Source organism: Myotis nattereri, assembly GCF_964212035.1.
Source record: "Myotis nattereri genome assembly, chromosome: 4".
NCBI classification, from domain to species: Eukaryota; Metazoa; Chordata; class Mammalia; order Chiroptera; family Vespertilionidae; genus Myotis; species Myotis nattereri.
In genome coordinates this window covers 64,042,213-64,330,570 of record NC_138079.1, presented here as the reverse complement: position 1 = coordinate 64,330,570, position 288,358 = coordinate 64,042,213, and the positions used below count along the sequence as shown (strand labels likewise).

Here is a 288,358-nt window from a genome sequence, read left to right as displayed (position 1 = left end):
CCTGATCCAGGACACCCTTCAGGGCAAACCAGCCGGCCCCCACGTGTGCACCAGGCCTCTATCCTATATAGTAAAAGGGTAATATGCAAACTGACCCTAACAGCAGAAATATTGAGAATTACTGGTCACTATGACACACACTGACCACCAGGGGGCAGATGCTCAATGCAGGAGCTGCCCTCTGGTGGTCAGTGTGCTTTCACATAGGGGAGCTCTGCTCAGCCACAAGCCAGGCTGATGGCTGCCAGTACAGCAGTGGTGGTGGGAGCCTCTCCTGCCTCCTCAGCAGCGCTAAGGATGTCTGACTGCAGCTTAGGTCTGCTCCCTGCTGGCAAGTGGGCATCCCCTGAGGGCTGCTGGGCTACCAGAGGGATGTCTGATTGCCAGCTTAGGCCCAATCCCCCGGGGAGCGGGCCTAAGCCAGCAAATGGTCATCCCCTGAGGGGTCCCAGACTGTAAGAGGGCACAGGCCAGGCTGAGGGACCCCCTCCCCCCGAGTGCACACATTTTTGTGCACCGGGCCTCTAGTATATTATATTAAAGTTGACACATATTTGTTTTAGAATACATTTTAGCATTCCAGTATCTTTGGAGAATATAACAAAATTCCCCTCCCCAATTCAAGGAAAAATTAATTCTTAGTTAGCTTTTAATTATACTGGCTAATGCCTCTGCTTGCATTTATGACAGAGAAATTGACATCAGACTTGCCTCTCTTCATAAACAATTAAGAAACTGAACAAAATATATTGAAGCAATGATACACAGATATTGAAAAATAGGTAACTTCAGACTGTGATTCTTGAAAGAAAGGAAACAAATGAAGCAAGCCTTGCAATATCTTGGTTTTCTACTTAAAGGCACTTTTCAAACTGTGGTGCAGGAACAGGAAACCCAAGCAAGCATAGTGGTCTCACTGAGGAAACAGAGAAGAGTTGGTGGAGACTGATGCAGCGGTATTTCAGGGATAGAAGAAAAAGTTATGTACAGAATGATCTCCAAGTACCTGTGTAGTTGTTCTCTTGAGTTTTGACTGCATGTCAAGATGTGCATGCACTGGGTGAGACTTCCAATGAGTAACCAAAGTTGGGGTAAAGAACAGCTTCCAGGAATCAGTAAGTTTAATAATTCTCAGATCCCAGATCTGGAAAATGTTTGAATTAGGGCCAGTTAGAATGAAGAGACCTGGTTGATTACCCATGACATTCAGTAGAATCCTAGATGTAGGGATTAAAGTAGGACTAAAGCAGACTTGGAGTAAAAGCTCTTCTAAATAGAAACACTAAACAGAAAGGATATATGCATTCCTGTGTTCACAGCAGCACACTTTACAATAGCTAAGATTTGGAAACAGCCTAAGTCCCCATCAGCAGATGAGTGGATTAGAAAATTGTGGTACATCTACAGAATGGAATACTACACTGCTGTAAAAAAGAAGGAATTTTTACCATTTGCAACAGCATGGATGGAACTGGAAAGCATTATGCTAAGTGAAATAAGCCAGTCAGAGAAAGATAAATATTACATGATGTCACTCATTTGTGGAATATACTGAACAACATAAACTGATGAACAAAAATAGAACCAGAGTCATAGAAACATCAGACTGTCTAACCTATGAGGGAAGGCAGGGGGTGAGGGGGTAAGAGATCAACCAAAGGACTTGTATGCATGCATACAAGCATAACCAATGGACACAGATAGGGTTGGGGGGGGCGGGGAGGGGGAGAGGACAGCAGGTGCTGGAGGGTGGGGGCAGCCAGGGAGAGGTTAAATGGAGGAAAAAAGAAACTTATGTAATACTTTAAACAATAAAGAATTTAAATTAAAAAAATAAAAACTAAAAATATACTCTAAAAACCTAAAATCAATTTTCAAAAGAATCAGGATGGCCTAAAAGTAGCATACTTGCCTGTCAAACTCTTTAAAAGAAGACAAAAATTAACTATATATTATCCAATAGAAAAAATAAGAGACATGTAAGGAAACTGCAAAATCTGCTCACCCATATTCTGGTAAGATAGTAGTCACTAAATGGTTCTTAAAGGGAATCATTTCTGCATCATTAGGAGAACAAGTTTATCAAAGACTAGAGGCCCAGTGCATGAATTTGTGCATGAGTGGGGTCCGGCCAGCCTGGCCCCAATCAGCGGATCGGGGCCAGGTCTGTCAGGAAGAGGATACAATGGGAGGTTGGCTGGCTGGCCCACCCGATTGGGGTGGGGGGGCAGATTGGGGGCCAGCGGCCTGGGGGAGGGGCCATGGGTGGTTGGCCGACTGGCCCTGCCCCTGATGGGGGGGGGGGGTGACCAGGGGCAGAGCTGGCTGGGGGGCGGGGCTGCAGGCCAATCAGGGTGGTGGGGGCCCATCTGGGGTGGAGCCAGGTGGGAGGAGGGGCCGCAGGAGGTTGGCCGGCCGGCCCCACCCCTGATCGGGCCATTTTGCTGGCCGTAGTGGGCATCATAGCGACCAGTTGTTCTAACTGTTACAGCGTTCCGGTCACTGGCTTTTTATATATATAGATGGTATAGCAAAGGAAAATCATCACTAGGTAACTTGTCTCTATGCCTTCAGCCTACAATCAGCTTCATTTGGGGCATTAAAAAAAAGTGGTATCTGAAAATAAAGACAATGCAGATGGATTCTTATGTACAAACAGGGAAGATGTGTTCTAACTAGAGGAAAAAATAGCTATGACAACTCTATGGTGTACATCTGTTTAAGTGGAACATATTATGTTTTTATCTTGACAAACTTATTATTTCTTACTTAATTTATTGGGATGGCTACTCTTGGTTCTCATTCCTGTATTAGGAGGTGATTTGAAAATTGCCCTGCATTCTCCTTCCCACCGCTCCCTTCCCCTGGGGGGGAAAAAAAGAGAGAGAGAGGGAGAGAACAGAAAGGGAGGAAAATGAAACATAGATTAAAATTTAGAGCAATAAAAGAAGAATTAGAATAGGAAAATCAATAAATAATAAGTCACCACCATCTCACAAAAGGGAAACTGGATTATCTCAGGAAAGTAATGCAACTAGTTGTCTGTTCTGTTCCACGGTAGCATGAAAATATCCTGATGGATCTGTCTGGGCCTGACTTTTGGGCAAAACGGTAACATTGGTTGCATGGTTACTAAATTATTAATATTACTAAAGTTACATGGTCTTCCCTTCCAATGTAAATTTATAGAAATGCTTTATAAAATATATGAAAAACTATAACCATATTACTTATCTATAAAGAAATAAATCTGAGGGGATAAGGTCACATATGTAATACATTAATCAATAAAGAAAAAATAAAATAAAATAAAAAATGAAGAAGGGAGGGAGGGAGAGAAGGAAGAAAGGAAGGAGGGGAGAGAGGGAGAGCTAGAGGGAGGGAGGGAGGAAAAAAGATACAGGGAGAAAGAGAAGAAGAGATGAAAGGATAAAAGGAAGGAGGGAGAGAATACTAAGAACATTTTTGGCAATCAATTTGAAAACACAGATGAAATAAATATTTTTATAGAAAAACATTCATTACTAAAACTGTTTTCCTAAAGATCTCGATAGATTTTTAGGTGAAAGCTATTTGATAAACTGATCTTAAAAATTTATAGAAGAGTAAAAAGCAAAGAAGATTTATGACAATTTGGAAGACCAACAACAAAGTATGGGGAATTTTTCTCCCATATATAGAGAAATTATAAAACTGTTACAATTAAAATAGTGACTACTGGCAGAAATGATAGACTAAATATTCATTGAGTAAGTACTACAAGGGCATTAATGAGACATGGGCTTGAGTACTGATCCCAAAAGCTCCTAAGTATGTCAGATATTAATCCTTTAATTTCTACATCATCAGTAGGTTTGAAGAGGCAAGGTCGGGTTGGTTGGGAAAAGTTAAATTAGACCCCCACCTCACTCCACACATAAAATTAAAGTCGAAATATTTTGGGAATCTAAATGTAAAAAAAAAGCAAAGTTTTAAACTTTTAAATATATACAGAATGTATTTTTTTACCTCAAAGTGGAAAAGGATTCTTAAATAAGAAAAAAAGAAAAACCTGTAAAGCAAAAGATGAGCAAAATTTAAACTTCTGCATAAATTAATACCATACATAAAAATTTTAAAGGCCTAAAGGTAGGGAGAAGATATCTATCATATACATATATACATGTTTAAAGATAAGAAATCCTCTAGAGAACTGGAGAAAAAACATGGACTAATGTGAACAGAAAAGGAAAGCCAAATTGTTAATAAGCATATAAAAAGATTCTCGGACTTTCTTGTAATCCAGTAAATGCAAGTTAAAACAATAAAATACCACTTCGTAAATGTCCGATAAGCAAAATTTCTTCAAAGTTAAAGATGTATAGATTGCACTATATAAAATTGCCATTTTTGTAGCTCAAAAGTGATTAGACATTGGCAATTTCACATGATTCAACCAATATACACCCTATATCTAATATTTCCCCTCTTGAGTATACCCTACACAATCAGGGTTCTATGAGAAAACTAAGTCTTAGAGAAAATAATTTCAATTCTCCCAGAGTCAGTTCATAACTAGCTTTATTTTAGATTCATAGGAGAGAATTCATTATATGGTGGAAGCTCTAAAGCAATAAGGCTTAATTCTCTCCCAAAACCCTAGCTGAGAAGGGATAAAGAGAAACTCATATGTACACAATAAGACATATATTAGAATATCCAACAAGCTTTGTCTTTTTTTAAATGCTTTTATTTTGAATGCCTGTAAGCCTCTTAACTTATTTTTTAATCATTTTTTACTTTTCTGTTATAGTTAACATATATTAATTTCAAGTACACATCCCAGTGATTAAATATTGTAAAACTTATTCATGATCATCCTGAAAAATCTCATATCCACCTGACACAATAGTTATTAGAATATTATTGACTATACTAGGGCCCAGTGCATGAATTCATGCATCTTGAAAGGAACTGTGGGCCGCAAGGCTGTAGTGGGCACAGAGGTGGGTCTCGGCCCATTCTCCGAGCCCCTGCCTGGCCCCACCTGCCACGGCCCCTGGTCCCCTGCCTGCCAGCAGCCCTGCTCCCGCCACCGCCGCCACTCCTATGCACAGACGGCGCTGGCCCTGCTCGTACCAGCTGACGGCGTGGAGCGATTGGGGCCAGTGCCATCAGCAGGTGCGAGTGGCAGCTGCTGTCCCTGTTGCCCCTCAGGAGCAGGGGGAGGTGGAGAAGCTTTCAGAGGTGATCAGGGCCGGCAGCCGCCACTCATACCCGCTGATGGCACCAAGCGATCGGGACTGGCACGAGGCACCTGCAGCAGGTGCGAGTGGCAGCTCCGGTGCCTGCTGCAGGTGCGAGCGGAACCATCGCAGGCAGTGGGTGCGAGAGGCAGCTTCCAGCCCTGATTGCCCCTCAGGAGCAGGGGGAGGTGGAGAAGCCCTGATGGGCAACCGGGGCCGGCAGCCGCCGCTCACACCCGCTGATGGGGCCGAGAGATTGGGGCTGGCACTGAACACCGGCATTGGGTGCGAGTGTGGCCAGTGCCAGCAGTAGGTGCAAGCGCTGGGTGGGACCGCGGCGTGTGGGAGCAAAGAATTTTCAGTAACCACCAGAGCCTCGCCTGATGACAGCGACCAGCGACCCGCCTTAGTCTGGTGCCCCCACTCACCTGCTCCACCAACCTGCCGCAGCCAATGCTTGCCATGTTCCATGCTCTACCACCTGCTGCTGACACCTGCCATGTTCTGTGTGCATCCCCTGGTGGTCAGCGCATGTCATAGCGACCAGTTGTTTGGTTGTTCAGTTGTTCCGCCACTAGGTCTATTTGCATATTAGTCTTTTATTATATAGGATTACCTATGCTATACTTTACACCAGTGGTTCTCAACCTTCCTAATGCCGCGACCCTTTAATACAGTTCCTCATGTTGTGGTGACCCCAAACCATAAAATTATCTTCGTTGCTACTTCAAACTGTAATTTTGCTACTGTTATGAATCATAATGTAAATATCTGATATGCAGGATGTATTTAGGTGACCCCTGTGAAAAGGGTCGTTCGACCCCCAAAGGGGTCACGACCCACAGGTTGAGAACCGCTGCTTTACACCCTCATGACTACACTATATCTACCTAATTTTTTATTCCTAAGTACCTTTACCTTTTTCACCCATACCACCAAATCCCCTCCCATCTGACAGTCATTAGAATGTTCCCTGTATCTATGAGTCAGTTTCTGTTCTGCCTGTTTATTTATTTTGATTTTTAGATTCAATTGTAGATAAATATGTACTTATTGTAATTTTATTGTTCATATTTTTATCTTTTCTTCTTCTTAAGAAGACCCTTCAACATTTCATGTAACACTTGCTTGTTTGCTTACTGAAGTTTTTATTTTTTTTATTTTTAGAGAGAGCAAGGAAGAAGGAGAGAGAAACATCAATATGAGAGTGAAACATTGACCTACTGCCTCCTGCACACCCCCTACCAGGGACCAAGCCCCAAACCCAGGCATATGCCCTGACTAGGAATTGAACTGGTAACCCTTTAGTGCACAGGACAACACCCAACCAACTGAGCCACACTGGCCAGGGCAACACGCTTTGTTTTTAATAGCCAAAAACATTTTTAAAATAGATATATTTTTATGAGTATACTAGAGGCCAGGTGCATGGATTCATGAATTGGTAGGGTCCCTCAGTCTGGCCTGCACCCTCTTGCAATCTGGGACCCCTCAGGGGATGTTGGGCTGCCGCAGTCCAACATTCCCCCCAAGGGATGTAGTAGTGTGCAAATCCACAGGTGCCCAGGGAGGAGCCCGAGCCTGGGATGGCACCATACCGATCCCACTCATCCTGGCTCCACTGCGCCTGCTGCCGCCACTCACAGTGCTGCCATGGAGGCTGAGGTGAGTGGCACTCCTGCTGTGGGAACACACTGACCACCAGGGAGCAGCTTCTGCATTGAGCGTCTTCTCCCTGCTAATCAGTATGTGTCATAGTGATTAGTCAAAAGGTCGACCGGTCAACTGGTCACTTGGGTTTTTTTATATAAAGATACTATATGATAAATAAATTAGTATATCCACACAATGGAATGAATGAACCAATTACATATGTATCCAAATAGGTAAATTTCAGTAATATAATGTTAAATGAAAAAGCAAGCTGCAAAAAATTATATAGGACATAATAATTTATGCAAATTTTAATATCATATAAAGCAATTGTATACATTGTTTTTAAATAAATTACAAATGGAATAAAAGTATAAAAAGTATTGAGGAGGAAGAGTAAGCTCAAATGACAATATAGTCCTTACCTCCAGGAAGGGAGTCATTGGAAGAGACCTTAACTGTAACTGTAAAATGTTATGATGTTATGACTTTAAGTGTAAAAGGAATTTCAACTTTGTTAATTTACATTAAATATAGGTGTTAAGTACATGAAGGTTTGTGTTATTTTCTGTACTCTTCTGTCTATCTAAAATTTTCAATAATATTTTGAAAATTAAGAAAAAGGAAAAAAAGAATTCCTAGTGTGATTAAAGATAAGAGCAGTTGCTATCATTTATTTAGCACTTACTATGTGCCTGACACTATGTTAAGCACTTTATAGGAGTTATCTCATTCAATCCTTACCACAAACCTCTGAGAGGTGTGCCACAATCCTCTCATATGAATTAAGACCAAAGGCCTTACTCATATTTCTAGTCAGTTAGAGTCCAACAGTCACAACTACAAATCATTCTCTCCATGGTGACAAAGTAAGGACAACTGAATTTCATATAGTTATTTTAAATTTTGTGAATCCACCCATTCAATCATTCATTCTCTCAACCATGTCTTATAACTTGGGTAAACTTATTAGCCAAAATTTTTAACTTGATTACCCCACCTGTAAATGAAAAAAATAATAGTGCCTTCCTTTCAGATTGCTGACATGATTAAAAACATGTAAAACATTTAGAACAGTCACTAAACAAGCACTGAATATATCTAAATAAATCTATATTTACTCATTCACATATTCATTTGCAATTAACTATTTTACCATGTGCCAGCAATGAGAGTTGGCCCTGAAGATTCAGAGATGAGGAATGAAACAGGGTCTGTGACCTCCAGGCATTTCTAATCTAGTGAATAAGATAGATGCTCATAATAATGTGTAAGGGTAATGAAGTGAGCAAGGTTAAGACTCAAATCTATAAGGTACAGAGTGACATGATGGTAGGTCATGTCACATGTGGAGAAACAAGAAAGTACAAGAAGGGCCAGAATATTTTTTATAAACAGAGTTGATATCTGATTGAGTCTGGGAATATTAACCAGTTTTAGCCTAGCAGAGAGGATGAGGTTCCCAAAGAGAAGTGGAAGGAAAAGAATATTCAAGCAGCAAGCAGAAGAAAGAGTATAAGCAAAAGCAGGCAGCTGTGGTATGATCTGACATGGGGAATTGTTATGGGGTTGAGGGAGAGAGGAGAGATTGTAGGAAAGGATTGTAGGAAAGAACTGGAGTGGGCTTTTTAGGGAACAGAGAGCTGAGGACCTGGCATGCTACACTAGGTTTAGGATTTTTAATTGAAAGGAAACAGAAGTTACTGAAGGGTTTTAAGCACTGTGGGGGGGGGGGGGACTGCATTTGGGAAAATTACTGTGGCAGCTGAGATTCTGTGCTTACATATTTTTGTGGTCTTTTGATTCACATTTCTCTCCCCTTTTAAACTGCATTAGGGTACTGATCATATCAATCTTGCTCAACATGATGAACACCCAACACAGTTTAAGGCAGGATCTCAAAACATTTATTGAATTAATGAAGGAGGTGAGATCAGAAGCAGGAGGTAAATGAAATAGTCCGGACATAAGATTATTAGGGTCTGTACCCTGGGACAGTGGCAGCAGGGGTGAGCTGGATATGAATGATGTTGAGGAGTGTATAAAGTGAACTACTTAGAAATACACAGGACTAGGGAAAGGGGTCAGTCTCAGGTGATTCCATCTAGGTGACTTGGTGAATGGTGTTAGATATTGACCGAGCCTGGGAGAAACCAAGGAGGAAGCAGGCTTGTCCATATGAAAAAGGGTCTCTGCATTGTGATGGGGGAAGAAAGAAAATAGTAGATTTTATTATTTTCTTACTTTGTTTACAGTCTTATAAAGAAATTTAAAAAAATATGAGAAGACATTTGAATATAGATCATTATTCCCCATGGATACATGGTTCTGATATACATATTTTAAAATAGTGAGCAATATTCAAAGTAAAAGAAGTATCATGATAATATGGAATAAATGGAAGAATGCTTTTCAAAAACCAAGACAAACATTGGAAAAATCTTGACATAATGGGAAGAAATTAAGGAGGACTGAATCGTAAATGCGAGATGAAGTTGGTGTGAAAGAAACATCATCATAAGGAAGAGTGAAGAATCTAGTTAATAATACTTTTACCTAAAAATGGCGATTAAGCATTGTTTTAAGTTAATGAGTGCTGTCAAACGCTTACAGGAGCACTTTTCCAGGTCTTTCCCCTTAATAGAGGTCTGAATCCCAATTAGGGTCCCCCCTGCTCAGAGGACCAAGAAGGTGTCATATTGGGAGCCCAAGGCATTGCATTGTCATATTAAGAGAGTCGTGATCCCACAAGATTTTAAGCAACTTTCAAAATTGAAGCCTGGGTGCTATTTCTGAAATTCTGCTTACCACCAAGTATTAACAGACTCATAACTTCTCCCAACTAATAGAGCCAATAAGATGTACCACGTGGTGACCACATCAGCATTTTCTTTTCACTTTTTTTTCTAATTTTAAAAAATCTTAGTCAAGCATTATTGTTTCTTATTTTATTTTGAAGAACTTGTACACATGTACTTTCTCTATAAAGGCTGCTCTAGTTTTATGAAAAAGTAATTAAATTGTCTCCTCAATTTTAACTTAATCTCTGCCCAGTTCCCAAACAATAGACATTCAGTTCTCCATATATTGCAGAATAAATATTGATTGCTGCAGTCCTCTTTATTGTGAGAGAAATGCTCTGTTGTACTATTTATACCTGTTGTAAGTTATATGTTGTGAAATGGCACCCAGCCATGACTTCTATGTATGGACATCAGACAAATATGATGTATTTTGTGATGAGCATAAGACTGCGGTCTTTTTCTCAACTAATGTCACAGCAGCTTATAAATGGGGTAATTTCCAGATAAATATATGCTTGTGCCCACTTTACTTTGACTACAATCAGAATAAGCCAGATTCCATGAGCACCACGGTCATTTCCTGAGATTGTTTGCTCAATGCATTAGATGAATTTTAGGATCTTACTTAAAAAGATCCTAATAATTCTCAAGACCTGCACAGACCATGTGGAGAGGGAATTGACTGCATGGAATACCAGTTCCCCAAAGTGCCCATGAAGCTATGTGCTTGTTCTCAGAGTCTACCCTGTGAGAACCTGCACTCTGAGCACTCAGGATGGAAGTTCAGCAGACAGCTGCTTCACACATCCTGGAGTAAAGGAGGAGGCATGCAGGTCTGAACATTATCTCTAGAGAGTGGAGAAGGTCAGCAAAAGATGTTCAATAGCAGCACAGGGCTGTTAAATACAAAGCATGACAGTGTGACCCCAAAGGCCCCAAAGGCCCCAAATGAAATTGCTGCAGTAATAAAGTTTCTCCTCCCCCAGCTTCACATGGAGATCTCTGTGAGCCAGTGTAATCCAAACCAGCTAAACTCCTTGTAGCCTTTCCCTGCAGCATTAATAACATTTCATGAAATGGAGGATATGAAGTATCAAGAGCAGAGGGTAGCAGGATCTTAGCTTCTTCCCCGGAACTTGGAAGGAGAATTTGAAAGATGATGCATCCAATGGGCAGCAACCCTGTCCTGTGTGCTTCCTGTTGGGTGAGCACACCCTGGGATTTTCAGTGGAGTCATAACAAAGCACTCAACACTGGACAAACCTGGCCCTGACTCTAACACCATAGACTCTGAGGGGTGCACAGCTCATGGCCCAAATTATCCCAAACAAAAGCCCTTGCACACTTGTTGCTACTTTCCACATGAGTTAATCACCTTTTTAACATTTTTTACTGTGGATCAAATGTTGTTGGTTTTATTAGTCAGGTTCCCCAGAGAAACAGAGCCAGCAGAATGTATGTGTGAGTGCATATGTGGTGGGGAGGAGAAGAGAGAGAGATAGAAGTAATCTGCATTACTCTAAGTCTACTGATTTAAATGTTAATTTTATCTAAAAAAAAAAAAACAAAAAACAAATTCACAGAAACATCACAATAATGTTTGACCAAATATAGGCAGTATGGCCAGCCAAGATGACACAAAAGTAACCATCACATCAGTTACGTTGGTTATTTGCTGTTTGATTTTTTTATTCAATTATTTGTTTGTCCTGAATAAAACCAGACAATCACTTATATTTTTCAATAGAAAATCTTCTCAAATAAGTGAGAAGAAGATCCTGGAGAAAAATCTAGGGAAGTAATTTCCTTGAGTTTTAGCTTTGTGCCCAGCCCTCTGCTAGGTGTTTTATATACCTCCTCTCATTGAAAGCCACACCCATCTTATGAGGTAAGTAACTGTTTTCCCATTTTTCAAACTTAGAATTTAGAACTCAGGTAGGTTACGTGATCTTCCCAAGGTCACCTGATGGTGAGCAGGAACATTAGGAATATTACCTCAGGTCTCTGTGACTCTCCACTGCTTCATCATCCCTCCATTGGTTCATTCTTGATGATGGTATACAAAAGAATCCTGACCAGCTGTGGGCATCTAACACATTTTACACTGCTATATTGCCTCTCAAGATACCTGTACTGCTGTACCTTGGACAACAAATATGATTCTTAGACCCAAGCCTCATGATCAAGACTTTACGTGGCACAAATGGTAAGAAATTAGCCATATAAGACTCAGAAATCTGTGCTCTCATCAGAGACCAGGGAAGTTGTTTATTCACCCACTTTATTATCTCTTTGCTTGTCCCAAATGTCACAGGTGACCCGAGGACCAAATTTTATTTGCAGACATGTTTGGTTTGAACCCACCCTCAACCTCAATCCTGCACTACTAGTATTTAAATATTTTTAGTTGTCAACATTTTAAAAAATCAAGATTTTTCACATATAAGGAATCAATTTCCTGCTTTCCTTGAAAATTCAGCAGGTTTGGCAACATTAGGTCTTGATGCCACATGGCAAAGGGAAGCTGTAGGTGCACGCATTTTTAAACAGAGTTTGCTCTATTTCACCACAGTGCCCACCTGGCCCACTTCACTCATTTATATCTCTTTCCTGCATAACAACCATGTCCTTTAGAGTATTTATACTCCACTCTGAAAAAGACTGGATAGGTCAGTGGTTCTCAACCTGTGGGTCGTGACCCCTTTGGGGGTCGAACAACCCTTTCACAGGGGTCGCCTAAGACCATCAGAAAATACATATATAATTACATATTGTTTTTGTGATTAATCACTATGCTTTAATTATGTTCAATTTGTAACAATGAAATTGGGGGTCACCACAACATGAGGAACTGTATTAAAGGGTCGCGGCATTAGGAAGGTTGAGAACCACTGGTATAGGTGGTTCTGAGACTGGGGCAGGATAAACAAGTTTCTTCACAATTCAGAATGTCAGTGTGTCTAATAGGACCAAGAAATTATTTTGGCTCCCTTTTTGTTTTTCAGGACATTCTAAGATCTCCTTAAGAATTGGGGCATGAGGTTAACCCTCTTGCTCCTATTCTATTACCTAAAGAAATATCATATGGTCCTTGTTCAAACACCTCAGGGAAACCTGCTCTTTAGTTGAATAGCTACGATTTTTAGAAAGCTTCCCATTAAATTGAGCCCAAATATGGCCCCCTGTAAAATCTGCCATCTGCTCGTCCTCCTTTGAGTTCAGTCCTTGGGGGCCCTCTTCATCTGACAACTTGTCAAATAACTGGAGACAATTTTCATGTCTCCTCTGAGCCATAAGTGCCCGATGTTTCTTGCAAGAAACTGCTGTGTTTCCCACAGAGGGATGTGCAGGGTTTCAAAGTTGTGAAACATGGCAAGTGATGGAGAACCCTATCAGAGGGGAGGGATGATGCCTGAAGAGCTCCTCCTTTTATATTATCGGATCTGAAGAACCTGAAATTTCTGACGATGAAAGATAATCTTCCAGGCTCATAAGACTGGATTCCCGAATGGGGATACACACTACAAAGCCTAGTGGGCAGAAACTATGTTTTAACCTCTGAACTACATAAATGTTCTGCAAGTTTTCAGTTTCACAGCGTGTTTAAGACATTTCAGCCTTGTTGACAAGTATGTGTTCACATAACTCAAACTCAGTTCAAAAGTAATCTAAGATGACAAAGTCTCAGTTACCTCTAATTTTCCAAAAGTGAATTCCAAGACCATATGTGTTTGTGCTAAATATCTATTTGTGATTGTATCAAAAGGGGTATTACTACACATTATGGTACTCCTCAGACAGACTGTGAGCATCAGACACTTGGATCAGGTTAGGACAGGCAAATATGTCTATGGGCAGGAGGAGAAGATTAAAGATGCTAAAGAAGCAAGGAGATACTAAGCTTTCAGTGTATAATTTCACAGATAACAAATATAAGTAGTTTTTAACACATAGTAACTATTTAAATACCCTTCAGACAGTGATTTTCAACCTTTTTCATCTCATAACACACATAAACTAATTACTAAAATTCTGTGGCACACCAAAAAATATATTTTTGATCTGTCCAATAAAATAGGTATAACCTGTATTTATTTACACCAGATGGCTATAGTTGTGTTGGCTGTTGTCATTTTTTATTTGACAGCCCAAGGGAAAAGAGGTCAGTGCCCTGACTAAATAGTATTGCATATTTCAAAAATTCTTGCACCACACCTGTTGAAAATCACTGCTTTAGAAAGTTAAAAAGTAATGAAAAAAAAAGACAGTGATCCTTAAAAATAAAACTTGTGTACAATAGAAATCAATGTAAGAACAATTCATGAGAGTTCCAATTGTACAATCATTTCAGGATTTGAATGAAAGGGAAAATGTATAGAATGAATTAGTAAAAGCTTCTTTCTACTTGAAAACATCAGAAGGAAGTCTCTTGGGCAAAAACTGGGTTACCATAACCTTTCCCTTTCAATAAGATTATCTTCCAACTACTGCTAAAAATAAATCTCAGACAACCTAAGGGTGAAAAAGTTAATCCATCTGAATTAAGCAGAAGACTTAAGGCACTAAGATTTTTGAGTTAAGTATATTGTACTTCCTGAACCAAAATGTTGTATCTAGAATCTCTAAAAAATATAGTAAATAAATCAGTTATATAACATTCATTTTCTGAAAGCAAATTTCTGGCACTAAATTTTAACAGGAAGGTACTGACCATCTCTGGGGTTCAGAAAAGTCAAGGACACACCTAAGATTACACAGCCAGTAAATGGCAGAGCCAGGATTTAATGTCACCATGGTCTGACTCCAAGGAACTATGATCTTTAAATATTTTCACAATTGCATAGAACTGATAAGACTCAATTCTAAGACTTTTGTCTGTATTCTCATAGAAAGAGACATTTTCATGGGTGCTGGTATCATATGAGCCTCAAATTCCAGGGTGCCCCAAGTAAGCCTAAGAATAGGGAAGTATAAGAAAAAAGAGCAGGAGGCAGACGTACAACTCCAAGAAGCGCCACTTGCCCAGTTTTCCATGTAACAGGAGTTATGCAGCACAATGATCTTGGCTCAGAAATGATCCCAATGACCCCACTTAAGCACTGAGTCAAGTCCCTCCAAAAAACCAGTTCTAATCTTGGACCTAGTCAATTATGGGAGCCAGTAATTTTTTGTTTTTGTTTTGTTTTGTTTTCCTCAAGCTAGGTCATAATACTAAATAATGAATATAAAGTGTCTAGTATGTGTTGAAGATATAATAGGCACGATTTACCATTAGCTCTCTTCATCTCCCAACTGTTTTTAATTTTATGAAATCTCCACTGAAATTGAACACTATATTTTAAATATTTATTATTAATTCCAGTAAATATGATACACTCAGTTAATTGCCATTTCTCCTCTACTGGTGTGGAGGCTCTTTATCCACCTTTGCCCTGTTATGTTCAATTGCAGAAAGAAAGAAAGGAAGAAAGAAAGAAAAGAAAAAAGAAGGGAGGGAGAGAGGGAGGAAGGGAAGGGAGGGAGGGAGGGAGGGAGGGAGGGGAGGGGAGGGAGGGAGGGAGGGAGGGAGGGAGGGAGGGAGGGGAGGGAGGGAGGGGAGGGAGGGAGGGAGGGAGGGAGGAAGAAAGAAAGAGAGAGAAAATCTCTAGCTGTTGCACAATCTCTCTCTCCCACCTGCTCACTTGCCTCTGTTGGAAACATGGACTAAAACTTCTAAAAGAAAGAATGCATTGCCCTATATAAATCTGTTTTTGGCTGAAAATAAGACAAACAAACTTCAAAGAATTGTAGAGGTTTTTTTTAAGGTTATTGACTAAATCACAGAACCAAAGCATGGAAAAGGATGAACAGTGTCACCAGAAACATAGGATTTAAACAAAGTAAAGCATACTCAGCCTCTGGCTTACACTCTCTCCCCATCTAATCCACTCTACTTCTACCTATTTCTCATCTTGGCTTCTGTCTTTGTTGACTTCATGCTCTCAACTATACTCCAAATTTTGAAGGAACCTGCCAGCTTTGCAGTCATATTTTTACAGCTCACAGTCCAAGGGGAACTAGAGAACTCTCCCTCCAAACTTCAGCGAAGAGGCCTGATTATACAAGTTTGGTTCACAGGCCCACCCACTAGGCAAGAGAGTAACAGTCTGTTGTTGCCAATTCTTGAAGAATCAATTTGAGTGGAAGAGGACTGGTTCCTCAGAGTAAGTGGGTGCTGTTAATGGGAAAGAAAGAAGAGATACTGTATGAAAACAAACACAATTATTCACTCCAATGACTTCTCTTTGAGCCTGGCGCCAGTCTCTGGTGGCCAGGACCATGATCTCTCTATCTTCAGTGGGTCTCACCATGGGCTTAGTTTACAAAGTCAAAGTTGTCTCCTACGCATTATACAAAGACAGAGAGAGACTCCCTAAAATCCCAAACCCCAAATCCATGGGACAGAGCCCCAGAAAACTACAAAGATACATTTTTATTCCCAATCTTGCCCAAGTTTTACTCCTAATCCTCTTCCTAAAGGTTCCAGGAAATGAAATTGTTGATCAAAAAGAATGTGTGCCAAACCTTTATTCCAACATGAAAAAAATATTCTACTGCATTCCAATCTCACTAATCTATATAATCCAACTGCTATGTTTGTTTTTGTCTCTCTGAGGATCAGCTCCATACTTTCGTCCACTGTGCATCTAAGGCTCTCCCTAGAGGAAACAGGTGAGTAGGGAACTCAAAGAAACCCAAATGAGTGGCTGAAGGTCATGTTAATCTCTGTTGGGACAAGGTACTACTATTCTTTACTCTCATTGTCAGCTCACTCAAACTGGGTGCATAGTAACATACAAGGAGAAAATGGCGCATAGCAAAAAGACATGGTACACTAGCTTTGCAATGTAGTTCAAAAGAAAGATATTTTTAAAAGTCAAATATTCAAGCACAGTGTATCAATCCAATATAGAACTATGACAATGATTCTTTCCTATATATTTTTAAATAATAAAAACATTGAAAAAAATAAAAAATACCTATAATCTACTACCCCAACACAATTACTTTAATTCTTATAGGTATTCATGCATTCTTAGACATTAATTTTAAATTACTCCAACAATTATTCTTGATACCCCTTAATTTCATTCAAAACTGATCTTAGAAAGACATTGATCTGAAAACCCTTGGGATGTTTATCAAATCACTGATAATTATGCATAGTGCAATATGACTTCTTATCTATGTTAGCATCCTGGCAAAGACATACCTTAATTTGCACAATTCCCAGCTTCAGGCGACAATACTACACAAAAAATACAAAAGGTGAAGGTCAGATATCAGCAGGAGGATTTGATTTCACTTGAGACTTTTCTCAAATAGGTACATAATTACATACCCATCAAAGTGTGGCTTGTAAGTGTGTGCAGGGTCAGAGAGGTCTCTTCAGTTTTATCTCGAATAGTGTCAAGAAAGAGATTGTAATCAGATGAGGTGTGATATTGATTGTGCCTACTTTGAAGGCCAAATAAGCGATTAAAAGTTTGAACCATTTAGAGAGTTAAGTATTTCTATCCCAAGGGAAAGTTCTGATTAGAAATGACACTGTGTTCCTACAGTCTAAGCTACTACGCCTCCTGCTGTGGTTAACTGTCTTCATGCTGTAGTTAACTGTCTTACAGGAGTGAGAACCTTGAAAGCTGGGATAGCCATTCAGTCAACTCTGCCCATCACTTCCTTCCCAACCTCAAGAACTCGGTGTGGTATGGTTCCTAGTTATATGTTCAATGAATGAGGAAGATTTCTATGCATATCACATTCAGCAGTTCAACACCCACCTTCTCATTTTCCCCATCATACCAGCTCCTCCTTCAACTGGCCCCATCCCACCATCTCATATATGACAATTCCACTGTTTACATTCCTCAGGCCAAATGCAATAGTCATCCTTAATCTCTCTTTTGCTTTCCTTTCTAAATAGCAAATCTACCTGATTCTACGCTCAAAATATCAGAATTTGCCTGGCTGGTATGGCTAAACGGTTGAGTGTCGACCCATGAACCAGGAGGTCATGATCAATTCCTGGTCAGGGCACATGCCTGGGTTGTGGGCTCAATCCCCAGTAGGGGACATGCAGGAGGCAGCCAATCAATACTTTTCTCTCATCATTGATGTTTCTATCTCTCTCTCCCTCTCTCTGAAATCAATAAAAGCATTTCTTTAAAAAAATAAGAATTTATCACTTCTAACCACCGGACCCAGGATAATAGGCTCCTAACGAGTTTCTCTGCTTCTGCCTTTACCTCCATGCCCTTCCCATCCCAATGCATCTTCTACTGGGACACAGAATCCAAATCCTAAGTCAAATCATGTTACTCCTCTTCCCCAATCTTATTCAGAATAAAAGCCAGTCCTCCCAGTGGTCTGCAAGACCCCACATTCATTATCTGTCCTCCACTTTCTCTCTGACTTTATTTTCTATTACTCTGTCCTTTCTCAAGACACTGCAGGCACGCTGTTTCTTGGCTTTTCCTTGAGTATGGCAGGCGGACTGCTGCCTCAGGAATTTATACCTACTATTTCTTTGGTAAAACACTTTGCCCCCCAGATATTTCAGGGCCCACTCCCTCATTTCCTTTGGGTCTGCTCAAATACCACCTTCTCTGTGAAGCCTTCCCTGCCTGCTTAATTTAAAATCATAACTCCCCAGGCCCTTTCCTACTTAATTTTTCTCCATAATACTTATGGTCACCTGACATATTATATAGCTTAATTATTTAGAACATTTATTGTTCCCTAGTAGAACTTAAGCTTCATGAGGGCAGACTTGTCTGTTTTAGTTGCTGTTTTATCCCTGGCATGTGTTAGTAATAAGTATCTTTTGAAAGATGGATTGTTGGTTAGATAGAGAAATGGGTGGGTGAATAATAGAATGACTTAATTAATAAACATGTTAACTCATTTTATATTTTAAAAGCAACTTATTAGTTGCTTTAGGAAGATATTATTAGTTTTGCATTATATATTTAAAAAGTAAATTATGCTAAATAAACTACCCAAATTTCAGGGTCAGTAACTATAAGAACAGTGCTAGATGCTAGGATATCTGAAAAATGAGTCAGTGCTCTTTCTATGGTGCTAGTTGCAAGACACCCCCTAGATTAAATTTTGTAAAAGGATTAGGATTAAATTGAGTGGATTAATAATCACCTCTTTATACCCATCAATTATGACAAGCAAGCAGAAAGAAAAAAAAATCAGGACAGAAATGATACTCTGATCCATTTCAAAGCACAGGAAAGATTAAATTTCAACCATCTAATCAAAACAAAAGTGAGGAGACAGAACACACACACACACACACACACACACACACACACACACACACATTGAGGATGACTGTTCTTGGTTGCCTTTCCATACTGACAGAAATTAAACTTTCAATGCTTTATGCTGCACTGTAAGGATGGCGACTATCTGCAACTAAGTGTTATCCTTTGCAATTTCTGATCAATGATATTTCATGGCCTGTAAGGATTAGCAGAATTTCTGATCAATGATATTTCATGGCCTGTAAGGATTAGCAGATACTACAACTGGTTTCTCAGGGACATGACTAATAAGCAAGAGAAGCTAACAGATGGCTTTAATGCAGATGGCTGCCTGAAAAAAGATGTTCTTCAGAGAACATGTCAGATCTTATCATTTGGAGATAGGATGACATTCTTTATTGGGGTGAAAGGAAGAAGGGAATATATTGGTCTGAATGCACTGCTTTCCCCCTTTGAGGATAAAAGCAGAAAGCACATGGCCAGCAAGTCTGTGGTTTGTGCTTTAGACTTGGATGCTGCCACCCTCCCCACCTACTAGTCATTCCTCTTTGCTCTATAAGTGGAGGCTGTCCCTCCTCTCTGGAGAGCTGCTCCTAGACTCACGTTACACTGAAGCTTGGAATAGCAAGTTTGTCTTGACAGGAAGAAAGGATAAAAACTATGGAAGTAATTACTGTTTCAAAGCTAGGAGAAGACATGAACTTGAAAGTATTTTCCCCCCTTTTTATCATCATATAGCTGTGTATTGTGTCTGTGAAGCAATATACTACACAGGGCAATAGGGAGGAACTAAACAGGTATAGGACAGTGATTATTGCTGCAAAGCCAGGGATGGGGAGAATGCAAGAAAGTGAGGGCATGAAGTTAACATTTCTTTTCTTCTTAACATTGCATAATTTTGTATTGGGATCTAATATAATTGGGAAGAATTCAGCAAGTATATGAGTAAACGTTATTTTCAAAAATGTATTCAAATAGCCCAAAGAAAAAGGATACAAAATATGGCATCTCTCAAAACTATACTCTAGGACACTTGATTAATTTAACCTAAATTATCATTAAATGTTTTTAGGCTATTACATTGATTAATCCATATATAAATTATACTGTTTCATAGTCTTTTAAAATAACTGATAAGAATTAGTTTTTCTTTTATCTCCCATCTCCTGCACAAGCCCACACTTTTTGTTGCAGGTGTTTTGGTTTATCTTGTATTTTCTCTGCATTTCTACTTTCCCCCCTCACTTATGTTTCCCCACAGACTGCATTCACAGATCTTATTTAAATAATTTCAGTTTTGTTCTCACTTGTGTAGTAGAATCTATTTTCAGCAGAAAAACGTTCATAGAATTGTGAGGAGGGGGGAGGTTGCCATATCTTAGGGCTAATTATTTAGGCATTAGTGTAAGTCACCATTCTATAAATATTCTTCATCATTTTACTATAGACAAGACTGTTGTACACCGAATACTTTTACCTGTACATTTATGGGTGGATTTTGCTCAACCAACGAATGAAAAGAGGCTTCTTTACCTGAGGGCTCTCCAGGAGTTAGACATTATCTTAACAAATGCTATCAAAGACTTCCTTAATTAGTCCTCCTCTACCTCATTTCCAACTTCCTTAGCTCTTGCTGGTCATTAATAAAGAAATTAGATTACTATTAAAATAATAATATAACCTCTCCTGAGTGAAAATTATATAGACCTCTTACCCAAGTAGGGCCAGAATCTTTTTAAAATCCTGATTTTGGGGCCTCATCCTCCGGAAATTCTGTTTCTTTGTTACTAATGTTGTGGCCTCACCCCATAACAAAGAAACAGAATTTCTGGAGGATGAGGCCCAGAAATCAGGATTTTAAAAATATTCCCAGGTGATTCTAATGTGTAGCCAAGGTTGAGAACCACTGATCTAGCTCTATAACCTTAGCCAAGTCATTAAACCTACAAGCTTCAGTTTTTGCAACAGAAATTTGAAAGGATTGTATCATATCAGTTTTTTAAAGTTATATGTCTGACAGAAAACTAGTTTCATATAATAAAAAAATATTTTAAATCCAATATTTGATTTCATTCAACAGTACCTACTATATTCCAGGAAAATAAGACAGGATAAATAGTCTTGCATGCAATATGAAGAGAGAAAAAAAGCAGAAAACACAAAAGAGAGGAAAAGGCATGGAGAAAACACAGCAAGGTATAAATACTGGAAAACTAAAATTAGCGAAGAGAAAAAGTAGGTCAAGGCAATATTTGAAAAGATGACATTTGAAAAAATTTTGAGGACTAATTAGAGTTAGCAATCCAGAGATTCAAGAAACCTAGTACATCCCAAGTAAAATATTTTTTTATTCCAAATTAAATATTATACTATTATTGCTAAAAATCAGCAAGGAGAAAACTTTTTAAAGAAACCAGAAAAAAACCCAGATCATATGAAAAGGAATATCTTAGACAGCTGACTTCTGAATATATCAATGGAGTCAAGATATCAGTGGAATGAAACCTTCAAAGTATTCAAAGAAAATGACTGCCTGTCTAAAAGTCCATATCATGTGGGCCATCTTTCAAGGGTGGAGTAAAAATAAAGACATTTATAGACCTAAGAGAGTCCATCACTATACAATCCATTAAAAGACAATCTAGTCCTAGCTGTTTAGGCTCAGTGGATAGAGCGTCGGCCTGTGGACTGAAGGGTCCCAGGTTTGATTCCGGTCAAGGGCATGTACCTTGGTTGCAGGCACATCCCCAGTACAGGGTGTGCAGTAGGCAGCTGATCGATGTTTCTCTCTCATCGATGTTTCTAATTCTCTATCCCTCTCCCTTCCTCTCTGTAAAAATCAATAAAATATATTTTTTTAAAAAAAGACAATCTAAAAGAGGCACTTCATGCAGAAGGAAAGTAATTCTAGATGTAAAATTTGAGATAAAAGATAGAATAAAATGAACTAATATTAACCAACATTGATTGTATAAAACGGCAATAATGTTTTTAAGTAGACTTAAAACACAATACAGTAGCCAATGTCAAGAAGGGGATAAATGGAATTAAACTCCGAAAAGAATTTATATTACTAGGAGGAGGATCAAGGTTTAGGTTAATTTTAGATTTCAATAATTTAAGTATATTTGATAAAATGTCTAGGGTAATTACTAAAAGAAAGAAACAGCACATGTAACTTTCTAACTGGCAAATGGGAAAAAAGAAGATACAAACCATTCAATTGAGAATAACAGGCAAGAAGTAAGAGAAAAAACAATCCCAGATAGTCCTGGCTCATAAAAGATAGTTTTAAAATAATCGCAGGATAAATGGCTGCATTCATGAGGGGGGAGGAGGAGAGAAGGGGGAAGGGATGAATATACTTGTTGGCATTCCTATACTGAGGATACCAGATAAGAAGAAATAAGTTCCTAGATACTGCATAGTTTAGAAGTTGTGATTTAGAGACAAATGGATAAATGAAGTTGCTAAAATGGCAAACATCAGTATTTGTCTTACAATTTATCCTGCCCCTTTGAAATCTGGAATGTGAATTCTCAATCCTATATCCATGAGTTGCATTCCCCTTGAACTGAGCCAGCTAAAAAGACAGCATCTGCATTCCACAGCTCTGACACATGTTTGGTAGCACCCCAGGATTTCTGCAATCCCCACATGTCTAGGCAAAAGTCATTTTAATTTTTTACTTCATTTCAGTATCTCTGAATGCTACTTACCATGTAAGATTGCATTTTCAGACTGCCTTGATCAATAAAGGATTTTTGGTTGTGCTGGCCCCTCTCCATACTAGATCCCCAGGCAGAACAGCTGCAAAACTTAATCTAGCTTTTGGTAATGAATTCATTCATCTGATTTGTATGCAACTCAGGCAGACCAACCTTAACTTTAAAGGAAAATGAACGCTGATCTTTTTAAGAGAGTGAATATGGAGCAGCCTGATCCCTGAGAGGCTCCAAGAGATTGAAGTTGTTCAAGTCTTACCCCAAGGCCTTATAAGGGCAAAGCCCACAATCAGGCAGTGATTTGACCATCCTGTCAATCAAGGAAGCTGCAGCAAACCTCCTTCATTCCGATGGATTAGCCAGAGGGACTTAGTTTAGGACGCTAAAAAGAACACTACTAAGAATCTGCAGCTCTGCTAAGTCTCTGTATCTTTCTGAGCCTTAATTTACTCATCTGTGAATTAGGATGACTTTGAGCATAATCATCTACAAACCTGGTTCTTAAATTTTAGGATGCATTGAAGTTGTTACCCAGAGAGCTTGTTAAACACTGACTACTGGGCTCACCTCCAGAGTTTCCGACGTGGCAGTTCTCACGTGGAGCCCAGGATGCCGCGACCCTTTAATACAGTTCCTCATGTTGTGGTGACCCCCAACCATAAAATTATTTTCGTTGCTACTCCATAACTGTAATTTTGCTACTGTTATGAATTGTAATGTAAATATCTGATATGCAGGATGTATTTTCAGGGGTCGCGGCCCACAGATTGAGAACCGCTGAAACTAGTTCCCAGGTGATGCTGATGCTGCTGGTATGGAGGCCACACTTTGGAAACACCGCCCTACACAACCTCTTTGTAGCTTTGTTATTGTGCTCAGCAGTAGTGCAAAATTCAAGTTATGGAAATGTTTATTTTAATGTTACGTTTACATGTAGAATAACTTTTACTAATTTTTATAAGTACATGTATTATCAAACCATATTAATGCTCTGTGGTTAAGAATCACTTGTAATTACTCTCTTTATTTGCCTTTAATAAAGTTAACAAAGAGCCTGGGTACACAGTTTATTTTTCTCAACAAGTGAACATTTAACATGCAAGGTCAACCCTTCTAGTATGCAGTAAAAGTGGCCATTTATGTGTTTCATATGCACCAGAAAGAAATGTTCAATTTCAAAAATGTACTTGCTTGACTAGTTCCTCACTTTAGAATGCATTTATTCCTTTGGATGAAGACTGACTTTCTAGTAAAATACAAATGTCCCAGAATATAGGAGGGGCAGGAAATTAAACTTTATTAGTCAATTACCTATTACTGCAAGTGATTTTATCAAATTATTCCATAAGCCCTAGATTTGATAGGAGGAGAAAGATGGAGGCATAAGTATGAATCACCAGGGAGAGCTGTGGCATCATCCTGGCAGCAAAGGGAGATGCTGGTTGGGAAGGTTGAACACTGAAAAGTTCACCAACATCACCATTTTGCCTAGGCCTGGACTCTTCCATACATTTATCAAGGCCTCTCCCCAGTATGCAAAGCCAGTCTTGATCTTAAGTGCAAAATTGTGGAATCCAATGACCAAAGCTCCATAGGTTCAGATTTCTCTAATAAAGATAGTGTTCTCCAAACTCCTAATTCCTTGGTAGAAATGACTAGGTCAATGGTCTCTGCAAGGCTAAAAATCCAGGATCCAGTCATTCTCTGTGACACAGAAAGGAGTTCAACATTACAGATCTCTATGTCTGTACTATAAATGAGAACAAACAGGATGAAGTTCAGTAGTTGTGTGTTCTCCCAAGTGTTTTTTATGACCTTGCTATTTATTTCTTTCTCTCTAACTGAAAAGCTTTAGAATATTTCAGAATTCTTAGAGCTTGGAATGTCTTAGGCTTCTGTATTCATTTGAAACCAAAATACACTGAGCAAGGCACGTTTGTGAATGAAAAACAAGCAAAATGTAGGGCAGCAAAGTAGTTGGAATATGCATCAATCAGACAACCAAAACCATGAGTTCCCATAAAAATATCATCACAAATGCCAGCCTATGTATAGGTCACCACAAAGGTAGACTGCATGATCTTGCTGTGACATTGTATCCACTTAGCATATCATTAAAGCAAGGTATATTTCCAAGGTAACAAAATGAGCAGACTTTTAATTTGATTTCAGTAAATATGGGTTAGAATCCCTGCTGCTATCTAACTGCTCTAAAATTAGATGCCAGCAACACAATCCTGAGAAGCAGCATGCCTTTAACTCTGGGTTGCTGAGCTTTGGGCTGCTGAGGTAGAGGGACTCTTCCTGCTAGCTGCCATTTTGCTCTGTATACAACTCTGGCACCACAATACGAAGCCCATGGGGACCGTAAATATCAATTATTGCCTCCAGCTGTGCAAGGCCTTTGGCGATAGACTGCCGGGGTGTACACCCCGGCTGGCCACTTACAGACTGTGACTTTGGGCAAAATACCTAACACTGGGTGCCTGCTTTGTCAACCATAAAATGAAATAACAACTGTATCTACCTAATAGTGCTATTATGAGGATTAAGTGATTAAAAGACTAATACATAAGATGCACTTAGAACAGTGCCTTGCACAAAGCAAGTGCTAAATAAATATTAGCTATGAAAGTTTATCATTTCTGCTCTCTTTCTTGTGCAAGCCTATCCATGTTAACAGATGTGTATATGGGCTCCCCTCAGGAATGAAAATCCTTGTTCAAAGAGAAACTCTCTCCTTAAAAAAATATTAACACTCAAGGGGATGGATACCTTCAGGACACACCAAAAAATGGAGAAATGTCCAAAGACAGACTACACCCCAGAGCCAGAGCACGGTCCCGCCAGCTGCCCTGCTAAAGTCTTCTTGAGTTGTATGGGTCAACCACATTACAAAATGTGGGTGGGGGCCCTAGCTGGTTTGGCTCATGGATAGGACCCCAGGTTCAATTCCAGTCAAGAGCACATGCCCAGATTTGTGGGCTCGATCCCCAGTAGGGGGCGTGCAGGAGGCAACCGATCAATGATTTTCTCTCATCATTGATGTTTCTCTCTCCCTCCCTCTCCTTTCCTCTCTGAAATCAATAAAAATACTTGTTTTAAATGTGGGTGGAGGAGACTTTCTGCTCTCCCCTGGAGTCTCACCACCTTGTTCAACAGCAAAGGGGAGGACGTTTCCACTGGGAGCTCTGTGCTGCTAGCCTGTGAGTCATGTATTCAACTACGTCTATTTTGTCCCTCAACATAGACCCTGAATACTTTTATTTCTGTTTAGGTTCAATGGCCAACAAATTTTTATAATTAGTGTTATTAATAAGAATAGTTACCTGCAATTTAGTACCTTCCATGTTCTTCTTGCAGCTTTTCTTCAATATTAACACTAACCCTGCAAGGTAGGCATGACGGTCACCATTTTAGAGTTTCGGAAACTCTCAGTGAGGTTAAGTAAGTTTCCCAAGGCTGCAAACTATTAATTGACAGGTCTGGAATTTGATCACAAGTTCCACCATCTCCAAGGCCCATCCTCTCTCCTTAAAGGCTGTTGCCTTCTCCCTGGTGCAGAGCTGATGCTCTAAAGGTCTCACCATTGACCTCAGGTGTGTGGTTTGGGAGCGTCTTTGCTTGGTTGAAGAGTAGTCTATAACTCTCACAACCACTGGGGTATGTGTCTTTATTGTACATGCCTCTAATTGAAGCCCAAACTGTCCCTCAGTCTTGCACTGGAGAGAAAGCTCCTTCTATCCGCTATTGAGTGTAATTAGAAGCTGGCAATTACTAAAGCAGGCATTGCGAGTAAGTCAGATCTAAGTTCAAATCCCAGCTCTGCCACCTATCAGTTACTGTCTCTGATCAAAGCTCGTTAGCTCTCTAATCAAAGCTACTTAGTCTAAGCTTTCAGTTTTGAAAATGAGGATACTGGTACCTTGTAGGTATCATGGTGAGGATTACATGAGATCTATGCTAAGTGCCCAGCACAGTGCCCAGCACAAAGTGACATCCATAAACCGACAGCAGTAACCACCCCCCTAGCCAGGGGGAGAGGAGTAAACATGCTGGTGACATGTGCTTTCTGAGATGCGGGAGGTTTGCCACTCCCTCCTTCCCCCTCCCCCCACCAACTGCTCGCCTCTCCCAGTTGCTACCATTTGTCCTGAAACTTCAGCCCAGTTCAGGAAGGCTAACAAATCTTCATGATAAATAAAAAATATAAGAGGGAAAATACTACTCTTACTAAGGTTTTTTTCTATTTTTGATACTCACTCATTCACCATACATTTATTGATCAGAGATACTCATTTGATGGGATTTATATACAGATAAGCTATCATTTTATATACAAGGTGTTACCAAAAAATGTATACACATTTGGAATAAATATTAATTCCAATAGGCTAAATCTGAAAAGAAACATCAATTGAGCTATCAGCTACTAAAGTATGTATACATTTTTTGGGACACCCTGTATATATATATACTAGTGTGTGTGTGTGTGTGTGTATATATACATACACACATATGTATATATATATGTATTTATATTATCATATGTGAATATATACCATTTACATGTTTGTGTTTATATATGTTTATGTGAGCATGTATACACACACACATACACATACATACATGCAATGCACTTAATTTAAAAACATTTGTAAATCTCTGTCTCATTACCTATTCTTTGGAACCTAGATCAGCTTGCATTTCAGGGAAACTTCCCTCTCTGTGAGTTAATATTAAAACAACTGGGCCCTCCGTTTTGGATTGTCTCTTTATTATCTCCTCAGGCTGCACTTGGTTGTAAGGTCACACAATCTTGTTGAATCAGCTCAATTTGCTCATTCAAAGTCTTCTCATCTTTTCCACTGATGCGAGTTTAAGTGAGAGCAATTCAGACCTTGTAAGCTGGTGATGTCCTCAGGTCCTCTGGGTCCTACATCACTGCTGAACTCCTCGACCTACCCCATCCTCCCAGCTTTTATGGGAATGTTAATAATCAGCCCCTTGATGTTATCTGTCTATTTGCAATTCTCCTGAGTCAGTATCGATCTCAGAATGGCAGGGGCTCAGGCATTAAAATTCAGGCCCCATACAGTCCAGCTACTGGTATAACTAATGCCCATTAACCTCACCTGAAATCATACAGTTTAGAAAAGTCAGAGAGGAAGCTTCAGTTCCTTCAGAGAGAGTTAGCCGAGGTCTCCAGGGTAGCTCCCATATTATCCTAGGAAGCCTACAGTAAAATCAAAGACGATGCAAAGGCCACAGAATTTATTTTTACTAGAATTGTCTCCTGAGCTACAAGGAACTATAATAGGGAAATAGCAGGGTCTTGTATATTTTACAAGAAAAATATTCTACTCACAATAATTGATCTGTTCAAGCTCTCTACTTTCTTTGTCTCTGTTTCCTCAAAATGTTCCAGCTCTTGAACACACACATAATTTTTTTGTGTGTGTATGTTTATGTATTTGAGAAAAATCTTTAAAGAGAAAAATACTATAACAATCCCACAACATATTAACTGCTACAAAAATAGTATTGACTATTAAAAATATTGTGCCTTCTTTGCTTTGGATTTTTTATTTTGTGAAATTAAAATACATTTTGATGGAATTTTCTCTGACTGTCCTCTCCCAAACCAGAGACATCCATTAGCATGTATATACTTCTAGTCCATTTTTATACTTTGACATGCATATATATGTCCATTAAAAATATAGTATAGTATGTATCTTTTTTAAAACTTGCATAAGTAGTATTGTGTTGTATCATTCTGCAAGTTGCTATTTCTATTCAACATTATGTTTGGTGATGTATGTATGTTGATATATACAGATCTAGCTGATTCTTCTTAATTTCCTAAGGTCACAAAATAAATCAGTACAGGAGAAATAAAACCTGCCCATTTCACCACCCAATTGTACAAGAGGCTAGAGGCTCCAAACCATAATCAGCATACTGCAGTGCCCTTGAAAAATATGATCAAATTAATATTTATCAAATTGTAATAATAACTGAGAGTGTTCATCATGCCTTATACTGAGCTAGACAAATTAAAGTCATGAAGGAGTATCTACTATTACTAAATTCACAAATGAGTTGGGAATGCAAATTTAACCTTCAAAATAATTGGAAGATAGTGGAGTAGATTCTTAAGGGTATTGTCTTGAAGGACAAAATTGATTCACTGCTGGGAGAGATCACCATAAACAGTTGTAGTCAAAGAGGTCTTCCCCAAAGAGGTAGGTTGGGGAAAGTTCAAATACCATAAGAGACTAGGAAGTATTATGGATTAGAAACATTATGAATGAAGGTTTATAGGTTGGAATAAGTGTAGAGTGCATAACCCTGAGTAGTGGGGAGAAAAGCTATTAGAGGAAGGACGGGGTCAACATGTAGAGAAATTTGAGAGCCAGGCAACAGAGCTTATGCATTTAATAGTCACTAGTGTGGAGCAAGTTAAGGATACCCATGTAGGATTGGTTCTAAGTGCATCATCTGCAGCGCCTGAAATGTTTCAGACTCTCTCACAACCCTGCACCTTTGAACACAGTATTCCCTCAGCCAGAAACACTATTTCTGATTCTGCTTTCTTTCTCTTCAGCTTTCATCTCAGCAGCACACACATGAAGCCTTCCTTGAGACATTCCCCCTGTCCAGCATTAGGATCCTCTTCTCCTGTACTCCTACAATATCTTGGGTTTCTTTGTAGCATAGAATTTGTCAAACTGGGTTGTAGTTATGTTTAGTTGTCTTTCCCATTAAATTATAAACTCATCAAAAAAGACTTTGACATATTTATCTTTTTGATACAGAATATAGCACAATGCCCATTTCATAGATGCACTTGTGTTTGAATGAATTAATTAATGCCTTAATTATTAGTCAATAAACTATGAATACTCACATAATTTTATATTTTAAAAATATTTATATGTGAATATTACCAATTTAGGCTAAAAACATCATTAGTTTGATGTCTTTTAAGCTGTTAAAATACTTCCCACGAGAAACAACAAATTACATTGGGTAACCACATAAAAAAACTATCAATAATGCATGAAATTAGTGATATAAATTATGAAAGGTAAGTCAAAGTTCTGTTTGTTCTATAACTGTACAAAATGCAAAGGCTTTTTATCTATAGAAAAGGAAAACTATGAGCATGTCATCAATTATGCAATCTCCAAATGAACGTTTGTTGAAAAAGAAAAATAATGCATTTGAAATTCCCTATAAAAGTGGACAGGAAATACAAACACAAAAATAACAAGCAAATAAACTAGTGAAATCATCAGAGTGTAGCAAGGGCATGAAGAAAGAAGAAACCAACAGAGAAAATCCCAGGGTGGGCGAGCTATTAGGGGTGTGATCAGATATCCATCTGGGAGGAGGATGTGTAGCACTGGCCATAGGCCCTGGGGAAGAAGAATATTCCAGACAGGGGCAGTGCCCTCTGCAAGTGCCCCAAGGTGGGTAAAGCATAGGAATGCTCAAGAAACCACAAGATCATGTGTAACTGGAAGATGTGACTGAGGAAGGGAGTGGCGTGGCAAGAAATCACAGCGGTGAGCAGAGCCAGAGCAGGCAGAGCTGGCAGGCCTTATTGAAGGGTCTATGTGTTTTTCTAGGAAAACTAGATGCCATTAAAGAGTTTAAACATCAATAGCATGATCAATATATTGAGCATTTCCTATGTGCCAGTTATGTGCAAAGGGAGGGAGTCAAGATCTAAGGCAGACTGCCTCGGTTCAAACCCTGGCTCTGGTACTTGTCAGACATGTAACCTTGGGTGAGTCACTTACCTCCCAGACCCATCTTAGGGTTGTGTGAGAACTGAATTAGTGAAGTGCTGAGAGCAGGACCTGACACCCAGTGAGTGGTCCATACATCCTTTAATTAAACTCTTGTATATATTAGAGTTTTCCAACACACTTAAATCCTAAGTCCTTCTCCTTACTTAAAAAGCCCTAGTGATCTGACTATATCGCTAACCTCGTTTCCCATGACTCTTCCCTTTTCCATTGGCCTCCCAGCCATTCCCTCAAAACACCACGCCTGTTCAGGGTTTACTTCGTCACTCTGTGGTTTGTTCCCATTGCTCATTCGTGTCTCCTCCAATGCCCCCTTGTCAGAGAGGCCTTCCCAGTGCCCTTTCTACAGGTGCCTCTTCCGTCACTCATCCACTCACCGTGGTTCATCTGGCTTCTGTCACAGCTCAAGACCTGACGCTATGTTTCTATGTTGAGTTGTTTATTGTCTGTGTCCTCCATTGAGGCAGAGACTTTATTTTTGCACTGATATTCCTCACTACCCAGAAAAAAGAACAGTTGAATGAGTAAATGAATAAACAATGCTTGGTCTCATTTAATACTCACAACTCCACAAGTATACTCTCCTTACACAAGTGAGAAAACAAGGGCCTAGCAAGGAAAAGGAGGAAAGCCATCTGGCCAGGATTGGCTGTGTCCCCTCCCGTGGTTAGTCACAGCAGCAGCCCAGTCTGTGCTTGACTCCATATCTCTGCTCCCAGCAGACAACTGAATGAAGCTACACCTGTGCCCAGCCCAGCACTTGGCACCCCCTGGCAGGGAAAGGAAGAGCCCCTGGTACCTCTGCCACCTCGCACCCACCCCAGAGTGGTGTCCATATCAGAGGGCCACTGCTCTGTCACATCAGTGCCTGCTGAGCCACTACTTCCTCCCCACTCCCAGCACTCTTTCCTCTTGATTTTTTCTGGGTGAACTCACAGATGCAGGCCACATCAGCATGAAGAACTCGTGAATAGACACTCTCCTTTGATGTCTTTCCCCAGCTGCCTACATCCATCAAAAAAAGGCTACCTCATTCTGCCAGAAACCTCTTGGTGGTACCTCACCTTCTGTGGTTTGATCTTTTCTCAGGCTGGCTTTGCAATTCCCTCAAGCCTGGCTTTCCTTTCAGTGCCTGGAATACTGATGTATTTTGAAAAAGCACTACCAACTGTGTCTTTTCTGCTCCATAAGTTAATCAATAACTCAGCCCAACCCAGCAGTGGATCAAACAATATTCCCCTTCTGCTCACCCAGCCCCCCACCTCTGTCTTGCCCCTAGGTTATGAGCACATCAGGTCCCAAAGTCTGGGAGGGACCAGGCATATCAGGAAGCAGAAATGCAAGAGCAGATCAGTCTGGCTGCAGAAAGTAGGGTCAGCCTCTTTCAAAAGGAAATACTGAAAGAAAAAGTCACGCTGCTTCCTCTCCCCCCATTTCCATGGGACCCAGAATATCCTGCAAGGAGATGTGCTAGCTAGACACTTCCCACCCCAGCTGAAGGAACTATTTCAGGCTCCATCTCCCACTTACTTTTCTAAGGCTGTAATCTGTGGGCTCCCCACACGTTTCATTGCATTGGTCTCAAAACCTAGGCTTTCTCTCTCTGCCCACCCGCTTCAGGTTCATGACTGGGCAGCCACTTAATATTTTGAGGTATTAATTTAAGCAGATTTCCTCTCTGTGCTTTCCCTTTTTCTTCCTTCATCAAAGCAGGTGGCCAGCTCTTTGATTCATTGCCTTCGGGCCGCTACCTGGCAGCAGCATGCAAAACAGGAAGGCTGCTAGATTTTCAGGTCTGTGTTTCCTTAACTTTAAACCCACTGAGGAGGAAACGGTTTGACAGAAGAAGCAGAGGGGCTTGGAGAAGTGGCTCATGCGGGAGGGGATTTCCCTGGCCTGGGGAAGGAGACACAGACAGACAGGGCCCCTCAGAGCAGTGGGACAACTCCCTGATTCTGCACAGCAGTGGTGCCTTGAGACACAAAGAGATAGTTCCATGGGCACCCAAGGGTACAGGACCCTCAGCACAGAGGGTCCTGGTTTCCTCAAACCTGCTGATGCCCCAGGTGATGTGGAAACAGAGACCCACCAACTGTCAAGAGACCCTGCGTGTTTGGAGAGTGAAGATGCTGGCAGTGAGCACGGTAGACTTAAAATCAGAGAACCTTCTTCTTGGCAGGCGTTATGCAAGCCCTCCCCCCACCCCAGGCTTCAGTGCAGACCCCTGAGGAAGAAGGAGCTGATGACAGAGATGGAATGTGACCCCAAGTGAACAGCAGTGGGCACTCAGAGTCCTACATCAAGTTGATCTTCAGAAAACAGTGATGTTTCTTCTGCAGTGGGGTTTACTGGGATGAAAGTCATACATAGCTTTAGACCAGTGGTTCTCAACCTTGGCTGCACATTAGAATCACCTGGGAATCTTTTTAAAATCCTGATTTCTGGGCCTCATCCTCCAGAAATTCTGTTTCTTTGTTACTAATGTTGTGGCCCCACCCCATAACAAAGAAACAGAATTTCCGGAGGATGAGGCCCAGAAATCAGGATTTTGAAGATTCCCGGGTGATTCTAATGTGCAGCCAAGGTTGAGAACCACTGCTTTAGACCATCCTCCTAGCTTTCCAATATTCTTTCTCCCAGATGCTGTCTCTTAAGTCCACCTGAGACACATGTCAGATCCCAGCACTGCCGGCAACTGGCCCTGCCATTCCACACGCAGCCCCAGCTGCAGGGCTCACTTCCTGCTCACCTTTGGGGAGAGGGGACGTCCTCAGACAGACAGCTTAATTCACTAAGGGTTACAGTGCTAAATAATTAATTTTTCATTTTCTTCATGTCACAGACACCGCGAAGCAAATCTTCCCAGAACGCAGTTAATCATGTCTCCCAAGGGGAAAGGCTCATAGTTATCCAAATCCTTCTTTCTCCTCCACGTGGAATTACTTTCCTGGGAATTCTATATTATAAATATCCTTCAGATCTTTCCTCTCCTCTGTCTCCACAATCACAGCCCTATTCAGGAGTCTGCTAATCCTTGCTAAAACAATCTTAATTAAGATACTATGTCAGACATTTAGGGAGCATTTAAATGAATATGCAGTAACAATGAGATAAAGAACCGTGTAGCATGCCTTTTATGACCTAAACATAGAATCAGTAAGTCCTAAATATTTATGATTAGAATGTATTCTCTAGAAAAAGCCCTAAATTTGACATGCATCTCCATTTTACTAGTTTCTAACCTGCATTTGTTATCTTTGCATATAATAGGATCTGGACATTGTTTTGTCCAAATGCTAACAGTAGTTGAGGTGAACCAGCACAGTCAGGGAATTTGTCACAATACCCAGCCTGTTCAACCAGTCACTCACCTCCATTAAGCTTGGGACACTAGCCAAGGTCAATAGTTGTTATCTGGTAACGTCAAATGTCTTTCTACTTAATGTCACAACAATCCCAGATTTGCAAAAATGCTCTCTCAAAAACAAAAGTGGATGCTAGAACTGAGATGGTTATTCTTTCTTGGTGGAATTGCATATAATCAGACGACGTGCCAGAAACACGTATTTCTTTCACAGCATTTCAGCAGCCAGGAGAAGGAGTTTGTTTCAGTGGATGTAAATTCATTGCATTAGATTTCAGCAATGTGAAGATGGTAGGCTTTGGTGACTAATGACAGGGAACTTGGACATAAGTTGTGAGAATTTTATAAAATATGACACTGCCAACGAGCAGACATGGGAGTGTAAGGAACGCTGGCAAGCCCCAAAGCCTGCATCCTCCAACAAGGAATAAGAGACCAGCCTTCTCGTGCGAGAAGAGAGCAAGGAAGGAAAGTAGATATTTATTTCACTGAGAGCCCCATGCCTCCGCTCTCCAAGCTTAGATGTCACAAATGACATTTTCAATATCCACAAGGAGAAAGAACTTAACCACTGCATTCCCCCAATGAGACTTTACCTTTAACTCATTTGCTAAGTTTATGCTGTTACAAGAAGGTGGCAAAACAGATTTTCTTGAATTTTACATTCAAGATTCCCACTACAGATAAATCTGAATCAACTTTATGTTGATGCTTGATAACTACAATAGTTTGCACTTGTCAGTATAGTCCCTTTCCCTGATCTGTGCTCACACCCTCGCCGTCCTAACCGATGTTTCATCAATTATTCTGTTTTGTATAACTCTGGAGCTACAAGTTCATGAGCTTCACTTAGGACATGCTGCTGATGGACTAGCGACTCTCCTGCATGGGGCCCACAGCCAGGCATCCAGCAGCCATATCAGCCAGTGCATTCTAACCTACTGTACCCCAGCACCTTCATTTCCATCCATGCAATTAACCCCCAGGACTTGCAGTCAATGTTTGAGAAGAGGCTTCTGTGATTTTATTCTACCCCGAGCTACCTGAAGCAGAACTCATTATCTTAAATTTTCATCATCTACAACTTGCAGATATATGTTGGTTGTCTGTCTGTTTATTTAGACTAAGTGTTTTAGGCAACGGGGCATCTGCTGAGTAAGTGCTTTCACATGGAGAAGGTCTGCAGCTCATGCCTTCCATTCCCTTAACAAAACGGGTCCTTTGAAAATGAAAAACAAAACAGTTTGAGAATAAAAAGATGGAGATACCGAGTATGCTAAGCATCAGAGAGTTTAGTATTACTTAAGAGGGAAATCATGGCTCTCCCCCCTTCCTCTCTCACTATTCCCTCTCCCATGCTTTCTTCATTTATAAATCTTGAAATCAAATACCTTCTAACACTTTTTTTCAGAGTGTCCTACCTAGGCTTCTAAGACCAGGAGAATAATGACCCTGGTCAGAAATTTGACAGAGTTTGAAAAAGTACATATAAATCAAGCCAAACATTTTTTTTTTATAAAATACATAAAGATAAATTGGTTGGTAGACAAATGATGGCTAGATATGGATTTATTATCACAGACAAAATTGCAGGGATATATACCAAAATGTTAGCAGTATGTACCACTGAGAAGTATATTACCAGTGATTTTTATTATCTTATTTCTTTTTTAAAAAACTTTATTTTTACAGCAGTTTTAAGTTCACAGCAAAACTGAAAGGAAAGCACAGAGATATCCCAAACATCCCCTGTCCCCACACATGCATAGCCTCCCTCATTATCAACATCCCCCTTCAGTGATACATTTATTAAAATTGATGAACCTATATTAACACATTATCATTCAAAGTCCATAGTTTACCACAGGGTTTACTCTTAGTGTTGTAATTCTATGGGTTTGGACAAATGTACAGTGACATACTTCCAAAATTATGATATACAGAGTATTTTCACTGCTCTAAAAATCCTGTTTTCCACCTATTCATCCCATCCCCGTTTTTGTTTTTGTTTTTGTATTTTCCAGATTTTCTACAATGAGAAATTGTAATTTTTCAATGAGAAACAAATGTTTATACTAAAATAATGCTGAATTGATCCAAGAAACTTTGAAAACCAAGAGGCTGGATTAGATTATCTGGTCTTCCTACCTGGTATACTCAAGAGAGAACATGGAAACTGCTTAAGATCTGGGCTAGGTCCAGAAATGGCAACAACATTCCTGCTGGGTTATGCTGGACAAAGCAGTCACAAGTCAGCCCAGATTCAAATAGATGGAGGCAGAGATTCTGCCTGTCAGTGGGGCAGGAGGGGAAATGTGTAAACAGGCAGGGAAGAAACTGAAGGCAGCCAGTTTTCAAGACAAGCTACCATATACTCCCAGAGGAATCTGATAAGGAAAGGAAGAAGGCAAGAGTCTCACCATGTTGGCTTCTACCAGATTCTCGAGAGGAGTTCTGGAGACAAAGTCATGCCTCAGGGTTGTACCAACCTAAGGGAATACAGCTATACGTTCATGTTCTCACACCAAAAGGTTATTGGTCAACAAGGTGGGTAAACTCAATTTAAAAATAGGCAAAACACCAAAATAGACATTTTTCCAAGGAGGATATGCAACAAGCACATGAAACTAATTGTTTCACATTATTAATCATCGAGAAACTGTATATTAAAACCCCAGTGAGATATCATGTTGTACCCACTAAGGATGGCTAGAATAAAAAAAGATAAAACAAGTGTTGGTGAGGAAGTGGAAAAATTAGTTCCCTCATACACTTCTTGTGAGAATGTAAATGATTCAGCCACTTTGGAAAATGGTCTGGCAGTTTCTCAAACCATGAAAATAGTTTCCTTATAACCTAGCCAATCCTACCTCTAGGAATATACCCAAGAGAAATGAAGACATATGTCCACCCCAAAACACACACATGGATGTTTATAACAGCAATATTCATAGTAGCCAAAAGGTAGAAACAACCCAAATGCCCATCAACTGATGAATAAACACAATGTAGTATATCTGTACAATGGGATATCATTTAGCAACAAAAAGGAATAGAACAGTGGTACATGCCACATATGAATGAACCTTGAAAACATTATGCCAAGTGAAAGAATCTAGTCACAAGATACCACATATGATCCAATGTATAGGAAATGTCTAGAAGAGGTACATTTACATACAGAGACAGAAAACGGATTAGCAATTACTGAGGGATGGATTAAAGAAAGTAATAGCTAAAGGATACAGGGTTTCTTTTTCAGGTGATAAAAATGTTCTAGACTTGATTGTAATGATAATTGCACATATCTGTGAATATACTAAAAATCATTCAATTGTACATTTAAGTGGGTGAAGTGTATGTTATGTGAACTATAGTTTAATGAAAGTCTTTTTAGGAAAAAAACTGGTCAAAATTATTTTAAAAAAAACATAGGAGGGTAATATAAATGCCTGGGTACCTCCAGTTCTTTGTGGTTGGTGGGGTAGCCCAGCAGTGGTCCGCAGAAGAAGAATTATCATATAGCTGGCCCTTGAAGGAGCATTAAAGGTGCAGGGGTAGAGAGGGAGGAGGCTCGTAGAAATAGTAAAAAGAGCTCTCAGGGTAGTAAACTCGATCAGCTTGAGGCATGCACCCGTTCCTTAGCCAGTCACTGTGACGAAGAAGATACAAATTATGGGGTTTTGTCCAGGACTGGTCCTCCACCCACCCCAAAACCAGGCTAAGGCCAGGGGAGGAGTGAGCCTCAATGGAAAAGTGGAATGGTGTACCAGAAAGGAGAGAGAGGCTGGGCAGAAAAAACATGGCCACTATAAAAACACAGGTTTTATGGTTCAACCTCAAGAAAGTCTAAAAATGGAAAGAGCTGCTTCAAAGGTGCCTAAGCTTCCTGTACAGGAGGTATTCAAATAGAGCAGAGGTGCAGCTGCCTAGAGGGTTGAACTGGATGGCTCTATGGTCATCAGCTTTAGAAGAATCCCTAGTGACTCCCTCTTCCTAGTTCGTGTTCATGTCCTTGTGCATTCCCCTTCCCTTGACCATAGGCTGGATTCAGTGACTCACTTCGAGACAATAGGATGCAGAGAAGTGATGGAAAGTCACTTTTGAGATTAGCTGGCTTCCATCTTAGATGCCCCCTCTCCCTCACTTGACCTAGGGAACCCTTGTAGGAGCTGACATGGCATAAGCCCGTGGGCACCTGGGACCTGCCAACAGCCTTATAAGTAAGAGTAGGAGCAGATCCTTCCCCAGTGGAGCTTTGAGATCATGACGCCTCAGATGACACCTTGATTGAAAACTTGTGAGACATTCTGAGACAGAAGCACCCACGACATGACATGTAAGTTCCCTGACCCTCAGCCTATGAGATAAAGAATGCTTGTTTTTAGTGCTAAGTTTTAGGGTAATTTGCAACACAGCAATAAGTAATTAACACAACCTTTAAAGCCCCTTGTCATCCTGATATAGCATTAGTTTGAGAATTTATTTTATGAGAGTGACTGATATGAGTATGTAACGTGCCTATGTGTGTGAACATGCATGTCTGTTTGCATGTGCCTGCATGTGGTTTTCAGGGGAGGCCAGGAAGGTGATGCACTGATAAGGGGGAAAAACACACACAGTAATTTCAAGGATTCCAGCCCATTTTGTTGTTGATGTGTCTGGGCTCTCCCCAGTAACACGCTGGTTCCTGCCAACAGGACTTGCCTCATTTTTCAGAAAGAAGTGCTGCTGTGACAATGGTCACAAAAGGACTAGAGCTGTTCCTCTTTACCAGGTTTCATGCCCTCTGAGAGACTGCACCAGCCCCTGACTTTAGACAGGCCAAAGTAGGCCCCAAAGAAATTGTTTAAAGTATAACCGTTAACATGTAGACTTTTCGTTCTGATTAGTACGGGACCGGTCAGGAGCTTCTCAAGTTCTACAAGTGTAGATCTACTTTTGTCCACCCATGTATTTACCCTACTAACTCTATCTTTGCTTCACAAGAATATGTTAGTTTTCTTCTCTGCCTATAAATCTATGACAGCCCATTCTAAAGCCATAAATTACATAAGAAGTTCTGTGCAGAAATCAAACCTGGATCACTACATGGCTTTTATTCATGCCCAAAACTTGCAGTCTGTCTTGTCCTGGAGAGAGGAGCCTTCAGGAGCCACAGAAACACTGTTGACATGAGCTAATCCCAGACTTGCCCCCTTTTCCCTCCTACCTCCAAAAAGACAACCTCTCTTGGAACGTCAGCTCGCCCTTACCTAATGGCAAACAACCACAAAACAGAGCTGGCATGTGAGAGTAGAAGTGAGAGCCTGTCTGAGGATTTTCTCCCTCCGTGATTTTTCAAGTCACCCTTCCAAAGGGGCAGAGGCATCACCTTCATCACATGATGCCTCGCAGGTAGAGACACGCAGAAACTGGCCCTGTGATGGTTAGAGATCATGTGGGAATCAGGAAGGCAAGGGTCCAAGGGTCATTCAGACATGCCGTTCAGATGGGCATGTGGAGGGAGACACAGCACTGGTTTCTGTTCTAGCCTAAGTGAGGATTAGCATTGGGCATCAGTAATTATCCAGTTTGAGAACAATTCGGGGCAAAGGGCTGGAGAATAGAGCCACTCAGGGAATACATTCTGGCCTGTGCTCCTCTGGCCCCATCAGGACACAGTAGAGCTGCCACAGGAAAGTGATTCTCCCTGAGCCTGGAGTTGAGCTAACAGGCAGAAGGTCTGGTAGTATGGACAAAACACTGTTTTGGGGACAGGAGGCTTGGAGGCCTGGAGACCTGAATTCCAGTCCTGAAGCTTTCTTTGATCAGTTTGTCTTGTTCAAGGTTTCCTTTTTATGTTTTGTTTTAAAGCATAATTAAGCAAAACCTACTTGAGTTAGCTTAGACCAGGGGTGGGCAAACTTTCTGACTCGAGGTTCCACAATGGGTTCTTAAACTGGACCGGAGGGCCGGAACAAAAGCATGGATGGAGTGTTTGTGTGAACTAATATAAATTCAAAGTAAACATCATTACATAAAAGGGTACGGTCTTTTTTTTTCAATAGTTTTATTCATTTCAAACGGGCCGGATCCGGCCCGCGGGCCGTAGTTTGTCCACGGCTGGCTTAGACCAAATAGGGTCTTTGGTGTAGGTTTTGCATAGAACCAAAGGGAAACAAGCAGAGTTGAACCCCAAAAGAAACTGGATTTAGAAAGCCACCAACAATCAGAACAATCTCTCTCTCTCCCTCTCCATGTTCTCTCATCTTGTTTTGCTGTGTGGCTATGTCATTTCTGCCTCAGCACTTCCATGCCTACAGAAATTGTCCCCCAAGTGTAAATGTCCTCAGTTCCAAAAAGCATCTGAACTGACAAGTGCTGCTGAATTCAATTTCCAGATCCAAGACTATGACTAGTCAGATGGGGTCAGGGGCCTGATCCTGCTCCAAACAGCTATGACTTTGGAAAGGGTTGGGGTAGGAGTCAGGATACAGTACAAAAAGAGCTGTCAGCAGCAACTTCTGAGAACTGGGGAAGGAGGGGGCGAAGAAGGTAGTCAATGGGAGGTGCTTTGGGGCGAGGCACGCTGTCTAAATGCATCTACTTTACCACATAGCCTGCCTGAATTCCAATTCTTTGAGGAGCTTAAACTTCTAGTCCCTAGAGTCCTCCCCTATGAGTTCAATAAGTGCTTGCAGTAGGATAACATATCCGAACTTTTGGCCTCAGGGAGAGCAGATAGTCCCTGCACCAATGCAGTCAGCCCTTGGGTCACATAGGAGATGTGGGACCAAAGGACAAGTCTGAAAAAATAGAAAACAGATCACGTTAACCAGTGTCTTATCCACTGCACCTCCCCCTCTCCCCAGTGTCTAAGCAAGGAGATAGCTAGAGTCTGAAGGAGGTGTTTTAATTAACCTGTTAAGGCCCTGAGGGGGCCATTGACAGCACTGTCACTGCACTAAGTGGATCAGAAGTCCCAAATGTCTAAGGTTATTCGATCCCCAAAGGCCTAGGAAGAGTCAGTGTGCTGCTCTATGCTCCCAGCTTGCTACTCTCCTCAAGAGCAAATGGAGCATGGGGAGGAGGCTCCACGTGCAGCCAGAAGAGGTTGCTTCCAAGGTTGTTCACACAGACAGCAGAGACAGGTCTCTAGCTTGTATGGAGACAAGCGGCCCTGTGGTATAAACAGGCCCTCTTAGGGATTTCTTACTGTAGTATGTTCATGTTGGTCTCCTTCCCATTTTAGCTCATAAATCATCTCTTTTTCACTTTCCTGTCTTCCTATAAATGGTTGAGAAATTATCTGACCCCAAGATAGCATCCTTGGTGTGGGTTTCCTTCCGTGTCAGTCACTTTTGAATCAAGTACATTTAGCTGCCTTCTTGCTATTTTTCTAAATTACTGTCTTCAGCAAATGCTTGAATAAAATAGTCTTTTTATTATTCTGATGGAATTCAGCAAACAGTGTCTATGGGACTTTTGTTTTCGTGAAGTACTCTGTTGCCAGGATACCCAGGGTGAAGATGTCAAAAGAAGACACATTGAAAGGACAAGCTATAGTGAATATCCCAGAATCAGCCCCTTGCATACTAATCATTCCGATTTACCCTATGCTGTTTCTGTTTGCTATAGGAAAGATAGTGGAGCCCACAGTTTCCAAATAATAAACTATGCAGAGAACAGAAAACATGTATTATTAAGGAGGGCAATGCTTGCTTAACTCCCTTCTTTTTCCTTTTTTCCCTTTCTTTTAAAATGTGGTACTAAGACCATTAGAATCAAATTCTAGTATCCCATTACTACAAGTAGGGAGATAAAAGAAATAGATTTCTACACTGACAACTTCAGGAAGAATTTAAAATACAGTGAAAAGGAAAAGGAAAGTATGAGAGAAATTAAAGCTACTTCTAACAACAGCAGAAAAACTTCATGGTCACTTCATTATTTGAAAAAATATATTAAGCATTTTGTTTACAAATATTTATTAAGTGCCTTTTAGGTTCATAGTAAGATACTAAAACCTTAGACTTAAACTAGATGCATTTTAATTAAATAGATGTAAAGTCCTATATCCAAATAAATAAAAAATAAAAGGCAATTTTACAAGTTTAGAATCCAGAAACTTGAGATTTTCTTGGCAGTAATTCTGAAGATCAGAGTAGACAACAGATTTATTATAAGCAAATAGTATGATGTGTAAGGTAGGGGAAGATAAATTAACTTTGGCCTGTCTCAGTGGTATTATCCTGATCACATGTATATATTATACTATTAGAATTTGGGCTAGCCATACTAATACACATAAGGTATTATGTTAATGAACACACAATATTTCAAGAAAAATGTTGCCTAACTACATACATTCCAGATGACATCAACAAGCTTGGTGGAGATGTGGAAGAGGGCTGGACAGAGGGAATGTTCTAGAAACCACTCTATCAGAATAACTATTGAAGAAATTGATGTTTAAGCCAAAAAAAGTAAGTAAGTTTACAATATTGGTGAAATGGTATTAAAATTGCAGAAAACACTAAAATCATAAATATATTCACCTTGACCAAAAATTATCTGAGCTCAAAATTAGCACTGCTCTCATTATTAAACAGAGTAGAAATTTGAATGTTATGTTTTCCAAAGAAAATTAGTTGGCAGTCACCCCATCAGCATTGCACTGCTCAGTCATAGCACAGGGCCTGGGTCTGAGGGCTCCTTGCTCTCAGGGGTGGCATCGTGACCAGAGGTGAAGGCCTAATCTTGGTTCTCAGGGAACCTTCTCTTTTGGCCAGGCGGTCTTTTTTTCTTCTTCTTTCAACCAGAGAAGGACTACGACAATTCAGAGGTTCTGTTCTCCTCTGCACAGAGGAGGCTTCTCTCTGCCAATGACAGGTTCTGAGAGAGCCGCAGAAAGGTGGAAGCTGTCATTTTCGACCTGAAATTTCACCTCAAAGAGACACAAAGCGACCACAGATCCCGAACCTCGACATATGGAAATCCATTCCAAGATTTCTGCCCAATACTCATCCAAAGAAGCTGACAGAAAATAAAAATCACTCTTTTTAAATCGACATTTTTTCCACAAGTTGTGTCGAAATACACTGCAAATACCAAAAGTGTGCCCTTCTGTAACTACTTAAGCTATTTCTAAGGCAGTGGTTCTCAACCTTGGCTGCACATTAGAATCACCTGGGAATCTTCTTAAAATCCTGATTTCTGGGCCTCATCCTCCGGAAATTCTGTTTCTTTGTTATGGGGTCGGGCCACAACATTAGTAACAAAGAAACAGAATCCGGAGGATGAGGCCCAAAAATCAGGATGTTAAAAAGATTCCCAGGTGATTCTAATGTGCAGCCAAGGTTAAGAACCACTGTTCTAAGGGAAGAACATCCTGCCCTTTTTCCCTTCCCACTGCTGGCCTGGCTTTTTAAATAATCTGAGCACAATAATGAACAAGAAAAGGGACCATTAAGACTCCCAGGAAAACACTGGACCATGAGAAACCACGAAAGTAATAGAGACAATTTATGCCATCAGTATTGAGTACAGGAAAAACCAGAATTTTTATACTGAAAATTTCAGATTAATCTGTACGCTAGCTTGATCAGAATATGTTACAGAGCGATGTAAGGATTAATTGCAATGATTATTAGACAGTACCTACTACATCTCATTAAAGTGATATGAAAAGAAATAACGTTAAATTAGTTGTGAACTTATAGCAGTATTTTAAAATAGTTTCTCAGCTTTTAGTATGCGTAAAGAACTTTAAAAGGTTCATACCTATGCCACTGATTCTTTTCCCTTAATTTTCGTACTAAAGAAATACAGTTGACTCCAGAACAACAAAGGTTTGAACTGCACAGGCCCAGGCAGACGCGGATTCCCTTCACAGTCCGCGTTTGTATCCACGGGTTTCGCATCCGCAGATTCAACCAACAATCAAAAACAGTGTTTTCGAATTTGTAACCGCAGATTCCCAGCCACAAGCTGGACATACAGTAAGCCCTCGATTTTTCGGACCTCGATGTAACAGACTTCAGCTTTAATTTCCTGTCCACATGTCATCTGTGAAAATTAATACCCTGTTAATTTGAAAACGCTTTTAACCAAGATTTGCTTATAATTAAATTAAAAGATTATTTTTGTTATTAATTTACTGTTATTCTTAACAAATTTTGGCAAACAGGCCATATGTTGGGAAAAATACTAGTAACTTCTCCGATATAAATAGATATTACATATCTACAACTATAGTCTACATATTTAAATCCAAGAATCACCACTCATAAATAATGCTTAGCAAATGATTAGCACGTGACCACACCGAATTTTGTGTGGTCATTGGTTCTGTGCTGGGTGGCACGTCTTTCTGCGGCAGTTTCACCTGGGGCCAATGTTCCCACCTGGGCTAAGCCAGGCCCCAGCCGTGTGCATTTGTTTACTTGCGGTGATTGGTGAATGCACACATTTTCTAGACCTAGTCAGTATAAATTTAAAATTACAGTAATACAGCCCTAGCTGGTTTGGCTCAGTGGATAGTGCATCGGCCTGTGAACTGAAGGGTCCCGGGTTCAATTCTGGTCAAGGACACATGCCCAGGTTGTGGGCTCAATCCCCAGTGAGGGGCGTGCAGTAGGCAGCTGATCAATGATTCTCTTTCATCATTGATGTTTCTATCTCTCTCTTCCATCCTCTCTGAAATCAATGAGAATATATTTTTTAAAAATTATAGCAATACATATAGAAAACTTTTCTTTAATATTAAACTTTTCATACATATTTAATTTAATTACACAACTGTGTCTACATAAGGAAAAGCAGGTAAACTTTATCAATTTTTTAGCATGCTAATTTGGAAAGCCTACTTTATTAAATAATAGAGTTTTGGCTTTAACAGATATCTCCTCACCCGAATTAGTTTACTATATCGAGGTTTTACTGTACTGTTTTTTATCTGTAGTTGCTTAAAACAACTAATACCAATGACTACCTGCAGAGTCAAAAGTTACACATTTTCACCTGCATAAGGTTCAAAGCCCTTAACCCCCTTATTGTTCAAAGGTTAATTGTAATCCCAAATGCAGACAAGGATTTATACAGAAAGATTGGTATTTCATAAACTTGAAGCAAATGAGATCTAACATTTGGAAAATAAGCAAGTTTTGGAAAATTAATCCAATGGACTTTCAACATGGTAAAATAATAACATGATATGAGGGGGTAAGGGAGAATACCAAATTGTAAAAATATGATCAAATAAAACAAGCCAAAATAGTGGTTGCATTTGAATGGTAGCCACGTGGATAATATTTCCCATAATAAATATACACTACATTGATGATGAGAACTTTACGTAAAACCAGGTTAAAAACTTCTCATGTAATTATTTTTATTCCAGGTGAAGTGGTAAATGGGTCATCGAGTTAAAAAGAGGATCTGGCTATTTCTGGACCTTTACTTTTTGCAGATACATGACACCCATCACTGTATTGTAATTCATGTCTAACCAGCTGAAGCCAGCTGCCTGAAAATGTTTGTATCTAGATTACTTTTTCTCTTGGTCTTTCCAGCCTGGCAATCTGGCTTGCTTGTTTGTTTGTTTGTTTGTTTTCTGTATTCATTTCTTTCAGTTATTGGACTTAAGTCCCAGGGCACCCACAAGCTTTCCCACAGAAATGCCATGCTTTCACAGGAAGCTGAACCTGCTTCAAAAGTACATAAGAGAGGGGCTGGAACATAGAAAATTGTCAAAAGACTCAAGACATGAAATACACGGAGAAACCTTCCTTATGCCCTGGGGGATCTATGTGCAGTTATTACACAGCCCTGAGTGGAAATGATTTCCATGCAACGTTTGAAATCAGTACTCCTGTGTCTCACGCTACAGTTCTAAAGCATTTCCTCCTTTACCCACTCTCTTCTTTCACTCAATTCTCTGCCCCATTTCCATCACAAAAAATTTATTTAAACTGCAGCTAGTTATAATCCATCCCTACTCTCACCTCAGGTGAAGACTTCATCCTTAAGCAATTGTTGTTACTCCCTGTTGGTTTTATGCACACTTCTGGGTGTTTTCATAATATATTGACCCAATTAATTCTATTCTCTTAATGAGAAAACTGCAGCTTCAGGAGATTTTAAATTTACTTGTCCCATCACTCATGGACAATCCAGGACTTAGAAGAAACTTTCTAGTTCTAAACCCCAGTTTTCTGATGCCCACTGGATGGCATCCGTTATGGGTTCCCTGAAAATATTATAACCAGATAATTCACCATCAAAACTGTGACAATTTTTAGAGGGAAAGAAGCATTATTCATAATTATGCTGGGACAAGAAGCATAAGTTTGGACCAGCCAGGGAAAACGCGGAATAGCCATCCTAAGGTGGGAAAGGTACAAGATGTAATCAAGGGCCTCCTATAGTCCATCAAACATATAACCATGTGTGTGAGGAATGTGTCAAAAAAAAAATAAAAAGTTGTCAGCTAAATAGAAGTCACTGAACCATTTTTGTGTCCTGAGAAATCATTCCTAGAGAACATGGGCAGAGACAATTCAACCACTGTGGTCATTCAAAAGAATCATGCTTGAAAGGAAATTATACTCTTGGGATATCATTAAAGACAGAAAATCTTGAAATTGACTTTTAATGATTTCCAAACTGAGGGTCAGGCTCCCACCAAGCATAGAGGTCCCTGTCTTGTAAAGCAATTTCTTAGTTAAGATGTAAATGCTAACAAACTAATCCTTTTGTACAAATGGCATGTAACAATGCAACACTTCTATTTGCTTCTTTCTCTTCTCCATCATTCCCATCTGGAAGCATAGTGGAATCAAGTGAAAAACAGTTCACGAACATTTCTGTTTCTACTGGCAGGAGCTGAGGAGAGGCCCAAGCCAATGGTTCCATTTCAAAGGAAAATTTGCCTCTTTCCTTATAGCTGGACATCCCCATCAGCACATCAAAGGACCTGGAATCAGCTAGACTTTTAATTAAGCTTGGACAGTATCCACAAATATAAAATCAAAATGTCCCTCCATATTGCCCTAATCAAGGCTGAGTATGGTGTAAGTCTGGGCTAACACAGAAACAGCACAGGTCAGCTTTGAAGTAAATGGGTACCTCAAGGAAACCCTCCAATGCTCAGTGCTCAAAGGAATGCAGGGTCCATCAACTGCCCCCAACCATGGCCTCTGAGCCAAGTGGGTTTTGCTCTCTAGCAAAAGAGCCAAATGAGGTTCAGGTAGAAACAGTCCCAGATGGCACTCAGAGACAAATAACCACTGCTTATCAGGTAGAAAAGGGACTGAAGCTGTGACAAGGGACAGCCATAGAAGATAAAGAAAAGGCAAGATATCCAAAATGCCCAAGAGAAGGTGAGAGATTCAGGGAAGCATATTTCTTATCAGAGTTTAAAATTACCAGTCTTTTGCAAAGTCTTTTTACAGAATCAAAACCAATAATCCATGTTAAAGTGGAAATCTCTAGTAGGATCTGCTGGGACTTAGCAAATTGATTGGGTTGTATTTAAATCTATATGTATTCTGGTTCCTGAAGAGTAGCTGTGTGCAGTCACTATCTGATCTCCGGAATAGCTAGTGCCAGTTCACTGAGCACTGATGGGCTTATTCATATGCTTTCACTCATCACACCCATAAGAGTGCATCAGAAGGAGGCAACATCACACCTGAAAGGCCTGGAGTCTGAACTCAGAGTTCATGATTATAAGTCCCAGTTCCACCACTCCTTAAATTGTGAATTTGCAGGGGTTACTTAATTGCTCTAAGCTTCCATTTTCTCTCCTATAAAAGGGAAGAAGGAGGTAATAATGATGCTTAACTCATGGGGGTGTTAGAGAATTAAGTGAGTCAATATATGTGATATGATAGAACAGTGCCTGGCAAATGGTACATACAGTATGAGTGTAGATTATCATTATTAATAATAGAGACACATTGATTGCTTTTGACAATTGGACAAATTGTTCATGCTTCTTGTTGTTTGAGTCCCTTTTGTCCTAGAAAGAATGTGAGGCAGTAATAAGATAAGTAAAATACAGTACTAACAAAAACAAAATACAGTAGGGTGGCATAGTTTTCAAGTGAAAGCAAAAGAAATAAAAGCAACTGTGGAGCTAAAATTAGGCTAGGCTGTTTGTTGTTTGTATATATTTTGTTGTTGTGGATTGACCTTTCCAAAGGAGAAACAATAGCTAGAAGAAGACATGGGGAAGGTGAATCCTCATGTATGATATGCCTTATAGATGTTCCAGCCCCAGCCTGTTCTCAAATAATTTTCAGATTGATGTCTCATTATTCTTTCCTTTGAAGTCAGTATCTTTCCTGATTTTGTTCTCTTTCCTTTGCATCCTGATCCTTAAGGCCCATGCCAGCAATGTGTAGCAGAAATGAGGAGCTAAAGAGAAGAGGGAGAGAAGAGAGTGGAGGTGAAAACTAAGAACAAAGGCAGACAGAGCAAAAGGGAAGGAAGAGGATCAGGACGCCTCAGGGGCTTAATACACTCCCTGCCCCGTTCTAGAAAGATGTGCCCTATGGACGCGAGTCCTCTGGGGCTCCTTGGATCTACAGGGAACTCCCAGGCAGACCTCTGCTTCCAATTAATGCTGCCCATTAACATTTTCATGAGGTGATGCATTTGTCTTCTGAATATGATAATGACCTCAGAGTTAGTTCTTCCTTGTCTTGGGAGAATTTATTCATCCGAAGTCTCTGCTCCAAAAACCAATTAGGAGAGTACTGTCTTGAATTTTACAGTGGTCTCAACAGCAGGATTAACTTCAGTGTAGGTCATGTTTATGTGTCACATAAATAAAGATGTCATTGGTGTTCTGGAACTAAATGATTACAATAACAACTCACATTTAGATTCATGAACCTAGAGAGGACCTGTTAGAAATCACTGAATCCTGTTTCCTCCATCCACCCACCCCATTCTTATTACAGTAAGAGCAGATGCCGAAAAGTATAATATTTGAAAAAATGAGATCAATGGAACACAATGCATGATTTTCTTCTTTTTTCAGTTTTATCAGTGTGTGAGCAAATGGTTGTCTCAGGGCTGGGTGTGTCAGGATAGTGGGCCATTCGGGACCTTCTATTGATTTCTTTCTGGCTTTCCAGCTGCCATCTGTTGGTGTGGCTGTTTTATTTCCCTTGAGAATCAACTATGATTGAAGAGTTGCCACTTAAGAGAAACCATATCACCAAGATTATTATATTGGAAAGCATAATTTAATTCAAAATTTAGTCAGCAAATTCTAACTGGAAGGCCAGAAGGTAATCCCATACTATGTGCTTGAGCTTTATGCCACCTATTTTTCTCACTTCCTAGAAATATGGTGGCAAAGGAGTGTAGTGTCCCCTGGAAACAGACTGCCTTGGTTATCAGCTATATAACCTCAGGCCAACCTCTGTAAGACTCAGTTTCCTCGTATGTGAATTGGAGACCCTAATAATAGTACCTATGACATATGGTTATTGCAAGATGTAACTGAGATAACCTGTAGGCATTAAATAAAGCAAAAGAAGTATCTCAAGGCTAGGAAGTAAAAGGACACTCAGCCGAATAAAGTAATGAGAGGAGATGCCATGCCATCAGACTAGTCTTTGTAACTCAAGACACCTGATGTGTGTTTTAGCTATTCCCCTCTGCGGACAGATCTCTGAGGGGCTTCTTCTCCTTCCCTCCCTCCTCATGACTTGATAGGTTCACAGGTTCCTCTTATCCCACACACTGCATTTGAAGGGAAAAAAAATGAGTAGAGCAGAAAATCACTGATCTCCCATGCTTTAAGGCTGGACAAAGAAAATAGAAGAAATATGAGAGATAGAAAGCAAAATGGTTAAAAGCACTCACACACTCTAGAAGTTGGCATAAAGAAGAAGGAGGGAAGGACATTCATGAATATGAGAGCCCCAAGAATTTAGAATATAACTTATGGGCAAAATAAGTAAATTAAGGAATCTATTTCTACTTGAATGACCAAGTATGGGGACAGAAAGAAATTCAGGTTCTTTTTCCACATTCCCACCTCTAATTTCTAGCAAATGCTTGGAATTTTACATTTGAAAGTAGGGAGGTAGAGAGAAATAGGTACAGCATTTGACAATCATAATAGTAATAACTAATTTAGAAAAGATTATCAAAGGATGACATAAACAGATGAACAAACATAGAACCAGAGTCATAGAAGCATCGAACAGACTGTCCAACCTATGAGGGAAGGTGGGGTGTGAGGAGGTAAGAGATCAACCAAAGGACTTGTATGCATGCATGTGAGCATAACCAATGGACACAGACGGGGTGGTGGTGAGGGCATGTGCTGAGGGGTGAGGCAATTGGGGAGAGGTCAATGGGTGTGGGGGGGGGGGGGAAGGAGACTTATGTAATACTTTAAAAAATAAATAATTTAAATTAAAATAAACCTTGAGCGAAGGTTTGATGGGAAACAGGATACTGTATAAGTGTCCGAATGTTAATTACTAAAAAGTAAATGGTAACTTTACAGTGGATAACCACACAGTCTAAGGTAACATCACCAGTAATGGGACAAACTGATGCCAGGTGTCAACTGGAGTGATGCATGGAGATGGACACAATATTACTTATGTAATATCCCTACCAAAAGTAAATGAGTGATGCTAGATCAAGAGAAAAGTGATATAAATGATATTAATGAAATGATATCTAAATATGAGCTGTATATCAGAGAATATTATTATATCAATGTGAACTTCCCTGGGTATGTAAAAGGATATTTTTGTTTTTAACCCTACCAAACCGCTGTACCAATTTTTCGGTAATTTCCACACAAAGGTGGAATATTGGCGCTAGATGAAAGGTAGACCTATTTTGTACAATGTCTCCAAGTTCCATCGTATTCTAACCACCTGTTTGCATGTAACTAACATTTTTCTATATCATGTTGGCTTTTTCTCTTTAATGCTCAGGAGCCCAGGTATAGGCGACAGTTAGGTTCAGGGCCTCAGGTCTGGTAGGATTAAGAGATGCACACAGAAGTATTTAGGGGCAAAATTCATGATATCTGCAACACTCAAATCATTTAGAAAGTTTAATAATAAGAAGGAAGAGGGGAAGGAAGAGGAGAGACCGGAGAAAGACAAGGAGCAGAAGGAGTAGGGAAGGGGAAGGAGAAGAAAGAGAGGTGTGTGCGTAGTGTAAAAAGAGAAAGAGAAACAAAGCAGCAATTGCAAAATTAACATTGGTGAATCTAGGTAAAGAGTATATGGAAGTTCATTATATTATACTTATAACTTGCTTTAGGTTTAAAATTTTTTCAAGATAAACTTTTTTGTAAAAATATTACCCAGAGAAAAAGAGAGCAAGAGCTACGTGTAAGAAAAACAGCACTAGCCAGTTTGGCTCAGTGGATAAAGCGTTGGCCTGCGGACTGAAAGGCCCCAGGTTCAATTCCGGTCAAGGGCACATGCCCGGGTTGCGGCCCGATCCCCAGTGGGAGGTGTGTAGGAGGCAGCTGATCATTGATTCTCTCTCATCATTGATGTTTCTATCTCTCTCTTCCTCTCCCTTCCTCTCTGAAATCAATAAAAATATATTTAAAAAAATAAATAAAAGGCACTGGCTCTTCAAGGGGGTATCTTTAAAACAAACAAACAGCTGATTGCAAGATAGATGTATTATTGAAGGCACCATCCCCCTTCCATTGGATACACACTGCCTGGGTCACATTTCATTTGGGGGTGCTTGGCTAAACTCTCAGATTGTAGCAGTTTCCAGGGTTGTGACCACCAATCATGTGCTTTCACTGCAAAAATATACTGCTGATTTTGTGTGGCTTAATTCTTTTTGAATGTCTTAAATTTGTTTTTTGTAGAACTCTCCTTATGCTACCTACTAATCAGTAAAAATAGTTGACTGTATAAAGTTTATCAAAGCAGGAAACCATTTTCAAGAATTATAACATATATAGTTTAAATATTTCTTTCCCCTTGAAACTTTAAGTGTACTTTCTTTGAGTGGGCGTTTGCCAATTGGAGCTGCATATTGTCTTTCTTGCATTAAGCACACTCATACAACCCATACATCAGCAATTATTCCCAGATTTAGTTTATTTAAAGTTGAAAGGGCATTGCTTTTAGGTGTTTACTTCTTTTCGATCATTTATGGGTGTCTCACCCACTAATTTAACATACACTTTTAAGCACCTGATTTTATTCAGTTCCATCAAAACAATAATCTAATTTTTCATAGAAAAAAATTTCTTTTCTTCCATGTATTATCAGTTTGTGTGATATTTCATTTAATTCTATAATTACAATCTAAGGACAGGCCTACAGATAACCAAGGGAGCAAAACATAGGCGTCATGTTGAGTGGCCGACTGGCTATATGCATCCAGTGTGCTGTGAGCTTCAGTCACCACATGTTAGAGGAGAAACAGACGAGCACCAGTTAATTCCATGTGGAATTAATTAGGTGACTGTTAAGTAGAGGTCGTTATGAGATCCTCTGTATTTACCTATTTTCAGCCAGCAGAAAAGATTTACTCTCCTCCAAGTGTAAAAACATCCCTTCTGGTGATAAACATCAATTTTCTGTAATTTACCAGCTATCAAAGAAACTAAAACTAGGAGTGGTGATTCGGTCAACATACAGCAGGTGAACACCTACTATGTGTCAGGCACTGTTCTGGGAACTGGGGTACAGATGCGTCTATGGAGCCTGTGTCAGAGTGGGTCTAGTTTTGGGCTTGATCCTGTTTTTCTCCTTCCATAGGGTTCACAAAGACTGTCTGCTTACCTCAGTAAGAAATTAATTCAAGGCTGTCCTTTTTCTCTTCTGAAAGACTCGAAAGATAAAAAAAAAAAAGAGAATTTTTTTGCCCTGTGCCGAGTTAAATGATGTTATCATTTGCCACATGTACAACATGTTGTTTATGGTACAGTCAATTGATCATGACGCCTCAAACCAAGTGATAGATGGGACATAGTTGTAGTAGAAGCAGAAAAACAAGAGGAAAAATCACCGTAATTAACATATGGAGGCACACTGATGTAATTTTGTATCTCCTTTTATTTAAGCAATTTTCTAAATTTGAGATGATTCCTTCAATTAATCATAGAGCCAAGGCTTTTTAGTTTTCGGTATTTATCTCTGCCTTCAAATTACTTTTAAAAGTCTGCTGCTGCTTTTAGTAGAAAGAACCTTGCCTTAAAGTGGGAAAGTGACTAGGAAGATTCCTGAAATATTTGCGTTAAAGAACGTAGCTGTAGGTCCAAGTGTTGTACTCTGCATTGCCTGCCCCCTACCTGATTCTGTCCATCTCTTTGCCTATAATCTGTACGCACTCCCCTCCTTCCTTAGCTCCCATGCCCAGGAGGCGGGCCATCTCCTCTGCATACACCCACCCACCTCTAGGCCCAAGAGTGGCTGCCTCCTTCTGCTCTATGAATTAACTCTTGTACTTTGCTAAGTACTCAAATCAAGGTTCCCCTCCTCTAAGCAATTTTCTGTCCCTAGTTCTGTTCCATAAATACATAAAAGTGTATTTCATGACTACTCTTTAGCAATGACCAAGTTTAAACTCTTTTATCGATGAGAAAACTCAGACTGGGAGAGGATGAATTGTAAAGCCACTGTCATATGGGGGAACTGGAACAAAACCCAAGTCTCCTCTCTCCCAGGTAAGGGCTCTTTCCACTCTGTCACACCCTCCTATTTTTATTTAGTACTTTAGCACTTACTCACACAGCCTCTCCCTAACTGTCCTGAATCTGCTTTCCATCAGAATCCCTCTGATCCAGATATGTTGAGTTGCCCACTCCATTAGCATGCAGGTTCCTTGAAGACAGGGACTGCACCTTTCATGTCCTCAGCATGCAGAGTGAGAAGGCGCTGACTAAAGGATAAAGGACTGGTGACTTTAATTAGCCAAATCTCAGATCAGACAGCATCAGATCCTTCCTCCAGCAGCCTCCCAGTCCTCCAACAATCTCAGCCAGCACGTGTCTTCTGATTGCATTCCCATCCCCCCGCACCCCCACACGCTTTTGATTAACTTCTGTACTTTTCAGCCTTTGCATTGCCGAAGCATCCATTTTGTGTCCCCAGGTGGGATATAGAGCTGTAGGTAACAGGCAGTTAATAAGCTTAACAGGTAGGGACAGAGGCTCATTAATGGTTGCTCTGTGATTTGTGGCCTGCTCCCCCAGCACCTAAATCTTGAAATAAATATATTCAGAGACTCCGTTATCCCGGAAGAGGACATGGATCATTTTTCTTTCATTAACAATGGAGTTGCTACAGCAACGTTTTTTATTTATATGCACATTTCAAGCCTAAAAGCTTGTCCCTTTAAACCTGCTAGCACTAAATTTTGATCAGCCTGTGATGAAACTTATGGATCAGAGGCAACCTGGTAACCATCTGTGCCCAATGCATATTAACGAAAATGTAAATTCACAAACGGCTCCCCAGCATATATCAGCATATCCACCCTGGGAAGCCAGGAGATGATTAGGTAATCTGGGACCAAATCTCAGGATTCATGAGGGCCATGCTAATAAGCAATTTTGCTGAGGTGCACAATAGGAGGGTGCCTTCAAAAATTTTTTTCTAGATAAAGGGTAAGTCCAACTTTCCCCTCTCTGGTTATCTATCTGAAGTTTTAAACGCCTTTGGAGGTTTCTACCCCACCATAAGCCACCCCCCCACCCCCACCCCGTCCCACAGTTCAGGTAGCTAAGTTCATACTCTATGACCTTCTCTCTACTACCCACTCTTCTTCCCTCTCCTGCCACCCGAGGACCATAGCTTTGTTGCTGCTCTACACCCAGGCTCCTAGGCATATCCTATGATCAGAACTCAGGGAATCACCACACTTCTCCCTCCAAACCCTTTCATCTGCTTTCACTTACTCTTAACTAATTCCTTTCTCTGACTTTGGAATTGACCCTGAGAGGACCAGTTGGACTGTTTGCCTGAACTGAGGACTTTGTAAAATTAGGAGCTAAGAGGTGGCCATCTTCTGCCATGTGCTCCAAGAAATAGCCAAGGTTGGTGCAGTGAGAGACAAATAAAGCAGATACACAGCCACACGTGGAGAGTCAGAGCCTGGCAAGCCCCAGAGCAAGACAGAGGGAGAGAAACCATGTTGCTCTCTGAATGGTTTCCAGCCAGCCCTGGGTCCAGTCACACATGCTTCCCTCATGTTTCAGTCAATAGCCCCATTTTCTTAGCATCCGTTCTCCATTCTGCTTGGTTTGTGTGCAATCAAAAAGAGCGCTGAGGAAGACCCCTGGCCCACTGAGGACAGGCCCAGCCCAGGCCGGAGGCCAGCCCGCTGCAAAGCCATGCTGGGCTGGAGTGTGCCCGCTGCCTGGCCTGACCATGCCTGGACCCATCCAGAACAGGTCCTCATGGTGGCTCTGGAAAAAAAAATGCTTTTGAACAGCTCTGTCCTAACCACAGGCATGTGGAGCTAGAAGACAAAGGTGCCAGGATGGGGCGGGGGGGGGGGGGGATCTCTGGCAGAAATGAGAATAAAACCCAAGATAGCTTTTGATAACTATCACCCCCTGGCTATTCTCAAACTGTTGCCTACAGGGGCTCCCCTGAAGTGTCCCTGAATTCTGCCCTGGGGCTGGGGACAAAGGAGCATGCCCACCACAATGGGCAGCTGGCCACACCTGAAAGCCGCAGGCTTGAGTGGCTGTGGCAGGAGTACAGTCCTCCTGCCACAGAGCCTGAAGGAAAGATTAGTGGGCAGCACCCTCCCTCCCACCCCTCTGAAAGCCCGCCCTTTCTTTCAGAGACATTGTGTACATTATGCCAATTTAACTAAAAACTCAATATCCAACTGGCCAAAGTTCTGCCTTTTCTTAACTCTAACATGCATCCTAGGTATCTAATTACTGGACTGAAATCAGTGCCCAAAAATTTCACCTCCCACAGACAAAGCCAACCATGTCCAGCCACAGCTCCTTCCATGCCCCACCTGCCCCATCTTCCCTCCACCAGTCTTCCTTGCTAAGCCTCCCCATTCGTTCTGCAGATTGGCTGAGCCAGAGGAAGTAATTGAGTAACGCCAGGGATACCTTATCCTTGGAGTGCTAAACACGAGTTAAGATTCGTGACTCTTTACAGCTTTAATCATGTACCAATTGCTCTGATAAAGTCACTCCAGATTTCTATTCAGCTCAGACAGACCCTTGGCATCAGGCCTTGGAGCTGTTCCGGGCAGGGCTGTGCAGCACCTCCTGTGATCTGAGCTCAGGCAGTCATCACATCCCTCCCTCCTCCACACCCCCCCCCCCCCCGCCACACACACACACACACACACACACACACACACACACGCTTTGTTGTGATTATTTTAAAGTCCTGCCAAACCCATTAAGGCTAATGCTCAGCTGAAAGCAGCCAGGACCTCCTGTCAGCATTTGGCACTGTGGGGCATCAGTGACAAGAAGGAGGAGGCCAGCACCCTCTGCTTCCAAAGGCTGTGTGTGTCTGTGGATTGGAGGAGGGGCAGGGTGGGTGGGAGGGAAAGCTCCCCTCCCCCTACCTCTCAGGCCACAGCAATCTGAAGAATATGAGCAGATGCAGAAGCAACAGCAACTTCACCATTCAGAAAGTCCCACCAGCCGCTCTCTAAATTTATAATCCAAACAAAAGTGCACCTGTGTTTTGGCAAGCTTCAAAGGGCTTATGACTGGGAGCGAATGCAAACGTGGTTAAGAGAGAAGTGCTTTGAGCCTACATACACCGCAGCATTCTGGACCATGGCTGCTCAGTGACCTTGAGAGGTCGCCTAGCGGATCCTGGACCTGTGAGTGAGTCACAGTGATTTGCCTTGAACAAGTGCCCTCAGGAACCTAGTCCGCAGTTAAAAACCCGGACAGCCTGGCACAGAGGTGCACTGCTTTTCTTTAGCCTCCCACTGCCTCCCCTTTGTGCTTGGCTCCTAGAATGCCCTCCTCCCTCCTTCCCCAGTGCTTTCCCTACTCAAACCTGGCGCATTCTTTAACACCCAGCTTTAGTTCCTTTCTCTCAAAGCCTTTCTTGGCTACCTACCATGGCCCTCAAGGCTCCTCCTACAACCCTTTCAAACGGTTGCACACAATTCTGCAGTCATTTAGACTCCTTTCTATTGTTCCCAATTACTATGTCTGCGCTAATATTGTGTCCCTCGATAATGGAAGTTCCTAGAGCCCAAGTAATTTTAGCACATTCTTGGATTGCATGATTGATTAGAAGGGGTGGAGGGGTGCGGGTGGGAAATAACAAAATAGTCACAATGCACATGCTGGGCATGGCTTCCCAGCCACTCTGCCTTAGCATTCAGGCTAGGAGTCAGGAGAACACAGCACTGTAATTTCCAAAGGTCAGAAAAAGGTGATTGTGGTCAGCCGATAAAGGTCTGGAGAGCCATGTCCATCTGGATGTCCCTGCTGTCTGTTTCTGTGTAATCCACCCCTCTGTGAGAGAGCCAGTCATGCAGATGGTGGTGGCTTCCAGTCCATAATTGCAGCATCTTTCCTTTAGTCCCAAGTGTGGAGCAGTTCTGGGTCCCAGTCTTGGTAGCCAAAGGCCTTATCCAGCCCTCACCAACTGAGAGAGGTGGTGACAGGACCATGAGCCTCCAACAGCAACAGGGACAAACCACAGGTGACCAGTAACCACCCAAACTGGCCAAAGTACTCTACCTGCTTTTTCACCTTGAGTGTTCTTGGAGAACCAGGTCTGGTTGAGAGAGGAGTTGAGGAAATTGGAAATGAAGCTTTGCAATGAGAGGCTAAGTACAGCTAGCTCTGTAGACGCTCATGGGTAAAAAGTCCCCAACAACAGAAACACAGCAATCCCCATTCCCACCACATTTCCAGGACCCACACAGACAGGCCCCTGGCTAGGGCCTACTGACTAGTCCTACCTTCCATATGGCCCAGGAGCCAAGGGGCAGGGCACCCATGTAGGCCTTGGAGACCCTGATCACTCTCAAAAATCCACTCAAGGTCAGGTTCTAGCAGAGTCCAAATAAGAGGATGTACATTTTTTAAAAAGTCCACTTAGGAAGATCTAGGAACTCGCTCATTGGCTCACTCCTGTGCACCCAATCCATCATGGGCAATAAATATTTGGCTCAAGTGAATCTAGATCAGCGTATGAAATGAGGGAAATATTGTACTTTTATTTTGCCCTGAGGTGGAGAAGCCAATTCCTAGGGCCAACATTGTTGAGAAAGAAGAGCATAATCATTTTTTTTAATGAGGTGGGAAAAAATAGAAATGAATGCATCCAAAAGTGCCTCTAAGACTTCAGATTACATCTCTGGGGTTCTCTGACTGAGCTACATTTGCCTCTTTGACGTGGGTATGTCCTGTTCTCTGCTCATCGCTTCCCTCACATACCACACTCCAGTGCTTCTGTAGATGCTCAGCTCCTCACTACTCCCACACCAGCCCGGCAGCTCCGCGGTTGTCAGGAGAATTGCCTGTTATCAGGTTTATGTGAGATTAAATTTAGTCATTATCTTGGAAGAGAGTTATCTCATGTTGACAAAATCCCTCAGAGTTCACTGTAGAGAACTTTAATTTCCACATTCAAATGAGATTTGAATTTGATCAGGCATCAATTAAACACTGTGCACTACGCAGGGATCTAACTTCAGAGAGGAGGCTGCCTCCACTGTGCTTGTGCTGCTCCAGGATTTTGTTTCCTCCTAAAACCATCATCTCGGGTGATGGGTCAGACTTGGAAATAACCGGCAATACATTTACAATAACACACATGGGTTTGATTGCAGCTTTTAAAAGGAGCCGTAACATTCTAAATTACAGGTTCACTTTCCTAGGTCAGCTCAGGCTCGATGAGGACAGCACCATGTGGCAGTGATGGGCAACCGGACAGGCCTGGTGACTCATGTGTTGGAGGCCTTATCCATCTACAAATACCCCAGAGTAATTTGGAGTGCCATATCTTACCAAATACTCCATCACTTTGAGCTATGTCAGATCAGACAAGGTGATAACCTGTCCAAGCTCAGCTTCCTCATCTATAACATGAGAAATCACAGTGAGACAAGAACTATAAAAAGCTTAGTACAGAATAAGCCCTCAGTAAATGACAGCTACCACATACAGTACCTCTGTTTGGAAAATAATACCTTTCTACATTTAATTATTTGTTTCTTTATTCAATCACCAAATATTTGTTGAGCAAACCTTTGGGGAAAGATAATGGGGATAGAGAAATAAAAATATGTGGGTTTTGCTCTCAAAGTGCATGTAGATATTGAGTGAGACCTTAATATCCCCTATTAATTTCTCTGGAGAACCATGCTTGCAAGCAGCAGATGCCTAATGAATGTTACCTGAATGACATTAATGAATGAAGCATCCCAGGATTACTGTCTTACTTTCAGGAATCAGATCAAATTTTCAGGGGAAAGAGACTGGAAAGGGGATAATAGGAGTTCCCTTATAAATCTAGTCTAAAGCCTTTGTATTTTCCATCCAGAAAGCCCCAGGACTCTTTTAATCAACTCACACATGTTAGATTATGGGACATACCTGAACACACTTCTCCAGCTCTGTGACCATCATCTGATCAGTACATATATACTCAGGTGGCATTGGCTCTCTCAGAACACCATCCTTTCTACCCCCAAAGCAAGGAGCACATACTGTCTGGTTTGGGTGTAAGTCAATTTCTCTTGTAGAACAACCCAAACACTTTTCAAAACAAAGGGTTTAGACATATGGTTCAGAAATTCAGAAGAGCCAGAGCCAGTCCCCGCATCTGCAAGCACATCTGATGTGAGAGCAAAAGCAGGGCTGGGCTGGTGGGGTGGGGGATGGAGGAGATCATGAGAAAAGAAAAAGCCTTCTGCCAGGTTCCTCTAGGCCCTAGAGTCTAGGGAAAGGGAAGTAGCACAGACCCAGGTATTTGCCCTCACCTCCTAAGCACTGCACTGCTTTCTTATTTCACTACATCCATCATGCATGTCCCTCTGGGCAGAAATATTACCTAAATGTATGTTCTGTACTTTGATTATTGTTGGCACTCAATACTGAATAATGATGAAAACCTTGCCTATATAAGCACCACAGGGTTGGCTAATAAAGGGAGAGACATAATGCCACACAGAAGGGGCCTTATGAGGTGCCAGTTTTCGGGATTCATCCACATAATCCCTGATTGTGCAAGATCACACAGTAAATCAGAAAGCGTGAACAACATGCTTTCCATATTCATTGCTTTTGGTAAGCACTGAAAAGTAACTTTAGGATCTAGGTGAACGGGTGAGGTAAGGTGGCTGACTCTAAGGGTTCAGGGGGACATAACCTTCTTCATTATGCGGGTGAAGAGCAAGAGTGCTTTGCTCAGTGGGGTGCAGGGTTTGTCAAGATCTCTTTCCCAGAGAAAGGGCAATTTGAATGCTGTTTCCATTGATTTTATTTTGCCTCTCTCAAGATGAAAAGGATTCTGAACAGAAATTAACCTCAAGGGGAAAGTAGCAGCATTGGCAATACCTTTTTCCCTATAATTTCATGTATATTTTGTCCTTTCTCTGACCTTTGGCATGAATTAGAAGGAGAGAGCAGCAGACAGAAGTACATTTTGAAAGCTGGAGAGTCCTTTGTTGCTCACTTGAAAGAGTTAAGTAATTAAGTCTGGATCTCCCAGGCTGAACAGATCACCCTGCCTGGGCTCCATAAAATAGCCAGGCTGCCTCTGTCTGTGAAATGACCATTTTTGCCCCTCAACGACGCTCCTTTTTCCTCTGAAAGGTCTCCCTGGCACTGTTAGCATGCATGTGAACTCTTATTCTCACATGTTGGTCAAGACCACGCTTGTTAATTAGATTTCATGGTGGCTTGGGTGAGTGGTCAAAATCACTTTGCATTTGTCTCATTAACAACTTCACACTTTATGGCAGGCCTCCTGTGAGCCACAGCTGCCGGCAGAGTGTAATCTAGAACAATCAGATAGGATCCACTACTCTTGTCCAAAGATTATCTGCACTACCCGGAACCTACAGAGCAAGAAATTGTGCCATTTTCAATTTGATTTTTGCAGTAGCTTAACCCTTTCAAGTTCTGTGTTTTGTATTCAGCAAACATATATTAAGCATCCTTCATGCACAGGCATTGGCTGGAGACACAGCAGTACCATACCTTATACTGTATAGAGTCTACATGAAAGATAGCTATGTATTGGTAACCATAATCTAGGATAAACACTTTAAATGTCTCCAGAGAGTTTCAGATAAAATGCTGTGGGAATTCAAAAGAGGAAGTTGTTGATCACTTCTAACTCTAGGATCAGTTGGCATTTGAGCCATGCCTTAAAGGGTGGTATGATTTGGACCTACCTGGAAGGCATTTTGAAGGCACTGAAATTTGCAAGCTTCTTCCCTATGTTTTTAACAGTAAATATTCTAAATAAAGAAGTAATTTTGTTTTTCTATGACAAGAGAGGTCTGGGACCAGCAAGTGTTTCAAGTATCACAGAAAGTGCTTCCAAGAAAAGGGCACCACAACAGTGGGGAAGCACAGGCTGGAGCAATGAACATTTGTATTCAGATTTTTACCTACAACAGGCAGAACTTTCATATGTGATAGAAACTGGTGGTTTCCGTAGCTCCTTCGGGGGATACATGCTCAATGGAGATAAGTTCAAACCCTTTCCCCAGCGTAGCAGGAAGTCCAAAACCCTCTTTCGGGGTGGGGTCAAGGCTTGGGGAGGGACTGCCCTCAGGCTAGGAGTATATGTAGGAAAGGTGGACTAGCTATGGGCAACGGTCCAGCTCTCCAGAGTCAGTCCAGAGACAGGTATGATGTGTAAGGGAATCTGGGGTACAAGGTCAAATCTGGCAGTTCCTTAAAATACTGAGATGGGTCACAGAGACCTTTTATTTTTTATTTTTTGAAAAATTTTCTAATTGTGGTTAAACATACAAACATAAAATTCCCCCATCTTAATTATTTTTAAGTGTACCGTTCAATAGTGTGACACACATTCACATTGTTGTACTCCGGAATTCTACTCATCTTGAGAAACAAACTTTATACCCGTTAAACAACCACTTCCCATTTCCTCCTACCCTTAGCCCCTTGCAATCACCATCCTGCTTTCTGTCTTAATAAATTTGACTACTCTAAGTACCTCATGTGAATGGAGTCATACAGTATTTGTCCTTCTTGTGACTGGCTCATTTTACTTAGCACTATGTCCTCAAGTTTCATCCATGCTATAGCATAAGTCAGAATTTCCTTACTTCTTAAGGCTGTGTAATACTGCTTGTACGCATATACCACATTGTGTTTATTCGTTTGTCAACGGACTCTTGGGTTGCTTCCATTCTTTTGGCTATTGTGCATAATGCTGCTGTGAACATGGACGTACATGTAACGCTTCAAGACCCTGATTTCTTTTTTTTCTTTGTTTGTTTTGTAGCCTAAACTGTTTTAACGAATTTGAACATGGTCCTTATAATATTTAAGTTCATGGTGTAATGGGGAAAACGGATGCAAAAGCTAGGCATTTGACACACTGTATAAGATATTATGAAACAATAGAGAGAAAAATAAGAGGATGCCTGATGGAGTTGGAGAATGTTTCACAACCAAAATGATGTTTGAAGTGGGTTCAAGACCCTAATTTCAATTCTTTTGAGTTTATATCCAGAAGTGGAAATACTAGACATACAGTAATTTTATTTTTAACTTTTTGAGGAATGACCATACTGTTTTCCATAGCAATTGTACCATTTGACATTGCCACCAACAGTGCACAAACGTTCTAATTTCTCTCTATCCTGCCAACTCTTATTTTCTGTTTTTGTTGTTGTTTTTAAGTAGCCATTCTAATGGGTATTAGGTGGCATAGGGACCTATATTGTGCCCAATGGACAAGCCTGCCTGGGCAAGGAGGGAGCTATGACATGTAAGAGCTGGTATTGTTGCAGTCACCTAAAAGAGCAATGCTTCCCAGCAAGCTTGAAAAATAAGGCTCCCAAGGAAGGGTCAGGCAAACTGGGTCCACTCTGAAACTCCTAAAATATTCATGTGCCACCTGAAGTCTGAAGCTATTGTCCTGCAACTCGACGAAATAGTTTCAGCAGGTAAGGCCTGCATTTGGCAGCATAGTGGAAGGGGAAAATATTGCGCAAAAAAGCAGTTGTCAGGAGGTGAAGGGGAAATGCCCAACCCCTCCTCGGAGGCCTGCTATCCAAGCAGAGGGCAGTACTGTCGCCATTGCCAAAGAATGCCCAACCAGTGACTAAAGGTGAGCTGGTTCTATTTTGAGCCTAAAATAATCTGTAGGTCATAGAACTGAAACTTTCTTAGTTGTACTGGATAATACAATGAGCCTGTCATATTATACTACAAACGTAAAAGGAGTAAGGTACTACACATTTATTAGAACACTGCTATGAGTATTTCTGAAGGGGACAAAACTAGTGTTACACTGCTTTCCTGGTCCTTTTAAGGAAACCCCCAGGATTCTGAGTAAAAGCTCCAACGAACAGATGCATGACTCCTTTGAATGTAGCCAGGTTGTTGTTTTTTCGTTGGCAACTCTAACCCTAAGACCACACTGAAATTTCTCCCTAAGGTCACTGCTCTGCTAAACAGGCCACTATCTCTCAGCCAACTTGAACGCTGTCTACTGGTGGCCTCAGCGTCCAGATGCTAGGTTCCATCAGTGTAATCAGAAATCACAAGCTCCCAAGCAATTCTTCCCCTGGTTCATAATGATATTTTGGAACACAATCTGCTATTTAAAACAGCTGCTGTTGATTTACTTGGGACACATGCTGATTTTGTGTCAAACAGAATGTCACGCAAACTTCTCCAAGGAGTTGTAGGGGAAAAAAGAACATAGAAGATTAGAGGAGCATTTATAAATGTTTACCTACATTCAAATCTTCTGTATGCAAGTCTTCAGACACTCTTGGAAATAATGTGTCTATTCAATTAACTTCAGATTTCCTATTTCATCATCCATGCTTCCATGCTGATGTAAGTCAAAGAGAAAAAGGAAAAAAAATCCCCCTATTAACAATGAAGCATTAGCTATATCAATTAATGAAGGCTTTGAGGATAAAATAATAATGAAAAAATAAGAATTCTTTATTCTCAAAGAGATAGCCTACATCCTTAAGTTTTTTTTGTTCAACCTACCTTCCATTTGTCCCCTAACTCCGACCACTTTCCATCATCTTTATCTTTCCTGAAATTAAACCAAGTTTATTTTATTTCAAAAACATTTCTTCTGCACATAGGTTTATTGAGCACAGACAATACATCAGGCTTTGAGCACTTGGAGGACATGGGATGGGTCTTTTAGCTTCTTCTCAGAAAGATTGCAGATGTGGACACTTAATAATTTCTAAAAATTAAGTCCAATAAAGAATGTGATTAGTGCTCCACAAAGACTTATCTGTGGGTCTCTCTGAGTGAAAGTTTGTCCCTCCTTTACCACTGTCCCCTCCCTTCTGCTGACAGCTATGCACTTCTGTGGCTCAGCCCTGTGGCCATCTCCCTCATCTTGCCATTGTCCATCAGTAGTCTCCCACCTTTTAGCCAGAGGGCCTCTTTGCTTTGACTTGAGGTATCCTGTCACTCTGTGCACTGGGCTCTCAGTTATGCTTTCTTCAATGTGCTGGGACCACCCCCTGACCTGGCTTACTCTTTTGCCAGCTCACTCTCCTCCAATCTCAAGCCCAATTGCATCAACCCACAGTCCCCAAATTGATACACCTGTGTTTCAGAAAGGTAAACAAAAAAAAAAAACCAAATTTTTTTATGGTTTTACCAAAACCCAATTCCAAAGCCCATCCAAGTAGTTCCCTTAATATCTGTCAATCACTGACATACTTAGGGAGGGAAAAAAAAATCACACAGGAATTATAAAGCATCAGCCTTAAACAAACACTACTACTCCACATCACTATGAAAATGAAAAATAGCACATTGGAGTTCGCCAATACAGTAGACATTCACTCCATAAAGAAGACCTGGTTTCCTTATGCTTCAAAGGTTAAAAATGCTAACTAAATTTAAAAGGTGTGGTGGATTAATACGGTGCAAAATAAATGAATGAATGAATGAATGAATAAATAAATAAATAAAGGCACTATGGAGCATGTCTTAATACTTTCAAGCTGCTGTAACAAAATGCAACAGACTGGGTAGCTTGCAAACAACAGAAATTTTTTCTCACAGATCTGGAAGCTGGAAATCACTGTCATGGTCACGTTCTGGTGAAAGCCCTCTTCCTCATTCATAGCCAGCACCTTCTTGTTATGTCCTCATATGGTGGAAGGGGTGAGGGAGCTCTGTGGGAACTATGAAGAGGACTTTAGAGGGTATTCCCATTATCCTATTCATGATGTCTCCACCCTCCTGACATAATCACCTTTAAAGGCCTCACCCGCTAATCCTAACATTTTTTAGGGTTATGATATCAACATATGAATTTAGGGAGTAGGGTGGAGACACAGTCTGGCATTATAGAGTATCCATTGCATGATAGATCCAACAGCAAACTTAGAAAGTCCTTGTCTTTTAGGACTTTACATTCATTTAGGAAGACAGAGAAAAGCAAGTAAAAACAACAAAAGTACCAAAAGATATAACTTTAGATACTAATAAATGCTCTGAAGAAAATATAATCAGGTTAAAGGATTGTGGTCAGACAGTGTGAAGCAAGGACTATTTTAGATAGGATGGTTGGGGACAGACTCTTCATGCAAAGTCTTTCAAAGACCTGCAAGAGCCCAGCCTGTATGGCTCAGTGGTAGAGCATAGACCTATGAACCAGGAGGTCACAGGTTGGGACACATGCCTGGATTGCCAGCTCGATCCCCAGTGTGGGGTGTGCAGGAGGCAATGATCAGTGATTCTCTCTCATCATTAATGTTTCTCTCTCTCTCTCCCTTTCCCTTCCTCTCTGAAATAAATAAAAAATATATTTTAAAAGAAGATCTGCAAGAAATAGTTCAGACTCAGGAAAGAGTAATTGCAAGAATCCTGAGGAGCAAATAGGTCTGCCTGTTCACAGAACCTAAGAAAGCTCATCTGATCACTGATTATCACAGAGTATGTAAAGAGGACAAAATGGGAAATTAGATTAGAGAAATATGTAGAAGCCAAATCATATGGAACTTGTTGGTTATAATAAAGGAGTTGGACATTACTACAGGCATGATGACAACATATTGGAAATTTTGAGTGAGAAGGAACAGAATGACTTAGGTTTTAAAAAGTGTGAGACTGCTGAGTGGAGATTGGATTTGGAGCAGTTTCAAGTAGAAGCAAGAAGAGCCATGAGGAGGCTTCTGCACTATCCTAATGAGAAATGACGGTGATAAAATAGGCAGTAGTCTTAAAATTGAGGCGTCATCAAATTTGAGGTGTAATTTGAAGAATGAATAAGATTTGCAGATGGATGATTTCTAGGAAATGAATGAAGCAAGAAAATAAAAGGTGACTTCTATAATTCTGACCTAAATAACTGAGTAGATTTATTTAATATACTAAGTTTGAAAAGTTTATTAGACTTTGGAGATGCCAACAAGACACGTGGATGTGAGTTTCGAGTCCAGAGGCGGTATTGAGCCTGGAGACATAGGATACACATAATATTGAAAGACATGAAACTAGATGGTATAACCTGAGGATATAGAGAGGACAGAGATCTGATACATGAAACCCCAGAGCATCCTAACATAGTGGTCATAAAGAAGAGATGAAACAAGCAGAGAAGCTTGAGAAGAAGGTGAGGATAAAGAATGAATATCAGAAAAAAAAAAAAAGAATGAATATCAGAACATTGTGATGGCCTAGAAGCCAACCAAAGAGCATTTCAAAAACAAGAGGTGAAAATTTATGTCGAATGATGCTGAGAGTTCATGAGAGATGAGGACTGTAAGTTGATCACTAGGTTTGGCAATAGGGAAGTAATTGATGGCTTTATCAGGATGGTTTCAAAGGAGTGAACCCAAGGAAATGAGTTAGAAAGGAATTCAAAGATGAGCATGTAGCAGAATGCAGACAACTCTACTGGAGTATTTTGTCATTAAGATGAAGAGTGCAAGTAAACAGTAGGTGGAGGGAGAAATGAGACGAAGGGTCAAAGAAGTTTTTTGTCTTTGTATTTTGTTTTAAGATGGGAAATATTGAGCATACATGCCAGGATCCAGTAGAGAGGAGAAAACTAATAGATGTTATGGGCTGAATGTTCGTGTGTCTCCAAAAGTCACATGCTGAAGCCCTAATCTCCCAATGCGATAGTATTTGGAGGTGGCCCTCTGGGAGGTGATTGAGTCATGAGGGTAGAGCCCTTCTGAATGGGATTAGTGTTTCTCCTATGAGAAGAGACAGGAGAGAAATGATCTCTCTCAGCCATATGAGGACACAGCAGGGAGGCATCCATCTGCAAACAAGAAAAGCTCTTAGCAAGAGTCGAATCTTCCCTGATCTCGGACATCATAGCCTCCAGACTATGAGAAACAGATATGTGTTGTTTAAGCCACCCAGTCTATGGTATTTTTGTTATAGCATCCCAAACTGACTATAACAATACTGGATGGAAAATGAAGAATTGCTAGAGTTTATGTAAAAAAGGATAAACTCCAGTAGCTAAATGTATAGAGGAGTTGGCTTTGAGAGGACTAATTTGTCAAAACTAAGTGCTTTTCTTCCAGAATAAATGTACTAATTGCTTCCTTTTTTTTTCTTTTTAAATAGAGACAACCCTGTGGGCTATATATGAAAGATAGGTATTAATCCTTTTATCCTTTACATACCAGGAAACTGAGACAATATGTTAAGCAACATGTCTGAAGTCAAACAGCTAATATCAGTATCAGAGCCAGGACGTGTGCTATGAGATTCAGAGGCCCCACTGTGGTTCTCTCTGCCTTTCTACACAGTGCATGTGTCAATGACATGCAATGCAAATGCCACTCCCAGGGGGCCAATTGAAAGCCACTGGTTTAGTATCTTGTGGAAATTAAGTAAGGCAAACTTTTGACAAATTCATTTAAAGCAAGTATTCTCAACTTTGATCTGCACCTGTCTTTTCCCCCGATCAGCCTCGCCCAGAGACTCAGAGTAACAGATGGTCGCAAAGGCTTATCAAGGGAGCACTCTTATCCTTTCTTTTCTGCCAGTCCTTCTGGATGCGTTTCTTCTCAAATGACAGTCTTATCAAGGTTATAGTTCATTCTGCTAGAAAATAGCCAAGGGACAGACTACAAACATATTAGACAGCAGAGGAAAGATGGTCTGGAATTACCAATTTGTTGGTCCTAATGCTCACATGCATAATTAACTGTGACAACTGTTCTGGGTTGGGCACAGTCCCCGCATGGTCAGATCAAGGCATACTGGTAGTCTACAATACTTAAATCTGGATATTTGCAAATCTTCTCCCCTTGATATAAATTAGGAAGTTGGAAGCTTTCTCTCTTAAACAGAGTTTTTTCTTTCTTTCTCCCCCCCCCCCCCCCATTTCTGCCACCACCTGACTTGCCCTTTAAAAATATGCTCAGATTCTTCCAAGGATAAAACCAGAGTGAGAGACAAAGAAGATATGAATCTGAAAGGTGGTCTTTGCTATGTTGTCGCATCTGCTTGAAATTCCACAGCTAGCACAGAATCCTAGAGCTTACCAGAATGACTAATGAGTCACACGGCCCCCAGTCTTAAATGTGCTTGTGAAAATGTTCAGGGATTTGACCACAACTTTCCAAAATCAAGAATGAGAGGTGTGAGAGCTCCCAGACATCAGCTTTTGCCAGGTCTGGATTTCCCCTTCTGGATAAGATTCTAGCAGATGCTTTAGCTGGTCTTGTTTTAAATATCTCAAATGATGCACTCCCTCCTCTCTCCACTGAAAGACTATTTCAGTTTTTCAGTGGATCTCAAACTGTGTGTTCCAGAAAGTTGCCTGAAATTCATCTTTTGTTAATTTCTTAACATAACTCACATTTACTCACTTTGGCAACTCACCTGCGACTCAGCCTCTCTCTCTCATTGGCAGCTAAGCAAGTAAATTTACAAATGAAAGACCGTCAGCCAACTGCTCCCTTCTAGTCCCTTTTCCTGCTGGATAGATCAGCATGCTGAGAAGTGTTGGGCACTGAAGACCCAGTGGTTGTGCCTTTTCCTCTGTCTCTTCAATTATCACCTCATTACTCTCAGCCATTGCCTGGACTGTTTCCATCCACCAGGCTTGTCAGGGAACTCAATCGGGGACTCAGTCATCAACACAATATCCTTATTAGCACTGATCCCTCCTTGGCCCAGACCACACCTGGATTCTGAACAAATTCCACTGTCACTGGTTACAGAGTGGGGGCAGTCAGCAGAAGGTAGACACTGCAAAGACAGCCAAGGAAGAAGACTCCACCCACCTCCCTCAAGTGGCTCCCTGTTCCCACTGTGGCAGTGCCTGGTCCATTCTCCTGCCAGCTCCTCTCTTCTCAGACTCACGAAGGCTTTCTCCCAGCCCACCCTCCTCAGTCTCATGGCTACATTCGCCCCATTTGCTCCTTACTTCCAAATTTTCTCTCAACCTTCTTCTCTTCCTCTTTCGATCTCACAACTCTCACTTGGACCCTTGCTGCCTATTTCTCCACCTGAAATGTAGTAATCACTTTCATCTTTTTTTTTTTTTTTTGATAAAGACATCCCATGGGCTGCGTGAGACAGTGTTTCTTTCACCTTTTCACACGCTGGGAAACTAAGACAGCATGGTCAAGTGGCTTGTCTGGAGTCAAGCAGCTAATCTCAGTATCGGAGCAGGACTCATCCCTGAGCCTCTGACACCCCAGATGTGATTCTTTCTGTGTTTCTACCCAGTGTGCATGTCAGTGACACACAATGGGAGCAGGCTTTGCTATTGACTCTTCCATTTCCCTAGGAGGTGCTTCATACCTAAATACACTTATTTTATACACCATAAAGGACCAGCCTTCCAACTTCCTTTTTGTAAGAATTGTGTATCTTGGATGTTATTTTAAATGATTAAAAACAAAGGAACAATTTCTTGCAAGTTAGATTTTTTTTTCTCTTTGCATTTGGGCTAAAAGTGTTTCACTGTCTAGAAATGCTTTAATTTCTAGAAAAGCAATTTAATCAAATTTACATCTTGAATCCAAGAAAATTCCATTAGGCTAAAGATTTATAAAGACAACGTTTAGTTTGCTCAGTTCTTGTTTGAACTAAACACCCACCCAGCCACAATCAAAGAAAAAGGTTCTTTTGTCTTCATGAACTGATGTCAGTTGAGTTATTCTGTTTAGAATCCACAGGACTCAAGCAAGAAAAAAAAATCAGTAACTGGAAAGTGAACAAGATCAGGAAGATGTGACTAACATACCTGCATACTGCTTACTAAAATTGCTTTGAATTTCCATAAAACATAAACTATGGTCTGCTTTAATTTCCACACTGTACTTTAAGAGTTTTTTGCTTCACTACTCTGGTTTAATTTGTTTAAAAAAACACACACACAAAAAAACGCAGGGTTTCACAGTTATGGCCAACTGCTTATGCCAGGCAAATTAAATTAAGCCCCTGGCATGCAACTAAAAGTTTGTCTCGCTTAATTGAGTAGCTAATAGGTATGGATGAATTTGAGGTATAGATAAAAATATTGTTTTCAAAAAGCCTTTCTGATTAGCATGCTCTGAAATGGGCAAAGGAAAACATTTATGCAGCCATTTTCATCAGCATGTTCAAATCCATTTGGTAAGCTATAGGAATGATGTCAGGCTTAGTCTTATTTCTATATGAGGTGATGTGCTCATTGCAAAAGAGAGCTAAACCCCTTCACCAAAGACATTCCAACATTCTGCTGTATCAACACCCCGCCATCTTCAATACTGCCTATGCAAAATGTGCTTTTCCCTGACAGCTTCTGTCTTCACTCAAAGACCGAGTGGGTCTTCATTCTGATGAAACGTCATTGTTTCATCTAATAAATCTCCTCGTCTAATAAATGGCCCTCCATCACTGTGCCATTTAATCAACAGTTAGTGAGATGGAGCAGCAAAAAAACAAATAGCTGAGGAAGAGTCCCTGAAATATTAACATTCCAGAATTTATTGCATTAGTTCCCTATCATTTTGCTGTGTTTGCTTTTGTCTAAATGTCAGGGCTGATAGTCATTTCTCCTTATGAATCTACTTCTTCAATATTGTGTCCTTTAAATATGCTGTCATTAACAGCAACAGAGTAGCAATATTTGTATTATTTTCCACATCCTACAATAATAATAAAGCCAAAAGAAACAATGCTTATCTAATTCACATGCCATTTTAAAGTAAAAAGAAATGAAACTTTAAAGATAGCTATTTTAATAGACAGCTATATTGTGACAGCGCTGCCTCAAATTTAATCTATTATTTCTATGCATATACAAGCTCTGAGGATCTTATGTCTGTTGGTTTACTTTATATTTGGTTTTATTTATTTATTTATTTATTTATTTATTTATTTATTTATTTTATATCTCCTGCCCATATAATGGAATAGTGTGGGTAGAGATGAGGATAACTTGAGGCACACTGTATTCTGTAATGTCACATGAAGTTATATTCCCTAAAAACTGAAATTGGGTTATTGGGAGGATAATTCTCCTGCTGGCCCTCCATGCATTTACTTCATTTGGTACATAGGTGAACTTGTCATATCACATTTACATGTAAAAACAAATCTTAATGTTTCAAGGAATTTCTGAATCTTCGGTGAGCTCCTACTAGAAGTGTTCTGGACCCAAATCATGTTTTTTTTCATATCTGTGTTGAGAAATGATTGTCAGAGACACAAAAATGACTATCTTTGTATAATTTGCCCCACCCGCACTTTTTTTGTTAAGCCAGGAGGATAGCATCTAGGAAAGATTTTAAGTATCAAAACTCTTATGAAATTCAGTTGAATTGTATCTCCCACCCCCACCCAAATTCCTAACCCCCCAGTGTCTCAGAATGTGACCATATATGGAGACAGGGTCTTTACAGAGATAATCAACTCAAATGTGGTCCTGAGTGTGGGCCCTAATCCACTATGGCTGGTGTCCTTAAAGAAAGGGGAAACTTGGAAACAAATACACACAGAGGAAGGCAATGTGAAGACAGAGGGAAAAGACAGGCATCTCCAAGCGAAGGAGAGAGGCCTGGAACAGCTCCTTCCCTTGCTGCCCTCAGAAGGAACTTAGCCTATCAGCATCTTGATTTTAGGATTTCCAGCTTCCAGAACTGTGAGACAATAAATTTATGTTGTTTAAGCCATTTTTTGGTACTTGGTTAGGGCAGCTCTAGAAAACGAATACAGATGTTCATGTAATTATCCATTTCCCATACTCATTCAATCAATAATGAAGACTGACCTGAAAGGCTTCCACATCCACAGTAAAAATCCCTCACTCTGGCTATTGAGCTCTCTTTAAAAAAGAAATTCTAGTTTTTCTAGGCTGCTCATCAGTCTGCCTCAGATTAAATTCATTCTTATTCCTGGCTTGAGCAGAACAATTTCCCTTTTGTTTGCCACTTTAAGACTGTAGAGCTTTCTTTCTACAAGCTAATGTTAGCCCAGCAAGTAATCTCTCTCCACATTGAGTTCAAGATTCCAATTACATTCTCTTCTCAGTACAAAAGTAACAGATGCTATTTGTCCATCATTTTGTTGTTCAGTTACTATGTCAAAACGCATAGCAAATATAAGCTTTCCTTAAATAACACATGTAAAGCCATGAGCCATGTGCACATACATGTACACACATATATGTCAATCTACTTTTCCCCTTTCCACAGATTCTACCTCTGTACTCCGAAGTGGTCCACCCTGGAGGTAACAAGTAGAGTTCTCACCTGGAATGGGGTGGGAATGGGCATTGAAGAGTGGCAGGAACTTAGTACATATGTACCATCTACTGTATGTACATAAAGTTAACACATATATTATCTTAGTATGACCGCCCTGTGAGGGATGTATTATAACTTTTTCAGAAAAAAGGAAATGAACTCAAAGTGGTAACAGTCTCCCACATTTGAGTGTGCTGGCCAGGACAGACACCTTCCTTTTCCCCGTCTTTACTGCAATCCCATCATGCACATATATCCAGGTTTCCTTCTCAATCAGAGGAGACTTCTGAAAGATCCAGAAAAAAACACTGTTCAGTCCTCAGGACCACAGCAGAGCCTCCTCATTGAAAGTTTCCATGGCAGGGCCATTAATTGGGGCCAGGAGCACCTGGAGGCGGGAGAGCTTTTCTCCCTACCTGTCAGGACTCAACCCACACACCATCCATCTCACAGGCCCAGGGAGTGTTTAATGAAGCCGATTTGGATCAATGGAGATTGGTGTTTAGGCCTTTCTCCAAGATCTCTAAAATGGCTGGGAAATGTGCCCATTTTTGGCCAGGAGTCCAGTGCTTATTGTGGTTCTATTTTCAAAGAAATCTAACGTTTTTTAGGTGCCTGATCTATTGAAAACTTTTTCAATTATTCAAATCAATTCAATAAGAATTTATTGAGCACCTATTCTGTGCCAGGAATATAAAAAGCAGGAATATAAAAAGTAAGCTACTGCTCCACGTATTTGAAAAATAAGGAGGATGCAAAAAACCCATAAATAATTTGAAGAGGAGTGGCAAAGAATAGAGCTATGAAGGAGTACAGCCAAAGAGCTCCAGAAATTCAGACAAAGGAGACATCACTTTTGGTTGGGAAAAATTAGAAAAGACACCATAGATAAGGAGCTAGCATTTGATACAGATCTTAAGTAATTCATTCAGTCAGTCATTCTGTCAATCAGTATTTGAAAAACATCTACCAGGTGCCAGGAATGTGCATTAGAGATACAAGAGGGACACAATCTCTGCCCTCAAGGAATCTGCATTCTAGTGACGAATTAGACAACGAGCAAATAAACAAATTAATTAATTATAGCTTTTTATGAACACTGCGAATTGAATGAGTAAACTCTGTCCTGTTTGTGAGAAAGAAGCAATATTTCCTATTCATATTTCATAAAACATTTAACACAATGTTTTATATATAGTAGGTGCACAGAAAAAGAAAGTGACCATTCTCCCTTAAAGTTAGGAAGTTAAAGAAGTCTATCTAAAAACAGAATGAGCAAATTATGGGGAAACTCCAGTACCTTGTAAAACTATAAAGTAGATGATGCCTAGTTCTCCAAGAATAAAATAAGGGAGGGCTTCGAAGGAGAGGGTAAGAAAGAGCACTGGAATAGGAAGGAGAGGATGTGGGTAGATAAAGCACAGGACCTTAAAAGGAATGGAGTGGCTTAGAGAGGAACAGGAGAGTGTAGAAAGTGTCTAGTTTGTTGCCTGCTGTATTAGTCAGGGTTCTTCAAAGAAATAGAACCAATGGAATAATATATGTAAAGATATTTATAATAAGCAATTGGCTTATGTTATTATGGAGACCAGCTAATTCCAAGATCTGCAGAGGGAGTCAGCAATCTAGAGACTGACAAGAGCCAATGAAATAGTGCCAGTCTATGTTTGAAGGCCTGATAGCAGAAAAACCACTTAGATAGGTTCCAATCAGAAGGCCAGCAGGCTCGAGACCTAGGAAGAACTGATGTTTTAGTTTGAGTCCAAAAGCAGGAAAAAAACCAATGTCCCAGTTCAAAGGCATTCAGGTAAAGATAATTCTCTCTTCCTTGGGGCAGTATCAGTCTTTTTTTCTATTCAGGCTTTTAACCAATTGGATGAGGCCCATATATATTAGAAAGAGCAATCTGCTTTGCATAGTCTACCAATTTACATATTAATCTCACGCAAAGTCACCCTCCCAGAAACTTCCAGAATAACGTTTGACCAAATATCTGGGCATCCCATGACTATGTCAGGTGAACACATAAAATTAACTGTTACACCTGTCTAACATCCATTTCTTCCTATTTTAACTCCACGACTCAATTTTCCTGTAGGGAACACCCCTTGCCCACAATCTAGGTAGTTGGGCCAAGGCTGATCCCAATCCTGAATTTCTAGGAATGAGCAATGAGATCATTCCAACTCCTGGAAAGAATGACTATTCCAAGACAGACAAATGAGCTTCAGATCCTAGAACTTTTGTTATAAAACTGTTAGGAAAGAGGAAAATAAAATGAAAAGAGAAACTTTCTGATGGGGTTAATATGCTGGCAGGATATAGGGCAGGAACTTCAGAGGACCGCTGTTGGAAAGGCCCTAACTAAGAGTAATGCCAATGTAGAACAGAGCTGAGAGATGGGGAGAGAGAGAGAGAGAGAGAGAGAGAGAGAGAGAGATGGAATTCTGGTGATGTGGTTTAATTTGAGCCCCTAACTCAACTTTACCTGGACTTTTTAGTTGTATGAATTACATGAGGTAAAGTTTCATTTTGTGCTTAAACTGATTTAAGGTAAGTCCTCTTCTTAAGTTCTCCCTCTCCCTTCCTCCTTGAAATCAATAAAAATATATTTAAAAAACAAAAAACACCGCACCCCTGGTACCATGCCATATGATCAGGAGGGAACCCCCAGCTCCATGTTACTCCCTAAGGGGCAAAGGAGTTGGACCACACATCTAGTGTGCCAACTTTTCTGAGTGCGGTCCAAGGGACTGGCTTGTATCTTGCCTTTCTCAAAGAGTTGACAGGGCCAGCATTTGCTAGTCCCCAGGGTTCGTTATAATAGTGACACAAAAGTGCCTTGGAAGCACAGGGAGAGAGCGACTCATTTGCCATTTGCAGGGATGTAATCAAGGACGTTTTCCACCACTTTAGGTCTCAGTATTAGAGGAGCAGTACGTCTCCTAAAAAAATTTCTATTGCTTAAATTTGGAATCTTGTAATTGGTCATTTTTATTCTTTGCTTTGACCAATAGAATGCTTAGAACCAATATGTGGTCTATTCTAGTTCATTATGACAATCATTTCCTATCTAACTTGAGCCCTGAATTTATCTTATTGTTTTAAAATTTCTCATTTTCATTCCATTATGTTGTGTCACCTTGTCTAAAATATTCCAAAATCTTTGGTAATGAAGTATGCATAAGTAAATTATGTACAAAAAAATAGTAACTTTTCACTTAAATTTTTAAAAAAGGATAATTCAAGCATAGATAGTAATTTTTTATAGTAACCCTATGATTCTTGTTTAAATAATCAAAGTAGTATGTACTACTTCAAGAAATTATAGGTAGATCAATAAGACAAAACAAGTAACCAAGAAACCAATCCTAGTATATATAATAATTTAGTATAAGATAAATATAATATCATGACATAATGGGGAAAAGAATAAATATTCAATAGATTAGTGCTGGGATAATTAGATCACTATTTTGAAAAAAAAAGTTTGCCTTAATCTAATAAAATTTCTGATAGCTTAAAGAGTAAAATGTTAAAAATGAACCTCAAACAAATTAGAAGAAAATATCTATCAGGTCTTGATATTTGTACTGCCTTTTAAAGAATTAACCAATGCAAGAATCAAAACAGAAAAGAGCAGCTCTGGCCGGTGTGAGTCAGTTGATTCTAACATCCATGTCTCTCTTTGTCTCTTTCTCACTCTCTCCCTTCCTTCCTTCCTTCCAAAAAAAAAAAAAAATCAATAATAAAAAAAGACCAGAAAAGGACAGTAGAACAGTAGAACTGGTTATAAAATGAAAAACTTTTCTATATGAAAAAACAATAACCCCATAATCTTAAATGGCAAACAATATACTGGGAGATATTTGAATGAAATATGCTAGTTACATGTTTAACATGTAAAGAAAAAAATAACAAAAGAGCTAAAAGTAGGCCAGGAGCTGTAACAAACAATTCAGAAAAAGAAAAGATACAAAAGGCCATTAAGTACAGTATATTAATACTCTCAACTTTGTAACCTCAGTTTTTAGGATTTTACCTGAGGAAAAAGCCAGTGGTGAGTTAGAGATTCATGTTATCAGGATTTAGATGAGCATCACGTGAATGGTGAAAACTGGAAATACCCTACATGTCTAATAATAAATGAAAAACGGACAATTCAGCATTTTAAATTAGTTTGAAAATTATTGGTTTTTAAAGTTATTTTTTAAACAGTTTTATGAATTTTTCCCATTTTATTACATTATCTCTGAAAAAGTACGATTCCAAGACTCCATATGTAAAGATATATAATAAAATAATAGGTAGTAGGAATGTAAATGATTTGTAAAGTGACTTTTTTTCCTCAGTCATCTACAATGAGTATGTGTTAATTTTACAGGTAACACCAACAATTTTTAAATGGAAAAGGATTTTAAATAAAAACAAAAATATTAATTTTTTTTATACTTCACTGATCTTCAGAGAGAAATAAGAAGAGGAAAAAATACATCTAAGAGGAGTGTATTTAAGCCTCCTATTTTCTGCCTTTTATTTAGGAGCGCAGCCATTGAACTGGCTCTTCGGCAGCCTGCCTGGTCTTCTGCGGCAGCTTGAGGCAGGGGGGAGGGCAGCAACAACCTTTTCATTGCAGAGGCTCACTTCCCAGGTCTTGCATCCTTTGCCAGCCAGGTCAACCTCATAGAATGAGCAAGGACCCGAGGTTATACATAAAGGTAAGACTAGATACCGAGGCGCTGGCTAAATGTGGGCCTGCACAGCATCTACAGAGGACAGAGCCTGTGCTTTGGCATCTTACAAGTCTGGGTGCCCTTCAGGTTCCCTCTCCTCCCTGTATCCTAATGGAGTAGCCATAGCAAAATGACTCCACCTCCTTGAGTCTCAGTTTCCTCAGATGTACAATAGAGATTATAAACTCTACCCCACAGCGCTATGTGTGAGCAGCACTTCCATCCAGGCGGCGCACACTGCAACAGTTGTATGGATGGTTAAAATATGGAAATTCCTTAGTAAGCTGGCAAATAATCATTGCCCAAGACCCTGCAGGGTTCCCTGTGGCCCCCTACTCCTGATTCTCCCTGATTCTCCAATTAAGACACAGCGGGGCCTCGGGGGGCCCCGCCTCAGCACTATTCCAGGTTGCCACTTAAAGCATCCATGAAGGTGCCTTATTCCTTGTTAAATGTTTTGAATATCATCCCTGGTTGTGCGGGAATTAAATTTGAATGAGGTGAATCACATGGGGGAGATTATGGACTGTAAAGATTTGGAGCTTTTTTTTCAAGAAGCATATGCTTGCAGTAACCTACCCAGGTCAATAGGACATTTTTAAGCTTGGCACCAAAGGTAAGAAAGGCTGGAGGAGAGGGTAAAAGAGCAGTGAATAGTATGACCCAAAAGCAACTCTCTTGACCTTTAAGCATGGCCTCTGCCATGTGCAGAGGAATGGGCAAGCTCATTACGCCTCATTATGCAAGTGCCAGAAGTGACCTTCCTTAGCCTCATTACTTGCACATGAAGAACAGAACTAGCCTTTTTTTTTCTTTTCAATAAAAATAGTTTTTCTGACGAGAAAGTACATGGCCTGAGATTTTAATAGGTTATTTGAGAGTTTTTTGACACTAAAAGTTTAAGAATCAAACTTCTGGCCTATATTGCTTTAGGGCTGGACTGCCAACTTTTCAAACAGCAGAGGCTCTAAGACAAAAAAGCTTTAATTTTTGATTCAGGTCTTTTCTTGAGGGCATTTTGTCCATTCCTTAGAAAAAACAGGCCTAGGACAGTCTGCTCAGAGATATTTCCTGGGAATGATCACTAATTCTGGTAGCTGCCCTCATAAAAGACAATCACCACTCTTATTCTTCTCCAAAACTTCTCTTTTGCCTTTTTTAAAAATAATATTAAGAAACCTCTAGATACTGATCATCTGACACAAATTTGTTAAGAAAAAAATCACCTAAATATCCTAGAAATATGCACTTTAATGGTACTAATGTGAATACAACTTACATAAGAATTACTTTTTTCTTGTTCTTGAATAAAGTGCTACAAAAGATAACATGTAATATCAAAATGGGGTAGTTTCCAGGGGCATTGTGGTTGGAGTGAGAATTATATTAATCTGAGTACATTTAAAGTGGGCTAGAATTCAATTACTTTTTTTCACATCCTAGATTTCCTATTTAAAAATATGACCGTCTTAACACTGATGATCTGTTCATGCGCAGTCCTTATACAGTCTTGGGGAAAAGAGAAAAATCAAAATTCTTGTTCCCAAGTGTTTTTTTTTTTTGTTTTTTTGTTGTTGTTTTGGCAGTTAATTTGAACACCTGTTATACAGATTTGGGAACCTAATACTCACAAGGCTTTGGTGCTCCTAAAGACATGAACTATTATTGTTTTTGTTTTCCTCCAGGATCAGAAAACCTTCTGAACCTCACAACCAGACTTTGGATGAGGGCAACTTAGCTCTTTTCACAGGTGTTCTTGTTTGTGACAAAGGACAAATTAAGTCTTCAAAAAGACTCATCTGCTAGCTTTTTCTGATGACTTCTATTTCAAGGTCTTCTCTCTCTCTAATTAGCTTCCCCAAATGGACTGTTTAATGCATAAGTAATCTTGAACTTGCTCTTTTCTCTGACTGAAGAGAAAATTGCACTTCATTTTGTTGAGCTATGGTGCTTATGTTGCACATTTATCAAAGAGTGATATTTTAGAATTCTAGATGGCAGCTGTTCAGAGTTTCCTCATTGGCAATATTAGATTGGGAATTACTAATGGTGAATATATAAACTCTCTTTAATATGCAGTCTAATCAAAATTGTTCTAAATATTTAGCTTCTTAAATTCAAATTATTTTCCAAAGAATATTAGTCTAATGTGAACAAGAAAGATTCTTTTTAGGATCAAGAGGAAAGTTGAAAACATTCATAACATATATCATGTAGCCAAATAAAGCACTGAAACAATGCAGTATTTTGATTTTACTATCTTCCTAGATCTGCACCTACATCACCTAAGTGTACAGATCTGTCTCCACTGAATGAATCAGGAAGGTGACTGGGACTTGGTCTCATTTTAGGCTGAGGCGCTAAGACAACAGGGAGAAACTGCTCCCAGGTTCCAAAATTATTCACAAGGCACCTACCTCTGCAAGACTCCTAATGGACATGGTCCAAATCCAGTTTTTCCTTTCTCAAAAGTAGGATATAAAATGGTTGAAATTAAATATCTGGAACATAGCAATTAGAAAAAACAATTTTTTTTGAGAAAGCTGTGTCACCATGCTAACTCTCTTTTTACCTCTACTTCATACCCCAAGAAGTTCTCCATGTAGTTAAGAATATTGGTGTAGATGGTTCAAAAGTTATACACTCTGACAAAAAAAAAATAATAATCTTTCTTTATTCTCTGTCTATTTGCTATCTAGAGATGCCTGGGTCTGGATATTTCAAAATTTGGCCTCCCTGTAAGTATTGTCCTACCCTCATTTCTTCATCTCATCTTGCTCAAGTTAGCATCTGGACATAAAATACATTTGTGGGTGACACATACAGCCATTTATTATCTTCTGTGTCCTTGCTGGTCTCTGATATGATATAACCTGTTTGGCCTGGTGCCCAGGTGATGGTGATGGCAACCACTGACGTGTGCTTTTCCTCATCTGGTTTCTTGAAACGCCATGCTGGCACCCTCTGCTGAAGTCATGGCTCTACTGTAAGGACTCACTGTGACATCTTCCTTCTAACCTTAGATTTCTTTCTGGCCACTGCTTGTTTCATTCCCGTTCCTGCCAGGGATACAGCATACGGTAGGACCTGAAGAAATAGGGTGGCATCTAAAGCTCAGCTCTCTGGACACCTCCCTCAGCCATTTCTACAGTCCTCTCTGACATCATGTTAGGTGTAAGTCATGCCAATGGACGGATGGCTCTAAAATATATATTAGGATGAGCCCACTGTTTTGGAATGTATTTCTACCACATACTCCAGCAAAGTACAACTGTAAGGATGTCAGACAGCTGGGATATTCCTGTCTGATGACTTGTGTTTCTTCTACAGCCAGAAATATAAAGAAAGGGTTTGTTCCTCTCAGGTGGAAATGTCTCTACACCAGTGTTTCTCAACCTTCCTAATGCCGCGACCCTTTCATACAGTTCCTCATGTGTGGTGACCCCCAACCATAAAATTATTTTCGTTGTTACTTCATAACTGTAATTTTGCTACTGTTATGAATTGAAATGTAAATATCTGATATGCAGGATGTATTTTCATTGTTACAAATTGAACATAATTAAAGCATAGTGATTAATCACAAAAACAATATGTAATTATTTATGTGGTTTTTTTTTTGTTTGTTTGTTTTTTGGGTTTTTTTTTGTTTGTTTTTTTTTTTAAACAGAATATGATTATATTTAATGCACAAGTTTGATACAACCAAAAAGTAAAACAGCAGAGTAAAATAGTAACAAAAAACATGGTATATCATTTGCAATGCATGAGAAATGGTTAACATCTTTAGTTATAAACAAGCTCTTAAAATCCAGTGACACTATAATAATGCAAGGAAGCTGGAAAAATGTATTTATGTGTTTTCTGATGGTCTTAGGTGACCCCTGTGAAAGGGTCATTTGACCCCCAGAGGGGTCACGACCCACAGGTTGAGAACCGCTGATCTATAGCATATATCAGTCCTCTCTGGTTATAATAAAATCTAGTGATCCAGTTTTGCTAGGCTTAGCTTTTGATTTGTAGAAAGAATTTTGGCAAATTTAAACAGCCATTTTGCACTCTCTCAACAAAACCTGGATTCTAATACCATGGTCTCACCGTGAATTTTTTTAAAATATGGTTTTTCACTGATGGCCAACAAATGCTTTCTCTGTTTCAAACTTCTGTGAAGTGAAGAAGTCCATTGATTTAATAAGTGCAGAGCCACACAGCAACATGATTTCTGGGAAGGAAAAACTATCAGTTTAATGTTTGCAAAAATATATTCCTGTAACAATCATCGATAGATCTGCCTTTTGGAAATAATTTATGCAAGTGTAACCATTACATCTAGGGTCATAGATGGTAAATTGCTTAAGACCAAATATTGCTGAGTTTCTCTGCTTTTGGGTCTCTTGCAGATGTTGGAATCACAGAAACATGGGGAGTACAAGACTCCATAGATCATTACAGATAAATCTTGCATAATGTAAAATGACTTCCTAGGAAACCAACATTAATAGTATCCATTCTTTTACAACCTGACCTCTGTGTAGCACTCCACCCTCATTTCCCACTCCTCACCTGTGTCAACCGTCTCTTCCAACATGTGGACCTTCAGATCCACTGATTGTATTCCTGTATCTGTCTTTGCTCTCACAGTCTCCTCAATTGGAAGACCCTGTAGTTAGGCCTTTAAAGAGTAATCAGCAAATCAATTAGGTTTAAGTGAGCCTCAAAATCTTGCCTCCTGCTTATGTTTCCAAAGCAAGGTGATATATTACAAGAATGGAAGTGCCATATTTAGTTAGGTTCCTTTGACAAAAGAGGAAGAGGAGGAGAAGGAGGAGGAGGAGGAGGAGGAGGAGGAGGAGGAGGAGGAGGAGGAGGAGGAGGAGGAGGAGGAGGGAGGGGGAGGACAGGAAGAACCATAGTGCTATCTTTCTTTGAAGAGAAAAAGAGATTATGTCCAATGTCCATCTGCTGTGATTTGTATATTCTTTTCTTTTCAAAGGACTTCAGAGTGGGAGTCATAAAGCGAAGTCTGGCTCTGAGAAGAGAGGGAAAATGGGAGAATAAACACTGAGCAGGAAGCAGGGAGACCACGGTTGTTACCATAGTGATGAACATCCAGTCTGGATGGTGCTGTTGCCAGCGTGTGCTAGTGAGTGGGAGAAAACCACCTTCCTTATGGACTAGTGTAGCTGAGGACAGAAAAATCGGAGATGACCAATTTAACTTTCTACTTGAGAGCTTAAAGGGTATCTCTGTAGACATAACCAGTGTTTATTAAGCATCTAAGTGGTTGGCAATGCACTGGGTAGATTAGAGGATTTAAAGTATGGAAACCCAGAAAGTTGGGGACTGACATCCCCATTTTAAATATGAAACAAGTAAGGTTTCAAGAGGGTAAATACTTTGCTCTTTAATGACCTCGCTAGTAAAAGGACAGGGCCAAGATTTAAATCCAGATCTTTCATTTATTTCAATCTAATTTATTTTCAACATGTACTTAATTTCTGTCAAAGCCCATGGCAGGAAAATCACATCCCTTTGAATAATGCAAACTTAGGGAATCTGTAGTGGTTATCTCAAGCTTTGACATTTTATGGTTTTGCCTGTGTTGCAGTTTTCTAGAAAAATAATTGATGTTAAAGCCTTTTACCTTCATTTATATACTGAATTGGTTTTCTGATAATAGTTTAATTAATTAAGAAATGATCCTAAATGACAGCTTTAAATGTATTTTTCATTAATGTGACAGTACCAACAATTTACTGACTGTAAACATTGTCTGATAGGTAGGCAAAGGTCATGGGATTATCTCATACAGGTTTTTTTCTTCCAAAATAGAAATACCTTTGAATTTTTAACAGCAATCAAATATTACCAGTAAACACAGTAAACAATATCAAAAAATTTAAAGGCTCCTATTCTCATCCCTACTGTAAAATAATAACTGTTGGTTGTGGGGAGCCAATATAGGGTTAAGCCTCGGACTGACCTGTTGGCAAAGTCACAAACAAGTCTTCTTCTGAGTCTTAAACAACCCAATCCTAGAGATGGCCGCTGATTTACACTCACTGTCATTTAAAAAATAAAAATGGGGGAATTTGCCGGCAGCCAATCCACCCTTGCTGCTGCTTGACACAGTCACTGCAGGGAAGAAACATCTGCACAACTTATGTTTCAAGGGACCTGGCATATATGGCATATGTTTGCTCCCCTTCTTAGCGTTATGTGTTTTAACGAAGGTCACCTCTCCGAGAAAGGTTGTTTCCCCAGGTGGGGATTTTTTTCCCTGGAGTTAGGAATTAACAGGACTAAGGAAGGGAATAAATCTGTAAAATCCCTTAACTAAGTGCCATGCAGGTAATCACTTTAACTACGAACAATCACGCTTAAACTACATAATCTTTAGTTAGGATAATCTCCTCAGTTACTTCCTTGTAGCTTGATAGAACAATAGAGTAACCTTGAAATGGAGATAAGAAACGCCCTAACCTTTGGAATAGAATGGAGAGGATTAAAATCAACTGGTATAAATACAGATGTAACAGGACAATAAAAATAGAACCTGGCTGGAGAACCTGGTTAGAGAACCTGGACAGAACCTGGCTGGAGAACCTCGCTATGCTGATCAACTGAACACTGTCTCTGTGTCATTCCTTCTTCGCCTATTCCGTCCACACCTTTGGGAACCCCTGGACTTTCTGGGGCTGGACCCCAACAGTTGGTATTTGTACTTTTTGAACATTCATGCAGAGTGTCATGGTTAAGAGCATGGATTCACATTTCAGCTTTGTGATTTATTAGCTGTATGACAAGGAAAATTAACCTCCTGGCCCTCAATTTCTTATCTGTAAAATGGGAATAATAATACTACCTACCACATGTGAATGTTATATGGCATAAATGAGATGAGATAAATTATATTAAGTAGTTAGTTCTGTACTTAGCACACTGTAGCACTTTATAATTGGTTGCATACATATGAATGTTTTTCTCTTTATATATTGTTTACATAAACGGATCATACTATACATATGGAGCTATAATTTTCACTTAACAAAATATCTTCAGACATATTCCCATGTGTCTATGTAAAATCTACCCTATCAATTGCTGTATAATATTCTGTAATATGCTATGTCCTCACACAGCCTTTCTGCAGTGTGTGCCTGTGGAGAGAGAGCCAGCTCTCTGGTGTCTCTTTTTATAGGGGCACTAACCCCAACCTGGGGTTCATGATCTCATCTAACACTAATTACCTCCCAAAGGCCCTACCTCCAAATACCATCACATTGTGGGTAAAGGCTTCAACATAGGAATTTGGGGGGGAATGCAAGCATTTAGTCCATAAAACACTAAACAGAGGCACACACTTTAAAATTGCAAATGTTACTCTATATTGTCAGATTTTCTTTAATGTATGCTGCTACCAGAGTATATGAGCATGCCCAACTCTTTATATCTCATCATTAGCAGTCTTTGTTGTAACTCATTTTATGGTTTGGTAATCTGATAGTAAAAGATTATATCTAATTTTAATTTGCATATCTTTGATTGTTCCTGGTGATAAACATCTTCATATGTTTATTGGTGAACTATATTTCACCATGTGGGAATTTGTCAATTTTTCTATGTTAATACTTTTCTCATTGATTTCCATGAGGTCTTTATACATTAGACATGTTAATTAACTCTCCTCTATCAATATTCATCTCATACATTCCCATGGCATCCAGACTTGACCTTCATAATACTAATTATACTCAAAAGCACTTGTTCAATGTGGGGTCCTCACTGACTAGATTACAAGTTCCATGAGGTCAGGCCTATACTTGTCTATTTAGTGTTTTGACTACAGTGTTGGGCCCAGAGCTGATACTCCAAAACTGTTGAATACACTAATGAGTAATGCATATTGCAAGTATTTATGACTATATATTGTTTTGATTTTCCTTTCACTCTATTTAAGGCATCTTTGGTCACACCATTTTTAATTTTTATAAGCAAATTTGCCTATTTATTTTTATAATCCTCAAGTTCATGCCATGCATAGGAAGGCCTTCTTCATCCCCAATGATTAAAATATTCTCCTGTATTTCTTCTATTATTTTTAGAATAAAAGAAATGAAATTATCTCATACAGGTTATTTTTTTCCAAAATTGAGTTTTCAATTAAATCTTTAATCTCCAAATTAGTTTTCAAGTAAATCTTTAATCTTCAAATTATTTTTGTGTGTGTTTGAGGAAGATGTACAATTTTATTTTCTTTCAAATAAAGAGCTTGCTATTTACTGCCAACATGAAATGCAATCTTGTTTTGTTTTGTTAATCCTCACTCCAGGATATTTTTCCATTTATTTATTTATTTTTTAGAGAGAGTTGAAGGGAGGGGAAGAAAGAGAGAGAGAGAGAGAGAGAGAGAGAGAGAGAGAGAGAGAGAGAGAAACAGCAATGTCACTGATTAGTTGCCTCGGGGATCAGAGCCTGCAACTGAGGTATATGCCCTTGACCAGAATGGAACCCAAGATTCTTCAGTCTACGGGGCCAACTCCCTAACCACTGAGGCAAATCGGCTCGGGCATGAAATGCAATCTTGATCTAGATGAGTTATATCCTATGATAAATGGTGTCAAATCACTGAAAACATCTTCCTGTTTTTAGAACAAGTTGTACTCTAAACTACAGATGTACAACTAATCCCACAAAATGAATCAAATACTGAAGGGGTTCTTTCCTACTGTGGTGCTTCTCTCATTTTGGCGAGGTGCCCAGTAACAAATCCTCATGATCCCCGACCCTTTCTCTCTGACAGAATCCCAGGAGGGTCTGGAGAATGCCCGGTGTGCCTCTCCAGTGGGGTGGATTGGAAAAAATGTTTTGAGTATTTTTATTAGTATCCTCAGGCTGCTGTAACAAATTACCACAAACTGGGTGGCTTAAATAAACAGTAATTTATTCTCTTACAGTTCTGGAGGCAGACTGTCTGTAGGAGTAACTCCCTCTGGAGCAGTGGTTCTCAACCTTCCTAATGCCACGACCCTTTAATACAGTTCCTCATGTTGTGGTGACCCCCAACCATAAAATTACTTTCATTGCTACTTCATAACTATAATTTTGCTACTGTTATGAATCGTAATGTAAATATCTGATATGCAGGATGTATTTTCATTGTTTGCGACCCACAGGTTGAGAACCGCTGCTCCGGAGGATCCAGAGGAGAATCCTTCCTGATTCTTCCAGTTGCAGCCTCTCCACTTGTCTCTTTGACCTGCAGCCTCTCCACTCTTCTCTGCCTCCTTGGTTGCATTGACTCCTCCTTGCTGTGTTTTCTATTCTGTCTCATAAGGATATTTGTCATCTGGTTTAGAGCCCACACGGATGGGCCACGATGATCTCATCTTAAGGACCTTAATTTAATAACATCTGCAAAGGGTCCTTTTCTAGGTAAAGTAACATTAGCAGGTTCCAGGGATTATGATATGGAACCCACCACTCAACCCTCTACAAACGCCTTGTTTCATAAGAAGGGGTCAGGCTCAGTATGTGCTGTGCTTTATCAACTTGAGATCCAACAGGCTGATATTCATCAAAGGGAAGGTAGTTCATTCCCAAATGATGAGCATGAAGTTCTGAAATTTTGCTGTTCCTAAGATATACATATATCTTCTCTCAGACTCAAACTTGTCTGTGGTTGATTTCCTAGCAGATATACAATTAATTATCTTGTTCCTGCTCCTACTCCAAATTTTCATATTCTAAATAGAAAAGAGTTAAGATGGGATCACAAAACTCACATGTTTCTTGCTTCAAATCACTGTGTTGCACCATGGAACAAGATAGAGGTCCTATCACCAGCCTTCTTATTACGTAAGTCTTTGCGGAAGGCAAACCTTAGTCACTGTATTTTTCCTAGGCAGTGTTTTTCCTTTAATCTTTCAGGGCAAAGCTACACCAAGACTGATTTTTAATCACCCATGGCCAAAGGCTGGGACTTAACATGAGCTGTCTCCATCCTTCCATGGAAGAACCTCCTGTTCCGTAGGCCCCCGTGCGTAGGAACCTTTTCTGTTGATTCACAGGTTTTCACATAATCCTTTCAGGATTATTTTTATCTTACTCTTCAATTTCAGGCTTCAGTCTCCGTAGAGAAACTCCAGGCTTAGTTTGTTTATTGTCGGCAGCGAGAACAGCACCAGAAAGACCCATAGGGTCAGATGGGACCTGGGTTCAGCAACCTCTGTACTTGAGTTCTGGCTAGAAAAGAATTCAGAGCCAAGACTCAAACTATAAGAGAAAGTTTATTTATAAAGTCATAGAGATACAAGTGAGCTGTAGAAGAAATGGACTCAGGAAACAAGTCACAGAGGCAAAAGAAGGGTCCATGAGACTTAGGAGAGAGGAAGGAAAAGATACTAAGCCCTGTGGGGGGGGGGGGGCGTGGAGGGGGACAGGGGGCGGGGGAGATGAGAGGGAGGTGAAAGGCTGGGGTGCTCCCCCCAGGAGGGAGAGGTCTATGGGACTTCTAAGAACTTTTAAGGCAGGGATCTTAGGAAGGGAGGTCCCAGGGGAGAAACTCAATAGAATATTCATCAGCTTTTCAGGTGTATGTTTTCAGGGTTGTGGTCTCCACTGATTGGTCTAGACTTCAGCTGTGGCATCACTTGTCTGATTTTGCTGCTTTTCTGGGCCTGGAGCTGAAACACAGCTGAGGTCTAGATGCACTGGTTGGAGGTCAGAACCTCATTTTCCTGGGAGTTAATGCATAAGGGCTATTCTCTGGTTCCCTCGTTTGTTTCCCCTCTAAGGGAGTCTAACTGCATGACTAGCAACATGCCAGCAGAGGAAAGGTCAGGGGAGGGTCAAAGCTGCATGACCAGTAATACGTAAGGTAGGGGAGAGTCAGAACCACATGAACAGAGATATGCTAGGGAAGGAAAGGTTACCCTGGGGGCAAAGTCCTTGTTTTCCTAGTTTTGCCTGTTGCTAAGCACCCTGGGCTTTCTGCCCTGGCGACCTTCTGTACCTGGCCCGTAGGCCTTGTTCTGCCCATGTTTATCTAATGGCCTATTACAGTTTCAGAAGAAGGAACACTGGCATTCACAAAAACAAGCAAACAAAACAGAAATATATCTTTGCATTAAACATAATTCTATTCCCATTTTCAAACATCTATCTACCCAAAGATTCCATAACCAAAGCATGGAGAAAAAGGACTTCAAAAGGTGTTTGTCAAGAGCCGTGAGGGTTGCCTTGGAGAACCAGGAAAATGCCTTTCATTTGATAAGCTAAAATAGCTTTTTGCAAACCACAAAAGGTCCTTAGGAAACATTTTAATTTGGAATTAAGGTAGGGTTCTTTACTTAGTAGGTCAGGAAAAGGTTTCCTGGTGACTTTTCCAAGGCTACTTTCTGACAGAATTGAGACTTGAATCCTGATTGCCAGGCTCAAAGTCGAGTGCTCTTCCCACTACTGATGCCACCTTTTCCATTCTTTTTTATAATTAAAATAGCCCCCGAAGTGACAATTCTAGGGATCCCATGTCCAGTGGATTGTATAGTCAGATAGACAAGAGGTGTGTTTGTTTTTTCTCTGAAGGATCATTCGTAAATATTCAGGATTATTCGTAAATATTCAGCTGTCGCAACTATCCAGTTCTGTCTTTGTAGCCTATGGCAGCTATAGAAAGTATTTAATTAAACAAATGGTATCATTGTGTTCTGATAAAACTTTATTTTCAAAACAGATGAGAGGCTAGCTTTGGTTGTGGACTATAGTTCTCAGAACCCTAAACAGAACAAGGTTGGAGTTCAATTTCATTAACCTTCACTTTCCTGTTCTATAAAACAGATATAATAACAGTTCAGGTTTTATAGGGTATCTGTGAGGCTTAAATGACAAGTATGCCAGGTGTTTACAGTGCCTGGCACAGTAAATGTTGTCTACTATTATGATCATCACTAGAGGCCCAGTGCACAAAATTTGTGCATGGGTAGGGTCCCTAACAGCTGCCTGCTGCTGGCTGGGGCGTTCCTTCGTTCCACGCCGCCCCCGGTGGTCAGCGTACATCATAGTGATCAAACTCTCGCTCGGTAGAACTCCTGAGGAGACACTTTGCATATTAGGCTTTTCTATATAGAGATTATTTTACTTCTGGCTATACCTCTGAATAAGGAAGAGAAACAAAGGAATCAACATTTAGTGATCCCTTCTTTTTCTATTGCCCCAGACAAGTCAAGATCTGCTCACTGCCATGAACAACCCCTGCCCCTTGCTTTACAAACATTATCAGGTAGCTGAATGTCACAATCACACAGATGGCAACAGCAAATTCCCAGGGCTCTCCATGCCCCAATACAGTGTGCCTTCTATTTGAACCCGGCAAGTTCCTAAATTCTACAGCCTCCTGGCTCTGTGACATCAGGTGCTCCAATAAGTAGTTTTCTTTTTAAATATTGAAATATTAAACAGCTTTCATTTCATTGTTTATTTGTAGAGATTTTAATGAAGCAGGTGCATAGTTTTAAAGACCCATCATTTTTGCTGGTGCCACCCTGTGCCTTGCGTTCCCTTCTCATTTGAAATTTTGTACTCCAGAGACCTTCACTTTCCCTGCATGCGTTGAAGCTACAGGAACTGGGGCTACAACTTCATTGAAACCTCACTCATCTCTCATCATGCAAACAGGGTGAGATTCCGGATAAGATGGGTAAGTCTTTCACCATATGTACTTTTTACTGAATGAAAAAAACCTTGTTATTATTACACTTCAATTACACAGCCCTAAGAGATGCCTTATGACAAAGTTCCACTACACTTTAGAATAATAGACCCATTAAAGGTAAAAGTATTTAAATAATGTATCTCATTGATTCTTTAACCGTGTATCTTGGTGACAAATATTCCTGAGTTTATGGTTGACAAATGGACTCTCAGAGACTGCCCTGAAGTAGATTGACTGGACTAATGGAGGGAGCTAGTTACTTTAATACCCTACAAAATTTTTCTGTCCAAGCTTAGATTAGATGCTACTCTTTCCCTGATAAAATCACTACAGAATTCTGAAGTCAACAGGCTCCTGTATAAGAAACTTATATTTCTTAATTGCCTTAATGAAGCATCACGTGGCTATAATGAAAAATAATCACAAATTCAGAGATACATGTGTCCTTTTCTTCATAATTACTGGCAATTATGTGTAGGTATATTAAAGTTTCCTGAAAACTATACACCTGCTTCTTTCATTTCACATTCTTACAATGTGTTTGCAAGTCAATACTAATGTGCATGCACTCCATTTTATTTTTGCAGAATCCAGAGTCTAGACACCAATTACGGGGAGCATTCACAGTCTAACTTCCAATGATTTCCCTTCACAAACTTCCACCAGACATGAGCTTGCTTGTTTTTGTGATGTTGGTGTCCTGCCACCCTCCTCTCCCACAGCTGGTTGGTGACCTATCCTTCCAGGCTCAGCTGAAATCCTCCCATCTGCTTCCCTTCCGCCTCATCACTCCAGATGGAAGTAAAGTCTCCTTCCTCTGTGCTCCCAGTGACTATAATTTGTGCCGCCTACTAAGATGGCCCTGTTGCTCCCTGATCTGATGGCTCCTTAACTCTGCAGAACTTCTCTCCTTTACTAGACACAGGGTAGGGAATTAAAATCCTCCTCCCAGAGCCTATGCTCAGATGATGGCTTCAGCTAATGTTTATTGAAAGCTCAGTGCAGAATTTAAAACCGATTGCCTTCAGGCTGTATTAAAGGGAGCCCCATAGATTCAATGAGGATGAATTTCTAGATTTTACCTAAGAAAATAGATTTTAACTTCAAAGCAATCTTCTTAACTGCACTTAAAACATCCATTTAGAAAGACGAAATGACCAAATGAGTCAAGTCATTTTTCTTGAACACTCACTTCCCATACAGCAAGCCTGAAGTTATTTCACTCGTGCACGAGGCAAGGGAATCCATCCCAAGGCAGGCAAGGGCTCTGATCTTTTGTTTCAAGAAGAATTTGGGGCCAAAACAAAGGTCTCCCTCCAACTGAAGATTATTCTTTGAAAGCCAACCAACAAGGACTTCATTTGGTTTAGTGAAAAAATTGCGCACATCCAGGCCCTAGAGACATATCTTGCTTGCTAGCATTACCATTCAGATCTGGGACCAGAAAATGAGCCCAAGGCTAAGCTTGTGAATAAAAAAGTTAGGATGATATGTAGTACCTGGGAGCCAAGAACACTAGACTCCATGTAAAAGGCCCTTAAAATATGGCCTTTTAAATAGAGCTGTTACAATGTCCCTCCTTTACCTGTTTGGAGACTCAGAAATTCACTGATAGTCAGTCATATAAATCTATGTGGGAAAATCTTAAAATATTTAAGGAGTGTGGTGAAATACTTCAAAGAAGCTTGCCCCTCCGACTCATCGCTCCCACCCCACCCCTTGGTTCTCTTCCCCTCAGCCTCCAGATTTTGCTTGGCACTGGGAGGTCTCTCCTTGCCACATAGGAGCCAGCTCCAATTCCATGTGTGAATTGGAAGGCTCTCCTAGTGTATATGCTAAAGGAATGCTGCGAATGAAGGCATTTTCAACCGTAAGGCTAGTATACACGTCCATGATTCACTTCGTATTTTTAAAAACCCTTCTCACCTTACCTTTGACTAACTCTTTATAATTAAGTGCAGTGCTAGTAACCATTTTGAGAAAAATATGCAAGGTGGTAGGAGCAGTAGGGACACAGTTAGAGTCTGCATTCTGAGAAACTAATGTCACAGCCAAGCTTTAGTCAGGCTGTACACAGGCTCCCATTCAGCAAAGTATCCAAACAACAGAGCACGGTGCTGAGGCACTGGTGAGGAACATGGTTTAAATGCTTTCAGCACTTTGTAACATAACCCTAAACCCAAAGTGTTTTGAACAGTAAAGTGACAATTATTTCATACTGGAGGCTCGATGCACGAAATTCGTGCAAGGGGCTCGGCCCTCGCAGCCCTGGCATCATCTGGAAGGTCATCTGGACAGTCATTCCGTTGTTTGGCCGTCTGGTCTAATTAGCATATTATGCTTTTATTATTATAGATAACCAAGTTGGAGCTGGTTCATTCAGTAGATCATCTTTGGGACCCAAGCTCTACTTCACTTGGTCATCCACTTGACTTTTGTCCTAGGCTTGTGTCTCTGCAGGGTTGCAAAATGGCTGCAGCTGCACCAGCTTCAGCTCCAGCCTCCACACTACACAGCACTGTCAAGTGAGAGTGACATGCTTTCCCCTTTTGAAGAGGGAGGGGACCTCTCCTAGAACCCCCCCCAACTGGTAGCTCATTGGCTAAGATTGTGACACATGTCACAATCACACTAAATCTATCACCCAGCCTAGAGAAGGGACTTATGACTAATTTAGACCAATCACAATTCATCTCTAGAGGCTCCTCACTGTCTGATACATGAGTAAATTCTGGGTTTTATTAGCAACGAAGGCAGAGGGGCAGTCGCTGCTTGACAAGCAACTACAGTATCTTCTGTAAGGAGGTCACAACTTTTAGGAGCCTAGGAATGCAGCTTGAAACATCTATACTTTAATTTCTGCTAATGAGTCCTTCCTGAGGGCTTTAAGCAGGAAAATAACACGAACAGAAAAATGCAATGAAGATGTAAGAGACTTTCCAGCCTTCAATTCTGAAAATGCAATTTTTCCTCAACATTTACTGGTGATACACATACTTTCATTAATTTATTAAACATATGTTTACTGAAACCCTGCTTTTCCCAGTGTGGGGATATAATGCTGAACAAATAGCTGGAGTTCTGTGGAGCTTAAATTCTAGTGGGGAAGGCAAACCTACATAATTTCAAGTTTTGGCTCTGTTAAGAAGAAAGGAAGAGGGGTCATAAAATACTCGGTGAAGGAGCGGAGGCGGGGCTGGCTAAACTGGCTGGTCAAGGGAGATTCTGGAGATGATACCTGAACTAAACCTGAAGAACAAGGAGCCTGTCATGGAAGATCTGAAAGCAGGATCTTGGAAGCAGAGGAAACAAGTGCAAAGCTCTTAAGAGGAATTCTTGGTGTGTTAGAAATGCATAAAAACCCTAGAAAACAGTAAGAGGGTAAGTGGTGTAACATAACATGGATTTGGGTCAGGAAAGGATTTCTGAAACCACACATACACATCTCCTGAAGTTGAGGTAGGTGGAAGGGATAGGGAGCAGGCCATGTAGGGCTTTTGGACACAGTGAACGTTTGTATGTTATTTCAAGCGTAACGAGAAACAATTTTTAACAGGAAAGAAGCTTTTTCAATTTCACTTTTTTGCTTCTATGTGAAAAAAAAGAAACCAAACGGGGTAGGACTGGAATTACGCAGAGAAACTGTTAGGAGGCAAAGGCAGCAGGCCATGTACAAGGTGGCGGCTTGGAATTGGGGGGTGGTGGGGCAAGTGGACAGATTTATGGGATGCTTTCTGGTAGCAGAGGATTCAGGGTATAGGACTTATCACCAAGAGTTACTTAGGAAAGTTTAATAAGGAGACAGACTCTTGAAACGTGTCCCAGGCCAGTGAGTCCTCAGGATCTTGCTAAAATGTGGGTTATGAACAGCTGTCTGGTGTGGGGCCTGAGGGTCTGCCTTCCTAACAAGTTTCCAGGTAATGCCCATGCTTCTGGCGTGAGGACCACCCCAAGTAGCCAGATTCCAGCAGTGTGATTTTAACTTACATTTTTAGTTGTATTTCCTACTAGTTAGTATCTTATACATACTATGTGCTGCAGCCACATGTTGCTATTTAAATTTAATTAAACTAGAATAAGATAATTCCCTAGTTGCACAAACCACATTTCAAACGTTCAAGAGCCATCTGTGGCTGGTGGCTACCTTCTTGGACAGCACATGTATGAAGAACCCTTGCCATTATGGGGTTGTAAGGTTTCCTGGTCTTTTTACAGGGAACACACATATTGTCTGTATCTGCTAAAATCAAATGCATCTTCTAAGAGCTATTTCAAGTCCTCTCCTATAGAACCTTTCCTGAAACTAAAACTGGGTATGCTTGCTTCCTTAAATCTGCATTTAGTTTTTCTCTGTAATATATTTCTACTGTATTTTGCCTGCCTAGGATCCAAAGTATCTTAGTATTTAATTCCCGTTTCTCTGGTTGTAGAATCCCTTTTCTATTAGGGGAGGTGGTATGAGGGGAGGGCCATTTTTCACTCATTTTGTTCATGTGGTTTAGTTGAACCCAACTCTACCCTTAGCCAGTCAATTAGCATATAAGCCAGATGACAGCCAGAGACATTAATCCCAGGACATTTGCTGAAAAATTAGATAAAGGTGCTTTTCCCACTGGGGTCACTAAGCTGGCTGGATGCAAATATGGGTCGCTGGTGGCCATGCTGCCATCAAATATGCAGTCTTTGAGAATGAGAACAGCTCAGAGGAAAAGCAAAACCAAGAGAGCAAGACAGGCCTGCATGACATCATCTCATACTTGGCTACAGCTGTATCAAGTGCTCTCCAGCTACCCTTGAACATTTGTTGCTGGGGACCATAAATTTCCTGCTTGTGCTTGCATAAACCAGTGTATGCCGACAGCGTCTCATCAGTTACAACCTCTTCAGGCTTCTGTGCTCTGCTGATCATGGCAGCAGCAGGGCTTAGTGATCTCCCTCTACTCCCCTCAGAACCACCCCTTTAACCCGTCTCACAACCCCCGTAGCTGGTTTCTTATCACAGGTCAGGCATGAGAACATATGCCCACCTAAATTAAATTTTTTCTTTACCAGTTTGAATATTCAAATTATTTGGACATGTTGATAATCAAGTATTATGGAGCTGAAAGTGATTTTCATTGTCTGCTGATGCAACTTGTATTAATATTTTCAAGGTTTTTACAATTTGGCATATACAAATTGGTTAATCTCTGTACTATATGTCACTCAAAACAAGTTGAAAGTTCCTAGTTAGCATATCATGTATCATTTGCCTGGCTAGTCCATACATACCACCTCCTGGATACTTATCCTGCACCCTCCCCCATCTGCTGGCTCTGAAGGAACTCACCCAAAGCCACTAGGTGTGTGCTGTGTGCTGTGTGCTGGTCCAGGCCAGCAGGCTGGCAGAGCGCCTCCAGATCCCAGTCTTCCAACCCACCTCACCTTGTGGACCAGCTCACATGGACCCGCTCAGCTTCCTGTCTTGGGTTACTCTCCTCTTCACCTTTGTCCTGGAGTATATGGAATCTTATCACAATCTGCTCCTCCTCATTGACTTAGTACCCACGGGCTTCTAATCTCAAACGTGATCCCACACCCAGATGTGAAACCCACCTCCATCCCATCTGCCACTTGCCTTTGGAAACTATCTTTTCTAACTATAACTGGGCTAAAGAAGGAGCAATTCATTCACAAAGGCCCTCACTACTCTACCCTACCACTCAAAATGTCTTAATATATTTTGGGTACAAAATAAGTTTTAAGAACACTCTAGAGGGTCATGTACATGATAAGATTTATCTTTTATTAGATATCTTATATTACATGTTCCCAAAAAGATATAAAATCTTCCAAGAGAAAATATCAAAACCTATTGATTCCAAGGTAAGCAACATAAAATGAAAGCAAAGATTTCCTTCCAGACAAAAGGATGTGAAAACATTTCGGCACAAGTACAACAAAGACATGGGAAGGTAATTACAATGTTTTACAACACACTTTACAGCATTTTATTTTAGCCAGTATTTGTAGAAAATAAGGATGCTGAGTTCTCAAACACTGCAGTTAAAGTCCCAAATTAAATTTCCAAAAAAAAAAAAAAAAGATAGGAGAAAGTAATGAACTACTTGGTCAACTGAACACATGTTATAACTATAATAAAACCTAGGCACACAAATATGCCACTGAGATCACAATTGAAATGTACGGTTTTTAGTATACGCTGGAGACACTGATGATTTAATCAGTTCTTGATCACAGCCCAAAGCAAAAGCATCCCCTCTTCATTTCCCTGATAACTTGCTTGTTAAAGAAAATTTCTGCTTTACCTGTGAGCAGTTAGTGGCAATACACACTGAATAAGACCTGACTGACATGGGACAGACCAACCTTAAACAACCGTAAGTGGCAAAATCACTGTTATTGCATCAAGATACGTTATTTCAACTGATCAGAATTCCCAGACCACAGTGAACTCCCATAGGAAGATTTTACATTTAAGATGCAATGAAAATATTGATCTTATTCCTGGAACTTGCTCTGACAATTCTAAGGTCTGTAACGAGCAAGTCCACAAAAAGGAAGTTTTTGTTTCTTTTTTAGTTGTCTATCCCCCCCCAAACCAGGAAGGAAACTTAAAGTACATGTTTATTGCATGAAACTACTCCCTTTTAATATCTTTATCACCACTAGTAGTGCTTCCTTAATTATTAAAGGTGAAAGAAGTGTATGAATTTAACATAACAATAATCTTAGGAGCTGTATCTTGATGAAAAATCCAGATGACAATTAGACTACCTGGTGAAACAGAAATTAGGTTTTAATTTCTCTAAAAAGATGCTGGAATAACAGGAGGTAAATGGAAGTTTAAAGTCAGACAATAATCTAATAGTTTAACACAAAGAGAACTTTCAGAAATGAAGATACTCAATCCTTTTTATATTAAAACTGAATAGTCTAAATGTTGCTTATATTTTAATATTAAGTTAACAATGACCCCAAATAAATTTTATAAAAAGTATTGTAGTGGCCCATGGGCTCAGAACTTCACTTGGAGGTTAGCGCACACATACAAAAGTGTGGAATTCAGTGAACAGACATATTCTTGAATATGATAAGTCAGGAAGAGCTACATATAATTGGGTTTCCAAACGAGGTCTATTTTAAAGCATTCTCTCTTCAATGTGGTTAACTCCTCTGAAGTGGAAACTGGGTGTGGACTTTGCACATTACAGAATCCTTGCCTCAAGTTGCAGTCTCCTTGGCAGCAGCATATTTTAATTAAGTATATTTTCCCCTTGTTTTGTTTTCTGAGATTTCAGTACATTCAAATAGTCAAAATGTTTAGAGTAATATCACCACAAATTTAATGCAACAGATCAGAATGTGGCCAGCATTGTCAGGCAAAAATTTTACAATTTATGTGTCATAGAAAGTACCCACGCTCTCTTCTGCCCCAACCTCCCCCCTTCCCTAAACGGTAATATGGACACTAAAAGATTTAACAAGACTTATACAAAAATAAGGCACATTCATTTTGATATGGTATTTTTAAAATAGAAAACCCCTTCTCAGAACATCTGTATTCAAATGAGCTGTGTAAAAAGACACCTTGTGGTACCTAAAATAGGTTATGGTACCTATGGAATTGCTTCTTCTATTTTAGTGACAATGTAATAAATTGCACCTATCCCACATTGTCAAGTAATGAAAATATGCCTCTTTTTCTACTACTGAATGATTCAAAATCGGATATTTCTGGAAATACTTTACAAAGGATAGGCAGGGAAGGGTTAAGTGGTACATTAGAAAAAAGTGTGAAGATCAACTACATATACCATAAGGGTTGATGAATTGCACTTTTCCACATATTTCAACACAAGAACATTTTCTAATGTATATGAATGTTTTACAACCATTTTGGCCATTAGCTATTACCCACCAGCTTTTTATTCCATTTTGATAAAAGTGGGCATTTTTGTAAAATTATCAAAGGACCAGCAACATGAATACTCGTAACAATCTCTTCACAACCCTCAACACAGATATAATTAGTTAGTATTTAACCTGAGATACAATCTGTTGAGAGGTTCTCTTCAGACATTTCTTTGTTTGTTGCATCAATTCATACAGATGGTAGTAGTTGATGAAAGAAACTTAAAAAAAAAACCCACAAAAAAACACAAACTGGTTGTAGCATGGCTTTTTTTTTCTTATGTAATGGTTAAAAACAAAACACAAAATTCATGTCCTCACAGTAGCCAGAAGCTTAAATAATGTGCTTCTTATTGCACGTTAAATTAAGAAGTGTAGATAAGCCAATGCTTCACAGTCCGAATTTGAAAGCCAGATTCACCTCAACTGGATTCGAAATGTGCTGATTTCCATGGGCCTCAAGTTGATCTCACTTATATTTCGGACGTCTGGAGGTGAATGCATCAAGGATAACGATGAAGGTATGAGATTTGCAACAGTAAACTTGTTAAAAAGTTTCTGTATCAATATCTAAAAAGTAAATGATAAAATGTGCATATTTAGGTCATTTTTGAAGAAAGATTAGCAACACAGCTCTATAATCAGTGAAAAATAGTATGAGACAGAGTAAAACAGTTTATTTCTTTATTTCAGAGTGAGAAGAAGAGGGAGAGGGATAGAGAGATTGAAACAACAATGATGAGAGAGAATAATATATTGGCTGCCTCCTGCACACCCCTCACTAGGGACCGAGATTGCAACCCAGGCATGTGCCCTGACCAGGAATCGAATCAGTGACCTCTTGATTCATGGGTCAATGCTCAACCACTGAGCCCCACCAGGCCAGGCTAAAACAGTATGTTTGAAGTTCCTTTTAAGTAAAAGAATGAGGAAGGGAGGGAGATTAAATATACCTCTGCAGGCTTGAACATACAGACCACCCCTGGGAGAAACACAGGAAAGTGGGAACCAGGAGAGATCAACCTGGGCTATACTCCTTTATTGTACAGTCTGAGAACTTACCATGTGAGGGGCCCCTTTTCAATAAAAATTAGGTACATCTATGAGCCAGGGAGCTTTAAAACACTTAACACAAGTGGTTCTAACCATTTTTCCTGTTCCAACAGAGCTGAGCAGGAGACGAACCTGCCACAAGGAGGGCTCATCATGTCAATGAGTCCCATTTATAGGGTGGGGAGGCTGCATGAATATGTCTGGATCCTACAGCTCCCATAAACTCACAGCCTTAATGTTCAAATACAAATGCTCACAACCAAGTATACTTATATCAACAATAAGGTAGGTAGAGGTACAAATATAATAAAGAGAAATAAAGATATCAGTGCTTTCTTAGTTCCAACTCCACGAAGGGTGAGGTAAATGAAATGGAGAAAGAAGCTTATCTGCATAGATTTAGGTCCCCTACCACATCTCTCTTCTTCTCACTATAAACATGCTAATTTGTAAGGTTTGGAACCAAATCTGTTGAGTCAGGTCTACAGGGTTTATGTGTGAGGTTTTGGAGAAGAGCTGGTTTGGCTGAGCTGCTGGGTGGGGCAGACCTGTCTGTGTACTAGAACCATCCTTACTGTGTGCCCAGAGTTACATACAACCTGCTCAGAGACACAAGCAGGAGACTGAAGTTTTTCTTTCTTCCAGGGAGAGGTTTGATGGAACTGTGAGCAAGAACAACTTAAAGAGAAATAAAAAATCCAGCAGTGGTCAGCCTGAGGATGTTTGGCCTTCACAGTGAGGACTCCATGCCAATCTGGCTTCATCAGAAGATCTAGACCAGCATGTTTCCATGGGGAAACAACTGATGCGAGCTGAGGATAGTTGCCTTGGGGGCGGTGGCTGAATTCTCCCACTGGCCACACTCTCATTGCTCCTTGTTGCTTTTCCTACTGCTCCCCCAATTCACTTAAGTTATTACAAAACTGTGTCGGCCACCACAGAACTTGGGTTTGCCATCACTGAACTAGATCAGCGGTCGCCAATCTTTCAGACCTCACAGAAACCAGTGGTCCATGGACCACTGGTTGGCGACCGCTGAACTAGATCATGCATGAGTATACCCAAGAAAGCAGAAAATATGGTGGTGAGATAATCTGAAGAAGTTTTGCAGGTAAGAAATGGAGAGCCTAAGAATCAATGAGAACATTCAAATATACACACATTCCCGCTGTGCATTTTGATGTTGACAAGAAGAGGAGACTGAAGGTTGAGAAAGTGCTTTCTTAACATGTGGAGACTTGAGCTAATTTGTAGCTGAGAGTAAAAAATCAATGAAGAAGCAATGAAACATTATCTTATTGTCAGGATTATTGCAGAAAGTAAGGATTTGAAAGCACAACTAACTTGGCAAACAAAAACCTTTCCGCTCACCTTCCCCTGGGTAGTGGAACAAAGCAGCCCCGTGTCTCTGCTGGAGAAGCGACAATCAAAGCCCTTCCTGTGGAGGATCAAGGCCGCCTCATCGGATTGCTTGCCATCCACCTGCAAAGGAGCAGAGTGCCAACATGCCACAAGTGACATCAAAACAAACACTGTCACTACTGCACACTCACCGCCTTTTTGTTAGCATCCCCAACACAAAGGCTCATTTTATTTAGTAGCGAAGCCAGGCAACTGCATTTCCCCCTAGGTTCCACGTGCACTGAGCCTGTCTGCCTCCTCCAAGGAGTCAGGTGGTATTATGTTCTTCGTTCCTTATTAAGTCATCTCATGTCTTGGTTTCCTCATAGTCCTTGAGGACTTTGGTTTCCTTTTGTGCACTTATTACATAGTTTTATCAGTTTTTATCAAAGCATTTCACTTTTATTTATTTTTAACATATATATCAGCTGAATAAAGTTCTTGATAAAATTTTTAATGTGTACCTGAATTTAGTCCTTATCTGGTTACTGAATGATGATGTAAACTCCATCTTAAAACTGAAACATGCTTCATTATTGAATACTAATTTTTGCTAATTGCATTAAAACATTTTAAATCTTTAATGTATTGGTTCATTATTTTTATATAAGAGACACTTGAATTAGTTATGTTTATCACTTACTAGGCCAACCACATTTATTAGGTTGCTGTATCATTTAAATTCACCTTACAGAAGCTATTTTCCTATGCAGACGAAAAGAGAAATATTAAACATGACAAGTCAGCTACAGAGCTCAGTACAGGCACACCTCATTTTATTGGGCTTTTCTGCTGGAAGCCGGTCCATCCTTGCTGCTTGACACAGTCGCTGCAGGATAGAAACATCTGCACAGCATATGTTTCAAGGGACCTGGCGTATATAGCATACTGTTTTTAATATGTTTGCTCCTCTTAGCGCTGTGTGTTTTAACCAAGGTCACCTCTCCGAGAAAGGTTGTTTCCCCAGGTAAGGATTTTTCCCTGAAGTTAGGGAGGGGATGAAACTCCTTAACTAAGTGCCAGGCGGGTAGTTAATCACTTTAACTACAAACAATCATGCTTAAGCTACATAATCTTTACTCCCTGGAATGGAGATAAGAAACGCCCTAACCTTTGTAATAGAAACTGACAGGATTAAAATCAACTGGCATAAATACGGATGTAACAAGACAATAAACAGCAGAACCTCTCTGGAGATCCAGACCAGAACTTGGCTGGAGATCCTGGCTGGAGATCCTGGCTAGGCTGCTGATCAACTGAACATTGTCTCCGTGTCCTTCCTTCTTCGCCGACTCCGTCTACACCTTTGGGAAACCCTGGACCTGCTGGGGCAGGACCCCGGCACTTTTCTTTTACTGTGCTTCACAGATACTGTGTTTTACAAATTGAAGGTTTGTGGCTACCCTGCATTGAGCAAGTCTATTGATGTCATTTCCCCGACAGCCTTTGCTCACTTTGTGTCTCTGTTACATTTTGGTAATCTTCACAATATTTCAAACTTTTTTGTTATTATATTTGTTGTGGTGATCTGTGATCTTTGATGTCACTAGGACAAGATCTTCCACCAACAGAAAGATTATGACTCACTGAAGGTTCAGATATTGGTTAGCAGTTTTTAGTGAAAAAGTATTTTTATAATTAAGCTTTGTACATTTTTTAGACACAAGCTATTGCACATTTAATAGACTACAGTATAGTGTAAGCATATTTTTGTATGCACTAGGAAACAAAAAATTTCATGTGATTTGCTTTATTGTGATATTCACTTTATTGTGGTGGCCTGCAACCAAACCCGCAATATCCCTGAAGTAAAATGTCTTGCATCCATTTAAATAATAATGCCATGAGTGGTTCAGGTCTTCGAATTTTAAATTACACTTATCTTAATAAATTTTATGTTTTCTTAAGTGGAAATATGTTTATGATAATAAACAAAATGAATTAAAACTCCTTTGAAATATGAAGAAATGCGCAGTGATTCAAATGGAGTTGTGGCTGCCTACCTCTGACACTGTGATGAAAATGATCTCTTTTTTCTTCTGTGGCCACAGATACACATATGCCAAGTTCTTGATCATCCTCACTAGGGGATAAGATTTTTAATGTGCTATAGGACATCTTTTCTGACTAGCTGCCAGCATTCCCACCACTGATTTGATTTTAATGTGCCTGAACAATTTAAAGCTGTCCTCACCTCAGATTCTTGGCTGGAATAACCTGTTTTATGACATTTCACACTGGTATTTTGCAGTGGTACTGCTAAGATTTTGTTTGAAGGGAGAGAAAAAAGTCATTTAAGGAATTCTGAGTCATTTCAGGCCCACATAATACATATAGCAAGTTTAAATCATAGGATAAAGATTTCTAATAAAATTTCTATAAATTTCACACAGTCTAAAAATAGCATGAAAACAGTACAGATGAAAACACATCATTTACAATAAACATAAGAGCTGCGGGAGAATAACAAAGAGAACTCTGTCATCTGCCAGTGTGAAACCTTGGAATAGTCACATCAGCTCCTCATCCCCAATAAAACAGAGACCACGCATGTCTCCCTCCTTCACAGAGTCACAGTGTAGGTTAACCCGTTAAAAATACCATGTAGTCACACTGTGTGTGCCAGGAGAGAAAACAGATTTTAAAAGACCTGTTTTTACATTCATTAACATATAAGTAATATCTGGACCTAGGAAAAGAAAAGAAGAGTGAGGGGAAGAAAATTCACAAATTTTGAAACAGTGCCATGCACTATGTCGGGTGAGCTACAAACTAAATGTCTTTATAAAATAGTTCTGATTACAACTGCAGCTGAATCCATCCTGGAAGGCTTGGATGATCGAGTTAAACAGGGGAAAATCCATTCCAGAACTTATTCAGGGGATAAAGCAACATGAGGCTCCTAGACTAAGTAGGGGCTGTGAGCTTCTCCAGCAATGGGGTGGAGTGTGGAGGTAGGAGGTCTGCTCACAGAATGAAGCCATCAGGCTTAGAGAAAGCTGGACTAGAGGCAAGCATTGGTTCCACCATGAATCTGTTAAGTGACTGCGTATATCATTTAACCTCTGAAATTCCAAGAACTAGTTAGACTTGTGAAGAGTCACTTTGAGGATCAAGGGCCAACTACAGTGACAATAACAGGAACTGTTGCAGTGTCAGACTCTGTAGGAAGCTTTTCATGGATTATTTCATCTTATAACCTTTGAAGTAGTTGAGGTGGTATACAAGTTTGCATTAAAATGTAAATGTATAGGAATATCCCTATCACAAAGAATCCTCTCTATACTTAATAGTAATTATCTCTAATGACTCTACATTGGCCTTTCATGGATCTTTTCCCATATATAGTTGGTGGGTGTTCCATTATTACTGAGTAAACAAGAGAAATAAGTCAGCATATTCCCCAACATACTCCACATTATCACTCCCTGTCTGGCCCCATGCAAGAGGCAGGATAAGGTTCTGGGTAGGGAACTGGAGTCAGAGATGCAGAGCTATGCCTCCCAGCACCACCAACTACTGGTGGTGTGACCTCAAAAAATTACCTACAATCTCCAGGTCAGTTTCCTCTCCTATAAGACAAGATACAGTACTGCTACCTTCACAGCGTTGTTAGAGCTAAATAACATTCAAGTAAATACTCAGCATAAAGCTTGGCATAGAGACAATGTTAGCTATGTTCTTTTGAAGAACCTGAGAAATCCTATCTAATAAAGAGGGAATATGCTCATTGACCCTCACGCTGTTGCAAAGATAGCAGCACCCACAGCCAATAAGGAAGGAATATGCTAATTGACTGTCCCACCCTCAAAGATGGCAGTACCCACAGCCAATAAGGAGGGAATATGCTAATTGACTGCCACACCCTCAAAGATGGCGGCGCCCACAGCCACAAGATGGCAGCGCGAGTCCCCTCAGCCCCGCCAGGGCGGCAGGCACAGTCACTGCGTGCCTACCTCCGGAGACTCCCAGTCCCCTCAGCCCCCCAGCTTCCCAGGGCCAGCCTGAGGTGCAGGCAAGTCTCGGATGTCAGCTGCCCAGCTGTCCACGCCCAGCCCAAGGCATAGGAAAGCCTCGAATGGCAGATGCCCAGCCGCCCAGGGCCACCTGAGGCTCAGGTAACCAGGGCCAGCTGAGGCTAGCACTGCTGGCAGTGGCAGAGCATAGGTGTTATGGAGTGTCGCCTTCCCCTGATTGCCAGGTCACCTCCAGCCCCTAAGGGCTCCTGTATTGTGAGAGGGGACAGGCCGGGCTGAGGGATCCCCCCAACTCCAGTGCATGACTTTTCACGCACCAGACCTCTAGTTATTAATAAAATGTACAAGGAATACAAGTAAAATAGCATCAAGATTTACTTTGGCACCCTGACCGGTTTGGCTCAGTGGATAGAGTGTCGGCCTGCAGACTGAAGGGTCCCAGGTTTGATTCTGGTCAAGGGCATGTACCTTGGTTGCGAGCACATCCCCAGTAGGAGGTGTGCAGGAGGCAGCTGATCGATGTTTCTCTCTCATCGATGTTTCTCACTCTCTATCCCTCTCCCTTCCCCTCTGTAAAAAATCAATAAAATATATTTTAAAAAAAAGATTTACTTTGGCAATAAACTTCAGCTTGTAGGGTAAATTTTTAAAAGTCTCTTTTTCTAAAATTTCCCTAGTGTGATCTGGACACAGTGACTCTGAGGACTGGTAGTAGGAAATGAACCACCTTGGTGGGTTAGCACACCTCCAAGCCCCCACCACACCTCTCTGATTCTTGCTGGAGCCCATGACTTCTTTTTCCATGAGGAGTAAGGGAGACAAACTGAGGTGTAGAACTAAAGAACCTTGAGACAGTGGCCGAGGGATTGGGGAAGCAGGTATGTCCTTACCACCTTTCTGATGAAGGAGAGAAGGCAGGAACAGAGACATGCCCTTAATGATCCAAGGTGGTCCTCAGATGGGTTTATCATGGAAATATTATGAGGTGGTGGCAAAGAAAATGCCTACTCAGATACAAGCCATATAGACCTCTGGTCTTGCTTGGAACCCAACCTATAGGCTGATCCTTGAATAATGTGGCTATGAACTGTGTGGGTCCACTTATATACAGATTTTGTTCAACTGAGCCACTCAATCTGACCGACTTGCACATTCACACCCACACTGTTCAAGGATCAACTGACAGTTGGAATCTGCATATTTGAAGGGCTGATGTAGGTTACATGCGTATTTTCCACTGCATGGGTCAAGGTTGGCGCCCCTAATCCCTGTGCTGTTTAAGGGTCAACTGTATTTGTATTTCAGTAGGAAAAATGCACTGCAATCTCCAAATGAACAATTTATTATTATACGTTTGGAGCTGACAGCACACAAAAACAGGAACACAATCCCAAATGTATAGGTCAGGTTTCTGAATTTATTGAATCATTTGTGTTTTTCTTTTAGTATAACCATGGAATTACCCTTGACATATTTTAAGCACCAAGCTTTCTTCAAGTCAATACTATCAGCTTCCTTCAATGATTATCTTCCTATTATCAGAGTTTAGGGGACAGAGAACAAGTCTTTAAAGAAGTGACTTTGAATGGACCAATCAATCCCTGCGGGTTACTAGAGAGCTTAACCAAACATTAGAAATTTGCACTGAGTCAAAGGCTAATATAAAAACTGGCAAGAATCAATATGATAATGCAAAATAGCCCCAAGTATTTAGCCCTGATCATGTATCAGCACAGTAGTTATCACTAGGCATTAATATTTTGGTCTTTATTTTTCTGGTTAAATATCTACATTGTTAAATTGCTTTCTATTCCCTCTGCTAAAACTCTAGTTTGCACCTGAGTTGGCATATCCTGTGGCAACATCAGGATAACATCGTATATATTCACAAAGCCCTTCTGTTCTCGAAGGCTTTCACAGCATTATTTCATTTGTTTTCTCACAACAGACCTGAAGCAGGCATATCTAATAGCAGCCTCATTTCATAAGTGGTAGCTGAGTCAGCACTCACTCAGCCAGCAGATAGTGAAGGTGGCACACTTGTCCAAAGGTAGGAAGAACAATGGGAGCCAGATGGCTAGTGAGTGGAGGCCAGACTGTAGAAGGCCTGAAGGCTTAAGGGTTTGAACCAATTTGGTGGGTAATGAGGTTTTCATCTGGGAAGTGATTAGATTTGTATGACAAGAAGGTAGCAGGAAGAATGAAAGGAGCAGGTGATCACTAAAAAGAGGTGATCTGAAAAACAAGTGCCAGCCTTGGACTGTAGAGCAGTGATGGCGAACCTTTAGAGCTCGGCGTGTCAGCATTTTGAAAAACCCTAACTTAACTCTGGTGCCATGTCACATATAGAAATTTTTTGATATTTGCAACCATAGTAAAACAAAGATTTATATTTTTGATATTTATTTTATATATTTAAATGCCATTTAACAAAGAAAAATCAACCAAAAAAATGAATTCGCGTGTCACCTCTGACGTGCGTGTCATAGGTTCGCCATCACTGCTGTAGAGGGTAATCCACTCACTCTAGTCAGCTGGAGCTGCTTACAAACAACAATCACTTTCAAAAAACTTTGGGAATGGGTCATCTAGTGGTAAGAAAAAGTAGCCACTATGAGCCCAGAAGTCCTTGGATCCTTCAGGCTGCTATGGTCCTTTACCATCTATGCTCAGAGGGGGCAACAAGGGGCCCTCCTCTCTATTCTTTTGTTCCTTTAGCCCATGAAATAATAACAGGCTACCTCAGGGAAGCGATCCGTCTCTGGTGTGTTCTTTCCATGAGTTGAAAAGTAGACCCACAAAAACTATAGCAGAATCCTAGAAAGAATACTCACAAGATTCGCTCATTCAACAAACTGTTACTGAGCCCCTATTATGTGCTGGTACTGTTTCAGGCAAAAGGAGACAATAAGGGATCAAAGAAAAGCACAGCTCTCATGGAGCCTTCATTATGACCACACCTTTGTGTTTCAGGCCTTGATACTTGCTCTTAACTCTGGCTGGACCACTTTCCCCCCAAAATCCTCATTGAGTCTCTTATTCCCTGACCTCCTTCATATTTTTTCTCCTTATCACCATTTCTGTGAGACCCTCTCCAAACCACCCTACTCAAAATTGCATCACCTTCTTACACTTGCCATTCCTTGCTTTTTTTCCTCCATAACATTTATTACAATCTAACATATTATAAGTTTCTCTTATTTTTTCTTCCTTAATTATTTTTTTTTCTCCCATTAGAATTTAAACTCCAATTGGCAGGGGATTTTGTCTTTTTTGTTCATGACAATATCCCTGATTCCTTTAGCAGTAACTGGCACCTGGCAGGCATGAAGGTAAGCTGACAAGTTCACTCAGGGATCAAACAGCTGTGGCATGCAGAGGCATGCACCCACTTGTCTTATTACAAACTATATGTACTTTCCCATACAGTCAGGTGTAAGTTCTTTATCTTAAGCATATAATTTTAAATGCCATAACCATCCAACTTTGTAGGCATTTATCCTTACTATATTTGGTTTTAGTGGTTTGTTCTGAAACTAAACATTTTCCGCCTCTTATGTTGTCTTCAAACATGAACATTCTCTTCTTTTCATATTCAGGCCATTACTATTTTCAGCTAAGTATATGTCAATTCACAATATCAGCACGGCTCCACAAAACATAAAAGTGATGCCAAATGTCTAAGCTTTATTCTTTTCAAATGCAATTTCTGATTTTATGTCTCCATTTCTCCTAAATAGTTAGTTTCTCAATTCAAAGGTTTGGGTTGCAATGATTTTCAGGAAAAAGATAGAAAAGGTAAAAAGCCTCTGATACGGAATTAATTAAACACTATACTCTTTACTTCTCTAACTCCCAAGAAATACTGGCTAACAATGAGAAATGAATGCAAAATGCCAGGACGGCTGATCTTAACACCTGGTTCTCCCACCTACAAATTATGTGACTCAAGACAGCTTTAGCTTCCTATCCATAAAAAGAAGAAAATGATGTTATTCTCTGACCTACTCACCACAAAGAACTTTTCTGAGAATGGAATAAATTAGTATAGCAGTATGCTTCAAACTATAGAGAAGCAATTGTTAAGCCCTTTTCATCTCATGGAACACATAAACTAATTACTAAAATTCTGCAGCACACCAAAAAATATATTTTTGCTGATCTGACCAAAAAAATAGGCATAATTTTGATTTCGATTTTTTCACACTGGACGACTATTGTGTCAATTTTTTGACAATCTAAGGAACAAGAGGTCAGTGTCCCCAACTAAATAGTTAGATATTGAATGTTTTAAAAATTCTTGAGGCACATTGGTTGAAAATTGATGCTATAGAGCAATACCCAAATGAAAGGTATAATGATTTTGCCTAAAGGTGAAGCCCTCTTAATCATTTCTTGAAGCACAGTAAAAGTTAAGAGTATTTTTTCTTCTTCCCATCCCCTTATATCAGGTATATTACAAATATTATACCTAATGTAAGATTTTGATAGATTTTGGGACATACCTTTGATTGTATTGTCCTCAGATTAAGCAAATGAATGTCACAAGGCAGAGATGACAGTAGCGGGGAGAATTCACCCAGCAGCTGAAGGGTGGGCACGGGGCTCTTCTCTGTCATTGTAAAGACAGGGTGATTCAGGAAAGAAGACGTGATGTGGCTAAGAAGGGAAGGATAACTGACTGCCTTCTTTTCTTCCTCCTATCAAAAAAAAAAACCCCACAAAAATTCTTAAGAGTTACATATTTGCAGTTTTCATGTTATTAACTGAATTATCTGGTAGGATTTAAATAGAAAGGAAATATAAAAATATATAAATACTTTGATTTTATTAATAACAGCTATAGAAAATGCAGAGCAGATTACTAAGTTCAGTCCTAAGCAATAAAAGAAAACGAGTGTCCACTTAATTCACATGTTAGAAATATATTTTTTTCTGTTGCTTTAATACTAAAAACCCTGAAAACATTTCCCACAAACATTTTAGGACAGGTATAACATTTTACAGAAATTCTTCCCCAACTTACCACAAAACTCTTAAAGTAAATGGACTGGGATGCTCATATATCTTACATGTCATCAAATGTTATCTCTTTCCCCTCAGGTTTACTCATCGTATTCTCATGATTTCATCTGTACACTTAACTAGATCAAAGTCATGTGTTGATACAAAGCTATGTTTCACAAATGTTACTAGTGATAGGACTTAAAAACTCTCAAAATAAATAAGGGTTTTAAATAACACAGGTGGCATATCTAGATCATCTGTTTTTTTTTAAATTGGGTAAATCATTGTCAATTGCTTCACTCTATTCCCAAAACTGGAACTGTTACATATGTTATGTAACACTTATCATACATTTATATGATACACAATTATTCAGTATAATTAAAAATACTTTGGTCTTTGCTATGGTATATACTTGTTGACAAGCATTTCAGCATGTTCTAACATTACATAAGTCTGCCAGGACGGGGACATACATATGGTAGATGACACACAATTGATTAAATCAATGACTAAGCAGAACCATCACCAATGATGCGTAAGGTGTAAAAGCAGACAGAAATGCACTAAAAAGAGAAAATTTATGTAGAAAGATCTTTTGTTCACCAGTGGCATTGGAGGTAAATTTAAATTTGTATCTTATTTCTAAAATGGCTATCTCACTGATATCTTCTGATGTTACATCCTTTTTCAAATGAAAGGCTTGGCTACTTATCTGTGTGAAAAGGTAGGATTTATAGAAGATACAGAGCTTAAAATTCAGAATGTCAGATTAGCATTGAACAGAGGGTGTTAGTGAAGAGTGACAAGTATCGTGTCTGTAGCAAACTGTAGATGTCATTACAATTTAGATCAGGGAGAGAGAAAAAAAGATTTTTAAAGGCAGCAGAGAGACACACAATATTAAGATACTGACAAAAAATATGAGGTCTGAAAGAGTTGTAAAAAATGTATCCATTCCACATTTTTTAAGGAAAAATTAAATAAAGCATATAAAATATTATTCTCCAACAATATTGAAATTTAATGCAGCTTGTAAAATAATATGAACAGAGAAGGAACATTTTCAATAAGACACTTTAAATGTGGTCCAAGATCAAAGAACTTCACAATGTAGGTCAGGATGGCTGACAAAATCACCTTTGAGTAATAGAGATAAAAGATTGTGACAGGAAGGAAAACACCTGCCTTATCAGATTCAGGAGCCATTAAATTCATTTTAGGTCAAGAAACACTCAGAAAAAGCTCCCTGACCTTGTCCTATGCACTTGGAAAAATCCCTGGACACCATAGTGAGAAGACGCGGGACTTCTTGATGGATTATCTATACACATAGTAATGTGCATATTTACCTTTCCTTTGGTGTGCACATTAACACCAAATCAGTTCACCTAACCCTCAGTGTTTCCCCCCTAATTGATCATAAACAGGAATGGCTTGGGGAGCTTTTAAAAAGCACAGATCCCTAGGCAGGGTTGGGGCCTGGAAAGGTGAAGCTTAATGCCACCCCTTTCCAGGTAAATCTCATGTAGTCGGTCCCACACTGCTCTGTGGACCTGTGCTGAGAACTGCCACCCCAGACAGACACCCTTCCAACTTTCTAGAAGAAACAGAATGCCCTCTGGAACCAAAAGTATAAGCCTCACCTTTTTAACTAGTTTTGGATTAAAAACACACACACAGGATAGAGACTCCAAAACATATTCATGAAAAGTCTCATCAAAGAAACAATGTCATGAATTTAAGTATTCTGAAAATTCAAGAACTGTACCATTTATAGTTCTAAGCAAGATAAGGCAGGATAATTTAGAGAAGAGAGTGAGTTCAGTGCCATAAGAGCACCATGGACAATGATATGGCTGGAAACCGGTTGTGTGAGAAGGCCCCACCATCCACACACTCTCATAACATATTCACAATGACAGGTGGCTCACAAAGATATTTAACTGCTGAACTACCATTATTTGGATTCATTTCCTAGACAGGCAATCTTTTCACAGTAATGCTTATGATAAACCCAAAGTTTATAAACCATGTTTAAGTGTTTATGCTATAAATGAATTCCTCAGCCTTGTATGTAGTAACTAATACACTATTATAAACATTACTAGGGGCCCAGTGCATGAATTTCTGCACCTTGAAAGGACCTGTGGGCTACAAGGCTGTGGTAGGCATCCCTGCCCGGCCACTCCCACCATAGACCCTGGTCCCCTGTCTGCCAGCAGCCCTGCTCTTGCTGCCGCTGCTCCCACACTCAGAGTGATTGGGGCCGGTGCTGTCAGCGGGTGTGAGCGGCAGCTGCTGCCTCAATCGCCCCTCAGGAGCAGGGGGAGGTGAAGAAGCCCTCAGGGGTGATTGGGGACGGCAGCTGCTACTCACACCTGCTGACAGCACTGAGCGATCGGGACCAGCGCTGGGTACTGGCAGTGGGTGTGAGCTCCGGGTGGGACTGCAGCACGCGGGAGCAAAGAATTTTCAGTAACCACCAGAGAATTTTCATTAACCACCCTAATGATAGTGACCGGCACCCCACCTTGGTCTGGCGCCCCCCGCTCACCTGCTCCACCATCCCACCACGGCCGACACCTGCCATGTTCCTCACGTGCCCTGTGGTGGTCAGCGCACATCATAGCAACCAGTTGTTCAGTCATTTGGTCTATTTGCATATATATATATATATATATATATATATATATATATATATATTTGTTTTCTTGTTGGTTGGAAGGCTTCAGACTATACAAGTCTAGTTTTCTCCTTGCAACATGTGTGAAATTAAAATATTTTTTTAGCACATTCTGATCCAAACCACACTAAGTTGAGATCATCTACACTGGGTTCTAGCTCTTATTTCCTAAGCCAAACTTCTTGTCAGGCTCCTTGCTGCCCTTCATTAAGCCCACTCGTGTTACCTAATCCCTAAACACCAAAGGTTTCCATTCCACTTACTTCCAAACTTGCTAAATTATATACGATAATGAGAGATTGTTTTTTAGTCACCTTTGATTATTCAGTATGATCTGACATAGTGAGAACTTAATAATGTTTGTTGAACTTTATTTATTAATTTAATAAGCAAATGCAATACAAATAAATCAGAAAAATATTAGAGGGGAGGAAGTAAAAAGACAGAGGGGAATAGAAGAATGAAAATATATGGAATCTAAAGATTTAGAGATAAAGTATCATATAGCAGAACTGAGGTTTGGTAGTTTGTGGGTCTAATTTGCCTATAGAAATGTTTTGGGAGGTCAGCATGGTATTAAAAAGTTGTTTGTTTTTCAGGCAACTCTCAATAATAGAAAAAAAAATCCAGGAGATTTCACATTAAAATAGTAAAAAATGATAGTAACAAAAACTCCCCCAAAACGATTAACTATTTTTTTAACCCCAAACACAGGAACTTCAAGTCATACTGGGCTTCACGTTCCCACGTGAAAACAATCAGTTGGAGCCGAGTTATGGCTTCCAGGTGGACTATGTGTCATGTTCCCCACAGATCCGCTGCCTGCCTAACTTGAGCCCTTGCCCTTAAACCTGACCAACCTCTCTCATGCCATCACTCTCCTGAGCCCTGTAAGTATTTGAGTTTTTCATCTGATCTCTCCTAACTCCCTTTCCTTATATGTAAAGAATTGATATCCAGAGGCAAAATGATACAACTGTAACCCTTGAATACCTTCAGTACTTATAATTCCAGCTCAATGCCCAGTTTACCATACCAGTTGCCAGCAGGACTATGGTGGGAGTAAGGGTCAAAGAAATAAATCAGACATGGTCAGTGCCAAAAAGATAATTCCCATTCACTTCTGCTGACCATTGAGTATCATTACCATTGGAGTAACCCTGGATGAATAGAAGTGAGTCCTGTTCGCCAGGATTCCACAGAGAGGACTGTTCCAGTCCTTATTCTCACTACCTCTCTGTGGAATTACTCCAATGAGGCTCTGACAGGGTCAGCCTTCACATTAAAATGCCTTCCTGCCCAGACTGTCTCCCCACCTCAGTTGCTACCATCAATTTTTAAGAATTTAAGACCTAAGAAAATAAAAACACCTTTTAGAAAATTTATGCATATGTAACCCTCCTTTATCAAATGTCTTTTTAATCAAACTCACTAGAAATTAAAATGTATTTTCTCTTCTCTAGTTCATTTTTTATTTAAAAGAATCTATTGATTTAAGCCTAAGAACTTATAGCTGAGCAAAAGAAAAATTTAACCAACATAGGATTACAAAAACATTGGATCAAATTTAAATCAATTAGTCTCTAAGTTTTGAATGGGAATAAACAAATTATTTAACTTGTAAGTGAAAGCTTTATAGGTCTGACATGAAAATTCTTATTGCCATAGTTAACAGTTTTGCAAATTAGTGTCTATATAGGAAGAAAAATCATAAAAGCCAGAAACATTTTCAGGAGAAAAAGACAATAGCTGCCAGTACTCCAACATATTTCCTATGCAGTTTTAGTCTTAAAACTAAGCTATTGTCAGTAGTTGATTTAAACCTTGAGTTCCAAGAACTGGTATAAATCTTGACATCTAAAATGGATATTAAAATCTTTTTCCTGAAAAATTCTAGATATTGGAAAAATTCTTTGCTTTAATTAGATGTTGATATTTCATTCAATGGACTAGGATTTTACTGATAGAATGCTTACCAAAGGCAGAGGCCCTGTGGGGCACATGAAAATGAAGTAGACAAGCTCCTGTAATTTAGTAGGGGGAGTAGAACATGCATACAGTGACAGGAAGCAATCAGTAACTGCGATAAACACAGTGGCACAGTGTGTAGTCACAGTTCACTCATTCATACAATATATAGTGGGTGCTTCCTCTGCTAGGAACAGCCTAGAAGCAGAGAGAGACATAGCCTCTACTTTCAGGGAGTGTACTGTCCAAAGGAAAAGAAAGACAACAAAGTGGAAAGTCACAACATGCACACATGAAGGAGACATGCCCAGATCTGAGGGAGCATAGAAGGTGATTGGACCTGCTTCAGCAGAAGCAGTTGACAAAATGAGCTCTGATCTGAAATAGAACTAAGAGTCCCCTGGGCAAAGAGGATGAAAAACATGCATAAGGTGCTGTGGGGGTATGGTGCATGGAAAGTACTTAAGACTGAAAGGAAACCAATGGGCTCAGAGCAGAAATAGCGAGAGTCACGCCAAATGAGGAGAGGGGATAGGCAGGGCCCATATATGAGGGGCTCTGTAGGCTTTGGTAAGGTTTTGGCTTTTATACTGAGAGCAATGAGAAGACATCAGAGGGCTTCAGCAGTGAGGCAATGAAGCTAGCTTTTGTTTTTTTGTTGTTTTGTAAATTAAATTTATTGGGGTGACATTGGTCAACATGATCATATAGGTTTCAGGTGTGGGTTTCTATATCATAAGATCTGTATATTGCACCATGTACCCACAACCCAAAGTCAAGTCTTCTCCCATCACCATATATTAGGACCCTTCTCACCCCAACTCCTTCTCTCTGGCAACCACCACACTGCTGTTTGTGCTCATGAGTTTTAGCTTTAGTTTTGAAAAAAAAAAAATCCAAAAACAAAAACATTATGCTTCCTGGATTAAGAAAAAACAGCAGAAAAGAGAGCAGCAGCGTGGATGCACAGGCTAGATCCAGGAAATGCGTGATGTTAGTTGAGATTAGGGTGGTTGAAGTAAACAAGTTTATAGATTTGAAATATTTAGTCAATGAGATAGCCAAGCACTGGTGATCACTATTGTGAGAAAGGGCTGGTGAGGGATAAATGTCTGAGAGATGACTCCTAGGTGGCTGGCACTGGATGGAAGGTGGTGCTCATCACCAAGATAGGGAACATTGAGAAGGGTCAGGTTTGAGAAGGGAGATCATGAGAGATTTTCAATATGTTGAGTTTCAGGTGCTGTTACAAATGTAGAAAGAAATAACAGGAAACAACTAGACAGATGGAATATGTATTTGTGGGTTCCATATGCCAGGGTGGTCACCAAAGCCAGGGGAGTAGGAGAGGTTGCAGAGGGAAAACATAAAAAGGAAAGGGAGGCCTGGGGCCAAGCCTTGAGAGCTCTGATTAGCTCTTGAGAACTAAAGAACTATAACAATTATAGAGAAAGAACTGCCCAAGAGAAAGGAAACAATCCTACTTAGTGTGGTGCCATGGAAGCCCTGGCTGGACAGTGTTTTAAGAAATGACAATGGTCAGTGTCCAATGCTGCTGAAAGGTTAAGTAAGTGAACTAATCAGATAGTGCATCATCTAGATACACTCTGCTGCATCTAGTGACATTGGCAAGAGTAAATGATAGAGGCTAACGCCAGATTCAAATAAATTAAGTGTGAGAAGAAAGTGATAAAATAAACTTATCTGATAAACTCTGACTCAAGATGGTAGGGGAGATAGGAAATGAGATTTGGAAATGAGAATCTGAGTGAGGGCTGTTTTCTGTTTTAAGTTTTAATGGGGAAAAAAAAGAGTGTTTAAAAGCGAACAGGAAGGATTTCCTGTGAGGGACAGGGGAAGGTAAAGAGGGAGAATAATTAGTAACAGGATCTTGAGGAGGGAGATTAAGCCAAGTTCCAAGGATAAGCAGAGGCACTGGCCTAAGAGGAAAGGAAGGTAAATGTCTCTACTGTAACAGGAGGAAAGAAAGAAAGGGTGGGAGTTGATGCTTGGTATCTAGAATAGCGAGCATTGCTGAATGGCTCACTATAAAGTATACAGTGAAGTCACTGGCTGAAATAGTGGAAGATTTGAAATGGTGAATGCAGAAAGAGAAAAAGAGGAGTAAAAAGACCATCTCAAGGGCCACTCGAGCTGGTAATTAGTAATTTATGAAGGAATCTGAGGCACATTATTGGCACTTGAAGAAGCATATTGTCAGATTGATTTATGTCCAACTGATCTTTGGCCAGACATGGAATGTTGGGCTTTTACTTCAAAGAATGAAAACTGAACAAGAAGACAGACAAGTAAATCCATTTTCAATTGATGAGTTTAAGACTAAAATAAGTACATTAAGGTTTCAAATCCATTTTACTAATCAAACTTAAGCTAAATATGTTACTAAGCTCTATTCCTTAGCACACACTTTCAAAATAATTTCAGGAAATTTCACCAAAACTGATTTCTTAACCTTACTTTATATTTACATAAGAAAAAAATTAAAATGACCTAAATGCAAATCTTACATTATGTGTGTGTGTGTGTGTGTGTATAAAACTGAAGTTCTCTTTCTTGTGAATATAGGCTAAATCCATTTTAAACATATCACTATATTGAAAATTGTAAAAAATAAAAAAGTGGAAAGTTACAATTTCAAATTGTGGATGACACATTATTTTTTCCCCTACCATATTCACGACAGTTCTTTTTTCTAGTAGTATTCGAAATAAATTAGCTGTAATCTTGTTGTCATGGACACCTTGCTCAAGCCCACGATTATCATCTTGCATGAGTCTTCGATCCATGATAACTTCAATCTGACCTACGAAAAAACAAACGAAAAAGTTGGCCAGGGTTATTTAATACAAACATCTAGTGAGGAACATGTAAGTACAGGCATGGTCTTGATTCAAGTTTCTCCTTTAGTCAAGGAGACAAATCTATACAACTTTTTCTCAATAATGGCTTAAGGTAGCCAGTATAAAAACATGATTATATTTCTACTTTTATTCATTAATGTCTAGGAAAATCTGAAAAGAAATTTAAAAACAGATAAAAATTAAAACTTTAAGTATTAATATAAAATTCAAAAATTAATCTAAAGAGTAAATTAAGCCTCCAAAATTTTTGGTGTCACCATCTGGAATTTAAAAATGTTTATGGGGCTCATTACAAAATGCACAGCATACAGGGAGTAATAAAACAAATACAGATGGGTAGGATCTATCTAGGACTTGAAATATTTAGGTTACTTGATATGTGTTGATCTCTGAAGAAGCCCTGGGATTTGGTAACTACTACCATGAACCCCCTTCCCTCCAAGACTATGTTAGCAGCTTTACCACTCTCCTATCTCCTCTAGCTCCAAGAGGAGTCACAGTGGTTCCTTCATTTGCTGTGCAATAATTTCACATCTCCTCTAATTTAAATTGTAAGCTAATGGTTAGGTTATGAGTATAAAAATTAAAAAAAGAAAAGAAAAAAAGAAATCCAGTCATATTATATATTTGAGATTATACTAAAAAAAAGACCTTAAAGTCTATTCATTCATTCATTCATTCATTCATTCATTCACATTTGTTACTTATTAAATGATCATGTAGCATAAAGGAGCTGAATATACATAAAATATTTTAATAACTATTACTCTTACGTAGTCAAACCAACTCTTTCCTTTCTTTCTTAGTTTGGGTATCCAGATAAAATGACCAGACATTTCAATGTCATTCCTCTATATAGAACCTTTCTTCAGGCACTGGGACTAATTGGCTCCATGCCTATGAAGACAATTAGAGTTTGATCACTTCACACCCAAATAATTACATCAATCTCTTGGCAATTACTAACTCTTCTCCCTGTCAGGAAATGTTAGTCCATATAATAAATGACCCTAATCTAAATAGTTTTCATGTCTGTAGCTATCAAGCAGTAGGGTATCTGGGTGTCTATGGCAGGGGCTGAGGAGGGAAGTGAGAGAAGACTCACAATTGCTTGAGTCCTAATGACTCGACCCTGTTTAGAGCCCACCTTTGAGATTTTAAGACAGGTTTAAAAATGGATAAGTCAAGAGTCACATCTGGCACAAAGATGTTTTATGTTCTGATATTGGGAAAAATTAAGTCAACATTTACAGTTGGGCATCTATATATATAAAAGGCTAATGTGCAAAGTGTCCCCTTGGGAGTTCGACTGGGAGATAGGGAGTTCGATCGCTCACTATGATGTGCACTGACCACCAGGGGGTGGTGCGGAACATGGCAGGCGACCAGCAGCGATGGCGGGGTGCTGAGGGAGCAAGGGAAGGAGGAGGCAGGGAGGTGGGGAGGCAGGGGTGGTGGCTATGCACAGGTGGCAAGGAAAGGAGGAGGAAGGGAACCTGATTGGCCCTGATCGCTGGCCAGGCCTAGGGACCCTACCTGTGCACAAATTTCTTGCACCAGGCCTCTAGTCTTCATATAAAATTCCAGATTTCTGGGCTCTTTAAAAACTGCAGCATTTGGCAACACTGGGCCCCTTCTCCCCATGGAGACAATGAACTGGCACTATGCAGTGGCCACCCCACTGCACATAGGGTTGCTCCAGGTTGCTCAAGTTTCACCATCCAAACCAAAATCTGACGTGAGGCCATTATTATTTTTATAACTTCATGATGTCTTTATGGGATGATTGCATGATTTTGTCTAGTACAGACCACAAGAAAAATGAGAACTAGTATTTTTTGTGTATATGTGGAAGTACAGAATGTATGCATATGCCTAATATAAAGTGTCAAAGAATACGTCAGGCATCTCAACTCATTTATTTGCCAAGCTCCTTAAGACACTTAGCAATTTTTTGCATGTAATGAAGGAAGAACTGATGACCTATCCTATATAATAAAAGCCTAATATGCAAATCAATCGAATGGTGGAATGACCAGTCACTGTGATGCGCACTGACCATCAGGGGGCAGATGCAAAATGCAGGAGTTGCCCCCAGCCCACAGACCCCAGGCCAGCAAAGGTGGGTGTCAGTGGGGGGCCCCCTGATCGCCCTACCAGTTGCCCCACAGATCAGCCCTGATTGCCGGCCAGGTCTAGGGACCCTACCCATGCATGAATTTCATTTCGTGCATTGGGCCTCTAGTAAATGATAATTAAAAATCCTATATAATAAGAGAGGAATATGCTAATTAGCCCTTACGTCCTGAGACGTAACGACCAAGCGCGTCACGACCAGATCACGGTTCAGGAGGAGGATGGGCCAGCAAGGTACAAGCGGCTGTGGAGAGCTACAGGAGGAGGCAGCGCGGGGCTGGGGGAGCTATAGGAGGACGGCAGTGGCGGGGAGGGAGGAAGGGGGCAAGGGGAGCTACAGGAGGGCAGGGTAGTGGGCGGAGAGCTATAGGAGGGCAGCAGCGACCTACTGGCTAAAAGTGGGAGGCAGAGAGCTACAGGACAGGGCAGGGCAACAAGCAAGCGGGAGGCGGAGAGCTACAAAAGAGGGCAGGGCAAGAACTATGAGGGGACGGGGGCGGGGGGGGGCGGGGGGAGCTATAGGAGGGCAGCAGCGACCTACTGGCACAGGGATTCGTGCGCAGGGTTACTAGTACGTATCATAAAAGACAAAAGCATCTCAATAGAAACTTTTCAAAAATTAATTAGTATCTACTACTATTTTCTTTCTCCATCTCATTCTCTTCTTTGGAATCATTAAAGTCATGTCTGTTACCTCTATATCCCCCAATCTGTATCATCTCTACTCCCTTCCTTCTTTTGGGTGGTGGTGCAAAAGAATGTGATTCAGGAGAGGACTTAAATTTGAACTGTAACCTCCCAGCTTTGGAACTAAGTTATCTACAGTTGGAGTTTCTGCATCCATTCAATCACAATAGCCCATTCTGCAAACAATGGGCTATCAAGTGAGGTAAATTATCTTGAAAAACAATCAGTTTCACAGAAGTTTAGGTCCTTGTTCTTCACCTAAAATTGAAGAACTCCATCATTTTATGTTATTCTCACAAAACCCAAAATGAACTAATAGTCCGGTTCTCAAAAGAAACCTGGTAAGTGGAGATGATAATTTAAAAAAGTCATACACTTGTGTATATGTGAACTGAAACTTACAAGAGTAAAAAGAATCTAAACAATACATACCACTTTCCAAACTCGATACACCTAAAGACTGAGCAGAGAGCAGGGTCAAGCGGTGCTGGGCATCCTGGATATACGCCATTGTGGTCATTGGATACACATTTGCTTGAAGAGGTAACTTGTTCATTGTCATTCTAGGTTGAATCTGTAAGGTCATACAATTATATTTCTTTTAAAAAATTTAGTGATATTTACATAGGACCTTTTAAAAATTAGTATTAACTACAGATGACTTCTTCCAAAGAGGAAAAGAAAGAGCTTCGTTTCTTAGTCAAGGTTAGAGCTAATTTAAAACCTGAAACATTCTTCAAAACAATATTAAAAAAAAAATCACAAAATTTTCAGAAAACAATTTTTAAGAGACTTAGAACTTGTCCAGATTTTTAAAATATGCATTTCTATTTAAATTCAGAATAAATATCCTTAACAAAAGTCTTCTAGCTCTCCAATATTTGCATAAAAATTATAAGGGTATTAAGTATTCATTTCTTATCTAAATCTAACATACTGCTTTTGTAATGAATGCTAAGCATAATAGCTCTTTATCTCCTTTCAAGAAATATCTTATAATTCTTCTAAAATCAGTTTGAATAAGTATTCCAGACCTTCTCATCAAATCCTCTAATATATTACATTATAACAATCAAATGCATATTTATGGTTATAAACGATTCAATGCATACTCTTCTTGTTCAGTTTCAATGTAGATAGTTCCAAATTCTAATTTTTCTTGGTCTAGTATCTGAATGTGTGAAATACAACCCCAACTTTAGTTTCTGAGAGAGACTGACAGTGCACTAAACCAGTCTGGGGCAAGGAGATTCACTCAAACATCAGGAGGAGACATCAAACAGAGACTGTTATCAGGAAACTTATCCACAGCACATAAAATGCCATCTCTTCATTTAAACTCATAAAAATTTGACACGAAACTAAAGCAAAAAAGTTAACATAATAGTGAACATGTATTGAGAACCCATTAACACCAGGCACAGTGCTGGGAATTTCACAGATAAAACCTTTAATCTCCACAACTCTGCAATGTATCTTTCAGTTTACTGGTTGTATTGAACAGTGCCTTCACAAATTCATGTTCACCCAGAACCTATAAATGTGATTTTATTTTGAAATAGGATTCCTGCTGATATACTCAAGTTGCACTGTATTAGAGTAGGCTCTAATCCATTGATTGGTATTCTTATAAAAAAAGGAAAATCAGGACACAGAAGGACACCTATAGAAACACAAGGAGACAGCATGTGACTGTGGAGGCACAGATTGAAGTGATGTGTTTACAAGGCAAAGTGTACCAAGGGTGGCCTGAACCTACCGGAAGCTAGAAGAAGCAAGGAAGGCTATTTCCCTAGAGCATCTGGAGGGAGGTGGGCCTGCTGACACCTTGATTTAGGACTTCTAGTGTCCCTAAATGTGAGGGAATAATTCCTGTTGTTTTAAGCCATCCAGCTTGGGGTAATTTTTATCGCAGTCTCAAGAAATTCATAAACTAGTAAAGAAACAACTATAAAAAGGTAAAATAAAAAGCTAGCTTGAAAGAATTCTCCATTTCTCCTTTCCAATCCTGATCTTCCCATTCCAAATAACTCATATTATTTTAAATATATATATATATATTTTTAATACCCTTTGTAATACTTTAAGCAATAATATATATATATATATATATATATATATATATATATATATATATATATATATATTTATTGATTTCAGAGAGGAAAAGAGAGGGAGAGAGAGATAGAAACATCAATGACAAGAGAGAATCACTGATCAGCTACCTCCTGCACACCCCTGACTGGGGACCGAGCCCATAACCCGGGCATGTGCCCCAACCGCGAATCAAAACGTGACCTCCTGGTTCATAGAGAGATGCTCAATCACTGAGCCACACCAGCCAGGCTAACTCATATACTTTTAATAAAAAGGACATTTCAATCTCACAACTGGGTGGCTGTTACTCTCATTCCCCAGCTGTAGGTCTAGATTTCTAGTCTTGCCCAAGTATCAGTCTTTCCAAAGGTTAAAAAAGAGCTTATTTTAAAAGCAGAAATATTAGGCTATAGACTTAAAAATGATATTTTCCTATTTATTCACATGCTTGATCTTTAAAAAGAAAATTTTTATTCATTTTTACTAACTTTTTTTCATTCATGTATACACCCACACACATACAAATAATTGCTTCTGAAAATTTTAAGAAAAGACTTTCTTTTGTATACAAAGAAATGAATGACTATAAAGTAGGGGCTTCATTTGAAAACCAAATAGCTGTAGTAAAATTAACATGTTAATTCGAAATGTATGTTGCAATTTTTATGCTTTGGAAAAGGTTTAAATTTAACTTTTGCAGGAAATTGTAAAAGAGAAAATTATCACAATTCTGTCCACTCATTCGAATTGAAAAATCAGACAAAGTAAAAGCATTTGTTGTGAAATTATTTCTATTCATAGCCAGAAATTTCTAAAATGTTACTGTCTCAAAAACATGCTAATGTTTTTAATAGTATTATTTCAAAGATATGTCACACCCATTAAAGCTGAGTACAGAGATTTAGGTAATAATCAAAAGAGTTTTATTAACTTAGAGAACTGACAATCTGAAAAATGTTATGAATCAATTTTCTCATTACTATTTAAAGAAAATTTTGATTAAATACGTATCTACTCACATTTCTAAGTAGACATGTGTTTATATGCATATATACATATATGTATATATGTATGTATAATAAGGTACACACCCTCTTCTCCAATAAAGAGAAGGATAAAGGTTTCCTGAAAGAAAACTTTTTACTAGGTTATACATTTAAAAAAATATATAGAGCCCTAACTGGTTTGGCTCAGTGGATAGAGCGTCAGCCTGCGGACTCAAGGGTCCCAGGTTCGATTCCGGTCCAGGGCATGTACCTTGGTTGCGGGCACATCCCCAGTAGCGGGTGTGCAGGAGGCAGCTGATCAAAGTTTCTCTCTCATTGATGTTTCTAACTCTCTATCCCTCTCCCTTCCTCTCTGTAAAAAATCAATAAAATATATATTAAAAAATAAATTAAAAAAAATATATATTGAATAAGCTAAATATGCATAGGCCAATTTCTTATGAGAAAAAATATGTAATCCATCAATCCCTAATGATGTTTCCTTTATATTAAATTCATATATACTTTGGCACCATGTTATTTAACATGCATAATTGTCACCAAATCTTCCTTTGAAAAAAATACATTCTTACAAATAGATGATTTACAAAATACTCTATCAGTTAGTTAGTTGTCGTAATTTTGGAAATCTAGTTAATAAAGAACCTACACGTATCTGTTGAAAATGTTTTATTTCAAAAATAATTTGTGACCTTAAGCCTATTTTTGAAGGGATGCAAACTTAATTGGCCATTACTATATATAAAATTTACGCACACACATAACCATTACTTAGACATTTAAAAGGAAAATTACCTGGTATCCATTTAGGTCTGTATAAAATCTATTTTGGCTGTTTATGTTAGAAGAAATTCTCATTGCAATCTCACGGTTATATTCTTTTCGGATGTCCACAATATTGGAAACTTCCACAGACTGTCCTTCTATTCCTACATTTAAAAGAATATACACAATAGAAAGAAATTTATTGCCCACTATTTTTAAATATACTCTCCAGAGCTCCTTCCAAAGTTGCATATATTTTCCTGTTTTCTATCTCCTATCTTTACCAACTCTCATATGCTAAACAGTGTCACAATTCACCTTTTCTTTTTTTTTAACTATCATGGTAGATAACATTCATTCAGGGGCACATATAACTTAACAGAAAGATGAAGAGGTTGGTGGAGATAAATGCAGATGAAATATAACATGCAAATTATTCTCTAATGAGTTCTAGAGGGGAAAGAGGACATTAAATGAGAAAAGGTCAGCTCCAATCCAGGCTAGTCCACCTCTTGTCTGCACCACTGTTCCCCAATAGAATCATTTGAGCCTACTTCTTCACCCTTCTCTCCTCACATACTGGAAATTATGAGCGGTGAAATTTATACTCTGTTGGTTCAAGATACCATATCTAGGAAAAGAGACATGATTAACAGCTAAAAGTGATATTTCCATATTACTACTTTAGAGTATAATCTGGAGAGCTCCCCAGAAGTTAAAGCAATTTTAATTGAGTTTGGTATCTCTTAGGACCCCTTGTTTTTTAGTGCTTCATTGTGCCCTTTGTTATACAAAGCAGAGGACAGCTTGAAGAAGTATCAGATATGTCAGACTTTCTTTTTATTAAGCCTAAAGTGTTTACAAATTTCTATCATGCTGCCCTAACTGCTTGTCAGGTCCTCAGTGAAGCCTTGGGTCTATTTCAGAGATGCAGGGAGGAGTTATGAAGAAACACAACACTCTTAATACAGAACTAAGTGTGTGTAAGTTATTACAGGATCTTCAAAGAAGGAAAGTGATCAAAAGAAGAAAGACTGACCCTATCTTATTTCATACAGCTTAAGTTTTTTGAGATCCCAAGACACTTACTTGCCTGTAGTTGTTATTCATTACCTGCTTCTCCCTACTCCTCACACAATCTGCCACTCCGCTGATAGCCAGAACTTGTTAGACAAAGAGGGCTGTGTAAGAAAAAATGAGGAGGAGAAGGGAGCAAGGAAGAGTTTTTCTAGGAGCCAAGAAGAATCCCCAGAGCTTATAGAAGGTGACAGGAAATAGTGAACGAAAAGAAATTTGAATCTGTGAGATTTGTGGAAAAGAATGAAATGCAGCTGGTCCAGGCATTATAAGTTTATGTGAAAATAAACTGGAAATTATAAAGCATAAATAATGTGGTGAAAATACTAAATGGGCTAAGGATTTTCGGAATGCTTACTGAAATTCTTTTTTTGGTAGATGCTGCTCTTCCAACTCAATAATCTCAGTGAGAGCTAACTTCAGTTCCTTACCATGTTCATAAAGCTATTATGAGTATGGTCTACATGAGTGGGGGGAAGGGGTGCCTTTTCCCCCTGCTTTATGGACACAGTCTGAACCACTAACCTCTGCCAGTTAAATATACATATGTATTTCCTTCTGAGAATTACCAGAAGAATCTTCCAAGACAGCTGACCCAAATATATCTCCACTACTATTGGGAAGTTAAATAAAACCACACAGAGTGACGATAGGATAACAGTATCTTCTTTGAACTCGAAAATGTATTACTGTAAATGCAAATTTCATTTCAGTATGCTTAGATTAGCCATAATATTGTTCAAAAACCAAAGGAATTGCATATTGAATTTTAATAGGCAAGCTTCTATAAATGAACCAAAAATGCTTCAAACATAAAATGCAGCACTAGGGATGACAGTACTCATGTAGCACTGGGGAAACAGAAGGTGACAAATAAACTCTAATCTACTGGACACATTAGTAGGGTTTTTAAAACTGTTTTATGTATTCTCCTCTCTAGATTGGATATTCTCTCAGGGGTCAACAGAATACAAAAATGAAATAGTCTTGACAAAGAAGAGTGTCATTAATTTCAAGTCATGTATCTCTGGAAAAAATTTACAGAAAACACACTTCAGAAAAAAATTAATAATTTCACATCACCTCTAGCAATAACAAATTATTTCTGTTGAGAAAATCATCTTTCTCAAGCTCAATATTATGCTCAGATCCTGTTGTGGCAACAAATCCTTAAAGCTCCTTTAAAAGGAGCATCTATATCCATTCAAAATTCAGCAAGACATTAATTTAAATTCTATGCCCGAAAAGACTTTTAAAATAAGATCAAACTTATTATATGTATATAAATAAACCAAATAAAACTTGTCATAGTAATAAAAGCAAGGAGGTACTCCTGAGTTCTCAAAGGTAATTTATTATTATTATTATTTTTAAAATATGTGTGAGGGAGAGAGAGCGTTGTCAACTTTTCCTATTGTGTCAAGAATTCCCTAAAGAGTATGTACCATGCCATTCCCAAAGCAGATCAGAGGATTGAGGGGAGAAATCCCTGGGAAGCAGGGGTACAGACCCAGTGGTTCCAGTGGCCTGCTGGATCCTTGCAGAATGTGGCAGCAAAAGGTATTTTAACCAAAGTAGTTCTACCTGAGCATGAATGACTAGGGCTTCAACCCTGGGAAAGGAAACGGTAACTACTTTATAAGAGTAGTCCATGGGGGTGATAGGAAGATGCCATTTCCAGGTTAAAAAAAAAGTTCCCTCTTGCTGTTAATGCCTCACATTATGCCTTAGAGAAGAGAGAATAAAGATTGTTTATCCTTATTAACATAGGCAATGCCAAGTAAGAACAGAGTCAGTCCACGGGTGAACAGCTATAACAGAGAAGCCAAAAGAGTCTTTCCTCAACTTTTTTTTTTCCTCCCTAGAACCTGTTGGCTTCTCACAAACACAGACAGTCCTACACACCATCTTTGCATTCCAGTTTTTAAGAAGGTTTTGGGCATGTGGTAGGTATTGAATTGCTTGTCATGCAGAAATTAGCTGACATGGGAAATGAAAAGAATGAGGTAGCTCTCTGTCCTGACCAAGAAAGATCTGATGTAAAAGACTAATGCAGTACTTGTAGAGTATGATAAACTTTATGCTGAAAACAGACACAAACACCAGAGAGTAAAACCTCAATATAACAGACTATTTTAGGCAAGGGCGTGTCTATTAAGGCTGAAGTCCATTATATAATAAAGTAGGTTTTCCAAATACCTATGTTAAGAATTTGACAAATTAGTTAGTTTACATGTTTTTACCTATGTAGACATGTTTGTTTAATAAAATTAAGCATGTTTGAAAAGTTTACAGGAAAGTTTTTTACCTGTATTACTGTAACTTTAAATTTATACTGAATAGGTCTAGTAAATGCGTGCATTCACCAGTCACCATGAGTGAACAAATGCACATGGCTGGGGCTAGGCTTAGAGCCTGTGGGAACATCGATAGGCACGCATTAAAAATGCTGCAGAAAGTCATGCCACACGACAACAAAACCAATTACCTCTCGAGATGAAGTGTGATCATGTATTAATCATTCACCAAATACTGTTTACGAGCAGTGACTCTTGGATTGAAATATGTAGGCTATACTTGTAGACATGTAATATTTATTTACGTCAGTGAAATTACCACAATGTTTTTTTCCAACATATAGCCTACTCGCTAAAATTTGCTAAAAATAACAGTGAATTAATAACAAAAAAATAACCTGTTAATTTAATTATAAGCAATCTTGGTTAAAAGCATTTTAAAATTAACATGGTGTTAATTTTCACATATGATATACAGACTAGAAATTCTGTCCATTAAATTCAAAGTCCATTAAATCAAGGTCCGCAAAATCGAGTTTACTATATTTTTTACAGGTGTGTGTGTGTGTGTGTGTGTGTGTGTGTGAGAGAGAGAGAGAGAGACAGAGAGAGATAGAGAAGTGGACAGAGGCCAGGAATAGATTCCAGAGAAATTTTACCTTAGATATGTAGTGTGTGAAATTTTTTTTCAAGAGTATACATATATATTATTTGTATTTATATATATAAAAATAATTCTGAAGCATTTTTAAAAGAATATTTTCTAAGAAGGGGGGAATGAAACTAAGTAGACAAGGGGTTGGGTCAGGGTCAGGCTAGGCCAGCCATGGGCAAACTACGGCCCGCGGGCTGGTTCCGGCCAGTTTGAAATGAATAAAACTAAAAAAAGACCGTACCCTTTTATGTAATGATGTTTACTTTGAATTTATATTAGTTCACACAAACACTCCATCCATGCTTTTGTTCGGGCCCTCTGGTCCAATTTAAGAACCCATTGTGGCCCTCGAGTCAAAAAGTTTGCCCACCCCTGGGCTAGGCCCTATCACAGGGAACATGGTTTAGGGGTGCAACAGCCTCAGGATCTTCGAGTTACTCTCAAAATGATCTTGGTCCCTTTAGAGACATCTACTGGGTGGCTCAGGAAGGGGTAGACAGAAAAGAAAGGCCATCACTTTCTTGACTTGGTTGCTTAGCAGCAGTCTTAAGGAAACCAAGAAGGGTATTCTGATAGTGAAGAGAAAAACTGGAGGACAACTCAGATATACACCCTATATTTGAAAGAAGAGGTGGAGGAAACATCAGTGAGGGTGAAAATGATTCAGGAAAGGAATGCAGATGGAAAGTCTGAGGTTAGGGCTCTATGCTGCAACTGATGGTCTTCGGAGAATCTTAGGTGTCATTTCCTCTGCACAATCTACTGTCTTAACCGTTATCCTATATAATAAAAGGGTAATATGCAAATAGACCGAATGGCAGAACAACTGAAAAACCAATCAAAGAGCAATATGCTAATGATATGCTAAGGCTGCTCAATTGCTCACTATGACATGCACTGACCACCAGAGGGCAGATGCTCCAATCGGTAGGTTAGCTTGCTGCTGGGGTCCGGCCAGTTGGGACTGAGCGAGATGGGCCAGTCACGCCCTGGAGCCCTCCCATAGTCCCTCCCCGGCCCGATCGTGCACCGGTGGGGTCCCTCAGCCTGGCCTGAGCTCTCTCACAATGCAGGGCCCCTTAGGGGATGCCAGAGAGCTGGTTTCAGCCCGATCCCTCAGGCCACTCCCCTTGGGAGGGCACCAGACGCAGGGCTCATGTCTGGTGAGTGCTGCTGCAGCAGCACGAGCCTCTCCCAATCGGGACTGATTGGGCACAGCAGGCATAGTGGGGCCGGGATGAGTGGGAGCAGAAGGTAGGAGCTGTAGGCAGTGTTGGACTGCAGGTTTCAGCTCAATCCCTGCAGGCCACCCAGAGGGACCCCACAAATACGAATTCGTGCACCTGGCCTCTAGTAATATTATAAAATCTACCTGTAGAGCCTAATTCAACTCACACCTGTAGAATCTCAGTTGCTCCAGCCCTCTCAACCTTTCCAGATCACCTTACTCTAGCAATTTTGAAATACAAAGTACACTTACCAACGAATATACCTGATAAATCAGACTCCATCTTCACTATACTCAAAGGGTTATAACAGTGAGAGGCAGCATTTTGGGAAAAACACCAGAGCAAAAGAGAGTCTCATTCAAGCAAGAATCAAATACTATTTTAGTGGCGCTCAAAGTGTAATTGGGACAAGTCATTAGATCAAAATGGAATTATAACAGCAAGTGGCCCACACTCACCTAAGAAAATGAAAATGATGAGAAACAACTGTAAGAGAGGTGTTTAAATCTTTAAACAAAAGTTCAACAGGAATTTGACATTAAGATATAAAATAAGTCCTTAGAAAAAACAACTAAGATTGAAAACAAGGTTTCCAGTAAGTGTCCTTAAAATGTGGGCTCTTGGGTCTGGCTGCAGTGGCTCAGTTGGTTGAGCATCATCCTGTGCACTGAAGAGTTGCTGGTTTGATTCCTGGTCAGCGCATATGCTTGGATTTTGGGTTTGATCCCCAGTTCGGGCATGTGCAAGAGGCAGCCGATTGATGTTTTTCTCTCTCTGATGTCTGTCTCTCTCTCTCTCTCTCTCTCTCTCTCTCTCTCTCTCTCTCTCTCTCTCTCACACACACACACACACACACACACACACACACACACTCTTTCTCTCTTTTTCTCTCTCCTTTCCTCTCTCCCTCCCTTCCTCTCTCTAAGCATGCCCTTGGGTGAGGATAAAAAAGAAATGTGGGCTCTTGGGAAAAATGGAACCTTGTTATCTATCTAATTGTTTTCCTAATCCCTTTTCTTCAAGCCTGTGTCTGAACAGAGGTGACTGAGTCATCACCACTTTATAGTAGAAATAGCACAAGTAGCAAAACTTTGAGAGAAAATTTTTTTTATTTAAATAATCAAAAATATAAAAAAATTTTCCCACTATGTATTTATTTTTGTGACATTTTTGTGAACTTATCTAACTTAACTGGGAGTTGACACTTATGTTATGAATGCTTAGTTCAGCACATATACTTGAATAACAATTCTCACAAAAATGATAAATTAAGTAGGTCAACATAAAAATGTTTCTAAAAATCAAATATTATCATGACTATATTTTTAAAATATTGTACTCATATCTGAAAGTACCAAGAATAAAAATGATAATAATTCCCACAATTAGATGACCTTTCCCTCCATGTTGACTTAGTCAACTTATCATCCATTATACGATCTAATTTATCCTCTGAGGTACCTGCTGATTTCTAAGTCTGTAAATATTCACATTATTTCTCCACAAGTGAAAATTTCAACATCTACTTTCATGAATACAAATTTTAGCAAATTTAATTCCAAGTCTCAAATTTAAGAAAATTATGATGGATCACTTTGTTTTATTTATAAAGCCCCAGATAAATAACCATCACTACTTATTGATCTACTTGAAATAGCTAGACACTAGTCAACATATTTTAAGCTTTTCATTTCAATAATTCCAACAATCACATAAAAGTAAATGCATAACAGGGATGGTATAGAATTTCCATCATATTTTGCAAATTTTAGTGAAAGGTTATAACAATTAGGTATGACATACTTGAAGGACTAATAATTAAGAAATACACTACAAAATTGGGAAGCTACCTTTGTTTTTTCTAGTAAACACTGATTTTAAGAAACAACAGGGTTTTTTGGAAACTCTGATTTAGAGGAAATATCTGCACTGGTTACATTTCTTTAAATTAAAGAAATGGTCTAACTGAAGCCTTTTCTTGGGAGGTGAATAAAACAGCTCACAACCCCAGAGATTTCTATACCTTCCCCACCATCCAGGCATGGACTGGCCTAGGACAAGGGAAGGAAGAATGCTGGAATAATCAGGATAGTATGTCCTCACACACTCTGACAGTCATTCTGAACTCGCCTACTTCCTGTTCTCCCAAACATGGTCCTTTCCAAGGCACTTTGTTAAGAAGTGTGGCTTCCATATATTCTCACAAGATGATCTGCCTGAAATGGGCCTGCCAGAGGCATGGGTTCTTTCTTTTCTTGTTACCACACTTTCACTCAACTTACAGAAAAAAAAAGGCAGCAATAGCATACCTCTCATCCACCTTAATTAACTCCAGTGAAGACTGAACAGAGACATTTTGAAAAATATTTAAATATAAAGAAAAACTAGGTGTCAACTTAAAAAATACGTAATGACAAGAGTTCTTCAAATTCTTACAGGGACAAGGGAATTTTATCTAACCAAACCCACTTCATGCTTCATTCTTCCTCCTTTTTGCCCATTCAAGTGACATTTCTCTAAGACCTAGCATCTTAACAATTCAATTCCTTAAAAATCTTCCTCAACTCTCCCAACCCTCAATGATGACTCTCTTGTAACACTTGCAGTCTAACTCATCTGGTCACACATCCTCTTAAGGAGATACAACACTAGTGAGTGCCAGACTTTATGTTAACTCAGTTATTCCTCCAACACTCCTATGAGGTAGACTTTGTTATTATCAGGATAATGAAATCAAGGCTAGTTAATAATCTGCACAAGATTATACAGCTGGTAAGCATCAGAACTGGGATGGGAACTGGAATTGAATTGTAGGTTGGCTGACTCCAGAGCCTGAGATCTTAACCCTGTACTTTCCCTGGGTTTCCTTTCCCTGGACCCTTTTGTACACATTTGTGGGGGATGCTATTTCCTTGCTAAGAGGATGTGCCTTCAATGCAGCAGCTGCTGTCAAACAGCCCCCAAGATAACCTTTGAGTCCTGAATTTGTGTAACTAGAAAGTGCTTCTAGTTCCTTAAAATAACCTTCTCTTTCATGCCTGTAGGGAATAATCAGATTCAACACATAGCAACTTATTTCAATTTTTAAAAGTTCCAATTAACAGAAAAAAAATCCTTAGCAGTCAGTTGTGTGATATTCCAAAAATGTCTTAATTACCTAAGCCTGCCTACCCATAACTTACTGAATACTTTTTACTCTTAAATCAAACTAAATATGGAATGTAGTCCAGGGGATAAAATGAGAGATTGATTGCAAACCATTTTAATATCCTCATGAATCTTTTTATGGAAATAAAACAACTTCAGTGAAGCTCTGAGACCTTGTTTACAAGTTGGAGGACCCAAGGGATGGGACCCCAGATTCAAGTGACCTCAGAAGATGAATTTAGAAGCAGGGGTCAAGCACCAGAGAGCCTTTATGTGACATTAAGTTTTGTGAAAACTCTTAAATGGTTCTACCTAATTGGCCATCTAGTCTTTCTATAGTTTAAGTAATGAGGTCCATAGTTTGCTTAGTGGTGAAACTAAGGATTCGGATCTCTAATTCCAATGTGATTCTCTTATTTGTTTAACTAGATGCAGTTCATTTTGATTCTCTAAAAGTCAAGGGTCATACTAGAATTCATTTGGGTTATATATTCAAAATAGAAAAAAAACTAAACAAACTCTCTTTGCTAAATATGCCCATGCAAGGAAAATACAAGTCATTTCAGTTAAAGGAAAGTTTTTTCTTCTATACTTTTTGATGGCAGTTCATTCTATTTTACTTTCAGGCTACTTGCTTTCTTTTAGCAAGATCCATTACATATAGTACCCTTATAATATGTTGGAGGAAAATAGGCAAAAGTATTGTATTTAAGATATTTCTCATAAGGGGTGAAACATACAGACTCCCTCACAAACACACACCTACATAGGAGAACACAGTCCTGGGGGGAGAAAATAAACCCTGAAGGTACATATTATAACAAATCTAGAACCTAAACTTCGTGCCAATGAAAAGTATATGACACATTGGTAACCCACAGCAACCTAATTCTTCAAAATGGCTGTTGATGTCAGAAAACTAGGGCACCAAAGTCTAATAATTACAGCTCTGAAGACAAATGAAGCCACAGCTAGCAAATGTCACTTACTGATCACTGTGTCACCACAAGGCATGTATTTTTTGTGATGGTACAATATCAAATATAACACAAGGGGATACAGGGGCATCTGCTTGTATCATATTCTACCTTCCAATCCATGATTAACAACAAAAGCTAAAGTATCCTATTTGGCAACATTTAAAGCTTCAATTTAATGAAAGATGATTACACTACAAGAAAAATTAACCCCCACCTCTCTCATATTTTCCTCTGGAAAAATGTTATTTGTCAGAAACTAAATAATCTTTTAGAAACCATGAAATAGTTCCAAAAGGTCATTCATTAAACTGTGGTCTCTGTGAAACAGATTTAACTTGACATAAGTCAAAGCATTATGTTTCATTAGAAATCTCTAAAACCACTCTGATCTTTTGGAGCTTTAAAAGCTAGTGAATTTCCTCTAATTTAATATTTCTCAAAACCTTTTGAATGTAATGTCTAAAAGATAACGAAAAGGTAAACACAGTGCTTTTTAATAACTTAGGTGATGTTAAGAAAAAACTTTAAACTGTGCCTCTTATTATTTCCATCATCCAGAGAGAACATAAAAAAACTAAAGTTAAATAACAAACTAAAAACAAAATCAGCAGGTGGGTTGAATCCAGGCCCCTCTCACCTTAGTTTGTTTCAAAATCAGTAATAATTCTTTGATGGCTATACCTAACTGACCCCCTACCCTTTCTATAGTTAAAGAAAGTGAGTCTTACATCCTATATAATAAAAGCCTAATATGCAAATCGACTGAACAGAACGACCAGTGGAACAACTGGTCACTGTGATGCCCACTGACCACCAGGGGGCAGATGCTCAACGCAGGAGCTGCCCAATCCTGCAGGCTCCAGGCCAGCCAAGGATGGTGCCAGCAGGCGCACCCCCCCCCCCCCCACCCCCATCACTCCGCCTGTCATCCAACAGATCGGCCCTGATTGCCGGCCAGACCTAGGGACCCTACCCATGAATGAATTTCATGCACCAGGCCTCTAGTAGTTTATATAATTTGGAAAATGTTGTTTGATTTTGTTTTCTCCTGAAGCTTAATTTAGACAAAAGTTACTTTGGGGGAGAGAAGAGTCAGAGAATAACTAAAAGAGAGATTAAGAAATGTAAGGATATTTAGTCAGGTTTTCATTACTTTAGTCTTTTAAAAGAACACTTCAAGTGAGTTAAATTTGACCCTCAATAAAGACAGAAAACCCATAATTTTAATTCATTTTGTTTTTTTTACCCTTATTGATGAAATAATAATGACTTTTGTATAATTAACTGGTTTAGTAAACGAATATAATTATGGTATATAATCATAAAACAGTAATAGACTCTCTCTATCCTAACCCCCATTTCTTTCTGGATCATAAATTTGGTACTAACAACAAACAGGCTATAGTCATTAATACTTATCCAAATAACTGCATCTGTTCAGTTTAAAGGAGGCAAAATTAGCATATATTCAGAAATAGTTAAATAAGTTAAATTTGAGGATACGTATTTTTGTTAACTGAAAAAATATTAAGCAAAAACCAATCTATGAAAGTATGGAAGTTAGCTGAAGTTTTCTTTGTACCTGCTAGAAAGATGAAAAGCCTTATTCTGTCTTTGCATTTTTTTAAAATATATTTTATTGACTTTTTACAGAGAGGAGGGGAGAGGGATAGAGTTAGAAACATCGATGAAAGAGAAACATCGATCAGCTGCCTCTTGCACGCCCCCTACCGGGGATGTGCCCACAACCAAGGTACATGCCTTTGACCTGAATCAAACCTGGGACCCTTGAGTCCGCAGGCCGACCCTCTATCCGCTGAGCCAAACCGGTTAGGGCTGTCTATGCATTTTGATCTATCACCCAGACGCCTGGTTTACATGAAGCCGAAGTTTAAAACATTGAAGAGCTTTCAAGTATTTGTTCATACATTTGCTTTGGAGCAGCATAATCAAACCCCTTTCAGGTAGTTTGAACACCTAGAGAGTCGCCCACCCTGAAGACTTCACATCTCTGTTGTAGGTCTTAATTAGTGATCTCATTAAAACCCCAATGAGTCAGGATCAGACCACCTGAGCCCTTCTGCAAAGGTATATGAAAGGAAAGGACATATGGAAGTGGGTCACAAAAGCTACCGAGAAAAGGTATTATGTTTCCACAATTGGGCTTATTTTTTCCAGGAGGGAGACTTGTAGAGACTGGTTCAAATACAAACATGGGGGGTATACAGCTTGTAAGAAAGTCTTTTAGTGATCTGGTAGCTCCATCTGCCACCAACTAACTTCATGTTGGAAAAGAAATGCTCTGGGTTTGACAGTTATATACGCCAGTTTCAGGTTTCAATCCAGGCAAGTATAGTGAAACTGATCTGGAGAGGTGCTATGTCAATTTCATATTATATTAACTTACTTGTCATTTCCCACAAACTTTGGAGCAGTGGTTCTCAACCTTCTGGCCCTTTAAATACAGTTCCTCATGTTGTGACCCAACCATAAAATTATTTTCGTTGCTACTTCATAACTGTAATGTTGTTACTGTTATGAACTGTAATGTAAATATCTGATATGCAGGATGGTCTTAGGCGACCCCTGTGAAAGGGTCGTTCGACCGCCAAAGGGGTCGCGACCCACAGGTTAAGAACAGCTGCTTTGGAGGCTTTCTGCTTTCAAGCCACAGAAATAAAGTATCAGGGGGGAAATGTTTCAATTCAAATTTATTCTAACCACTGAGACATCCAGAGGCAATCTGAGGTCTGCATATTTATTTATTATTATCATTTTTGTTATGTAATACTTTAAGTGCCTTATTCAGAGAGCCAGCACTGCCATCATGGAGGGCCAGTTAAAATCTCTTCCCTGCTACTCAGCTGCTGGGCATTTCCAGCTGCCCAGTTGGGAGACAGGAAGAGATGGGGGGAGGAGAAAATACAAGCACTCAGTTCTAACGAGTGGTCCTTGGAATAAGTACACAGACAAGTCAGAGCCTATTAACTTCCAAAGTGACCAGTGAAGCAAGATAGCAAGTAACCATAGCAGTAAAAGCAGGCCTTCTAACATACAGAAACCACTCTCTATTTGAGACCCAGATCCCCTGAACAACTCAAAAAACTAAGACGTTGCAGTGAAGGTCACAGAAACAAAATAAAATCAGAACAAGTAAGCAAATACACTTGAGAAGTTGGGATTTTCTGATGTGCAGCTTCAGCATTCACTCTGAGATACAGCCTATCACTAAATAGAACTGATGCAAAACAGTGGTAAACTGAGCTTGATGGCACAAGCCAGCATCAGTGTTACCAGGTTATACTCAAGAAAGGACATTTCCATTAAAAAAAATAACAGTTTTAAGCAAATTTAAAAGCAGGTAAGTATATCTCCTGTATGCTAATGCTATTTTGTACCCAGGAAGTGAAACTTTTGGCTGTAGCTGAAAATATAATTTGAGAGCTCTAGATGTTAAATAATGGCTTATATAAAAGTATAAGGGGATGGTTACAAATATTATTTCTGACTTACTAGCGGTTTTGGGAAAAGATTATTTCAGAACTACAGACTTATAGGTAGCAAAGTAATTGCAGATAACTGTAGAAGTCACATTTAGGACACAAAGTTAGTGTCTAATATAAATTTTCCCACCTTCTAGAAGACCTTTTAGTTCTTGATGTAACCTATGAAGCATAAGTTATTCTGAGAACATATCTCATTATATCACATGGGAAACTTTGTCAATACCTGAAATTCTAATAAAAGGCAAACCCTCTGATGGTGGGGGCTGGGAGTGTTGGGGAGGATTGAGCAAAAAAGAAAAAAAAAGAGAGAGCTCATGGACATGGACATGAACGTGGTGATTGCAGGGGGTAGGCGGGTGGGAGAGGGCATAGAGGTGATAAATGGTGATGGGAAAAATAAAATAAAATACATATTTAAAAAGTTGTTTAAAAAGCAAAATTAAATTTAGACACTGAAATTAGACAATTAAACTTCAGCTAAGAAAGTCCCTGAACATTGCATGCCTTTCTGCTTCCCCATGATACTTAAAAACTAAACAGTGCTTGCCTATACATCTTATCACTATTTTGTATAACGCTTTATTGTCTACCTGTATGAAGACTCAAAGGAAAGTATTCTTCCTTTCTAGTTTTTTTCAGCTTAGTTAACAGCAAAGAAAAATTTAAAGTGGCATTTTCATGAGGTCCTTTTCTAAGAGAGTTGATAAATGGTAAATGGCCTGGCTATTAGGATGAAATCTGTAGTTGGAAAAGTACTCTATCCTAAAAACACTGAATTAAAAATCAATTGACATGATATCAGATAATATTATAATTCTGAGAGTGTTTGGGAACCACAGCTCCATCTAGATCCTAAGGAAGGATTAATGCTAATGCCCACAGTTAAGTTCCTAAAGGGATCAAAGGCTATTTCTATCACTTGGTTAATAAATATGCTTCTTAACACTGTCCTAAAAGTAATAAACAATTGCCTGATCTCATACTCTAACAGCTGAAGAGTAGTGAACAAAGAGAATTAGTTTAGAACATTATTTTAAAGTTAAATTCCAGTGATGCATGCTATTGCAATATATTCTACATTTAAGGCAGTGTGTGCGTATATGTGTATGTGTGTGTGTGTGTGTGTGTGTGTGTGTATCAGCCATAGCTGACATAATTTCCATTCTATAAAATAAAATAAAATAAGCTACACTGTTTTTAGATCTAAGAAATAAAATTGAGCTCATAACTAAGACATATGTGACAGTAGGAATGAGAAGACATACAGAAAAAAGAACATGTATATGTAGGGTAGAGTTAAATGTTTTACCATTTTTTATTATCAAAGGGTAAATATTATATTTAAATCATACAGTAGGTAGGATGTGAAGATGATGTTTAGACCATTTCTAAAACCCAATTTCTAATTTATTAAAAACAACACAAGAAAAGCAAGGAATCAAGAACCATTACACATATATCACAACTGCATTTCTCTGTTTTCTTACCCTGTATGTTGTACAGTCGGACACTATGGGTAACATGTTCAAAAAAGCAAGTTACATCCGAATAAAACCTTCCACGTTGTACTCTGACAAGGGGTTGGGTTGTGTAAACATAAGGCTGAAGAGAAAATGACATTTTTAGAAAAATAGTTTGGCTTTTAACTTTTCCAAAAAATGTTGGTTATAGTTTCCAAAATGGCAAATTCATATCACCTGATATTTGCAATTTTAAGTGAAAATCTTACAAAGTGAAAATCTTACAAAATCTTACAAAGAAAGTGTAATATGCATTTGCTATAAAATTAATTTGCATTATACAATAATTACTGAAAATAAAAATGTTACAACTTGATTGGTCTAAATTTACAAACATTCCTTCCAGCTATAAAATTTCTGATTAAAGTCCTTCTCTCTTGTCCATGTGTTACTTATTAAAGAAAGTGCTTGTTCTGCAGCAGTGACATTTTTCCAGGCAAACATTTATTATAACCATGGCCCCCTAATGGTCCAGGGTCAGGCAGGTGGCAAGGATGACCACAGGGAGTCATCTAAACAAACAGGAAGCAGGATTCAGAAACACAGTTTAGTCACAGTTAGGTTTACTACCCTATAAATACACTGCCTTTTACTTGAAAGAGCTAGATGAATATAAAGCAAACTTATAAACTTGAAAAAGCCCCACTGATTTAGTTTTCATTACTTGGAATCTACATTCAAGAAAATATGGGACGAATACATAGAACTAATGTGAACAAATTTAAAGCATTCATAGAGTTATATTTTCTTAAGTATTACACACCCTAAGTTCAACAACAGTATAAGAAGCTAGGCTTGCAATGTGAACTACTTAAATAGCATAAGATTTTCAGAACTATGTAATTTTCTTCCAAATTTACCTCTTTGGCTAGAGAAAAATGTTCTGAAATTAATATGATGCTTTACCTAATGAACACATAGCTAGAAAGTAATGGAGGGGGCTGAAACCTGGAACAGTGATTTCTGGGCCCCCCGCTTTTTTTTCTGATATATCCAACTGCCTCTTTCCCTGATGTGCTTTAATTTTATCTTCTAACCATATGATAGTTCTCTTTATCTTTCTATCTAACATTAGAGTTATTTAAAAATAAAATAATTTTAAATAAATTAGTTGCTATGATCCATGTACAATATTTCATAGCACAAATATATGAATATACAGTGACTACACTTTGAATAATTATTAATTCAGTGGGTTAAATCTGTAAAGAAAGAAGCATCAACTGAGCTATCAAAAAATGTATGTGTATATATATTTATATATTTATTTTTAAAGTACAAGACAATCAAAGCAAATTGCCTATTCAATGACAAAAGCTGATGAGAAAACATGGGCCCACTGCACATCCTGAAATGCCTACTGTAAGCTGTACTTTACCTTTAATTCCTCACTAATTTAAAAAACTAAAAACAAACAAAAAACTAGAATCCTTAGCATGACCCACACAATCCTTTAAAATCTATATTTGATTTCAGTTAGCAGACTTTTCTAAATTATAGAACAAAAGTAACTTTTTCAGGAGATAGGTTCCTAGGCAACAAAATATGAAGAATATTTAACTTATTTTGAAGTGCAGAAAGCAAGTGTAAGTATAAAAGCAAAGGAAGGAAAACTAAAAAAAAGAATATGGAACTGACTACACAAAAATTAAAAAGTACCTTAATAGAAAAATAAAATAAAAATTAACAATTTAAATAACACATTGAGAAAATTGTGCAATATATATGAAAAAGGATTAATTTTATCATATATGAAGATCTGTAAGTTACACCAATAGAAAAATGACCAAAGAATTTAAGTAAAAACTCACAAAAGAAATATGAAAGGTAAATAAATGTATAAAAAAGTTTAACCTCACTAATAATCATAAAAATGTTAACATTAAAATATTTTTCAGCTATTAATATAGGTAAAGCTTTTAAAATGGCTAATTCTCAGTGCATGAAATGGAATAGAATTCAAAAGCTATTCTCAAAAAATACTGATGGGAGTGAGCATGCACTCTTTCCAGAGAGAAAAGTAGTATGTATCAAAGGCCTTACAAGGTCTCATCCACTAACACAAAATGACTCTTCTGGAAAGTTATTCTCAGAAAATAATCAGCATTGCACAAAAATAATGTTACAGGGAAAGATTATCACAATGTTACAATAATGAAGTATTGGTAGAAAATGTACATATACAGCAATAGGATTTTTTTTTTTTTACATATGCACAGACACTTTTTCTTTTTTTTGGGTGAGAACAATGAAGCTCTACTTTCAGCAAATTTCAATTATACAATATAGCTATCACCATGGTTTAAATCAGACCTTCAGACCTATTCATCTTATACTAAAACTTTAAAACACAACAGTGTACATTAAAATTGTGTTTTCAAAACCTATACCATCAGATTGTGAGCACTGTTACAATGAAAAATATGTAATGCAGTAAGACAAAACCTGAAGATGGTGGAAAAGGGGTATGTATAAAAGACAATTATACATCACAATATTGGCATTGGTTTTCATGGGCTTTTATGAAATAGTTGATAAATTTTATTGTTTTCTGCATTTTAAAAATGTGTCAAAATTTGCATATACTACCTTTTCAGTGAAGGGTGGGGAAAAGGGTATTATTTTTTTTAAAGTACTAAAAGTTATGAAGAAATATGACCCAGTGGCCAAGCTATTTTTCTACAATAACTCAGCTCACCAGCACTTACTTTGGCTTCCCCATCCGGCAAGAAGAGGTAGGCACCACTTTTGTCCTTTTTACTTGTGGTTCCATACCATGAAAATTGTACTTTTACCTTATGAGGTTCACCATCTTCTTTATTTATCATTTCCTAAAGAGAAAAAATTTAAAGGCAACTCAGTATTAAGATACTAATGATGTTGCATCTGGTTCCACATATATGTCAATTTAGTAAGTTACCTCAGGATAGATTTAAAAATGCTAATAGTCTCTAATATTCACAATTCTTGGATGAACACTCAAAATGTTATACTTAACCTTAGAATTAAAAACCTTCACAATCGGAACAAAAAGTCAAAACACCCTTTTGTAAAGAAAGAGATACACAAATTAAAATACTGAGACCAGTACTTCTCCAATCTTCTGTAGTGGAGGAGAAGGCTTATTTTTTATTTCCAATATGCATGAATCAATATTTTTGTAAAGTACAATAAAACTGAATTACTAGACAATTAAATTTAAAGTAATATACCAAACACATACTCAAATCTTTTATAGATTCAGTAGGCATAAATTGACTCTGTCAAATTGTTTTCAGATTTTTCTAGACATTTCTAAAGAGTCACTGCTTCTACACTTTTGTGGACCAGTTACAAATAGTTCACAAAGGAGCACCAGCCACAAACCATACTTGTGAGGAGCGAGTGGTCACGAAGACCACAAGAAGAAGGTTCACAAAGCTCATTCACCTTTTCTCTCAGAGTATTTGCAAAGTTCTTTCCCCTTTGCATAAGTAATCTCTACACATTATAATAAAACTAGAGGTCTGGTGCATGAATTTGTGCATGGGTGGGGTCCCTTGGCCTGGCCAGAGATTGGGGCTGATTAGGGCCCGTCTTGCCCAGTACTGATCAGGCTGATGGGGGCTGGCCACAGGAGGTTGGCTGTGGGAGCGCACTGACCACCAGGGGGCAGCTCCTGTGTTGAGCATCTGCCCCCGGTGGTCAGTGAATGTCATAGCGATCAGTCGACCGGTCATAACGGTCACTTAGTCTTTTATATATACAGATAAGCCTTTCATGTATTTTAGAACTATTCAGAACGTACCTCCATAAGCCCAGATTGACCAAACTGAAGCTTAATAAAAGAGTTCTCCAGAGTTATTTCTTCAGCATTTTTCATATTCTTCACATTGAAAATGCCTTTATTTTCTATGTTACCATTATACAGGACATACTCAGCTACATGTGGATATGAATTCGATGATTCCAAAAGTGTATACACTTGCAGTCCCAATGGTGGCATCTGTGCTAGAAAAGAGATCTTTAAAAGATAGAAGAGGGAATTTATTATAGAAAAATGTGCTCTATTGAAAGAAAACACATTTATACTTGTGGTGAAAAGAACAAGCTAATTCTATAAATATGTTTTGATAACTCAAGGGTAGAGTATCAACATCTCAGTTTATCCAAGTAACCTAATAACTTTAAATTAGTAGGACTATCAGACATTGTTTTCACTGAATAAATGAAATCATGTGACCATTCTCAACTGTCTTACAGTGCTCATCAATGTTCAGAGGGGGAAATTCCCCATAACAATAAGGGTTTACTACAAACAATGATTTTTTCCTAATTACTAGGATCTTTTTACAATACTATATTTCAGTAAATTAAACAGAAAAATGGGCAATGTAATACTATAAATATTAAGCACATTAGTTCAGTCAACACCAGCCACCCAATGCCTGGGATCTAGCAGATACTGAACAAGGTTTAGAGGATACACATACTGTAAGACAAGACCTTCTAGGAACTACTGTTCTATTTTCTAGATGGGGTGTTTCCTGTAATATCTTACCAAAATTTGTATCATACTTTTCATTTCTACTTAAAGGATTCTGAGTTTATTAGAGCAGCTAGCAATGGCTTTTGACAAACGGAAGTAAATCTCTTTTAGAATTCCTCACTTATGGCTGTGTCTTCAGAAGTAACAGTTAAAACTGCACTCCAGATTCTAAAATTTCAACCTTACTAATGATGTTGGGGTTTAGTTTCATGTTGCTTATTTTAAGAAATCCCCTTCCCTGTCTGTTACTTGGTCCAGATTTTCCCTAATTATATCTTGGAGAAGAATCATTTTAGAAAATAACTCTTTCATGATCTATGTCTCTCCTTTGCAATAAAAAAATTAAAAGTACCCAAAGTTATGTAGAAAGGTGGAATTTACCTCAATTTTGATATGCATAATTATCATTAAATTGAGTTAGACAACAAAAAAATCCACATTCTGTAATGATTACTTCAGGAAAAAGTTACAATATACATGCTTACAAAGATATACAATATACATGCTAATATGAACTAACAGAATATACATACTAATAAATGTTTTAATATTTTGGGAAACACAGAATCTATTTTCCTTGTGTCATTTAACTGGCCAGTTAAAACCCCTGGTAAGTACAATTTTAACCACTTCACACACAATGACTGGACAGTTCTAGGAGTCATGTATACAAATATAAACTAGCCATACCTTTTTAATGATGCCTCTAAGTTCTGTGGCAGAAACATACCTCATAGGCTGTTTGTGAAATAGTAGTGGCTGTATTCCAAACCGCACTCATCTGAATTTTCACAGGCTTCCCCGAAGCAGAGGACACTTTTACTGTGGGGGAACTCACACAGACTGAGACCAGTGAGGTTCGTTCTTGCTCTGAAGGATTATAGACCACAAGATACCTGCAAAAACAGCTGCTTCACTATTGTGGACTCAAAATACTTGCAGTTGTTTAATGCTATTTGTAAACTCGCAGCTCCTAGATAGTCATAGAGTCAACATGTGGAGAAATTACATAGAACATTTTGGTGAAACTTTTGGAGAACATGCAATTTCATCACAACAAATACTGCACAATACAAAGGGTAATGAAACAATGGTTCACTTTCTCAGAATAAAATGTTATACAAATAGAAGCCATGAATAGGTTTGTAATAAAGTTATTTTCATGTCCCAGAAAAATTACTGATATACATATGATCTGTCTCAAAGAATTAATTCTATACATCTAATATCTTGATCCCTGCCTAATCTAGCTGAATTAAAGAAATATATAAATTATTTGTAATTTAACCATAATTAATTTCAACTAAAATTCTAACATTCATTTAGACCACTAAAACAGCAAAAAATGTATGACTATACGTGTGGAATCACATAATTCACACATATATTTTAAATACACAGGGCCCTTATATCCAAGAGACTTAGTTCTGAAAAAGATATTTGAAATCAATCTACTTAAAATAGGGGATAAAATTTTATAATAAGTAGTGGCAAAATATTTGATTGGGACTTAGCTAGAGAAAGGAAAATAAAAACTATTAAATAATTTTAGGCAATATTTGCCACTAGTGTTATTTTTAGAATGAAAAAAAAAAATGAACTGAGTGGGGTTTTGGTCAGAATTTTTCCAACAGTTTTTATACTAGTACATTATGACATCCTTTCTATAACATTTGTTTTTACAGGATGGTCCTAAACATAGCTATATTTATTTTTTAAAAAGTCAAGGACTTCATCATTTTTCCTAAGTCCTCTCTCCATTCTTCGATATTCCAGTGATTCTCAGTTGAAGAACCTAACATCCTTAGTTTTCTCAGTAGCATGACTTAGCCAGATATTCAGTTTTATGGCTTTTCCTCTGAGTAGAAATGTTTTAGACCATCATATCACAGACTTCATGAATTCTGAAGCCTTTACAAGATTTATGATTTTAACTTTAACCAAATTTGTATCATATTATCTTTAATTAAATAAGAGGATATTGCAAAGACGATGTTTGACCAATACCACAGCTCACTGATTCATTAGTGATTATTTTCATGATCTGAAATATTGTTTTCCTATATAATCTTTTAACTGAAAGAACACAGAACTAAAATTAGATAGTACTGCTTTTCTCCCTGAGACTTAGCAGCTACAACAAAGGTGGTAGGATCAAGCTAGCATCATTTAGTCAGTGCATCAGAAAGCCTAGCAGTGGTCCTTTATCCTACATATGTGTCCTGTATATTTCAACTGTATTACAGACCATTCATTAAGAAATAAAATTAATACCTATAGTGGTCAAAACTAAAGTGAAGCACAACAGAAAACACAAAGATAAAGGGGATGGAGCATAAAATCTGTAAAGTGTTTGACTTATAAAGTGTTTGTCAAGAGAAGCATTTATGATTGAAATAATATTCTGAAATAATCAAGATTCCTTACACATATGAGAAGAGCAGTAGAAGCCATGCTGTTAAAACATATTTACAAAGACCATCAGGGCCTCCTAATACTAGATGAATCCTGTTTTATCCACAGAAGCAATTCTCAAAGAGAGCATACCTTGAAGGGTATGCTTAACTGACTTACCTAAGGGATCTATCAACCTTTTTGCACCCTCCCATTGCTTTGTACTAGAGCTAACCTTGTACCTGGCTATTCTTCTATCATGAACACACTGGAGAATCACAATGACCAAGATTCACTGTTACTAGCAGGATGCTACTCCGTTCCTAAGGTGCACTGGGGAAGAAAAAATAGCTGAGGATCACTCATCCTCAGCAACAAAGATGTTCAAATCAGCATCCTAGCAAGGAATAATTTACTAATTACTATTGAACTCCATGTTCCCTGACTCCAGTCTCCTAATTGTGCAGAAGCCCTGAGGCACACCCTGGTACTAAGCCTAGAATTCCCTGGCAAGTTCTTTGGATGCTCTACTACACAGAATTGGTCATAAAGATTCTGAAAATAAAATGTAATATGTGCTCAAGCAATAAATTAGGTAACAAGCATCCAGAACACTGATTCCTTCCCATGGAAAAAAAAAGAAATGACTCACATTTAAAGCAAATAATAACTTTAACCATACATTTGGTTTTGTATAATATTAAATCATTTTTTATAATAAGCTGTGAGCTAGGTTCTGTTTTGTTTCATTTTAGTAGCTAATTAGTATTTGACCATAATGATGTTTCTACTGTACTGAATGATTATGTAATTATCATGCCAGAAATCTATTCAAAAGCTAAATGTGTAGAGTATATAATGAGCATAATGCTGCACTAAGAAAATAATTTTTTAACATAATTAGAGATTCACAGCATGTTTTTCAAGTGAATCACAGCACAAATTTATCTTTTACACACAAACTTCTATCTGTGTATATTTTAAGTATAGAAGAAACATGATTATATATGAATTATACTTCCTTTGGAAATAAGTACACCATCATAAAACAATTAAATTTCACTGTCATTATTATGTTTGGTAACCAAACATTTGTTATACCACTAATATTCCCAAACCTGAGCCCTTTTAAGCCCTTTAGTTGTGAATAAAACCAACTGTTTTAATATCTTATAATACCATGCTAATTTACTGAAAATTAATGTTTTACCCACACTAACAAAAGAGTAATATCTATACCCTGAAAATGATAATTTTTTATTGTTGGTATTACAGCTGTCCCCCATATTTTTCCTCCTTTCTCCCCCAAACCCTGCACCACCCCAGGCCTTCCCCACACTATTGTCTGTGTCCATGGCTTATGCATATATGATCTTAGGTTACGTTCTCTTCCCATACACTGAGATCTGTTATCTGTTCCGTGCATTCATGCTTCAAAGTAATGAGAATAATTTCTATTTTACCTTGGAAATAACTGTATAGGAAGCTCAGAACTCTTCCCCCAAATATTCCCATATTTGCATTAGCTTCCTACTTCTCATTTGTCACCAAGTCATGTCCAAACTCCTAGTTCTCATTATGACACTAAGCCCCAACCACTTTGGGTTACCAGCAATTATCTCAATTCTCTATATCAAAGAACAACTCTTACCACATGAAGACAAAGTACTCATACATTACCTGTCCATAGAATTAGAGGGCAGAAAATGATCTACTTTTGATTAGGAAAAAAGGAATGGAGAAACAAAAAGGCCATCTATATGCTCATGTCAAGCTGGGAATCACTTTATGAAAGAAGTAGAAAGAATTCCACTGTGCACATGGTTCTATCCTTGAAGATTCTATCAAGATGTTTATATTCAGAATTCCCTCATTTGTAGAAATAATTCACATCATGTTAAGAAAGACAACTGTGGCCCTGGCTGGTGTGTTTCAGTTGGTTGAGCATCGTCCCACGTACCAAGGGGTCACAGGTTCAATTCCTGGTCAGGGCACATGTCCCAGTGGGGGCATGCAGGAGGCAGCAGATGGATGTTTTTCTCTCTCTCCCCCTCTCTTTTCCTCTCTCTCTAAAAACCAATAAAATATATTTAAAAAGTAAATAAAAAATTAGGAATAGTAACCTTTGTACAGTATTTTGATATGGATATATATTTGGAGTTATATGTTTACAAAAATTGCAATTTCTAAATTTGAAGTCCTTTTAATACAGCCCACCTACTTTTCTAGGTTTAAAACATAATCCTTATCATATTAGCCATTGGGGTGGGGGTGGGGGGAATCAAGATATGAAAACAAAGGGACCTCTTTGAGATGTATTAGATCTTCAACAACCACACTCAGTTCTGTGACTCTTAGACTCTGAAGTCAGACATATTCAAGCTCAAAACCCCAGTATGGCACTTAGAATTTGAGAGGCTTTGGACAAGTTATTTTATTTCTCCAAACCTAATATCTTCACAATCAGGAGACAAGACTGTTGTTATGATTAAATGATAAAATGTTTGGAAAAATCACATAGCTCAGCCTTTGCACTAAGTAGAATCTCAATAGCAATTAATTTCTCTCCTTTCCTTTAAAAAAACCTCCTGGCATCCTCACCAGGGACCATAGTACATGAATCATACTGGATAGTGGAGTGAATGTTTTAATTAACCTACATCATTGAATTGCCTTAAATGTTTTTTTTTGTGTGTGTAAGAGATATATAAATCTAAATAAAAGATATTAACAAAACCACACGTGATAACACAGATACCTTGAAACAACAGGAGTGGTGGTGAGAGGGTAGAAGCACAGATGCATAGAATCTCACACAATGCCTATCAAAATTCCATTAAGCCCTGGCCGAGTGGTTCAGTTAGTTGGAGCATTGTCCCATGCACCAACGGGAGGCAACCAATTGATGTTTCTCTCTCATCTCTCCCTCTCTCTTTCCCTCTCTAAAAATCAATAAACATATCCTTGGGTGAGGATTAGAAAAAATCCTGTTGAAATCCTTTTGTTGGGAGAAAGGTGAGAAAAGGAATGGGTCATTAATGAAGAAAAAAATCGGTATATATAAAAGCCTAAACATCCGGTTGACCAGTGACCAGCCAACTGGCCAGTAGCTATGATGCGCAATGACCACCAGGGGGCAGACGCTCAACGCAGGAGCTGCTGAGCGACAGCAACTTTGCAGAGTGCCCTCTTGCACTCTGGGACCCCTCAGGGGATGTTGGACTCCTGGTTTCGGCCCGATCCCCGCAGGCCAGACTGAGGGGCCCAAATGCAAGAGGGCTCCTCCTCTCCCCCGCTCATTCTGCAGACGCCCTTTGAGCCCCGGCACCATCCCAAGTGCAGCCAGCCAGGGAGGGACCGAGGGAGGTTGGCTCCAGGGCATGTCCGGCCCATCTCACCCAATCCTGCCCCACCGGCCACCTTCTAATTAATTTCCTTTCAATGTGCATGAATCCATACACCGGGCCTCTAGTCCTATAATCTATAATAATAAAAGCATAATATGCTAATTAGACCGGACATCCTTCCGGAAGACCTTCCGAATGAAGCTGTGGCTGCGAGGGAAGACTGGGTCCCAGGTGCCTACCAGCAGGGGGAGGGAAGCCCGGGTCCCAGGTGCCAGAGGGAAGCCAGTGCTGGCAGCTGGGGGAAGTAAGGCCTACTCTTGCATGAATTTCGTGCATCGGGCCTCTAGTATATCTATAACAGATGAGGCAAAATAAATGATTAAATGGATACATTAAAACAATACGCCAAAATTGATTCTAGATGAATTTAAACAAAAAGTATACAAAATTAGTAATTTCTGATACAAAAGGTCTTTCTAATTATAATGGGAAAAAATATAACAAAGTAAAAGGATGGCAGATTTGATAATAAAAGCTTAAAACTTTCCCATCTTAAACAATAAGATTAAAGAGTAAAAAAATAAAAGAAAATAAAATTAAGGAAATTTGTAAAGTACTCGTACAAATCAATAGAAATATAAACACTGGAGTAGAAAAAAGTGAGCATTTTTCTTTTATCAAATTAAAATTGAAAGATATATTATACTTTCATTTCCAGGAGAGATGGAGCAGCTGACGACAAACAAGAGTGCTTACTTCTACTGGCCAACTAGCCAGATAAAATATAAGTAATCATTTGCTTGAAGGCAATACAATACAGCAGCAATTTTCAACGAGTGTGCTGCAAGAATCCTAAAACATGAAATACTTGACTACTTAGTCAGGAGCACTGACCTTGTTTCCCTTAGACTGACAAATAAAAAAATGACAACAGTTAACACAAAGATACCTGTCTGATGGGGCTAAATCAAAATTATACCTATTTTTTCAGATTGGCAAAAATATATTTTTTGGTGTGCTGCTGAATTTTAGTAGTTAGTTTATATGCACAATGAGATGAAAAAGTTGAAAATCGCTATAATAGAGAATTGCTGATAGGAAGAAAGGACTCTAGAGAAGTGAGCTGCCATGGTGGCCATTTCATCCTGGGGCATGCCAGTTCTCAGTACGGGAGAGGCTGAGTTCCATGCAAAGCCAGTGTAAAGACTACATGAAGACCACTGTGAGGACAGAAAGGCCCAAAAGAGCACTTGGTGGGGACTTAGGAGGCTTCAAGTATACATTTGACTTTCTCATCAGAACATGTGCCACATACTGGGCGCTACACAGAAGGGGAGGTTTTAAATCTAAATAGAAAGCTTCTGAGATCCTTTAATGTCAGAGACAGCTTATGTGATTTCAGGGAGTAGGGTCTTCAGGCTATAAGATGAAAACTTGGTGGGCTACGTAAACAGGAAGTTGAGTGAATTAGCCTCAATTTAGTCCAATCCTTTCCAAGAAAAGAGGAAAACATAAATAAAGTAAATAAAAAGAGGAAAACATGAATAAAGTAAATAAAAAGATAAAGAATTTTACCACAAAAATTAAATACTAAAATTAAAAATTAACTGTACTAAATTCCAAAAGGATGAATATTAGAAATTAACAATTCAGCAGATATGTTTAACAACATAGATTCAGCAGAAGAGAATTTAAACTATTAACAGGTATACTTCCTCTAGATCAGTGGTTCTCAACCTTCTGGCCCTTTAAATACAGTTCCTCATGTTGTGACCCAACCATAAAATTATTTTCATTGTTACTTCATAACTGTAATGTTGCTACTATTATGAGTCGTAATGTAAATATCTGATATTCAGGATGGTCTTAGGAGACCCCTGTGAAAGGGTCGTTCTACCGCCAAAGGGGTCGCTACCCACAGGTTGAGAACCACTGCTCTAGATTCTAGGTAAATAATCTGAATATTATGCAACTACTTTTTATATTTCTGGATGTAAAACACTATCTACAAAGTATTTTTTAAATAAGAAAAATATAACAAAAACATGCAACTTTTTAAAAGTAGGATATGTGGTGGAGATAACCAGGAAGAAAAGTAGAAAAATACTTTAGGTAGAGTGCTCACAAGAACAAATGCAGATTTTAGAAAAATGATGTTATTTACAGAGCATACAGACTATCCAAAACCACTGGAATCTACATAGTGAAGTACCTCTAAAATGCCAATATATGGAACCAGAAAGGAAAATAAATCTCATGTTATAAGGTAGTTTAAGTCACTGCAAGGAGCTTAGACCTTATTATATAGGTTACGGGGAGTGAGGTTTAATATGATAATATTTTAATTTTAAATACGTTGTCAGGTGGAGGATGAATTTAAGGAGTCAAGACTCAAAATAGGAAAACCAAGTAGATAGCTACAACCGCCCAGGTAAGTAAAGTTAAGATATAAATTAGAGAGTGGTAGAAATACAAAAAGAACAAATTTGAGAAACAGGTAGAGTATCTTATCAGAATTTTTTCATTCCTTGGATAAAACTAGATGGGGTAAACTAGAAAAAAAAGTCTTCTGTAAGTCCTGGTTTCCAGTTAGAGTAGGCAAGTGATGGTGCTACCCTTACCAAGATTGAAGGGCAGTGAGAGGAGGTTTCAGGATGAAGGTGATAAATACAAGTTGAGGCGCTTGAATTTGAGGTGCTTAAGGAACATCTACATAGATTTATCCTGATGTTTCTCAATCAATTATCCACTTACCCACTGGAAATATAAACTTTAGGTTTCCAGGTATGATAGGCAGAATAATTATCCACCCAAGATGTCCACATACTAATCCCCAGAACCTATAAATATGTAACCTTACATGGCAAAAGGGACCTTTTATAAGAGGTGGTAGAAAGGGAATTGCTATACAATACATCTTCCTCTTGCAATAGTGCTGATATTTTGGAAAATAGTTTCCTATGTCCCAGTTATTGGACAAATTGGTTATTTTTCAGAGTTGAGTTTTCTACCCCCAAAGTTCCTTTCCTGGTGTTTATCCAGATGAATGCATTATAAATGATTTAGGTTTTAACAAATAAGAAAATGTCACTTGGACATGACCCTGGGAACCAGCTATTTTAGCCTCCTCTCTCCTCTGAAATCAAAGTTTCAAAAACATGAGGCTGGTTAGTGATGAGGTGGGACTAGAATGACCCCCTGACTTTCAGTCCAGGGCTCCCTTCACAGTATGTGCCTCTCCAGGCATCTGACAGTAATATCTGCCCAATGCTCAATGATGTGGAAACAAGAGTTAGTATCATCAATGTTATCAGAATTTATAGCTGCAAATGCAACTCAATACTATAAAGTGTTAACCCTCAAAAGTATAACTACATATTTCAGGACTTTCTCCCAATGGGAAAAGCATTTCTAAGGCACAAGTATAACCAAAGTAGAATTAACATGTAATTTCATGACATTTATAAACAAAATAGGATTGAAAACTCATAACTATTCCAGTACATAACAAAAAATAGCAAGTCAATAAAAAGGATAAATATTCTTTTCCAACTACTCAAAATTTTTGATTCTGAAGCAATAAAAGAAATAGACACACAAATTGTACATAATTTGGCTGACCCCAAGAGTCTTGCCACCAATTAAGTTGCTTTCACTCTCAGATAGTTTTGCCTAAAACAAAAATACCATCTGTTTTACCTAAAACATTAAAGTTGTTCTATTTTCTTGTCAATTCAGAAATCACATCTGTAGCCATTTTCTGAAAAGACAGCAAAACACATTATATTTATGGGTGACTGCATAAGGAATGATGTTCAATCAAAATGTAATTTTCATCTACTGAAAGAAAATTTCATTTCTCCAATGATAAAACGCTGTAACTTTGGAGGAATACACAGTACATAAACAGGCTGATTTTCACAAATAAAAAGACCTTCAAAGTTAATGTAGTAAAATAAGGTTGTTTTGGTTGGTAAAGACAGATCCACCAAATATTCACTTTGTCAACGACTGAAATATATCTTGTGTAAGACTGTTAGGTGAAAAGAAGAGAAAACAACTTTTTATTGGTGCTACATCTTTTCATGCTAGTGAGGCATCATATAAGAGGTAAAAACAGAAAAACAACAAAACACAAAGCCACTTTCTACTTTCAAAACACTTTTAAGACATAATATTGGTCCTGGGAAAGACAATCTACTCTACAATCCAATAAAATGATTGAAGAAGATACAAAACACTAGAGAACACAAACATGATGTTACAAGAGATAAAGAACACATTTTGAACAAAAAAGCACACAAGTTGTCCAATTACCTAAAATACTATGAGTATATATTAAATATCTACAAAAAAAATCTGAAACCCAGATATATATCAGTGTAAAAAAATAGCCCAATTGCACATAGAATTTTTGCCTAAAAGAATAAAATTATTAAATAATGCTACTTTCCTGATAAGGATGAAATACATAAGTCCAAAGGCTCTATTTAAAATTTTTCTTTTACCACAAAGTTGTGAAGTGTTCTAAAGTCCAAGATGGGCTTGAGGCCCTCCCTGACTTTCTTAGGATCAGGAAACCTTAACTAAAATTCTTTTCCTTGTTCCTCTTGTAGTGCATGCTTTATTAATCTACATTTAGAAGGGGAAAAATCTGGTTCAGAAGAATGGAAGAATTTAAAATATGCCATATCACTTCAGTCTATGCTCTGAACTGCTCTGAGTTTTTTAGCTTTATGTTAGCAATTTCAGAAGACAGGATGGACACTGAGGAAAAGAAGAGCAAGAGGACTAAGTTTGCAAGAAACTAGAAAAAATAAACAACCAAGGAATCTATCTCATACTAGAGGCCCGGTGCACAAAATTCATGCGGGGGGGGGGGAGGGGGTGGGTGGGTGGGTGGGTGGGGGGGAGTGTCCCTCAGCCCAGCCTACACTCTCTCCAATCTGGGACCCCTCAGGGGATGTCTGACTGCTGGTTTAGGCCCGATGCCACAGTGATCAGGCCTAAACTGGCAGTCAGACATCCCTCTCACAATCCAGGACTGCTGTCTCCTAACCGCTCGCCTGCCTAATTGCCCCTAACTGTTTCTGCCTGCCAGCCTGATCACCCCCTAAATCAGGGGTGGGCAAACTTTTTGACTGGAGGGCCACAGTAGGTTCTTAAATTGGACCGGAGGGCCGGAACAAAAGCATGGATGGAGTGTTTGTGTGAACTAATATAAATTCAAAGTAAACATCATTACATAAAAGGGTACGGTCTTTTTTTTCAATAGTTTTATTCATTTCAAACGGGAGGGCTGTAGTTTGCCCATGGCTGCCCTAAATGCTCCCCTGCCAGCCTAATAAACATCTAACTGCTCCCCTGCTGGCCTGATCTCGTCCCCCAACTGCCCTCCAATGCAGGCCTGATCTCCCCCCAACTGCCCTCCTCTGCCGGCCAGTTTGGTTCTGATTGGTCGGTTTCTATGCCAGTCAGAGTCAAAAGCTCTGCCTCCTAGGCAGTCATTGGCTCTTCACAGTTGACCCAGATTTGGTTCTGATTGGTCAGTTTCTATGCCAGTCAGCATCAAAAGCTCTGCCTCCTAGGAAGTCATTGGCTCCTCACACTTCACCCAGATTTGTTTCTGATTGGTTGGTTTCTACGCCAGTCAGCGTCTCTGGGTCTATCAACTGGGCCTGATCAGAAAGGCGGGGCTGATCAGCAGCCCCAGTGGAGGTCTGGAGAGAAATGGAGGCTCAGCTGCTGGCCAGGCCCTGAGCGAAAGAGAGAGACAAGTGCTGATTAACACTGCCACAGAGGCTACAGATCAGACCCTGCTTCTCTCTTCAGGCCTCTCTTCTGGCCTGATTTGCAGCCCCCTCAGCAGTCAGTGCTGGGTCACCTCGCCTGCTGCCGTAGCAGTCAGCAGGACTGTAGGACTGACTTCCAGTTGGTTGAGCCTCCAGTTGTGAGGGACCCAGGGTGTTTATATATTAAGATAATTGTCAATTACTTCCACCCAATACAAACCACTTAAAAAAAATCACTCACAAGCCAGATATTTAATTTACTTTAACACTGTCATAGTGTATTATGTAACGCCAACTATGGGGGAAGAACCTTTGGCATTACAGCAACAACAGAACAGAACCATTCAAAATTTGGATTATCTGGCAGACACACATAAACTAATTCCAGCTCTTCACTAACACTATCTTATCTTCTTTCCAAAGTTTTTCTTAGATTCTATAAGTGACATATTTCTAGATATCTTACTGGAAATTATTCAATCATTCCTAAACTAAAGGTGGTAGTCCCCATGCTAACTCTGCCTTTATATTACAAGGCATCAAAATATCTCACCATATTTTTCTTCCTCATCTTCAGCACTTTCCTGATTGTAGTCCTTGATGGGATAATTGTAAGATGTCATCAACAAGCAAAATCAGTTTAATTTCATTAGACAAACCACACAACTCAATTCCCATATAATGAGAACAATAAACTAGAACCTCATGGCTAGTTAAGAAAGTTTGATTTAAAGTATAAACAGCAAACTGTCAATTGAAATATAGACTTACCAGTCAACTTTGCAGGTACTCACTGAACATACAACTACTGTGCCATTGCTTTTTAAGAAACCTTAAAACTATCATTTAAAATTCAGTCTGTTCAATCACTTCCATAATAAAATCTAAATTTAGTAAAATCTAAAATAATTTTGTACCTAGGAACAAAGTCACAGCAGACTAATTACAAGGGGCCTAGGAAGAAAGACTTTTATGAAGTTCACATAAAATATATAAAAAGAACAACTTGAAAGTACTGAGACAAACTCCACATTGTAAATCACTTAAAAGTCAATGTGTGAGATTTACAGTAGCCTACTGACATTCTCCTGAAACTTCTAAATGACATTAAAAATGTATATATAACTAATATACAATTATATTACTTAAAGCTGCTGATCATAAACATTAAACTGCCTGATGCAATAATTATAAAAATATTATTTCAGGAGGCAGAAGAATGGAATAAAAAATTTTATGAAAAGGCAAATTCTGATAATGAGGACTCTTGAATTAGAGTCAGAAAGTTAGAACACTCAGTAGAGTCAAGGAAAGGACTCTTACAAAGAAAAAAGTCAACTCTTAAAGATCTCCATGCTTAGGGAATGTGGTTCAGAAGGGTGAAGATTCAGCACTGCACAACTAGCAAAGATTTCTTGAGAGACATTTTCCAACAGGTTGTTAAAAAGGATGGAAATCAGGACATAAAAGAAAAGCTAAAGCATAAATGCTAATAATTTAACACCAGTCAGAAGAATCAAGATGGTATCTGCTATAATGTATCTTCATTAGGGAACTTGATAATCATTTAAAATAATTTCATAATTCTTCCAAATCATTACTCTATAGGTCTATTCTACAATATCCATCTTCAAAATCCAAGAAGTTTGAAAATAAAGATTTTTCAAAAACATTTGGTGGCAAAACTGAACTGACATGAAGCCACATTTAATTATTTATCCCACTGGATCTGACTATTCAGAAATGTAAAAGTATTCGATGAGTGAGTCCTGCCTCAGATTCTGAAGTGTTATGTAATGTGTATATATTGCATTGTCCTAAAAAAAACACACAAACTGAATTCACAAATTTATATAACCCTGAAAAGATTTCAGGTAAGGGTTAAGAACTTGTATTTTGGGGCAGGTTATACAGCAGAGTCTACGTCACAGACCACTTACAGGAGACACCCTGCCTGTATGGGTTCTGAGCAAGAAATAACTAAGAAATAAAAGGAGGACAAAGCTATGAACACATCCATAGTACAGTGATACACAAGTCAGGAACTCAAATAGATCTGCCATTGAATGGCTGGCTGACTGAACCAACGAATAAGTACATTTTAACATGGTCTTAATTAGGACACTAAGAAATAACAAACATTTAAGAATACAGCATTTTCTTAATATGTGAAAATCCCAAATCCCTATAGCATATATATGCTCTTATTTTATGAGCTTTTATTTTATCTCTCTCCCAATTCTTAATTTTGCAATACTCAATTATATTTTGGTTTTGAAATAAATAGAAAAATCTGTTTCTATAATAATTCTGTGTTTGAGATTGTTTTTCTACCTGATAGGAATGCTTGAGAACAAGTTTTTAAAAAATTTGTAACACCCAGTGCTAATTTATTTAACACAGAAAGTGTACAGAACATAACTCCAGTTTGAGCTGAAGCAGGCAGGAAAGAGTAGGCAATGATCAGAAAACATGGTAGATGCCCTAGGATCTAGAGTATTACTCATTACTGAGCCTAAGAGTAGATGCTGGTAGTGGCCTACCCAAGAGCCATTCTCACATTCTCCTTTACTGATAGAAACCCTATTTTACTCAGGATGATAATACTAGCTTAAAAAAAAAATGTAATTCCCCTCCCCTGCAAAAAAAAAAAACACAACAAAAAATGATTCTGCATGCTTGGGGTAGTCATGTGACACAGTTCTGGCCAATGAAATGTAATTATAATTCAATAAGTAGAGTTTCCCAGAAAATTGTATCCCTAATTTAATAAAAGTCAGCAAACTCTACTGGCATAACTTTTATCCATGCTCTTCCTCCTTCCTGGTTTGAACATAGGGGTAATGTGTGGAGAAGCAGGCATAATCTTGTCACAGGCAAAGGATGGCAGAGCTGAAAGGTAAATGGGCCAGGTCCCTTCAATGACACTGTGAAACAAATCATGAGTCCTCAACTACCTACCTTGAAACTTGTTCATAAGAAAAATTATGCTTTCTTATAAAGCCAATGAGATCTGTTATATGTAGTCAAATGTAATTTGCAGGGAAATACTATACACACAAGTGATATTGGGTAACATAGGGAGGCCAACAAGTACCAAAGACTTAATATTGATCTTAAAATAAGGTAACATTGAATGCAAGACAATTCTGCTAAAGCAAAAATTTTCTCATAAAGATTCATCACTATAAACAAACTTTTCCTTAAAGGGCTGCTTATTTTTAAATATGTGTTTTACTTAACTACCTATCAAATATTACATGTAACTTCTTTCTCATAATGTTCATCTAACCATCTTAATTAGCTATCAATTCAGCAAATACCTCATACGTACCAAACACTTCTTCCTTATTTCACTCAACTATCCACAACTTCTTCAATTCAAAGAGGTCCTCTGCATTTTCTCCACAGAAATTGAAAGCCAGATTTCATTAAGACTTAAGCTAAAACCTCAATATTTACCAACCCTACAATGCTTTTATTACAAAAAAGAAATGCTAATTTGACATCATTTAAAAACTTCATATAGAATTTTGTGAACACAGAATATTTGACTAATCCACTGATGGTTATTGTTGACCAAAATGTAAAGTCTTTTAAAATATCTGTTCACATGATAAAGCTGAGAGATGTATCTTCCAGATCATTGCCGTTTGAATGCTCCTGGCACATATTACTAGACCACTTTCCTAAAAGACTGCTCCATGTGTCATGGTAGAATAATTAACAAGACCCAGGTCATGACTTCATCAGGTTAACAGGACATCTCTTCAAAGGAATATTATACATGTAGTAAGTGGGAAAACATAGTTCTGTGGGAGCTTACAAGAGCGACACCTAGCCCTGACTCAAAGATATTAGGGGAAGGTTACACAGAATGTAACATCTAAGTTGAGTCCTAAAAGATAACGAGGAATCAATCAGACAAATTGGGGGGTGGGGGGTGATGGTGGTAGTTTTTTTTGTTTGCTTGTTTTTTTCCCCAAGCAGCAGAGGCTAGAAGTAACAGAGAACTTGGCATGTCATAGAATTGATAGGTGAGTACTGAAGCACACAGTGCAGGCTGGGGTGATATGAAAGATGCTGCTAGAGAAACCAAAATGCAGACACATAAGCCAAGTTAGCATTTAGGAGTTTACCCACAGGCCATGGGAGAATAAATGGGTTTTGAGCTAAGGAGTTACTTATTTTGTTGAGTGCCTACTAACTGCAAGATTCCACAGTATTAAGTTCATATAAATAACCTTATTTAATTTTTTCAACAAATGCATGAGGCAGAGATATCTGTGACAAGGTTATTGCCATCACAGAAGTAGAGTAGTGGTATTGAAGGTCAGAAGTAGACAGAATTGAGATAAAATTCAATGTAAGAAATAGAATGAAAAGACCTGGAGTTTGTTTGGATACAAGCTGAAAGAAAAGTGACAAAGATGGTCAGGGTAAATTCTATAATTTATGGTCTAAATGAATACACTTTTGAGAGTGAGAGGGGACACTAGTGACAAACTGGAACATATGGCCACTATAAAATCAAGGCCCAGGTTTCTGGCCTGGCAAGCTGGCTGACAATGCTAAAGTTTTATTAAAGAGCTTGGGACCAGAGAATAGGTTTGAGTGGAGAGGAGTTCAGTTGGAAACACACTGAGGAGGTGAGTGGGTCATCCAAATGGAGCTATGCATCTGGCCTATGGGTGTGTGGGTCTGGAACTCTGGATACTTTCCTCAGAAATATATATTTGTGGAGTCAATAATACCTTGACAATAAATAAAGGCAATTGAGTAGGAAATAACACTCTTACCATGAGCATTTATCTTTTAAATCTTCCTGAGGCAAAACAATTATTTATTTAAGATCTATAGGCTCCTGCCTCTCTACCTCTTTCAAATGCTAACATTACCTGAAGCCATAGATCTACATTACTGTGAGTAAACTACCTTTACATTATAAAAGTTCTGCCAAAACTAGATGGGCATTTCTCCTTTCAGTTTGGTGTTACAATTATTTGGATTTCACAATATCTATTTCCAATGTCTTCTCAATTTTGATTCATATACCTGTGAGCTGAGGTTAGACTTGATTATCAAGGCAATTTTTAAAAAGAAGGGTGCCTTTCCTATGTTTCATAAGGATTTCCATATTTTAAAATGTCTTTTTGTTGCTTTCACCTATGAAACATAACTGAGTATAAAATGACTTCAATCATCCATATTGTTCTCATCACAGAGAAAAAACCAAAGTCAGTCTAGCTTTTGTTCCATATTATATAATATTTGTCTTATTGTCTGGGTATTTGACAATATGAACTTTTCTTTTTAATTGAATTAAGTTACCAAGATGTACTATGAATGACTCTCTTTTCATTTATACTACCCAGAAATTAGCCATTTACATCTATAAAGAGAGACTTTCTCAGTTAAGAGACTTTTTGTCAATTATATCTTTGATCATTGCCTCTGCTCCATTTTTTTCCCCTAAAGAAAATCTATAATTCTTTTAACAAACTTATGTTCCCCAGAACAATAGGAAGGGGCTTGGGGGATGAATGAAAAAGGTGAAAAAGATTAAAAAGTACGAGTTGACAGTTACAAAAATAGTCACAAGGATGTAAAGTACAGTGTAGGGATTACTGTCAGTAATATTGTAATAACTATGTATAGTGTCAGAAGGGTACTAGACATTGAGGTGATCACTTTGAAAGGAATTTTAGGGATAAAATAGGCAAGGTTAGGGAGTCTTAGGAATAAAGAGGGTCCATGGGGGAGGAATGCATAGGTGAGGGCTTGGAGCCGCCAGAAAGCATACATTCACAGTGAATAGAAAGGTGCCACAGGATAAGGTGAGAGGAAGACATAATTTCATAGAGGATAAAAAAAATAATAGAGTATGGGGAAAAAGGAAACATACTTTCACAGAGGATAGAGAAATGTCAACAGATGCTGGAAAGAGGGAAACATATGTTCCCAGGAGATAAAGGAATGTTACAAGATAAGGGGAAGAAATATAGGGGGGCACCACATGGGTTTTGGACTTTGAAGATGATATTCTGCAAAAGAGTGACCAATTAGAAAAGCACAGGGTCATAAAATAGGGAAGGGGTCCAATTAGAAGAGAGCATGAAGAGAAAAAGAACTATAGCCTTTATAAACCTTAGAAAAAGGGGGCTTAGTGGGTTACCCCCTTGGGAGCCCCTCCCTACGTGGGAGTCTGTATTTGCTTCCATAAATTTCCACCCTTTTACTAACAAGTCCTTTTAGTCTGCAAATTTTATTCTTCAAACTTCATGAGGCAAGAACCCGCAAGGGGGAGATCCGCTCCCCACACCCCACGTTTAAACTTCATAAGGTAACTGTCTAATCACTATGTTGTACACCTCAAACTAATATAATTGTATGTCAATGGCAATTGAAAAATTTAAAAATATCTATAGTTCTTTTGTTGAAATCCTGCCCTCTATACCTATAATTGTCTTTCTCATTACCACTCGTCTTCCTTTTCTCTCCATTCTTAAAAAGTATCTCAAGAGTTTTAATTTTTTAAATTCATGTCAGTGAAATACTCTTTCACAATATCCGTTTTACTCTTCAGAATCACTAATGATGTTCTATTCTAGCCTCCCAATGATCTTTCCTACAGCACTCCTCCCATTTTTCATATCTTGGCCTTTCATTTCAGCCTTTTGCTTTCTATTTCATATTGCTTAGAGATCACGACTCAACCATTTTGAGAATTCCAAAGATTGGGTTTTATTAACATTTTTTTTCTGGTCTCTGTAATAAATAATTTTTAAAGTTCTTCTGAGTCTTCACGCTATTCCCATTGTTTGTTTGTTTTTGGTCATTTTGTAGAGCTTTGTCATAGGTTTCCGTGATAACTTTTCCATTTATTTACTCTCATAGAAGTAACATCCACACTGTGAATGTTAAGGTTACCCTTGATCTTCATGTTGATATTGGCTCGTGACTCTTTCTTGTCTTGAGTTAGTTAGTTTGACAAATATTTGTTATGCCAGATATTTGCCTGGGGATTCAACAGCAAACAAGTTCCCTGACCTCACAGATTTAATTTTTAGTAAGGGCAATGTACACCAAAAAAAAAATATATAAAATAACCAGATTGTTAATAAGGCCTGAAGAATATAAAGAAGATGCAGACATGGAGAAAAATGTGAGTGAATAACACATTCAATGCGTAGTTGTAGCCTGACTGCAAGTTACCAAAAGGCTATAATCCAAGGTGGCTGTGCTGTAATATTCAGTCTTCTATTCAGCCCTGGTACCCTACACATATTGGGAGCATTTTTCTTCAACAAAGAATAGCATGGTATTCTTCTGTCCCATGCTACCGTCAATAATAATTTCCGTGAGTGGACACTTCCTTAAGATCAATTGTAAATTTTCTGTAATACTTTGATTCCATTTATTTTTTAATAACTTTAATGAAGTATACCTAGTTAAAATCATGAATTCCTCTTTACAGTTATTCCTTTATCCCAGGGGTGGGCAAACTTTTTGACTCGAGGGCCACAATGGGTTCTTAAACTGGACAGGAGAGCCGGAACAAAAGCATGGATGGAGTGTTTGTGTGAACTAATATAAATTCAAAGTAAACATCATTACATAAAAGGGTATGGTCTTTTTTTATTTTAGTTTTATTCATTTCAAACGGGCCGGATCCAGCCCGCAGGCCATAGTTTGCCCACGGCTGGTTTATCCTATAACTAGTGACCTGTTGCGCGAAATTGCGTGAGACCCGGGACACACCCCCTCCCCATCCCCTGCGCCACAGGACCACTCCGAGTCCCAGAGTCCTGCCCTGCAAGGCCGGAACACTGCGGACAGCCCTGAGTCTTGGAGTGCCTCCCCGAAGCCCCACCTCTGGGCCATGCGCAGCGGCCGCCGGGCCCTGCCCCTGTGGTGCACACGTGGGGCCGTGGGGCCGTGGAAACCTTGGCGGAAGCAGCCGCCAGCCATGTCCCCACTGCCCCACCCCCGCTGTGCGTGCTGCCAACTTCTGATGCCATTACAGCATAAGGGACAATTTGCATATTACCTCTTTATTATATAAGATTTGTAAGAGGTGATATTAAATTTCTCAATTTAAATAGTAAAAAGTTATATTACAAAAATACATTGTGTATCTCAGTATACTGGGTACTGACTGATGGGATATGTGGTCATTTAAAACAGATGACTTTTTGAATAATTGCCAATAAAAACATAAAGCATTTCTTTGTAAATCAGAGGCAGCCACCAATTAAATGCACCATTATTAGGTCAACTAATTAAGTTTCTTTCTTCATTTAAAATAAATGGGGATTAATTAAAAGAAAGTAAGTAAACAAAAAGTTAATCAGGAAAGAACATACTGTAAAACTAATCAATGTTACAAAGATAAGGTAATTTTTATCACAGCTATATATTTACCATCTCTTGCCAAGTCTGCATTAACTATTAGCAATGAACATGACATAGTCATGAGAGGAAATCCATTCTTCAGAAAATATTTTAAAATTAAAAAATGATTAAATGAAATACTATCTGCCAAATAGAAAACAGAATCATGAAAACCAAAAGAGTCAAGTCAGAAAAGTAGTAAAAGTATATGAGAAATGTATTTTACCTTGGCTCCGCACTCAGCTTTATTATATTTTTTTGTGGCAGGGAACCTTGTGATTTTTGTTTTAAATCCTATAAAAATGTAAAGAAAATTTTATTTTAAAACAAGCTTCGAAATTATCTATGCAATATTACCTTGCAAAAATCTTTAAAAAGGCAAAATAAGAAAAAAATCCTCTTTGCAGCTACATAATGCCCAACAAAGTTCAAAATAAATAAGTCTTGTGTGTATTGTGTATGTGTATATATTTAGACATCTAGTACAGTCTATATTACTTGGGACTAGAGTCCATATGGGTAACTCCAATTAGGAACAAAATAAATCTAGTTCTAGAGATAATTTGGCAAAAAGTTTTACTACTTTACTTTTGTATCATTATGCGTCACATTAAGAAATGTATGTCTACTTACTGTATTTTTTAACTTTAGTATGATAATGCATAATCAGGATCTGATTGTAAGCATCAGCATATGTAAATATCTGATTCCACAAATGTAAATTTAAATTACATATAAAATGTGAAAGTCTATCATTCACAAGATTCTAATGACACATAAATTATAATTTTAAAATATCTGAGTGCCCATGTGGAAATGTAAGGAGGGTTACAATCAAACATTTCTTCCACTGTTCTTCCTTTCAGTGTATGCTCTGTTTTATTAGCTCCTCTGATCTTAATAATAACACTAGACAAGGTAGGTATTATCATCCCACTTTATGTTAAATGAATGAGGGCTCACAGATGTTATAACTTTTTCAAGGCCCATGCAATCAGGTGCAGAGGTTGAGGCAAACAGCTAGTCTCCTAAATCCTTAATCACTGCCCTACTGTTACACATCCCAGCACTGCCCATAGCCCTCATGGACTCATCCTGAAACCAGAAGATAAGTTAAGAGTACCCAAATTAAAGTTTACTAAGAACAGATTAAGGATTTATAGAAGTTCAAATATCAAGGGGATTCTAATTAATGCCCAGCAAAATAGCTATTTGTAATATCTAGTTACCTTACAATATCACCTTAATAGTGTTCTAAAAGAGTGTATGTTTCACATTCCTTGAAATAAGTTTATTATTTTATTTTTCACACTTAAATTTGGTCAGAACAAAGTACACACCATAAATCAAACATAGGCACACTTATAGGAAAGAACACACAAATAATTTATATAAAGTAATACGAATTATTTCAAATAATGTACAAAAAGTAATTATTTTTCAATGTCTTTTCACTAAGCTTCTCACCCCTTTTTTCCAATCAAAGAACAAAAGAATCACATTTTTATAATGGATATAAGAGATATCAACTAACCATGTCTAGGAGAGTATCAAAAGAGTATGATTCATATGAGTGTTTGTCCTTCAAAAGTAGTAGTAGTGTGGAAGATCCAATTATCTTCTTCAAATTCATTAATGAATGAAAGAGTCTGTGAATCAAAAATTTTATTAGTTTGAGAAATAACTTAAAAATCAGTATACAATATTTTCAATTTCTTTCATACTGGTTGAAGCAACATTACCCCATTCCTGTAGTCACAAAGTGAAACCTAGAAAGAACCTTTTTTTTTTTTTTTTTTTTTGGTAATATATTTTTATTGATTTCAGAGAGGAAGGAAGAAGGAGAGAGAGATAGAAACATCAATGATGAGAATCATTGGTTGGCTGCCTCCTGCACGCCCACCAGTGGGGATTGAGCCCACAACCTAGGCATGTGCCCTTGACCAGAATTGAATCTGGGACCCTTTAGTCCACAGGCTGACGCTCTATCCACCGAGCCAAATCGGCTTGGGCTAGAAAGAATCTTTTTATGCCACCGATTACTAGTAAGTACTTAGAAGAAGAAAAAAGGTTAATCTAAAGATAACACTGATAAGAACTCACTTGAAATAGGAAACTTTCTGGACATACCTGCCTCTTTATTTATAATTCTCTTACCTGTGTTTTGAAATTTCCAAATGAAAATGTCTGTGATAATGACTTGATAATTGTTTGTGATGTTTCAGTGAAGTGTGAACTGCTCACAAAGCAAATTCACAAATGTCAATACAATCTGAGAATTATTGTTGTGTGTTTTTCTCTAAGATGCAATTTGTACAGGAATGTTTTTATAAGCTAAAAGTAATAGCAAACACATGGAAAATATAATGACAGGTATCTGGAAAGTTGATGAGACAGAAAATGTCCTGTAGCAAAATCTCAGTAACCTGTACCTAAATCTCTTTCAACATGACAGCCAGAAAGCAAGGAGGCAGTGCAGGAGAAGGACTTCTCTTTATCCTCTTAGAAACTCAGGTCTGATTCTAAGCGGCCTTATGTTTAAACTTTCAATAAACCAAGAAGACAAGTGAAAAGAAAAAATTGAAGATCTAACCTTACTTTCAAAAACTCTTGAAACAAACAAACAAAAAGTTGCTTCTTGAGGGAAAAAAAACCAGCATCATTATCATCCAGTGAGTGTTTTCCACTTTAAATTCATCTAAAACCTCAAGAGATGGATTCCAAATACATATGCCACAAGAAAATTGAGGAGATATTCAAGATACTACCTTGAAATTAAATATCCTATCTAATAAAAGAGAAACATGGTAATTGGCGTATGACCGCTACCCTTCCCATTGGCTAATCAGGGCGATATGCAAATTAACTGCCAGCCAAGATGGCGGCCGGCAGCCAGGCAGCTTGAAACTAACATGAGGCTTGCTTGCTTCAGTGACGGAGGACTCTAACGTTCCCCGCCTGCCGCTGCAGGCCTCTGAGCTGGCAGTTTGAAAAATCGTTATAAAAATAGAAGCTAAACAAAACCCCAGAAACCAGCTTTCAGCTAGCCGGGATCTCAGACCTGGAGTTGATACAGAGTTTCGATTGTAGAACCTAAACAAACCAGATACCTGCTTTCAGGAGCGGAGGCCTAAGAGCTGGAGCCTCAGAGCTAAAGCTGGCCCAGAATAAAAAAAAGAAAAAAGGAAAAAAGGAGCAGTTGGGAGCTTCAGTCCCAGCCTGAAAACAGCCCTCAGCCCCTCACCCAGACTGGCCAGGCACCCCAGTGGGGACCCCCACCCTGAAGGGTGTGTGACCAGCTGCAAACAGCCATCATCCCCTCATCCAGGATGGCCAGGCACCCCAGTGGGGACCCCCACCCTGATCCGGGACACCCTTCAGGGCAAACCAGCTGGCACCCACCCGTGTACCAGGCCTCTATTCAATATAGTAAAAGGGTAATATGCCTCCCAGCACCGGGATCAGCATGACAGGGGGCAGCGCCCAAACCCCGATTGCCCTGTGGCTGTGTGTGTGACAGGGGGTGGGGCCACAACCTCCCTATCGGCCCTGCTCTGTACGTGACAGGGGAAGGCGCCCCAACCCCCTGATCAGCCCTGCTCTGTGCCTGATAGGGGGGAGCTCCCCAACCACCTGATTGCCCTGCGGCTCTGTGTGTGACAGGGTGTAGCGCCCCAACACCCCCACCCCACGGGCCCTGCTCTGTGTGTGACGGGGTAGAGCCATAACCTCCCCATCGGCCCTGCCCTGAGTGTGACAGTGGCGGCACCCCAACCCCCTGATCGGCCCTGCTCTGTGGGTGATAGAGGGCGGCGCCCCTGCTCTGTGTGTGACAGAGGGGAGCTCCCCAAACCCCTGATTGGCCCTGCTCTGTGCGTGACAGGAGGTGGAGCCGCAACCTCCCCATCGACCCTGCCTTGAGTGTGACAGGGGGCGGTGCCCCAACCCCCCAATCGGCCCTACCCTGAGCGTGACTGAGGGTGGCATCACAACCTCCCAATCCGCCCTGCTCTGTGCATGACAGGGGGTGGCACCCCAATTCCCCAATCGGCCCTGCTCTGACCCCGACCAGGGGCTGCACCTAGGGATTGGGCCTGCCCTCTGACACCCGGGAGCAGGCCTAAGCCAGCAGGTCGTTATCTCCTGAGGGGTCCCAGACTGCAAGAGGGCACAGGCCGGGCTGAGGGACCCCCTCTACCCCCTGAGTGCACAAATTTTTGTGCACCGGGCCTCTAGTATATATATATATGTATGTATATGACTCAAATCAACTAATGAAACCTCAAGGGTATTTCCTCCCAAATTTCTAGAAAGGCAGTCAAAATATTAACAAAACATAATTAACATTTATTTCAATTGGTAACATCAGCTGTGGATCAATTGTTTATGTAAAACAGAGATTCACTTTTTAAATCTATATTTTAAGAAAATCAGAGCATATTTTTAATAATTTTGAAGTGCTATCACAGCATACCACTGTTGATAGAAAAAAAAAAATCTGGAAGAAATAATAATCTGAACTATAGTGAGGCAACCACCAATATTCCTTCCTGTAAGAATCTCCTCTGCACTGATCCTAATGAATGGTAGTTCACACTCCAGCATGTTGATGGAAATCTCACTATTACAAAAGATAAGCCTTTCCATTATTGGGAAGCACTGTTTACAAAAACCGGCTTTTCTAAGCTAAAGACTGTACTCATTTTTTCTAATTCTGCAATATGAAAATAACTGAGGTTTTCTCCTCTCATTCATCTAACAGCTTTATGATGTTAAATGCTACAAAATGTTGAGGATGACTTTAATATTAATACCCAGGCCTTCCTTTCTCATCCCAATTCCTTATATAATCCATATTTGACAAGGTTTCTAGGTTCTTGTACTTGCTGGTTATGCTTCTAGGCTTCCTCTTTCTTGTCAATATCTCTCTAGAAATATAAGATATCCAAGAACAACTGGATGAAAATAGGATGAAATTAAATTTCTATACAATGAAGTGAACCTCTGTATCTCTCTGAGTTATAACCATGATTTGGTTATCAAATCCTTAGTTATGAAGGTACTCCAAGTACTTGGGAGAAAACAGGATCCATTTTATAATATTTTACTACTCCATTTGTACAAATGCACTATAATAAAAAGTTGAGAAAGCTAGTACGCTGTGAACAGATTTCTTGAAAAAAATGCTTTGAAAATTGGTGTGTTTTATTTTTACAGAAATATTACAAGGAATATTATTAATGTAGTCTGATATACATTACAAACTTCATCAAGCCCTATTTGGTTTGGCTCAGTGGATAAAGCGTCGGCCTGTGGACTGAAGGGTCCCGGGTTTGATTCTGGCCAAGGGCATATACCTGGATTGTGGGCTCAATCCCCAATAGGGGACATGCAGGAGACAGCCAATCAATGATTATCTCTCATCATTGATGTTTCTATCTCTTTCTCTCCCTTCCTCTCTGAAATCAATAAATATATATATATATTTAAAACAAACAAACACACAGACAAAAAAACATCAAAAGATATAAGCTTATGACCCAAAGTTTTAAAAGATTTTGTTTTACAATCACTTTTCAATAATTATATTACCTGGTACCATAATCTACAACCACCCAATCTTTTGCGGTTCCTGTGATAGCATCATGATGTTGAAATAGTCCCACATTCCTTCTGGCTTCTGTAAGCGCCGTATAAGAGGATGATGAAAGAAATGCACTTATCTTGTATTTCTGAGCTTGTTTCAGGGCGAAATAGTAGAGAATTTCAGCAGCCCTAAATGCATAAAATAATCATTAATTTTTATTTCAAAACAATCATTTTAGTTTGCTATCTAAAATATGTTGCATTGATACATTTTCAAATGTGACTTAAAAATCCACAATTTCAGTACAATTTATAAGAAAGGTATTGATAATAAACATTTCTATTATACCACCAAGGTATCTATCTAATAAATCTATATCCTCAATCATCAAAGAACATAATTTTCCTGTTGATAGAAATGGCTCTCATTCTAGATGGGTCTGGAAAGAAACCAGTGCACACTGACAGCAAGATAGGCTTATTTATGAATAACATCAGGAAAAAATATCTCAGCAAAGCAGTAAGAACGTGATAAATGTTTTCTTCCTTTCTTCTCTCCAAGAGTAGTGAAGACATATGCCATGAACTTCATCACCAGAAAGCTATTTACTCTCACAAATGTACATTAAGAGGAGAGGTGGTGGGAAAACGCACATTACAGGAATGGGAGGCGAACAGTAAAGGAGAAGCAGAAAATGATGGCTTGATTGTTCAGTGACAAGAGCTACTCTAAATGTTGAATAATAACATGCAATATAGAGAATTTAACAATAAAAACTGAAAGATGACAGACACACTCTGGCTTTTCTTGTTTATTTTAAAGAATAAAACATTTTAGCTTTAAGAATAGCTTTTGAGCAAGAACATGGGAGTTTATAATTTTCACCTTTTATCTTTTTTTCATCAGAGGATATGATTCAAGATAGGTTTAAAAGTTCTTTAAAAAGAGCCATGGCTTGATGGAGTAAAAACTATAAGAAGGTTCTCTATGCAAAACATGTTAAAGATGATGGGAAGAAAACGAAGGTGGCTTGCAAATGTATTAAGATTCCAGGAAAAGGGGAGATTTTCAGTGCTTTTTGAAAACAATAAATTCCTTTAAATTGTTGAAATAATGAAAAGATATTAAATAATCTATTTTTACATTCTAACCCTTCTGAAATTTACAGCATAAGAATTACTAAATTTGTCTTATTAAAGAATTTGTGTACATATGTTTATACATATTCTTAGCAACTACTGGTTTTGAAAGAAAATATATATATATATATATATATATATATATATATATATACCAAAATGTAAGAAAGTGGACTTTAAGAATATTTATTCTTTATACTTTACTTTTTTATTAAAATTTTAATTTGTAAACATTGTATGTTTACAAATGAGCATTAGGATAAAATATTACTATTGTGAGATAATAAACTTATTTTCAAATAAATTAAATTATGAAATTCACAATTATATTTATATTTTAATGATTTTTTTTTTACAGAGGAAGGGAGAGGGACAGAGAGTTAGAAACATCAGATGAGAGAGAAACATCAATCAGCTGCTTCCTGCACACCCCCTACTGGGGATGTGCCTGCAACCAAAGTACATGCCCTTGACTGGAATCGAACCTGGGACCCTTCAGTCCGCAGGCCGACGCTCTATCCGCTGAGCCAAACCAGTCAGGGCTCACAATTATATTTTTATTGTTCATTTTAAAGCAGCATAATTTTCAAATTATATTACCCATAGTTACTACTTCACCTTCAATATGTTCAATAAATTAATATTGACCCAACATTCATAACTCTTTGCTACTAAAAAATAGTTGACACTTAAAAATCTATCATAATCGGGCTCTGTTTTTGTCATAGATAGTTCAGAATAACCTAACAGAGAACTAACAGTCTACTCAGTAAAATGCATAAATCTCTATGATATATACTGTTTCATTACAAATACAGAAATAATGTATTCATCTGGCACACTTGTGAATATCCAGTCAAAAAACATTAAGCTTTTGTAATAATAAGAGTAGCACAACAGTAAAATAATAAAAACACATTATTATACCAATGTACAACTCTTTAAGAAATTCATGTTTTTTATATAAAGGCTTCCTAAAATGTATTGTTCCCACTAGTATATAAAAGAGCATAGATATGATATAGCTTTTTATTTTTAATACTGAAATTTGTCATGAAAATTAATCATCATCAATTCATGATTTGAACCGAACTGAAAATGAATTCATCATGAAAATTAATTACTCTCCTGGGTTACACATACATACAAATCCCTGGGATGATTCATTTTTATCAAAAACAAGACTCAGTTAAAACTGTGCTTCTCCACTGTGATAGCCACTGGCTACATGTCGTACATGCATTTGAATTTACTAAAATTAAATAAAATTAAGATTTCAGTTCCTCAGTCACACTGGTCACATTTCAAGCGCTTGACAGTGTGGCTACCACACTAAACAGTACAGAAACAGAGTATTTCTATCACTGCAGAATGTTCTATTGGACAGTAACTAAAAGTTCTACTGGACAAGGCTGGTATAGAACGTTTGTATGTTTTCTACTGACATTTGTCTTCTCCATGTAAGTTTATTTTTTTCACTCTGCCTCGATTATTTCTCATCTCTTAAAAGTTTTGTTCTTCTAAGCAGAAAAGTGCACCTATAGAAATGTGTTTCAAATAAAATAAGAACTGAGATGGAGCCTCTAAAGTTCTCCTACCAACAAAATACATTCATTTTAGAGTATGTACTTTGAGGCTCACATTTTGGCTACTGAGAGGCCCTATTTGCACCTTTTGATTCATGCCCATTTCCAATAATTTAGCCAGATTACTGACCTGTAGACAAACATGACAATGTCACTGAATATTATCATTGTGTGCCAATATAGGCAATTAATTAGAAAAATATAAAATACATAATACAACTCCCAGAAAAAATAATTACATAAACTGCTTTTCCTTCCAGAACAAAAACTCATGCAATAATTTGATTATGCTTTGGAGACATAGCTCTGATTTCATTAAAACTTCATAATTACATAAAATACATCCTGACACTCCACATTTTATATTACACAAAACTACAGAAGGCTATGATAATGTAAGGGAAGTAAATAACTAAATGCATCTATCTAAAGGTAAATGTACCTTAAGTGGGATTCCAATATTCTATCCATTCGTTTGTAAAAAGGTCTGGATGTAAAGTAGCCACTCCAGTAATGATCGTCTCGGTCAGCGTAAGTGAAAAAATCTCCACTTAGAACAGGGAACAGTGACTGGCTATTCATTCTACTAGTTGCATCTTCTTTATCCAGGGCATCAAAGTAATCTGATAAAGTTCCAAACTGAATCTAGTAAAAATAAATTACACTTCAATTATTCATAGTTACATTAAAATTACTGTTGCACTACAATGAAAAGTTTCTAATAAATACTTAAGGTAAGCTTCCAAGTAAAAATATGTAGTCTCAGAGGAAGGTGGGGGTGGGTGGGTGGGAGAGATTAACCTGGGAATTTATATGCATAGTAGAGGCCTGGTGCATGAAATTCATGCATGGGGAGTGGGGGAGTCCTTCAGCCCAGCTTGCACCCTCTCTAATCTGGGACCCCTTGAGGGACATCCCTCTCACAATCCGGAACTGCTGGCTCCTAACCACTTGCCTGCCTGCTGACCTGATCGCCCCTAACTGCCACCCCCCGCTGGCCTGATCACCCCCTAAGTGCTCCCCCCTGCCGGCCTGATCTCCCGACTGCCCTCCCCTGCCAGCCTGATTGCCCTTGACTGACCTCCCCTGCAGGCATGATCGACCCTGACTGTTCTCCCCTGCCAGCCTGATCACCCCTAACTGCCTCTGTCTCAGCTCCTGCCACCGTGGCTTTGTCTGGAAGGGTGATGGGAAGATGTCCAGTCTAATTAGCATATTACCCTTTTATTAGTGTAGATATGCATACCTCATCGACACAGACAATAGTGTGATGAAGGCCTGGAAAGGGAGGGGACAGGGTGGAGGAGGTAAAAGGGAAAAAAAGGAGGATATCTGTAATACTCCCAACAATAAAAATAAATTTTAAAAAATGTAGCTCAGATTTTACAAAACTCAAAAGCAGGGGGGGAAATACTCATGACTCTTTCTTTTACTGGCATCAAGTCCCAAATTACACTAGGAGAAAACGTGTACAACTAACCATTTAGAAGAAGAGCTATTTAGATCTACAAATCTGTGGATCTGAAAACTCCTTACATATCTGTAGAATTTCAAAAAAGTTCAATGATCAGGACATGGAATAATTCAGAAATGAAAGAAACATGGGGAAACATCCTATATATAATAAAGAGTTAATATGCTAATTAGACCAAAGAGCAGAACGACCATCCAGACGATTTTCTGGATGAAGCCGGGCCTACGAGGGCTGGCTGGGGCTGCAAGGGCCGGCCGGGGCTGTGAGGGCTGGCCAAGGCAGCTGAGACTGTGAGGGTCAAGCCCCTTGCACAAATTTCGTGCATCGGGCCTCTAGTCATAAATAAAAGACATATTTTGAGCAAAATATTCCAAAAGTCTAGAATAGTAAGTTTTGTTAGTCATTAAGTACTTCATTTTGTCATATACGCATACCCTCCCCTGGTCTCCCCTTCCTCTCAGTTTGAGTTCCTATAAGGGAGAAGGGAGGACTTCAGGAACAGCAGGTCATATTTTGAAAAAGGACTTTATCAGCAGGTAACACAACACTGAATAGAGAAGTACAACACAGTGTCAGGTTGATTGCTCAGATGAATAGGTCTTTCTGACAAATGATTCAAATTTCCAATACATAAATCCATTTTTACAAGAACAAACTATTCTATAAATCAAAAGAAAAGAGAAACATTATATCAGACCTTGTAAACAAATATTAAACACAGTATTTTTTAGAAATAAACAGAGAATTCAACAGGGAATGTTATCCTTTTAATAGAAAGATGCTAATTTTGTTGTTTCCTATGAGAGAGAGAGAGAGAGAGAGAGAGAGAGCGAGAGAGAGAGAGAGAGAGAGAGGTTAAAAGCTATTTTGATTCAGTGTGGCAGAAAAAGAAAAGTAGTTTAAACAGTGAGTAGCACAAGAGCAGAATGGTTAAGAGCAGCAAGGAACCTGGATCCAGATGGCATGGGTTTGAATTCTACCTCTAATACTTAACATGTGGCTTTGACCATACTATATATTATGCCTGTGTCTCTGTGTTACAGCTAATGGAGTTCTAAGTAAAATGCTTACAAATATTGGCATGTAATGATGTGAGTTTTAGCTATCATTTCTCCATGCAAATGCAAAATTTCAACTGGAAACACAACAGTGATATTAGTAAGTCAAGAATAATTTATTATAATCTTATTGTGATACAGTAAATTTTGTAATAGCAAATCAGATGATTATTTCTAAATTCTTATGTTTACATTAAAGAAAATTAATTTTCAATTGTATTATCCACTTTTATTTTGGCTTCACCAAATACAGTGTCTTAGGCATGTTAGTCTTTTAGGTCTTGGTTTCCTCATCTATAATGGGGATAATTATAGTACCTACCGGAAAATGTTAAGAGAATTAAATAAGTCAATTAACGTGAAGCACTTTAAAAAGTTAATAGCAAATAATAAGTACTCACTATGTTTTAGCTAATATTGTAAGTATTATTTCTTCCTTCAATTACTAGGAAGCAGAATATGTGTGTGTGTGTGTGTGTGTGTGTATGTGTGTGTGTGTGTAAAACCATACAAGAAATGAGGGTCACAAATATAAGGAAATACAGCATTACCTTCAGACCCAATAGGTATAGATGACTTCAGGGAAGTATACAATGGCAAAATATTAAATAATCTAAATATTTCTAAGTCGTACCTTGCTTATCTAAATAATAAGGGATTTCTATTAGATAACAAAAATCCCTTTCAGTTTCAAATTTTAGGAAACCATGGCATACTATAGAGTTACTAGTAACAACTGACTATACCTTTTAAAAAGATTTAATTTTATTAGCCAGGATGAAAATACTTCCTACTTTGTATTTCCCAGAGAAAAGTTTAAGTAAGTGGCCTAGTAGGCTTTCTCACAAACCTATTTCAGCCTTAAAGAGCTGAAATATAATCCTCTATGCTAGAGTAGTTTCAGAAGAAAATATTTAAAGTAAGTTTTTCTATACAGTCTCTTGGCAGCTCAAATAAAGTAAACATTTGGGACTTCTAAAAATATAACCAAAAATATAATTAAATGATTTTTAAATTAAAAAGCAAAATTTTAATCTTAAACATAATCTTAATCTTAACTCCTATATCAGGACATCATATATGGAAAATTACATAAATTGTCAAATAAGTGTTGATGGATAGCAAACTAGCTCTCTTGGCTAGTACAATGTCAATTTTTTAGCTATTCAATTACTCCTGTTTTTCCTTTCATTAAAAGAAAATAATAAACATGTTTTCAGCTTAGACAAAGTAATTTTAAATATCGCACCGAGAACAGACATAGCTTCATAAACTATAGAGAAAAAAAGATTTGTTTAAAGATATAGAAGGACAGTCAAAGCTGTCAGGACTTGAGGGACAAAATTTTTGGAAAGAAAGGAAGTGCATCAAGGTTACTGGATACCAGGTTAAAACTCAAAAGCCAACCGCTTTTTTATACACGAAATATACCATGTTCATGGATTAGCTGTCCTAATATTTGTAAAGAAGTTAACTGCACTCAAATTGATCCATAGATTGAATGTAATCCTAATCAAAGTCCCAACTTTTTTATATAGAAATTTAACAGTTGGTCCTCCTTAGCCTACATAAAACTACAAAGAACTAAGAATAATCAATGCAATCTTAAGGAGAACAAAATTAGAAGACACCCCAGCAGATAATAAGATCTATAAAGCTGTCGTAATTAGTATGAGATTAGTCAAATAGATAAAATCGAATGAATAGAGAGGTTAGATACAGATCCATAGGAATGAAGTCAGGCTCATCATTAATGTCAAAGATGCTGCTGCAGTGCAGTGAGCAAATTAGAGTTTTTTCAATAAACAATGCTGGATATCCATATGGGCAAATGTGTATCTTGATCCCTATCCTCACACAACTCACAATAATCAATTCCAAATGGAACTAAAAGTGGAAGGTAAACCAATAAAGGTTCTAGAGGACATCTTCGTAAGAACTGTATTTTCATGATGATCGAGTCAACAAAAAATTCTTAAACAGAACATAGCACTAACCATAAAAGAAAATGCTGTAATATTAGATTTAATTAAAATTAAGAATTTCTGTTAATCAAAAGACAGCACGAATTAAACACAGACTACATAAGGGGAGATAATATAGGCATAACTTTTATCTGAAATAAGACTCAATCCAAAATACATAAAGGAACTATAAATGGTTAGAAATAGACAAACCAATTTAAGGGGAAAAAAAATCATCAAAAGAGTTAAATAGGCATTTCATAAAAGAAGGTACCCAAGTGGCAATAAATTATGAGAAAAGGTTCAGCTCAACCTCATTAACCATAGGGAAATACAAAATAAAATCATCACATCTGTCATAAAGGATAAAAATGAAAAATAAATCCTGACAATACAAAGTCTGAGTAAGGAAGTGGAGCAACTGAAACAATCATACAATGCAACAGCTCATATATCTATTCTGTAATATTGTTTGGCAATATCTAATTAAAGCTAAACATGTACATAATTAATAACCAAAAAATTCCATCCCATTTTATACCCACAGAAACCCATACACTAAAACATGCACAAAATGTTCAAAACATTTTTATTTGTAATAGAAGAAAACCAGAAACAACCCAAATATTCATTAACAATAGAATGACTATATTGTAGTATAGTTATCAAATGGATAGGGATATTATACAGCATTAATAATGAATGAACTACTGCTAAATGCAACAATATGGATGAATCTTACAAACATAATGTGGAACAAAAAACACTAGATGCAAAATAGCACATGCTTAAGATTTCCTTTTTATAAAATTTAAAAAGAAGCAATACTAATCATGGTGACAGAAGTAAAAATATGGTTACTTTTACAGGAGTTGATAATGATGTGGAGAATTCCTGAGAGAATGCCAGGGTGCTATAAATGTTCTACCTCTTGATCTGGATGATGGTTACATGGAGGTTTTTAAACTTAAAAAAATTCTCCGCATACTTTTGGTTTGTGAAATTCTATGCATGTGATGTTTCAATCTTAAAAATTACTTTAAAAAATTGCTCTAGTGTGCAAACAAAGGAGGAAATAGGTAAAATACCAAAATTAGGATTTAATTCTTCAGAGTCAGCCAGCAGAACCTTTTATGGAGTTCAAAACCATTCCCCAGGAAAATATATTTAGAGATAAGATACCAACATACATATGTGGCCCTCTAATCAAATGTACATGTGTGAGCTTAATCTTTGAGAATATTACAGAGATGATTTAAACAGAATCCTGATGCTCAGAGATCATAATCTGGTAGAAATTCAGTTGTGAGTACCTTGAATAAACTTGGTATTTAAGTTTATTTATCTATGTGATATTATTTAAGTTTACTTAATAAACCTGAATTCTCACTACATAAAATGTGGTCCATTGTCAGCCTTTAAATTTCTTACACAGTAATATCACTTCCCTGGTACAGTATTTTCACAGATTTTCTATTGTCTGAAAAGTTAATATGTGAATATAATAAACATGTTGGATAAATAATTTTCTCATAAAGGGTCTATTATATGACTAGTTTGAATCTTGACTCACACAAAGAATCTGTTAAATGTTTTTATGAAATCAGGAAAACTTGAATCTATTATTGAATTGTTGCTAATTTTTTAGATGTGATAATAGTTTTATGATTCTATTTTAAAAAATATATTTTTATTGATTTCAGAGAGGGAGTGAGAGAGAGAGAGAGAGAGAAACATCAATGATGAGAGAGAATCATTGATTGGTTGCCCCCTGCACACCCCCTTTTGGGATCAAGCCCACAACCAGGGCATGTACCTTTGACCAGAATCAAATCTGTGACCCTTCAGTCCACAGGCCAATGCTCTATCCACTGAACCAAACCAGCTAGGGCAATGATTCTATTTTTAAACAGAGTCCTTATCATTTAGAGATATACACTGAAATGGTTATAGATGAAACTACATGACATCTGAAATTTGCTCCAAAATAATCCCAGGGACAGGGAGATGACAGTGGGTCATAGCTGAAATGAAAGTGACGTCGAGTTGATGAATGTTGTAGCTAATGGATGGATTGCAAAGTGGTGGGGATGTATTTGTATTATTTTCAAAACTTTAGGATACATTTTAAATTTTCCACACCAAAAAAAAGCAAGAACTATAATCAAATGATTAATTTTGGAAGTCTTCTCATCTAAGAAAATGCTAATGTATTCTCTGGACACAAGACATTTGTTTGCAAAATTCATGACATGTTCACCTGCACCTGCCTCTCACACCACTAAATCACAAGGATGCCACTGTCAGAGAGAAACAATAACCTGTCAATGCTGGTAGAAAAACAGAACATCATTGAAAAACGAACATCACAACTTAGTAGGTGCGTGTTTTCAACCACATAGAAGTAATCGCCCTCTAATCTTCATGGAGTGATAGAAAATGGAAAACCCTGGAAATGGCACTAGGGTATCAGGTAATTTTCCTCTTCACGAATTACAATTTACATAAGAACTACATATTGTAAGAAATACTACATCACGGGACAAAGAAACTAAGGCTATCGTGTTTTAGCTTCATTTAATAATGAAGGCTCAACTTCAAAGACAGTATCATGAGTAAATTTTTTCTCATTACCTTAACATTGTACCGAGGTTGAGAATTCATATAATCAAAAAGCATCTGATAATTCTTGAACTGATGATCCCATTCCGTGCGTTCAACATAGCGGAAATCATCTCCTAGTGGGGCCAGGAGCACTGTAGTGCGGAAAAGTTTTGACTTCTTTCGGTACTGATCCAGAAGCATCTCAGCCCTACAGAAGTAAAGAGGGAAAATATTAATAGTATTAAGGAATAAACTATGGGGCAACTCATTAAAAAGTATTATATCAAAAGAAATGGTCTATTTTACCTATCTCCTAGGTTAGTATAATTTAAGGGGCAGATGTGTTTAAACTACCACACTAATTTTCATTATCCACTTAAAATATTCATATGTTCTTATCAGATGTAAAAACTCCTCATAGAAATAAAGTCATATAATTACATTGGCATATAATTACTGGGGCATCAATGCCCTGCAAAGGCCAGCCATAGAGATGGGATCCCAGATAGCTGTGTTTTAAAATAATGTAGTCCAAAGGGGATATATGTAATACTTTCAACAATAAAGATTTAATAAATAAATAAAATCACATAACAAATTATCAGGAAAAAAATAAAATTATGTAGTCTAGGAAGACAATAAGGATTTATCATCTATAAGAACTTTGATAGTAATATCTCTTTCTCTAATTTAACCTAAAATTGCCAGACTAAACATTAAAAAGTATATTTTGAATGAAACCAATTATTGAGCCATATTTCCTTTCTAAAGGAAAAAATCAATTCAGTTAACACCTGCCATCAATAACCTGAGTATTATTTTCCATGCTGTCTTCAATACTGAACAACAGATAAAGCTTAAGACTTGAGTGAACTGTTTTGGTTTCTACCTCCCTGGGCTCTAGCCCATGACTCAAAAAGTCAGTTAACCACAATTCACTATGTTTTATATTTCATATTCTAGTATTCTGCAGAAAACCCTTTGGAAAATGCTGAAGTGGGTACCATTTGAGGAAGTCTGAAAATACAAATTAAGACACGGGCTTATGAAAAGGAAATTGAACAAGCAGATGAACCAGAGTAGTTCTCCACGTTTATAATACCAAAGCTCAAGAAATTAATGCTAAATTACAAATACGCTTTTTTACCCAGTATTTCAATTTTCACTTCAAGAATTATCCAGGCCCTAACTGGTTTGGCTCAGTGGATAGAGCGTCAGCCTGCGGACTGAGGGGTCCCGGGTTCGATTCCGGTCAAGGGCATATGCCTTGGTTGCGAGCACATCCCCAGTGGGGGGCGTGCAGGAGGCAGCTGATCGATCTCTCTCATCGATGTTTCTAACTTCTATCCCTCTCCCTTCTTCTCTGTAAAAAATCAATAAAATATATTTTTTTAAAAAAAGAATTATCCAGAAGTAAATTCCAATTCACAATATAAAAACTTATGAAATAAACTCAAATAACATCAATGATAGAAAGAAGCATTTTATAGAAATTATGAAAAACCATTTAACTAAATTGAGAATCTCAAATGATTTCTTTACCTTGATACTCAGAAATTGCTTTACAAGTATTAAGTTATTAACCAAATTTTAATAACTTGATAAAATATAACCATAATGTTCATAGATAAAACAATGCTTAGTTTTCTGAGATTAGCATTACTTGAGTGCTTATTTTTTACAACTAATTTACTAATATTCCAAGTTTACCAAAAACAATTTTAGATTACTCACAATTAAAAAATACATCCAAAATAATCACATTGAAAGAATTAAGAGACTAAAACAAATATATAACTCACAAATATATGATATACTATGATTGACCATTCAACCAGATCCTTCAGTCACAGCATAAAAAAGGATATGTGATTTTTAATGCATTCCAAGGTTTACGGCCGTAGGTGTACATGTGTAAAACACATAAAAGGAAAGGAATCAGGAACACTAATGATGTGTCTTTTCCATTCAGCAACTATCCTAACTTTCAAGCTTCTGCTCAGAAAGTGTCAACGATAGGAAAGCCCAGGAACCAGCCTATACCACCTGGCAGAGTGGATACTCACTAAATATATGGTAAATTAATGACAAATGAATTGACCAACATCACATTTGAAGATGTGCAGCTGCAATTTGCTCCTCACTTTTTCTACCAGGAATGAATGTCAACTAAACTAGAATCAAGAGAAAAAAAATTCTGCAACATTCCATCTGACATGTAAATCATCATCACATGTAAAATACATGGTACTAAACCAAAAATTGAACTTGATGAAGAATGGCATTTCTTTATTTTCAAAGTAAAGGAACCTGCTCAACTGAATGTATCAAATGTGTCACCTGTAAATTATAATTAAACTTCATTTTATTTAGGGTATTAGAAAGTCAAGTACCACTAAGCTGGGTTGTCTGTGTTTGATTTCCATCACAAAGTCAAAAGGAAGGTAATATTTGAATGTGAAATAACCAACAGGTTTAAGATTTCAAGATTTATAAGAATTTTTAAATCTACATAAATATTATATAGATTCATTCATCTATATGAACCCAGGTACCTGGAAACTACTTTCAGAATCACTGGAACTGAATGAGCACAAGGTGTGTTCCTGAAGGGTTAGAGAACACAATAAAAGGCTTACACAAAATGCCTCTCAGGTATTCTCAGCACCACCCAAAAAAGAAAAAGAAGGGGCTCATAATAGCTATAGGTGCACTTGGACTCTACAACTGCTATACCCTTCAAGTAATTCCCCATCCCTGACCACCTGAGCTGAGAGGACTATTGTAAATACCTGATTCAATGACACAGAGCTGTTTCTCAAGTAGATAGGCAAGCCACCCCTGGCCCCACCTCCTCTCCCCTACATAATATACTGAACTATTTTCTCATGCCTAATCAGCCTAACCCCTGAAAGTAGCCTGTTCAATGGTTCTCACTGCTGTAGGAACCAAGAAAATGAATCAAGGTTAATCTCTAATCTTAGATAGTTTCTCAAAACAACTATGAAAGTCAGATTTTGATGGAAAGGATCCATGGCTTGAAGGAGGCTGTCATGCTAAATATTTTTATATTTGCCAGAGAGAGAGGTTCACACTGCAGTAATTTCTTTATGACCACAAGGACTTCCTCAAGGCAAAGAGACACAATCTCACCTTCCTCTTCACACACATTTAAAATGTAATATTTAAACATACATTTTCCAGAGCACAGTACAAAGATCTTACTTTATTTAAAAGGCTGCATTATTTTTTTTAGCAGAGTTGAGTGGTTTATATTATAACACAACATTTCATTTTAATTTATTATATGCCACTAATTTTTAGTGGAGAAATTAAATTTTAAAAGCATCAAAATAAGTCCTATGGAAAACTTATTTATTAACCCCATAATTAGCAAAATTTTCTTTAAAATATGTTCAATCCTTTTATATTTATTTAAGTATCTTTAAGTATAAATATTTCTAATTAAGTTTTCTATAATTTAAAAATATCACAAAGGTGCAGAGATGTATATGCATCAGGGCTGGGCAGCATTCACTAGTATTGAAATTGTTATTAAGGGAACAAATAATTACACTTTTATTTGTTCCATTTCAATAAATGTGTTTTTGCAGTTGGGTTGCTTTTCTTACCAATTTATACAATAGGGACCAGAAGTTTTATTATCAACAAAAGTACTAGTATATGAAATCAATCAAATACAGTAGAAAGCCTTTATAAGGAGGGCAAAGGAGATGGTAATAACAGTTCATTATAGGTTATCTATTGTATATTGATCTACTATTGTTCACTTTCCATTAAATTGTTACACAGAACAGGCATCGTCAAGGCTCTGGCATTTTTGAGTTGCTTTAATTTGTTTGAATGAATACCATGAATGAGGACAATGTTGGCTACTGAAGCCCATTTATTCAACCCTTCAGCAACAAGCAACTAATGCTTGCTTGTTCAAGATGTTGTTTTATGAAATGCATTATTTTCATACCTGTTTTGGACATTTCCAAGATTTATTGTTTCTGGGGGGACTCCCCAGGGACAACCAAATCTGCCTCCAGGAAGCCGTTTAAAATCAAACTGGCAGCATATTTTAGGATCAGGTCCGCAAGTGTGAGGGATGTCATAGCTGTAGAAGGGCATCATGTGGCAAAAAATATCTGTGATAGATCCCAGATCTAAAATAAAGAGTCAACAGATAAACCTGCATTTATAAACTTTGTTTTCCCAAAACTGTTAAAAATGCCAGTACTTTATACTTATATAATGCAAGCTCTGCCCTAAATCAACTCCTTCAACTACTTGTACATATACCCCAGCAGTACTGAATGACCACCAGCCTAAAGGAAGAGACTCATACCTCAGTCTCTATTTACCTCTTATATCTACACTTAGCAGGTACAGAAGAGCCCCACCATGAACTAGCATTTGCTGGCCTGGATGATACAAACGAAGCAGAAGCAAAATTTTAACTAGCTCATCCAACATTATGGCCATGTCCATCCCTGGCTGCCAGCTCCTGACACATCTCTTCCCACCTCGGGTAACAAGAGAGACCATTAGCTGCAGAGGCTGGATGTGGAGATAGGAAGTAAAAGGGGGAACAGAAAGAAAAAAGAAGGGGAGGGGGGTAGTTATGAGAATACTGGGCAAATTCCTATCCACTTCTCTAGTAAGAAGTGCAACCAGGAGAATTAGTGAAGTCCTTCCAAAGCTCACCAATAAAGAGCCAATGGGACTTTTCACCAGAAGGGAAAGGAGCAGTAATTTTCAAAAACAAAACAAACAAACAAAAAAGATATGGAGAACAAACACTCAAACACTGATTTCTGATGCAGAATTGTTTATAATTAAAATGTTAATGCCAGCAAGGTGTTGATGTAATTGCCCTTGAATTCAGAAGCCCACCTAGTGAGATTGAGGAGTTAAAAGTGGTTATATTTGCATGATCCTGATGGGTAGCTAGTTCTCCCCCTTTAGTTAGGTATGGATTTCTGTTTTCAGAAATGGGTATATGTTGCTTTCATAATATAGACAAAAGAAAGCAACATTTACATTTTAAAAAGGAAAATCACTGCTCATTAAGAACCAGAACACACAAAGAAGCTCAATTTAATTCTAAAATATAATTTTAAAGCAGCACATTCAACTCTACCAGATAAGTCCTAAAATATTTCAGTTTTACCTCACACTCCATTTAGCTTAAATAATTGCTAATTCTTTTCCAAATTTCAAAGCTGTTATAATCTGCATTAATTCTGTGTTGTCAGTCCTTTCACTGAATCACATCTTGTGATACCATGGATGTTGGTCACTAATGCTTGCTATCTGCACAGGGGTTGTCCCAAGTCTCAGAACTGATGGAACTTCCCTTTCTCCTAGGATCAAGGATATATTCACCCCACTCTTTCTTCTCACACCATACTATTTAGCAGCCCATTTACACGTTTTCTTTTATCTGCTGCATTTGGTGTTGTTTGTTTTTATCAAAAGAGACCATAATTTCCTTATAGAAAAGGATGTTTTTTAAACTTCCTCCAAGCAAGTTTAACTACATAATAGTGCTCACTAATTTCCTATTGACTAATATTTACAGGCAACTGGCATGTATGCAATAGTTTAAGTAGGACTCCTTCAATTACTAATTCTTTATTAGAAAAATGAATATGCTCCTTTGCATTTGATCAAACTCCCTACAAGTTCTTGTTTTCTCTACAGATTTAATTTTCCAAAATAAAAAAGTATATAGTTAATTATTTCCTTATTGAAACACAGCAGTACATACAAGAAAGTTACTATCTAGATTTACAAATGATTTTTCTGAAACACTTAAGAGGGGGTCTGGATTACACTGGGAAGCAAGTATGCTGTAATGCAGTAATTTCTGAACATTGCTTTAGCAACTAAATACTTTTTCAGATGAAATCTGACTAAGAACTCTGTAGTGGGAAGGCAGTATATGCTGCAGGTTAGGAGTTTAGGCTTCAGAACTGATTCAAATCTTATCTCTGTACCTACTACCTGTATGACTTTTGGAAAATGGCTTCACATCTCTAAGCCACCATTTCTTCACTATACAAAAGGGATAATAATAGACCCTAATTTAAAGAATTATTTTGAAGATCTAATGAAAAAGTTAATATAATGCACATGACACAATGCATGACCCCTAATAAAGACTCAATAAATATAAAATAAATTTAAAAATAAGATGTTCTAAATTTTAAATAGGTGTGGGAAAGACAAAGGCCTACAAAGAGACCTAAATCTTGTCTCCTTTCACCCAACAAAGAACTGCAAAAGTATGTCCCTAGAACGTGTGCGTGCCAATAAAACACAGTAAGAAAACAAGTAATATAGGTAATACGAGAGCTGATCTAGGAGGATAGTATTAAGGTTTTAAAAGGCAGTTCTTACTAGATGCAGAGACAGGAGAGAGAGAAAGAAATACTAGCTGAATATGAGATAAGTGACTTGGTATTAGTTGTAATGCATGTTCAATTGTGATAAAAATAGGTGCTTTTTAAAATAGAAGTGAAAACATGATTTGCAATTCAAATTCCTTCTATTTATTTATTTTCTTTATGCATAAAAAAGAACCTACAATGTTCTATAGATAAATATCTCCACCATTGCTTAAAAGAATTTCCACACAAGTACTCTGTAGAAATAAGAATGTGTATTTCAGGCAACCTGATTTTCAAGACTGGCACTCTGAATAAAATCCATTATGGCAGGAGTTCATAACCCTTGTGAAATAACATCTAGGTCAAGTGAGCTCTTCAACTTTCATCAAACCCTACATACCCCAATTCTGTCTCCAAAAAAACTCCAGTGTTTTATGCAATGCAAAATGCTTCTTAACTGCATAATGAACTCTCTGGATAAGCATGTGAGAAAATCCAGCACGTTTTAGAAGATAAGCCATTGTTGGTGAATGTCCAAAAGGATCAATAGCCCAACCAGACCGAGGTTTCACTCCTGTTGAAAAAGAAAATAAGCATTATTTTGTTTTAAGTTAAATGAAATAAAAAGAGATCACAACACATTAAGACCCAGAGTTCCATGGTCTCCCAGATGCTAAGACAAAGAAACTGCCCAGCATTACCCATTAGGAACATTTCCAACAGGTCTCTCTGAAGGGAGGATTCTGCCACTGCCATGCCCTTGCAGGCTGGGGAAGCAAACTGGAAGTTAATCAGCTGGAGCAGAAATAAGCACTCTGTTGTCTTATAGGTAGAGAACTATTGCCATTCAATGCAGCTAGAGAAACAAACAGAATTAAGTCCTCTCTCTAGGATCTCACATTCCTGTCTTTGTGAAGCTGGATAACCCAGAAATGTGCTGTTATATAATAAAGATAAGTAAGCTAACTCATTTCAACTTGTACTCCCAAATCCCAACATTAAATATTTAGGCCGTTTTTATACCTTACAACTGCTCCAAATCATCTTATTATACAGTGGCAGGACTGACCAAAATAACTTAAGATTTAATATTTTATTAAATCTTAAGTGCTTTTTGCATTAATTTTTTTTCAATTCGTTTACTAGTACATTCAAGATTTTTCTGTGTATTAATTTTAGATGTACAACATAATGATTACACAATAATGTACTTTACAGAGTGATACTCCGATATTTCAAAAACCCACCTGGCCCCATACATAGTTATGATGATATTATTGACTATATTTCCCATGCTGTAATTTACAACTCAAACTATTCTGTAACTACCAATATGTACTTTTTAATCCTTTCACCTTTTTCATTCAGTCTCCCAACCCCCTTCCCTCTATCAATAGTCAGTCTGTTCTCTCTGTTTTTTATGCTGGTGCTTTAGATGTCACTGGAATTTTTCACATATGACTGCCACTAATATTAAGAGCCATCAACTAAAGATCTCAACTTCAGAGGATAAAAAGTAAAATAAATATTCCAATTAGAATTGATGAAATAAATTATCTGCAGGTATTATACATATCTGATTGGTTATTTATTCAGGATTCTAAAAGGCAGCTTCTACATACAATCTATAAATCAATGTAACTAATATTACTGCGTGTATTTTCTCACATTCCTGTCTAGCACCTGTTTAGCACCTTCCATATATTTAAGACTAAGAGAGGCCCTAGGATTACAAAAATGAATTAATGCTAGTTCTGACTCTAGTTGCAGACACTATCATGCAAATAGGTGTAACACAGAATAACAGAAAAGACAGCAGTGGAAAGACCTCTATAGAACTAGAGGCCTGATGCATGAAATTCATGCCCTGGGGGATGTCCCTCAGCCCAGACTGTGCCCTCTCACTGTCTGAGACACCTAGGGGGATGTCCACCTGCCGGCTTAGGCCAGATCCCCTGCAAGGGATCCTGCAGTCAGACATCCTTCTCACAGTCTGGGGCTCTCACAGTCCAGGACCCCTTGCTCCTTACCTCCCTGCCTGCAGCGGAGGCAGGAGAGGCTTTCACTACCACTGCTGTGCTTGCCAGCCATGAGCCTGGCTTCTGGCTGAGCAGTGCTGCATTGAATGTCTTCCCCAATGGTCAGTGCACATCTTAGCGACCAGTCATTCTGTTGATCAGTCAATTTGCATATTAGGGTTTTATTATATAGGATACTGGAAATGAACACCAAGATGGGAACCCAGCAAATGAGACTGAAAAGGAAAACTCAGAACTCTCAGAGGACTAAGAGTATGTGTCAGAACTTAAAAAACTGAAGCCATAAGATTTGTGTATTTCATGTGTAATTTACTTCCAAAAACTGTAAAGAAATTTTGAACTCTGCTTAGCAATTTATTGGTGTGTGGCGGTATTGGTTCAACAATTCTGAAATTACCTTTCATGTATTCAAAGAGTAAACAAATTAGGATGAGGAGGCCAGAATTTTTACTGTTAAGAAAAAGGAATATAGCCAAAACCGGTTTGGCTCAGTGCATAGAGCGTCAGCCTGTGGACTGAAAGGTCCCAGGTTCGATTCCGGTCAAGGGCATGTACCTGGGTTGCGGGCACATCCCCAGTAGGAGATGTGTAGGAGGCAGCTAATCGATGTTTCTCTCTCATCGATGTTTCTAACTCTCTATCTCTCTCCCTTCCTCTCTGTAAAAAATCAATAAAATATATTTTTTTTTTAAAAAAAGGAAGAGGAATATAAACATGTATATGGGAGACTGGAATGCACCCTATGATATTGAATTAAAACAGGAACTATCAGTACTAACTTAGGGTTTTAAATACAAATGTATGTGCACACACTTCCTTGCTCTGCACACTACATGGGCCTAGAAGAAGTTAACACCTCAGTGCCAATGAGCACACTATAGCTTCCAGGTATGGGTCTCTAAATACCATGCTCTATTAAAACTTAAAGAAATGGCTTATTCCAGGGCTGAGGCTGGGAAGTACAAGGTAAGCCTGGAAAATATTATTTTTTCTTTTTTAAAATCTTTATTGTTCATATTATTACAGATGTGTCTCTTTTTCCCCCCCATAGCTCCCCTCCACCCAGTTCCCACCCAACCCCAGGCCCTCGCCACCCCACTGTCCGTGTCCATAGGTACTGCATACATGCATATAAGATCTTTCTCCAATCTCTTCTTGCACCCCCACATCCCCTTCCCCCTGAGAATTGTCAGTCTGCTCCATTTCCATGCCCCTGATTCTATTCCATTCACCAGTTTATTCTGTTGACCATTTTTTTTTTATTCATTTGATTTTTAGATTCACTTGTTGATATGTATTTGTTGTCACTTTATTGTTCATAATTTTTTATCTTTACCCTTTACTTCTTCTTCCTCTTCTTAAAGAATATCCTTCAGGCATTTCATTTAATACTGGTTTGGTGGTGGTGAACTCATTTAGCTTTTTCTTGTCTGTGAAGCTCTTTATCTGACCTTCAATTCTAAATAATAGCTTTGCTGGGTAGAGTAATCTTGGCTGTAGGTTCTTGCTATTCATCACTTTGAATATTTCTTGCCACTCCCTTCTGGCCTGCATAGTTTCTGTTGAGAAATCAGCTGACAGTCGTATGGGTACTCCCTTGTAGGTAACTTGTTTTTTCTTGCTGCTTTTAAGATTCTCTTTGTCTCTTGCCCTTGGCATTTTAATTATGATGTGTCTTGGTGTGGTCCTCTTTGGACTCCTCATTTGGGGTTCTCTGTGCTTCCTGGACTTGTAAGTCTATTCCTTTCACCAGGTCAGGGAAGTTTGCTGTCATTATTTCTTCAAATAGGTTTTCAGTATCTTGATCTCTCTCTTCTTCTGGAACCCCCATAATTTGAATGTTGGTATGCTTGAAGTTGTCCCAGAGGCTCCTTACACTATCTTCAGATTTTTGGATTCTTTCTTTTTTTTGCTCTTCCAGTTAGGTGTTTTTTGCTTCCTCATATTTCAAATCTTTGACTTGATTCATGATATCCTCTACTCTACTATTGAATCTCTGTATATTATTCTTTATTTCAGTCAGTGTATGCTTAATTTCTCACTGGTCCTTTTTCCATTTTTTTGGCATTCTAAGATCCTTGAAGGTCTCACTAAGTTCCTTGGAAGTTTCTAGAAGATTCTTGAGTAACCTTATAACTGTGGTTTTGAACTCTATATCCAGTAGTTTGCTTTCTTCCATTTCTTTCATTTGTGACATGTTTCCTTATCTCTGCATTTTGGCTGCTTCTCTGTGTTTGTATCTATGTATTGGGTAGCTGCTCAGTCTCCTTGAGTTGATAGAGTGTCCTTGTGTAGTAGGTGTCCTATAGGGCAAGTGGCTCAGCCTCCCTAATCACCTGAAGTGAACAGTCTTGGTGCACCCCTTGTGGGCTGTGTGCAGTCTTGTTGTAGTTGAGCCTTGACTGCTATTGGTATCACTGGGAGGAATTGACCTCCAAGCCAATTGGCTGTGAGGACCAGCTGAATCTACAATGGAAAAGCTGCTGTGCAGGAGACACCCTTATGGGGCAGGACTTGCTTCAGTGGGACTTTGGTGTTCACTGAGTCTGCCCCTTGAGTGTGTCACTTAGGGATGTGAAGAGTTGTAATCTGGTATGGTCTCACACTGACCATTGGGCACACTGGCACTTGGATCTCCAAGGAGGTGCAAAGTTAGCCACTGCCTGGGGCCACCCAGCGGGAGCTACAGAGAGATCTACAGATTCCTCCTTTTTGTATGGGGTTTGGAAGTGCCAGATGGGGCCCAGTTGTGAAGCAAGGCAGGCTGCTGTTGGTGCTGGCCTTAGGCCTTCTTTTGATAGCTTTGGGGCTCCCTGAGCCAGTTGCAGCTTGTTTTAGGCTGAGAAAGGACAGGCCATTCATATGCAAAAGCCTCTGCGCACAGCTTGGGTGGGGTTGTAAACTGGGTGGGGTGGGGTCTCAGGGAATTGCCAGAGTGGAGCAAACAGCAATGGCTGCCAGTCAGCCTTGCACCAGGCAGGTCCCAGCACAGGAACAATGACCATTGCGAGCACCTCCCTCTGGAAGAAAGCTTCTCCGTGTTCCTGCCGTGATGCCAGATTGTCCAGTTTCTCCCTATGTGTGTCTGGGTCCCCGAGAACTTGCCCAGCACTAAAGCTCAGAGCAAGTGGGAGCTTGTATCTCCCTCCCGATTAAAAAAGCGGCACACCTGGGTGCCAGACCAGCCCGTTCTGCACCTTCACACCTCCTACTAGTCTCAGTGTGCTTTCATCATTACTTCTCTAGTTGTAGTACTTCCACTCAGCCAGCTTTCCCGTGGTTCTGGATGATAGCTGTTCTGTATTTTAGTTGTAATTTTGATGTGGTGGTAAGAGGCAGCAAGTACAGGCGTTTACTATGGCACCATTTTGGTTCTCCTCTTGGAACATATTTTTGTGCCACAAACTAAAGAACTGGTCAAAGAATCCTGGGGACATATTAAAATAACTCAGGAGACAGCTTGGTTATGCTGGGAGCAAAATAAGAAAAGTCTAAAGGAGTCTCCAAAGGGACAGGATAGACCCTTGGATGAAATTCACCTGCTTCTATTCCTTGTGATCCAAGTCTAAGCTGGGCATGGCAGATACTTGGCAGACACAAGGTCACAGTAAATCTTCATGACCTTGGGTTAGAAAATATTTTCTTAAATATAACATCAGAAACATAAGTGATTAAAGCAAAAATTCATAGAATGGATTTCATCCTAATTGAAACCTTTGTTCATCAAAGGACCCCTTCAAGAAACTGAAATGACAACCCACAGAATGAAAACAATAACTTGCAAATCATTATCCAACAAGAAACTTGTATAAAGAATATATAAAGAACTCTTCCAAGTCAATAAGACCAAAAAATTTTTTTTCTTATTGTTTAAAGTATTACATATGTCTCCTTTTCCCCCCATTGACCTCTCCCCAGCTGATCTCACCCTCCAGCACATGCCCTCACACCCCTACGGTCTGTGTCCATGAGTTATGCTTATATGCATGCATACGAGTCCTTTGATTGATCTCTTACCCCCTTGCTCACCTGCCTTCCCTCTGAGGGAAGTGCAATGCTTCTCTGCCTCTGGATCTATTTTTATTCATCAATTTATGTTCTTTATTATATTCCACAAATGAGTGAGATCATGTGATATTTATCTTTCTCTGATTGGCTTATTTAGCTTAGAATAATGTTCTACAGGTCCATCCATGCTGTTGCAAATGATGAGAGTTCCTTCTTTTTCACAGCAGTGTAGTATTCCATTGTGTAGATGTATCACATCTTTTTAATCCACTCATCTGGTGATGGGCACTTAGGCTGTTTCCAAATCTTAGCTATTGTAAACTGTGCTGCTATGAACACAGGGGTGAATAAGTCCTTTCTGATTAGTGTTTCTGGTTTCTTGGGATATATTCCTAGAAGTGGGATTACTGGGTCAAATTTTTTTGAGGAAACTCCATACTGTTTTCCATAGTGGGTGCACCAGTCTGCATTCCCACCAGCAGTGCACGAGTGTTCCTTTTTCTCCACATCCTAACCAGCACTTGTCATTTGTCAATTTGTTGATGATAGCCATTCTTACAGGTGTGAGATGATACCTCATTGTCATTTTCATTTGCATCTCTCTGGTTGACTTTAGCATGTTTTCATGTCTCTTGGCCTTCTGTATGTCCTCTTTTGATGTGCCAATTTAGGTCCTTTGCCAATTTTTTGATTGGATTGTTTATCTTCCTTTTGTTAAGTAGTATGAGTTCCCTATAAATGTTGGAGATTAAACCCTTATCGGTGATAACATTGGCAAATATGTTCTCCCATGCAGTGGGCTCTCTTGTTTTGTTGGTTTCTTTTGCCATGTAGAAGCTTTATATTTTGATGTAGTCCCATTTGTTTATTTTCTCCTTAGTTTCTATTGTCCTAGGAGCTGTATCTGTAAGGATATTGCTATGACAAATGTCTGGTAATTTGCTGCCTATGAATTCTTCTAAAATTTTTATGGTTTCCCGTCTTACGTTTAAGTCCTTTATCCATTTTAAGTTTATTTTTTGTGTATGGTGTAAGTTGGTGGTCTAGTTTCAGTTTTTTTGCATGTATCTGTCCAATATTCCCAACACCATTTATTGAAGAGACTGTCTTGATTCCACTGTATGCTCTTGCCTCCTTTGTCAAATTATGAATTGAGCATAATGGCTTGGGTCGATTTCTGGGTTCTCTATTCTGTTTCATTGGTCTATATGTCTGTTCTTGTGCCAGTACTAGGCAGTTTTGAGGACAGTAGCTTTGTAAAATAGCTTGATATCTGGGATTGGGACCCCTCCAACTTTGTTCTTCTTTCTCAGGACTGCTGTGGCTATTCAGGGTCTTTTTTCATTCCATATGAATTTTTGGAGAGTTTGTTCTAGGTCTGTGAAATATGCTATTGGCATTTTAATAGGAATTACCTTGAATCTGTAGATTGCTTTGGGTAGTATGGAGATTTTAATGATGCTGATTCTACCAATCCATGAACATGGTATATTCTTCCATTTGTTTATGTCTTCCTCTATCTCTTTTTTCAACGTCCTGTAGTTTTTCAAGTACAGGGTTTTTACCTCCTTAGTTAAGTTTATTCCTAGGTATCTTAATTTTTTGTTGCAGTAGTAAATGGAATTGTTTTTTTTAGTTTCTCTCTCTGTGAGTTCATTATTGGTGTATAAAAATGCCATATATTCTGGGTGTTAATTTTGTATCCTGATATATTGCTGAATTCATTTATTAAGTCTAGTAGTTTTTTGATGGAATTTTTAGGGTTTTCTATGTATAATATTATGTCATCTGCAAATAATGACAGTTTTACTTCTTCTTTTCCAATTTGGATGCCTTTTATTTACTTCTTGTCCAATTTGGATGTCTTCTTTTCTGATCGCTATTGCTAGTACCTCCAGTACTATGTCGAATAGGAGTGGTGAAAATGGGCATCCCTGTTTTGTTCCTGATCTTAGGGGAAATGGTTTTAGTTTTTGCCCATTGAGTATGATGTTGGTTGTAGGTCTGTCATATAAGGCTTTTATTATGTTGAGGTATGATCCCCCTATTTCCACTTAGCTGAGAGTTTTTATCAAGAAAGGGTGTTGGATGTTGTCAAAAGTGTTTTCTGCATCAATTGATATGATTAAGTGATTTTTGTCTCTCAATTTGTTTATGTGATGTATAACATTTATTGATTTGTGGATATTGTATCAACTTGCATCCCCGGAATAAATCCCACTTTGTCAAGGTGTATGACCTTTCTAATGTAATGCTGGATCTGATTTGTTAGAATTTTATTGAGGATTTTAGCATCTATGTTCATCAGGGATATTGGCCTGTAATTCTCTTTCTTTATAGTGTCTATCTGGTTTTGGGATTAGGGTAATGCTGGCTTCATAGGAAGAACTTGGAAGTGTGCCTTCCTCTTGAAATATGCAAAGTTATGCAAAGCAAGGGTCTGAATCCAAGAATAATATACCCAGCAAGGCTTTCATTCAAAATTGAAGGTGAAATCAGGAGCTTCACTGACAAAGAAAGGCTAAGGGAGTTTATTACCATCAATGCAAGAAATGCTAAAGGGACTGCTGTAAAAAGAAGAAATAGAAAGGGAAGAAGGAGCACGGCATAAAGAATAAAAATGGCAACAAACAAGTACCTATCAATAATAACCTTATATGTAAAAGGATTAAATGCTCCAATCAAAAGACACAGGGAAGCTCAGCAGATAAGAAAACATGACCCATATATTTGCTATCTACAAGAGACCCACCTCAGAACAAAGGACTCACACAGACTGATAGTGAAGGGATGGAAAAAGTTTTCCAGGCAAATGGAAATGAAAAAAACGCTGGGGTAGCCAAACATATCTGACAAAATAGACCTCAAATTGAAGGCCATAACAAAGATAAGGAGGGCCACTTGATAATATTAAAGGGAGCAATTCAACAAGAGGATATAACTCTGGTAAACATATATGCACTCAGGGTAAACTGGTAAACTAGACCACCAAATACATAAGAAAACTTCTGGAAGATATCAAGGGAGAGATTGGCAGTAATACAATCATAGTAGGGGACTTTAATACCCCATTGACATCACTGGATAAATCCTCTAAACAAAAAATCAGCAAAGAAACAGCAATCCTAAATGACTCACTAGATCAGGTGGAACTAACTGACATGTTCAGAACATTTCACCCAAAAGCTACAGAATATACATTCTTCTCAAGTGTACACAGGACATTTTCAAAGACAGACCACATATTGGGACACAGGCAAAGTCTCTTCAAATTCAAGAAGACAGAAATATCAAGCATCTTCTCAGATCACAATGATATAAAATTAGAAATCTACTACAATAAAAACAATAAAAAAAAATCAAACACTTGGAGGCTAAATAGCATGCTATTAAACAATGATTGGGTTACCAAAGAGATCAAAGAAGAAATAAATAGCGTCCTGGAAACAAATGACAATGAAAACACAACAACCCAAAATCTATGGGACATAATGAAAGCAGTCCTGAGAGGGAAGTTCATAGCTCTACAGCCCTCCCTCAAAAAACAAGAAAAAATGGTAATAAATTATCTAAACCTACAACTCAAAGAATTAGAAAGAGAACAACAAGAAAAGCCCAGAGTAAGCAGAAGAAAGGAAATAATAAAGATCAGATTGAAAATAAATGACATACAAAAACATTTAATGAAATCAAGATCAATGAAACCAAGAGCTGGTTCTTTGAAAGGATAAACAAGATTGATGAACCTCTAGCCAGGCTTGCCAAGAAACAAAGAGAGAGGACCCAAGTAAGCAAAATCAGAAATGAAAAGAGGTGAAATAACAACTGATCCCACAGACAAAAAAAAAAATTCTACAAATAACTCTACTTCAAAATACTGGACAACCTAGATGAAATGGTCATATTTCTAGAAAAATACAATCTTCCAAAACTCAAGCAGGGAGAATAAAAAAACATGAAAAGGCCAATATCTACTGATGAAACTGAAGCAGTAATCAAAAAACTTCTAGCAAGCAAAAGCCCTGATCTGGGGGGCTTCACCGGAGAGTTCTACCAAACATTCAAAGAAGAACTAAAACCTATCCTCCTCAGACTATTAAAAAAAATTTTTTTTTTAAAACAGGCAAATCATTTGAATTGGCATTTCTCTGCAGAAGGTATATCAATAGGCAATATACACATGAAAAGATACGTAATATCTTTAGTCTTTAGGAAAATGCAAATCAAAGCCATAATAAAATACCATTTCACACACATTAATATGGCAAAAATAAAAAAGAAGACAATAGCCAATGTTGTTGAAGATGTGGAGAAATTAGAACCCTTATATTACTGGTGGGAATGTAAAATGGTGCAGCCATTTTGAAAAACAATTAGGAAGCTCTTCAAAATGCTAAACGAAGTTATATGACCCAGTAAATACAATCCTAGGTCTATACCCAAAAAAATGAAAACATATGTCCTCACAAAAACTGAACACAATCGTATAACAGCAACATTATTCATAGCAGTCAAAAAGGGGAACAATCAAAATGTTCAACTGAAGAAAACATAAATAAATGTGGTGTATTCAAGCAGCAGAATATTCTGCTATGAAAAGGAATGAATCACAATACTTGCTACAGCATGGATGAACCCTGAAAACATAATGCTAAGTGAAAGAAGCCAGTCATAAAGGCCATAATGTATGATGTCCAGAATAGTCAAATCCATGTATTTAAAAGGAGCTCACTAGTTGACTGGGCCTGAGGCAAGGAAGGGAGGAGAGTAAGAAAGTGTTGTGACTATTAGAGAGTAAGTGGTTTCTCTTTGGGATGTTGAAAAACTCCTAAAAATAGATGGTTGCACAATTCTGTAAATGTACTGAAAACTACTGCACTATGCACTTTAAATGGGTGAATTTTTTAGGTTAAACAATACACGTATAAGAAAAAATGTATGCTGAGCACCAGAAGCCAGATCTAAAAGAGTCCATATATATGAAATTCTTAAATAGGCAAAATTAAAGTACAGTGATAGAAATCAGAGAGCAGCTGGCTGAAGGGGAGAGCTGAGCAGAATGAGGAACTTTCTGGAGTGGGGAAGATGTGGATTAAATGCGTTATGTACATTTGTCAAAACTGAAACTCTACAGTTAAGATTTATATATTATGCTGCATATAAATTATGTCAATAAAAGCTAAACATAAAGAAAAATCCCGTAAAAACTGAGGTTTAAAAAATGAATATTCTTAGCTTACAATACTCTTGTGGCTTAGAAAATCAAGGGGTATTCAGGTCTACTTCCCAGTTAGTGATTTGCTAAGAAAATCTACAGGACTTGGCACACAGCTATACTCACAGCTATGATTTATTACTGTGAAAGAATACAAAGCTAAATCAGCAAACGGAAAAGGCAAGGGCACAGTCCACAGGAAACCGGCACAAGCTTCTAAAAGTCCTCTCCCTGTGCAGTCACACAGGACATATTTAATTCCTTCAGCACCAAACTGTGACAACACCTGAAATACTGTCAACCAAGGAAGCTCTTGAGAGACTCAGTGTCCAACGTTTTCATTGGGGTTGGTCAGGTAGGCACCCTCTGCCTAGTATTTATTGAGATTATAGACTCCCAGAAGAAAAACAAGTATTTAGCATAAACTACATTGGATTTTACAAATAACTTAAACACAGCAAGCCACTCTTAGCATTTAGGAAATCCAAGCCTCCATACACCAACCAAGGGCCAACCTTGCAATCAAAACCTTTCTAAAGATAGCAATTTCCGATCTACTATGTTATCTCTTTTCTGCACAGGTATGATATCTTCAACTTACTCTAACAATAACAACAATCACAACAACAATATGGAAAAAAGAAAAATAATTTAAATATGCTGAAATATTAATAACTGGTGAACATGGTTAAGGAGTTTATGGGAGTTCTTTATACCTAGTATTCTTACAATTTTTCAAGTTTGAAATTATTCCAAACTAAAACATAGAGAAAAAAATTAATAGGGATTTTATCTCTACATAGAAAAAAATATAATATCTAGAAATAACATCAATAAAAAAATGTTTGCTTACATAAAGGAACTACAAAGTTGTACTGAGTTAGTAAATGTTTTTAAAAAATTACATATCGTGTTACAGAATGCAAATATTAGATATCACAAAAATTTCAGTTAGTCCCATGTCCTTTTGAGTTGTAGTGAACATGTGATTTTATTAGTGTAGCATCCTCTTCCCCACTTCTTGTAATAACAGGACCCTTCCTTCCCCATGGAGGGCCCATCCATTCACATGCTTCAGGTGAGGCTGACCCCACAAACCCCTCATCCCCATGACCATTTCCACCAAACTAGGCCTTGGTGATTTCAGCTGCTATACTTCTGGCCACAGTAACTAGTTCAGAAATAAGCACCTGACTCAAATTGGACCAATTAGGTAAAGTATTAGGAAAAACTCCTCCTGGTTGTTAGACTGTGAAGATGAGTCCTAATTGCCTATGGCCATCTTACCATGGGGTGAGAGCCAGGAGAGGACTGAAACCATGTAAAAAAGAGCAGAGCCAGAGACAGTGCTCAGACAACATACTTTGAGTCCCCTGGATCCAACCTTACCTGAAGCTACCATATATCTGGAATTCTCAATGATAAAATACTTTTTTTTTATATATATATCCTTAGATAGTAAATTAGGTTTTTGCCTCTTATGACCAAGTGTGTTAAGTAGCATATAATTAAAATCCCAATGGGATACGTTTGGAAAAAAGTTATTCTAACTATTAAAAATATAGGTAAAAAAATGGATAAAATAGTAGATTAAACAAGGTAGATGACCCTAAAAGACTATATCATATCTACATAACTCATGAACAAAGAAACAACATAAATTAATAAAATATAAATTATTTGAAAATAATCAGAATTGGGAAAATTCATTATCTACACTAATAAAAGACAAAGATGCTAATTGACCATACCTTCACTATGCCCTAAGCCATGCCCACCAGCCAATCAGAGTGGCTACATGCAAATTAACCCAACCAAGATGGTGGCCGGCAGCCACGGAGCTGGAGCTAGCAGGAGGCTTGGTTGCCCAGGCGATGGAGGAAGCCAAGCTTCCCACCTGCCCTGAGCCGGCTGTGGCCTCCGCTCATGGAAACAAAGTTTCAATTATAGAAGACAAATAAATCCCGGATACCTGCTTCCAGCCAGCCTCCACTGGGAGCTTGGGTGGCTGGGAGTTGTGGCCAGCCTGCAAACAGCCATCAGTCCCTCATCCAGGCTGGCCACACCCTCATGGGGTGAGGGTCCCCACTGGGGGACTTAGCCAACCTGAAAACAGCCCTCAGCCCCTCACCCAAACTGGCCAGGTACCCCAGCAGGACCCCCTACCCTGAAGGGGCTGTGGCCAGCCTGCAAACGGCCCTCAGCCCCTCATCCAGGATGGCCAGGCACTCCAGTGGGGACCCCCACCCTGAAGGGGCTGTGGCCAGCCTGCAGCCAGCCATCAGCCACTCACCCAAGCTGGCCACACCCACATGGGGTGAGGGTCCCCGATGGGGGGCTTGGCCAGCCTGAAAACGGCCCTCAGCCCCTCATCCAGGATGGCCAGGCACCCCAATGGGGACCCCCCCTGAAGGGGATGTGGCCAGCCGGCAAACAGCCATCAGCCTCTCACCCAGGCTGGCCAGGCACACCAGGGGGAACCCCCACACTGAAGGGACTGTGGCCAGCCTGCAAACAGCCATGAGCCCCTCACCCAGGCTGGCCAGACACTCCTATATAATAAAAGGGTAATATGCAAATTGACCCTAACAGCAGAATGACTGGGAATGACTGGTCCCTATGACACACACTGACCACCACGGGGCAGATGCTCAATTCAGGAACTGCCCCTGGTGGTCAGTGCACTCCCACAGGGGGAGCTCTGCTCAGCCACAAGCCAGGCTGACGGCTGCCAGTACAGCGGTGGTGGTGGGAGCCTCTCCCGCCTCCTCAGCAGCACTAAGGATGTCCGACTGCAGCTTAGGCCTGCTCCCCACTGGCAAGTAGACATCCCCTGAGGGCTCCTGGGCTGCCAAAGGAAAGTCTGACTACCAGCTTAGGCCCACTCCCCCAGGGAGTGGGCCTAAGCCAGCAGGTGGTCCTCCCCCAAGGGGTCCCAGACTTCGAGAGGGCACAGGCCGGGCTGAGGGACCCCCCCCAAGTGCACAAATTTTTGTGCACCAGGCCTCTAGTTTAAAATAATAAAATGGAACCTTATCTCAAAATCCCCCACATTAACTGCCCAAAGTAGTCCAAATGAAGGGGAAAGATATCGATACGTACCTAAATTCTTTTCCAGCCACTGATGTCCTTCAATTAGTTGGTCAATTATGGCAAAATAATGTGCAGCAGCTTCATCAGGCATAACCCAGCCACCTGTTACAATTTCAAACTGACCATTTTCTAGTAAACTAGAAAGAAAATAATGTAAGAATTTACATTAATATATAAGAAAAGTTCAAATAAATTAAAATTAGCATAAACATTTGGGACAGCCTTTAAATAAATTGGTGTTTATTATACTAATTGTTAAAACTTTTTTTTTAAACTAGTGAATGAATTTCAAAATTAGGACCCTTGAGTGTCTGAGGTGACCACCCCCCATCCTAGGCCTGCAGGGCACTTTGGAAGTTCCTGTTCATCAGGGTATAATCTCCCTCACAACCTCAAAGGTTCCTGATAGCAGGAGCCACATCTGATTTATTTATAAATCTTGGAAGCACCTAGCAAAGTGCTTTACTCAGAGTATATGCTTGATGAGTGTTTATTGGAGGACTGTCACTTTAAGCATGGCATTTGTTTCAATACCCCTATATTGAAAAATCAATATTTATTTTGGTCCCACTGACACTGGTAAGTTAATCATACAAGCTACACAGAAGGAGAAGCTAATAAATAGCACATGCCTCTGGGAATACAGGAAACATTATAAAGCACTTTGCTCAAGATTCAGTTAAAATGCAGGCTACATAAGTTTATTTTTCATTATTGAGTGAAAAGCTCTAACATTATCATTATCTGTCCACTGGATACTCCTTTCTTTGCCACAATATCATAAAAGGTAACTAGATCTCCAGTCCTAGAAATATTCAATTATTATAAGAAGATACTTTCCTTTGATAAGGAAAAAAAGAAATCAAACTATTAAAAATTTGAGGAAGTACCTGAGGAAATATAAAAGTCAAGAATTTAAGCAAACAACTTAAGTGCCACAGACTTGTCGATTTGCAACAAGATGGTTTGGAAAATGGTGTAAAGTTTCAGGAAAGAAAGCAACTTTAATAAGGATACACATCACTGGATACCCACCAATAGCAGCCAAGTACCAAGTCAAATTTAGCTGAAGCAGAGCAAAGGCATAAAAGACAGAGAAGTATTTTCCTACAAACCCTTTAACAGAAGCCACAGCATTAACACAACATCTGATTTATTCAAACATATGCATGATCATATACCAGCGACAGAGTGAATAATGGACACAATTTCTAAAAATGAATGAAAGAATGATTCCTTGCAAGAAATTTAAAAATGTTAATTAAATCTGTATTGCCATAGGAATCACCAACTAATATAATTTCGCATGGAGAACAGGATGGCTCATTATATTGTCTAAAGAAAACAAAATGTCCAGTCAAACCTCAGATTCTCACAGGCCCAAATCAAGAACTTATAATTTAAAACTTGTATTTCTTCAAGAATACAAACTAAATTCAAGACTATTTGTACTGCTCTTACCGTCAGTGGACTTAGCCTCTAGTTAGTTCTTTTTCTCATCTTTCTGGTGATTGCCTGAGTTAGCCATGCTCGAGATGCCATGGAGCAGACCCCCACTTCTTACACTTTATGCCCAGTACCTGGAAGCCTGAGATGTTGGACGGATTTGGGATTTAATCTCTAGCCATCAAATACAGAAACTTGACTTCCTTATCTCAGTATTTCCAAACATATCTTTTGGAAAATTTCAGAAATAAATTATTTACTACTCTTAATTAGAAAAATAAGGACTAAAATGAAAAGTCACTCCAATGGTGGAATTTTTCATCTATATCAATTTTGCTACATAATTCCAGTCCCATAGGCATGAATATGCTCCAAGGAACAGCCAAACAAGCAATGAATAACACATACTACACACAGCAACTAAACTCCTAAGCTCCATTTGTCAATAATCTATTCTTACCCCCAACATGATGCCTGAGGTGCTACTATAATCATGTATTAAATTATTTTCTACTTATAATAATCACTTTAAGGATTATCCTGTCTATTGTTTAGGGGAATGCATAAAAAGCCTCCCACTCATTAAAATGTTTTGCAGAATTTTCTTACCTATAGATTTTTTTTCTGTCTATCTTCCCCATCTTAGTTGGTCCCTCTCATAACCTAGAATTCCTTCACCACTCTCTGTTACCTCCTGTTTTAACTGGTTAGTTCTAATCACCTTTCAGGTTTCAACCTGAATACTACCTGTTTCAGGAAGCCTTCCATAACCTCCTTACTTCCATAGAAGATAACACTTTATTATGGTACTGTGTTTACTTATGTCTTCCATTCTCTGCCCTGAGGGTTGGGACCAGGTCAGTTGCTCATCTCCTGTATCCCTGGAGTCTAGCACAGTAAATATTTGTTGAATGAATGATGGAGTAAATAAGGGAAAGCTTCAGAGATGAGGTTAATATTTCATCTGAGTCTTGAAAAATGAATAGGATTGAGATTGCCTAATGTATAGAAGGGGGGGAAATCTAAGCTGAATTCATGGACAAATTTCTAAGAAGTGGAAAAAGCATATGCCTGAGGACACCCACATAGCTCAGCAATGCAGGAAGTGATAAGAGGTAAGGGTGACAAGTAAGGAGGAATCAGAGAAAAAACGCCAGTATGTGCCAGGCAAAAAAGATTGGGCTGTACCTTCTGACACTGAAGTGTCACAGAAGCAGCATGAGCAGACTCACCTATCAGAAACCTAACTCTGTTGGTGAAATGGAGGATACCTAGAAGTGGCACAGTTGGACACAGGAAGACCAAGGTGAAGGAAATGAGCAACAGGGATTGAGCTGAGGGTTTCGCACAGAGAGATACAAAGATTAAGACCTGAGTGGATGTGGCCCAAATGGCAGAGCACACAGTGGTTAAGAGCAATGTTTCTGGGGTTAGGCTGCCTGGCACTGACCCTCATGCCACACTTACTAGGTGGGGGACCTTCGGCGCATTCCTTAACACCTCTGCTTCAGTTTCTTCAACAGTAGATGAGAATAATAAAGAATCTTAACTCAAGGGAATGCTGCAGCACTGACTGAATAAATACATATAAGTGCTTAGAATATGCCCATGAACAGTAAGCATCCAATAAATGTTAGCTGTTACTAGTACCATTAACTAGGGAAGAAGGAAGAAATTGAGGTTGGAACTGTAGGTCTGGAAGCAGCATGGATTAAAACCAGTGTGGATGAGCACACATTGAAGAGAAGAACCAAAGGGTGCTACCCCACAGGCCAGAATGGACTTTTAGGAAGTAAGCAGAGGAGGAAATCAGAGATGATGAGAAAGGAATGCTCAGCAATGCAGGAAGAGAACTAGGAGACAAAGAGTTCTAGGTCATAAGAGAAAAAAAAAGAATTCCAAGGAGAAATAGTGGTCAGTGTCAATGCTGCAAAGAAATTCTCCTGGAGGACTGAGAAAGTAACCCATGGACAAGGCGGTGGGGAAGGTCCTCATGGCTTTTTCCAGATTCTGTGAAGCAAATAGAAGCCAGCAGTTGATGGGAATGAGAACAAAACTGCCTAGTTGGAGATGACCTAGGATTGGAGAGAATGGGATGGAACACATACATTATAAAATAAATGTATACCACTGCTTCAGTGCTTAGAACTGAAGTTATTTTAGACAGTGGTGCATTGCTTTGATCCCTTTGTGAAAGGGTTTATATATTTAGGCTCTAAACTCATCCAAATCTGCAATTTTCCCTAAACATCACAAGACACACTGACTTCTCATTGCTTAGTAAATTTTACAGCAGCCGTTGGTTAAAAACCATTAACTAGTATCTGTATAAAATGTATAGGTGCTTTAGAGACACATTTTTTTAGTGAAACTCAAAATTCATATCAGTAAATTTGGACTTGTATTATTAAGAAAGTAAACCTCAAACATTTCTTTGATTTCAATACGCAAACACAAATAGCTAAGAGATAGAACAGAAGGCTGACTTAAATATAAATTCAGGAAATATGATGTAAGAGGATGGTATAACGATTAGAGAAAGACTTTGCCTTCTTGGCAAAGTGATAAAACTCAGCAATTATATTAACTGATGGTACCTTTCCTCCCAGTATATATTCAGAACCTATTTCACACCTAAAGGTCCACACAGAGAAGTCTATCAAGACTTGGCAAACACACAACTATTCTAAGTTCTAACAGCTCAGTGGGATTCTCCACTAAACACTGGTCTCAACACCAGGAACAGATGCAATGTAAAAGCTATTTCAATGCCTCAGAGCCCAGAGAGGAAAAATGAATATGTAATACACCGGGTGCTAGTCAAAGGAAACACTAAGGCTAATGTTTCAGCTGCCTGGCTCTGAGTCGGGACACACATGTTGATGCATTTTTTTTTTTATAAACATCATGCAGTATTTAACTGCACTTAGCCAAAAAAATATTAAAATAGAAAACCTAAAAAGTAAAAAGAATACCAGTCATTTTCAAAATAAAGTAAACATAAACAGAAAATGTGTTGATTATTTAACGTGAGGCAGTTTATTTTCTTATTTTTTTTATTTTTACTTTTTTGTTAATCCTCACCCAAGGATATTTTCTCCATTGTTTTCCAGAGAGATTGGAAGGGAGAGACAGAGAGAGATCAATATGAGAGAGAGAGACACATTGATTGGCTGCCTCTTGCTCAGCCCCCCCTCCCTCCCCCAAGACCAGGGTTGAGCCTGCAACCAGAATTGAACCCATGACCCTTCAGTCAGAGGGCTGATGCTCTAACCATTGACATAAACTAGCTAGGGCAGTTTCTTTTAAATCCACTGGATACGTGCTTTAGGCAGGCACCATGACTATAATTGATTAAATCAGTTGGAATCACAAAACAATGAAAAGACTAGCTGTTTGCATGGATCTCCCTTTAGTTAACTAGATTTTCATTTTTCAAAGTCTACAGAGATGACTACTGTTGCCACAGGGGAAAGAATCAAACAAGTCACTCCTAGGATAGATTATGGGATCATTTGAGTTATGTTTCTGTTAAGTTCCCACAATCAATTGGTATTCCTCAGGGATAGTAAAAGCTCACATGAAACTCTGCAGGAATTAACAGGTTCTGCTCGACAACGAGCTTGAAAATTTAGGTACAGACATTTAATCCATAGACTCATCTGAGGAAAAACAAGCCACTGCATGAGCATTACACTAGTCATCAAAAAAATTATATCAGCAATGTCGCTTAGTACAAGCTCAGAATTTTAAATAATGGGGACAAACCTATATAGCTATTAAGCCTTTCCCCAAAACATACATTTAGGCAAGAACCTCTAAAAATATTTAAGTAAAAGATAATGCTATTACCATAGTTCTATATATAAATGTAGTAAATCAATAAAAGTGAATGGTTATAGCTAGAAGGGAGGGAACTTTAGCTAAGCCTGACCAGAAACAAAATCATTAGCCCTAATGTGGCTATAAAACAATTTTTTCTTCAAGCAAAATGGTATCATTGAGGATCAGGCCTATATTTCCCACTATCAAAATAAGAGCTCTCAAAAGGAGTTTGAATAAACTTCTTAAGCACTAGATTCTAATTTGCATTCCCAGCCCTAACATCTTACTGTTTTCTACCTTTAATATTGGGTTGAATCACATAAAACTGCCATTTTTGTACATCAAAAGCAGTCAAACATCAGCAATTCATATGGTCCAACATAAGTAAAATGGCCAACAGTACAGAAAGAGAGAGAAACCTGTGTCCAGGAGAATCAGAAGGGGGCCATCCTCATGTCATAAAATTGGTAGCATTTGAGACAGAAATTATGCAGGTGAAACTAAAAGAATTCAACGAGTAATGACCTACAACCCCCTGGCATGAACAATAAGCATTGAATCCCAAGTAGTAAAGAGAGAAGAATCTAAGATAGTCTGGCAGCAGCCCCTAATCTGGAGGGCCAAGGGCTGAAGCAAAGCTGGATCTTGGAACAGACACTAATCACAGTCGCTATCCTTCATCCTCAAGGTGTTTCATGAGCCCCATCTTGCAGAGGCCTCTCCACTCCCAGGCCCTGACTGCTGCAGAGGGTGGCTCCCTAATGTAGCTACACTGGGACAGAGCCAGGCCTGGCCTCACTTTACCAAAAGCAGCAAACAGCAAGCCCAATTTCCTTCTGAGGTGGCAGACTCTTTCCTATAGTCATTGTTCCAAGCCACTGCTTCTACCTGGCCTACAGGCCACCCAAAAGGAAGCTAGATACACAAAGTCAGCGTGGTGCCTCACCTAACAAACAGCAAACACTTCGTGGATCTCCCAATCTTCCCACTGCCCCAGCTCCTCTCTTCCCTTCCACCAGTCCTATTCATAACCCTACCTTCTTTTTCTGACCACTGGGTCTCTAACACTCATCTTCCATAACCCAGCTCTCCAACAAAGATCTGAGGAATAATCTATCAGGTTAGGTTTCTTGTTTGTCAGCAACACAAACCCATGCTGAAGGAGAAATGTATGGGAGACTTTCCTGGACACAGAGTACTGACGACAAGCTAAAAGCAGAGGCTTAACAAAGGGCTGGAAGAAAACAAGAGGCTATGTGCTATTGTGCTATGGGGAGCACAGGGGATCATTCCACAGGACAGGAAGATTCTTTCAAAGGCACCAGTGCTGTGAGGGATGACCTGCAACCTTCCCTCCATGTGTTTCCCTTCTTTCCATCTGTCTACTCTCTCACTTCACTCCCTAAAGATTTAAAACCCTTAAAAAATAATTTATTGATTAACTGAGCTCAGGTCATAGCTGGCCCATCTGACCTGAGGCAGAAAGGTGGAGGACCTGATTTCTGTGAGAGAGGAAATCTGGCGAAATGGATGTTGGCCAGACAGTATTAACTAAACACATTGAAAAGAAACAAAGTGTTTTGTAGAAAAGGAAGGGATTTCAGCAGAGTTACACTCTCTTTTGGAACAAATTCCAAGTGTGGATACACCAGTTATTGCTCAAGGATGAATAAAAAGGGGAAATACACTTGAACTTACAAATAACAATAAAAATAACACAGAACTAAAGGGTAATAAAAAAACATAGTTAAAACCAAGCATTTAAAGCCAGAACAGAACAGACTCTATATCAGAGAGAAGCAAGCTTGAGGGGGGTAGGGAGAACTCTCGAGAAAAAAAACTCCCAAAAGCAGTGAATATAACACATTAAAACAACAACAACAACAACATGTGCATAAAGGAGAGTAGGGACTCGATACTAGATAACTGAATTCTAAAACAAATGAAATAAAAACATTAATTAATTAGCAAGAGCAGAAAACATAAGCTGGAGAAATGTTTGAACTGGTAGATGGAAAATTTAGTTAAGTTATTTATACCTACATAACTGGTGAAAATTTAGAATTTTATGGATAAAATTTTTAAAATCCTAAAAACATATGACCAGAGGGGCAAAAGGTGATCTTCATAGAAACATTACATAAGAAAGCCTTTTCTTAAAGATAGAAAACATAAAATGAGGCACAGAGCGGTTAACTTCCCCAAAGTCACACAGTAGATGGGAGTTTGCTCTATTTCAACACGTGCAGCCTAGCTCCAGTACCCAGCCATTTGAACAACCTCTCTAGATTGTCCTTAAAGTAAAAAGAGCAGCACAGATCAGGCAAATCCAAACAAAAAGAATAAAAACTGTATAGTCCGCACGTTCTGACCATAAGATATGAAAATTAGTTTTTAAATCTAAAGTATAACTGGGGGGAAAACTTGTACTTGGAAATTAAAAATTATTATCCTAACATATTCAAATCAAGGAAAAACAATAAATACAATTATATAACATTTTATTAAAATACTAGAGGCCTGGTGCACAAAATTCATCCACTCGGTGGTGGAGGTCCCCTCAGCCAGGCCTGCACCTTCTCACAGTCTGGGAGCCCTCGGGGGAGGTCCGACTGCTGGCTTAGACCCGCTCCTGTACGGGTCTAAGCTGGCAGTCAGACATCCTTAGTGCTGTTGGAGAGGTAGGAGAGGCTCCTGCCACCGCCGCTATGCTTGCCAGTCATGAACCCGGCTTCTGGCTGAGTGGCACTTCCCCTGTGGGAGTGCATTGACCACCAAGGGACAGCTCCTGCATTGAGCATTTGCCCCCCTGGTGGTCAATGCACATCATAGAGACTGGTCATTCCACAGTTCAGTCGATTTGCATATTAGCCTTTTATTATCTATACTGATAATAGCCTACAGCCTTCACAACCAGGATGGACGACCAAACAGTGGGCCCTTGGCCACCGAGGCACGCAGGTGGGAAGGGTCTGTGGGCTCTGGGCATCTGAGGCGTAGTGGCAGCGCTGGTAAGAAGGATCTTTAGCCCCAGGCCGCCGAGGCACATAGGCGGGAAGGGTCTGTGGACTCTGGGCCTCTGAAGCGTGGTGGTGACAACAGGTCTGTGAGCCCTGGGCATCCGAGGCGCTGCGGCGGCGAGAAGGGTCTTTTACCCCAGGCTGCCAAGGCACACAGGCGGGAAGGGTCTGTGGGCTTTGGGCCTCTGGGGTGTGGCGACAGGAGAGATCTGTGGGCTCTGGGCTGCTGGGGCGTGGTGGCAGCAAGAACTGTCTGTGAGCCTTGGGCCACCAGGGTCCTGCGGAACTCTGGGTCTTATGCTTTCAGGGTGTGGCCAGCCTTCAAACTGGACTGTGACAAGAGGGAGGAGGGAGCCCCATTCCTCGCAGAATCCACTGTTGGAAGGAGGGAGCCTGCCTGCCTGATCGCCCCTAACCACTCTACCTGCCTGCCTGCCCGAGGGTTCCCGGATTGCAAGAGGGTGCAGGCCAAGTTAGGGAACCCCCCTCCCCATGCACGAATTTCATGCACCGGGCCTCTAGTATAGGATATAATAAAAAATAACAAAAATTTAAAAGCTAGTTAGAGCAGTACTAAAAGGCAAATCCTTATTAAAATAAATGAAAGGGCCCATTTAGCATTAGTAAAAGCAGGTAGAACGAATTAGTAAAAATAAAAGCAGAAAAGTTAAGGGTAAAAAGCAGCAACATATACATAGTTCTTTGGGAGTGAGAGGGGGTGCAAAAACCAACCAAAAAAAGTAAAAGCTTTAGCCAAATCTACTCAAGATGAAGAAAATATTCAGCTTCCTGAAAGTACTTTAAAAAAACTATAGATGTGATAAATAAAATCTTGCAATCTAAACACTTTGAGTAAAATCTCTATAAAATTTTAATTTAAAAAAATATGAAGTATTATATGTATTCATGGAGTAATGTTAGACCTAAACAGACAAAAAAAATATTTTTAATTTTAAAATTCAAAAGAATTACCTATAAAACAAACACCAGTTCCACAGGGTTTTATAGAGCAGTTCTTAATATAAAAGTTTAAAAACTAGCAAGTAGCTCAATTTAAACTAAGAATTCTGTTTTACTCTGTGTGTGTGATTATGTATGTGTGTTTGTGAAAGAGAGAGAGAGAGAGAGAGAGAGAGAGAGAGAGAGAGAGAGAAACATTTCAATTTAAAGTCAGGATATTTTACATAACATTTTGGAATTCTAAGTTGTCTTGAATAATTGGAGGAGTATGCTGATCACTCTGGCTCCCATGAACTGCCAATGTGGTTGGAGTAGAAGAATGGCTAGCCCCTCTGGGTGGGGCAGCTACTCTTGGTTCATCCCATCACCCCCAAAGTCCATAGCCTTCATTTATGCCACCTTTCTGGCCAACCTTATAAGCATTTTAACTGTTCTACTGGGCGGGGGGGTGGGGGGGGGGGCGGGGGGAGCTCCAATGGCTTGTGATGGATAACAGTTCTTCCCAAATTACCTTTAAATGTTTATATCAATTTTCATCAAAATCCTTTTTTTTTAATACGGTAGGAAGACTATGAAACATCATAATACTGCAACAATTACAGTCAAACAGAAAAGTCCAGGAAACAGGTCAGAAATTCCAGAAATCAATGCACATTTAAATACAATAAAGACAGCACTTCAAATGAGGAAAAAGAATGGGCTATTTAAGTCTTTGAGAAGCAGCACTGCATGAAAGGGAACAGCCTATAGGACTGGACAGACTGGACGGAACAGCATACCAGTGCAGCACATCCCAGCCTGTGACCCTGAAAGACCAGTGAGTGCTTTATTTCTAAAATGTGGGTAGCCACTGTACCTATTTCATAGGATTGTGAGGATTATCAGTAACCATTTATAAGCTACTTATAACAGGGACTAGTACAGTAAGTGCTGTAATGTGATAGTAAATAGATAAGAGAACGCAATATATACTAAAATAATCCTTAAACTCCAGGGAACAAAGGGAGGGAAATATGGTGAACAGAACCTTCCATCATACCACATGAAGAAAATAAATTTCAGGATTTTAAAAAGTGAATGGTAAAAAATGAAACTAGAGAAAAGATGATTCTACCTGATTTCTAGACTAGAGAATACCTTTTAAGATGTGACAAAGTAAATATCAAGAAAACAGATTAATCAATTTGACTATATAAAAATGTTAAAAATCTGTATATTACTTGTATGCATAACCCATGGACACAGACAATGGGATGGTGAGGGCCTGGTGGGGTGGTATTGGTGGTGGGGGGGAGAACGGGAATGGGCTGGAAGAGGTTAATGGAAGAAAAAGGAGGTCCTATGTAATACTTTCAATAATAAAAGATTTTTTTTAAATAAAAATTTTAAAAATGGAATTAAGAAACACTTGAGGATAAATGAGAGTTGTTATGTATATGTGCATATATATATGAACGTAATTACAAATTAGTAAGAAAAATTACACGATCAAGCAATTTATAATGCTTTGCCTATATATGAGAAATATGCAATATTATCACTCATGAAAAATATGAATTAAAATTATATTTTTCAACTATCAAATTGGTCAAGGTTTTAGAGAAAAAGTTGTATTGTTGGTGAACAGGCAGAGAAATTGGTACACTATGATATAAGATTGAAGAATAAAGAATACATTGAAACAACCTTTCCGGGGCCCCTATGATTATATGCTTTAAAGAAAACCTTTAAAATATCAAGCCCCTTTAACTTAGTAATTCCATTGCTAGGACAAAGTTAGAACGTAAGAATTTCAATGGAAAAGTTTCAAGTCACTTTTTCAGAAATGAACCAGAATCAAGGAAAAAACATGAAAAAATATTTTAAGTTTCAGATATAAAGTTAAGAATTTTCAACTTCTAAAAATTCAACACAAAAAAAATAAAAATTCAACACTCATTTCACATTCACTATACAATTAATGTTTAATTAATTTAATTAACTTTAAAAAAAGAACAAACCTTTTAACAGCATCCTTCTTTTGAATATCTATAGTATCCCACCACTTTGAAAGATAAGAGATCTCAGACCATATAAATTTCCTCCGTGAGTCTTCCTTCAGCTTGATGACCATGTTATTAAAAATATACTGAGTCTTCTCTCTAAAGTAGTCATCAAAAGTCTTCAACCAACCTAAATCAAGACACAAATATACCACAAATATCTGGTTTATGTCTGATTTCAACTCAGTAATATTCCATTGCACTACCTTTGGATACCCTTGGATGTTTCAATCATATAAAGACATATATAATAATTTAAGAAATGTTCTGAATTAATGAAATTACATTTAAATAAACATGAGACTCAAACAATCATTAAAATTTAAATTATAAAAATACTCTGAAAACTGCACAAATTCAGATACGAATGAGAAAAATGATCTCAGGCCAAAAAGCATTTGTTTAAACTTAACAATTATAGTATCTATTTATAATTTCTCTCTAATTGAAGGGACTTTCTTATTTTAAAAATGTGAACAGTGTTAAGTTGGCATTATTGTTCTCATAGTATGGGATGAAATTTTTATCCTCTCATGGCACAACTAAAATTCTCCATTCAACTAAGAAAAAGAAAAGCAGAAGTACAAACAGTATTTAAAACCAGCAGCAGATCAATGAGATAATCACAACATTTTTATGAATATTGAGAAGTAGAATTCTGCCAAAAATAAGCATTAGTTCCCAAAGGCTGTTCATATTCCATTTATGGTAGAACAAATTGACATTAATAAAACAACAAATGTGTACACATCTATGTAAAGTTTTCTCAAAAGAGAATTATAAATGTTGATAACTTATTTCTCTGCCTTTTCCTACTATTTCCCATATATCCAGAGAATTTTATCTAAAGACATGTGCAATCTATAATAATAAAGCACAATTTGCTAATTAGACTGGATGCCCTTCCGGATGAAGCCGCAGCAGCGGGAGCTGAGGCAGAGGTGGTTAGGGGCGATCAGGAAGGCAGGCAGCAGTTAGGGACAATCAGGCAGGCAGGCAGGCAAGCAGTTAGGGACAATCAGGCAGGCAGGCAGTGTGGTTAGGGGAGATCAGGCAGGCAGGCGAGCAGTTAGAGGCGATCAGGCAGGCAGGCAGTGTGGTTAGGGGAGATTAGGCAGGCAGGTGAGCAGTTAGAGGCAATCAGGCAGGCAGGCAAGTGGTTAGGGGTGATCAAGCAGGCAGGCAGAGTGGTTAGGGGTGATAAGGCAGGCAGGCAGAGTGGTTAGGGGCGATCGGACAGGCAGGCAGGTGAGTGGTTATGAATCAGCAGTCCTGGATTGCAAGAGGGATGTCCAAGATTGCGAGAGGGCACAGGCTGGGCTGAGGGACCTCCCACGCTGAGTGCACGAATTTCGTGCACCGGGCCTCTAGCTTGAGTATAAAGAAACATTTTTAACAAGATCCATAGGTCCCAACATAGCCCCACCTGGCAGAGTACTAAAGCAACATGAGTGACTGAGGCAAAAATGTACAGAGCCACCAATTCCACCTACTGGCAATATAGGCCCTCTGGAAAATAACTTCTTATCTAGGAAGTGTTGCGGGGGGAGGGTGTCTATATATCTACGTTGAACTACTGCTCTATACTTTCAAGTCTCAAACATGTGGGAAACTAAAGTATAAGGACTCCAACTATTTCTTCTGTCTCTATTTAAGTTACTATTCAATGTATTCTATATTTGCTGGCACAAAATAAAAGCCTGCTATGGCAGAGAAGACAATACAACTGTTTTGACAATGCAAATATGAGCTTCTGAAAAGGGCATGGCCACTGTGACTATATTTCTCCCTTTTGTTTTAACTAAAATCTATTCATTCATTATATGGTTATTTACTGAACACCTACAAAGTGATAGGTCTGAAGCTAGGAGCCAAAGAGAATACACTGTAAACTATTCCTTATAAGACTTTCTTGATGTAGGGCCGTGGTTGGCAAACTGCGGCTCGCGAGCCACATGCGGCTCTTAAGCCCCTTGAGTGTGGCTCTTCCTAAGCCTTAGGAGTACCCTAATTAACTTAATAACAATGTACCTACCTATATCGTTTAAGTTTAAAAAACTTGGCTCTCACCAGTCAATGAAGGAAAAATACCACATGATCTCACTCATTCATGGATAATAGAGACCATTATAAACTTTTGAACAATAATAGATACAGAGGCAGAGCTGCCTCAAACAGATTGTCAAACTGCAGCGGGAAGGCTGGGGAGGGTTGGGGGGCAGGAGGTAGGGGGGTAAGAGATCAACTAAAGGACTTATATGCATGCATGTAAGCATAACCAATGGACATAAGACACTGGGGGATAGGGGAGGCTGGGGGACTGTCTAGGGCGGGGGGATAAAATGGACACATATGTAATACCCTTTGTAATACTTTAAGCAATTAAAAAAAATTAAAAAAAAAAAAGAAGAGTCTGGCAAATGATCTCTTGCCCAAAGGAAAAAACAAAACAAAACAAACAAACAAAAAAAACTTGGCTCTCAAAAGAAATTTCAATCGTTGTACTGTTGACATTTGGCTCTGCTGACTAATGAGTTCGCCGACCACTGATCTAGGGAATTTTTAAGCTGGTTTATCAACAAATAATGCTACCTGGATAATTCAACTTCTCCATGTTTAAACTAAAATCCTGTATCTGTTAAAAAAAACAAAAATAGCCGAAACCGGTTTGGCTCAGTGGATGGGGCGTCGGCCTGCGGACTGAGGGGTCCCGGGTTCGATTCCGGTCAAGGGCATGTACCTGGGTTGCGGGCACATCCCCAGTGGGAGATGTGCAGGAGGCGGCTGATCGATGTTTCTCTCCCATCGATGTTTCTAACTCTCTATCTCTCTCCCTTCCTCTCTGTAAAAAATCAATAAAATATATATTAAAAAAAATAAATAAAAAAAAATAAAAAAATAAAAAACCTCAGTATGTTCAAACCTGAGCCTGGTATATAATATAAATACTAGCTGCTATTATTATTAGCTTAATTATCATCATGTCTTTAACTGCCCCTTAATCATCATCATAAGTCTTAAATGGTCTCTATAATCAAAGCAGTTAAAAGAAATACTAAATTATATTTCTAACATCTAATTTTTTAAAATATGCAATTTATTTAAAACATTTAAATAAGCTGCTTCACATCTTAAACATATTGTGAACAAAATGTTCAAACAAAACAAAATCTTAAACAAAATTAGAATTCATTCTATGCCCTTATTAGAGGCTGAATTTTGAATTACGTCCCCTCAAAATTCATATGATGACGTCCTAACACCAGTACTTCAGAATGTGACTGTATTTGGAGATAGAGTCTTTAAAGAGGTAATTAAGGTAAAATGAGGTCAAGTGAGTGAACTGTAATCCAGTATGTCCTTATAAGGAAAGGCGATATAACACAGACACACACAGAGAGAGGGAAAGCCATATGAAGGCACTAGGGGAAGAGGGCCATCTACAAGCCAAGATGAAAGGCCCTCAGAAGAAACCAACACTGCCTTAATTTTGGAATTCTAGTCTCCAGAAATGTTTGGAAATAAGTTTCGGTTGTTTAAGTCTTCTAGTCAGTAGTATTTTATGAATGGCAGCCCTAACAAACTAATACAGCACTAGAAAAAATTAGAGTTGTTACCAACCAAAAAATAAAAATCACAATGTGGGGAAAATTTATTTTAGCAAATACCATCATAATATTTAATATATATCTACTAGAGTCCCAGTGCACAAAAATTTGTGCACTCAGGGGGAGGGGGGGTCCCTCAGCCCGGCCTGTGCCCTCTCGCAGCCTGGGACCCCTCCGGAGATAAGGACCTGCTGGCTTAGGCCTGCTCCCAGGTGGCAGAGGGCAGGCCCAATCCCTAAGTGCAGCCCCAGGTCCGGCTCAGAGCAGGGCCAATTGGGGAGTTGGGGCGCCGCCCCATGTCATACACAGAGCAGGGTGATCGGAAGGTTGTGATTCCACCCTCAGTCACGCTCAGGGTAGGGCCAATTGGGGGGTTGGGGCACCATCCCCTGTCACACTCAAGGCAGGGTCGATGGGGAGGTTGCGGCGCCCTGTCATGCACAGAGCAGGGCCCATCAGGGGGGTTGGGGCTCTGTACCCTGTCACGCACAGAGCAGGGCCCATCAGGGGGTTGGGGCGCCGCCCTCTATCACCCACAGAGCAGGGCCGATCAGGGGTTTGGGGTGCCGCCACTCTCACACTCAGGGCAGGGCCGATGGGGAGGTTATGGCTCTACCCCGTCACACACAGAGCAGGGCCCGTGGGGGGGGGGGTGTTGGGGCGCCGCACCCTGTCACACACAGAGCCGCAGGGCGATCAGGGGGTTTGGGCGCTGACCCCTGTCACGCTGATCCCAGTGCCGGGAGGCCTCGCAGCTCCGCTGACCCCGGTGCTGGGAGGCATTTTACCCTTTTACTATATAGGGTAGAGGCCTGGTGCACGGGTGGGTCCCAGCTGGTTTGCCCTGAAGGGTGTCCTGGATCAGGGTGGGGGTCCCCACTGGGGTGCCTGGCCAGCCTGGGTGAGCGGATGATGCCTGTTTGCAGCTGGTCACACACCCTTCAGGGTGGGGGTCCCCACTGGGGTGCCTGGCCAGTCTAGGTGAGGAGCTGAGGGCTGTTTTCAGGCTGGGGGTGACTGAAGCTCCCAACCGCTCCTTTTTTTCTTTTTATTCTGGGCCAGCTTTAGCTTTGAGGCTTTGCTCCAGCTCTTAGGCCTCCGCTGCTGAAAGTAGGTTTCTGGCCTTTGCTTACAATGTTGCAATCCTGATGGCTGAAGCCCGGCAGGTTTCTGGGGTTTTGTTTAGCTTCTATGTTTGTTACATAGTTGCTTGCAGCTCAGAGGTCTGCAGCGGCAGGCGGGGGAACATTGGAGTCCTCCATCACTGAAGCAAGCAAGCCTCATGTTAGTTTCAAGCTGCCTGGCTACCGGCCACCATCTTGGCTGACAGTTAATTTGCATATTGGCCTGATTAGCCAATGGGAAGGGTAGCGGTCGTACGCCAATTACCATGTTTCTCTTTTATTAGATAGGAGGATTTCCGTATTGCAAGACTGAGTCAAAAGCAAATGTATGTGGGTAACATCTACTTCTGTACCATACTATTATTACATGCTATGATTACATATATGCAGTAAGGACCATGTAAATTATTTAACAGGTTCTTTTAGAATTTTTTTTAAACATCACACATACCTTTCACCTAAATTTTAAGAAAGGTAAAAACTAATCTCTAATTATTTGGTTATTAACTCAATTAAAGAAAAGTACTATGAACAGTGGAATGCCTCCAAAATTAATTTAGTAAGAAAATTCTACTAATCTAGCATAAAAGGCAAATTTAGAATAGTCTTTATAAAGATTAATAAGTAAAAGGTTTTTAAAGTACAAATACTTATTTTCATCAGTTATACTTTGTTATGCACTAAGACCATTTCAAAGAATAGTTTATCATGAGTTTTCACAAAAGAATCACAGTGACTGATTAATCCATTTTGCCTTCAACACTTCATTTGCCCTTCAACAATCATTCTGAAAATATGTCAAAGACATTTCAGTGAGCCAAAATACAAGCTCGGAGATATCAAATTAAAAGCTTCCCATAAAACTCATCTATAACAGAGACTAATATCACAACAATATAGCACAATTAATGAAGACTGAACTGAAAGATAGCCTCTTGCAGCATTCAATATTGAGTAATGTAACAGTAGATTAGTTTTTAGTGCTCTTATACAATAGAGTAATCAAGTATTCCCTTTTACACTGAATTGGCTCTTTCTTTTTCTAAATTACTGTAAAACTACAATTGTATATTATCATGAGCCCAATCAGAAAGATAGTATTTTATAAAAAGTTCTATGGGATAAATTTTTGTGACATAACATTATAGTCTTACCTCTAGATTTAATCATTTTAGGACACTGAAGTTGCAAACTGATTTACTTAAGTGGTCAATTCATAGCCTTTTTCTTTCCCTTGAATGCACTTGGAAATTTAACCATGGCTAGCGCAGCGCAAATACCTTCCCATTTAGTCTTTTGCACTCTAACAACACTATCCTCCATAAAACGGCTTATTGCTATTTTAAATAAATGGGGAAATATTTAAAACAAAGAATACATAATTAGAAGTTCTATAAAGCAGGCATAATTCCAAATTTAATATTATTTTATCACAAAAAATAAAGTTCTAAAATATAGAACTAATAAAGTTGAAAACTCTATTGCTTGTTTTTAATGTGAACAAACAAATACTTACTAATTGCTCACTGAAAAAGCACAATTTTTAAAAAATTTGGACTCTTGATCTAGCTTCAAAGTCTAGAGCAGGGGTGGGCAAACTTTTTGACTCGAGGGCCACAATGGGTTCTTAAACTGGACCGGAGGGCTGGGACAAAAGCATGGATGGAGTGTTTATGTGAACTAATATAAATTCAAAGTAAACATCATTACATAAAAGGGTACGGTCTTTTTTTTTTTTTTAGTTTTATTCATTTCAAACGGGCCAAATCCGGCCCGCGGGCCGTAGTTTGCCCATGGCTGGTCTAGAGACTATGTAGAGATCTATCTGATCCTCTTAAGGAACACTTAGTTTTATTTGGTTGATGGGCATACACAGTATCACACTTAGGATCTAGGCAAGAGTGCCCCACTCTGAGTTCTGGACTTTGGAGGGATCTCCCAATTCATTCTCTGAAAACATCTTTTTCCACAAGATAAATCCACAGGGCAAAGAACGTGCCCATTCACAGCCTGCCCTGCCCTGCCATAATGAGTCCCAGGACCCAGGAATCTGTGTCTAAATAACCCTAAGCAGGCTTCTGGAGTCTCCCTGTGTAGGCAGTCAACCTTGCAGGTAATAACTTCCCCAGACGGAGCAGTGGCCAAGGGGCTGCTGTTTGTAGGGTGTGGAAAGAGTGTTAGTGTCTCTGCAAGAAGGGGCCCACCTAGTTTGCAAGAGGGCCAGTCTAGAGGGAGAGGGTTTGGGCTGCCCCATAGGCTGACTCCCCCACACACCACCACATTCCTGTGGGGAACTGGAACCCCAGCAATCTAAACCCGCACTTGGCCTTCTAGATCACTGAGCTACTTCCCAAGGCAGGTGGAAAGGACCTATTAAATTTGCAATGTATTAGTTTGATTTATAATTATTAAATGTTTAGACATAGAGTCTGAGGGTCTCCATGTACTTTCTGCCTCAGGTCCTGTAAATATTAAACGCAGGCCTTGGAAATATGCCAACCTAAACTTCAAATAAGTTAATTCTCATGAATCTAGCACCTGGTTCAAAGTCTACAACAGCAAGAGTTCAATAAGCACTTGATAGATGAATGATGATGTATGGCCAAAGGGACTGAAAAAAAGGTATGTGGAATATGAATGCAAATTTATTACTGCAACTAGAAAGGAAACCAAAAGTAAAAGATAGCATACATTACTAGCTTTATATGTTCACTGACTTTTCTGATCCTAACCTAATAATTTTTGACCATTATTTTTAGGTTTATATTTAATATCTGAAGAGGCTCTGTCAGCCCTAAAATGATTTAAAACACACATCTTGAAAAAGTCATGTCCTTCAAATCATTGTTACACTGTTATGGTTTTAACTACTACAATAATGATTTTTAATGAGTACATTAATTCCACTCAAAAGTTAAATAGGTACCAACTGTTAAGGAAACAAAGATTTGGAAAATCTTTGTCAAAAATAATTATATGCAAGTAAACGTTTTAAAAATGCAACTTAAGCTTCAAGTTATTTTCATTTTAATGTGATATTCTCAAATCTAAAAATAAATATAATAGGCCACATAAAAAAGAAAGCTTCTTAATTTTAGTAATTAAATTATTCTCTATCAACAGGTTTCTTCCATCACTTGTTAAATCCTTCAATATTTGACTGCAACTTCCAGTCTTACACTTAAGGGGTCACATACAACCTTAATTGGTATTACCATAACTCACATATGTTGCTGATTAATTTAAACTCCAACATTTCTATTATAAATTAAGCTTGTTTTCCCCCAACAAATAAACAGTGAAAGAGTTTTAATTAATGTTCTGATCTAGTTTATTCATTCAAACAAGCATCTAATAAGGGCAAAGCAATAAAGCTAAGCTAATGAAAACAGATTCTATAGTGAAAACATGAACAAATGCTGTAAGCATAAGGAAATGGTAAATTCCTACCAGAAGGAAAGAAGAGAGATTCTTAGATTAGTCATCATCTGGATGGAGGAAAAAGGTGGTATTTCCAAATTGAAGCAAGAGCATATGGAAAAGGCACTAAGCCATGAAGGCACATGTCGATTTCAGGGAGCAGAAGGCAGCTAGGTATGGCTGCATTGCAGCTTACTTGAAGGGAGCATGTTGAAAAATAAAAACAGAAGTGGGGGTCAGATCACTGCAAACCTTCTGAACCATTTTTGTTTCTTACTGAAAACTTAGGAGAAATACAGTTAAGGTTTTCTGATTTGTGCTTTGAAAAATAACTGTAAATGTAAAGGATAGAATAAAAAACATAAAGTAAAAGAGAAATAGGAAATGAGGCCATTACAATAATTCTGCTAAAAAAAGGTTAGTGAATTGCAATGGAAAGAGACAGAGATAAATAAGAGGCCAAAGAGGCAAAAAGAAGAGAGCGTAGTAACTGACTAAAGTTTCCAAGAGAGAGGAGTAAGATTAAGCTCAGATTTTCTAAAGACCCGTGAATGTTTGGAAACCTATAAACCTGCTGATTCCTCTAAGTGCTTTTGGACTTGGGTTTCCAAAATAACCTAACCATTTTTTTCCAGGTAATTCAATGTCATCTAATAGTTTTCAAAGCATATCAGTTTCACTTGCATTAAGTTCCATACAGCACATTCTGAACCTTGGTAAGAGATGCTGTCACTGGAAATTCTATCCCACACCACAAGAACCCATTGCACTGCTGTTAGCACAGCTGGGGTTTTGTTCAACCTGCAGCTGGATATGTGTAATATCCAACTGTGACCCCTTACTATATTGCTTTTCTAAATGCCCTTTAAACAACCTGCATATGCTGATACCTGATACCTACAATTGTGAGATCAACGTCCAAAATAATTTCTAAAATCTGTGCTAAAGTAATTTCCCTCCCTTTTTAAGGACTCACACCAAATGAGGACACTTCAGTCCTAATAAATCTCCTCCAAATACAGCTTGGTTGTTTGAAATCATGCAAAGTGTCTATAATATGAGACATCATTAGAAGTAAAAGAAAAACTGACTTCCTTTGAGGAGTTACTCTTAGAATATATGAGGCGGCTACTTAGCCTTATGATTGTGCAAAAAGTGGGAAAATTATCAAAGTTTCTGAAAGAAACTATTTTAAAAGCTGGAGAATACTGTTTCTAAGTAACTTTTTAATTGTAAAATATGTAGCAATGAGGAAAACCACTCACCATCTCATATATTAATGCAGCACTAAGGAAAGAAACATCCATTTAAATAGGGATAGACCAGGGGAAAAAAAGAATAGGAAACAGTGCAGGAGATGCCTCCTTTTGCAAGACCCTATATAGTAAAGAGCTAATATGCTAATTATACCAAACAGCAGAATGACCATCTGGACGACCTTCTGGACGAAGCTGGGGCTGTGAGGACCGAGGCAGCCAGGACTGCCAGGGCTGAGCCCCCTTGCATGAATTTTGTGCATCGGGCCTCTAGTAGTCAAGAAAATGTTTTATATGATTAATAACATAACATAGATGACATCTGGCTGGAAAAGACTTTCCTCCTAGAAGTTCTGCCTGTTGTTTCAGAAGCATTACCTAAAAAGAGGCAATGTTAAATAAAGGTTACAAGTCATGGTTCAAACCCAGCCCTTCCTTAGACATATTACTTATCCTTTCTTCTGCCTCAGTTTTCTCATCTATGAAATGAGGGTAACAGTATTACTTTTTTTTTTTTTATCATTTCTCAGCTTTTTGGCTAAGATCAAATGTAGTAGCTGTTCTTACCAGTTTAACAGTATTACTTTTGTCATAAAATTGCAGAGAGCAGTAGTGGATTTAACATATGTGAAATACCTAGGAGAGTGCCCGAAAGAGTAAATTCCCACAAGTACTAGCAATTATTTGTATAATCAGGGCACTGGTGAGCTCTGAAGCATCCAGGCTCGAAAGACAGACAAAAGTAAAGTAACTGAAATGGGGGGGGGGGGGGGGGGGCTGGGAGGTGTTTAATGACCACCTACATCTCTTAAGTGCTACTTGACATATGTGCTCCTAAGGGATGCGGCCCCGTCAGAGCCCAAATAGATTTTTCCCCTTCTGAAAAGAGAACCTTATTATATCAATTCTAGAGATATCTTAAAAAGACAATTCTAAAGAGCCATGTAAATATTTATCTTAAATGACACCATTTTCTTAACATTTAAGATCACCAGATAAAATACAGGTTGACAGTTAAATTTTAATTTCAGATAAATAATGAATAAATGTTTAGTACAAATAGATCTCATGATATTTGGTAGATATGTGGTGTGTGTGTGTGTGTGTGTGTGTGTGTGTGTGTGTGTATACTAAAACATTTTCATTGTTTACCTGAAATTCAAATTTAACTGAGCAGACTTTTTTATTTTTAAATTTGGCAACCCTATTAACAACATAAAGTTCAAATAAATGCACTGAATTAGCGAATGCCCATAAAGAAAAAAAAATGAAGTTATTTAAACTAAATAAAGTATCTTAAGATGTGGCATAGTAAACAGAAAGAACATGCATTTCAGAATCAGGCAAATCTGAGCTGCAGTTCACCAGCCTCTGTCAATTTATAACTAACTGACCCTGAAAGAAAAAATGACTATACTTACTTAGCCTCACTGCCCTTGCCTCATAAATGGGGTTTACTTTACCACTTTTCAGGGTTGCAGAATGGTTGACATGAAGTAACGCACCCAACACTTCCCTGATGCAGAACAGGCAATGAATGCCAGTTCTCAGTTCTTCCTCAGAATATCTCAGCTCCAGAAACTAAAAGTCCCCATTCACAATAGCCAAAACCAAAGAGCTCAAATTATCCTACAATAGCTAAACAGAACCAAGTACTCCCTAAACTGTGCTCATATACAAATCTCTCCCTCTCCTGATAACCACATTTCACTTGGCAGTGCCCTTGACAGCCAGAGTTCTAGGTCTCCACTGACTCTCACCTTACCTAGGCTGTGCCCCACTATGGCTGACCAGAACTGTTTTCATCTGACTATGCCTAACAATATTTGAACAGAAAAAAACTTAAAGTAACATTACTCTGTGATATCCTCACATGTTTTTGTTCTTTTTCACAAACTTTAAAGATTAAGGATATATAAACTAATTTCAAATTATCTTATAATATTAAATGCAAAAATCTGCTTTCTTAATTAAAAAAAAAAAGCTGAAAAATCCTAATCATTCAAGTCAATTAAAATTCTGCAAATGGCCTGGCTGATGTGGCTCAGTGGTTGAACATCAATACATGAACCAGGAGGTTATGGTTGGATTCCTGAGTTGCAGGCTTGATCCCCAGTAGAAGCCATGCAGGAGGCAGCCAATCCATGATTCTCTCTCATCAGAGATGTTTCTATCTCTCTCTCCCTTCCTCTTCCTCTCTTTGAAATCAATAAAAATGTATATTTTTTAAAATTCTACAAATGCACGAAAGAAAATTATGTTGAGGTATGACTCCTGAACCTAGACCTTCCTTCTATTTTGGAGTCATTCCACATGAGGAATTATTTTCCAATGTTCATTTTCACAAATTGCTTAACAATATGTTGTCCAACTTTCCATTTAGTATACCTTATCTTCTCTCTACACACTATGATTTCTCTGAAGAAAAATTGCCTAAATATTTCAGCAATTTAACTAGTGGGAAGCAAAGAATTAAGATTATAGATACAAAGGTGCTATAATTGTGTTTTAATCAGCTTATTAAATACAACATGAACATGTATCAATCAACTAACATTTAATTTCATGGTCCATGATTCAAAACTGTCAAAAGTGCAACAGTGAAAAGTTATCAGCATTTACTTAACAATTTGTTTCCAATTTTCTTTGAACTAATGTAAACCACACAAAATATTGTATGACAATTGTTACATGTCCTTATGGACAGAAAGAAGACATAATTAGAAATTGTATTAAAATACAAACATAACTGAAATTTATCTTTCTTGTGAGGTATTACCAAGGTGGACCAAACAGAAAAATATCTACATATATGAAAAACAGAGCAACATAATTATTTAAGTTGGGGAACTAAATACATGAATTTTTAAAATACCTATTTCAAATTTCTATCCTCAACAGATAAAACTTCACTGATGAAACAAATTACTGAGCTAGTTTGTTTTAAACTGTTGCTGCAAAAAATAAAGATAAATCTCTATAAATCTCATTTAGGAAGTAAGCTGCCAAATTGCACTTCCATTTAGGAGTATTCCCAAAGACTTCCCCATTACACGGTCACATTTAGTACACTTATCTTCTGTCCTCCACAGAAAAAAGTGGTTTTTCATGATCTGAATGATTCATAATTTAGTTTATCTAAATTCTACATTTGTTAAGAAGCGGTGAAAATTATTAAGAAAAGTCAGCAGTTCTTTCCTCTAGAATTTTGCTTCGTAGCAAAAATCACTTTACTGTTTTTGTTTTTGTTATAGAGGTATTTTATTCTAAAATTTTTTAAATTAAATTTATTTTTTAAATTTAAATTCTTTATTGTTTAAAATCTTACTTAAGTCTCCTTCCCCTCCCCCCCCCCACCTCTCCCTACCCACCCCCAACCCCCAGCACATGCCCTCACCCTCCCTGTCTTATTCTAAATATTTTTTTGGTGACATTGATTAATAACATTATATAGATTTCAAGGTCTGTTTCTCACCATTATTTTTCCCTCAGGTAGAGAAGGGCCTGAGGGTAAGAGTCATTAACATCATTTACTAAGACAAAAAGATTCAATTGTGATTACGAGGATACCTTTTATTGCAGTCAGGAACAGTTATTAAGGATGTTTTCTCACAAAACAACATACTAACTACAGTGCAAATTAAACAAAGTCTAGAAGGCAGAGGAATCCCTGCCCTTGATGAAGTTGATATAATCTGTTTCTAGTATTTAAAATTACAACATTTATTCTAAATAAGATATTTTTTAAATAGAAATAAGTAGACAATGTGAAGAAGAAAACGGAGTTAAAATCATGAGCCAAGGTTAAATATTTCATCCGAATCTGCAGAGTCAGATTCCTTAATTCATTATCTTCTTTAACTAAATGAGCTGTACTGTGTGCTGGTTACTGTTCTAGACATCAGCCACCCAGTGGTTAATAAGACAAAGTCTGAGTCCTCATTGAACTTACATTCTAGTGAGGAGACCCAGAAAAAAATGCTATAAATATTTACGTGTGCCTATGTGGAAACTGTGTGTGTGTGTGTGTGTGTGTGTGTGTGTGTGTGTACAATGTGAGAGAGCTGTTCAGGGGCATGGAGGTAGATCAGAAAAGGCCTCACATATACATAGCAATTACGATATGCCAAGTGTAGGCTGGCAATGAGGATAGACTATAATAGAAGACACATATTAGTATTCTGCCATTCTAGTATACTCACATGGGAGATCCAGATAAACTATCAGGAAAATGTTCTGTTGCCACTACCTATGTAAGCTTGGCAGGTTGGTAACCCCTCATCATGAATAGTGGCACCAACCTTCCAGGGTTATTGGGGGCATCAGATGTTTATAAAACATTTGGCATAGTGCCTAGTAAACTGCTAATTTTATTATTATAGTTAAATGCCCATGTTGTAGATAACAAGAATGAGATTTATGGAAATTGAAGATAGCAGAAAGGGGGAAAGGATAATAAAGGTATTTAAAAAATAAAAAAAGGGAAGGAAGCTGGGTTCACATGAGGACCTACAAGATACACTGCAAATTATATTTATAAACCTACAGAAGCCGAAACCGGTTTGGCTCAGTGGATAGAGCGTCGGCCTGAGGACTCAAGGGTCCCGGGTTCGATTCTGGTCAAGGGCATGTACCTGGGTTGCGGGCACATCCCCAGTGGGAGATGTGCAGGAGGCAGTTGATTGATGTTTCTCTCTCATCTATGTTTCTAACTCTCTATCTCTCTCCCTTCCTCTCTGTAAAAAATCAATAAAATATATTTCAAACAAACAAACAAAAAAAAAACCCTACAGAAAATAGACAATGGAATCACATCACACACTCAATTAAGTGCCAAGAATTAAACTACACATGATCAACAGAGAATAGATGAGAGAACAATCCATTCACTACAAGTGTCTCTGTTGCTATTTGACTCACCAAGAGAATATTTCAGAGTGAATGAGGTTTATAGAAAAAAATATCTATAGTCTACAGGCAGTTGCAGATCCCATATGTGAAGTTTAAACACCTCACCTCGTTGAGTGTGTCTAATATAGAAAACAAAACAAACAAACAAATAAAAAAAACAGCCAAGGGTCCTTATGACTTTTATTAAATTGTTTTAAAACTTAGCTCCAGAAATTCTCTCCCTCTCCTTCTATCTCTCTCTTGCCACCTCCCAGACATAGCCTTTCCTCCCCAATAATCAGCAACCTCTGAGGCAGCAGAAGCCTGGACCTGACTAATAGTCACATGGTCTGGATCTCTGGCAGACTAAAGACAACATCTTGACCTAAGTTATGTTTCAGTTCCTCAGCCCTGAGTTGGAACAACCTCCTGGCAACCTGCTCATGAGACCAGACAAAAAAAAACACCAGAAAAGACCCCATAGCTCCTGCAGGCCTTAAGAAATGATCACTCATGCATGTGGGGTGCATGCTTTCATGCTGTTTCCGCCAAATTCTCACTCTGCCATCTGCATGATGCAACTGGAAACGTGATTCATCGGACCACATGATTTTTTTCCAATGCTCAACTGTCCAATCCTTGTGTTCCTGTGCGAATTGGAGATGTTTTATCTTGGTAACTGCAGACAGCAAACGTGTTCGAACAGGCCTTCGGCTTCCAGATCCCATACAATGCAGTGTAAGGCTAACTTGCCTACAAACGTCAGGTGGTCATAATAATCTGGCCACTCATGTTCAAATATATCCCACATTCAAAGGCTGTTAAATCGCGTTGTTTACCCATATCTTCAGGAAAAAAAATCACTTCCACTATCATGGTAAACAACCTGCTTCCCTATTTATAATGGTCTGGCCCTCTAGCAACTTCAGCGCAAAATTATAGCTAATTTGCCTACAAACGTCAGGTGGTCATAATAATCTGGCAACTCAGTGCAGAAGTATCAATAAGTCCTTCCAAAAAAGAAGTCTTTGGAAGTACATTCCAAAAAAACACAAAATTCTACAAATACATTCATTGGGCATTTACTCTGTGCCTGTGTATTCACACTAACAAGTATACACACAAAATCATATTTCACATTATAATTTTAGGATTTCCACTTACCTTGGGGAAAAAAATATCTGGCCCCAATAAAAAACAAAAGTCATCATATGGAACAACAATTACAACAATGATAATGATAGCAGTTAATTTTGGGCCGTGTACCATGCCTTTAGACTTCCTATGAAGTACTTCATCCTGATTCTACCTGCAAAAAACCTTACTCTTAGATTAAGTAATTTACCTGAAGATCTAACACTCTGGACATGATGAGGTTGGGACTCACCCATGTCTGTCTCTTAATCATTTTGTACTACTTCTCCATTTTAAAGACTCAAGCTTTCCCATGTGCATTCTGACTTTTTAAATGTAGAATTTATGGGCACAAAATAATTCTCCCATGCAGTATGTTACACTAAGTAACTAAAATGAATGATCAGTGCCTTAAATGTGTGCAACTTTTGTCCTCCAGGGCTAAAACCTTCTTTGTGTTATTACTACTTCATACTGCACGACTTTTATCTTTAAATGGTACATAAATTAACCAAGTAAGAACTCAAAAATATAATGACATATAAAAGGAATATAATACTGTTTAAAGTCAGGGAACATTTCTCAAAAATTTGAGAAGTGGGTGCCACCAGATTCTCATTAAACTAGTCTGTGCCTACAGGGTTTTAATAACCTCCAGTTTTTTTGAAGTGCAAATTTTACCTGGATCATTATGGGAATGAGGCACCACAAAGACTTGAAGGGGCTTAGTGTCCCAGTCATTAAGTTTATAGGTAATGTCAAATCCTTGTTTCCAAACTCCACCATCTGGATTGTCAAAAGGAATTAAACTGTAAACATCCAACATCTAAAAATATAAAAGACAAATAAAAGATTTAATTATGTATAACCATTATTAATTTAAACTTAATGCTGAAAAATATTTGTTCAAAACTACTTATTGTTGTACTTTAAGTATATATTTTACAAGATAAAGCTATTTCTGTAGACATGAAGGGTTCAAGGCAGAAAACATTAATCACCATTCAAAGGCTTAAAATGCTACCTAGATTACATAACTATCCTGATGAGTAACCCCCTTCCCCATCTGCTTCTAATAAAAAAATAATTTCATTCAATTCCTCTTCCCCTGCTTTATTTCCAATACAATTTAATAGGAATAGGTAGTAACTAAACAGCAAACCAAAAAAATTAATTATGACCAGATTAAAAAACAATTTACTGAAAATTACTTTTACTTCAAGTGGTCATTATTTTATACTCAATCTCTTATATTTTAAAATCTGTATCTTAATGAAAATGCATCTATTTATATTCTTTCATTTAGCATATGTTATGTTTACCTTTTTTATTCTAAAAATAAAACTACAACAAGATTGACTAGGTTAAAAAATGGAAGAATATTTTTAAATTGAGATTTAGCTTTTAAGTGTTCAAACGCTTTCTAAGTTTCCAAAGCAGAATTCCTTCTACATAATAATATATTTTGAATACAAGGGAAAAAATATTGCCCTCTCCCTCAAAATAAAAACCCTAAAAATTTTTATTCTCCATACTCTCTATAATATTAAATATGACAACAGAAACACCCTTTGGTAAAATTTCACCCTTGCCTTACCTCTGACCAATATGTCTGATATTTTGGATATATATAAATACATATAAATAAATATATTAGGACATATATAAAGCTCTCACTGCTGCCAATTGCACATGTGTGTTTTGATCTGTCATTATCGATCGCGAATTTGGTTGACACTTCTATTATAGAGAAAGGACGAATAGCAATATTAAAATATTTCTTCTAATTAATTTCCTTTCAATGTGCATGAATTCGTGCACCGGGCCACTAGTTAATACATAAATGAGTTAGAAAACTTTTTAAAGATATCAAGCAAACTACATAAAAGTGAATACAAAGTATTTTAAGGCAATAATATATTTCTCACTTCAGAATTTATGACTTTAATAAAGTAAAATACAATGCTCTAAGGATAAGTCAACAAATCTTTGGGAACCAGCTGGCCAAGGGAGGATGTGTTAGCAGTCTCTGCTATTTCTCCCAGTTCTTTCTTTAGTCTGCAGAACTCCCAGTCCTGCTGCCTCCCTCTGCTTGCATTCCATGGTTGCTCCTACCTTCTTTCTGTCCATCCCAAATTTAGACCCACCCCTACCAAAAAAAGGTTTTTTTGTTCCTCTTTAAAAGGAGTGAATTAAAACCTGAACAAAGCCAAGCCTCACAGAAATAGATATCCCTTCAAATCACAGGATAGGTTCCTAATCCTATCTGAACCTGGCCACACACTAGCTGATGAGGTTGCAGGCATAAGACCTGGCCAGCTCCACTGTTCCCAGTTTTCAGCTTGGCCTGTGAGCCATGTCCTCAAGGTCATACCATGTTCTCTGTCCCCAGGAGTTAATAAAAATTCCTACTTAGAAGCCAGGACACAGCCAACTCATTTTATCCAAGTTTAAAATATTCACCCCATAGGGTCCTGTCACCAAGTTCCAATTTCTGGTCTAAGGTATAAGGTTAAGTCTATAGCTCTCTGCTATTTTGCAGAACTAAAAAATATGAGTGTCACACCCGAAGTTTAAGAAAGGCAAAAGTTCTTTCTTTCCTAGTCTTCAACTCCACTATCTTCTAGAACAGCCGTGGGCAAACTACGGCCCGCGGGCCAGATCCAGCCCATTTGAAATGGATAAAACTAAAAAAAAAAAAAAGACCGTACCCTTTTATGTAATGATGTTTACTTTGAATTTATATTAGTTCACACAAACACTCCATCCATGCTTTTGTTCCGGCCCTCTGGTCCAGTTTAAGAACCCATTGTGGCCCTCGAGTCAAAAAGTTTTCCCACCCCTGCTCTAGAACAATGTGATCAAAGAGAATAATGCAAGCCAAATATGTAATTTTAAATTTTGTAGTAAAATGGGATAGGCAAAATTAGTTTTGATGACATATTTTATTTTAGGCCAATATATTCAAAATACTACTATCTCAATATGTAATCAATATAAAAATGAACAAGATACTTTATAGATTATTTTTTTTCATACTAAATCTTCAACACTTTGTGTGTAAATTATATTTCAAGCACGTTTCAATTCAAACTAGCCACATTTCAAATTCAGTAGCCACATGTGGCTGCCATAGTGGACAGTACAACTCTAGAATATTTCTCTTCCTTCTCATAAAGGCATATTCAGCAAAAAGAATCTAACCCTACACTATGCGAAACCTATAATGTATAACAGCGACATAGTAAGAGGAGGGCTCTTCTTGTACTCTCCAAAAGAAGGTAAGAAAATTTCTTTGGCCAAAATTAAACTCTAAAGATCTCCAACTGTTACAAAAAAAAACAAGACTGAAGAAGTATACAAAATGGCCATATTCACAAAGTATAAAATAAAATAAAAAATTAGAAGCACAGAATTATGGAATTTTATCACTAAAAAAGAATATTAATGATCTTGTAATTAATCAAATCACAGAAACTAGAATCCAGAGAATTTAAGTAACTTACTAAGTAAGAACAGATACCAGATCAAATCTAAAAAAACAAAACCCAGTGATTATTAACTAATGCATACATTACCTGCACATCTGCATTCTGACTTCCACTTTGTGAAGCAAATAGACAGTCTTCAGGGTCAACTGTGAGGGACAATTTTTTCGATGGCAGAAAAGGTGAGCCAGCACGTTGGCTGAAATTGCCTTGTGAACTTTTTGGCCCATCCTCCACAGACTCGCTCAAATTGATGACCGAATCTCTAATATTTGAGATGATCTCATTATTCTCAGCTAGCAAATGCTCCAAATGGTCTATTTTTTCTTGCAACATTGAGAGCTGGCCCTACAATAAAAAAGAGGCAGCTATATGAAACTCTAACATAGCTCTGAGACACCCATATTTTTTTAAAAAATTATGTGCCTGCTCAAGAGGGCAGCCACTCACGCTTCACTTTCCACTTTTATAAGTGAGGTCATAGAAAGCATTAATCGCTGAATGGTTGAAATACAAATTTACAGCAGAAAATCTTCTCTATGGCTGCAATCTTTGTTTAATCATATTTTAAAAAGAGCAACAGACGTACAAAAAATATTGGGGGATATATTTCCTATTACCCCCACACCCAGCCCTAAAATATCTTTTGGTCTCTAAAATCACTAAGTACAATAACATATTATATTCAGGTATAAAACTAAATTTAACTATAAAAGATTCTAGTTATTCCCAAAAGTCAAAAAGTGACCTTTAAACCTGAAAACAATCATTTCATCTCAATCAGTAACACTAGTGGACAATCCTAAATAAGAACTGTGATCTACAGAAATCAGTTAGTCAACTGTTAATTAGCCATAAGCTTGAAAAAAAAACTGACATGAATTGCCCTCCCTTGCCCCCGCAAGTAACCACACATTATTAAGTCATTTAGACCGGCTATACTACATTGTGTGACTTTAGGTTTTTAATTGATCCTCACATTAATTATAGAGGCTTGTCTCTCTATAACATAAACTTTGCTATACAGAATAACACCTTAGCTTATGAGAGCAAGGACAATCTCTGTCTTGCTCACTCCTATTCCAGGGGTTCCAAATACAGAGTAGATAGTCATAAATTTGCCAAATGGCCTTCATATTTCTGGAAAGCAACTATAATTTTTTAGTGAACACCCACTGTGCCAGGTATAATGCTACATGCTGGGAAGGCAGGAATGCATAAGATATGAGTCCCTATCTAAACACACACACAAAAGGACATTTTAACTAGAAATAACCTACCCTTTTCCCCCAAAAGTCCATATTAGAGCTTAATAAAATAACTATATGGATAGTGAACAAACAACTCTAGATACTCAGAAACAAAAAATTCTATCACCAGTAAGTAACAGAAAGACAGAAAGGAGGAAGGGAAAAGAGAAAAGAAGCTAAAACACTAAATGTCCAAAAATGAAGGACTGGTCAATATCTAATATCACGGAACAGTTTTCAGGGACTGAAAAGTTAGGGATATAATTTTTTAAATAAAAATATATGAGAAGGTACTTTCAGGAGATACAGTGGAGAAAAGGCAGTTTTAAAATAGTATGTATGAATAAAATAGTATATATGACATGATGATCCCCTTTTGAAAAATAATACATACTTGAGATGGTAAAAACTGGTTATGAGCATTTATATTCCTTTAAAAAATGTTTTTTATTTTACAAAGAAAGTAAGGGAAGGGAAAGAGAGAAACATCAATTGCCTTCCCCCTGCACACCTCCTACTGGGAACTGAGCCCATAACCCAGGCATGTGCCCTGGCAGGGAATAGAACTGGCGAACTCTCAGGACATAGGATGATGCTCAACCAACTGAGCCACACCAGCTAGGCTTCCTCTTTTGTCTGTTATGAACAGTTGTTTTTGTAATGGGGAGGCTGAAAGAAACAAAGTTTTTACTCCCATGTTACTGGTCAGCTCAACAAGGGAGAGAAGTCAACAGACTGCTGTCTACCAAAAGAAGGCCATTTTAGCAAACTGAAAACTGACATAAGTCTGAAGGGACAAGGGAAAACATTTTAGAATAAGAAAAAAAAGTAGCCAAAATTAGAAGCAAATCAGCAGCAAATTACCTTGGGAGGTAGGTGGGAGAGATAACACTGGAGATGAATACTCAAAGCCCTGATGTACGAGAAACAAGGAGCACAAGATAGATATGTACCTCCTCAGACTTCAGAGATGCTCTCATAAGCCTCTCTACTTAATAGAGACAGAAATAGCCCCACACACATCAAAACTGCAGTCCTTTAAGATATCTGTCACCTCTAGGTGGGGTGGCATGTCTCCACAAGGTAGAACTCTGAAGCCTGTTCATCAGCATATATAGAAGCAGGAAGTGCGACATTTTAGCACAGAACTCATCCTGAAAGATAAGCCCCTAGTGAAAAGCAAGACAGAGAATATAGATCAGTTTTTGACTAGAAATGGCAAAGCAAAGGAAACCTGATAATCAGTACAACACTAGTTCACGGTTCAAAGAAAAACTAGTTGAATCATGTAGACTCCAGGTCAGCAAAGCTGTTGAGTAGTGTTATATATACTACAAGCCCTTTTTTATCAGCACACATTGATGTTGGTTGAGCATTCTCAGAAGAAAGGCCATAGAGGATTCTTGGCATAACCCAAAGTTCACTCAAAAGAAGCTAAAAATATTTGACAGCCAGGTACACAGCTGACTAATCTGTACCTATTTTCTAAAACAGACATACTATCAAAGGCTATCTGAAATAAGGGGAAAACTTTTCTTCACTCATTTATCACACCACCACAGCTTTTTGAAATCACTCCTGATGAATTCTATTGAATATTTCCAATGCTGAAAATGCAAGTCTACTTCAGTGATGCTTGCAATTTCTACCACAGCAGGTAACAACAGTAAATCAAGTTATTCTGATTGCAAGCAGAATTAGAACACATTGACTTATTATGCCTGTAGTAAAGCTACACATCTCCATAAAATAAAGCCTTAGCTTAGTCTAAAATATCACCCCAGTAATACTGTTATAAGTATGTATGATGACAGATAGTTACTAGACTTGTGGTGATCACTTTGTAAGGTTTATAAATGTTAAATCACTATGCTGTATACCTGAAACTAATATAGTATTATGTCAACTACAATTCAAAATAAATTCTTAAAAATGTTAAAGGGAAAAAGACATTGATTCCAATGAAAATTAAAAGTTGTGCTGGAAAGGCTAAAAATAAATAAATAAATAAATAATAAATAAATAAATAAATAAATAAATAAATAAATATCACCATCCTAGAGCTTTGAAAGGTGCCACATGTTTTATCAGACACTTAATAGTGTATAAAAGAATATATGAGCACTGACTTTCTCCAGATCTTCCTGTACTTTCAGAAAAAGGTAATTCTGAAGCCATGCACACAGCAAAGCTGCCTATAGTTCAACAAACACACATCGAGAAAGAAGAGGGCTCCTTCCTGGTCCCATAACCCATGGAAGAGAGTATTATTCCAAACAAACATTATAGGAGATGGATGTTTCATGAAAAAGGATCCTGCAAGCACTAAAGATGATTTCAGTATCATTGTTGCTTTAAAGATACAATCAATGTTTAATACCTGGAATACTGTACTGAATGACGTTCATGGAGAAAACGGTGGCCTAGAGATATGTCAACACAGTGGTTTAATGGAAATTATTTTTTAAACTATATTATGCAGGGAAGTAAAATCTCCCTCCAAATAGCTGAAATTTTTGAGATGCATACACTTCATAAGCAAATTCTGTATAAGACAGAGAAGAGTAGTATGACCTTAAAAGGATATGCTCATAGTCTATATTAAAATAATAGCAATGATAGGCAGTGTTTCATATGATGACAAGTCAGAGTACCAATGGTGATATTGAAAAAGACAAGTTCCTATAGTACAAAAAAAATTACTTATGAGAAAACCACTTTATTTTTTGATTTGCTAATCAGTTCTCTAGGGAGGCCATGGTGTTGCACTGCTGAGGAGTGGGGAAGGAGATCATGGTATTTGATTTTTTTCTGCTTTTGGTGAGAGAAAAACTGAGCAAAAAAAAAAAAAAATTCACTGATATCAAAGACTTTTGAGAGAGAAAATTTAGAGCCTACTACAAGGCAAAATAGGATCAGTAACCACTCAGCCCTCTGAACAATATCAATCAATGTGTGTCTATAAATTATCTGAAAAAAGTCTTATGTAATTATTTGCCCCTGGGTAAGACATGAGTTGCTGGGACTGGCATCACTGTGATCACTGAGGCATGCTGAATCTGCGCACCTTCTTCTTCCTTCCTGTTACAATGAAAAAAACATGTGCCTTCTCCTCTCCCTACTTCAAAGGCCAACACTGCTGGTGAGCTCCAACCCCATCTCTCTCGGTTGCTCAAAGGCTATATTTTGTGGTTAAACTCTCAACACTGCTTCGTCAAAGTCCCCTTCTAAAAGCAAGACATTCTCAATAATATAACATGTTTTATTAGGTCAAACTATACAAAACTGACATTCTCGTAAGTCAAAAGTAGTCATATGTCACCAATTTCTTTTTTAAAATATATTTTATTGGTTTTTTAGGGTTTTTTTACAGAGAGGAAGGGAGAGGGGTAGAAAGTTAGAAACATCGATGAGAGAGAAACATCTATCAGCTCCCTCCTGCACACTCCCTATTGGGTATGTGCCCGCAACCAAGGTACATGTCCTTGACCAGAATCGAACCTGGGACCCTTGAGCCCACAGGCTGATGCTCTATCCACTGAGCCAAACCGGTTAGGGCTGTCACCAATTTCTTATGGTTCAACTTAACATCTTATCCTATCTTAAAAAAAAAAGTCAAACTCCAGTGCTTTTCTTAGCCCTATATTGCCTTCCATGTCCCTATCCCTTTCATGAACATACTGGGGTTCTCAAGAGTCTACACTCATTATCCCCCTTCCTTACAAACTCCCACTCACTCACTTGCCCATTCCAATCAGTACCAGCCCACAACTCCACCAAAACCAGTCTTGAAAAGTATCCAAAAACTTCCATGTTGCCAAGCCTGATGAGCAAACAGTCTTCACCTTATTCATCATAGCAAGAAGCATCTGGCACTCCTCCTTCCTATAAACTGTTTCTTCATTAGCTCCCAGCACAACATACTCTTGGTTTTCCTCCTGCCAACTGTTTATCAATCTCCCTCTCTCATCAGTATCAAAATTGTGGAGTTAAGGTTAGTCCTTGAGCTCTCTGCCTTCTCTATACAATCTTAAATTATCTCATCCACTCTATGACTTAAATTCCATATTTTTGTACTGACGTTTTCCACATTTATATCTTGATCTGAAACCTCTTTTCTGAAAAAGGAAGGAAGGAAGGAAGGAAGGAAGGAAGGAAGGAAGGAAGGAAGGAAGGGAGGGAGGGAGGGAGGGAGGGAGGGGACCCATCTATCCAAATGACTGACTTCTCAACTTGGGTTTCACACTTAAGTCCAAAAGACATCTTCACAAAAAAAGCTTTCTATAGTCCTTAAGTCTTCAGTAAGAATCTCCACCTTGTTGTTCATACATTCCCAAAATCTTGGTGGCATAACTGATTCTCCCTTCCTAACCCTGCTCACACATCCTACATGCTATTTTCATCTTATCTCCAAAATAGTTATTGAATCAATTAGCCTCCCTCCCTCTCAAATGCCACCACACTGGTCCAAGCCACAGATACTCTCTTCTAGCCTAGTAAAACAGTCTCTTAACTGATTTCTCATGTCCACATCTTTTAACCATACCCTAATACGATTCAATACCTTTCCTACATGCCAGTGTTCATTTCTCAATATACTGAAAATACCTTGCCCCACAATCAATAAGGACCTGCATTTCTATCATTCCATCCTTTGCTTTCTTGTCTTCCCCAACTTAGCTTCACACTGTGAAAAAGATAATTCTAATTCAGCTCCTCCCCACTTCATCTCAGTACCTCGGTACATATGGTATCTACACTAATAAAAGACAAAGATGCTAATTGACTGTACCTTCGCTATGCCCTAAGCCACACCCATCAGCCAATCGGAGTGGCTATATGCAAATTAACCCAACCAAGATGGCAGCTGGCAGCCACGGAGCTGGAGCAAGCAGGAGGCTTGGTTGCCCCGGGCGATGGAGGAACCCAAGCTTCCCACCTGCCCTGAGCCGGCTGTGGCCTCTGCTCATGGAAACAAAGTTTCAATTATAGAAGACAAATAAATTCCAGATACCTTCTTCCAGCCAGCCTCCACTGGGAGCTTGGGTGGCTGGGGGTTGTGGCCAGCCTGCAAACAGCCATCAGCCCCTCACCCAGGCTGGCCACACCCTCATGGGGTGAGGGTCCCTGCTGGGGGACTTAGCCAGCCTGAAAATGGCCCTCAGCCCCTCATCCAGGATGGCCAGGCACCCCAGTGGGAACCCCCACACTGAAGGGACTGTGACCAGCCTAAAAAGGGCCCTCAGCCCCTCACCCAGGATGGCCAGGCACCCCAGTGGGGACCCCCACACTGAACGGGGTGTGGCCAGCCTGCAAACAGCCATCAGCCTCTCACCCAGGCTGGCCAGGCACTCCTATATAATAAAAGGGTAATATGCAAATTGACCCTAACAGCAGAATGACTGGGAATGACTGGTCCCTATGACAGACACTGACCACCAAAGGGCAGATGCTCAATGCAGGAGCTGTCCCCTGGTGGTCAGTGTGCTCCCACAGGGGGAGCTCTGCTCAGCCACAAGCCAGGCTGATGGCTGCCAGTACAGCGGTGGTGGTGGGAGCCTCTCCCACCTCCTCAGCAGTGCTAAGGATGTCCGACTGCAGCTTAGGCCTGCTACCCACTGGCAAGTGGACATCCCCTAAGGGCTCCCGGGCTGCCAGAGGGATGTCTGACTGCTAGCTTAGGCCCAATCCCCCAGAGAGCAGGCCTAACCAGCAAGTGGTCATCCCCCAAGGGGTCCCAGACTGCAAGAGGGCACAGGCCAGGCTGAGGGCGCCCCCCCCCCCCCGAGTGCACAAATTTTTGTGCACCAGTCTTCTAGTTCTCTATAAAGTTCTTCAACTCTCCCTCAAATGTCTGCTCTGCGTAACCTTCCCCAGCCATCCTATCTAAAATAGATAGGTCTCTCACATGTTACACTCTATGTCAACTTATTTTTTGTTTCTTTCACAGAATTTCTATTATTTTATTCAGGTATTGCTTCCCCATGTCCATCACTAAATGAATCTCTATATTGGGAACAGGAACCATTCATTATTGTACCCTAATGCCTAGCACAATAACTGGCGCAAAATAGGATCGCAAAATACAGGAATGAGCAAAAGCACGCTTACAGTTGTAAGTAAGTGAATTAGAGTTTATTCTTGTATTATTATTTAGTAAGTATTATATTTTCCATATGAACTACTGTAAACCTGCTTTTGCTCACCCCTGTATTTATTGAGGGGGGAAAGTTAAAAAGAAAAACAGTGACATTTTTTTCTATGGAAGTATTAAATGTCTTTTTTGGGCACATAAACCTACACCAAAAATAACACAAATAAAAATAACACTAACTGGCCCTGGCCAGGTAGTTTGGTTGGTTAGCACATCATTACAATATGCCAAAGTTACAGATTCAATCTCTGGTCAGGACACATACAAGAACAAGCAACCAATGAACGCATAAGTAAGTGAAATAACAAAATCAATGTCTCTCTCTTCCTGTCTCTAAAATCAAGAAATTAAAAACTTAAATTTTAAATAAAGATAAAAATGACAATTTTTAAAGAAAGGGAAAAAAAAGAATCTTTACTGTAACCCAAAAAGAAGTAAAGTCCTAAATAATAGGGTGACAGTTTAAGAAACGACAAAAACTGATCCATTCTTGGCCACAGGTGACAATCATGACCTCATGATTAGGGTAAAATATGTGGCTCCTTTTCTTGGGAAAAGATTGTGGATTCTGTACATTCAGTCCACATTCACTACCATCAGTAACCAATGGGCTACAATTGATGCAAGGGAGAGACAGACTTTGGAAAAAGAAACTGTAGATGATGCTAGAATCCTTCATACCATGCTAGTGATATAAGATCTTCATTTAATAAAATCTAGTTTCTAGTTAAGAAAACTTTAGAGGAAATGTTATTACACATTTAATATAACCGCCAATGGCAGTATTCAAAAGAAATAAAACCTTACCACAATGTATGTGTGGGTATGTATCTGAAACACCAAATTTCTAACATTTTTCATCATCTTTCATTTTTACCCTCTTCAAATCTAATTTTGTTAGAGTCAGCCACATCAGGATTTCTCTGGACTTTGATTCCATCACTGAATGTGCCATGCCCACCATGTAGCAAGTGTGGTGAGGTGAGCAGAGTACAACAAGAACCATCAGAATCATATGCAAGGCTGGTCATCATAACAAATTTCAGAATCCATCCTGAAATCTCAGTAAGGGCCCCAGCCAAGAGAATAACCACTAAAATGGCAGCTTCTGTCCTCCCACAAAGATAAAACAATTAGCTATCCATGAACAAAAACAGTCCTGGGAGATCTCTTACAAAACTTTAGCAACACAGTTAAACAACAAAATCTGAGAATGACCATACACACAAAAGAAGGAAGACAGCTTCATTTTGCCTGCATCATCCCATCCCCCAAGCCAGTACTGCTAAACACCAAAGGGAACTCCTCAGCTAGAAAGAGTCCCCTTTGCTGGGAAAGAAGAATGGGTAAGTGACAAGCTTCCCCAGCCTTCACTGCACAGAGACATATAGAGATAGCTCAGAACAAGGAAGAAAAGCAAGAGCTACCAATAACAGCCATATATAGAAAGAGCAACACAGGTTCACAGTGACCTGCTCTACGGACAAACCCTGCTTTCACCACCAAAGAAGGACCAACCCAAAAGCCAGCACAGCTGCCGTGAAAGCCCTGCAGATTTCACCAGTTTTAGCCCACATTTATTGGCATTCGCTAATGCCAGCTACCTATGTTCCACCCTCCTCCCTCCCCATCATCTCTGGAGACAAGGAATCACACCAGCAGCCAGCCCAGGCCTCTGAGGCTGCAGAAATCCAAGACTCCAGGCTTTTTATTATTTTTTTTAATATATTTTATTGATTTTTTTACAGAGAGGAAGGGAGAGAGATAGAGAGTTAGAAACATCGATGAGAGAAAAACATCGATCAGCTGCCTCCTGCACACCCCCCACTGGGGATGTGCCCGCAACCAAGGTACATGCCCTTGACCGGAATCAAACCTGGGACCCTTGAGTCCACAGGCCAACGCTCTATCCGCTGAGCCAAACCGGTCAGGGTGACTCCAGTCTTAAGTCCCACAGCTAACCCCCACTGCCATGGGGCTAGCTGTGCACTTGTATTCCATGAACCTGAACCCTGTCATCAGTCTCCACTTTCTATGTATGCTCAGGAAGATGGGAGAGCATTTCTATAGCTAAGGTCCCACAGTTGCTTGTGGTCCCAGATGAAGCTCTGTCTTGTCACTATCACACACCTGCAACTAGACCCTCCAGCTGTGCACCTGCACACCCCCAGCCTAACCCGTCATTAGTATCCACTACCGTGTGCTCATGTGAGACTGAGCAATCACAGTAGTGCATATCAACAAGTGCCCCTGCAACTACCAGTGCGCCCACAGTTGGCTCCAGCCTAGGCTGCCTGCCTTGTCTCCCCCTACTTACATGTATGTTTGCAACCAGCCCCTGCCTCTACAGAGGGCCATAGCAGCTAACCCCCAGTGCTGAATGTATACACACCACCTGTTCTAGCCACCAGGGCTGTCTGGCTTTCATCCCTAGCCACTGGACCTGGAGGTGCCACTGAGGACCCTTGCAGTCACTGCAGACACTCTGCAACATTTGCCAAGGACCATACAGTTGTCAATGCTGTGGAGGCCTGTGGACTGAGTAAAAAAAAAAAACCCACACCAACCCTGAAACCCGTACAGTAACACATCCTGCACCGGGTGCCCTGCAGGCTAGACATAGGGTCACAGCGTGCTCCAGCATCCCTCACCCACAGGTGAAGAGCTTCCCTTACTGAAGCCAGTTCACAAAGTTTAAACCGCTGTTTGTTGTGATTTATTACAGAAATAGAAAATTAATACACCTGGCAAAGAGTTGAACCAATATAGAGCTTAGAAAGTATCCTTACACTTAAGAGTCCCTGTCAGAGGAGGCTTCCCAAGTCCCCATGCAAAGTAGAGAGCTGTAAGCCTGAGGAGCTATGGCATTGGAGCAATGGAGGCTGAGACCATGCCACTTTATATGCTGTTTCCCCAGGGGCATATTTTGTTCTAACAAGCTATAGAATAAAGGTGGCAGGAAAAACCTTTATGGTTAAAAATATTTTCAGAGAAAGAAACACCAACATCTCCATTTTCAACAGTTTGGGGACTAATAAATAAAAAGTGCATTTAGCTCTTCTGGAGTTATGGTGGGGCAAGTGGAATAAGAGGCTACTGAGGTTGGCCAGGTAAACACCTTGGTGTCTTGGGCCACGGTGGTGGAAGTGGAGGAATGTGAAAGCATTTGACTGGACTGATGAATTAGGAAAGGAGAGGGCAAGAAAAATGGCCTTTTTCTTGCTAAGGCAACTGGCAGGATGATAGGTGGTATTTTAGGAAAATAAATGCTGGGGAAGGAGCAGAGTGAGAGGCAAAGGTTCTGTTCTGGAACTAGTAGATAGCTCAGTGGTGTTATGAGGTAGATATGAAAGTCTGAAAATCAGGAAAATATATAAACTTGAGTGGCCACTATAAATATGAATTTAAAGCAGTGGGAATGAATGGGATTACCTAAGAGAGAGTGCACAGAGCTGCTTTTTATAATTTTAAAAGGCTCACCAGGCAATTCTCACACATCTGCAGTTAAGAACCATTGCATTAAAGCTAAATATAGGGTCTGTGATTTGGTAAAAGATCAGATGCTTTCCACTAGGGATTTTCACCACTAGTGCAGTAGTTCTCAGTCAGACGCTATTCAACTATATACAGGAAAATCCTGCTTTTTCAGTTAGATCTCAAGCACTTAACAGCAAAGTATTTTGGTTTGATAGAATGACAAGTAACCCCTCAAGTGACTGCTCTACCCCTTAAGATGTGTAGTGTTGATGCCAAAAAGAGTACAAACTGGGGCTGTGGCCACAGTTAGGTATCTAACTCTACTTCTGCAAGTCACAAATCAACAAGGCACAAATCACAGTGGCAAATGACTTTTTAATGATATTTTCCAGACCCAGGGCTTATCATGCCTGAATCTCTTCCAAGGTATTATCTTTATACTGCCACTTGTTCATTCAAAGAAATAAATGCCCTCACCATGTGAGCATAAAGAATACTTAATTATATAATACCTTGCTAAAACACAAGCACAATGCATTCTTTGCCCTGGTAAATCATATTCATAACCTCACACATGCCTAGATGAGACAGTAACAGAGGCTGCTAGATGCAGGATACAGATATATGACAAGAGTCCCTGCACTGGGGTTGTGAAGGGAAGAGCTGGGACTCGCAGCTCACCATCCCTTGCTCTGGTGGGGTACTCAAAGGACTGTGGCTGCACCTGGGTAAACACTCTGCAGCTGCAAGAATCACTATAGAAGATGCTCAACCCACACCTAAAATAACAACAGGCCACTCAGGTTTTCGCCAACTTTGTAATCCCCACCCTCTCACCACCTCCAAAAGCATGGCCATGATTCCAGTTGCTGGCACTTTCTTCTGCTCAAGGACACAGCTCCATCTCCACGCTGTGAGCTTCCAGATGTATATTTAAATTAGAACCATATAAACCCCACCTGCACTAGCCTAATGCAGCATCACAGAAACCACTGCCTATTGAGGCAACATTTTAGGCACCACATTGCTATATAAATGAGATTCTGCCAAACAAGTATCTTTTTAATAACTATTATTAGAAAGAGGACCTGTAAATAAGGCAAAATGTTTGGATTATAAAATATTTTCATACAATGTAGCATTATTACTTTCAAATACATTTAATAACTGCATCAAGTAGTGCTAAGCAAATTAAGTGTTGTCTAATAGAATATTTTTTTAATTCAATACTTGTCAAATTGTTCTGTGGAACATTATTTTCTTTATACTTTTTGCTAAAAAAAAAAAAAAAGTGGGTTTTTTTAACCATACTGATTTTTCTTCTAAAATGTATTTTCACTGTATTTCTCTTGAGATAATATGTCAACAGTATATTTTACCCAAGACTACTCATGGAAGTTTATGAGATGTACTTTTATACCGCAACAATTCCCAGAGAACCACGGTCATACTGTCATATGTCATCTGGCCAATGATTGCTGGTCTATGTTGGTCATCTTTCTTATATTTTTTGACATATGCCTGTCTTTTTATACAAGTGTTATTATGCACTATCCATTTATACTATCTAAACTCCCATGGATGAATGGCATATATTGTGTTTTAGGACCTGTTGTTAAATAAATGCAACTGACATGTCTAAGATGGTTTTTCATACAGAAATAGTTTTGGGGAGCCTCTGAAAATAGAGTTGTATTAAGTAGATAATTAGCTTATATATAGTAATCATTTCCTCAATAAGCTCCTTATACCCCTCTCTAACTTCTGAATTTCCTAACTAACTCTTTACAAGCACCAAGGATTATATAGTTTTACAAGTCCTTCCCTACTGACTTTTCTTTATAAAAATTCATCTTAAGCAATTGCTCCCCAAGGGTAAGGTGGGACCTGGTAAATACCACAGAAGCAACAATGCAATAGGAAGGCACTATATAATATATAAAATTACAATAATAGCAAACGTCTAAATGTCATACCATCTGCCTCAAAGAAGAGTTAAGTATATAAATTCTTGGGTTCTCAAACCTTTTTATTCTTCTTTTAAGAAATTATTGGTTAGATTTTCTCCACAAAAGTCACAAGAAATATCTTGAATCTCCAGTGTTGTCCTCATTTGGCCCTACAATTTTCACGAGTGGCCTGGGCACAAACACAGTTCTTACTTCTTCAGTTTATGGGGGGGAGTCAGCAACCAATCAAAGAGTAGGGACTCTTCTTCACCATAAACAAGAAGCAGTTGGATTTTTGATATTCTCAGAAATCTGACTTCAGAATAACCTTGAACTTTGAGGTCCCTACTTTGGGTATTGCCTTTTAATATTTAATTAAATATCTATCCTTCTCCATCTCTCTCTCTCTCTCTCTCTCTCTCTCTCTCTCTCTCTCACACACACACACACACACACACACACACACACACAAGAATTTTTTCTTAAGCCTAGAAAAAATGATTTCCTATTGAAATTATTCTTTGAAATTTTTCTTTATGATATATTTATCTTTTCTTAGGTGTGCTGATCAACGATCTGGCTTCTGACAATTTGAATACAAGCTGCTTAATTTATTAACATCTGCTACACAATAATCTTAATACAAGAAGTGGAGCTCTTGGCTATAAGAAATGTACTTGGCTCTCTGCTCTCTTCTCACAAAGCATAGTCCCAAGTGAGCTCATTCACTCTCATATACTGATGACTACCAGATCAGCATCTCTCTTCCCTGATCTCTCACTCTGGCATTCCAGCCCACTTGGCTATTTCTACTAATGTTCACATCATCAGAAATGAAACTGAAGCCTTTCTGGCGATGACGACCTCCCCACTACAATATGCCTCTCGCTAAGGATTCCTCTGTCCTTCTCCAGAAGAGAAGAGGAAACACAGGAAGAAGCACCTGGTGCAGAGCCCCAATTCCTACTTCATGCATGTAAAATGGCCAGGATGCTATAAAATCACCACCGTCTTTAGCCATGCATAAAATGGTAGTTTTGTGTGTTGGTTGCTCCACTGTTCTCTGTCAGTCACCAGGAGGAAAAGCAAGGCTTACAGAAGGATGCTCCTTCAGAAGGAAGCAGCACTAAAAGCACCTCAAATCAAGATGAGTGGGAAACCATTCCAATAAACACATTTTGGATACAAAAAAAGAAAAAGAGAAAAGAAACTGAACTTGGCTTCCAAACCAGCTTATCTTTCAAACTATCCCCTTCTGCAAATAGTACAGTCTCCTAATACCCCAAAGGAAAAAGGTGGAAGAAATGTTTGACTCAAACCAACCCTTTATCAAATCTGTTAGAAAGCCTTGCTGCTTTTTTTAACAGAATGTCGCCACATACTTCCTCTTCCTCTTGACTCTAGCCAATTCAGTACTAGTATAAGGATTTACTGCCTTATGTCTATACTAGAGGCCTGATGCATTAAGATTTTTGCAAGAATAGGCCTTCCTTCCCCTGGGTGCTGGCACCACCTTCACTCCAGCCCAGAGCCGCCTTTCCACATTCGCTCCGGCCCGGAGCTGCCTTTCTGCCTTCGCTCCAGCCCAGAGTCACCTTGCTGCCTTTCCACCTACTGCCTTCGCGCGATGTCCAGAGGCCCGGACCAGGTGGGGTGGGACGGAACACCTGCGCCCCGACCCGGCTGCCACCATCTTTGTCACGTCAATTTGCATATTTCCTCCTTATTGGCTGTGGGCACCATCATCTTTGTTGAGAAGTGAGTCAATTTGCATATTCTGTCTTTATTAGATAGGATAACCTCAACAGATTCTCAGCTCCTTACTGCTTCCGAGTCTTCCTACACACTGCTACCAGAATAATCTAGATTGAATATACTCTTAGCTGTCTTCTGGGTCTAAAATTTTCTATGAAATTAATTTTCCAGTCCTGCTTTTCTCAAGCAGCTTTCTGGTATACTGAGTAACTTCAAATGGTTTACTTCTGTCTAACTCATAACTCTTCAGAGTGGTTCTCAGGGTAATTCACAATCAGATCCCAAACTACCTACCCTGTTTTCCCAACTACTCTTAACATGCAACAAAGATTCCAAGTCAATCTACTCACTTCTTGTGATTCCGGGTTCCTTCATGACTCCAAGCCTTTGAAAGCATTGTATTCATATTCAAGAATGTTATTTCTCCCTTCAAAGTCTTACCCAATCAGAAAAGCCTAGCTTTTTACCCAAGTCCTTTGGTCAGCTTGGCCTGGGCCATAACCATAACTTTGTTGCTTCTAAATTCCCTTTAACACCTTTGCCCTTTTATCAAGAGTATGAATTCATCCCTGGCTAGTGTTTCTCGGTGGTTGGAGCATCCCCTTGTGCACCAAAGGGCAGTGGGTTCAATTCCCTGTCAAGGGCATGTACCTGGGTTGTAGGTTCAATCCCTGATCTGGGGCCAGGGATCATGCAAGAGGCAACCAATTAACATGTCTCTCTCATTTTGATTATCTCTCCCCCTCCTTCACTTCCTTCTATTCTCTCTAAAAACCAACTAAAAAATATCCTTAGGTGAGGATTAACAAAACAAAAAAAGTGGGGGGATATGAATTAAGATCACAGAGTCTTATTTTATTTTTTGCTCCTGTATAACCAGAACCTACAGCAGTGCCTAATACATAATAGGTAAATCTCTGTTCATAAATATTTGTTCATTGGTAATAACTGACATTTACTGAATGCCAGGCACTGTTTTAACTTCTTTAACTCTTATTGAACCATTAAATGACACTTAACTGTCTCTTATTGTTTCACAAATGGCAGTTATATCTCCTCAAATAACCAAGAAGCCTTTTCAAAGCAAGTAATGTATCTAGTATGTCTATTGTAATCTCCATAGTGCTGAATACATAGGAAGTTTTCAAATATATGCTGGGTATAGTACAAGATAAGGGCCACTGAATTATAGTGTCTTAGGTATGCTATGACTGGTTCTGAAATCTGGGGCAAATTTCTGAATTTTACGTGTCTCAGTGTCCTTACCTGAAAAACCAAAGACTAAATTACCAGATCTGGAAGCACTCTCCCTACTCTAAAATTCCATGTCTGATTTTTTTCATATTACCACTTTTCTGGGGTTCTGGTGAATATTAAAAAGAATACCTCATTGGGTTCTAAAAATGCAATTTTTTTTGTGTAGAAAATAATTCTGAGAATGATTCATACTCTCAGGCTTCCATCCTCTAATGCTCCACAGGATTTTTTTTTAAAAAATCTACCACAAAGGCAAGGCCCAAAAATTCCACATTTCTCTACATCTTTGGTATGAAGGAACAGAGGGGAACTGCTCAAAGGACATCTTCTGCCCCAAAGTACAGCCTCACCCTGAAGGAGAAGAGCTTCCCACCACAAAACTAAACACTAGCTGTGCTAGAGGAAAGGTGTTTAAAAGGAAAAAAAAAAAATCAGCAAATTCCCTGGCTCTCCAGTCTCCTGATTCAGAACAATGAGCTCACTAGTGGAATTGGAACACATTTTGGGGCCTGCTCTGCCTTGGAAAAAGCATTTAATTTCTCTGAACCTCTTAAGGCACCGACCTGAAAAGGAAGCCAGTGGGGAAACCCATTTACATGTGAAAAATGCATACATTTAAAAATGGGAAAATATACTTAGAAGTTGTAACACCATTCAATGAGAAGAATTACCCCCCACTTTGTTCATACCAACTCTACAGCAAATTAATGATGACAGCAAAATCTCTGAGGACAAAAAAGGGATGGTGGCCTCTGCCACAAGAAATGAAGAAAGTCACACATTATCTTTAAGAAGCATGAAGAAGGATTAAAATGAGCAGAAATTAATTACTCTTTGGTAAGTAGGATAGCAGTCCAGTGCCCTTTCAGACATCCTTGTAGTTCTCTGCCTCCATGCTGAGCAGCCCTCAGGGTTCCAGAGAAGACTGCAAATTCTGGCCCAGATCTTTGGTTTATGAGGAAGATACCTAGACACTGGCTCTCCCTCTATAGATTACTAATAATCCCAGTAGTCAGATTAGGTTCACAATTCTGTCTGTCTGTAAATTATTAAAAATCCAAATATTATAAAGTTATGGTTTTCAATCTTGAGACTTGATTAATCTTGTATAGTTCATGCCCTAGAACCCTGTGTCCCAGAGCAGTCCTGCAGTGAGAAACCTTCAGGTGATAGGAAGAAAACAAATTAAACATGTCAAACACGTCTGTAATCCAGCATGAAAGTTCTCTGTGGATACCTAGAAATCTATGAACATGTAGATAACACTAGTTTCAAACCACACTCCCAAAAAACCAACTAAATTTGATGCTTATATATCGACCAGTTTACTAGTATGAGACTTTTATTTGTTTTTAATTAACCCATCTCTACTTCAAGGTCAAACCACACTATAAGTCTCCAATGTTAATAACAGAGAAATACAGTTTAAACCAATAATTAGAGAATTATTTTCTGTAAAAGACCATTTTAAAAATATTTTTGCCTTTGCGGGCCGCCTGCCCTTATAGCACAATTCATAGAAAAATGAGTTGTGGATATGACATGAAATGTTTAACCATTTAAAAACATAAAAAGCATCCTTACCTTGTGGCCCTACAAAGGTGGCAGTCTAGATTTGGCAGCTGACTTAGGCAGAGTTTAAGACCAGAGGCCTTGGAGACAAAAGGGAAGGAAGGGAGATATTTGCCAAGAACTTTGTTCTTTTCCTAACCCTACCTTCATCCCCCTTTCTTTAAAGAAGGCTATTTAGAACAAAATGAAATGAACAGAGGAAGTCTCCACACACTTTATTTTCCACTTTCCCTGCTTTTTCTCATCTCAAGAAAGGATACAAAATGCAGTAACCAGAATCATTAGAATTAACATAAAACAATGATAAACTGAAGAAAGAAAATAATTTGCTAAGAAAATTTTAGATATCTCCAATTATTTTTACATATGACTTTTATACTACCTTGTTACTAATCAATATATCTTATCTTCCTGTGCTAAAAAGTAGAGGGAATACAACCTGGACTACTGCCAATCTCTAATTCAGCTTGCAGAAAGTGAAAGATGATCTAACTACCATCACCTTTTCTCCATAATGCTTTTCTCAGAATAAATATATCCAATTTTTAAAAAATTAAATTTCATTATAATAATCTTCCATTTTTTCCTTAACTTGTATATGAACATAATCTACCCTCATATTTCATGTAACATATTGCAATTAGAATCCTAAATATGTAAGTGAATTTTAGGCAACCAGACAAAGGATACATTTCAATCATCCAAAAATGCTAGGTATCTTTTTGAGTATTGAAATTAAAAGCCTTTTGATCACTCCTTCCTAAAACACAAAACGCTAACAAAGAGCAGTGTATAAAGAATAGGCTTTTGGATAGACTGCAGCAAAACTGGTTTTCAATAAGGTTGAGTTTTGCTCCATAGGACATTCAACAACGTCTGAGGACATTTTGGGTTGCTACACCTGAGGGAAAGGAGGGAAAAAGGTGTTTTTGGCATATTCTGAGTAGAGACAAAGATGCTGCTACAAGACATGGGACAGCCCCCACACCAAAATGTTACAATGGCAATGATGATGTAAGGCAGACAAAGATAGAATTTGTACAATTTTAAGCTGAAGTGCTTCAAGGTTGATATTTTCTTTAGAAAACAGCATGTTAAAGTTAAAAATTTAACGTAAAATATTTACTGGGTTGGTGTGGCTCAGTGGTTGAGTGTAAGCCCATGCACTGAAGGATCACAGGTTTGATTCCAGGTCAAGAGCTCTTACCTGGGTTGCAGGTTTGCTCCCTATCCCAGTTGGGGCAGGTGCAGGAGGCAACCAATCAATGTGTCTCTCTCAAACGGGTAATATTTCTATCTATCTCCACCTCCTTCCCTCCCTCCTCCCTCCTCCTCCTCCTCCTCTTCTTTCTCACTCTCTCTCTCTCTCTCTCTCTCTCTCTCTCTAAAAAACAATGGAAAAAATATTCTCAGGTGAGGAGTAACAAAATTTTTTTAAAAAGCACTATTTAATGGATAACTACTATTATGCTCGTCGGCATAAAAGTACTAACAACATTAAAGCATCTCACAGAAAAAACTATGTTATGACCTCAAGAAACTGAGTGTATTTAAAGCAAAGGATTTACTTCCTCCTATCAAAAGGTAAATTTAGCAATACTCAAACTAGGTTTCATATACTAGGTTTGAACTCTATTTCAATACAATTAACCCTCGCACTTATTTGATCCTAAGCATGATTTCAACCTTAAAATTAGCAGCATGGCTTGAAATCTGCTACTGAAAGAGAAACCCCTTTTAGCTAAAATAGTCTGCTTCCTCTTGACAACTATGAAAAAAAGCAAAATTCACTCTTTCAGAGTTCCTCCTCCCCTCTTTAGTTCTTTATGTACTGGAAAAGCAGATGCTATGCTACTATGAACTTGACCACCAAGACAGACGGGGTCAAAATGCAATGACTTTATGATCCAGCAACCAGAGATCATGTCGCAGCTGCTGAATATCCTTCCGTTTTCTTAAAGCTCTCTATGGAAGGGAGGGTACAACAAACAAAAACAGACTGTTGGACTGAAAAAAAAAAAAAAAAAGCTAATAATTAAGCAGGGGATCAGAAGCAGCTACTGAACTACTCCTTCTAGGAAAATCTCAATACTTATGCCATCTGTCAAAAAAGGCCAAACTTTTAACAGCCATCACCAAAAGCAATAGCTGACTCAAAGTGAAAACAACAAATAAAATTGGTAATTTTAGTCAATGCTTTTTCCACAACCCAGAAATCCCTTAATGCTAATGAGTAACAGAAAATCTCCTGCAAAACAGGATTGCAACATCCCCAAATAAACGAACTTGTTTAGGTCCTGACAGCAGTGCTGATCTGGGAACAGCACATTCAATTCAATTTAAGAAATAATAAACTGAAACCTTCAGACCAGATGCAGTCACGAGTGTTTGTCCCAGGGGTGTATAGGAAGTAAGTTGAGTGTTAGTGAAACGTGCTGGGCAGGAGGAGTCCTGCAGGATTGTGGGACGCGGGGCGGGTAGAGGAGACCAGCCTCACCAGAGGCTTTCAAGTTCTTGCATTCCTCCTAAAAGCCTGGTTGCCACCACTGTCCAAGTTCCACCCCTACCCCCAAAGTCACAGATCTTAAACATTGTACCCCCCCAAAAATGAAACAAGCTCCCATATACACCCCTGCCCAAACACCAGCAACAAGTGCTACAGTTTAGATAGAGCACACTGGAGTGTGAAGAAGCAGGGAAGATCATGTTTTTCTACCTATCATTAAAGATTCACAAATTTCTTAAAGCGAGATAAAACTGGACAGTGGAGGTCAACTTTTATTAAACATCATCTATGTTGGACTCTTTAAAAAGTACTAGAAATGTAAAGCGTTCAAGCTTATTTTTATATGTGTATTACACTTTTACAATAAAAGTTAAAAAACGAAAAGGCACAATAGTCTCCACTTTCCAGTTTCTTTCAATGGAATACTTATGTAAAGACAATCTCACTTTATCTGGGTACAATAATAAAGTTTGAAACTTCATTTTCGTATTTCTCATCAGTCCCCAAAGTTACTATTAATCCTTATGGTCCTATGCTATACTCGTTATTTAAAGATTGATCATTTGTTATACAAAACCTGGCTCATTGATTTAACTCTCCAGACCCAAACAAAAGACAACATATTATACACACAGCTGATCCTATGTAACTTGAGAAATATGCTTGTAAGAAGTGATAAAGCATTTCAGAAAGACCTTGACAATGTTTCTTCTTTCTAGCTGCTGGAATTCTTACATTACCTCAAAACATCATCTTTAGGGCATTAGGCCCTTGCCAGCCTTTCATTCAGAGTTGAATTTTTATTAATTTTTCTAGCTGAGATATATTAACCCTGAAATATGTACATATGCTAAAACAGACAAGGCCACCTGTTGCCTCCAGGCCTCAAAGAAATTCCTGCCAGGAGCACAGGGGGAAAGCCTTCCAAAGACTATCTTCGAAGCAGGCAGCTGCTCTAGGGTGGGAGAAACCGAAGCACCCTGAATTGGGCCCACTTTTACCCCAGAGTCTGGCCAAGTGGTGGGAAACACAGAGTTGTGGGAGGAAGGAAGGAGTGAAAGCCAGAATAACAGCAAAATAGACTGCTCTTAATCTAGGATGGTTTTAAAACATATCTTATAAAATGGACTATATATCTTCCTGAAGGTTCCATATTAACTGAAAGAAACTAAAATGGACAAATCAGAGGAGTTCAATCCCTTCCTAGATAAATCACTCCACTTGCATCAATGACATATAGTGCCTGCCTACCTTGGCTCTAATATAACTAAGGAATTCTGTAGCCAACCACAACAAAGTACTACGATACACTGCAATCTAAGTTTTGCTGTTTGGTGTTCTCATCAAATTAAGGTTTACATGATAGTAGTAGTAAAAAAATCCTATCTAATAAAAGAGAAACATGGTAATTAGCATACAACCGCTACCCTTCCCATTGGCTAATCAGGGCGATATGCAAATTAACTGCCAGCCAAGATGGCGGCTGGCAGCCAGGCAGCTGGAAGCGAACATGAAGCTTGCTTGCTTCAGTGACTGAGGAAGCCAACATTCCCCGCCTGCCTTGCCGGCCTCTGAGCTTACAGTTTGAAACATTGTAACAAATATAGAAGCTAAAAAAAAACCAGAAACCTGCTTTGAGCCAGACAGGATCTCAGAGCTGGAGTTAAACATTGTTTCGATTATAGAACCCAAACAAACCAGATACCTGCTTTCAGCAGCAGAGGCCTCAGAGCTGGAGCCAGAGCTAAAGCTGGCCCAGAAAAAAAAAAAGAGAAAAAAGAAAAAAAGGAGCAGTTGGGAGCTTCAGTCGGCCTGAAAACAGCCCTCAGCCCCTCACCCAGACTGGCCAGGCACCCCAGTGGGGACCCCACCCTGAAGGGTGTGTGACCAGCTGCAAACAGCCATCATCCCCTCACCCAGGCTGGCCAGGCACCCCTGTGGGGACCCCCACCCTGATCCAGGACACCCTTCAGGGCAAACCAGCCAGCCCCACCCATGCACCAGGCCTCTATCCTATATAGTAAAAGGGTAATATGCCTCCCGGCACAGGGATCAGCATGACAGGGGGCAGCGGCCAAACCCCCTGATCGCCCTGCAGCTCTGTGTGTGACAGGAGGCGGGGCCACAACCTCCCTATCCGACCTGCTCTGTGTGTGACAGGGAAAGGTGCCCCAACCCCCTGATCAGCCCTGCTCTGTGCCTGATAGGGGGGAGCTCCCCAACCCCCTGATTGCCCTGCGGCTCTGTGTGTGACAGGGTGCGGCGCCTCAACCCCCTGATTGGCCCTGCTCTGTGTGTGACAGGGTGCGGCGCCCCAACCCCCTCCCATCCCACGGGCCCTGCTCTGTGTGTGACAGGGTAGAGCCATAACCTCCCCATCGGCCCTACCCTGAGTGTGAGAGTGGCGGCGCCCCAACCCCCTGATCAGCCCTGCCCTGAGTGTGACAGGGGGCGGTGCCCCAACTCCCCTATCGGCCCTACTCTGTGAGTGATAGGGGGGAGCTCCTCAACTCCCTGATCAGCCCTGCTCTGTGCATGACAGTGGGGAGCTCCCCAACCCCCTGACTGACCCTGCTCTGTGCGTGATAGGGTACGGAGCCCCAACCCCCCTGATGGGCCCTGCTCTGTGCGTGACAGGGGGCAGCGCCCCAACCCCCTGATTGGCCCTGCTCTGTGCATGACAGGGTACAGAGCCCCAACCCCCCTGATGGGCCCTGCTCTGTGAGTGATAGGGGGCATCGCTCCAACCCCCTGATTGGCCCTGCTCTGTACATGACGGGGTGGCACCGCAACCTCCTCATCGACCCTGCCTTGAGTGTGACAGGGGGCGGTGCCCCAACCCCCCAATCGGCCCTACCCTGAGCGTGACTGAGGGTGGAATCGCAACCTCCCGATCCGCCCTGCTCTGTGCATGACAGGGGGCGGCACCCCAACTCCCCAATCAGCCCTGCTCTGAGCCCGACCAGGGGCTGCACCTAGGGATTGGGCCTGTCCTCTGCCACCCGGGAGCAGGCCTAAGCCAGCAGGTCGTTATCTCCCGAGGGGTCCCAGACTGCAAGAGGGCACAGGCCGGGCTGAGGGACCCCCCCCCCTCCCCCTGAGTGCACAAATTTTTGTGCACCGGGCCTCTAGTAAATAAATAATCAAGTCAAATGTTGGATGCTGGGCTACACAATGATTTTCATTACAATGTTTAGCTCTGAAGAGAGCTAGAAGACACTCTGGGGGAGGTATAAATCTTAAGTATTACGTGTTCAGTAAAAAGAACATATTAATTAGGGTTTCATAATAAAAATTACATTTTAAAAATAACAGTCATAAGCTAAGGAGCAACATGTTCTCTGGCTTCCCCATCAGGTCTTTCTACAAGTAGGCTGGGGCCTAACAGTAGATAAAGGATTACTAAGAGACAGTACAGGCAGCAGCTGACAGCATAGACCCCAAAGGCCGCCTATTCAAATCTCAGCTTTTAGCTGTGTGACTTTGGACAAGTTCATCTCCCTGTGCCTCAGTTTCCTTACCTACTGGGTGATGGTAAGGAAATAGAGTTTATCATGGAAGACTGATATCAGACACACAAGTTAGGCTTACATCAGGTTTATCCCGTCCACCTGTTTGGGGATTTAGTGGCTCTCCGAAACTAAATCAGCAGAGAAATCCAGTACTGAAAATCTGAGAAGCATACCCTTAAATACAAAAAAACTCCACCTACCAAACCCTCTCCTCTTGCACACAAAACAGAAAACACACAGGGCCTTCTCTTCTAGCAGCCATTGTCACTTGCCATGAAATGCTTTACACTCTAAGCAGAAATTCAGCCCCTTGACAAGGACTAGGGTTGTATATTAAAATATTGGATTAACTTTGCCTGAGATGTCCCAGTAACTGAATGAGTCATTCACTTCTTCAGCAACAGTAAAATGTCAAGGTTGTCAACTGCAGCCCCAAATGTTTGCAAAAATCATTTCCAAGTGATCACCAAACCAAACCCAAATACCTAATTCAAGATAACACTTTAAGTTAAATATATCAGTTTTTATGATTTTTTCCTGTAATGAAAAAAATTTTTTTAAATACGGTTACTGGGGTTGGGGGGGGGGAATTACAGTAAAATGAGCCCCAAAATTATTAAACAGAATATTAAACAAGGCCTAGAATTCCTCCTTTTGCTCTTGCTTCACAGGGTGTATCCTTTTTAAAACTTTTTTCCAATCTTAACAAGCACTAAACAAACTCTAAACTCAAGATTTAAAGATACCCCATGTATATATATCTCACCATATTTTTCCCTATCAGGCTACTGTACTTAGAAGAAACAGAAGCTTTAAAATTTTTTGATACATCTGTTTATAACAAGATTTTCACTACCTCACACCTGCAAAATACTTTGCGTGTTCTAAACCGATGGTAGCATCCACATGGAGGTCTTTTTCACTTCTATAATAATTCAGGTAAAGTCAGTAGTTTAATTTGAAATAAAGTCAAGCCTTTTGCCCTAACGTATCATAAGAACAAATGACAAGGATACGTATTCTTTGGTCCTTTAAAGTGTTACACACACACACACACACGTCAACTTGCTCTTCCACGTTTCTCTATCCCTTAGTCAAGTGGTTGTCGGATCCGTTTGTCAGGGTTTTGAGTTTCTCGGGTTCATTCATTACTGGGGATACTACACAATATTCAGTTCAACTAAAACTTCCTTGGCGTCCTGGTCAGTGGCAAATAACTAGAAACGAAATACACGCGGCACGGCATCCTTCTCCGTTTGCTTATTCTTAGCAACTTTAAATAAAAGACTGAAGAGGGGTCCTTTTCCCCACTCGTCTGACAACTCGACCACCGGGCACAGGGCTGAGCGCCCCACAGCTTCCGGCTGGGGTATAACACGCGCTTCCCCGCTAGGCTCCCACGTCTGCTCCGAACCAACCCGATGTCATAGCTGAAGAATGACGACACTAAAACCAACCCCACCGATTCACCTCGACTAGGACTGCAACACCCACTAAACTTTTGTCTATTTCTAAAGCGTGGGTGGGGTCAAAACACCTCGCCGCCGGGGTCTGCGGGATCCACTTCCGCGACTGGATGCGCGCTCGGGGCCTGTGCAGCTTAACCCCGCGCGGGCCGAGGGGCTGCCCCGGGGCGGTCAGACGGCGCTGCGCCAGCCAGGGAGCGCCCACGCCGCGCCCGCGCTCCGGCCGGCAGGTGCCCGAGGCCGGCCGGCCTCACGGGCCAGAACGCGAGTGCAGGAGCCCGGCCACTGCCCCCGCGCGCGGTCCCGCCGGGGCACGCCGCCCGGCACTTTGTTAACTCGGCGCGGCCGGGGAGGAGCAGGCTCTCCGCCATCCCCACGCGGCAAAGACGGGCTGGAGGAGTCTTCCTCCATCCAGTCCGGGCTCGCCCAGCCCCGGCGGGGGGCCTCCGCGGGAGGGAGAGGGCCGGGAGCGGCGGGTAACTACGCCCCCCCACCCCCTCGAACTCAGCACCCCCGGGGCTTACCTGGGGGAAGGAGCCCTCGCGGCGCTGGCCCTTTGGGTAGTCTAAGTGACCCCGGTCCAGCATCAGGTAGAGCGAGAATATCACCACGCAGAAGATCGCGCTGCCGAACACGGTGAACTGGCGGCTTAACTTCATTTTCCCCGGGAGACTCGGGGCCAGGGCACTGTCTTCACCCAAAGGAGCCGGGCGGTGGACGCTCTAGGAAGCGGCCGCCGGAGGTGCCCCCACTTCCGAGCTTGGGCTCTCCTCGCTTTCTATTGCGGATGCGGGTCCCAACCACGCTCCGCACCTTCTCGCGGGCGCCGCCACGCGCCCTCGGCCTTTGCCCCGGCCCACCGCCCTCCCTGGGCGTCGCTCCCCACGCGGGACCCGCCTCCAGTCCGTAAAAAGGGCCCGGAAAACTTAATCTCGAGCTCGGTGCCGGCACCCGGCAGGCCGAGCGGGGCAGGCGGTGGAGAGGTCGCCGCTCGGACTTCCTGCCTCCGCCGCCCGACCGAGTCCGCAGGAAAAGTTTTCTCCGCAAAGGGCAGGCGTGTCCTCCTCGCCCAGAAGGAGTGGGTTGGGCGGCTCCGGGGCCGACGGCGCGGAGCTGGGTCCCAGGAGCCGAGGGGTGAAGGTTCGGGTCGGGAGGAGCCTAGCCCCACAACTTAGCACCAGGACAGCCGGGCCCGCCTCCGCGGCACCGCCCCCGCCGCCCTCAACTAAGCCCCTTCCTGCTGCAGCGGCCGCCGCAGCTGAGGTCGGGTCGGGAAGCAAGCGGGGTGAGAGGACGCGGGGATCGGGCAGGAATTGCCCCCCAACGGGCGCCCACCTGCCTGCCTATCCCGCCCCCCGTCGCCCCTTCCTCTCCGCTCCCCAAGCAGGGCTGCGATGAGAGGGCGTAGGGGGCGGGCGGCGGTGGCGCGCGGAGGAGGAAAAGGAGAGCAAGGAGAGGACTATCCCCGGAGAGAAGCCCGCTCCAGCTGCAGCCGCAAGTCCCCTCCTTCCTTCCCGCTCCGCAAACGTGGAGATGGCGGCGGCAGCTGCGAAAGGAAGCGCTGGTTTTCCAGCGCCCCTCGGCGTCCCTAACCGCCCGCCACTAGCAGGAGGAGACGGCGGCGGCGGCGCGGCTGCCGCTGGGTCAATAGGCGCCCGCTGCCCGAGAGCAGGAGCAGACGGCCGGCCCCGCCCCTAACCGACGCGCCGGAATGAGGAGGCGGGGCCGCCAGCGTCCAATCACCGCGCGCCTCCCGCCGGGCCCGCGCCGGGGCTGTGGGGAGACCTCGGGCAGCTCTCGTCACTGCGAGGCAGCGCCGCTGGAGTTGAGGCCCTCGGAGGCTGGCTTCCAGGCGCCCGCTGCCCACGTCCCACGGGGGCTGAACCGTCTCCCCAGCGCCCTGTCGCTGTTCAGGTTTCCCGTCCTTGAAGACCCGGTCCTGGCGTGCCTTGGACGGGAACTCTGGAGCTGTAGGAGAAGAAGAGAAATGAGTTCCAAATTCTGGGCAGACTCATCTCTTCTTGCATTGCTTCTGGTGCCTTCCTGGCGAACCCCGAGGGGCAGCAGGCTGCCAGGGCGCGCGCCAGGCCGGCGTAGACATCCGACTCCAGGATCTGTGCGGGAGGCCTGCGAAGTGACGCGTAGGCCAGGTGTTCATGTGTTCCCTTCAAATTCACCCTTTTTTGACTGTGCTGTGTAAATGCATCTGGGCCTTTTAAAGTACGTTTCCCTTTGCCAGCAAGGGCTGAAGCTGTGTCAGTAGGGGGAGCTGCAGAGACAGTGCAGGAAAGAAGTGGGGCTGGGGGTGCTGCCCGGGTTTGGTGTATTGGTAGGCAAACTCTGGCAGCCTACCTGACTTGCTCTTATGCCGAGACAGCCCTTTCCTCCCGCGTCCCCAGCTCCAGTGCTTTTGTAGTGTCTAGCAGCGGTTCTCAACCTGTGGGTCGCGACCCCTTTGGGGGGCTAACGACCCTTTCACAGGGGTCGCCTAAGACCATCGGAAAACACATATATAACTACCTATTGTTTTTGTGATGAATCACTATGCTTTAATTATGTTCAATTTGTATACAATGAAATTGGGGGTCACCACAACGTGAGGAACTGTATTAAAGGGTCGCGGCATTAGGAAGGTTGAGAACCACTTTACTGAAGTGAGACTCCATAACCACCTGTTGCCACAAACACGGGCGCTGGTGAAAAAGGAAAGCGATTTGCTCAGGTGTCGGCTACCTGAGAAGATGTCAAGGTCCTATCTCAAAGGCCAGCCGAACATCTCTGTGCAGACAGAGGTTTTTCTAAGGAGGGAAAGGGAAAACGGACCAGAGATGGAGGGAAGCGGGGTGAAAAGCTCTCCGTGTGCAGAGCAGCACAGCCCATTCGGATCAGGGCCCAGAAACTGGCCCAGTGAGGGTCTGGCGGCCGCCTCCTGGTTTCTGTAATCCTGGAGTTACCACTGAAGGTCAGATTCTCCTAGAGCTGGGACGACTGAAGGTCGGAGACTGTACCTTCTGAAGTTAGGTCCTAAGATTCCGATTCAAACGTTCTGTTTATCTATAAGCTACGTATTAGTCAGAATCAGCACTTAGAGAAGCAATGTCAAAAGAACGGGGGTTTATAATTTCAACACTACCCCGTGAGGAGCTTTCCAGGCATGCTAGAGACAGGCTTTGAAGCAAGTTCCAGAGGGCAGCTTTTCAACAAGTTGTGCAGGTGTGACACCTTAGTGCAGTGGTTCTCAACCTTCCTAATGCCGCGACCCTTTAATACAGTTCCTCATGTTGTGGTGACCCCCAACCATAAAATTATTTTCGTTGCTACTTCATAACTGTAATTTTGCTACTGTTATGAATCCTAATGTAAATATCTGATATGCAGGATGTATTTTCATTGTTACAAGTTGAACATAATTAAAGCATAGTGAATAATCACAAAAACAGTATGTAATTATATAGGTGTTTTCCGATGGTCTTAGGTGACCCCTGTGAAAGGGTCGTTCGACCCCCAAAGGGGTCTCGACCCACAGGTTAAGAACCGCTGCCTTAGTGAGTTCTCTGCCATTCAGTGAACCAGGCTGTTCCCTTTCCAGTGAAGGCTGGCTCTTAGCCTGGGGAGGGAGGGAGGCCTGGGGGAGTTCTTTTTTGGGGAACTCTCTCTCTCAGCTCAAAGATTAGTTTAAGGTTAGCTCCTTGTAACCGTTATTTCTATATTTTCTATGGTTCTCTTTTTCACTAGTGAATGCCTCATTACTCTAACCCCCTGTTATAGTTAATACTTATAAGCTTTTCATTTTTTTTAAATATATTTTATTGATTTTTTTATGTAGAGGAAGGGAGAGAGATAGAGAGTTAGAAACATCGATGGGAGAGAAACATCGATCAGCTGCCTCCTGCACACCTCCCACTGGGGATGTGCCCGCAACCCAGGTACATGCCCTTGACCGGAATCGAACCCGGGACCCTTCAGTCCGCAGGCCGACGCTCTATCCACTGAGCCAAACCGGTTTTGGCAAGCTTTTCATTTTTATTACACTTTACCTGTAGCCACTAGCTTGCTTGGTTGATTGAAGGCAACTTGGACTCAATGATGACCTGGAGTTTGTGAGGTTGAGATATCAGAGCTTCCTGATATACTGTGGAACAGGGAATCCAAAGGCTTTGGGAAATGTTATACTGGACTTATCCTATTCAAACTGCATCCCCATTGCCCATCTGTTCCATGCAAAGGTCTATAAGACATTCCCTTCACTGAAGAATGAGAAATTAGTGAGGGAAAGATATGCACCTTTGAAAATTTCTGTGATGTTCCCCTCTGTAGGCCATGTATGACTATAGAGGATGCAAGTACTGAGATGGGCCCCTTAATTTCAATGGGAATGACAGGATCCAGAGTAGTGACAGTACATTGCAGACAAGGAAATACACAGATTTTTAAGGTTTACTAGGCACTGGCTCTGAATTGATGCTAATTCCTGGGGATGTAAATGAAGTCTTCGCTCTTGTTCAGCTCACAGTAGGTTTTGTTAGTTCACATAGCCACGGTGTGGTTATTTTCTCAGTTCTAGAACTGACAATACACCAACATTAGCTTTCTTACCCATGGGTTGAGGTCCATTACAATACAAAGAGCTAAGTGGAAGCTCCTGGAACTTTCACTTCCTTGCAAGATAGTAAACCAGAAGCAATTAATGCCTCCATAAAAGACTTACCAGCTTGGCCAGTGCAAAAGACATATAGATCTTGGAGGTGACTGTGGACTATTATAAACTTAATCAGGAGGTAATTCCAATTGCAGCTGCTGTTTCAAATGCAGTATTTTTACTGGGACACAGTACCTGGCAATTGTTATATTACTATTGACTTGGCTAATGCTATCTTCTTCATACTTATTTATAAAAACCACAAGAACCTGTTGGATTTTACCTAATGGGGTCAACAGTGTGCCTTCACAGTATTTCCTCAGTGGTATAATTAGTTCTCCTTAATATCATCTACAAAGATGTTGATTGTCCTGACATTCCACAAAACACCACATCAGTTCATTTTGGTTGTTCATAATGACAACATTGTGCTGATTGAATCTGATGAGCAGGAAATAGCAAGGATTTTAGATGCCTTGGTAAGATATATTTGAACTAGAGGGCAGAAGATAGTAATCATGAATATGATGTGACAACTGTTAAGTGGTCCTGGCAAAGTCCACACCTCAGGAATGGGATAAGTTCAAGACGGTACACACAATATAAGGAAATGGCCACTAAGAGAGGAATACAAGCAAATGGTGTGGGTTAGAAATGATGAGAATAGGTAAGAAGAGTGAAGTGATTGCCACACATTGCTCATACCAATCATGTGGCTATGCTAGGGAAGCAACAATCCAGATCATAGAAAAGGAACACCTTAAACCCAGGGAAGTCAGGAGTTGGGGGAACAATTATTTTCTCCTTTTTGCTCTTACCTTTAGGACACTTGTCCTGGCCTGGCATCTCAGGATGCTTTAGTAGCTATAAATCCCCATTATTAACTACATCCTAGGTCTTTAGGACTTGGGTCCTTACTCCTTAGATCTTAAACTAAAGACTGTTGACCTTACAAGTGGATGTCCTTCACCCAAGATGACAACAAGTTTAATTTTCTGGACATTAATATATCCCCCCTAGCCTAATATTATTGTCAGTCCCCATGGTCTCTCTCTACCTTCTAAGAAAAAAAACCTTTTCTTAGATCATAGCTACTCTCTGAATTTAATTGATTGCTGCATCTATCACTCCCTTCTGACCCTACTAACAAAAACTTAACAGCTGTTCCTTTGAACACTGAAGAATCAAACATTGACCCCATGTCAGCAAAATGCTGTTGCTGAAGTCACTACAAATCTATTAGCAGAATACAGTTCACCTGGGGCCATTGTACTATACTGGCAAGGCTAACTGGCTCTGATAGGCAGATTGTTTCTTCCAAAGCACTCCAGCCTGCTATGCAGAAATTATTTAGTTCTGATCAAGGAGTTTGTCCATCACCAGGGACACAAAATTGACTCACTCCTTGTAATAAGTGATACTTAATACTCCTAATACAGTTTATGCCCCTAATAGAGTACTACTTGTTATGTGGACATCAAACCTATACTTGACTGACAAACAAAACAGTCTAAACCAGTGGTTCTCAACCTTGGCTGCACATTAGAATCACCTGGGATTCTTTTTAAAATCCTGATTTCTGGGCCTTATCCTCCGGAAATTCTGTTTCTTTATTACTAATGTTGTGGCCCCACCCCCTAACAAAGAAACAGAATTTCCGGAGGATGAGGCCCAGAAATCAGGATTTTAAAAAGATTCCCAGGTGATTCTAATGTGCAGCCAAGGTTGAGAACCACTGGTCTAAACTCTCTGATGCAAGTAATCAGAGTCACATTGTGCCAGGCTTCCTGCTGGCCAGTCAGGGTAGAATATATTTAAATGCCAACACCTATTGCTGCACTCATATTAATGAAACAGGGAAGACAGCAATCTATTTCCTACCTTAGAAAGAAAGTAGCGTGGCTCTCTAAGGCAGTGATGGCGAACCTATGACACGCGTGTCAGAGGTGACACGCGAACTCATTTTTTTGGTTGATTTTTCTGTTAAATGGCATTTAAATATATAAAATAAGTATCAAAAATATAAGTCTTTGTTTTACTATGGTTGCAAATATCAAAAGATTTCTATATGTGACACGGCACCAGAGTTAAGTTAGGGTTTTTCAAAATGCTGACACGCTGAGCTCAGAAGGTTCGCCATCACTGCTCTAGGGTCAGTCGCAGCAGCACCTGAGACTACTTAGCTGGCTTGGTTCTGGATGGGGGACCTTTTACCCTTCAGGCTGGCCTGATCATCTTGCCAGGAGTCACAGTCATAGTCACGCTCATTTGATGTGGCTTAAGACAAACAGAAAAGACTTGATCCAAGCCCCTATAATTAATCAGTACAGTTAATTAGATAATCTAATGGGTAACTTGAACTCCAGGAAATAATTGTTACTTGGATATATGGAAAGTCAACGGGTAGAGTTACTGAGAGACAGCCACCACATAACTATACATGTCTTAACATAGGCCAGACAGACAAGTCTGACCAGAGTCTTGTTGGAATGCCCTGCAATTTCTCCTTGATCAGGGAGAGATAACCTTCTTGTGAAGGGCTTTATTGCAGAAGACTGCCATAAAATTTATTCTCATCCATCTCCTTACTATCAGTTGAGCACGGGACTTTCCATCTTACTCCACCCCCGCCCCCTTCAAGTACAGCTACAAGCTTTTTTTAAAAAAATAATCTTTATTGATTTTTTACTGAGAGGAAGGGAGAGGGATAAGAGAAACATAGATGAGAGAGAAACATCGATCAGCTGCCTCCTGCACACTCCCTACTGGGGATGTGCCTGCAACCAAGGTACATGCCCTTGACCAGAATCGAACCTGGGACCCTTGAGTCCAAAGGCTGACGCTCTATCCACTGAGCCAAACCGGTTAGGGCACAGCTACAAGCTTTTATGTAAATCTAGAAATTGTCTGGCTTTAGTTTAGATGACTTCTCAGTAGATTAACCCATTACTCCTGTCTCTGTCAACAGGTCCCTCCAGTTAGATCATCTTATGGGGCTAGAGATGTGGGGAAGTGACACCATGCTGATATTATTTTTGTTGTATAAGTAGTAATTGTCTGAATCCAGTTGAGCCTGTTACCATCCTACTGGCTGAATCTCTGCAACTGTGGCAAACCAACATAGCAACTCAGTAGTGATCCCTGTGGCTGTGCTAGCCACCACAGTGCTGCTTAGAGGCTGCTCGACCACTTATTAGTTAGAAAGGGTAAGACTATCCTAATCTGAAGGGTGAATAAAGCCATTCTAACTTAGAGGAAAATACTCATGCCAAAAAATAGGAGTGAGCAGAAGTGAAACTTTGACATATTAGGGCAACCAAAAGGTGCAGGAATGGAGTAAGGAGTGAGAGGGAGATTGGAGACACAAATAAAAGAAAAGTTAAGTGAAAGATCAAGGTGGTAGAGAAGATAGAGTGAAGGGAACAATAGCTCTGATGGAGAGAATCACTGTGTAAAAGAAGAAGACCTCCTTCCCCTCTGAGACAGAAGAAATCAACCTTCTCTCCATCCTTTCCAGTTCCCATTATCATCTGGTGTATCTTTACTAGGTCTGCTGACTAATCTTGTCCTACTCTCACCACTTTCCCAATATCCCATGTTTGTGATATTTTTAAATTGTCTCTCACATGTTCTTGCCTAAAACCCATCAATAGTTTCCCAGCACCCAGGTTTTATTCTAATCACATTATTATGGACCCTAAGTTTCTTCACGTTTTGACCTCTGTCTTTTTATGTAGTCTTTGTCTCCTACCACTCTTTCATACATAATCTTCACTCTAGTTATGCTGAATAACTTGCTTTCTCTGTAATGAGCCAAGCAGATAGAGTGTCTGTGTATGGTTGTATAGACTGCACTTTGAACATCTCCTCGAGGTCAATTTGTATAGTTATTAGAACTATTTTCTAGAATATGGCAGTAAAGTGCCTTATTCTAATGAAATCAATATAATATGACAATTTTGTGGCATATGGAAGTAAATTACTTTGAAGGAAGGGCCAATTTTATAAAAATTTGAACAAAGGGGCACCCCTGATCCTTGGTATAATTACTTATGTTTGGAATGTGTTCCAGCTGTCTTGTCCACCAGCAAATTACTTCTCATTCCACACAAGGAAGCTCAAACATTATATCTCTTCAAATATTACCAGGTATTTGTTATAACTATCTCATGGTCTGGAAATATTTATGTTATCACACTTTTCAGTTGCCTAGTGTTGTGTTTTCAATATTCATCTTTATTCATTTTATCCATGAGGTGTTCTGGTTCAGAAGAAGATTTCTTACTTATTACCTCACAGTATTAGTAAATAAGAACTGTGTGCTTGCCCTCTTCCTCTCTTTTCCAGAGTGATTCTCTCCACCAGAGCTATTAATCCCCATCACTATATCTCCCCCAGGCCTCACCTCTGAGGCAAAGTGAAATTTATTACATGAGTGGCTAGATAACTCTATAGACAAGGGACAAGGAAGAATGATTTTTCTATGCTTATAAAGGTGAAGGAGGCAGCTGTCTATGGCTTGAGAGTCCCAAGAAAAGTGGATGTGAGGATGATCCAGGAAGGCCTCATTCACCAGCATGCAAGAGCAATGGTCACATAAGAAGTGCTCAGGGCTGGGAAAATATCATACTGTGTCCTTTTCCCTACCCACATAAATACATGGAGGTTTGTTAGAATAAGCACTCACTTTAATCTTGAACAGGAAAGAGCCTGGGGTGAGGTTTCTATAAGGCAGAGGTCTAGCTCCATACTTTTAGTGATGAGAGGATCTATATAAGAGGGTCAGGTTATATTTGGTAACAATTGAAAAGTTGAAAATTGGTATGGACAAAGTTCTAAGAACTTTACAGAATTTTATAATTATGATTGAATAAACTATAAAAGATGGAAAGTTTAAACATTTTCTCCACTCTAACTATTTGAAAAAGTGGTCTACCAAGGGCCCTGAGTATTTCTACACATTTCTCTGGGTATGCTAAGAATGCAAGGTGTTAAATACTCATTACTCATGTTCTTTCTGACGGTTGCATTTGCAATGAGCAACCTTGAGCAACCAAGTAGTATCTTCTCCCAAACAAAGAGTAGGCTTGGTTAACAAACACTATAAAAGCAGTACGTTCCCCAAATTTAGTATTTCTTGACTATGACAGAAATGCACTGTATATGCAGCATCCACCTGGACTTGTTTTCTTAGAATCAATGGGATTTGGGGGATATGGGAAACTAGTATCAACATCATGCTTTTGCTGCTTTTACATGCTTCGTTGTCTCTAATCCAGGCATGTTATGTCTTCTGCTTGCATCCATGAAACAGTAATAAGTCCCAGACTATTCACAAATCCTGAAACTACTCACCTACATAAGAGAATCTTGACATTGCCATGCACAGGATGAGTCAAGTAACATAAGAAACTGCTGAGAAGGTAAGAGAAAGAGAGCTGAAGAAGGAAGCATGCCTTTTCTTTATGGTTCTCACTGTTTGAAATTATTGATTTACCAGAGGCCTGGTACATGAAATTCGGTCACTGGCTGGGGAGGGGGGCTGTCCCTCAGCCCAGCCTGCACTCTCTCCAATCTGGAACCCCTCGGGGGATGTCCGACTGCCAGTTCGGCAGAAGTCAGACATCCCTCTCACAGTCTGGGACTGCTGGCTCCCAACTGCTCACCTGCCTGCCTGCCTGCCTGATTGCCCCTAACCACTTCCCTGCCAGCCTGATCGAAGCCTAACTGCTCCTCTGCTGGCCCAATTGCCCCCAACTGCTATCCCCTGCCAGCCTGGTCGTCCCTAACTGCCCTCCCCTGCAAGCCTGGTCCCCCCTTAAATGCCTTCCCCAGCCAGCCCAGTCACCCCTAACTGCCCTCCCCTGCCAGCCTGGTTGCCTCTAACTGCCCTCCCCTGCAGGTCTGGTCCCCGCAACTGCCCTCCTTCCCCTGCAGGCCCGGTCACCCCCAACTGCCCTCCCCTGCTGGCCATCTTGTGGCGGCCATCTTGTGACGATATGGGCACAGCCATCTTGTGCGAGGGCATGATGGTCAATTTGATTATTACCTCTTTATTATATAGGATTATGTCTGTTTCTCCCAATATAATTCAAGATCCTGGAAGTCAGGGACTTTTTAATTCACTGCTGTATCTTAATGAGTAAAGTAGTGTCTTGCAATGCTGCTGAGGCTTAATAAATATTTGTTGAATGAATTAATGACTATCTGGGTCTTGAACCACCAGGTGTGGTGAATTGGTAGTACTCAGAATGGGTTACACTGGCTCATAACAGAAGTCTGCTCTTGAGCTGCATTTAAAGTTACTCCTCTTATCTTTGTGAATCAGCATTAAATATTTTATTCCTATAAGGTTGTTGTTTTTTTTATATAAGTCCTTTAAAGAGAATTTTCCCCAAAATTATGTTATTAATCATTTCAGTTACTAAAGGAAGTACAATATGGGTATAGAAAGAAATGAACGCTATTGAGTGACCAGTCTATTCTAGATAATTTACTTGTGTTGCCTCATTTAATTCTCACAACTCTACAAGATCAATATGTTAATATTTACTTTGCATGTAAGGAAATTTAGGTACATAGAGGCTAAATAACTTGCTTTAGGATACATAGCTGTTAAATGGTATAGCTTTCTTTTTCTGGCTTCAAAACTCTTTCTCTCCCTGCTACAACATTCTAGAGTTACGGTATTTTATTCCTATGTTACAGTGAATGGGTTTTTCAAAATAACATTTAGGATGTGTAAGAGTCATGGTTCAAAATAAACAAACAGAAACAATTTTAGGTATTTTAAGTATGAAAGTATTAAATAGAGGGTACTTATAAAAATCCATGTCAGGATTGAAGAAGTTAGTTACAATCTGACCCTCCAAGAATCAATGATACCAGTTCAGTACAGAGTTGGTGTATCAGTAGAGCTGAGGACTACTGGAACATGGGATTCAATAATTTAACCTCATGATAGAAGGTGGAATCAAAAAGCTACTGCTGTCACAACTGCTACAACTGCTTACTGTTTTCCAGGGGTTAAATAATGAACCATGAAATACCATGCAGAAAAATATTCAGATGACCTCTATTATAAAAGAAATACAGTGGGGCCTTGATTTACGAGTGTCCCGACTAACGAGTTTTTCGAGATACGAGCCGTCTCTTGGCCGATTTTTTGCTTTGAGTTGCGAGCTAAAATTCGGGTTACGAGCCAGCTTCAGATACCCCACCGCTAGTTGGCGCAGTGAACATCACAGTGAATGCCACAACATCAGCCCAGCATCATGTGTCTCACTTGTTCACTGTTGATTTGACATACGAGTAATTTTAGTTACAAGCTCCGTCACGGAACAAATTAAACTCCTAAGTCAAGGCCCCACTGTACAGCCAAAAGTGGTCAGGAGGAAAACTTCTATTATGTTTTCTAAATCTTGCATGAGTATATCTAATTGCTAAACCTAATTCAGCTCCATAGCTCTAGGTGCAGAGGTGTCCAGGGGATGTTTTAAGCTTCTAGTGACTAGAAGTGGTTCTCAACCTTCCTAATGCCACGACCCTTTAATACAGTTCCTCATGTTGTGGTGACCCCCAACCATAAAATTATTTTCGTTGCTACTTTATAACTGTAATTTTGCTACTTTTATGAATCATAATGTAAATATCTGATATACAGGATGTATTTTCATTGTTCGCAACCTACAGGTTGAGAACCACTGTAAGGTCTGCATTATGAAGTCACCATAAGAAGAGGGTGGAATGGACATTGAGTAAGACAACCTGCAACAGTATGGGATAAATACCAATACTTATACAGAATATTGTAAATATAATACAGAAGGTTATAAAATGTTCAAAACTGACATTAAAATCTTTGTGGCTATGATTTATCCGAGGAAGAACATGCTCTACACATATAATAAAGCCGATAATATATCTAAATGTGTATGTATCAGAAACAGGAAAATCGGTTGTAATGTAGTATCATTACTTTCATTTTTCTATAGCCCTTTGTTTGCTGACATGATTATTGACATGATTTTTTGGGAAAGGGAGGCATATTTCCAGCAGGCCCCAGAACTTTCTCTGGATTCTCTTTGTCTCTGATTTTTCATGTTAATCAAAAATAAGGACTTAACAATTTAATAATCTAAAACTTCAAAGACACTTAACACACCCAGACATTTTACATGGAGGCCCCAAAGAGGCAAAAAGATTTACCCAAGGTCTCATGGAAACTGGATTAAAACCCAGCTTTTCTGACTTCCTGTCCAAAGCCTTTTCTTTTAATTTTTTTTAACTTTTATAATAATTTATTTGAGCCATATTGACAACATGCTGGGAAGCAAGATCTCAAATGCTTGCTCCCCCAAAGCTTTTTCATCACAACAAAACCAAGCCTTAGATTGCATGCCTCTTAATACAGAGTGATACCATGTGCACATGTGCATGCATGTGTGCATGTGATTCCACTTATATCAAATTCAATAACAGACAAAACTAAGATATATTTTTAGGGAAGCATACTTATATTTGAACTAATGTTTGGTTAGTGGTGGATGCCAAGAGTTGTTACTGGGAAAAACCAAATGGGGACTTCTTAAGTGATGGGAACTCCTTAGGAAACTCACATTTTTGAAAGACTTAAGCTTTCTTTTATAAAGAAATATTAAAAACCCAATCTAATGTATATGACTTTTTTCAATAGCACTTAGTTTTAGTACTTACTATGTGACAGAGCCAGGCTAAATGTTTTCCATGGATAATTTCCTTTAACTCCCACAAGAGCACTCTAATAGAGACACTTTTATTATTGTTACTTTATAGATGAGGAAACGGAGGCCCAACCTTTCCCAAGTTGCCCAAATCTACAGTTGGGTAGCAGAGCTCGTATTTGATCCAGCTGGCTCCAATTTCAGGAACGTAACCACTCTGCTCTGCTAGTCACCAGAAACTTAGTAAGTAAATTGTGCTCCCTTCTTTTTATTATTATTTTACAGTCATAAAGGTTATGTTATATATCTATATTAATAAGTCATTAATATAGTTATATTAATAAGAGAACAAACAGGATGCAAAATGATACACATACATATAATTGTGATTACAGCTATGTTAAAAATACATATGCATAGGTATAAAAGACTAGAATATAAAACACAGTAAGTTAGGATGATGAAAATATGGGTACTTATTTTCCCACTTCTGCTTTTCAAATTTATTTTAAAGTGGCCGTATTAAATTTGCAATGAGAAAATGTGCTCTAAAATAAACTTCCCATTTCCCTAAAACATAAAATTTCATTTCCACACTCTTCTCTCCTACAGCTTTGTATAATCTTTAGAAATCTATCCTGCTCAATGAGTGACTTCATTACTAAATTGATGGCACTGGATCATTCTAGCTATGCAAATCACAAACCCACAGCCAGCTGAGGGAAAGGCGGATAAAAGATTGCATTAAAAATTAAAGCAACATGTGGAGATGTGGAGATAATGTGCTTACAATTACTTCTACATATTTAATATTTATGCAATTATAGAGCCAGTCATGACAAATCTTAAATCTTGAATCATATTCTTTTTGCCCTCTGATATTTTTGACCTTGAACTGAGACTGCCAAATAACACGTAAATAATGGCTTTGTGAGAAACATTTTCTTGGCCTATAATGATAAATGCTTTTTTTTCTTAGAAAGTGATCTCATTTCTTCCCAGCCTTTGTTTATTTTCAAAGCCTTGTATTTTTTTTTTTACTCTGTTTTATTTTAATAACCCTTGCAAGCACTGAGCCTTTAGTCTTCCACAGTTTGGTTGTGTTGTTTTCTGGTGCTGCTGCTGTCAGAGGAAATTTACAGGGACATTAGCCTACTTGACAGGCACAATGAGCCACTAGGCTTTCCTAAGGAGAAACTTCCATGTGCTGTGGTGAGGGTTTCTCTGTCTCTCAGTCCCACCGTCCCTCACACACCTTCATATACCACCATCATTCAGATACAAATCCCAAGCACTTTCTCTTAAAGACAGTGCGCTGCATCCTGGATTTAATTCTCTGGTTTCTGGTAACAACATTGCATTAGTTCTGCAGTAATGAATTCATATTTCTGGAACAATCTGACTGTAGCAGTTTGTGGATAAAACCAGTATCTTCACTTACAGGGATATAGATACCAAGTAAGGAATGGGTGGGAACCCTTTTTCCCCTCTAATGGTCACTGAAACAAAGAAGGTAAAATGGCAACCAAGAACTGTACAAATGAAATATACAATATAGTTAAATTTTATGGACGGTGTTTAGAGAAAAAATTCAGAAACAGTTAATTTACTTTTTTCAGTGTGTCATAGAAAAATGATCAACAAGAATCAATAAAATGTACTCAAAATTAAAAAACATAAAATGAGACATAACTGAAAGGGTAAGCTATTTTTTGACAAATCCCAAATAAATTAGAGTATTTCCCTAAAGCCATTGCAGAACCAAAGGCCTGTGCATTTTCTGTTTCATCTATACTACGCAGACCCTCAGGAAGTCAATTTACTAAGACATAGCAGTTCTGGTATATTCAGACCCTGATGCTAAGTTATCTCTTCAATTTAAACATATCTAAGCCTTTTAAATAATTTAAGGTTTTTAAAAGAATATTCCATTTGCTTTGGTATGTTTAAATTATAAGCATGCCACTGTGTAACCTACAGAAATTATTTAGAACAGTCCAAATTCACATTAAGTTTCTTGCTAATTCTCTGTAAGAAGCAGATATATTTACGAAGCCAATCCATAATATAGGTCTGAGCTGCCCTGTTTGTTGAATGAATAAATAAGTGAATGAACCTTGCATTATCTGGAAACTAGGAATAGGTGGCTTTCAGGTGGACTTATTATTTAGAGAAATAACTGGGAATATTATTTGTTTGGCCCTGTCTTAGTACAGGCTATTATAACAATACTAGAGGCCCGGTGCACAAAATTCATGCATGCATAGGGTCCCTAAGCCTGGCCGGGGACCAGGGTTGATCTGTGGGGTGATGCGGGGGGGAGGCCCTGCTGACACCCGCCTTGGCTGGCCTGGTACTGCCCACTCACCAGCCCTGCTCCCCCCCCCCGCCCCCCCACCGCCTCCAGAGGCAACTGGCAGGGCAATCAGGGAGGAGTGCAGGGGGCGCTGGCCAGCCCCGTCCCCCGCCGCCGCCGCCGGTCACCTCCCTCTGTAGGGCGACCGACGGGGCAATCGAGGGGGCCCCTGCTGGCACCCTCCTTGGCTGGCCTGGGGCCTGAGGACTGGGGGTAGCTCCTGCACTGAGTGTATGCTCCCTTGTGGTCAGTGCATGTCATAGCAACCAGTCGTTCCACCATTCAGTTGATTTGTATATTAGGCTTTTATTATATAGGGTACTATAGATTGGGCAGTTTATAAACAGAAACTACTGCTCACAGATCTGGAAATTAGAGATCAAGGTGCCACCATGGTCAGGTGAGGGCCCTCTTTCAGTTTGCAGACTTCTTCCTCTTCACATGATGGAAGGGACTAGGGAGCTCTGTGGGGTCTCTCTTTCTGAGCACTAATCCGTTCACGAAGACACCACCCTTATGACCTTCCAGAGGTCCTGGGTCCTAATGCCAGTGGGATTCAGCATATGGATTTTTGAAAATGAAACATTTCAGCCAAAATAGGGCCCCTTCCCTTTTTCACTTTCTTGGGGTCATGCTCTCCAAATGTTTTGGAATGGCCAGCTGCAGCTGTCTTCTCACCTATGCCCTCGGTCCCCCCCCCCCCCCAACCTTTATGAGGGAAAATAAAAGTTTTTCAGTCCTGGCAGCCTGGTAGTCCTTGGAGAGACTGACTCATTGCTCAGGCTCCCTAAAAGGGAGAGCAGACCACAAATTCCTGTCTTTGGAGTGGTTCTTCCTTAGTTTGGTTTTCTGCAATGACAGGACACTCCTCTCTGCCTTCTGCTCCTCTGTAGTGACTTGAAGGATGAGGAGGGGGACCAAGTTTTTTAGGCTGTTAGGATGACTAGAGGTTGTTATAGCTAGTCCGGTGCAATGGCAACATGTGCCATTACCAGTAATCTTGCCCATTATCTGGAAAATACAGAAAACTTGAAGAACAGGAATTATTTACTCTCACACAAAGAAAGCTAAGGCACCAAACATTGGACTTTATATACAACCATTTTCCATCTTAAGGTCTTTAGCAATAGAATTTATTAATTTATTAATTATCTAGGGTGACTTGAGTAAGATTCTTTCTGAAACAGGAGATAATTTAGATATCTCCATTTCCTGTTTCCATTTTCTTAAAAAAGACCCCACATATACCTCATACAAAGTGTATCTAAACTCATTTTGTGTTTGTTTATTTTTAGTTAAAGGGTCATAAAATGGATTAAATTACATAAACAATACACCTGTTCACCTCTAAATCAGTGGGAGATTTTCTCTAATTTTAACACTAAATTATTTTAACATATAATTATCAAATGCCCACTATATGCCACGCAGGTAGACATACAGCATAATGTATATGTTAAACCTTTAATGTGCAGAATGCATATAGGTACTGAGAACTCTTTGGACCCTCTGATGAATCCATTCATGTTTTCTGTACACACTCATAGTTTAAACTCTACTTAGGTGACTGCTACAAATCCTGCATTTCATTTGCTTCTTCGATCCCCTAGGACTAAACCAAAGACATTGAATTTCAGCTCCAGCACCCCCAACCCCAGCCTAATGGATGCATTTTCATTGGCATGGGTGTATCCAGGAGTAGAATTACATCACCTCCCCTAAGTCCTGAGGAGTACTAAGGGGAGGAGTACTAAGAACTCTTTACTGAAAGTCAGTGCCCAGGAAAATGAACTGCCAGAAAGGAATGTAAAACATTGAAGCATTTGCCAGTCTACATGCCTGCACTCACAGCTAAGAAGCAGCTACAAGATGGATGGACAGGGAAAATGACTCATTTGGAAGCCTGGCAGTCAAAGAAAATCGAAACCCAGGAGCTTTTCTCCTAAGAACCCCTATGACATTTTATTCTTTAAATAAATCTTTTCTTCCTCTCCTTAGGTGAGAGATTGACATTTTAAGATCAATCATGCCTCTGCTTTGCAGGGTTGGTAGACTTAGAATAGGATAAATGGAAATTAAGCAAAATTTCCATTTTTTAAAAAAATAAAAATGTCCAAAATAGCAATTTTCTAACTCAGTATAAAAGAAGGATACTCTTACCCCAGTGGTCATTCCCATTATTATGGTTATCTCAAGACCTTTTGATGTCAAAATTTCACCCTATTTTATCTAAAAGCCCCACTTTGAACATACACAAATGTATTACATAAAATGTTTTATATAATGCATCTCAGTTTGCAAAATGTGCAACAGTTGGTTATTGGGACCTAGTAGATTATTTGAAATTTAGCATGAGTCCCCAATTTCTGACATAAAGAAGTAAGGGGAGAAAAAAGGAAACATCTTGATTTTTAGATCTCATCTTCCTGCATTTGTGGTTAGTTCATTTTAATTTATTTTATCAAAAGGATATAGTATCTTGCCATACACCATTGATCAGAAGGAGCACCGTTTCCTGTTTCCATTTCCTTAAAAAAGACCCCACATATACTTCATACAAAAACAAACAAACACCAAAACTTTGTTTTAAATGAAAGACAGGTAGTAAGGTAGGAGTTATATTGAGTAGCTCTCTCTATTTCCCTGACTTCCTAATAACATTTCATGACTTTCTTTTCTTTCTTTCCTCACTCTCACTATAAATATCAGAGCTGGTGACTGACTTTTACTGCTGCCTTTCATGCAAACTTCTTAGTAAAGCAGTTACTGATTCTGAGAGCCATCTCCCTGTCTCCCACCCTCACTCATACAGTTTTCTAATGGGGCTAAGGGGCTACAAAGAATATAAAAAACATTGTAGAGCACATTGATTTAAACAGTGAAACTCAAAGGTTTGATTTTGGACTCACTGCATCAGCTCATACCAGTCCCCTTGGTGCATGGTACAAGGCAGCCACCCACTGAACATTTTACTAATTGAGAAGATGGCAAAAGGGCAGCCTAAGAGGGACACAAAGGAGAATAGAAATGATTGCAGCAAAGCTTTCCCACAAACAGGAATTCTACTCCCTACTTCAAACACTGTTTCTCTTTGAATATAACATTTCAAGATACTTTATCTTTCTAAAATGAGCAGCCTTCCCTAATAAAGTGAAGTTTAACGTTCTATTATACCTATCCGTTAACCTTCTTATATCACTTTACACTCACATCATTATTCGCCTGATTAAAGGTTATAAACAAATTTAGAGGATATATTGATGTGTGTGTATATATGTATATGTATACATACTAGAGGCCCAGTGCATGAAATTCATGCATCGCGTGGCGTCCCTAAGCCTAGCTGGCGATCAGGACCAATTGGGGCCAGGCCAATCAGGGCCAGGCCAGAGAGGAGGCGACAGTCGCTGGGTCGAAGGGAAGACCCAGATGCTGACGCCGCCATCATCAGCGCTGTGCCACAGCGCAGTTCACTGCCTCCCCACTCCTCCTTCCTTCACCACCGCCACCGTGCTCCACTGCAGTGGGCAGCGGCAGGCCAATTAGGGCCTGCCAGCTGCAGGGAGGGACGGAGAACAGGAGGTTGGCCACCGACCCCAAGGAGGGAGCCAGCCCTCAGGCCCCCCTGGGAAAAAGGCTGTGTCCACCGCCACCCACCCTCGGTTCCCTGTCCCAGCCTAGGGGATGGCACCAATGGGGCGATCGAGGCCTGCCAGCTGGGGTGAGGGAGGAGGATGGCTTTGGGAGCACACTGATAACCAGGGGGCAGCTTCTGCACTGAGCGTCTGTCCCCTGGTGGTCAGTGTACCTCATAGTGACTGGTCATTCTGGTTGTTCCGATCGCTTAGGCATTTTATATATATACACACACACACACACACACACACACACACACACACAATCAGATACTATAATTTAAAACATAGAAGAATGGAATAATTAACCATGGTGATTAGCATTTTTGAGGACAAAATGCTAATCCATGAGGATTAGCATTTTTGAGTACAGGCACTGTACTAAGCTTCTCAACTATTATCAGCTCTATTTTATAGGTTATTATCAGCTCTATCTTATGGGTAAGAAAATGGAGACATAAGATGTTAAGTAGCTTGCTTGGGGTCACATGGGTAGAAGGTATCAGGGCAGGCATGCATTAACCTAGGCCCTGCATTCCTTTGCTTAAAATTGGATGCTCAGTATCACCCAACAAATAATACTATGTGTTATTCAGGAACCTGGTTCTAAACATTAATTAAACTTGATGTTACTGCCAAACTTCTGGATTTTGTGATAATTCTATCTTCCTCAAAAGTAAAAGTTTCTAAGATTACAGCTCCTAGAAACACACTTTTAAACCCCAGGCTCTTGGGCTATGCTGGCCAATATAATAGCATGCATAGCTTTTTCAATTTCAATTAGATTAAGTTAACAAAAACCTCCCAGTTGCACTAGCCACATTTCAAATGCTCAACAGCAGCATGTGGCTGGTGGTTACTCTGTTAGCTGGCATAGCTATGGGACATTTCCACCATAATTGCTGTGCGGCTCCAGAAACAGATAATTGAGGAGCTACAAAATACTAAACAATCTTTGATCCGCTTCCAGAAAAAGAATGACATGTGTTTTAAAGCAAGGACATTTATTGAGCACCTGCTCTTGGCCAGGTACTGTGCTAGGGGCTGATGGTATAATGATCAGTTTGATCAATGAGGCAGACATGATTTCTGCCCTTCCTGGAACTCACAGTCTCTGCCAGAGTGACCCTGTAATGATAAGGGAGGCCTACATTCTAGGAGGCATAGAAGACCTAGAGGACGCAACCTCTAGCCCCAGCTTCACGGCAGGGATCAAGGCAGAGCTTTCTGGAGACAGAGGAATCTAAACTGAGGCCTTGATTGTGAGAAGACTCATGAAACAAATATGAGAAGAAAGATGTTTCTGATTGAAGAACCAGCCTGTGTGAAGACTCAGAAGGGGAGAGAACATGCCATGCTTTGAAGGAGTTCAAAGAAGTCAATAAAATTACTTTCTGCATTCTTTTGTTTCTTAGCATCAGAACTTAAGTAATTTTTTCTAATTCATTTATTTATTTATATATTTTTGCATTTTGTCCACACAGAGGAAGGCAGAAGAGAAAGAAAAAGCAGAGGACATTTCAGAAGATGTATGCAGGAGCTAAAAGTAGCTAGTAGCTACCCAGCACCACCCAATGTGCTCCAATGTGAAGAATGTAGGTGGACAGCAGCCTAGGGATGACAACAGCAACATGGCAGCCACTTTAGATAAAGGACATGTGCCCAATACTATGCTGGGTGGCTCATTATTATTATTTTACTCAATCCTCATCATAAATGTGACTGTTTTCCTATATTTACTTTTAGATAATTAGAAATTAGTAGAGCAACCCATTACATTGAACAACCCAAACTCATGAGCCCTTTATCTATCTTCTGAAATCACAGGTTGTGAGGATCCCCAGTTCTTGCTTCTTCTCTGCCCCAGGCTAGTACTACCTAAGATGATCACATAGAGGGATGGTTGAACTGACATGAACACATGGAAGGAAAGTCAAAGAGTGGAGCTAAGAAAACTTGTGCTGCAGAGAAATTAGTTTTCACCAAATTAAAACTAAAGTACAATTCAAGAGAAAAAAGTAAGGGAAATGCCCTATCTCTTTCAGAACCAACCTGTTAACCATTTACCAATATTGACTTACCCCAACAGAAGAATTTTGTTTTTTAGAATTTTCCCGAAAAGTACTAACTAGGAACACTTGTATCAGACAGATTCAAAACATGTATGACTTACAGTGAGATAGTTCAAGCCAACTTTCTTCCCTCTAAGATCGCCTCAATCTGTTAAAAACTCTTTTGTAACTCAGCTAAGATTTCAGTGCTGTATATCTACAGATAAAACTCTTTGTTCACATCAAGCAGTAATTAAATGTTCAGGGCATGAAATAAGCAGCAAGTTTGGCTTCAGAGCCATCTTGCAATTTGTAAGTGATCCAAGATAGACCATATGCCTTTAAATCTAGATGACTGCATATGTATTCAGGAGAAAGCTAGCTGCCATTTCTGCACAAGAGTCATCAAAAGATGGAAAAAGACAAATTTCTATAGCTTGTCTGATAAATGTATATTAATGTATGTCCACTGAGAAGGTAAACTGCCCTTAACTTTTCCTTTTGGGTTTAAAATTCAGTTTTACTAGAGAAAACATTCAAACTGACAACTGAAACTGACATTATTCTTCAGTAACTCATTGCAATGGACTGGGGTAGCCATTTGGACAGAGTTGTCTGTTTAGCAAGGGCTGCCACATCGTTCGTTTGTTTTGTTTTGTTTTGTTTTGTTTGGCTCTTTAAAGAAATTCCTCTCCTATTCCACACTGGGACTGTTTATCATTGTTCCACCCTGATTCCTGAACAGGCTCACCATGGCCTGTGTGTGTGTGTGTGTGTGTGTGTGTGTGTGTGTGTATGTATGTGAGAGAGAGAGAGAGAGAGAGAGAGAGAGAGAGAGAGAGAGAGAGATTGGTTCATTCATGAACATGTGGCATAGCCACATCAATCTGAATCTTCCTTGGGAATGCTTATACAGACATGGGAAAGATAAATCTTCCATCCACCGGCTTGCTAAGCTAGGAGGATGTGAGAGTGAGGCTGCTGGTGGTCACCTTGCCACCATGTAAAGAGAACCTGTGTGAGAACAGTCAAGCAGGGGAAAACAGAACTGGGAGATGACAAAACAGAACTGGGAGATGACAATCAGCTTTCTGACCACATTGCTTGGGCCCCAGATTCTGTAGTGTCTGATGTCACTTCATGATCACTGAATGAGTTAAACGATGTCTGGCAACCAGTGGGTACTTAATAAACATATTACTTCCCATCTTTTTTCCTCCCTCTTTGACTTTGGCAGCTGCCAGAGAATTCAAACCATCTTCTGTTTCTGGCACTTAGAGGAAAGCCAATAAGACAGAATGGAAATGACAAGCACAATGTCAGTACCCCAGAGCAATGCAGGCTCCCTCTGTCTCTTACAGATAGCTCTTTGGAAATAGCCGTTCTTTGCTCCATGCACTCTTATAGTTCAGACAACAGCCAGCCATAATCATGGTGGTACAAAAAAAATGATACTTTATTTCCTAGGGTAGGAAGGAGATGAGTTTGTCAAATTCTAAAGTGGAACCTACTATAGGAATCTGGCTGCATAAACACATCAACAGGCATGCAGTTTTCCACTGGTCAGTTGTAGAAAGGTGCCAATCCAAGCTTGTTGGCTGTTTGCCAGTGGTGCCATTCAACAGAAAGCAGGCAATCCAGAGTGTAAAAATATAGAATTTATCAAGTTGACACAGTGTTTAACCTCATGAAAACCAGACAGCATGGTGGTAATTGTGCTAAATATTAATAGTGATTTAAAATGCAGTTATGATAGGGCAAGTAAAACCATTGCTTCTGAGTGGTATTTGGAAAATATGCAGCATTTCACCCCTGCTGTGCAGATAAAACATTTACTTGCATAATAAATCCTGGTTGTTGTTGATCAAATTGGGTGGTTTATGTGATACAAGCTGTGTAGCATGAAAATCTTAAAGGTAATTTCTGAGAACTTATGTTTGTGATATTTTCAGACTCAATAAGCAATATCATTAAAATCATAGAATTTAGAACTGGAATGGAAGAAACCAAGCCTCAGAAAGGTTTAATGAGTTGTTAAATGGCAAGGTGAGGACCTCAAGAACATGTCTTTGGTTTTCAGTTGGACATCTCTCCATCAACCCCACTCTCTCATAGATGATAGCACACCACATTAGAATTTGGAATGATCCTTTAAATCATCTAGTCCAACTTGCTCATTTACAGGTACAGAAATGGGGCCCAGAGAGATGAGGTTCTTGCTAAAGGTCAGAAAGGAGTTAGACTAAAAAGTATTGACTCCTGACCCATGCTCTCTTCTTTGTGCCATGTCTAAACATGCTTTATCAAACTTAGTTGTAACCGCAAGTCATCCCACCATTTAATTCCTGTCAAAGGGCAAACAAACTAACAAACACCCAGTCATCACCAGAGAGATCTGGTAGCACATGAGGTCTGGCAATAAAAAATTTGGGATCTGTTTTTGTTCATCAGTTTATGTTGTTCATTATAATCCACAAATGAATGAGATCATGTGATATTTATCTTTCTCTGACTGAGAGACAGAGAAGCATCGATCAGATGCTCAAACCTCAGAGGGAAGGTAGGGGAGGGTGGGGGTTAGGGGAAGAGATCAACCAAAGGACTTGTATGCATGCATATAAGCATAACCAGTGGACACAGACACCAGGGGGTGAGGGCATGAGCAGTGGGGGGGGGGCAATAGGGGGATAAGGACACATATGTAATACCTTAATAAAGAAAGGAAAAATATATAATAATACAAACATAAAAAGAGTTCAGAAAAAAATTTTTTTCCGGGAGAAACGGACTCTTAGTCAAGTAAATGCAGAGTGAAGTATAAATAATCAACCAAGCTGAAAGACTGTAGTCTGCCAGGTGTGTTGTGGTATTTTATTTTCCTATAGTCTCTGAGATCTAGAGGCTACAGCTATTTCTGATATTGAAACCTCACTGGCTCTAGCGAGAAGGCCCTTAAATAGCCTTAAACATCAACTCTTTTCTCTGTTCTTAGTTCCTACTTTATTCTGATATAGAAGACAGGGTTAAGCATAGAGTATTTGTGTTGTTGTAATTTAAAATTCACTGCTTTCTAAATTTCTGTAGGATATGCATATACCAGGTAGAGTCTATATAGCTATAAATGTGTGTGTGTGTGTGTGTGTGTGTGTGTGTGTGTGTGTGTGTGTGTAAAGAGGAGTTAAGTCATTCTATCTAAGGAAGAGGGGGAAGGTGAGAAGCAAGCCTCAGTGTGCCTGTCCACCTACAGGAGAATATTAACATTGTTAATCAGCATTGCAGACTTAGCTTTGCTTCCCAGGGAAATGGTTAGTAGAGATGCAAAATGTTTTAATCCTTTCCAAGCAATGTTGTCCTGGGTGGTAGCCAGGAAGGAGAGATTTTTTTTCTTTTCATTTATACCTTTGAGCAACGTTGTGCAGTTTGAGTTACTAACAATAAGAACCAAGCTAATGTCAAATCAGGTTAATGAGGAACTATAGCTGCTTGCCCTATGCCCAACATAGTGGCTAAGCCCTACCAGAGAGACAAAAAATAATATTGCCCTTGCCCTTGAAGTTCACTATCTTTTTAGAATAACAGTATTTAATAACAAAAACAATAAAAAGTTGTTGCCAGTTGGGTACAGTGAATTCTGGTAGGGCCCGCCTTCATCCAGTGGGGAATGACCCAGAGAATTAGTCAGAAGGCCAGCAAGGAAAAGAAGGTGGTTTTGAACACTGAGGGCACCCCAAGGCTGAACACTAGGGCTGTCTCACAAGAATTCATAAACAGCATCATCTTCTTTTATTTTTCTTGCTTGCTTTGCTGCCCTGTGACAAAGACTCTTGAGGCTGCAGTATAAAGGGTCCCTCACTCCACACTCTATCCCTTGGTCCTTATGCGGTCTATTATGTGACTCAGAAAGTGATGTTCTCAAAGCCTCAGAGAAATGGTGTGAAAGAGCCCCTTCATTCTTGCTCGTAACACCATCGACCTTGGACCAGGGACTGTTATGGATCTGAACAGATACTTTCCTCTGATCTGGAGTGACAAGCCTTAGATCAAACCTGCAGTCTCAAGACTCTGTTATTATTGAGAATAATAAGAATGTGATTTTGTTGTTGTTGTTTTTCTTATTTTCCTAGCTCACGCATGTGTTTTTTGTGCAAATAATTCCCTTGATGGTTGTGCCCTATTTGTTCTTCAGTTATATTCTGATTTATCTGAGTCTTGAGAAAAACAAAGAAGAGGCAACAGCCACAACCCTTGACCAAAGAATAATACCCAATCAATCCTTTAATCCTTGTTGGAGCAAAGTAGATGTACCTGCCAATTCTCCATTCTAAACTGCTTATCTCAGGCTCCATTATGGTTACTAGCAAGGACTTTGGAGACAGACCCAAGATATTGGTGTTTCCCAGACTTTAAATTCTCCAAGTCTCTACTTCCTGATCTCTAAAATAGAGACAATAATAATTCTACCTCCTAACAATGTTGGGAGTATTAAATGAGGTGCTTCAAGAAAGGTGCTAAGCACAGGGTGGGATCAAAGTAGGTTTATAGTTGTTCATAAGGAAAATTACACAATAATTAATAAATACTAATGTAAGAATAAACTGTGTTTCATGTAGTCACAAAACTGAAAACCTACTTTTGCCTAACCTATACTGTGATTGGCCAATGGGTGAATAAGCAATGTTGGCTTTTATTTTTATCATTATCCTTATCATTCATCTGGATGCTCCTTTCAGTTCAGTTTTACTATATCAAAAAAAATGTTGGGAGTGAGTCAAAGGAAGTCCACAATGTACTCTGCTATTAATAAAAAAAAGGGGGGGGAGAATACTGAATTCAAGACAGACCTATAACATAAAGTTTAACAGAACTTTTTATTGTTCAATCAGCAATATGTCACACAATAAAAATAGCCGCAAAGTGCCAACTCTTACCCCACCCTAACAAATCAATTATTATTTTTCTATGTTTTTTTTTATTTTGTCCATCTTCAAACATAATTTTGCAGTTACATTTATAGCAGTTTGGATCCATTCAACAAGCAAATAAATCCTCCAGTGAGAACTTATTGATGGCCTATTAAGTATCAGGCACTATTCTAAGGTACTAGCAACACAAAGAAGAAAACACCTTGAAAATTTACATACAATCTAAATAAAATATTGTTTTTGTTTTGGTTATATATATATATATATATATATATATATATATATATATATATTTCCATAGCATAAGGATTTTCACATATTGCTGCAGAAGAATATAAGAATAGCTAGGAAACAGAGGAAAATGGATATTTCAGAGCTAGTAGTAAAACAGAGAAGTGACTGGAAAATGCCTAATCAATGCTCATATAATAGCTGGGCTCATTCTAAGAGGCATAGGAATATCCCATGTTAGGGATCAATTACATTGCAGAAAAGGTAAAGGTAAGAATAATGAAGAGAATGAAAGGACTTCAGATAACACATGCATCATGGGATATCTGCAATAGTGATGACTTGGAAACAAATAGAAATAGACAACAAAAATATGAAAAAGAGACTTTTTATGAAATTGAGGCTATTAAGGAAATGATAGAGAAGAAAAAGACAACTCAGAAAATTAAAGATAAAATTGTTTGTATTTAGTATTAGCTTAATGTTGGTAGGTACCACAAAGTGGAAGTTGTGAACCAAGTAAGAGAAATCAGTCCATTAATAGAAAAGTAAGAAATCAATTGCAAATAAAAAATTGTTAAACACTCAAAAGCAATAATAACAAAAACAATATAAAAAATAAATGAGATAAGTGGGAAGCACTTGATGCATTTTGTAGAATTTGTGAATCCTCTTTGATTTATTTTGTTGCTATTAGTGCATTTCTTGTGAGAATCACACAAACCAGAAGTGTACATAATCTCAGTTGAGATCTTACTGACCCATGGCCTTGCTGGTGAGCATTTATTGTCATAAAAGAAAATTATATAATTATCAAAATAACCAACTTTCTTGAATTATAGCAAACTCTCACCCAGAAATAAAAGTGGAAGTGTATTTTACTGACAAAAGTAATCATTCTAGGAAGGTTGTTACTTTAATTAACTGGTTTCCAGAATACTGCTAGAGAAACACAGTGAGTCATTGTTGGTACAGGAGCTGGTATGGTTTGAATATTGGTGAATTTCAAGTCTTCTCTTTGGTCAGTTGGTATCCATTACTCAATAATAGATGGACAATTTAATTGATGTCAATCATTTTATTAAAAGTAATCAAGCAAAACAAAACCCTCAAAACGTCTTAAATGCTCATAAATTGGAGGTAAAAAATTTTAATATATCCAATGCAATGGAATACTAACCAGTGATTAAAATAACATATACAAAAAAAATAACATATACACACAAAAATATATTTAAATAGTTTACAGTAATTATATAAACAATTGAAGGATAAATATATATGGAGATATTTTTATATCTTATATATAAAGATATTTTTGTCATTTTATATTATGAGATAATATATATATAGATATTTAAGATATGAAAAGATATTCAGATAGGTATTAAGTAAAAAAATTCTAGTTATATAGTGACATCTTATGCATAACCTTTTAAAGGGAAATTACATATATATATATATATATATATATATATATATATAATTATTTCTTGAAGGATACACAAGAGATTGTGAACAGCGATTAGAAGTGAGACTATGGTAAGAGGTGTATGTGTGCTTTTTAATTTATACACCTTTATAGTCTTTGAATTTTTAGTCATGAGCATGAATAACCATAATAGTAAACTATTTAAAACTAAAATTTATTTAATAAAACTGTAAAGACAGTTAATAGCAAATATCAAATATATCAAAGAAAAAATTGAAAGCTTAATAAAGGGGAATCATTATTTGGTCATAAGTAGGATAAATAATTTTCAATGAAAATAAATTTATATCATGATTTTATTTTTATTTTTTTCTTTATTGATTAAGGTATTAGATATGTGTCCTTATCCCCCTATTGACTCCCCCCTCCACTCATGCCCTCACCCCCCTGGTGTCTGTGTCCATTGGTTAGGCTTATATGCATGCATACAAGTCCTTTGGTTGACCTCTCCCCCTTATCCCCACCCTCCCCTACCTTCCCTCTGAGGTTTGACAGTCTTTCATGATAATATATCATGACATTAAAATAAAACAACCAGAAAATAAATGCTAAATAATAGCAAATGTGAAACTAATGGCTCCCTTTCAGTTAATTGCTTTAATTATCAAGAATCAAATACTACAAGAAGAAGATGGCTGCTGATGGGAAGGCAGACTGCAAGATAGTGTGTGAGTGAGAGAATGAAAGGAGAGTGTGTGGACATACGGAGAGTGAAAATTTGTGGGTGAGTGATAGCTATACTCCAGGGGACTGTTGGAGACTGCCGGACTGGCTCCCCTAACCAGGCAGCCTCAACTACTGCTGAAATCTCTCCCAGAGTAGCCAGCTCTGCCGTGGAGACCACACCATCTTGAAGGGAAGAGTGGCTGTTATCAGAAGCGTATACATCCAGGGATCCTGCAACCACGGAACCCAGGGACCAGCTATGAACCCAAGAACACCGGATCTCAAGCAGCATGAATATGTGGACTTGGATGAGCCCTGCTCCTCCTCACGGAAAAGTCAGATTTCACCAAGGGAAAGGAGAGAGAGAGCTGCATAACCAGACACCTGGAGAAGAGAGATCATGGGGAGACAAAGAAACAGCCCTCAAGTGAAAGAAAAAGGAGGCATCACCAGAAAAGGAAGTAAATGAAAAGAAGGCAAGCAATATGTCAGAGAAAGAATTCAGAGAAATGGTCATAAGGTGGCTGAAAAGACTGGAAGACAAATTCAATTATATGTGTAAGAACCAAGAGGAAATGAAGAAGAACCAAGAAGAAATGAAAAATGACATTGCTGCTATAAATAACTCAATAGAAAGCATCAAAAGTAGACTAGAAGAAGCAGAGGACTGCATCAGTGAGCTAGAAGACAAGGTAGGAAATAATACCCAAACAGAGCAGCATCTAGAAAAAAAAAACAACACTTAAAAAACAGGAGGAGAACCTAAGGGAACTTTGGGACAACACAAAACGAAACAACATCTACATAATAGGGGTGCCAGAAGGAGAAGAAACTGAGCAAGGAATAAAAAACATGTTTGAAGAAATAATGACAGAAAACTTCCCTGATATAGGGAAGAAAAAACTCACACAAATCCAAGAAGCTCACAGAATCCCAAACAAAACGAACCTCAAAAGACCAATGCCAAGGCATATTATAATTAAATCGGCAAACACCAATGACAAAGTAAGAATCTTAAAAGTGGCCAGAAAGAGACAGAAAGTTACCTACAAAGGATCCCCCATCAGACTAGCGACTGATTTCTCAACAGAAACACATCAGGCAAGAGGGGAATGGAATGAAATATACAAAGTCATGCAAAAGAAGGGTCTGAATCCAAGAATAACGTACCCAGCAAGGCTATCAATCAAAATTGAGGGTGAAATCAGGAGCTTCACAGACAAAAAAGGACTAAGGGAGTTTATTACCACCAAACCAGCAATTCAAGAAATGCTAAAGGGTCTGCTGTAAAAAGAAGAAATAGGAAACAAAGAAGGAACACAGGCGTAAAGAATAAAAATGGTGACAAACAAGTACCTATCAATAATAACTTTAAATGTTGATGGTTAAATGTCCCAATCAAACGAGATATGGTAGCTGAGTGAATAAGAAAACATGACCCATATATCTGCTATCTACAGGAAACTCAACTCAGAAAAAAGGACTCACACAGACTGATGGTGAAGGGATGGAAAAAGATTTTTCAGGCAAATGAAAATTAAAAAAAAAAAAGCTGGGGTAGCAATACTTATATCAGATAAATTAGATCAGCGTAAGCAGAAGGAAGGAAATAATAAAGATCAGAGTGGAGATAAAAGACATAGAGACCAAAAAAAACAATACAAAAGATCAACAAAACCAAGAGCTGGTTCTTTGAAAGGATAAACAAGATTGATGAACCTCTAGCCAGGCTTACCAAGAAGCAAAGAGGGAGGACCCAAATAAACAAAATCAGAAATGAAAGAGGTGAAATAACAACCAATCCCACAGAAATATAAATGATTATGAAAAAATACTATGAACAACTCTATTCCAACAAAATGGACAACCTGGATGAAATGGACATATTCTTATAAAAATACAAGCTCCCAAAACTCAACCAAGAAGAGTCAAAAAACCTGAATAGGATGATAACTACCAAAGAAATTGAAACAGCAATCAAAAATCTTCCAGCAAACAAAAGCCCTGGCCCAGACAGCTTTACAGGGGAGTTCTACCAAACATTCAAAGAAGAACTAAAACCTATCCTCCTCAAAGTATTCCAAAAAATTTAAGAGGAAGCAACACTTCCAAGCTCTTTCTATGAAGCCAGCATTACCCTAATCCCAAAACCAGATAAAGACACCACACAAAAAAAAAGAGAACTACAGGCCAATATCTTTGATGAACATAGATGCTAAAATCCTCAACAAAATCCGAGGAAATCAGATTCAGTAATACATTAGAAAGATCATACACCATGACCAAGTGGGATTTATTCCACGGATGCAAGGATGGTTCAATATCCACAAATCAATAAATGTAATACATCATATAAACAAACTGAGAGACAAAAATTACATAATCATATCAATTGATGCAGAAAAAGCATTTGACAAAATCCAACACCCTTTCTTGATAAAAACTCTTAGCAAAGTGGGAATAGAGGGATCATACCTCAACATAATAAAAGCCTTATATGACAAACCTACAGCCAGCATCATACTCAATGGGCAAAAACTAACACCATTTTCCCTAAGAACAGGAACAAGACAAGGATGCCCACTTTCACCACTCCTGTTCGACATAGTACTAGAAGTACTAGCCGTAGCGATCAGACAAGAAGAAGAAATAAAAGGCATCCAAATTGGAAAAGAAGAAGTAAAACTGTCCTTATTTGAAGATGACATTATATTATAGATAGAAAACCCCAAAGACTCCATCAAAAAACTACTAGACCTAATAAATGAATTTGGCAGTGTAGCAGGATACAAAATTAACACCCAGAAATCTATGGCCTTTTTATACACCAATAATGAACTCACAGAAAGAGAAATGAAAAAAAAAAATCCCATTTACCATTGCACCAAAAAAATTAAGATACCTAGGAATAAACTTAACCAAAGACGTAAAAGACCTGTACTCAGAAAATTACAGGACATTGAAAAAAGAGATAGAGGAAGACATAAACAAGTGGAAGAACATACCATGTTCATGGATTGGTAGAATAAACATAATTAAAATGTCTATACTACCTAAAGCAATCTATAGATTCAATGCAATACCTATTAAAATACCAATGGCATATTTCAAAGTTCTAGAACAAACTCTCCAAAAATTTATCTGGAATAAAAAAAGACCCCGAATAGCCACAGCTATCCTGGGAAAGAAGAACAAAGTTGGAGGGATCACAATACCAGACATCAAACTATTAACAAGCCATGGTTCTCAAAACTGCCTGGTACTGGCACAAGAACAGACATATAGACCAATGGAACAGAATAGAGGACCTAGAAATTGACCCAAGCCATTATTCTCAATATTTGACAAAGGAGGCAAGGGCATACAATAAAGTCAAAACAGCCTCTTTAATCAATGGTGCTGGGAAATTTGGTCAGATACATGCAAAAAAATGAAACTAGATCACCAACTTACACCATACACAAAAACAAACTCAAGATGGCTAAAGGACTTGAAAGTAAGATGGGAAACCATAAAAATTCTACAAGACTCCATAGGCAGCAAAATTGCAGACATATGTCAGAGCAATATCTTTACAGACACAGATCCTAGGGCAAGAGAGACTAAGGAGAAAATAAACAAATGGGATTACATCAAAATAAAAAGATTCTGCACAGCAAAAGAAACCATCAACAAAACAACAAGAAAGCTCACTGAATGGGAGAACATATTTTCCAACGTTATCACCGATAAGTGTTTAATCTCCAACATTTACAGGGAACTCATACAACTCAACAAAAGGAAAATAAACAATCCAATTAAAAAATGGGCAAAGGACCTAAATAGAATCTTTTCCAAAGAGGACACTCAGAAAGCCAAGACACACGTGAAAACATGCTCAAAGTCACTAATCATCTGAGAGATGCAAATCAAAACAACAATGAGGTACCACCTCACACCTGTCAGAATGGCTATCATCAACAAATGACAAATGCTGGCGAAGATGTGGAGAAAAAGGAACCCTCCTTCACTGTGGTGGGAATGCAGACTGGTACAGCCATTGTGGAGAACAGTAGGGCATTTCCTCAAAAATTTAAAAATGGAACTGCCATTTGACCCAGTAATACCACTTCTAGGAATATATCCCCCCAAAAAAGAAACACCAATCAGAAAGGATATATGCACCCCTATGTTCATAGCAGCACAATTTACAATAGCCAAGATTTGGAAACAGCCTAAACACCCATCAACAGATGAGTGGATTAGAAAACTATGGTACATCTACACAATGGAATACTACACTGCTATAAAAAAGAAGGAATTCTTACCATTTGCAGCAGCATGGATGGAACTGGAGAGCATTATGCTAAGTGAAATAAGCCAGGAAGTGAAAGAAAAACACCACCTGATCTCACTCATTTATGGATAATACAGAATATTATAACCTGATGAACAAAAAGATAGATATAGAGGCAGAGAAGCATTGAACAGACTGTCAAATTACAGTGGGAAGGCTGGGGAGTGTTGGGGGGGGGGGGAGGTAAGAGATCAACCGAAGAATTTGTATGCATGCAGATAAGCATAACCAGTAGACACAAGACACTGCGTGGGTGGGGTGAGTGCATGTGCTGGCAGGGTAGGGGAGGCCAGGGGAAGGTCAATGGGGGGAAAAAAGGAGACATATGTATTACTATCTGTAATACTTTAAATAATAAAATAAAATTTAAAAAAAGATTCAGATACTAGTATATAAATGAAACTTTTGTCAAAGAACTTTGAATTTCCCTATGAATATGTATATAAAAGACAGAAGGTCTCTTCCCTTCTTCCTAACCACACTCACACATACCCATAGCTCTGCCATGCACTGTCAACATATGCTCACTACTGAAGGAAAATTTAATTTCATGACCCACCTAAAATATCGACATCTAAATGCAGACATATACTTTTCATTGGAATAGTGATTGCAATCATACCCTTACATGGTAAAGAAAAATTCAAAGGAATATATACATTTTTGGAGTGTTTCAAATGTAATTTACATATGGGACTTGCAAAGGATAGGCTTTGGGATAAAAGGACCTGCTTTCTTGCTTTAGCCATTCTGGGACAAATCATTTCTGTATCATCAGATGTGTCTACTGCTTCACTCCTTTCACTATTCATGTTATGATCACAGGGAATTCTTGTAATGCCAGACTTTGAAATGATGATGGATAGGGCAAAATAAAAGTGGGGAAAGAATATACAGAATCATAAATAGGTAATTATACTGTATAGTCCTGACACTAACCCTAAATCCTTCTCAATAAAGGATTGGTGAAGACTTAATTAAGACTAGTCCCATTTAGATTCTTACCTTTTTCCATATCTTCCACTGATTCTCTGCCATGTCCTTTAGCTGTTATCAGTAACTGTTATTATTAATGACTAGTGGTCCAGTGCACGAATTTGTGCACATTGAAAGGAAATTAATTAGAATATTAAATATTGCTATTTGCCCTTTCTCTATAATAGAAGTGTTAACCAAATTCATGATCGGCAATGACAGATCAAAACACAGGCGTGCGATTGGTGCCAGCGAGAGCTTTATGTGTATTGTGCATGCGTGAGTCAACCTAGCCTTTATATATATATATTAGAGGCCTGGTGCATGAAATTTGTGCAGGGAGGGTGTGTCCCTCAGCCTGGCCTGCACCCTCTCCAATCTGGGACCCCTTGGGGGATGTCCGACTG

The 288,358-nt window shown here is 39.2% G+C and overlaps 1 protein-coding gene and 1 pseudogene across 2 annotated transcripts; one reads left to right on the top strand and one right to left on the bottom strand.

Annotated features, from left to right (window-relative positions):
- Nucleotides 1–95,985: 95,985 nt before the first annotated feature.
- Nucleotides 95,986–254,830, bottom strand: MAN2A1 (mannosidase alpha class 2A member 1). Its single transcript, XM_081090174.1, has 22 exons — nucleotides 254,471–254,830; nucleotides 229,139–229,396; nucleotides 226,242–226,386; nucleotides 210,087–210,258; nucleotides 198,845–198,972; nucleotides 184,881–185,054; nucleotides 182,065–182,251; nucleotides 178,110–178,287; nucleotides 171,422–171,624; nucleotides 168,260–168,442; nucleotides 164,202–164,316; nucleotides 162,894–162,961; nucleotides 143,471–143,636; nucleotides 142,000–142,215; nucleotides 140,921–141,043; nucleotides 138,180–138,294; nucleotides 123,832–123,965; nucleotides 120,365–120,506; nucleotides 116,918–117,051; nucleotides 109,072–109,266; nucleotides 100,560–100,670; nucleotides 95,986–98,705 (listed from the first exon to the last, which is right to left on the bottom strand). The coding sequence occupies exons 1-22, from the start codon at nucleotides 254,603–254,605 to the stop codon at nucleotides 98,553–98,555; spliced, it is 3,435 nt and encodes a 1,144-aa protein (XP_080946300.1). The 5' UTR covers nucleotides 254,606–254,830; the 3' UTR covers nucleotides 95,986–98,552.
- Nucleotides 242,637–243,008, top strand: LOC308518439 (small ribosomal subunit protein eS27-like; annotated as a pseudogene). The gene has a single exon. The product of its transcript is annotated as a small ribosomal subunit protein eS27-like (transcript).
- Nucleotides 254,831–288,358: the final 33,528 nt, after the last annotated feature.

Excerpts from the sequence above, each read along its gene's own strand:
- MAN2A1 (XM_081090174.1), bottom strand. The coding sequence starts at position 254,605 with ATGAAGTTAAGCCGCCAGTTCACCGTGTTCGGCAGCGCGATCTTCTGC. Across the intron at positions 171,625-178,109 it reads AACCTCGGTACAATGTTAAG|ATTCAGTTTGGAACTTTATC; the intron begins GTAATGAGAAAA and ends TATTTTTACTAG. Across the intron at positions 168,443-171,421 it reads ATATTGGAATCCCACTTAAG|GGCTGCTGAAATTCTCTACT; the intron begins GTACATTTACCT and ends TTATGCATTTAG.